The sequence below is a fragment of the Sceloporus occidentalis genome, unplaced genomic scaffold (assembly GCF_023333645.1).
Source record: "Sceloporus occidentalis isolate IW3139 unplaced genomic scaffold, rSceOcc1.0.p SCAF_2, whole genome shotgun sequence".
Lineage (NCBI taxonomy): Eukaryota > Metazoa > Chordata > Lepidosauria > Squamata > Phrynosomatidae > Sceloporus > Sceloporus occidentalis.
Genome location: NW_028316982.1, coordinates 18,945,701 through 19,208,030, shown reverse-complemented (window position 1 = coordinate 19,208,030; position 262,330 = coordinate 18,945,701). Strand labels below are relative to the sequence as shown.

At 40.5% G+C, this 262,330-nt stretch overlaps 2 protein-coding genes and 1 pseudogene across 4 annotated transcripts; 2 read left to right on the top strand and 1 right to left on the bottom strand.

Moving 5' to 3' along the window:
• Nucleotides 1-38,617: 38,617 nt before the first annotated feature.
• PLD1 (phospholipase D1) lies at nucleotides 38,618-185,794 on the bottom strand. Of its 3 annotated transcripts, XM_089508838.1 has the most exons (26): nucleotides 185,598-185,794; nucleotides 137,094-137,276; nucleotides 126,228-126,355; nucleotides 124,411-124,556; nucleotides 122,889-122,997; nucleotides 116,815-116,880; nucleotides 109,583-109,641; nucleotides 106,401-106,493; nucleotides 99,877-100,029; nucleotides 96,737-96,886; nucleotides 95,736-95,819; nucleotides 93,642-93,723; nucleotides 89,816-89,926; nucleotides 87,719-87,925; nucleotides 86,395-86,608; nucleotides 84,218-84,346; nucleotides 83,777-83,895; nucleotides 82,334-82,447; nucleotides 75,916-76,026; nucleotides 74,129-74,217; nucleotides 63,083-63,196; nucleotides 57,014-57,063; nucleotides 55,855-55,989; nucleotides 44,245-44,398; nucleotides 41,219-41,333; nucleotides 38,618-40,759 (listed from the first exon to the last, which is right to left on the bottom strand). In XM_089508838.1, the coding sequence occupies exons 2-26, from the start codon at nucleotides 137,248-137,250 to the stop codon at nucleotides 40,535-40,537; spliced, it is 3,114 nt and encodes a 1,037-aa protein (XP_089364964.1). In that variant the 5' UTR covers nucleotides 137,251-137,276; nucleotides 185,598-185,794; the 3' UTR covers nucleotides 38,618-40,534. The 3 variants fall into 3 exon arrangements, with proteins under 3 accessions (XP_089364964.1, XP_089364965.1, XP_089364966.1); XM_089508839.1 differs by lacking the exon at nucleotides 106,401-106,493; XM_089508840.1 differs by lacking the exons at nucleotides 38,618-40,759; nucleotides 41,219-41,333; nucleotides 44,245-44,398 and adding an exon at nucleotides 54,714-55,075.
• On the top strand, nucleotides 109,164-109,332 carry LOC149318009 (U2 spliceosomal RNA; annotated as a pseudogene).
• A 47,708-nt stretch (nucleotides 185,795-233,502) lies between the features above and the next one.
• On the top strand, nucleotides 233,503-252,764 carry TMEM212 (transmembrane protein 212). Its single transcript, XM_089507702.1, has 3 exons — nucleotides 233,503-233,673; nucleotides 247,042-247,101; nucleotides 252,396-252,764. Exons 1-3 carry the CDS (start codon nucleotides 233,503-233,505, stop codon nucleotides 252,762-252,764), a joined length of 600 nt encoding a protein of 199 aa, XP_089363828.1.
• The last annotated feature ends 9,566 nt before the right edge of the window (nucleotides 252,765-262,330 follow it).

The window sequence follows — 262,330 nt, the reverse complement described above, 5'->3', positions numbered from 1 at the left end:
GAGAGCTCTTTTGACATTGATTGAAAAGCATTTCAAGGAAGTGGAAACAGAGCAGCAGTCGAGCTGAAATGATGGGTTGCAAGAAGCTACATGGTAGTCATTGAAACATGAGCTGCCATTTCTCTTGAAGAAAGGTCATACAAGACTTTGCCTAACATTTCTGCTATCATGGCCATTTAAAGTGCATTTGTTTTCTGGCTTCTTCATGCCAGAAAACATGGTTGTTGTTAATAACAGAACCTGCCCAGTACAATGCTCCATTGCTGAGTTTTGATTCATTGAAAGATTATAGGATATAGATTTCTTAACACTTTCCAGACAGTATTCTGTTAGTACTGTTAGCTGTTGTGTGCTGGTTCATGTTGTGCTTTGTGTTGTCGATGTGGGCACTTAGGTAGTGATAAGACAGATGGGAGGAAAATATGTTCTGTATACTACTATATACTAACATATAGATGATATGGGGATTTTTTTCATCACATTAACAAACTTAATTATTTTGGTCACATTTGTGAAATAGGGAAGTAAGGTTACTTTTAAAACTGTAACAAGCTAATAACTAATAATTAAAACCATAATAAACTATTTATAAAAACAACTTTTCAAACTCTGGAAAGCAGATATTTGAGACTTTGGGGGACCAGAAAATTATCTTAGAGTGCCTGTAACATAGCTTCCCCTCAGAAACTAATCAAATCTGAATGCACATGCATGCAACAGCAGAGGAATTGACAACTTGAATTGCTCAAAATCCATTTGATTCAGTGTCACTTCCCAACACCAGCCAAGTAGAAAGATCCAGCTCCCAAAATTCATTGAGCCAGTTTGGGCAGTAACCGATGGGTTCAGGAACCCATTGGGACTTTGGAAGTTTTAGTCCAAAAAAAATAAGCTTTCTAAGTCCTAACTAGAGGCACTGAAAGTCTGCAAGCAAGGTATGATGGTATCCTGGCAGACTTTCTCTGGAAGAAGACATTCTGTTTACTGTTCATAGCAAATTGTCATTACAGACCTATCTTCTAATAGCATTAGATCCTTAGAGTTGTTTTTCTTGTTGCTATTGTTGTGTGCCTTTAAGTCATTTTATGGTGACCCTGAGGTGAACCTATCATGGGGATTTTGGACAAGATTTTTTGGGGGGAGCGGGTTGCCATTACCTTTCTTTGAGATTCAGAGAGTCTAACATGTTCGATGTCACCCAATGGGCAGTCAGACACTGGCCTCCTGAAGTCCTAGTCCAGCTGTCAAACCACTACACCATGCTGGATCTCTATTTTTGTGATGTGTGTGTGTGTAGCCTATGTGTATGGCTTTGGGACAGGCCCTTTGTCCTCCATCTAAAACAGTGACCCCCAATTTTTTTCAGGCTATTTCCCCCTTTCCTCTTGGGTGACAATCCTAGTGCACCCCAAGTGTATTTCTTGATATTAGGTCTGTTCTGCAAAATTCAAAACAATCTATCTCAGTTGCTGCTCCTTTTATATCCAATCACTTTGGGAACAACAACCAAGCAGCTGGTTGAGCAGCAACTGAGAAGCTTTTCACTTGCGCCAGCCTTGTGGCAAAGGCCAATGTAGGCAAGAGGCTTCTCAGTTGCTACTTGACAGGTTGCTCTGTGCACCCGGTCACCCTGGGAGCAGTTGGCTGAGCAGTAATCAAGAAGCCTTTCACCCGTGCTGGCCTTGTGGCAAAGGCCAGTGCAGACAAGAAGTCATCAGCTCAGTTGATGCTCTCAAGGTGACTGGGTGCAAAGGGAGAAGCCTCTCCCTGGCAGTGAAGGACTCTCAATCCTTCTCTGCCAGGGCAGACAGGGGCGCAGCAGGTATGAGTGTAGGGGCTTTACAGAGGCCACATACTCTGGACTGGAGACAGGCAAAGACAGGGAAAAAGAGAGATTTTAACTACTGGAGCCACTCCAATTGGAGCCACTCCAAGGCACAGGACTCTTTCCAAGAATCAATCCCGATACTCTTCCCCCTCCTTCTCCATAGACATGTCTTTCCCACACAGCTTCTACTCCCGCTTCTTTCAGTCAGTCCAATGAAAGAAAGCAGTAACAGCAGCATATCTGTAACCTGCCAGCCAAGTCCAAGCAAAGTTCACAAAGCTTAAGTAGGTACCCACATGTGAAAGCTCCTTTTTGCTGCAACGTCTGTCCCATGACCATGTACTCTAGTTCCTTGCTAGAGTACAGTCTGCCCTAGAATGGTGTCCCAGTCAGTCAGTTTGTTCCAGAATTGTGCTGCTTCAGTCCACCAAATCAATGCCCTGCACCCAAGTCTTGCAAGAGTTTCCCAACCTCCGCTGCCACTACTAGCAAAAGATGCAGCTAAGGGAGTGAGCTCATGTCGACAGGTGAAGAGTGGGAGACACTAATAATAATAATAATAATAATAATAATAATAATAATAAGGTTTATTTATATACCGCCCTTCTAAAAACTTAATCAAGGCGGTTTACAACAGATTCACATAACAATAACATAACAATGCATATCTCAGTACAACAAATATCAATACAAATCTCAATACATCACAATAGCATATAGCAATACATTTCAATACAGTAAATATCAATACAAATCTCAGTACATGACAATAGTAATAACAATGCATATCTCAATACAGCCAGCAGCAAAACAGCACAATACAATAAAATACAATATCAAATTTACAACAAGCTAGCTGGGGCACAGCTCAGTGCCTGCCTCCCCCAGGACAAAATTGTGATGGTTTCAGTCCGAAGGCGGCCTCCCTGTGGCGATGCGCAGATGCGCAGGTGTCCTCTCCGCCCAGGGAGCCACCCGGCAGCGACAGCGACAGCAGCAGCAGCAACTCGCACAGTTCCTTGGAGGCCGGCACGGGGGTGGGATGGGGAAGGAAGCCAGGCAGGCCGGCTATATGCGCGCCGCTCCCACCGACACGCCCTCTCCCCCACCTTCCCCCAGGTGTTACTCATCCCTCCTCGGTCCTGGCTTGTTGCTGAGGTGTCAAGATGGTTTCAGTCCGAAGGCGGCCTCCTTGTGGCGGTGCGCAGATGCGCAGGTGTCCTCTCCGCCCAGGGAGCCGCCCGGCAGCGACAGCGACAGCAGCAGCAGCAACTCGCACAGTTCCTTGGAGGCAGGCACGGGGGTGGGAAATCACATGAAGTAATCAGTGAGCCTGCACAGTGGTTTTAAGGGACTCTGAAAAGATGTTTTGTGCAACCCTCATCCCTACCGTGGTCCTAAAGGCCATTGGTTCCCTTATTTCTTCTGCACCAGCACTTTGACTGAAAGGTGCTGCCCCCTTTTCCCTCACTGCCCATTTGGATCTTTTCACAGCCCCTCTGCCCCCCCCATGGAGATACCATCCACTTTGGGAAACATTGATCTAAAATCTAGTACGAGCAGCTATCAAGCCCTGAGGGGGCCTGCACCACTGACACTTGCTAATGGGAAGGGGAGTCCATTTGCTAATGGGGAGGGGAGAAATGAGAGACAACTCATATGATGGGGATGCAGCTGCTCTGGGTTCCCAAGGGAAAGAAAAGCAGGGTACACTCCATCAGTGCACATTCCCTCATTTCTTCCCTCTTCCAAGCTGCCCCCTTTTGGGGACTGATGATTGCTTGGGCAGGGGAAGGACATAGAACTATGTAGGTGGAGTGTTACCCTCCACCTGCTCAGTGTAGCATCTCAGTCTACAATGTGTTATTTGTGCTATCAGGAACAGTTTTGTGAGTGGAATATATTAATGACATAATTGACACTACATTTTGCACTAATCATTATACAGCTGTATAAACAAATGGGCATTGTGTGAATTGTGAGGCATTTTCTCTTTCAAGTGAGTGTTCCAGTCATTTGAGTGTTATGTTAGTGACTGAAGTTAGGGTTGCAATTAGGGTTGGGGTTAATATTTCCAATGAAAATATCAATACCTGTCCCAAATGGGCCCAGGCTGTTGACAATCAGAACACATCACTTCAGTTCTGCTGCATCAACATGCACTGAAAAGCTCAATTGATTTTCCTCTAATGACAGAAAACAATAGATTTGTTAGCACATATTTCAATATTTTTATTGCCTTGATCTGTGTGTTTTGTTTTGTTTTGTGGAGGGGGGGAGATGCCATTACTATTGTTGAAGGAGAGACAAAACATAACATACAAGACACATTGCAGTATAAGGGCCCCCTAATACAATGGGTCCATTCCTTATCCCGTTGGACTCAAAATCATTTATTGTGAATTACAGTTAATTCCTATGCATTCAGAAATCCCACTGAATTTAGTCTCCCTTATTCCACAGTAAATGTTTAAGACTGATATATAAAGTCTGTAGGGCTTTTTTTACACATTGATAGGGTGGGACTCACTATAAAGTCAACATGCATATAATTTCACTTTTATTCAGGAACATTTGTGTTGGGTCATATTTAGTCATATTTAGAGTAGTCTGCTTGGAACTAATGGGACTTAAGTTAACTATGGCTTCAGTCCCATTGATTTTAATGGCTTTACTTTGACTAAGCCATTAATGACTATGCCATATATGTACCAGATATACCAGGTCAGGCAGTTCCTCCATTTAGCTCATAATCATTGGCTATGATCTGCAGCAGCTGTTTAGGAGGGGTATTGCAAATTACCAACTATTTGCACATAAGCAGTTGAAAAGGTGCCATCATGGTGTAGAGGTCTGCATGGTGGATGAGAAATCTCAACTCAGCCATAGAAACCCATAGGATGATCTTGGGCAAATAACACTTTCTAATCTTTAGAGGAAGGCAATGACAAACCTCCTCTGAACATGTTGGCATTTGAATCTGACTTCAGTAACACTGACAGGATTACATCATCTATGACTCCTGAGGAGGTAGGCATTTCTAGCAGATACTGGAGAGTGTGGCATTTCAACAGGTGGCAGTAACTAAGGGTTAGCCCTTTCTCAAATCTACTGCCTGGGACATAATTGTCTAATTTTAGAGGTGTTCCTTCCTGCTCCACTGCTGCTCATGACAATTTGTCAGATCTTGAAAAAGTTACTTTTGCATGTGCCATATTGCCTGGAGGGTTTTAGAAACTTTAGGGAAAAATAGAATATCTCCACACACACCCCTCGGCATTGCTGCCCCAGTTCTGGACTCTTTATATCAAGAACAGGATGTATCTTCTCAATGGGATTTTATTTTATCGTATTTCTGTTAATCCAGCTTTTCAGAATAGTACAAACCCCTGAAAAGTGGAGGCACAGGAAGGACAGCAGTTCCAGCCCAGTCAAGAATGATTTAGATGATTCAGGCTTTTAGGCAAGGGATAAGCAGCTTATAATGCTGCTGGGCATAAGAGACTTTCATGCCAGCATGTTAGGTCTGCTGACTGAGGCTCTTTCCAGACAATTAAGAAAAAGAAAAGCACCTGATTTTCCCCTTTGCGCAGCACTCTCATCCCAATCCTGCATCAACAGCAGAATATACCATCCCTACTGAATGGAAGAAAGAATGAGCTGCAACCTCTCAGGAAGAGAGATTCTCACTTGCAGTGATGGATGGTGGCTTCCCATGTTTTTGTTGTTAACTGCCCTCAAATTGACTCCAACTCATGGTGATCCTGTGGATGAGACATCTCCAAGCCCCCCATCTTCCACTGCTCTGCTAAGGTCCTGCAGGCTCAGGCCCATGAACTCCCTAACTGAGTCCAGCTTGCAGTCTTCCTCTCTTTCTATTACCTTCTACCATTCCTAGCAATATTGCCTTTTCTATTGAGTCATGCCTTCTCATGGGATGAATCTGCCTAAATTCTTGATCTATTCAATTTCAGATTTTTAAAACAAAAACATTGGACAGAATTCTACATCAGTTACTTCATTAAATAGAAAAAAAGAGTGAAGGAGAGGGAAAGTGGAAAAACGAAATGTACTGTAGCAGCATCTTTAAGACTAACTAGTTTTTATTTTAGCATAGGTTTTCATGGATATAAACCCACTTCTTCAGATGCAGGACTGACTGATATTGAAGCCTCAGGTTTAAAAGCATTTTATACAGTTGTGAGAATGGGATAAAATATAATAGGATCCAGAAAGATGCAAGTCATGTCCCTACCCCTAAATTTTCAAAGGGCTAGGTGAGGTGATACGGGTTTTTCAGATCTTTACAGTAGTCAGTTCTTAGTTAAGTACAGTATACTTAATTAAATAACCCCTTCTCACAAAACCTTCTCCGCTAACTATGGAAACATCATTCACACATGCTCTGATCATTGCCAGAATGGATCTCCTTCTTCCTGTGCGGCTGATGCCCACTAAAGTAGGTTGGGAGGCAAGTTAATATTGTGGCAAAAATAACAACGAAAATAACAATTATGACTAAGTAGCAATTACAAATATGAAACAGTGACCTAGATTTATTCATCTGTTCATGGGTGATGCAGAATACCATTATTTTTTCATGGGAAACATTGCTAAAGAGGCTGCCTTATTCTAAAAATGGGGATTGTGTATTCATCATAGCTTTGGAAAGTTATGTTTTTGGTCTACATTTTCCAGAATTCCCCAGTCAGCATGGCCACTGGCCATAGTGGCTGGAAGATTCTAGACATTGTACTGTGATAAAGTTACTTTTGCAGTCATACCAAAAAATGCTTGTGATGTTCATACCAAAAACATCCAGCTTTTAATCCAGCTTTTCAGAATAGTACTTTGGCCATCCACCTGCCTGTCTTCTACAATTCAAAAAACAACATACATTTGCAAAACTAGTTTTACCAGAGACCCTGAAAGAAAGCTAAAGACACAGACATCATGCAAGACAATAGTGGTTTTATTACACTGCATCCAAGTTAGAGATGGTGCTGGCAAACTGAAATAGATACAACATTCTTTAATTGTAAGTGTATTAAAGAATTAGACAAGATGCTAAAGTGTAAAAATATACAACTGAACATTAAAGTTAGAACTGTCCAATCCATGTGCAGATGTGAGAGCTGGACAGTGAAGAAAGCTGACAGAAGGAAAATCAATTCATTTGAGATGAGGTGCTGGAGAAGAGTGCTGAGGATACAAGAATGGCCCAAAAGACAAACAAATGGCTCCCTGAACAGATCAAGCCTGAATTCTCCCTGGAAGGTAAAATGATGAAACTGAGGTTGTCATACTTTGGCCACATCATGAGAAGGCATGACTCACTAGAAAAGAGAATAATGCCAGGGAAAGTAGAAGGCAGCAGAAAGAGAGGAAGACTATAAGATGGATAATTTGGGAGGTCATGGATCTGAATTTACGAGGCCTGAGCAGACCAACGGAGGACAGGAGGTCTTGGAGATATCTCAACCAAAGGGAAAATAGTCCTGCAAAGTTATTTTTATTATGGTTTGCTATAACTCTCAAACAGGAGTACAGCCTTGAAAAAAGGCACTTCTTGGATTCATGTAACAACTAGTTAATCTATAGTTCAGTTCAGTTACAGCAGGGGTGCCCAACATGCAGCCCAGGGGCCGCATGTGGCCCACCAAAGCATTTCTGGAGGCCCGGGACAAAATAGGAGGAGGAGGAGGATGTTCCGGCTCCCAGAGTCTTCCCCAATCACATGGGGCTTTGGAGGATGGGAGCGATGGACTCTTCCCCCAGACTTTGCCTCTCCTTCCCAGGGGAGCTTTTGCTTGGGGCAGGCCTACAGCTCCTCTCACCCCATTGACCAGGCAGAAAGAAAGGAGGGAGGAAAGGAAGAAAGAAAGAAAGAATCAAGGAAGCGAAGAAGTGAAGAAGGAAAGAAAGAAGGCAGGGAAGGTAGGAGGAAGAAAAGAAAGAAAAAGAAAGAAAGAAAGAAAGAAAGAAAGAAAGGAAGTCAGGAGGAAGGGAGGAAAGAAAGAAAGAAAGAGAAGAAAAAGAAGGGAGGGAGGGAAGAAGGAAGTGGAAAGGAAAAAAGGAGGAAGGGAGGAAAGAAAGAAGCAAGAAAATAAAGAACGAAGGAAGGAAGGAAAGAAAGAAAGATGCAAGGAAGTAAGGAAATAAAGGAGGGAGGGATGCCCCTTAGTAGGGTGACCAGACTTTCCCTCCTTTTTCCAGACATGTCCCCCATCTAGGCCTTCCTGTCCAGGAGGAGGGATTCCACAATGTCCTCCATTTTGAGCATGGCTAAGAAGTATGGATTTACATTTACAGTGTCTCTGCGTTATATGTGTACGCGCTCAAGCCGCGGGGAGTGCACGGGGTGCAAGGGGCGGTGAATCCCATTCAGATGAATGGGAAATGTGCCTGTGGCGCCCCATGCACTCCTGCACCGCCACACGCACGAGCCCCATTCAAATGAATGGGGCTCCAGCATAGGTGGAATTCGCCTTCGCAGGGGGTCCAGAACTGATCCCCCACATAAGGCGAGTTTCCACTGTATATGCTTCCAGCTTTTATTTAGTCATGTTCTTCATGTTGCTTGAATGTCCAACATTTCACCATCCTAAATCTATTGGCCCAAACCACCTAGCTGACCTTAATTTCGGCCCCTATCTCCTTCCAAGTTGGACACCCCTGAGTTACAGTGTACAAATGCAACATGGGTCATTGTTTTTAAAAAGCTTTGAGAAATCTTTAATTAAAAAGACCTCAGAAATATTTAATCATTCTGGATCTCCTGGCTTAAATTCAACAGCCAGTCCCAAATTCATTGAGTCAGCTGGTAATTAATAAATTAACACTTGTGTAAATCCCATAAATTGAATGAGTCTTCTGTAGCTGGGATTAGTAATTGTATTTCCGTCACTGGTTCTAGATTCCTGTCTAGATCTCAGGAGATCTTTGTGTGACTGGTGATCCCATTGCAGGAAATAGTTCTGTGAGAATATTTTAAAACAAAGCTGATGTCATAATATTATCACCCTCAAGAAAGCAGCAGGAAGTGGGTTTATGTATTCAGTGATTCATTATTTGAGAGTGACTCCAGTCTTCTGGGAAGAACATTTAAAGACTATATTCAAGAATGTTACATGGTGCAATTCATCATAAATAATGAAACTTCCCTATACAAGGAAGTATAATGAAAAGTAGTATTACAACAGCTTGTTCTCACCTTATGCTCCTGAAAGAGATAATTGCCACTATCTTCAGAAATAATAATGGTTCCCCAGCAATATCTCCAGGTTATATTCAGATCTCTATTGCGCCTGTCTATTCTGATAAAATAAAATATTAAGCACTTTAATCCTAAAAGTGTGTGTGTGGCAGTAAATGGAGATTTTTTTCCCCCAGATAAGAATGTATTCTCAATATACTAATGTGCTTCCTTTTTATTTTGGGTAAGGCCCAAGTAATTAGAGAACAGGGATTAGGAGGAGAGGGAGGACAGAATGGGAAATATTAAGATCCCTTGGTGGCTAGGGGCTATACCTGTACTGGAGAAATAATACAGTTTGACAACTCTTTAAGTGCCATGGCTCAATGCAATGGAATTTTGAGATTTGTAGTTTGGTGGGGTACCAGAGCTCTCTGACTAGGGTTGCCATAACCCTCCTGCCGGCGGGACATTCCCGGTTTTTCACCACTAGGGGGCGTCCCTGCACGGTTTTCTCCTTGACTCCCGGCAATGTTGCCAATCTGGTGACTTTCACACCAAAATGGGTACTTTTCAGAGCCTTTGGTGTGATTTTGGTGCTTGGTTTTAATGGTAATTTTGAGAGTTGAAATAAGTTCCAATTATTTTTATTCAATTAGGGCTACGTTTTATTGCCATATTAACATTACAGGGACTTTTCAGGGATTTTGACTGAATATTTGGTGAGATACGGGGGGATTTGGTGAGTTTTGGCCAAACGTTTGGGGAATTATCTTCGAGGCTTGTTGGCAACAGGAGGTTGCCAGACTCAGGAAGAGGAGCTCCTCCTTTGTTTGGTCCCAGCAAGGCAGCAGAGGGGAAAGGGCCATTTCCTTTGGCACTGAGGCGAGGATGATGAGGAAGAGGAGAAGGTGCGTGGCCATTTTCAATATTTATTTTGCCCCTGTGTATTTTTTCTGACTTTGACTGCCAGGGCTCAATGCTCTGGAATTCTGGTGTCTGTGAGGCATTTTTTAGCCTTCTCTGTCGGAGAGCTCTGGTGCCACAGTAAACTACAATTCCCAGGATTCCACAGCACTGAGCCCTGGCAGTCAAAGCAGTGTGTTTTGTGAGTTAATGAATGAATCCAGTCCCTAGCCTTTCTATCTCTCTCACACACTGCAGGAATAATAACCCACTATGAGACTGCTTTAACTCAATGCTAGGGAATCCTGGGAATGCTAGTGTTTGGGAGACATTGAGACTTCTCTGTCAGAGATGGCTCTGAGGCCACAATAGACTACAATTCCCAGGATTCCCCAGCACTGAGCAGTCTCAAACTGGACCATTTCCTCAGTGTGGATGCACCTGGTGAGGCATTCTGGGCACTGCAGTTCAACTACGTTTGGAGGGTTATGTGACTCCCTGTCAGAGATAGCTCTGGGGCCACAGTGTACTACAATTCCCAGCATAACCCAGGACAGTTAAGTCACTCTCAAACTGGATTATTTCCTCAGTGTGGATGCAGCTTTGGTGAGGAACTCTGGGCATTTCAGTCCAGCTATGTTTTATTTCTGCAGTGTATTTTGGACCAGAGACAAGGTGACCAGACATCCTCCTCCTTTTCCAGGACATGTCCTCTTCTGTCAAATTTCAAAATGTCCTCCATTTTGATCATGCCTAAGAAACATGCATTTATATTAACATTTTAAAAAAATAACCAATTTTTTCGCGTGTCCTCCATTTATTAAAACTGTGTCCTACATTTGAAAATGTTGTCCTGCATTTGTCCTACATTTGTCCCGGTTTGGAGGTCCTGGCTTATGGCAACCCTGTCTCTGACAGAAAAGGCTAAATATCTCACAAAACTACAGATCCCAGAATTCCATAGCACTGAGCCATGGCAGTTAAAACAGTATCATACTGAATTATTTCTTCAGTGCAGAAGTCATCTAAGATCCTGTTCAACCACAGAGGAGCCTAGACTCCATTAGCATATGTATGCTGGAAGCCAGAAACCAATATCTCTTCCTTCTTCCCCACCTATGCAACAACAGACAGATAATATGGGGGAAAAACCCATGTCAATCAGTGGCCTGAAGGGGGATATGTTCCCTAGTACCATTACACTGCCAACAAATAAGGACCATTCTTCAGCTTCCAGACCAAATGAGCAGAGTGAAGATTGCCTAGACGGCTGGTGTGCACGATTTTTATTTGTAGGGCTATAAGGAGTGTTCAAACATGCTGTATCTCCCTGCCTCTATCATCTAGTGATGAACACTTCCATATCTCTTTAGGATTATGTTCTTTTTCTCTGCATGTTGTTACCCAAAGGGTAACAAAGGGGCTGGGGGTGGTCCCATCAGGTATATCAGTGTTACTTTAAATGTTGGGGAAATTAGCTTTGCAAGAGGCTGGGTAACCTTTAAGACTGTTGGCACATGTATATATCAGTAATAACTGAGGAGGACTCCAGGTTTGGGTGAATTAAAAAGGTCTTATTTAGGAAAAGTGCACAGTGCAGTCACACACACACAATAACAATTCAAACAGACGCAGTATTCAGAGGTAACCAAAAGGGAAATATGGAAACTGGATAGCAGAGTATGAGGGGTTTAAAGAGGGGTTTACTTGTCTGAAGAGTAGACCACGGAAAATGAGAGTGACTCAGACTGAGGTCTGAGGGTGACACAGTTCATAAATGGAATGCAGCCTGGGGCAATTGTATGTGTACTGTGTGCACAGAGGGACCAATATTTATAGCTGAAATCTAGCCTCAAGTAATGGGCTATTGTGTGAGATAACAAAGACCTGATGATCCCATCCTCTCCTTTTTTACACCATCTAGCTTGATGAAGAAAGAACTTGAAGACTTGCATACTTTAGCAAGATTTGGATTGGTTCGAATAGAATTAGACCAAATGCAGATTTCTTTCCCATTAATTTTCTTATTCATTTGCAGAGCTTGAACATAAGATGTTATAAGTAGCAATTCTACCTATAATACACCATTATAGTAATGGGGGAGTGTAAAAAAAGGGATAGTGTCCATTTTTTAATAGACTTTAATATCATCACTTGTTTAGTTGTTAATGTTTAGTCACTGTTGCAAAAATGTTGGCCTGAATCCTATTGTTCGTGCCATTGAGCCATTGAGTGAAATGGATTTATCATATGCTGACTCACCATTCAACAGTTGACTGACTCGGCCTATACTAGCTGGGACTAAGAAACAGGATTTCAGCTGTTGTTTTTAAAATAACCTTTTTGGTTGGGTTTTTTTTTTTTTTTTGGTCATTTTTCTATTTTTAAGGTTAAAAAGGGTAACAACGTATATTTCATGTGTTGTTGCCCGTATTGTGATATGGTAATATGGATGTGTTATTCATTTCTAAAGTAATGATGAATGTGTTAGCCATTTCCCCCAAACATTTCCAAGGTCTCTATTTATTACTTTCTGGGTAATGGTCTGAATGTGACACAGCTCATACACGAAACACAACCTGGGTGTGTGTACTTTGTGAGCAGAGGATAGATTTTTGGGACTGACATTTACACCTGAAATCTAGCCTCAAGCAGTAGGCTATCTTGCAGGGGAACAAAGACTTAAAGTTCTTTCCCAGGAATTGACAATAGGATTCTCTTTAAAAAATAAATGTTCAATTGTGATATGGGATTTGGGCTGTTTGATTACAAATTTTATTTAGCGTTAATCAGTAATAAATTTATCAAATTTATATTTGATAAAATAAAATAAAATGTGCATTCATTTTTGCCACTCTTTCTGGCAGCAGATAGAGGCGCGTTACAGACTGCTGAAAAGCGGCGGCCTGCACCACCCCTTTCCCCGCCGGATTGGGGTCTCTGTGGCCAGAGCGGCAGCCGCTGAGGCCCCGATCCGCCGCTTTCCAGGCCGCAGGGAAGCAGCAAAAGGCCCCTTCCCCAAGACCTGGAAAGGGGTGTACTTGGGGCTTCAAGCCCCAAGGACACCCTGCGGTGGTGGGGAGGAGGAGAAAGGGGCCACTTGGCCCCTTTCTCCCTTGTGTCGCTGGGCACAGCCATCTAAAGGCTGTGCTCAGCGATGCAAGACCAGGAAGGAGCTCCGTTTCGGAGCTCCTTCCTGCGTGGACGAAAGGGTGCATTAAGCGCCCTCGCGTGGCACGATGGCGTCATGTCCGTGCCGCCTCATTTGGAGGCAGCGCGTTCGTGATGCCATCATGGTGGCACCCATGTAGATGGGGTGCCGCCATCATGTACGTCCTCAGGACGTATTAGGCTTGGGGGCGTCAAGAAGTGACACCCCTTTTTAAACCTAGGACGTCCTGAGGACGTCCCTTATGGCCGTTTGTAACGCGCCATAATTTTGGTAACTGCCTCATGAGGCTGCCATTTTCTTTTCCCAGAATGCCAAGCAGCAGCCATTTTTGTGGCAGCCTTCTATAAACGAGCATCTGGGGCATTCTGGGACAAGAGAATGGCAACTACCTTGGCCGCAGGGTTCTGTTTTGTCCCCCATATTCTTTAACATCTACATGAAACTTCTGGGAAAGGTCATCCGGAGTTTTGGGGTGCGGTGTCATCAGTGTGCGGATGACACCCAACTCTATCTCTCTTTTCCACCTGACTCCAAGGAAGCTGTTTCTGTGCTGAACCAGGGTCTGCTATTAGTAATGGACAGGATGATGGCAAACAAATTGAAGCTTAATCCAGACAAGACAGAGGTGCTCCTGTTCAGTCGTAAGGCAGATCAGGGAATTGGGGCTCTGTCTCAGCTAGATGAGGCTACACTCCCCCTGAAATCTCAGGCTCCCAGCTTGGGTGTTCTCTTCGACTCCACTTTGAGCCTGGATGCCCAGGGTTTAGCAGTGGCCAGGAGTGCATTTGCACAATTAAAACTTGTGGACCAACTGTGCCCATTCCTTGAGATATCAGATCTGATGACAGTGACACATGTTTTGGTTACATCCCATTTGGACTACTGTAATGCCTTAGGAAACTGTTCAGAAATTTCAGCGGGTCCAAAATGCCGCAGCTAGAATGCTGGCCGGATTCAGTTACAGAGAACGTATAACTCCTGTATTGAAACAACTCACCGGCTACTGGCTCGTTTCTGAGCACAATTCAAAGTGTTGGTCATGACCTATAAAGCCCTACACAGCTCAGGTCAAGACTATTTGAGAGACTGTATCTCCCCATAGGAACCACCTAGAGCCCTAAGATCCTCAGGAGAAGGCTTTCTCTCGGTCCCACCACCATCCCAGGCTTGCCTGGTGAGGAGACGAGAGAGAGCCTTCTCAGTGGCTGCTCCCACCCTCTGGAACTCCCTTCTACAAGAGGCTAATAATAATAATAATAATAATAATAATAATAATTTGTTTTATTTATATACCGCTATTCCAAAGATCATAGCGGTGAACAGCAAGTAAGCTAATTAGCAAGTAAGCTAATTTGCCCCCAACAGTCTGGGTACTCATTTTAGCGACCTCGGAAGGATGCAAGCCTGAGTCCAGCTTGGGCCCTTTTGCTGGTCTTGAACTCGCAACCTTGTGGTTTTGAGTGAATGGCTGCAGTACAGGCATTTAACCACTGCACCACCAGGGAGGTTAGATTGTCAGATATTTACACAGAGGCTAGGCTGGCTCCCTCAATGCTGGCCTTTTGCTGGCAGACAAAGACATTTTTATTTAAACAGGCCTTTTAAAACCTTGCAGGTTTGGTTTTATTAGGGGATGAGGGGATTGGTTTTAGATTATTATTTTTACTTTGTAAGTTTTAAATTTTATATTAGTAATCTTTTATATTTTTTACAATTTTAATTGTACAATTTTAATTGTTGTTTTAATGTGTTTATATGTGTTGTTAGCCGCCTTGGGTCCCACTTTGAGAGAAAGGCGGGATAAAAATAAAATAAAATAATGAAAACCACCAGGATTCAGACACTGAAAGGATTGCCATTGCTTGCAGGAGTGATTATGTCTCCGACCTCTGAATGAAATGACAAATTGGGACAGGGTAAGAAAAAGTAATGTATCCATCCCCATTTGTTTAGCTTGGCTTTAGTTTGATAGTAAATCAAAAGTGAACTCAATAGGTCCTATTTAAGCCATTTTAAAAAAAATGCATTTCAAATTGTACAACTCTGTGGTTTCCAAAAAACCCTACTGTTCCATTTGCCTCAGAGGCTGAAAACTCTGATCTGGAGTGGTCCCTTTCTAAGGAAAATCGGGTGAAATGAAAGAATCAGGGAAAGCAGGTGAACTGTTGCTTAGCAACAATTCAATTCTCCCATAATTCCTAGGAGAAATGCTTTCCCAAGGCATTCTCTCTCTTTCTCTCTCTCTCTCTCTCTCTCTCACACACACACACACGAAAAATAGTGGTATTTTGTCCCTAATACAGTTGCCCCTCCTTATCCACAGATTCAAGCATCCACAGCTTGAAAGTATTTTTTTAAAAATTTAAATTCCAAAAAGCAAACCTTGATTTTACCATTCTGTATAAGGGACACCATTTTACTGTCCCTTTGTATTTAATGGGACTTGAACATCCATGGATTTTGGTACCCACAGTGGGGTCTTGGAACCAAACACAAGTGGGTACCAAGGGTTACTGGAAGATAGGAGTGGTGCCAGAGCCATTATGTCTATGGACTTTATCACACGGGGAAAATCACATTATCCTGTGAAAATTGCGCGATCACAATTAAGAAGTCACAATTAAAGAACCTATGGCCCGTTACAAACGGGCACTTTAGTACGCGCTCCGCGCGTGCTTGGGTTAAAAAGGGGCGTCCTTTCCAGATGCCCCCAACCCTAGGAAGCGTGGAGGGCGCACAAAATGGCGGCGGCCGTTCCACACGGCCGCCGCCATGAGGACATCACGACCGCGCCGCCTCTATATGGGGTGGCGCGGAAGTGACGTCCTCGCTCTGCACCAGGGCGCCTAGTGCGCCCTTAGCGCGGAGCAGGAAGGAGCTCCGTTTCGGAGCTCCTTCCTGGTTTGGTCCGTTGGGCGCAGCCTTCACACGGCTGCGCCCAGCAGACCAAAGGAGAAAGGGGCCAAGCGGGGTGTCCTTGGGGCTTGAAGCCCCAGGGACACCCCTTTTCAGGCTGTGGGGAAGCGGCGTTTTGCCGCTTCCCGCAGCCTGAAAAGCAGCGGATCGGGGCCTCAGCGGCTGCCGTTCTGTAACCCGCCATTATCCCAGAAATAGCTGTGAATGATTTATTGCTGTTTATTCCCTGGCTATTCCCAAGCTAATGACTCTTTAATCGCAATGCAATGAAAATCTTAATCGCGATTGCACGATTTCCACAGGATAATCACTGTTTAAACCCCCAATTCCCCCCCCCCCATTATTCCCATGTGATAAAGCCCATGGAATTCCCTCATCTCAAGCACCATATGATGCTATGTGTGCATATGGTAATTCTGTTGAACTACCATATTGAAGAGTAGGAATAGCGGAAGACTGTTAGTAAGGTTCATTTAAAGAGGACATGACCCTAAATCCTAAATCTGCAGGAACTGAGAAGGGCTGTTGAGGAAAGGGTGTCTCCAAGATGCTTCATTCATAGGGTTGCCATGGATCCAGGTTGACATGAAGGCAATTAATATTAATACAGGTTGAGTCTCCCATATCCAAAATACTTGGGACCAGAGGTGTTTTGGGTTTGGGATTTTTTAAGATTTTGGGATATTTGCATGTACATAATGACATATCTAGAGATAAATTCATTTATGTTTCATATACACCTCTTAAGCATAGACTGAAGGTACCTTTATACCCAATATTTTAAATAATTTGGTGCATGAAACAAAGTTTGTGTACACTGAACCATCAGAAAGCAAACTATTGCAGTCACCCATGTGGATGATTTTGGAGTATTTCAGATTCTGGCATTCTGTATGAGGGAGACTCGACCTGTAATAATAATTGAACTATGAATAGAAGTAGCAACAAAATGCTGCAGCTTGAAATGTTAGCATTTCAACCAACCAACAATGCCTTCTTTCAGGATACTACATATGACATTCCTTTTCCTGCTGTTTTTTCATTTTCCACATTCAGCCATCAGCTTTCTGTGGCTATTGAGCATGCTCAGTGCTTCTTGGGCTGTTTGGATGTGCCCTTTGGCTCTGTATGTTTTGTATCTCAGTAAACCTTGAGGACACTAAAACCCTGGCAATATCTCTCTGCTATGAGTGGATTGTTCTGTTTTAGGTTCATACCTGGACAATGAATTGTGTATTAATACATTGCAGTGCACTCTTCTTGTTCAGTGTCTCAATCAGTCAGACACATCCTCTTCCAGTTTATTCCACTGAATTTAACCCCCCCCCCCTCCGCTCTGGTATTCCATTGTGTTTTGTCCCAGCATTCATTTGATATTCCATAGCCACTGAACATGTTCCATCCTCATTGGGCTGTTTGAGGGGAGGATTAATTTCCCTAAAGATTTCATATCTCTGCAGGCCTCAGACTCTCTACATTTGGCTGCCTAGTGAGTAGCACCCAGAGAACTGAGCTTGCTATTTGTGTGTGTGTATGTGTATTACTATAGCTACTGCTTGTACTGTCATGCACTAGAAAATGGCCTGAAATTCTATTCATTAGTCAGAAATATGCGCCCTTTCACACTATGGAATTATAGCAGTCTGATTTCACATTTACTGGTCTGGCAACATCCTATGGAATCTTGAGCTTTCTAGTTTAGGGAGGCCTATTTAGAATCCTCAACCACAGAGGTGTAGTGCTTCACCAAACTACAAATTCTAGGATTACATAGAATCCAGCCAAAACAACTAACACAAAATCATGTGCTATATCTGTGTAGCATGGAAGGATCCTTGTGAAGAGTCACTGAAACCATTGTTAAATGGTGAGTCAACCCATTGGTAAATACCATTCATTCAATGGGTCCACTTTATGTGGAGTTAACAAAATGTTCAGACCATTATGTGTTTTTAAGAAGAAGCCTGAGAAAAATGAAATGACCACAAAGCAGAAGACGTAAGGTAAAAAGCTTTACAACAGTGTAGGACAGCAGAGCTAAATAACTTCTCTGATGTATCATTTCCATCATTTATATTTTGCCTTATTGGTAACAAACAATCTATTCCCTTGTTACTTTACAGGAAATCAATGTGGACCCCATGTAAATGTAATGCACAAGCTATATTTGTACATGGAGTTTTAAAATAAAGATGTTTTCATACAATGAAGGGGCATATCTTTGCAGTAACTTTATCATTTGTTTGTAACTGCCATCTAGAGGACAGTAAGAAGATCATGCCTGCGTTCTTAGTAATTTATAATCCATTTCCAGGTAATTGGAAATGTGATGTTCAAAACATTGATAGTACTGAGGAGGGGGAGCAGGAAGTGGCAGCAGTAGACAAAGATCTACAATTCTGCAACATGTGCATGCAAACTTAGAAAGAAGAATAAACTGCAATTCCCAGTGCAAAAGCTGATATGAGCTGCAATTATATATTGGCGGGATACAAACCGACGCTTTGCGGCGCTTCCCCGCCGCCGCCGTTTGCTCCGCGTGGGAGCTGCAGCAGCCAAACCGCGCGGCTCCCGCACGGAGCAAAAAAGAAGCTCCATTTCGGAGCTTCTTCTTGCGGCGCTCTGATGACGTCGCGAAGCGCCGCTGGCGCATTCGCGACGTCATAGGCGCCGTGACACGTCTGGATGCTATGCGTCCAGTACGTAAAGATGGCGGCGCCCATGTGGAAGGGGCGCCGCCATCTTGTACTGTACAAGCTGTGTATCAGAAGTGACATGGTTCCATATCAAACCCTCCCAGTGAACTGGGAAGATTCACATCACAGTAAGAGTGTCCTGATATGAATTGGGCTCTACCAAAGTACTTTGGCACTCTCTAGCCAGTGTCCTAATGTGCATGCCCCCTAGAGGCATTTGGGTGCAATTTTTAAAAAATATTTTTTGTACGGGGGTGGCACAGTCCTCTAAAGTCTCCTAGGGGGCTAACATGGCTCCCTCATCTTCCACATATCTTACTGAATATGGATATTGTGAAACTGATCAGTTCTATTTCTCACAAACGTAAGTCCAGTTATGTAGACTTGAGTCTACACTGAATTCCAGCCCCATTATGAATTATATATAGGGGAAACCTGTATAAAGGAGTCCTAGAATCCATTCTTGGCATTACCAGGTAAGAGGGTGTCATGTAACAATTGATTCAAAAGATCTTGTAGTTGCTGCCTGTCAATGGACAAATGCCAACTTGGATGGGAAGATCATGCTAGACCCATCCACACAATGTTAACTAGGAAGAAGTATAGTATAAAAGGCAGATATTGTAATAAACCAAATGAGATCACATATTTACAAGCAGACAGGGAAGACAGTATTATACAATGAATAGTATAGTAGGTGAAATGCTAAACAATAAATCCCTGCATAAGCACTCTGCACAACGGAAGTGCAACTGAAATATTTTAATTTTGGCCCCAAAATGTCTAATTCAGATGTGAGCAAAGTGAGGCCTAGGGGCCACATGTAGCCCTTTAGTCTCCACTCTGTGTCTCCCCACCAAGTCCCACAAAGCTTTAAAAACTCTGAGAGACAAGGGTTTAAATCACTGCTCAGCCATGGAAACTCGCTGGATGATCTTGGGCAAGTCACAAACTCTCAGACCCAAAAGAAAGCAAAGGCAATTTCCATGTTAACAAATCTTGCCTAGAAAACCCCATGATAGGATCTCCTTAGGATCGCCATTAAGTCAGAAATGACATGAAGAAACAAGCAGCAACAAGAAGAGGTGATGGTAGTAGGAAATTCATCAAGCGGTACTTCCATTTCATCTTTGTGCTTGAATGCAGGTTGAGGACAAGGAACATGACACAATATATCAAGAGTGGAAGACAAAGGAATACACAAAAGAATGATAGACAAAAGAAAAGGCATTGTGCTAAACAATCTTGGCAATGGAGGCAATACACGGATTACTGTGCATTACCTAAAAGCATTGTAAAATAGTATATTAACCACATTTGGACAAATATTGCAAAGACCATCTCAGTCTCTAATTGTTTCTGTGATATATCAAATGACATTTTCCAGCTAGAGAAGAAAGTAATTTCAGTGTGAATGGGAATGCTTACTTGACACAACTGTCGGATTGATATACTGAAAATAAATAAGTAATTTACAATGGAGAAAGAAATAGGAGACATTTAGAAGGGAGGAATGTGATTTAAAAGGTATAAGGAGAAGATCATGATATAAAAACAGGATAGCTGCATAGTTAGTTTTTCATAATTTTCAGTGGCCACAAACACATTCTCATCAAAATATACACATTATACTGAAGGTAAGTTGAGCTGGAAAAAAAGATTTTCAGGTAAACAGTCCTGAAAATCAATGGAAGACTATTTGTGCTGCAGGAACAGAAATATTTATAAGAACAGAAATAAGTGAGAAATTTTACAAACCACTGTCACAATCATAGTTGAATAATAATAATAATAATAATAATAATAATAATAATAATTTTTATTTTTACCCTGCCTTTCCATGGAGATGATCAAGGTGGCTTACAAAGGAATGAGGACTACCATTGCACAGCAGAATATATTGTACATTGAGACACATTGTGCATAAGGGCAATTGCAGAAAGGGCCATTCTGTTCAGAGCATAGCCAAGATGAAATTGTTTTTGTGAGTGTTCAGTGGGTTTGGCCTTCCTGTTAGGCAGTATCTCTTGTAGCAGATTTTCATATTATGGAATGATGGCAAATTCTTACTTATTTACTTTGTTGTTACTATATTTTTACTGCCAGGAGTGGGAGACATATCTGTTGGATTTTCTGCTTCTTGTGCCAAAACATGTCTGGTTTTGGATAGTAGGCATCTTGATTTAGGTGGATGGGTGCCTCTCTGCCTCAGGTCTCAGAAAGTGTTGGGTTGGCACTGCCATTCTGGTTTAAATCAGGCATGCTTAAGCTGACAAAAGGAGGTTTTATCTACTCACTTGACCACATAAGGTGCTTGCACAAACTTTTATTTACCCCTTTTCCTTCCCACAGGAAAGCCTCCCCTAGTAGCTAATCCTATTTTTAAGATTTTCTTATATACGCATCCGGATGAGAATTTCTTCTCCTAGTCTAGATATTTCCAGGCATGGAAGGCATTTGCTATCCACCTATCACCAAGCATTTCCTAAGGTTGATTAAATGCATAAAGATTCAACTGAAGCAAGATTTCCCAGCAGGGCCAGACAATAGGGAAAGGCCATTAGCTGTGCTGTTGAACAGCATGCTAACTACTCTTGCATTTCCTCTTGGGGCCAACTAATCTCTAGATAACAGAAATCTGGGGAAGCATGATAACAGTATCATTCTACATTTTGAATTCCCTTTTACTTCAAATGGTGTTTTTTCATTATTCAAACCTGTTCATGAAAAAATAAACTTCTCTCCACATCTATTCTAGCCACATCTATTCTAGCCATCATCCACTGAAGAATACTGCTTGATTGTATGTGTGACTTTGTGTAATTATCGACCTACCTATCAACTTATTATGTGTGTGTGTGTGTGTGTATAGTATACATAAGCATATATGTATACAAATACAGGCACAGATACACACATGGATATGTGATATCTCTCCCTCTCTTTATCTCTCTTTCCCCCTTTCCATTTCTTTCTTTTTATGGGATTAAAAAATCACAAACAAATCCCTTGAATTAATTTCCATTGCAGCAATGGCTTTAATGAGAACTCTTGACTGTAATCATTCTGAGCTAAATATTCCCTGTGATCAATCAAAATGGTAGAACCAATTTTCTTCCCGTCACTTTTGATTTTTCCAGTAAAAAATGAGTATTCTACTGCCTCTCCATTGGGATTTGTGCTCACAGAACCTGTCACTCGGCTGGCGCTGGTGCCTTTTGAGGGTTGGTACACAAATTGTGACAAGCTGACATACAAGCAGTGTGGAAATGAATACAGATTGATTGTATAGATGGGTGTTTGGGTGACTGAGTAAGACAGAGAGTTGTTTGGAGTTAGCTGACTAACAATGAGGTACCTGTGTGGAAACAAGGTCTAACAAAATCTTGAAGCAATGTAACCATTCCAAACAAATGATGAGGAAGACAGCCTATGGCCAGAATCCTATTGGGTAGTTCTGTAATGTACGTATCCAGCAGAAGGATACTGTTATGCTACTAATAGCAGAACTGACCAGATGACTGATGTGCAATGAGACTTATCACAATGGGACCAATGCACAATGGAATGTCCATCTTATCAATCACAATGTGCATTGCATCAGCCTAATGTGCATCAGGCACCAATGCTCATCAGGTACTCTTGCTGGTGTCCTTTTAATGCATCTCTGCAATTCAGTAAAGACATTTCTTAGCACCTCAGGTACTTTGATAGCTATATGTACATTTATGTAACATAGCAGGTCATATAGGATTCTAGCATATATCTATCCATCATGAACACCTGCAAAGGTAGGTGGGCAATAAGAAAAAATGATTGAAAGTTTCCTGGTTGAACACTCTTGACTTGACAGGAAATAACTTTTCTTCCTAGTGGTCACTGAAATATCAAAACAGAATTCCTGATACAATCTAAAGTAAAGGTGTGTGTATTATATTAAGGGCATTCTTACCAGTAAATATGGTAAGTAGGATGAGTTTTTCACAAAACATTGATGGGAGTTTGAGGACTCAGCACAGCTTTGCAAAGGCGATTACTTCCTACAAAATATGGTGAGATCTAAGACTCAGCCTCCTAGATCCTTTGTATGCATTGTTCAGTTAGCCTGAATCAAATAAACCAGGAAGAAAGTGGTTTGCTTAGACTATCTGTTTTTCTGGAAACAATATATACTTCCAATCAGTCATGCATCTAATCACTGTAAATGATTTTATCAGTACTGGGTGCTTGCTTGGAAATGGTAATGTCTGACTTTCAATTAATGACATATGCCCGTGTAACATATAGTTAAGGTGGCATATTTCCTTTTTTAAAAACATTGCAAAAGGAGGTATACAATATTTTATCTCACAACACCTCCAAACCTGAGTGTTGAATAATCAATGACAGAAAAAAACATGTACAGAAAAAAAAAAAAAAACGTAAAGACTCAGGAAAAAACAAAGAGACTTATCATGTCTCAGGAAACTACAATGAAGTGAATCTCTCAGAAGTCCCCTTTTCACCCCATTCGCACAAGTCTTTAAATATTGGTGAGGAGTATTCTACCCACAGCTCAGACTAACATTTTCCTTACGTTCCTCCTTCCCTAGTAGTTTCCAGTAGGAGGGCTGGGGGCAGCCAAACAAGGATTGGCTCCCCTTGACTATGGAGGTATCATGTGCAGAAATGGGGGTTTAAATCAGAAAAAAAACCCACAAAAGCAGGTTGATTTTCACACAGTGTCATTGTTAAAGTGGTATTAATCTGAACAGAAAGTAGACAAAAGATGCTACTTTTTACTTTTCAGAACTCCGTTCAAGTTAACACCGCTTTTTTTGGCAGGGAGAACTTTATGAAGTTTTCAAAGCACACGGAACATTGATTAAACCATTTGTTCTCCCTCGAAGTGCATGATTTAAACAAACACCTCCTTAGCTGGGGGGTGGGAGAGGACCTGTGGCTGTAGTTCCAATTCCCTAGTAAGTATTTGGTGTGGAGATTGCAAATGTATGCAGTCTAGCAGCTCTTAAGCACCTGGAGAGGAAGCAGCAAATTTAAGGTGGGGGCAGGGGATACACCTTTACTCCAGGTGCTCAATAGCAGCCAGAATACATAGAGATGTGTATCCACTCTCAATCAGTGGCTGGAGAGATGGATCTGTGCCCCCACGTCTTTTTGATGTTGTTCCACCGTAAGTAGCAAGAAAAGGGAGCAGCCTCTACCTTTCTGTCAAAACTGTGGAGAGTTATGTTGTGCTAGTGGGTTATAGATCTTAGCCTGGATGTTCTGCTACTGTTTGCCCCATAACCCACCCCTGCACTCTTGTACTCTCATTTCTAACTAAGCAGACAGTTTCTTTGGTTGTTAATCTAGCCCGAATTTAGACTGCATACCACGTCCAGAATATTATCACAAAGGAAACAGTCTTGAACTGTTTTTATTCATTAAAACTCTGTAAGCTGTTCCTCTAAAATTTTGGGCCCGAACAGACAGGCCAAAATAAAGCTGCTTCAGTTCACTTTGGAGGTATGTTGTTTAAATGATGCATGCATCCTTAGTGGTCAGAAGCCATGCCAAAGCCACGTTCCAATCCTAAGGACTGCAGCATAGCTTTGGTGCAGCTTCTGGCCTCTTAAGATGTGTGTGTCATTTAAACAGCATACCTCCAAAGTGACCCGAAGCAGCTTTATTTTGGTCCATCTGTTCGGGTCCTCTGTTTGTTTTTGGCCATTTTTCATAAAATTGCCTCATTCCCCCACACACTGAAAATAATAAAGAGAAGGGATGGAAATTCTTGATTTTCCCACTTAGCTATTTCCTTCTGTAGTGTTAAACATTTGTGAGTTTTTTCCTCACAAAGGAACTGCAACATTTTAAAACAGAGCATTTTCAACAGTGAAATACACTGCCTCAGAGAGTGGTGGAGTCTCCTCCTTTCGAGGTTTGTAAAGAGGCTGGATGACCATCTGTCAGGAGTGTTTTGATTGAGTATTCCTGCAGGTCAGGGAGTTGGACTGGATGGCCCTTGTTGTCTCTTCCATCTGTATGATCCTATGATTCTAAGAAGTTCACACAGTTTTAATCAGAATTGTTAAACTGTCAGAAGAATGACTGAACACTTGTAGGTCTGTCTCCATTCATGACTGTTTCATTTTGCACATCTTTCTGAGAAAGAGGGGCAAGACAGCACAGCAATTAATGGATTAATAAAAATATATTACAATACTAGAGTTTTGGGTCTGGTTTTATAGTCTTGCTTGATAGAAGGGCCAAGGTGTGCAACAAAAACCACCATCAATCCCCTTTCACCAGCAATCCCCTAAACAGTGGATTTTCTGGGCTCTGAGTCTGTGCTCCTTTTCTTTCTTGACTTGCCTGCCTACTCTGATTTCCCAGTTTCTTCCCATCCCTGCTAATTTGTTTCACCCCCACCACAGCTGCTCCTTTCCCGTTGCCCCTCTTCTACTGTCCTTTCTGGGCTGTTTGTATGTGTGCGCGTGTGTAACTTGCTCCCTGAACTCTCCAGGCTCTGAGTCTGTGTGGCCCTTCTTTCTTGACCTATCTGCTGGCTCTGATTCTCTGATTCCTTCTCATCTCTGCTAATTCATTTTATTCCTGCTAAGGCTACTGACAAATTAGTCTCTCTCAAATCAGAACACTCCCATTTCCAAAAAGTGCTGCATTTACCCCTCTGAAAATTGCAAACTGCACAAACTGTTGAAATTGTGTTTGCACAAAACTCCCTTGCACCCATTTGATAGAAACGCTGCAGGCTTGATTCTCTTAAATGGGACCCTTGAAAATTCCATCTGGTTCTACCAAGAAATACAAATGTTACTGGCAGTTCCCTGAAAAACCATCATCTAAAGGTCCATAACACAACTTTGCATCTCACCACACCTTTTTGTCTGCCATTTGGTATGTGGTGTATCAAGTGTACAGATTACATTCAATTCTGTTTATTAGAGTGGGTAACAATTTGTAGATTTCCAGTGATAATCAATGAGAGTCAGAAAAATTTAGCTTTCTGAATATGTTTTGTTAGCCATTGTGGAACCAGAGTGCTGAATTAGCTAGGCCTTTGGTCTAATCTAGCATGGCTCTTCTCATATTCTGTCAATTGTTAAGTACAGTACAATGCACCCTTGTTTTATGCGGGGGATCCATTCCAGACCCCTCCGCGTAAAACAAAAAGCGCGTATGCTCAAGCCCTATTACAAGTAATGGGGCTCGTGCTTGCAGCGGCACGTGGTGGTGGCAGTGCACACACGCCATGGGCGCGCACAGCAATGGAAGAAGCACACTATTTTCAGTGTATGCTGAAAGTGGTGTATAATGCGCCTGCGTATGACGCGAGAGCACTGCATTTGTTACTGTATCTCGTTTCATCTTTGCTTGTATATGGACGTTATATATGACAAAATGCATCATGTATCTAGGTTCTTTAAGACTGCAGTATACTGAACACAAGGAAGATGATGCCTAAAAAGGACTATGACAGTTGTGGCCTATAACAGTGACGTATTCCCAAGTGTGTTTTTAGTTTAAACCTCTTAACATCATAAAGAGATTGTGGCATGTTAAGAATAATACAGTACTAGAACAAGATGTGAGCCTGCTGATCATGTTGGTTTACAACCAAATCACCATGTGGTTAAAAAAAGGAAACAGCTGTTGAAACAATGTGGTATTGACTGGGCAAATGTTGACTTCTTTATGGCATCCAAATTGTCAGTATACTAGCAGGAGGCCTGCTTCCAGCTTGGTTTCTGTAATGGGCCCTGACTGGGACCTACTGTGCTCTCATTAGCCTAGTGGCCATAATAAAGTAAATCTGCATGAAGCAAGCCTACCGTTTTTTTGGAAGGCCAAAGTTACAGCAACCAAGGCATGTTGATCAACAAACTTGATCTTTTCTCTGATTTAATTCTCTTTCTCCTTCTCTTAATTTCAATTAGTAGGAATGGACAACCATAAGGTAAGGATGGAGTGGAAGAAATGGGTAATAAACCTTGTGATTTTGCAAAGCAACTTTCAAATTGTTACTATAGCTTTGGAGGGTAGTGATAAATTGTGCCTTTCTCAAATCTGCTTCCATTCTTTTATGAAAAATGGAGAGCACAGAATCAATTGCTGTCTCAGTTGAGCCCTCTCCTGGCATTTTTTTTCTCCATAAACTGAACTGCAATAATAATAAACTGTGTTGCCTTAACTCCCTCGAAGGCACTGGATACAATTCTTCAATGAGTTGTTTGCCCAGCCCTCTTCACATCCACTCTTCTAGGTGTGAATGGCTTTCAGGGTCTCTCTGCAATGGTGGAAATATAAAAACTGAAGGAAAATTTAATGAGGCGCAGAATTATTATTTGGCAGGCCACTCATCTCATTTTGTTACCCCCCATAGCTGCACCCCTGGCTACTCCATGTAGCATTAAAAAAATAAATAAATTATTTATTTTGTTTATATCCCACTTTTCCCTCTAACCAAGATCCAAGGCAGTTCACAGAAACTTTAAAGGAAGGGTACAGTTTTTAAAATCATTCATACAAAAATAAAACAACAACAACAACTATTAAATGATAGTTCATTTTAAAGAAAAAACACAAGGTTAAAACAATGTAATAGACAATTAAAATATAGTAAAAAAGATAAAAACAAAAAATTATCTCAACAAGAAAAAAAGTCACGGGGCATTTTGTAAAGATTAACAAGTTTTATTTGGTATAAATCTTTGCTGATAGCAGAAACTTGTTAATTTCTAAGATGCTACTGGGCTGTTTGCTTTTGTTGTGACAAATTAACATAGCTGTCACCCTGGATATTTAATATGGGCATTATAAACATTTGTGAATTAGATTTTGATACTTCAGAAAGGGACAGTAATCCCCAATATCCTATGCAAAAATATAGAAATATGTTGATCTTTCAGGTACTACTTGGTTGTTTTTGCTACAATAAACTATGAACATGACAGCTTCCTTGGAAATTATCTTTATTTGGATGTTCCACAAAGAAGTAATATGGTTCATATATTGATTGGATTTGAAGAATTCTGTTTATACTGCTACTGGGATAGTTCCTTTTCATGAAAAGAAATTGCCACCAGTCTGTTGCAACCCCATGCCTTTAGGTACAAATAACCAAAATAAGAGCATAACATAAATACTGCATTGCTGAATCAGACCCAAATCTATACAACACACATTTTAGTCTCCACTTTATCCCAGTGGTTGATACCCAGAAGTATCCTATACTCTCTAGAAGAGAAAGGTAAGACAATTGCCTTGCTTCCTGCTAGGGGTGATCTATGTCTTTTTAAGATGGTTGGGGAAACAGGAATTCTCACAATGACTTTTATCCCCTTGAGATTGAACTTCCTGGGCACCCTTCTCCCCAACATGACCATGTATTGTCCAGGGAGAACAGGGGTGGCTGAGAAGCAACTTGTTATGTCTCTGGGACCCCAAGGAGGTCCTCCAGGATGACATCACTATTGAGCATCTGGCTATAGGTACATAGCCAAATATTTCTTGGCTGCCCCCCAGTCTCCCATGGCAATGGCATGATAGTTTTGAGTGGGGCACAGGAAAATGGTAAATCCCATGTGAGGGAAGACAGAGTGGAATTCTGTCTGCATGGAACTTACACTCCAGGACACCATGCAGGCTCACAGGGAAGTGTTATATGTGTTTATAACACATCATTTTGTGACATTCTTCAAATATAGAAACAATTTCCCCCACTATCACTGAAGCAAGGCAAGAAATACCATTAAAAAATCATATTGCCACCAAATGAATTGGTGGCTATTGTCCTAATGATATTTGATATAGATTCTTGTTGGTGCACTCCTGTTACTGAATAATGAAAATTTTTGAGATTTGTTGTTTTGGAATAAAAAGCATATACACTTTGTGTTTCCCTTTTATGAAATTTCAGAGTTTTTCAGATTTTGGAATATTTGCATATACATAATGAGATACCTTGGAGATGACACCCAAGTCTAAACAGTAAATTCATTTATGTGTCATGTATACCTTATACACACAGCCTGAAAGTAATTTTATACACAGTATTTTCAATTATGTGTACAGTGAACCATCAGAAAGCAACGGTATCACTATCTCCGTCACCTATGTGGGCCAATTTGGATTTTGGCATATTTTGGATTTTGGATTTCCAGATAAGGGAAATTCAATCTGTATATGATGTTTATCACACTATACTCTTAAAGTGCTACTATTCCACTTTGACTCCTCTAGCTGCCTCCTGTTGCATTCTGGGATTTGAAGTTTTAAGGAGGGGTATTTAGAATTCTCAGGCAGAGAACTTCTCCGCCTGAGAATTCTAAATACCCCTCCTTAAAACTGCAAATCCCAGAATGCAACAGGAGGCAGCTAGAGGAGTCAAAGTGGAATAGTAGCACTTTAAGAGTATAGTGTGATAAACATCTATGAGTTTTATAGTAGTAGTAGCAGCAGCAGCAGCAGCAAGCTGTTTCTGAGATAAAAAAAAAAAAAGTTGTCAGTTACCGGCCTACACTGAGAAAGTTGAGAAGTAGCCAAGGGGCTAGAACAGTAAGAGCTTTGCTGTGTTTCCCTCTTGCTCTGCTGAGATTGTTACTGTGACACAGTAGAGTACTATTGGCTCATATTCTGCTGGTAGAATTTGTCTAGGCAACTTATTGACTACTGTGTGAACCAAATTTTAGCCCAGATGGGCCTTTGATCTGATAGTAGAGCTTTTACTGGTTTTATTAGCTTGCTGATGCAAAATTATGGTCTTCAGTGCAGTCCAGCAATGGCAATTCAAACAGAGGGGCAGGCTTCTCTTGGTATATCTTCTTGCCAATCAAGAGCCTGCTCATGAAGAATGGATGTGGATAGACTTGCAGAGGCCACACTGCAGGATGTATATGGCATCATGTATCCAACCTCCATCTTGAAATTTTGGAGTTGCACAGACCAGTCTTTTGGCAATCATCTTGTGTTGCACAGCAAAAAAAAAAAAAAAAAAAAAAAAAAAAAAAAAAAAAAAAAAGTATGTGGCTACTTTTGGACACAATAATTCAAAAGTTGCTTTGCCTTCCATAGATTTTGCATATATATAAAAATTACTCAGGGCAAGATATGCTAGGATGAGTTGTCTGAACTGTTTGGTGCTTCAACAGTCTAGATAAAATTACTCCTACATACACTCTAACTATCCTGATTTGACAGGGAAAGTCCTTATCAATCCTGTTTTGTTCCAGCTGCTTTCAAAATATCAATTTCTTTCTCTTTCTCCCACCTTCCCTCTTTGTCCTGCCTTATGTCAATGAGTACAAATTGAATTTAAATGAAAGAGTAGCTGGCACTCAACACAGCAGGCAAAAGGAGGCAGAATCATGACCCCCTCTGCAGTCTCAAACAAAAACAAACTGCTGGAGCATCTCCTTGTTTGTTTGCTCTTTCTCATGAAAAATTCTTGCCGTCTTGACCACAATTGGATGTTGTTTGGCCACATGTGTCATGGTATTCATCTGTAAAATGTTGCAGGGTATGTTGTTTCTCCTCGGGGGGAATTTGGAGAGCCAACCCGCTACCAGCCCTCCCTCCCAACTTGTTTTGTTTAATAGCTAAAATTGCCCCTCACACCCCTTGGGGACATGGGTCAAGTTTGCCACATTTCTGGACTCCACCTGGTTTGTTTTAGTCAGCAGAAGTCTTTTTTTAAAAAACAAGTAGCCATTTGCCTGGGGGGGGGGGAATGGTATGAGGGGTGACAAAATCATGGCTAAGTTGCTTCATTGTTATTTAGAGAAAAAAACTGGGGATGCTGGTGCCTCTAAAAATGGACCCAGGAAACTATATCCCGTTGACTGCACTTTCCTCAACCAATTTTACATGCTTCCAATACCCAGTAGCACTATCTACTATCAATATCTCTCTCTCAGGTATGGCTTTATATAACGATGCAACTCATCCTAGGGCTGTGCATAATCCCTTTCCTCTCCTAACAGCCACCCTCTTCTTTTGGCAAAATTGCAGCAGTATTACTTGTTGGCATTATCTCTTCATACCAAATCCAGCCTCTGCAGGCACTCAAATTACTGCTAAACCCACACTGAAATAAAATGATCTTAGCTCTGCTTATAGTAAGTAAGAAAGATGCACATCATGCTTGATCCTCCATGAAAGAAGATTAGGGGTTTGAGCTTTCTAGGACTTTCATAATAAAGATCCATAACACAAACGTTTCTCACACGTTACCTTTTAGTTACATTTTTCAGTGGATGAACATGTTTAAGTATTCCCATTTACAGAGGCAGGAAAATCATGACAAAAGCAACCATTAGCGAGACTGGATATATAAAACAAAAACAAATGGCATATCCTTCACAGAAGGCATATTCACAGTGTTCATGTAGTTTCACATATATATAAAATTGTTCCAATCTCTCTGAAGAAATAAAAAATACTGGGTTATCTGGCCACCTAGTTAATCCAGAGAGCACTTCATTTATGTGAAAAAGAACTTTGCCAGCCAATTACAAAGCTAACTTTGTTTTTCTTCCATTATCTCTATGTCAAGAATGGAGACAAATAAATTATACCTATTCTCAGTGTCTACATCTATTTCAGGAAAAAAAGCAATGCTGAGAAAACAAAGGAGCTTCTGACAACTGCAAGAAAACAAAAAGAACACTTCTTTCCTCCTTAAAAGGTCAGAAGGAAAGTGCCTCTGAATTCCATTAGTTTCTGGCTTTCATTCTGATTCTGTGCTGGCTGCAGGATTATTTCAATCAATACTGCCTTTTGTCCTTCAACCTCATGGATTCCTGATTCAGCGGGCTTCAGAGTGTTATCAATTACAGCAGCAACAGGCGATCAAGTTTTCATGAAGGTCCCTCGAAGTTATGACTTTAGTAGAAATGCAGTAAGGTGTCTTTCTGGCTGTGTAAGCACAGTCCCTTATCTATCAATAAAACTGGCTGTACTCTGCTTTTATTTCTACATATGGATCCCCCAATGGAATAAACAATCAGCATTAAAACAAGAATATAATAACAATGACATTGATGCACAACAATAAATATTCAAGCAAAAAGTGGAAAGGGAGCAAACCCCTTGTTTCTCATGCTAACACCACACTGACAACACCAAGAGAGTGGAGGTCCAATGACCGTCCAAGGAGAAAGAAACACAGCAGGTGTGCCATAACTCAAAAGGGTCCAATTTGGTGCTTTCCATGGGAGTGGTATTCAGAGACATAAGCCGTATTAGTCTGGAATATCACTATGTAAAGAGATCTTGTGGCATCTTCAAGACTAACTGAATAAAAGATGTTGCAGTATAAGCTTTTGTAGACCTGGTCTATTCCTCAGATGCATGGACTCCATGCATCTCAGGAAGTAGACCAAGTCTATGAAAGTTTATGGTATAACATCTTTCGCTAAGCTAGTCCTCAAAGGTGTTACAAGATCCCTTTGCATATTGAGAAGGCCCTGCCATGTGTACCAAAGACCTACATTTGAAAGGATCATGAGAAATGATGATTTTAGAGCCTTTGTTTTTTTGGAAACAGGTATGAGCAGGTAGGATCATATGAGAGGAGATGATTGTTCAGATATATTGGCCCCAGCTGTTTATTTGACGTGTTTAAGATAATAATAATCAGAATAAACATGCTTATACAGCAGTGTACAACAAAACTGAGATGGTCAAATCCATATACTCACACTGGCCAACTTGTTACACAGAGTTTAAGATTACCATGTTCCCACCAAGGTCTGTTTTTACTAACATAACGAATGCTGGGCATAATCTATTTTACCTTTGCCTTTTTGGTTTACATTGCAGATTTAACAATTTGTGTTATATTAGTGTAGCATTGCCAGGTTTTCAAAATAGCAATAAGGGACAATTGAAATTAATGACACGCAGAGTTAACAATCAGGAAGTAGATATCAACAATTTTGTGTTTTCCCTAAATACCAAAGGAAAGTATTGAATTCAGTTGACTTAGCCATGTGTTTCTATATAAAATTAACATATTGTATGCAAACACACATTTCTGTTTTTCTGAAAAGCCCACACCCCGAAATACAGCATTTTTGGTATTTGTTCAGTCTAAAAGGAAAAACTTCCTAACCCTCAAATAAGGGACATCCAGTAAAGAAGTAAAGAAAAGGTTTCCTATTGAACCTTTTAAAAAAAAGAAAAGGCACAAAACAACAGTTTTTGCATCAGATATATTTTTAGCCTGACAAGGACATCATCACATGCCATTCAGCTCATCCTGTCCATGAGATTCAGAGGTGGGCAGAGCAAAATTTGAGATCCGTTGGTATATGTCCAAGTGATTTGAAGTAGATTGGAAAATGTACGGTCCAATTTCTTTAAACTCTGAAGTCTCTTTTTTAAAGAAGTAGATCATTCAAGTCTAAAGCAGGGGTAGGCAACCTGCGGCCCGCGGGCCGGATGCGGCCCGGCAAGGCCTTGGGACCGGCCCCAGCCCAGTCCTGCCGCCGATTGCCGCCGGGGCCTTTGGGGGGCAATTATCTATAGAAGCCTCAGAAACATGCATTTATATTAACATTTTTTTTAAATCAGCAAATTTTTTTCGCATGTCCTCCATTTTTTTAAAAAAAGCGTCTTCCATTTGAAAATTTTGTCCTACATTTGTCCTGGTTTATTTATATATTTAATTTTTTTAAAAATTATTTAATTATTTATTTTTTGGCTTCGGCCCCCCCAGTTGTCTGAGGGACAGCAACCCGGCCCCCGGCTCAAAAAGATTGCCTATCCCTGGTCTAAAGTCTGCCTATCCCTGGTGTAAATCATATAGTATGAACATGTGGGTATTATGCTACCTTGTTCTATTGGTTTATCTAGTTTGCTGTCACCATGATAATAGCTCTACCTTTTTACTTGGAGATGCCAAGGACTGAACCTAAGGCTTACAGATGGCATGCATTTTACAACTATGCTATGTCCCTCCCCAAAGTACATGGCACATATATGCTGATTCTTCAGCAGCTGGCAAAATAATGGGGCAAATTTAGATCCATATCTTCCATTTTCAGATTTTTGTTTCTGGACTTTCTGAAGGAGTAAGGCAACTGACATACAGATTCAAGGTCCAATCCATATTGGCTAATCAAGGCCAATCAAGGTACTGATTCCTCAAGAGATCAGATATATCACAGGGTCAATGAAAAAGTATGATTGATATCCAGTTCATTTGCTCCTTCCTATTTCTGTCTTACTCTCTGTATGTATAAAAAGGGTAAGAAAACCAAACTGAAAAGATCCAGAGTCCAAAAGCACCATGAATTGGCTTAAAACGTTTCAGCCTAATTTTACATAGTGCACCTCTATGCAAGAAGTGGCAGGTTTTTCAAGAAAATAAATGCAAATAATTTTGAACAAAGTATAAATCTCAGCAATCTTTGTAGTAAGGAACCACTGCGCACACACAGAAACACATACAGAACACATTTGGAAACATTCACTTCATGCCATCCTGATAACATAGCTAGAGAAATAAATGTTACGTAGAGTAAGTTTGCCATACAGACTTATGCAGCTGTAAACAAGGCACTAGGCCTCTTGCCTAGTTTGTCATTTAATCAGGATATGCACATTCCTTCTGGGACAACAGTTTGCAGTTCCTAATAAGTAATCCGAAGCATAAACCAGACTCACTGTTGATCTATCAATGTTGATCGCTCCAGATGTCAAGTTCTCTGTAACAGATGGTTATATGACAACAGTACATCCCTTATTTCCTCTCTGCAAAACTACACTATCCCGTTTCTAAATGCATATGGTGAATCTATATATCTTCAGATTGGTTACTTGTGATTCTGAAGTCCTGCAAGACCCAAAGCAAACTTCAGCACTATAGAAGCTGTAAGCATTTGCACAAAAATAAATCAGAACTTTGAATGATAACCATATTCTGGGCAAATATCAAGTCCTAAGTATGATATAATAGGCTTTTACAAAACATAGCTTTCAGTGTCTTGGGAGTGGAGCACGGATGGAAGGGGGCTGCCTCTCGCCTGTAGCGCAGCTCACGTTTGCGGGGAACCCGGCGCTAAAGCATAGCTTTCAGTGTCTTGGTGTGATTTTGCATATATTCTATTCAACCTGGAAAGCAAGTAGCCTTGTGGTGTGGGGGAAGCAGGCAGGAATGCAAGCTGAGGCTGAAATCCTTCCCTGCATTAGTAGAGTGCAAGATTCCCATATTTACATGAAGGTCTCTGACAGTGGCAGCTGCTAGTCAGTTATCAGATAAACTGGCCTCCTCCATCCCTTTGGACACCAGCCCAGATGATGCAGGACCTGATACCCGAGTCTGGCAAAAACTAACTGGATAATGTCCAGCCCATTGAGCACTAAACCCAGGGTATACCCCTCTTATAACTGAATAAAATAAACCTTGCTTGCTCTGGGTCTTCCCAAAAGATCTGAAGTCCTCTTTTCTGATGGCTATTTGCTACACATCCTGCTCTCCTGCCCAGTGCTGTTGTGGTGCCAGGTGTTGTTCACAGTGCGGTCAGAACAAGGTGCTCAGCCATTTGACAATATTAGGCACCCAGAGCAAGCTATATGTGATAGTGGTGAACAGGATGGGCAACACAGTGGGACATTTGTGTGAACAGGCTCCTGGTGTTTGAATGGTAACGAGGGGAGGTTGGGGCAGCTCTAGGGCAGGATACTCTGGGATACTCCCAGAGTATCCTGGGCTGGGCAGACACCACCATAGAGTATCAGCCTCACATAAAACAATGCATGATGAACTGTATGCTAAGGTGATCGTTCTTAATCTTTATATCACAAAAGTAGTCCTCTACGTCAACCAGATTTGCCAAAAATGGGATTGTCTTCAGTGTTCATGTCAAATACAACAGAAAAAAATTAAAAACCATCACATCCCGAGAAGCACAGAGCGGCAAAAGCAATGTGTGCTAAATTACAGACAGATCTTGCCCTCAAAGGCAGCTGTACATGAATTACTGAAAAATCAAAATACGGCATCAAATCACTAAGAGGAATGCATATGATTTCTGATGATGTCTCTAATTAGCAGGATGAAAAACCAGTCTCTGTAGTCACTTGCAGCACATTTGGGCACTTGGTCTGCCCTTGAGGAATGTCAGTGTTTCTTATTTGTCAGTTTAAGTGAGGTATTGTTGTATGCCTAATTAAACAGCTTATGATACAGGCAACATAGGTGCTTAAGCTGAAGATGGAAATGGTAGTTATGTTTTATGCCTGAGTCTATAAAAAAAATTGTAATCTTTTAAAGCTAACGCTAAGCTCTGTAAAAGCTCATATTTTTCCTCTAGTGGAATGGCTGCAACTTTTGCATTAGTATCCAGTGGCTGCTCATAAGAAAACAATATTGGTAATGAAATAACAATGTCACCATCTACGGTAGATGCCTATTTAGGGGGAAATCAGAATTTGATATGCCTGGAATTTATTTAAAAAATTGCTCAGATAGCAGAACTTTTTCATGGGCACCAAACATGGGCTCTTTGAGATCTACTTTGGTTCTTGAGATGTCTCTGCATCCCACCATGGCTGGCTGCATCATAGACTGCCATAGCATAAGATAGGCAGATATATATTTGTAGCATTAATACAAAAGGCTTCAGTGCTGCTAAAACTGGACTGTGGGTATTTTCAGATGTTGCAAATATTTTGGGAGATTGTTGGAATTGTATCTGTTGATGTAATTCTCAAGTTTGTTTTTTTTTTAAAATCCAAATGACATTTTGCTGTGATCCTGGCACTAGCTGCAACATTTTATTCTCACCCTCAGGCGGGTTTCTTTAAATTCTGATCTATCTGAACAAAAAGTGTCCCCTTCTCTTTTCTCTCCTTTTAATCTCTCTCTCCCCCCCCCCCCCAAATTATAGTACTACAGTGCATCAATGAAGTGACACTTTTGCCCTGTAGACACTTTAACACTAAGAAGCAGAAGAGACAATTCAGGGTGAAAAAAATTGCTCTCCAAACCATATAATCATCTCAGTGAACTATGCTTTGGGAGGGGGCGGGAACAAACCTTTGGAGGTACCCCAAGTGAAGATCCAAGATATTACTTCCAAACTTCCAAGAAGAGAATGGAGGACAAAGCAGAGTCATCAACAACCAGCAAACCCCAAGGAGCTGTATTCCAAACTATATTCACACTTCTTTAGATCAGTCTGGAAAATTCATTAAGAAGAACTATGGTTAAAAAATGGGAATACACAAGGGACTGAGGACTTTAAAGCTTGTTGCCTTAAAGTCAGTTTTTAAAGGCATTATCCAAAATTCCATATCTTTTCACCAGAAAAGGTCCAATGCATTAGATAGCACCTTTAAAGTTTGGAATAAAACACAGAATAGATTCACCACTCCATATTGAAATGGGAATTACTAGCTGCCACTGGCTATTTAAGCATATGTGTATCTGGCTTAATCAGGGTACATACCCATATGAACCTCCTATTATGGTGCCAGAATGGTTTTACAAACACTTATTTTTCCAGGGTGGGAGCATGGGAGGAGAAATGGTACTTTTCTATGGGGCTGCTAGACACTTCCAATTTTAATGCCCATTAAAAACTCAGGTTTGGGACATACGAGTAGTCCTCTGCAGAAAAAGAGTATTGACTCTGGAAATCACTGTGTTGTGAGGCTACCATTGGGGATCGGAGGAGTCCCTGCTTAGCAAGAAAGTGAAAGAACTCTGAAGAAAATGGAGAAAAACTATAGCTTGTTAAAATCATATTTGGATATCACTGGATATTAACCACATAATCATGAAGAGATCCAAGACTGCTTGCTGACACATTTGTTAATTCATAGTGGTGCTCTCAGAACTTGATTTCAATATAGTTACAGTTTTAATGCAAAACTAGTATGCGAGATGGGGGGGGGGGAACAGATGGAATAAGACAGTACTTTGTTGGGACTGTTGATGTAATTAAAACAATCTAACTAAATTAAATTAATGTTTTGCATTAATTTCCTGTGTGTTCACAGTTCACATCACTGCATAGGTCTATTCCCAAGGCATACTGACCGAGAGTAGTGTCCCTACATTATGCAGCAGCAAACCAAGGTCTGTTACTAACTATATGCCAGTAGGTAGTGACAGCCAATCTTAGATCTCCATTACATGCTCCTTTGTGACATTTGCAAACCTTTATTCTCCACGTTAACATATGGGTCATAGTTTCAAATCTTCCCTGGCAAAATTTAACAGGTGAAGCGTTCTGACATAGCTGAGGTTTAAACAAAGAAAATCAATATTTAGAGGAGAGACCCAAACATAAAGCGTCCTTTCACAAGAGCACAATTATAGCATTTTCATTCCACTTTTACTGACCTGACTTTATTCTATGGAATCCTGGGGTTTGTAGTTAGTAAGGCACTATAGCTCTCTGGTGAAGAATTCTAAGTACACCTCTCTAAACTTCAAATCCCAGGATTCCATGAGATGGAACCATAGTATAGCAGTTAAAGTTGTGCCCTCCACAACTGCCATCTGCCGGCCTGAGAGGGAGTTGGCCAGGCAAGTCCAGCTCCATCAGGACTAAGCCTGAAGGAAGGAGACTCCGCCCTCCACAACTGCCATCTGCCGGCCTGAGAGGGAGTTCACCAGGCAAGTCCAGTTCCATCAGGACTAGCCTGGAAGAAGGAAGAGCCCTCCCTCCAATCCATCTGCCTTGGTCCAGGCCTTAGAGGGAGAGAAGAACCACTGGACCTCATCCCCTTTCCCTCCATCATTCCCTTCTCCTTTTGTTTCGTGTCTTTTAGATTGTAAGCCTGAGGGCAGGGAACTGTCTGATCAAAAATAATATTGTAAGCCGCCCTGAGAGCCATTAGGGCTGAAGGGCGGGATATAAATACCTAAATAAATAAAAATAAAAAAGTGGAATCATAGTGCTTTAATTTTGTAATGTGAAACTCAAAATTCACTTGAAACTCACTATCATGAGAAACGCCTTTTATATGGACCAGAAATGAACCACGCACTCCTTTCTGAGCCATGCCCTCCTGCCAGTGAACCAGGCGGCCCCTAACTACCCTTTCTGTTATATACCAGAACAAGGAGTAAACTGTTTGGGCTTCTGGGAAAGGGAAACAGCCCTATCACTTGGAATAAGATACCCATTCTAACTTTGCCTTAAGCAGTAATTTGCAAATTGGCATTCCCATTGAATTGGGAAATGAAAATTGGCATATTTTCCAGTGGATTAGAAAAAGGAAGCTGTCTGACATGAGGGCAGACTATATGTTCACTTAGCCCATTATTGCCTTCTCTTATTGGCAATGGCTCTCTAAGGCACAGTGCCCTCCAGAAGTGCTAGATTAGGATTGCCATCATCCCCATTGTGGCTTTTCAAGGGTCTTAGACAGAGCTCTTGCCATACTTTGTGTTAACCAAATTAATATCTAATTCTTTTAAAATGAAGACATTTAGACATAAACCTAGAATCTTTTGCATTCAGACTGCTGAACTGTGGCCCTTCCCGTTTAATTCTATTTTAACACATTGCTCATGCTGTATGGTATACTTGTTCGCTCAATAATAATTTACAGTTCATTGTCATTATGTGCCTTCAAATCAACTGTGTCTTACAGCAACATTGTCATACAGTTTTCTTGGCAAGAATAATTCAGAAAAGATTTGCCATTGCTTAGACTGAGAGAGTGTGACTTCCCCCAAGGGCATGCAGTTTGGTTTCAGTGGCTAACCTAGTCCAGCACTCAGACCACTATGATATGCTGACACAAACTATCTCAAAGCATTGTGTATTCTGTTTGATTGCAGACATTACAGACATGACAAAAGGAATTCTTTAGCCACATTTTGTGGTAAGCAGGAAAGAATTAATTGGTCCCTCTTGGGGAACTGTGCACTTTGGCAATCCAAATCCAAAAGATTTTTATGCAAGCCTGCGCACAAAGCAGGGGGAACTAGCTATCTCAGGAAGTTTCAGTACTCATTGTTGTAATGGAACACATAGAAGTTTAACAAGTATTTTTTGTTCTAAATACGGCTGTGCTAAAAAGCTTAGAAGCTTTGTGCAGTTTTACGATCTACTCAGTTAACAGTGATCACAGTTATGCCGAAAGTGGCATTATGCAGTGTTCTCAGCAGTTGTTACACAATTTACAGAATACTAAAAAAAGAAAGAAAAAAGAAAAAAGAAAAAAGGGAAGAGTTTAAAAAGAAACTTGATAAATAATGTAGGATTTAAGATTTAACCAACACAAATCACTTATCCACTACTGTGGAAGCATCATCACAATTACAGCACATGCATTTTCACAGCACATAGCTAAGTGTTCAGTGCATTGCTCTGAAATTAGACACATGGATGAATATTCACTGTTCCTGGTACAAGAGATAATTCCATAAGCAGTGGCTTTAGATTTCACTGTGGAAATGGATTCCAAGATCTGGTTGAACCAATGCATGGCATCAGCTGATGTTTTATCCCTGTTTTTATAACAAAAAGTTTTCAAATTTTGTTTGAAAGAACCAAACATGGAAAGGAAGCATGCAAGGAATACAGTGTCTTGCAATATCATGGGCTTTTGGCTTGCATCCCCTTCATTCTCAGGTTGCTTAAATATACCATTCTCATATCAGTAGGCAGAACTTGTCAGTTACCCATTGTTCTTCCCTGATGTATCTGAAATTCTTCCATCAAAGGCACTTCTGGGTCAGTGCAGACTTTTCTTCCAATGGCAAAAAGGTTCCAGGCAACCACAATCCATCTAGGAGATTTCCACAAAATCCTGTTGTTGTTTTAAAAAAATCCCACATAGGCCAAATCCTCTTAAGTCCAAGTCTCCATGGGTACCATGGATTCTTTTGTTCCCACAGAAGGAAGCAAATTCTCTTCATCTAGAAAACGGAATGGGAACTGGACTAGAAATCCTCGGATCTTCTTGAGCTCTTCTGCCGCTTTAGTAGGATTCTCACAAGCAAGTTTTGGTATGGTGATGAACTCTCGTAACTGGGCTAAGTTGGTTACCTGGTCACTGGGAAGGCATCGGAAAACCTAATTCAAGAGATGATGGGTGAGGTAAATCATTGGAAGAGCTTAACAACACTAAAACTTACCCAACTGTTTTAGTGGTCGTTACCTCTCTACATGCAAACCTAGTTCTGCAATGAGCACTAGGGATCTAGAGCAGTAAATTCTCTCCTCAGTCTGCAATTCCTAAGATTATTTTAGGGAAGCCATGCTAAAGTTCATACATGTATGTTAATTGACAATACGAATTACATCTTTTCATCTCTCAGTCTACTTTTGAGAAAAAAGCTGAAATAAATTGGTGAAAATTTTCAAGCAAAACTAGAAGATGACCAAACTCTAAAGTCTAAGAATGGTAGATATATGAAACAAACTTTTTTGAGTCCCTTGCAGTAAATCTCTCACCTACAAAACTTGGCCATCTGTACTTTCCTTTATATCTTTCAATAGCAAAGAGTAACATGTGGCAGTGAAGTATTTCACCTTATCAAAAATCGTGGCATTGCGTGCAGCTGTTGAAACCCATACTTCCTTGAAGAACTTGTCACTAACAGGATCTTGGATATCATTCAGGTCCACTGAATTGCCAAGGACAACTCTGAGAATGGGAGAAAACAAAAAGTGGAAACTGAACAGCACTGGATGCTTTACATGATTGTTATTGGAATCATAAATATGCAATAAGAGAAAAGGCGCTAGGAAACAAAGTTTGGAAGTTTCCTTAACAAAGACAACCAGAGTTTGAGGTTGATAATCAAGAGTTTGGTTGCTCTGTTCCAATCCCACATTTTAGTATATTCTAGGTGGATTGTCCAGGAGGTGTGGATTTTAGAATGGCAGATATGTGTCAGAGAAAGGCCTGGTTAATTTACTCTGTGGCAGCTACTCTGTCACTCATCTGGTCAGCTTGATAGCAGTTGCAATTCAAGAAGTCTTGCTAATTGTATTTCACACTCTGGCAGTAGCAGCATTCATTTCGGAGAGACTTTTCAAATAAAGAAGCCTTCAAATGAGAAGACAGTACATTACAGGGGTTTAAACAAAAAAACAAAAATGAGTGGGAAGGATAATGTGTACTTGTACTCAAAGTTAGTGTAAATTGGATGCAGGTTTTCAAGCTGGAAATGACAGAGGTTAAGTCATAAATTAAAATGATGGCACCACAGGAAGCTGCTTTCTGCCAGGAGTGTACCCATACTGCACAATTACAGTACATAGTTTAATATCATTTAAACTGCCACGGTTTTATCCCACAGAAGCCTTAAGTTTGTAATTTGTTTGTACTTTGAATTTTCTACTAGGAGACCTCTAGTCCACTCCCCTAAAATTGGAGCGCACTAGAACTCTCTAGCAGAGAATTTAAAGTACTAAATTACACTAAACTACAAATCCCAGAATTCCACAGCTTGGAGCCATTACATGCTTTGATACCTAAATGCTATAACTATGCAGTGTGGACAATGCCAGGTCAGCTATTCATCCATGAAGCCCATATTGTCTACTCTCACAAGCTGGAGTTTTAAGGTTAAGAGCAGTCTTTCCTATCACTTACTGTCTGGTCTAGTTAACAGGGGGTGTTTGTGACTGACCTGGGGCTTTCTGCATGTACAAAATATATTCTACCATAGGATAGTGGTGCATTCGCAATCAAATATATATCTACTGCAATCTTCCCAAATCTGGTGCTCGCCAGAAGTGTTGAACTATAAACTCCGCCTCTCCATTTTGGTGAGATAGGGATTCCCAGGGTATGACTTAATGAATGAGGCAGCCATCCTGAAGGTGTGTGTTGAGGAATATAGCCCTGTGGCATGCTTCCATGCAATGTCCAGAAGGTATTAAGGAGTTACCACTGTACCATCCTGAATACATCCTAAAATATCATCTGATTTCAGAAAGCCAAGCAGGTCAGGCCAAATTAGTACTTAGATGGAAGAAGGATCTCAAGATGGGGATAGGGAAGAATCCTGCTTGAAACTCTGATGGTAAGAATTGGCAATACTGGGCTTGATAGATCAATGGTCAGACTTTGGCATGAGTTAGTTTCTTATGTTCCTCTTTGCCTTTTCTTCTAGCCTGAAAATTCTAGAAGGCCACAACACAAGCAATGATTTCACTGAAATGTTACTGTCTGGTAAAAGAGTCAATGTAGATATGAGAACATCAACCTGTTTTTGGTCTAGTCTGTTGCATGTACATAAAGGCCAGGTACAGATTAGAAGAAAGGGGTGGCCAGAGTCTGCTCCTTTCTTCTCTGGATCATTGCCACGGCAACCGCACGGCAACGTGGCAACCACACGGCCGTGGCAACAATCCTCCCCAAAAAGGACCTGCAAAATGCAGCTCCTTCCTGTGATGTTGCCAAGGCACCATTAGCACCCTGAGGCATCGCGGTGACATCATGTGTGGGCCACCCTGTTTGGACGTGGTGCGCACATGGCATCATTGACATGTGCGCCATGTGGACAGTGCTGCATAAACATGGTGCTGCCGATATGTGGTAGGGTTCTGGAGTGCGTGAATGCTGCGCACTCCGGAACCCTAGAATTGACCCCAGGTTGCTGCAAACCGATGGTCTGTACTGGGCCACAGGTAAATGAAAGTTGCCAAACACCTGTATATTGCAGCAAAATAGACACTTGTTTTATTTTTCACACATTCCATGATTTTCCTTACACTTCTGCAGAATAAAAAAATATTAGAAGGCCAGAAATAGCTCTGCCAATTCCCAACAGAGAAACTCACATATACTGATAGTACACCATTGATAGTACACAGCCAATGTGGTAATACATAGTAACTATGGACAGAATCAGACTTGAACTGAAGAGATATGCTTCCAGCATTTTTGCTCCAGTATAATGCTTGCTGGATTACCTTGGGCAAATAACTGACATGCAATTTAACCTACCACACAGGATCCTCAAAAGGTAAAATGGGATAAACCCATATATGCAACCCTGTAATTCTTGGAATGAGCCGACATGGTGTAGTGTTTTGAATGTTGGACTAGGACTCTGGAGACCAGGGTTTGAACTATAATTCCCAGAATCCTCCAAGCAGTATGACCAAGGCAACTGTTCTGAGCTCCAGCCTTAGCTAGAGATCAACTGAACCTATAGCCTTCTTCATCCTAGGCATGCAATTGCCACTAATGCACCCCACTTGTTATCTGAAGCACATGCTTCACTCTTTCTAAGATTAGGTCTGGTCCTGCCCCCTAATCATCTAGGGCACATTCTGGGGCTGAATGTGGGTGGAAGGCTGCAAGAAGAGGAGCAATTTCTGCCTCCAGGCTCTTCTGGTTGAAAGCAGTTCCATCAGTGTAAAAAAAATATTTTGAGTACATTCATAATTGACAGAGTGACAACACAACCTCTAGGCTGTAATCCTATACTTGTTCTCCTAGTAGTAAACTCACACATGAATCTGCACTGCTGAACTCATACAATTGTTTATAAGGTACTTTCTCCATATTGTTTCAGCCCTACATTTGGCATCCATGGTACCTAAAACACTGAAGACGGAGAGACTGAGCAAATCTTCCAGCTTGGTAGTCCTCTCCATCCATGACAGAAGGAATGGTGTCTGTGTCCTGCACAATGATGGCCATTTCACTGTCTCGTTTCCCTAGCATGCTGCGGTCATTGATGTTAGCTGAGCCTGTTAGAGGCAGAGAAAGAAACACAGAAAACACTTGGTATGAATAAAGCAACTGCTTTGAAACACCTGGAAGGACCAGAGCAATTCATAATTCAGATTTCACTTCAGTGCATGCCAACACAGACTCTGATACATAATAAAGAGTGGGGCTGAATTGTAAGCAAAATATTTCAAATATTTCAAATTTGGTGATGCCAGTGAATTAATTTGCCACAGGGGAAAAGAGATCTATAGTCTGTATATGTCTAACTTCATTGATAGGATGTCTTGAGACTTTATTTATTTAGATATAGTGACTCAGATCCTAGATCAGGCAGGTAGAGCATTAACACTCCAATCACACACTTTGTGACTGCAACTGTCAAATCCTGAGGAGCTGCTACTGTGGCCATTCAGAGGAAGCAGAAAAGCATCAAGCAACAGAAACTGCCTTCCCTTCCAGCTGCAATTCTGCAGCTTCGCTCTGTCAAGAAAATTGCAGAAGGGAGAGGAAGCAGTCGCCTCTATTCATTCTCCTCCCCACTGCTATTTACATAGCTTCACAGCTGTCTAGGGATGGTATTTTGGATGAAGCACATAGGACTAGAGATTAGCTTCTTAAACCTCATTCAAAAGAAAGCAAAGGCACGTGTATATCACCAACAGGTTCTAGAAAAGGAAGAGAAGCATTTCTAAATGAAGGTTGTCGTGGAGATGTAACTGGAAGCTAGGTACAAGGACTGGGCAAAGAAATTAATTATCTTTACTAAGCATTCTTAAACTATGGAGGTGAAAATCAGCCTCACTTTTCTTGTGTTTCTCCCAGTACTGTCCTGCTTCCGCAGTCGCATTCCTATCCTGCTCTCATTTAAGATCAGATTGGAAGACATTGTTTATTCCTTCTTGCAAAGTAATTGGCATATTTTCTCTACTTTAAAAGAAGTCCATATTTTTGTTGAAATTTTGTTATACATTTTTTAAAATCGACTAAAGGGTGCTTCGGTGCATTTGCCAAATGTATGCTTTTTATGTGCTTGCATATCTAAAATACGCACAATTTATTTCTCCAAAGTGTACTTCATATCTTAGACAAGCACCCATTTCAGAGCCAGAGCCAGCTTTGTTCCACAATGAGTCTTGTAAGGTACAAAATGAGGCCTTTTGCTCAGAATTACAAGCCCAAATAGAAAACCCTTTCCCATCTGCATACTTCAGATGTACTTTACATAGTCTTTACACTTGAGGAAGAAATTGTTTGCTGAATAGAGTGGACTTAACTGTAGGTGTGTGTTTGTGTGTGTTGTTTTCAAAAATATTTTAGTGTGTGTGAATTTTGAATATATGAATTTATCCTACAACATCTGTACAAGTTTGGCTGTGCAAAACATTCCCTTCTGAGCCACCAACATGTGCATATAAAACTATGTGTTTCCCTTGAACAGAATCACTGTTAATTCCCAGTGACAGTATGCCCAACCTTTTTGTCTCTGAAATAACTGCTTGAATTTTTAGGAGGCTCATGGCAGACTTTCAATAGAATAAGTGGCACAACTAATACGGGAAATTAAGCAAGTAGTATATCTCCCTTAAGGCTCAAATCCTTTACTCAATTACCTAGAAGCAAGCCCCACTGAATACAAGGGGAATTAAATTTCAGTAGATAGCTACAGGATTGTGTTGTCAGTCTTCTAATGAACTCTGACAAAAAAAGGCAGATAGATCAATTTGTCAGGGTCAATGGGATTTGCTGTAACTCGTTTCTCTGATCAGCTCCCCATTTTTGGGCTATCTTAACGAAAGTCATGATTTCTTTCTTTTCTTTAAAGCAAACCTCATAACAGTACAGCAAAGAATGCATGTAAATCAAATCCATAATTTATTTAATTTCTCTAACCCTTATCCAGACAGATTTTAAAAAACAAACAAAACAACCTTCAAATTGCATGTCTTAATCTGGGATATTGTCTGAACGCAATGAGATTTCCAATGTATTCTAATGTGCCTCATTTTAACAGTAAGTAATAAAATGATTAAACATAAATTTTCAAATTTGCTTGGTCACCGGAGTGTTTTTTGGTAAACAATTAAGGGTATTCCATAATAACCAAATTAGCCCCCCCCCCCATCTTCACATTGGGTGGAATGTTTACTAGTTTACTGGTTTACTAGTCCTCATGCTTGTAAAGATACACAAATGTACAGGGACAGTCTATGAAATGATTCCATATCACAAAAGAGGAGCAAATAGCTAGTTATTGAACTTAACATTGTTACTGCTAAGAGCTGAGCTTTTCTCTGTGAGATGCCTAAATAACTTGATTGGCTTTGGACATGCTGCATCTTAACTTGGTGTGGCAGGTTCAACACAAACTACTGGATTCAAATTAAAAGAAAAGCGATTAGGAGGAACTGTTTGAATGCAAGAACTGTTCAATGGTAGAATAGACTGATTCAGAGGGTGGTGGACTCTCTTTTGGATGTCTTTAAACAGAAGCTGAATCACCATCTTTCTGGAATATTCCTGTATGAGAGAAGGCTGAACTAGATACTCCCGGGCCACTTCCAGCTCTAAGATTCTATGGATCTGTCTTGGTTAGTAAAATGCCTTGCACTGCTACATCTTCTGACGCACCCCTAGCCTCCAGTCATGTTCTCCTATCCACACTGCTACAAACACCATCTGTCATCCAACAAACATAAAATGGAATAAGCTGTATACCACAGGCAACAATGCCTCTATCATATTATTTTCAGGTAATGTACAAACCAAGGCTGGAGAGTCTTTGATTCTCTAGATATTTTGGAGTTTACTTCTCAGAAGCTCTAGCCCACATGGCATATAGTAAGGGATTCTGGAGGCTGTGCTCCAAAACATCTGGATGGTCAAAGGCTCTCCACCCTGATATAAACTATCCACTGGGTCACATTATTTCCCCTGCTTTACTATTTTGCCTTTGCTAGCATGCATCCTGCGTCACCTCTGTCAGTTTGTGTAATTTTAAAGTCAATCGATATAAATGCCTTGTGAACATCACCCACCTTTTCTCATTAATGAAACACCTGAGGCTGGTAAAAGCTGACACTCCTTATGTCAAATACATGTTCTAATATAAATAATTAAAGTCATATAAGAACAGCCAATAACAAAGCAGAAAGAACTGTGTGTTTGTGAGTGTAGGCTTCATAAACTCCAGCATTTCAGAGAAGGTTAAACCACTCTCAACCCAAATTTTTTAAAAACTGTTCAGAGGGCAACGTTTCCAAATGTTCCTAGCTGTTTCTGCAGAGCTATGCAGCAGTGTTGGAATATTATAATAACAAAAAAACTGCCAAACAGAGTAATTCTTCACACGACAGAACAGATGGAAATGTTGTGGAAGCTGTGAATGTTGCTGTTGTTTCTGAGGCAAAGCAACCACTGTATGAGCAACAAGAGGTAGCTCAGGACTGTAAGGATCAATCTAACCCCAAGGAAAATGAGGGAGTGTGCATCACCTGTTAAGTGCATAGATAAATTGCAAAGACTAGAAAAATTAGTGTTCTGGACTACAATTCAAAGAAGCCCATAGTCAGAATGGCCAGTATGCTACCTGGCAATTTTGAGAACTGTAGTCCAAAAAGTAACTGTTTCAAGCACTGAATGTACAGGTGCTACCCAATAGGTGCTTATGACGTTAATAACAAAAAATCATGTAAGTATCTGTCATATCAGTTCTGGTCATCTTTCTGTTTTTGTCATCTGCAACTCAAAGGAGAACCATCAATGAACTTGTTCTATTATACATTAAATGCCCAGATGGCATTCTCTCTCTTGGGGCTCTTTCTCTCCCCCAGAAGTTGGTAGCAGTTTATCTCAGGCTACAAAGCAGGAGGTAGGAAGGGCAGAACCTTTCCATCATCACTGCATGAAAGATCTGTTTCACATAGCCTGACTACCTGGGACTCTAGTTCCCAGTCTCTCTGTCTCTTCCTTCCACCACACCTTCCCCATTAAAGGAGCAAGATGCTCCAGCAGACATTAAGACAAAGTAGACAAGTACAGCCTCTGGGTCACACATAATGCCCCCCAAGTCTTTTTTGTGCCTCCTGGAATTTCTTCCATTAAAAACTCAACACTGCAGTTTGCCACCCAAATCTGGTAGCCAAGTGCTTAAATGCACTACAGTCAATGGAGAAAGCGGACTATCGTAAACATCAAATTAAAATCCATTTATAAGAACATTTAAGATATACTTTGATATATGTACAATTTTACTAATAATCAACCAAATGTGAGTTGGGGGGCATTTCATATGTTAAAAAGAAATGTGGGTGAAATTTATTTGTTAAAAATTAAAGAAGTATTTACAGTTTTAGTCAATTTCCCCCCTATTTTATAGGTGTGTGTGTGTGTGTGTGTGTGTGTATTTAAAATTAAAAGCTATGTCCTAGTCCTGCCCCCTAAGTCATCCCTTAGGCTTTTTGGCTTTCAGCCCCACAAGCAGGTGCTCAGTCTGAAAAGTGGTTCTTGGGCCTATAAAGAAACTACCATTAATTCTGGTGCTCTGAACCAGAAGCATGCCTACAACTGTCCCAATTTAGCAGGGGCCACCCATGTTAAATCTTCTGCCATTCCAGTTTTTCAGCCACTTTAAAAATGTCCCAGTTTCTTTCTCCTCCTCCCACTTTCCCCCTTCATCTTTGGCTTACTAGATATTACACTGGAGCAACAGGTTCTGGACATTTAACAAATGAAAGTAATTTTTAAAAAGCAACCATGGGAAGCTAAAGGAGGCTAATGTGCTTCTCAACACCGCCCCCCCCCCCAAGTGTGTGAAAAGCAGCTTTGAATTAAAAAGAAAAGAATGGAGGGGGGAGGAATGGAGAGGGTTTGGTAAAGAAAAATTAACACTTTTCCCCTCTGTCCAGTCCAGTCAATAAACTCCATAGATTACTGACACAGCTTTTCATTAAAGTCGTAGGAAAATCACCTGCACAAAATATAATTTGGTTCTGATCCAGCCATGGCTACTTGGAATTTGAATGGCTACTACTTTCCCATTAGATGTTGTTCATAATAGGGACATACTATATTGCTTGAACAAGACGTTACTGTGACTGAGGAAGGAAATGTATATAAAAAACTTCCCTTTGCTTGCTGGGACAAAACAAATAAACATAGGAAGGAACTAAATATTTCCTTTTAATTTTACTCCAAAATCTGCCATTGAGGAAATCCTCTTTAGAACCAAATTATATATTAGAGTTACTGCACAGTGTGCATCTATGTCTTTGGTGTGCAAGTGCAAATTAATTATTAAAGGTACAGAGAGCAGTTCTGAAGAGAGGGAAGAAAACATGCTTAGAGAAGCAGCCTTTCCTTCCTTGAATGACTGAGCAAGTTTGTTTTTTAGTGCCCCAAAGGGTATGGCGCAAACCAATGGATTCACATTATAGCAAAGGAGATTCCAGTAAGGAAGAGCTTGCTGACATTAAGAGGACTTTGATGTTAGAACAGATAATCTTGAAAAGCAGTAGACTCTCCTTGTCTGGAAGTTTGAATAGGCAACTGTCGAAAGATGTTTTAACAGTGGCTTCCTAAACAGGATGTTGGACTAGAAGTTGGGTTGGGAAGTTGGGTCTCTTCCAACTCTGTGATTACAATTTCACTTTATCATGACTGCATCCTATGCAGTCATGAGGCTTATAACCTGGTGAAGTACATACTAGAACTCTCTCACTGAGAATTCTAAATACCCCTCCCTATAAAAAGCTCTATTGGAATTAATAGTACCTATTACTCAGGTGGTTGTGGGGGAAGATACACTATGATCTCCACTTGAACCTACCTCCACTTAATTCAAGGAGTAACTACATGTTTAACAGTAAGTATAACACAACTTAAGTCCATGCATACATGTCATGTAGGAAATACCTAAATATCCTATGGGCCATCCTAACACATTCTGCTTCTTTCTCCTGAAATAGGACATGGATCTTATCTTGCTTACATTACCTCCAGCAAGGTTAAGAAAACTCATATAATTTAGTGACAGATGACTGGAGACTGCACAAAATCAGAACAGTGTCATTCCCAGCTTCCAGACTAGACTGCTTGCTACACTGTTTGATATTTGTTGATCTTAATTATTGCCGTCTTTTCTACTGAAATTGCCCACAGTAGGATGTAACAACACAAAGCATTAATAAAACAATAAAACAACACATCAAGGCTGTCATCTTTTCTTAATAGGAGAGAGAGATTGAGAGGGAAACAAGAAGATGAGTGTCGTATTTTTGATATATTATTTGCCCCTCCACCAAAAGCTGATGAAGTACATATGTTGGCACAAAGCATCCAGATTTCACAGCATGTTCCATTCTTGGAGGAGCAGATGACAAATTGCCCAAGCTGTAGGACAAATTCCAACTTTTATATGAGCCAGATGGGTCTGTTTCTTTGCAGAAGATCTTCATAGCAAGCCACAAAGCAGAAATGCCTTTTAACAACCCATTTCTGTTCCTTGCACCATTAAATTTAGTTGAGTAAAATAATTAATACAGCCAGCATGTTGCAGCGGTTTGACTCTTGCACTATGGCTATGGAGACCAGAGTTTGAATCCCTGCTCAGCTATGGAAACCCACTGGGTGATGCTAGGCAAGTCACATTCTCTCAGCATCAGAGGAAGGCAAAAGCAAACCCCTTCTGAACAAATCCTGCCAAGAAATTCCCGTGATAGGAGGTTTCTTGGCCTTAGCACACCATAAGTTAGAAATGACTTGAAGACACATGACAACAATAATCAAGTCTTGGACTTAGAGTGGCCATAAGTTGGAAATGATCTGAAGGCAAATAATAGCAAGAAAAATGAAACCAAGATGGTCTCACTTACCTTAATGGGTCCCTCAATGCCTGTGCTTTCATCAGCTGCCACCAGGCAGGAAAGGAACAGGCAATACAGGACACTTTGAAAATCAGCAGAGGCAGTCTCGCTTATCTATTTCTTCAGAGATTTCCCACTTGCCAGCTTGTTCTCACATAGATAGAAAGTCTTATGTAAACTTCCTTGAGTCATGAATGTAGAGACATAGCAGTGTCAGTTAGCAATATCAGTATGCGAAGGGATCTTATAGCATGAAAGACGTTGTAGCACAAGCTTTCATAGACTTGGTTTGCTTCCTCAGATGTACTTCTGTTCACTCCATGCATCTGAGGAAGTAGAATAAGTCAACTCAAGTCTAATAGATTATATGAAAGTTTATGCTACAATGTTCTTCACTCAGTCCATCTCAAAAGCGCTACAAAATTGAGTCATATTAGTTGATTGAGTCATGTTAGTTAATTCTATTGGAGTATAGCATGAATGCTTGTGCCTACAGAGTTAGGAGTAAGGGCGTGCATTCCTCATAGCTGCACTGATTATATCTGTGGTCATTTGTTTAGGATGACTGTGAAGAGGTCATTTCCTATCTCCTCCCACTCTACTAAAGATTAAGAGTTTTACAACTCTTTGTTCTAAGCTCTCTTCTCTTTCCACCATCATCCAAGATGGATGCATTACCTGCATGCATGAGGGTCAGCTCTAGGGATCCTTGTATTAAGTATAGTTTTAACCTTACCTATCTATCCTGTTTATCAGCAGCTCAGATATCTACAGTTGGGGCATGCACTACTGCTGCTTCACTTAATATATAAATATCAAATTTAATCCACTACCAATTTTTTTAATATATAATATCCAAGATATCCTTTGACATTTGTTACTTCTAGTATAAGAATATAGAAGAGAAGAGAGATTAATAACGAGAATAAGGAAAAATAATGAAATAGTTTCTAATCACGAGGATATTATAGAACATTTTAGAAATTTGTATAAATTATATACAAAGAAACAAGAGCATGGATTCAGATTAAAAGACTTTTTGAAAGAAGGGGAACTCTTTAAAATTAACGAGATACAAAGGGCAAGTTTAGACACAGAAATTACACAAGAAGAAGTATACAAAGTGATAGAAAAGAATAAAAATGGCAAATCACCAGGCCCAGATGGCTTTCCAATAGAATTTTACAGTTTTAAAAGAAGAACTAAAAGAACTTTTATGGCTAGTTATGAATAATATTTTAAATGGGAAGTTACCAGAGACATGGAAGGAATCTGAAATAATATCATTACCAAAAGAGGATAAAGATACATTAGAGGCATCAAATTATAGACTGATTTCACTACTCAATTTGGATTATAAAATATTTGCAACGATTATAGCTCAGAGACTTAAAAACTGTTTGGAAGGTATGACAGATGTAGACCAATGTGGATTTCTCCCAAAAAGATACATGAAAGATAACATGAGATGTATATTAAATATTTTGGAATATTATGAAAGACATAACGATAAAACATTAGGTTTGATATTTGTGGACATGGAAAAAGCTTTTGATTCGGTCAAATGGATAGCCCTGATGGAAATTATAGAAAACATTAATACTGGACCAAAATATAGAAATTGGATATCACAAATTTATACAAATCAAAAAGTGAGAATTAATATTAATGGAGATTTATCAAAACCAATTGTTATTGAAAAGGGCATGAGAGAGGGTTGCCCCCTGTCCCCGTTGCTGTTTTTATTAATGATGGAAATTTTGTTAAATAGAATAAAAAATAATGAAATAATACAAGGAGTGAAAATAAAACAATTTGAATATAAAATTTGTGCATTTGTGGATGATGTGGTGATAAATCTGGAAGACCCACAAAATAATATATTAACATTAATGGATATAATTGACGAATTTGGAGAATACACAGGATGTAAAATTAACAGAGATAAATGAGCAATATTAACAAAGAATATGAAAAAGGAAGAGGAGATATGGCTACAAGAAAAAACAGGAATTAAAAAATATATAAAAAAATAAAGTATTTGGGAATATGGATATCAAAAAACCTCAATTAATTATTTGAAAACCATTACACAAAGTTGTGGGGTGAAGTTAAAAAAGATTTAATGAATTGGAAAAAAATTCAATTATCCTTTTTAGGTAGGATTGCGGCAATAAAAATGTCAATACTCCTGAAAATTATTTTTTTTATTTCAAATGACCCCTATTATAAATCCAAACAAACCATTCAAAATCTGGGAAAGAGATATATCATATTTCATATGGCAAAACAAAAGGCCAAGAATTAGACTAAAATTACTTCAAGATGCCAGAGAGAGAGGTGGCTTGGCTCTTCCAAATTTGCAGCTATATGCAGAGGCATGTAGTCTTATGTGGATAAAAGATTGGATGAAATTAGAAGGTTATTAGAATTGGAAGGAGAATGACTAAGTTTTGGTTTTCATGCATATTTAGTATACGATAAGGAAAAAGCTAATCAAATAATTAATAATCACTGTGTGAGAAGAAATTTATTGAAAGTCTGGAACAAATATAAAAGGAATATTATTCATAAACTTCCCATGTGGTTATCGCCCCACAAAGCAATATATAGGAAAGAAATGATTAGGCGAGAAAAATGGTTCAAATATAATGAATTGACCAAGAAAAATGTGGGTAAAATAAAAATAAAAACACAAGAAGAATTGGAACAAATAGGATTTGATATGGGGTGTTTCGCCTATAGATGGATTTATGAGAGAATGATGAAGGATCTAAAAGAATATGGAGATGAGGAAGATAAGACAGAATTGGAAATATTATTAATTAATGATCAAGAAAAGCTGATTGGGAAACTCTATAAGAAATTATTGGAACTGGAGATGGAAGATGAAATTATTAAAGATATTATGGTTAAATGGGCTAGATATCTCAGTCATAATATACAGTTATAGATCAATGGGAACATATTTGGACAAAAGGACTGAAATATACCGCTTCACAAAATATAAAAGAAAATTGGTTTAAAATGTTCTGTCGCTGGTATCTAACTCCAGAGAGGCTAGCGACAATTTACAAAAATAAAAATAATAAGTGTTGGAAATGTGGGGAGACAACAGGAACATTAATACACTGTTGGTGGAATTGCAAAAAAGTAAAAAGTTTTTGGAAACAAATCAGAGAAGTAATTTGTGAAATATTGCATATCAAATTAGAACTAAAACCAGAAAGCTTCCTATTGGGAATATTTGATAGTGAGATTGAAATAAAATATGGAAAACAATTGTTCTATATGACAGCAATAGCAAGAATATTATTAGCACAAAAATGGAAGACAAAAGAGTTCCCAAAGAAAGAGGAGTGGGTATCAAAACTAATGGAGATAATAGAAATAGATACATTGACTCAAATATTAAGGGATAAATCTATGGGGAATCTCTCAGGAAAAATTGAAGAGGAATGGTGTTTAATAATAATAATAATAGGATTTATTTATATGCCGCCCAATCACTGGGAATCCAGGTGGCTTATAACAGAGGGGATAATAGACGGTTCCCTGCCCTCAGGCTTACAATCTAAAAAGACACGACACAAAAGGAGAAGGGAATGGTGAGGGGGGGAGGGGATCAGGTCCAGCATTCTTCTCTTCCTCTGAGGCCTGGACCAAGGCAGATGGGCTGGAGGGAGGGCTCTTTTTCTTAATCGAGGCCGGGCCCGATGGCGTTGGGCCTACCCTTTCACTCCCTCCCAGGCCAGAAGATGACAGTTGGAAGGAGGGAGGGGAGGGCTCTTCCTCTTCAGGCCCGATGGCGTTGGGCCTGTCCTTTCGCTCCCTCTAGGGCCAGAAGATGACAGTTGGAAGGAGGGAGGGGAGGGCTTAGTGTTTGAATATATGAGGAAGCAATGGGGGAAATTATTTTTATAGGATAATGGTGTCTGAAATAGATAATTTGATAGACAGAACTGATTTGTAGTTAATATAATTATATGCTGAATAAGCGTAGCATTCGTAATGGAAAAAAGATGTAGGTACAGTAAAAACTGAATAGAAGAATAATGGTAATAATATTGGTAAAATAATAGAATAGGTGAGATTAATAGGATATGTATAAGAGATGTATAAGAGATACATAAAATAATAGATTAAGCAAAGAGGATGGAAGTCACAGGGTTAAATGTAAATAGGGGTGTAATTTATATGTTGTTATTGTGGGTATGTTGATTTATTGTCTTTGGTACGTTTTGTGTATGTATGGGTGATGGTGGTGGATGGGATATATGTGTATACAATTTAATTAAAATTATATTAAAAAGAGAATATAGAAGGAGTTCATTCACACTTCTAATGTAAGAATGTTCAGACAGATCATGTTCTAGGGCTGAACCTTCACAAATCCGTTGGTGAATTGTGACTTGGTTATTTAACAATTATAGAATCATAGAGTTATAAGGGACCACAAGACCTATCTAACCCAACCTCTTGCCATATAGGAACACACGACTCCTGAGATATGACCAACCAACCTCTGTGCAAAGATCTCCAGAGAAGGAGAATCTCCCATCCTCTGAGACAGTCCACTGTTCTCTCTCTTACCGAACAACCTTCGTACTTACCAATTATGACTGTGTTGTCATCAACAATCATCAGTTTGCTGTGAACATAGATCAACTCTGTGACAAGCTTCCCTTCTAGCTCAGCGTGGTTTCGAAGTCCACAGAAGGAAATGTAGTTAATCCATTGGTCTCCCACTGAAGAACATCATGCGATGGGTAAATGAGAGGGGAAAGAATGTTTTTGGAATTAATAAGAAGCTGATCAGGAAAATAATTTACTAGAGGGTAGATTTCAGTGAAACATCTTGCTGGTTCAACAAGGAACCCAATTACTTAGCAGTTGATGAGGTCTTTGTCTTGGAACTGGGCAGTTTCTTCTCTATCCTTTAATAATTTTTTATCTTTATGCTAGACTTGGACTGGACAGACCTTTGAGTAGAAGACATTTTTAAATACAGGACTGCCCTCTGACAGGTCTTCTCATTGAACACATTTTAAAACAGAGGACTGCCCTCAGGAAAGCAGGACATAATGGCTGAGATCCCACATCAGGGGTATATTGCATAAATATCTACATGTGGCTCAATCTTTGATTACACTATGTAATTCTGGTATTGAATGGTAATGTTGTACAATGGAATGCACAACAGAAGACACATGGACAATAACATTCACAACTGAAGGAATGCTGTTGGAAATTTCAGCAGGCCAGAGAAATGTGTATTGGTCAAGAATGGACATCTGCATGTGCAGTGACACTGCATGTGGACCTCCATTTCCATAACCATCAACACTGCACATCATACAAAGATGTCCAAGTGTTCCATAGGGAAACTTACTCATGCTTATGACAGCAATGGGATTCTGGCCATGGGCACCCTATTTACAACCCAGATTTCTCCCCATTCTTAATACTAACTCACATTAACTAGACTAGAGTAGGGGAAGCAAGAAGAATAATTCACTTTCAGCTTCATCCAAAGGGATGCTGAGAACAGCCGCTATATTGTTTTTGTCTGACACCCAGATGTTGTTTTACTAGTTTGTTTTCTTTACTCTGAAGATCTTCTTGACATAATTGAGGCCTCCTGTGCTCCTAGTTATACAGTCATGCAATTATGCACTGGCTAACGTGTGCTTTATAGCATATCAATCAAGGTTTAGTATCCTCAAAGCCCAACAGTACAAAGCACACAGCGAGGTGAGGCAAAGCACTTACTTTCTGCTTTCAGCTGTCCCAGAATCGAATTATCTCCTCTGCACATAGTCCTGGAAGAATTAAGGCCATGATTAAAGTCAGAAAACAACAGCAATTGAATGAGTTTACAAGGATGGAGCTAATTAAAATTGCCAGATACGTTCATCTGTAAAATAAAGAGGAGGGAGAAACAAGGGAAGGTAACAGATTCAGAAGCAACAGCAACATTGAGAGAAGGAGAAAAATGCCCAATGATCTTGATTTTGGACGCAAAACAGTGAAACCATACCTACAGTGGAAGTCTGCTTTTGTTCTGAACAGGCAGGCACAAGCAACTGGAAGCCCAAAGTGTGCATGTAGCCCTTGGCCTAATTTTAAAAACTCTTTGCAAAGTGATTAGTTAAAGTCTCTGCAAGAATGATCTGTTCTTTCTCTAGCAGCCCACTAAATGGGAAGGAAGAAGAAAAGAGAAAAAATGTGGCAGAGGGGGAAGGAAGAAGGAGTGAGAGTGTAAAAGGACATAGTTGGCATAGGATGGCATATATCGCATTGGAAGATGAGCAAGTAAATGCACCTCTGGTGTTGTCGGTGATGTAACTGACCCCTGTAATTGGCCCTGTAATTTTGCTCCCAGAGCAGACATGGAGACAGAATTGGCATCTGGGTTTGTGGAAGAGTCTTGTCCCTGTATTACCATCTATATTCATCCTTTAATAAGTGAACAGTTGTTTAAGATTTGGAAGTTATTTGTAGGCCAATAAAGGTCTGCCTCCCATAGTTTATGAGAGGGCTGTTTTACTCTCCAGCTCATTGATGATGCATCTAAGTGGTCTCAGCAGAGAGAAGAAGTAGCAGAAAAAATAATGTTTATGGGGTGGGGGAGTGGACTTGAAGCTGTATGGGGAAGGCATATCTCTGGGGAAGGAGTATCCAGAGTTGATTCCTTGAAAGAGTCCTTTGCCTTTCTCACTTCTCTTGGAATGGATCCTTCCTCACTGGGAGAAAAGTGGGAAGCTGACTGCATCCCTCTCTGCTCCAGCAAAGAAGGACTGAGAGTCCCATTTCACCAGGGAGAAGCTGTTGCCTTTGCACTTGGTCACTTGGAAGCAGCATCTCAGCATCTGGCCAAGCAGTGGCTGAGAAACTTCTTGCCCATGTCAGCCTTGTGGCAAAGGCTGGAAGAGGCAAAAGGCTTTTTGGTCACTGACTGCTGCTCGGTTCCCAAGGGTACAAAATGAGCAGCAACTGATTTTGATTTGATTTTGCAGCAGAACAATTGACCTAACACCAAGTAATAGGTGTTGGGAGAGTGCCTAAGAAAAGAGGAAGACCACTTTATGGATGGATAATGCAATCAATGAAATCAGATCTTAAAATGATTGTTAAATTTAGAGTGCTCTTCTTCAAGGGATCTTCATAAATCAAAGCAGACTTGGTGGCAATTAACAACAACAAATGTGAGGACCCAATCTGGCTCCCTTAAGATCACACTTTTCAACTAGATGTAAATCTAGAAACGAGACAGCCCATGTGGGAAGACTGAGGATGGGCTCTCCTATTGCCTTTCATCCCACTTCTTTAGGTGATTTTACCTTAAATGCAGCCCATCAGATGAACATAGCCTTCAGCACTGTTGTTGAGTCCCCCTAATATTACCCGAACCTCTATTATTAACTCTTCTCTCTCTTTTTTGTTACAAAAATGGGCCTCATACCCTTAGAGGACACAGAGACAATTTGGCCATGTCTATGAATCCATTGATGTTGTATAATTTGATTTATGAATAAATTGTTTATGAATTAATTTATCCTTGAATTGATTGATTCAATATCTCTGATGTATATATACATGAGTATAAACAGTTTGCTGTGGCATTACCCTTGCTATGGGCCTGTTATCATTTCAAATAATTGTTTTTGAAGCTTGACCTTATTGTTATTAATTACATTGTCCTTTCTATGTAGCTTTTGATGATTTTTAAGTATGTTGAATTGACAATTTTGATGTATATATACAATTGTAGAAACAGTTTGTGTTATATACAGGATCCCCCATACTATGCCTGGATGCATATATGTTATAGTTCATTATGGTAGTTTATTTCTGATTGGTAAATTCAGAGTATGAACAGAATTCAGTGTATGAACAGAACTGGGCTGTAAAGTATAGGAAGACACCGTTGGCCAAATTGGTTTTTTTTAAGGTTTAACAACGGATCCAGAGCACCTCTCCTTGCTTCCACAGATTGCAACTACAGCTGTTCAAAACCTGGCAATTGCCCATCCCATCTTAAAACAAATAGGTGTCTAGATTAGCTTCTTATTGAGGTTGCTTGCAAATGTGCATCTGTTTATTAATGCTGAAACCAACCAAGAGTCCACTTCTGCAATGTATCTGTCTCTGAGTCAAAGTGGGCTTGGGGTGGAACTAGGTAGGAGGATGGTCAAGGAAGTGCCAAAAGTCTACAATCCTGCCTCGAGCATCCCTTACTACTCCCTATAACACACACTTATTGAAGTATGTGGTGCATTATCAGTTGGGGAAATACACAATGTTATGATATTTGTGTATAAGGAGAAGATTCTCACCTCTCACTGTGCAATCTGGGCATTTCAGGACAGATTAAAGGAAGCACTTTTTCATATATCTGTCTAATCAAGTATTGTGAACTCTGACTGGTAGTGTATCTCAGCTCTCCTGGAGATGCCAGTACAGAGCCAGAGTGCACAAATGTTATTATTCTGGACTACAAGTCCCAGAATACCCCTGCCAGCATTCCTCCTTTTTCTTCTTCTTTATTTTGTGTTCTAGTCCAGAGAAGTAGCTTTTGCAAGCTCTGGCCCTAACATAAGTTTGAAGAATGGAACAGAGAAAGATCTCCCCTCACCAGTCTTCTCATTAAAAAAACATAGATTCTTACTACTCTCTTCACACAGCCAAACATGGTTTGTTAACCCAAAATTATGCCTCATGCCCAGGATGCAAGAGGACCCAGGTTCATATCTTAGAGAACCTCTGCCTGCAGGAAAAGGTTGGCTGTCTTTCAGAAGGGATTGTTGCTCTATAGTAGAGCCATGAATCTTCAGGCAGAAGGTCCCCAGCTGACAACCTTGGCTCTCCATTTCAAAGACCCTGGTGTTGGGAAAAGTTATCCTCTGTGAAATCCTAGGGATCCACTGGTGGTCAGAGTAGACAATGTTGATTCTGTGTTGACTGCTACCATCCATGTCAATGGGATGGCAAATCCACTTCAAGTTTTAGTCTAAAGGAACTATCAAAGATAGTTGAAATACTGTTCCTAAAATCCAGTTTAAGCACCTTGGATCACTCCTTGAAAGTACAAACTTATCATCCTACTCATCAAAGCCACCAGCTTTACTTGGCTGGGCTAAATAAGACAAATGGATTGTATAAGTCTCAGCTCATTCTGTTTCTAAACTACTGTGTTTGTTTGCAACCCTAAGCAATGTGAGTCATGCAAGAAAATTTCCAGACATCAAATGGCTCACTGAGGGGATTCACATTGTTTGGGTTGCTCTTGAAGAGACCCTAAAGAATTAATCATACCTATGACTCACTGTTATGACACATTTGCATGTTGCAAGCATTGCTCACAGGACTCACCCCACATCTGCCAAACCTTGGTATGCGAATCAGGCAACAGAAAGCAGCTGTTTAGGGAATCAGTATTCATTAACGTGCTTTTAATTTATTATCTACATGCCTTTTATTAAGATACCTAAATATTCTAAAGACATCAGACTCCATCTGATTTTGCAATCTAAACAGGCTCAACTCTTGTCAGTACTTGGATGGGAGACTACCAATGAATACCAGGTACTGTAGGCTGTAAAGTAAAGAAGGAACTGGCAAAACCACCTCTGTGTATTTCTTGCCTAAGAAAACCCTATGAAATTCATGGGGCCACCATAATTCGATAGGCAATTTAAAGGCACATACATGCACACACATGCCTTTTATTTCTTCTTTCTTTTCTGTGTGTGTGTGTGTGTGTTAGGGGCAGGAAATCTGGTATCTATAAATGAAAGTGTGACATTCAAGAGAAAATTGGAAAATGAGAGAAAAAAGCTTAATTAAAAAGTTAATGAGGAAATGTTTCCCTTGAGATTTTCTTGGAACGGCACAACACAAAAATCTGTACTCCCTCTGCTGGCTATTTGACAGAAATATGCATTGAGGTTATTGTTCTCTAGTGAACTCTGCCTATGATGATTTTATTTAGCTTAACCGGTTTAATATGTAGTTTTAATCTTACACTGTTTAATCTTGTTTTAAGGGGGGCATTATGTATATATGGATGTATTTTAACCTGTTGTAAGCTGCGTTGATTGCCTGGCAAAAAGCGGGATAGAAATAAAAATTTTATTATTATTTATTATTTATTATTCTCAAGGTGTGAAAGAAGAATGCTAGCACCAGATTGGGAGAAAGAAGTCTTGGGGTATTGGGCCAGGACAGAATGTATTGAAGGCTCTTCAAATGTTTTAGTAACTTATAAAATGTAATCAGACAAAAAACATCAATAAAACACACAGCTATTTTTGTAAAAGCTTGTTACAGTCCACAATCCTTGCCCTTCTAGCTGTGTCATTTTCATTAGTAACACATTAGATCACATAACAGCAACAGTCATTTAAAGTTAAAAGCCAGGATTCAAAGAACTGTATGGCATATCTCTTTGTGTCCTAAAGGGAGGGAACCATATTGCTTATAAAAGTTATTTTTGAACCACAACTCCCAGAGTTCCCTGGACAACATGATTCTTAGTTAAGTTGGTCAGAGGATTCCAAGGTTTGTCATGCAAAAAGAAGAAGAAAAGCATTTTTCAAAGTTCTGCATAGGGTTTGTTTCTGAAAAAGTTCTGTTGTTTCCAGTTAAACATTCACACTAGGCATGCACAAACCATTGGATGTGTGTCTGAATAAGGGCCTACATTAGTAGAAATATAAATCTTTGCTTATTTCATTCTCACATGCAAGAGCAAAGAATTTCAAAAACTTTCTTCTTGCTGGGTGAGATTACAAGAGGTATTGTGCTTTTAATTTTGACCATGAAAGCGTTTGTGCAAAATACACAGTTTTCTGTGCAAAGTTCTCTGCACAAACTTTTTTGGCACATTTTTATTTTTGCAAAAAGTGCCAAAATGTGAAAAAAACTTATGCCAGTTGACTTTTTTTTTTTTTTTTGGACAAGGTGTCTGATGTGTAAAATCACCTTCTCTCATTGAGGACAAGAAAATGTTCAAGTCTTCTTTGCATTCCTAGTATTAGTGCCTGGCATCCCAAGGCTAGATGGAGACTCAGTGGGTCCTACAACTGATGCGTTTATTGGGATTTTTTTTTTACAAATTCCCACACACAGGCATGCACACACAGACATACATGCGCATGAACAGTACTATCCCCATGTGATTTCCATCTTCATTTGTTGAAAATACTGTCTCAAGCTACTGCCACACTGTAGAATTAATGAAGTGTGACACTCAGTTAATTGTCATGGCACCACCCTATGGAATCCTGGGATTTGCTGTTTGTTGTGGCACCAGAGCTCTCTGAAAGAGAAAGCTAAATATTTTACAGAATTACACATCCCAGTATTCCATAGTATTAAGCCATGGCAGTTAAAGCGGTGTCACACTGCATTAATTATGTGGTGTAGATGCAGCCTCAGAAGTTGAGTGCCCTTCATGGCTGTGTGCTGGAAAAAACCGATGTGTTTTCAGCTTAGTGTACCCTACATAATTCAGTTTCTGGTGTACTGGGGAGGGGAGTCATAACTAGCACATAGAGCTGCTGGTGCGCATGATAGCAAGTCTTCAGCTCCCCGCTCCATGAAACCTGTACAAAGGAATTCCCCCAGACAGCACTTTGACAAGGGTCCCTTCAGTTATGGTGGTGACCCTTTTGATTCAGAGGCAGAGTTTCAATCAGAGATTCCTTTTGCTTGTGAAATTTCACAGAACACTTGAACAGATGTCAGTTGTGTGCTGCCCAGAACCCTTACCACAGTGTACCATGTCCATAGCACATGTGGCTGGAAATAAATGCTAGTGTAGAGTATCCAAGATACCTGTAGTTAAAGTGCATGATTGCTTGCAGTGCATTTCCTCCTCCTGTTGAAATATCACCTTCAAATCCTGGCAGCAGAGGGATCACTACGTAGACCCGATAACGTTTATTTTCCCTAATAGAAAAGTACAGAATAAGTGAGCCAACCTTTACAAAATTATTTTCTGAGAAAGAAAGACAGAAAGAAAAGAAAATCAATTCAGAAAATAATAGAGCTCAGTTTATAATTTCAAAGTTTCCTAAACTCTGCCTGCCTTTTATCTCTCTCTCTCTCTCTCTTACACACACACACACACACACACACACACACACACACACAAATTGTGCTCATAATTGTTTGCCAAATCTGGTAGGTATATGTATGTGCAGTTTTTTTCAGTGATCCCTGTCTAGTTTTCCGTAACTTAGCACTACCCAGATGTGTTTTACTACAATGTTCATCCAGTATCAACAGGATATTTTCATTCAAGGGCCCTTTCACACAATACAGTTATCTACAAGACAGACACATCAGGAATATCATTAAAACAAACAAGCTCCAGTTATTTACCGCTTCATACCACCTAAGCAGTGTCTAAGCAGTTTACAACTGTAAGCTAATTTGCCCCCAACAAACTGGGTACTCATTTTAGTGACCTCAGAAGGATGCAAGTTTGAGTCAAGCTTCAGACCTTTTGCTGGTCTTGAACTCGCAACCCTACTACTGCATTTAACAACTGCGCCACCACGGCTCTATACTATCAACCAGGGCACCATGGGTTGCTGTCATACCATACAGTTATAGCGCTATGATTCCACTTTAACTGCCATGGCAACATCATGTGGAATTTTGGGGTCTGTGGTTTGTTGGGGCATTAGAGCTCACTGGCTATATAAATTCCAAGTACTCCTCTGTAAACTGCAAATTCAGGATTCCATAGGATGGCACTATGACAACTAAAGTAAAATCAGAGTGCTATATCTGTGGAGTGCCAAAGGGTTCTTGCTCTCTATGGATTGTTCCCAAACTCAGGAAAAGCAAGAATAGAATACAGAATGAATGATCACTCAAGAATGAATGATCATTCATGAAAAGACCAGCACAGAATTCATATAAGAGACTTTGTTCAGTTTCAGCTGGCAAATAAAAAGGCATTGCAAACATTATTTTCCCTTTTAATACATTTTTTTTTTTATTCTGGTCAACAGATGATGATCATGCAGGGCAACCAAATTCTGTAGTTTCATCTTCAGAGATGTCTTTCAGTTCCTCTAATTAAACAAACAATCAAACTTTTGCCAGATAATTATATCTTACCTATTTAAAATTCATATAGAGACTGGCTTTCCAGATATTCATAATATAATTTAGGGCTGTTACAAAAAACAATTCTTCTTTTATTGCAAGCCAAAGAAGTAGAAATAACCACTAGATGGCGGGCACCCTATATCTGGGATAAAATTACTGAAAAAGCAGACAACTACTGATTCTACCCCAAGCAAAAAAACAACAACATTTTTTAGCAATTGTTTCTTTAAATAACAAATGGCTAGGTTCAAAATAATAGTGCCATCTTATACCACAAAGCTACTACTGAAATAATTACAGATTAAATAATTCCAGATTACCCCTGATCTGCATTATGATTAGATGTCACAAGGTGATAGGGAAGATAACTTACACAGGTAGTGGACAGAACGCAATGAAGAGAATGCTGTTTTAGCTGCTTACTTATATTAATGGTGCCTGCTAGTTGTGCCATTAGACAAAAACATTGAACTGTATGGAAAAAGGCTTTTCAGGCATCCAAAGTTACATTTAATATTGTGCCTTGTAAACTGTAGTTCTCAAAAAACTTACAATGCAATATTCACAAAGGCTGGGAATGGCTTCATTCTGTTCTCACTTACTTGGGAATAGGCCCCAATGAACTCATTTCTGAGTAAACACATAGGACTCAATCATATAGGTCAGAGGATCACAATCTGTGACCCTGGGCTTGCATGTGTTCCTCAGTCCAGTTTTATGAGGTGGTTGGGCTAAACTCACAAGAATCTGGCAAGCTAGCAATTCAGACTTCTGATATGGGTGACTTATACCACCAAACCACTGAGTGGAGAGGCACAGGGAGGAAGGGAAGAGAAAGGGTGGAAAAAAGAGAGAGCATACTCACATTACACAATTATACCAGGTTGACTACCATTTTAACTATCATGGCTTGAACATTCCTGCGACTTGTTTTTTGGTGAGGTACTTACAATCTCTGCTATATGTACTTGCCCAAACTACAGCACTAGAATTCTCAAGCAGAGAATTCTGAGTAGCTCATCAAATGGCAGAATGCAGAATTCTGCAGCATGGCACCATTAAAAGACTTGTCAAAACTGCTGCAACTCCATGACTCTATGACTCTGAGAGATAATACTTTCAGAGTCAGAAAAAAGCAGGATGGCAGAGAGAGGGAGAATGTGGGTGGGAGAAAGAGAGAAATGGCAGAGGGAGAGGAGGGAGGGAGGGAGAGAGAAGGGGGGACAGATAAAGAAGGCAGAGAAGAGACTGGCAGAAAGAAAGAGGAAGGACGGGGTAGTCTTGTCTACTGTTGGCTTTGGATCCATACATTTCTTTCTCTCTGGCAAATACATCCTGAGATATTGCCACTGATGGAAAAGAGAGAGGGGGGGAGGGAGGGAGGGAGGGAGGGAAAGAAAAAACAAAGGGGAATGGGGGGTCTTTACTAATCTTTGAGATTAGTAGAGAGAAGCAGATTTATTCAATGGACCATTTTCTAAAACTAAATTAAGTCATGATGTCTCAATTCTCTAAAAGTACGTCATTTTTTCTATGTGTTGCAGTAGAAATGAACTTCCACTAACTGTAATCAAACATACACACCTGCTTTAGTTTTAATTAAAGGTGTCATCTGTACAAAGCAAGGTGGATAGTGCAGAAATGAGAAATAATAATTACAGATACTTGCCAAAATAATTATAAAAGGGTAATTTATGAGCAGTCTATTTTCATTCAAAACAGCCAAGCTTACTTATAAACTCTCTCTCTCACACACACATATCCATGTAAAAGAAAGATGTGAGCTAATTAATTATATATGCCATGTACTGCTTGAAAAACAAAGATAAGACTATGACTGGATGGAACACTCATGTCCTTCCATTAAGGTTTAGCTATTGATGCAAGAGTGAATTCTTCCACATGAGGCCTAGATCATTAAAAGAATCTGTGCATTATTTGATAGATTTGACAGTAATTATGATTTCATAGCAATATGACTGACTAACTGTGATTCAACTTGATCTGTTTTTTAAAGCAGCACTACATAAAATGGATTAAACTATTGGAAAACATCCACTGAAAACAGGTACAGATTATAGATTAGAAAGCACACTTATGTTGAAAGCACATCAATCTACCAAGTACTGTATCTAACACAACCCCCAGAATCTGAATCTTTCAGTGTTCAGGAGAGGAGGCTCGGGATATTTCTTCAGGGAAAGACAAGCAATATCTTGTTCGCAGCGGCTCCATCCTGCATTATCTGAAAGCAGGTCAAAACTCCACTGTCTGGTAAAGCTAGATTATTATTTTTTTGCCATCTGCCCACTAGGCATGTGCACCATTGCACAAACACACCACCAATGAACTCCAATTACTTCTCTCTTCCCACTCAGATGCCATTCCATTAGACCAGGGGTGCCCAACTTAAAAGGAGGTAGGGGCCGAAATTAAGGTCTGCTAGGTTGTTTGGGCCGCCAATAGGTTTAGGACAGGGAAATCTAGGACATTTAGGTGACATGTAGGACATTCAAGAAAAATGGAGGACATGACCAAATAAACGCTGGAAGCATATAAATGTAAATCCATACTTCTTAACCATGCTCAAAATGAAGGACATTTTGGAATCCCTCCTCCTGGACAGGAAGGCTGAGATGGAAGACATGTCCAGGAAAAGGAGGGAAAGTCTGGTCATCCCTTCCCTCCTTCCTTTCTTTCCCTGTTTCCTCCCTCCCTCCCTCCCTCCCTCCCTCCCTCCCTTCTTTATTTTTTTGCTTCTTTCTTTCCTCCCTACCTCCTTTCCCTCGCTCCCTCCTTTATTTCCTTGCTTCTCTTTCCTCCCTTCCTCCTTTCCCTCCCTCCCTCCCTCCTTTCTTTCTTTTCCTCCTCTTACCTTCGCCTCTTCTTTCTTTCCTTCTTCACTACCTTGATTCTTTCTTTCCTCCCTTCCTCCTTTCTTCCTTTCCCTGTTTCCTCCCTCCCTCTCTGCTTTCTTTCTTTTTTCTTTCTTTTCCTCCTCTTACCCTCCCCCCTTCTTTCTTTCCTTCTTCACTACCTTGATTCTTTCTTTCCTCCCTTCCTCCTTTCTTCCTTTCCCTGTTTCCTCCCTCCCTCTCTGCTTTCTTTCTTTTTTCTTTCTTTTCCTCCTCTTACCCTCCCCCCTTCTTTCTTTCCTTCTTCACTTCCTTGATTCTTTCTTTCTTTCCTCCCTCCCTCCCTTCCTTCCTTCTAGAGGAGGAGGAGAAGGAGGAGGGGGGTGGGAAAAGAGATAAGGACGCCTGTGCACCACATTGTCCTCCTCCTCCTCCTCTGTCAAGTCATTCGCCTTTGAGCAGCCTGGGGTTTTTGCCAGGTGGCAGCCTTGCTGACTCGGCAGAAGAGGAGGAGGACAACTCGCTGGGCAGGGGTCCTTGTCTCTTTCCCCCATTGCTGGGCAGGCAGCCCTGGGAGGAGGAAGGAGGGGCAGATCATGGGAGTAAGAGACAAGACAACCTGCCCACCGCATTGTCCTCTTCTGCCAAGCCATTCATCTTTGAGCAGCAAGGCTGCCTGCCCAGTAAAAAAACCCAGGCCACTCGAATGACACGGCAGAGGACAACCCGGTGGGTGGGCTGCCTTGTCTCTTTCCCCCCTCCTCCTCCTCTGTCGAGTCGCTCACCTTTGAGCAGCCTGGGGGCTTTGCCAGGCGGGCAGCCTTGCAAGGACAAGGATCCCGAATCCCAGGCTGCTCGCCAAAAGCGTGGTGGCCTCCTCCTCCTCCTTCTCCACTCCCATCCACACCCCAGTGAAGACCCTGGGCTCCTTATCTTAATGAGCCAAACCACTGCCCTCTCTCGCTCTTTGGCTTTCTCATTCCCTGCTGTCTCTCTGCCCTCCTGGCTCTACTCTGCTGCTTGCCCTGCAAAAAGCTCCTCCCTCAGGGCCTCACTCCCTCTGGGGTGAGAGGAGCTGTAAGCCTGCCCCCAGCAAAAGCTCTCCTGGGAAGTCTGGGGGAAGAGCCCATTGCTCCCATCCTCCAAAGCCCTGTGCGATCAGGGAGGACTCTGGGAGCTGGGACATCCTCCTCCTCCTGATTATTTGGCCCCTGGCCTCCAGAAATCCTTTGGTGGGCTGCATGCGGCTGCCAGGCCGCAAGTTGTGCATCCCTGCATTAGACACTCACCCATATGGTCAGCCACACAGTTGAATGTGTGATGCACTGCCTGTACAGTGCATTAGTGCATTGAGGTGTCAGTGTGCCCGGTGGCAAAGCACAATCGTGGAAGCTCCCCATACATGCCCTTTTCCACCCCACTTCATCCCATGCCCCCTTGTTGGACTATCTGGTTTGTGTATATTGTAATTACATCCATTGCATTATTGGTGATCATGTTGGCTTTGCCACAGTCCCACACTAGCACCAGGCTGTTTATATGCTGGTGCAAAGATGAGCATTTACTGCCTTGATTAGGAGTATCCCAGCTTCTTTTTGCTCCAGTTTTTAGCCTCTTAATGCAGCTTTGTTTCGCTTCCCAACCGTTGTAGCCTCATGAGTTGTCTAAACCTTGTGCCTTCAAAACAGCTGGAAGCTACTTTATTTTGCCTGTGTGCTTCATCTCAGAGTTACTCACAATATAGGTCTTGCCATACTACACTATAGATCTTGCTAGTCTCCATAAGGTTTCAGATGATTTTATCTCTCAAAGAGACAACATCCTCCCTCATCCTCTCATAGCTATCCTAGTAGGAGAGAACTAGAGCTTCAGGCAACAGTGTTGACTTGGAAACCTCCAAAAGAGATGGATAGAATATTTGCAAGTATTTATTTCCAGGTCAAAAAAACAGGTTTCACTGTGCCAAAGTATTGCAGAAACTTGCCCCATTTTTGTGCAACTTCCTCTTTTTTTTTTTTTTTGCAGAGGAAAAGGGTTTCCTACCTCGAAAACTGTTCTTTGTGCAGGAAAAAAAAGAGGGGGGGGGGGAGTTTGCACAAAACACTCAGATGATTTTCACTTCTCAACTGTCTGGGACCTTTGAATATTGGGAGAATATTGTGGAGGAATAATTGTTTTCTCCTGCAGTGGGGAGAATCTGTCCTTATATGTCTTTGCATGAGAAGACAAAAAAATGATTTATATCCCCATTCTTCAAGGTTGTGTTTTCATCTGTCCTCTGCATAGGAAGGCTACTGCCTTCATTTCACCTACTGTGATTTGACTGAATTGGAATTTGACCTGCCTTTGCCTAATTCTAGCCAATGGGTTTTTCTGCAAGGCCCAAGAACTTAGATAATAACTCTTTCCTTCTGTGCATGAGTCATAAGGAAGCCTCTCATATACTGGTAAATCTTACACTGACTGTCTGCACCTGCTGTGATTCTGATAAGCATCAGCTCTCCCTTTCCCTCTCCAGGCAAGCTTTTCTGTATAAAAATAAATACCTCCACATTATGCTTTCTGTACAAAAAAGAGACTTCCACATTACATGCAAAGATACGTTTGATGTCACCTTTAGTTTGGCCCACAGAGGGACCTCATGAGAATCACATTTTTCACAGTGCTGAGAATATGCAGGGATATATTAAGCATCCTTCCCCCTCCATCATGATGTTGAGTATTTTTGTCTATTTACAAGAAAATCAAGTTGTGAAAAATAAATAAAATGTCAAAGCCTGTTGTGTTCTGCTACTGAATTCAGGCCTGGGGCTTCAACCTGGTTGTGGAGTCCAGGTTATGCAAAGTAGGACTGGAGCCAGAAATGAGGCTGCATGTCTCATTATCAGCAGCAAAGCTGTAGGAAAGAGCTCTGGAGGCTGTGAACTGACTATTTTGCTTTGACAGCAAAGTAATCTGTTGACTCCGCCACCACCTGAATCACAATTATACTAAGGGAAGTACATAACTCTGTAGCATATAAAGAGAAAACTGAGGGAGCGAGTAGAAAAGCTATGTTCGGCACCATGGAAACCTCAGGCTTGCAATTAGAACTATGGAAATGTGTGTGCATTTGCATAATTTCTTCTGCTAACAAGAGCTCCATTTCCCCCCTAAAAAAGTGGAGAATGCCTTTCAGCCACCCGTGAGAATTACAGGAATTACAGAAGCACAAGCGAAGGAACAGCAGATGTGCAAAGATATTGAATGTACAATTCTTGAACAGTCACAGCACTGTAGAACCTGGTTCTGCCCCTGTCTCCTGAACATTGCTTTCTAGTTCAAACAACATGCCACATGGTGGGAGATTTAGGACTGGATTAGCAGCTTCAGTGGGACAGGGGGCAGGAAAATAGCACAGGGGACATCCACTCACCTCATACTACAATTAAACATGGCACTCCCTGTGGTTACATTAAGAAAACAAAGTTAGGACATCCAATAATTGTAGATACAGTTTGCGCCTCTTTTCCACAACTACGAAACACAAAGGTGGATACTTAATACTCTTTTGTCTTTGGCCAACTTCTCTATTTCTATAACATCAATGTTTTAAAGGAAGCTTGTGCTTCTACCTAGCACACTAATATTAGTCCTTTCTACTGCTCAAACAAATTGTTGTTTTAAATAATTAATAATTATATCTTGAATACAATACCTAATTTCAATAACAGCAATTGTCAAATATAGAATTACTGTGTGTGTGTGTGTGTGTGTACTGTGTGTGTGTGGATGTAGCCTTGGTACTACATCCAGTACCTTGGTACTTGAACATCGCAACTGATTATTAGTTACTGTCTGACACTTATGGAACAGCTATTACCTCCTTGTCACTTACTCTACAGGACATCCTGTAAGGTTTAGGCATCCCATGAGAAAGGGTGGCAATGGCATACTACCCTTCAAGGCTAGTGTTAGCTATAGAAAATCTATATCCCTGAGCTGAGTGAGTGAGGGAACTGGGAGCCTAAATGATTGGGTTGGACAGAACCTCTGAGTTTCCCCCTTTCACTCACAGGAGCTTTTGCATAGGTTTCTGTGGGATTTTACATGCTGAATGGACTTAGTTGGATTGGCGTACTGTACACCTTGACTGGGTCTGTGATCAGGCAGACCCAGCTCCACCAGGGATAGCCTGAAGGAAGAGGCTCCTCCCTTCTTAACTGTCATCTTCTGGCCTGAGAGGGAGTGATCAAGCAGACCCAGCTCCACCAAGGATAGCCTGAAGAAAGAGGCTCCTCCCTCTTAACTGTCATCTTCCGGCCTCCTATTCCCCTCCAGCTATGCTGTGATTGTGTGGGGGAGAGGCTAGCGTACCCTAATGAAGTTGTGAGCTATGCTGGCGGTGGTATAATAGCCACTGACAGGGCCTCCCATGCCAGACAGGTCACAACCAAAGGGTCTGACCAAGAGCACCAAAGGGCAGGATGGGCTCTCTAGCCTTATGGCAACCATCCTAGGAGAAGGAAAACTCTAATCCCAAACCCTGGCAGATGGTGCTCGTCTAACCCTGTAAGGTCAACCATCTAAGAGAAGGAAACTCTAATCAAACCTACGACCCGAGGACCTCACTGCCACCGTCCATGCCTGTCAACCTCTGGTTTAAAGGGTGAGGCCAGTTCTGTGCACGCTGCGCTTCACCAGAAAATCCATTGCACAGGCTCGAAGGATACATCCAACGTCATCAGCGCGCTTGTAGAAAGCACGGATGAGTCCTTTCTGAAACTTTGTTCGCGAAGTAAAGCCAAGAAGAAGAAGACACCTTGACTTCAGCTGGAGCCCTGGTGGTGCAGTGGTTAAATGCCTGTACTGCAGCCACTCACTCAGAAACCATGAGTTCAATACCAGCCAGGGACTCAAGCTCAGCTCAGGCTTGCATCCTTCTGAGGCTGCTAAAATGAATACCCAGCTTGTTGGGGGCAGTTAGCTTCCACATTGTAAACCACTTAGGGAGTGCTTAAGTGCACCAATAAGAGGTATAGAAATGCACTTGCTATTGCTACCACTTGCTATTGCTATTGGTACCATCTCCTTCAGGCAGTACACTACCTTGCTTGAATATCTGGTAATTGGCTGAATGTATAAGAGGAAGGCCATGGCAAAGCTCCTCTGAACAAATCTAGCCAAGAAAACCCTGTGACAGGTTTGTCTTATGATTGTCATAAGTCAGAAATGACTTGAAGGTAATAATAACAAAAGTAAGGCAATTCTGCAATGCGCTCTACATGGGGCAACCCTCGTATCATACCCGGAAGCTACAGTTGGTACAGAATATGGCAGCCAGGCTGGTCACTGGCACTTCCAGGACCAGCCATATTACACCTGTGCTCAAAGATCTGCACTGGCTGCCTATTCGCTTCCGGGCACAGTACAAGGTGTTGGTGATTACCTATAAAGCCCTACATGGCTTGGGCCCAGGATACCTGAAGGACCGCCTCTCCCCATACATTCCGCCCCGCACCCTCAGAACTACTGGGCAGCAACTACTTAGGGTTCCTGGGGCTAAACTCTCCTCCACAACGAGGAGGACGTATTCCATCGTTGCCCCAACCTTTTGGAACACGCTGCCCACAGAGCTCCGCTCGGCCACCTCCCTGGCTCAGTTTAGAAGGGACTTAAAAACCCTTCTATTTCGAACTGCATTCCCCGAGTGAAGTCCTAAATGGCCTCCCTCTCTATGTTGACGGCAAGATGGATGGCTGATCGGGGGGTTTTGAAGTTGTTTTTAATTTGTATAATGTGTGTATTGTTTTATTATGTTGTTCACCGCCCTGATCAATGGAAGGGCGGTATATAAATAAAAGTTTTATTATTATTTATTAATTCTGTCCCTATTTAATTAGAGTAATCTGAAATGACTGGTTCTTACTTCTGAGAAGACATAAGGTCACACTGCTAGAATACATTTACACTGTTCTGTTCTTCTACCCATATCATATTCTAAATGGCTTCACAGTGTAAGAAATACAAAACAGAAAATAGATCAAAAAGTAAAACTACACCCTATGACTATTGCCATAAATAAGTGTGTGAAGCAGCAATCTAAAATATGCTGCAAAAACACCAGCAGAAGTAAAATTATGTGCAAAAGATGGGGACAGAGCCAAGCTGGTTAGAGGCTGAAAAGGTCTTTTATGAGCAACTCCTTAAAATCAATACTCCTTCAGCAGTTATGTGACCACCTAGAAAATCAACAGTCATATATTTACTGACTACTACTACAGATGAATGCAGCCACCTGTTAATGGTTGCGGTACTTTAACTACAAACCTACCTTTTGGAAACAACCATAAATATCCCCAACCATTTTTCAGAGAAAACAGTGGCCTGGTGATCTACCAATTCACATTAGAATTCCTGACTTAAAATCCAGCAACTTTTCATCTAAAAATCACCAACATTCCTTTCTCTCTTCACACACACACACACACACACACACACACACTTAAATTGTTAAGAGAATAATGCAAAACAGAAATGCAAAAATTCAAAGATGTTCTCAGTCATTCTGAAGCAGGAAATAAATGAACAACAGCTATTCACTGGACAATGGTTATTTCCACGTTTAAAGGCCCTTGAGATGAATATGTGTCTCCAGGCACAAACATACACAGAGACAAAAAAAAAAAGTATAATCTCCTTAGTGAGATCACTGTGTGAATGAGGAAAAGACAACCATGACAGGTAATTATTGATGACAAACCCACCCAATCTGCAAGATTAATCCAGCCTTCTGAATTGTTTTCATTTTATCCCCCTCCCCTGAAACTGCTGAAAACGTCTGGGCTACAATATTCTGACTAGCCGTAATTAGAAATAATATTTTTCTATTAAATCCTCTGATTATATTTTTGAGCAAAATTACCTGTGGGCTTTGAGGATTCGTTGTGCAATGGCATCACCAATCCGGTTAGATACGACTTTGTCATCAGCACAGCTGATAAAAAACTGGTTCTACAGTGTGGGTAAAAGCAAGAGAAATTATCTGAAAATATTCAATTTTAGTAAAATTGATAGTTACTAAAGGTTATCTGAGATAATGACATCTGCCAAGGCAGCAGATTACCAATTGGGAATTTTGAGGTTCTTTTGAATCTCATCTCACTAACAGTGATGGAACAAATATTCAATAATATTTGAAAATGCTAAAAACATCAATTAATGACATACCCACCCAATCTGCCAGATTAATCCAGCCTTCTAGGATTGTTTCCAACAAAACATTGTTTCCAACATTAAAGTTTATGCAAAAGGTTGTGTATGCTTGTCAGTATTTTTCTGGGAGGAGGGGTCCATAGCTATTAATAGACACTATAAAGGGATTATGACAACCCCCAAAAGTCAAGAATTGGTGTAAGCTCTCAGTGGAACTTAGCATGAATCTGAGTTCAGAATTGATACTTTTTAAAAAAAGCAAAATACTACAGATCCTAGAATCCCATAGTTACTATGAGCAGTGGCCATATTAACCGCAGAATTCTGGAAGCAGTCCTTCTACCACCAAGAGCTAATTTTCCATAATGAATACCAAAATCCTCAGCAACACACAAAATCAGAAGCACTGTGTAAATAAAAAAAATCATCAGCAGACAATTCAGTGTGGAATGGGTTTCTCAGAGGAAGGGAGCTTGATAAATAATGTGCTGATGTATAGGAATAAACTATACACAAGTCCCACTGATACCCACTGGTATCTAAATACTTAACTGTACATAGAGAGATCTTGTAGCACTTTTGAGACTAATTGAAAGAAATTGGCAGCATGAGGTTTTGTAGACTTCAGTCTACTTCCTCAGATTTTGGTGGAGTGGAAGCCAGGTACAGACATATATATGCCATTGGTATGTGAGGATTTCAATACAAATTACAAATCCTTTGTGTGTGGAAATGAAGTTGCAGGTCCAATTTTAATGATGGTTGTTAATGCAGGAAGACATAGGGAACTGGTAACGTTTACCAGCATAGGTACTATTGAGGGCACTACACAAGGACATATCCAGTATCTCCTTGCACAATAATTTTGGCCCTTGTGCAATGGAAGCTGGAATGTTCAGAGGCACAGCTTTAACCACTCACAGCCACTGATTGGTTGTGGGGCTCTTCTCAGGTGCATCCACATGCCACCATACAGTCAGAGAAGACGCAATCTTCACCCTTGTCCAAACTACTACTTCTTTCCCTTTTGTGCAAGAACAGCCACACAGTGCCTAGGTGCAGTTGAACTGCTATTCAGTGGTTGGAGTTGGGGGGAAGTAGGCTGTAGCTGGGAGGAAAAAGGAGAAATCTTTGCATCTTCATCCACCAGTGTAACTGCCTGGAAGTGCTTTACACTTTGTCGGTGGTGCAACAGGTTCTTGGTCCTGGTCTATTGTTACTTTCTCCAGCCTGATCACATATTCAACCACTTTTTGTTGCTACTGTGTGCCTTCAAGTCATTTCCAATTTATGGCAACCCTAAGGCAAACCTATTATGGCAAGATTTGTTCAGAGGAGGTTTGCCATTGCCATTCTCTGAGACTGAGAGTGTGTGACTTGCCCAAGGTCACCCAGTGAGTTTCATAGCTGAGTTGGGAGGTGATCCCTGGTCTCCAGAGTCGCAGTCCAACACTCAAATCATTACACCACACTGGCTCTCATTTGACCACTACGTACCTCTATATATATGTAGTGTGTGCTGTTCTCTATTACACTGACGTAAGCAGCATGGATGGATTCCTCATGATACTTGATCCCAGCAGACCAATCAGCAGCAGAACGCAGCACCTAAAAAGGAAAGTATTCACTTTTTAAAAAACTTCTTAAACATTTATGTATAAGATGAGTTTTAATCTTGCTGCAGTTGTTGGGTCCTGTTGCACTAAATGAAATTGTTGTGGTTGTTGTTAACTGCCCTGGAGTAAACCTTGACTCATGGTGACCCTGTGGATGAGACATCTCCAAGACCTCCTGTCCTCAACGGCTCTGTTCAGGTGCTGCAGGCCCAGGTCTATGGCCTCTCTAATTGATTCCAACCATCTGGCATGTGATCCTCCTCTCTTTTTACTGACCTCTACCATTCCTAGTATTATTGTCTTTTCTGATTCATGCCTTCTCCCCAAATAAAATGTTCTGCTAACTCAGCTCTAAATTCTAAGGAAAATATCTGCACTAGATTCTTTTTTAAAAAAAACTGTCATTACTATGGCTAGCACTACTACATTTAAATACTGAAAAGAATTTCCTAATTGATTCAGTCCCATGACAACTACTTATATTTCCATCATGCAAATAGAAAATGTAAAGTGACAGAGTAGGAAACTGCCATATAGTGAATCAAAACACTATTATGTCCAGTTCATACTTTCTCCTTCAGGAGTGAAGAATACACAGGCCTCCAGATGTTGCTGGACAGGAACTCCTATAAAAATTCACCATGGGCTGGGGCTGATGGAAGCTGCAGTACAGTGTTTGGAGGGCTACTCATTCCCCACCTCTGGTTTATGCTGCCTAGTTGAGGTTTTCCTGGAATTCAGCCAAGCTTCATTCACAGCCTCATAAGAAGATACTGGGGATTTTGCATGCAATGCACTCAGCAATGTCCCTTTCCCAAAAATTTTATAATATAATGAACCTGCAGAACACCTCCAGTATACTAGCAGTATGATCTTTCCTCAGGCTTTTTTTGCGGGAAATGCCAGTCAGATCTGGGCTTGTCATTGCTGCTAGGATAATAAGCAATTCGTTGTTTTTGTTTTTGTGTGCCTTAAAGTTGTTTCCAACTTATGGTGACCCTTATTATGGAATTGTCTTGGAATGATTGAAGATTTTCATACCTGGCTCCATCACTGCTAAAACGTCCTCCAAACGTCCGTAAAAAGTGGGGGAAGCGCCTGTGTCTGAATGCCAGGTATGCTTCCTGAATTGTCATGGAAACATCGCTCCCTGTAGCATTCCTGAATTGTTGCAAGGGGAGTGGATTTCAAATGAACGTAAACTTTGCATTCATAGGAAATCCTCTCCCAGGAACGTTTCAGGGATGCAAAAGAGGGAGCCACATTTCTATGATGATTTAGGAAGCGTGCCTGGCTTTCAGACACAGGTGCCTCCCCCACCCTTTAGAGACGTTTGGAGGATGTTTTAGCAGCGACAGAGCCAGGTATGAACATCATCATTGGCTCAGAGGATTTGTCATTGTGTTCTTTTGAGGAAGCGAGTGCATAACTTGCCCAAGGTCACCCAATGGATTTCCATGGCTGAGCATGGAATCAAACCTGGATCTCCTAGAGTTTTTAGTTCAGAACTCAAACCACTTTACTATACTTGCTCTTTTAAGTACAATGGGCCCTTCCCTTATGCGGGGGATCCATTCCCTCTGTGCAAGGGAAAAACATATATGCTTGAGCTCCATTAACGTGTGCCATTGTTTTTTCCTGTGGCACAGCTTCAGCATAAGTTGAAAGCCATGTATAGTGTGCCCACGTATGGCGCAGGTGCACTGTAATACATTTTTTTAATAAAAGAACTGCCCATCCCACAGTCTCAGTGATCACCCTGCATGTGCTCTTTGCTCCTTAAGAATACAAACAATTGAATCTCCACTCCTCCAAAGTCTTCAGAATCATAGAATCATAGAGTTGGAAGAGACCACAAAGGCCATCCAGTCCAACCCCCTGCCATGCAGGAACTCTCAATCAAAGCATACCCAACAGATTATTATTAACCTTTATTTATAAAGCGCTGTAAATTTACACAGCGCTGTACATACAATCTTTTTAATTGGACGGTTCCCTGCCCTCAGGCTTACAATCTAAAAAGGCACGACACAAAAGGAGAAGGGAGTGGTGGAGGGGAAGGGGCCTTTCTAGTAGGATAATACATATAAAATACATAGCAATACAGGAAATGATTCAATAAAACAGACAACAAAGAAACATCAAATAGCCATCCAGCCCCTGTTTAAAGACTTCCAAGGAGGAGGAATGACTGGGGAAAAGAGAATGAGAGAAAGCCTCCCTAAAAATGTACTTTCTGTCACAGTGGTAACACATTCAGGATGTGGGTGTTATTAGGACAAGCTCCATGGCTGAATACAGAAATTTGAATTGGCTTCCTGGATCAAGCTCAGTAATTTAGCCACAGAGAAATGTCTGTAATCTGGTGCCAAGAAATCACTATACTATCTGGGGATGATCAGAGTTGCAGTCCAGCTCCTGTTACTCAACTAAAGAAGGTGGAACACATTTGGAGGCACCAGGTTAAGCAAGGTTGTGCAAGAGCATTATCCCATCTCTTAACATGCAGTTGGATGTACTGGTATAGAATTAGATGTTCCAGTAGCTACATGCTATTGTGATCCCACTTTAAGTTGTCTTGAATTTTAACAGAAGAGAATAATAAATAAAATGAAAACTGAAAAAGTAACTTGTGGGGTATCACCAGAGACAAGCACAGTTTGGTTGGGAACCTTTGACCAGCATAAACTTAGATCTTTAAACAAGCCTTGTTACCCAAATATAGATGAGTGTCATGCAAAAGGCTGGTACTCCACCATGCCATTGTTAAATGGTCAGGTAAAAATATAATATGAACTATTTGAGGCTGCAATGTGTTTGTCTTTGGGTTTAATACAGAAACTACTTGAACTTCTTTCAACATGTTCCTTCTCAGGTAGCAGTAGCCTGACCCATCAACAACCTCAATATATCAAAAGAAAAAAGCTCTGTAATTCTAGTGAAGATTCTATCAATTGTTTTCATTTTATATGTGATGGATGATAAACATCATTCAGTTTGAGGTGAAGTTTCTCTACTCAGAAATAAATTTTGTCAAGCTGGGAAACTCATCTGATGAAAACACCGGCTGTCAGTTCATAAAGCTTGGGGATGATGGATCATTTTCAATCTCACAGCTTCACAGTAAGATGCAGTCTTACTAAGGACTAAGCCTGAAGGAAGGAGACTCTGACCTCCATAACTGCCATCTGCCGGCCTGAGGGGGAGTTCACCAGGCAGGTCCAGCTCCATCAGGGCTAGCCTGGAAGAAGGAAGAGCCCTCCCTCCAATCCATCTGCCTTGGTCCAGGCCTTAGAGGGAGAGAAGAACCACTGGACCTCATCCCCTTTCCCTCCATCATTCCCTTCTCCTTTTGTTTTGTGTCTTTTAGATTGTAAGCCTGAGGGCAGGGAACTGTCTGATCAAAAATAATATTGTAAGCCGCCCTGAGAGCCATTAGGGCTGAAGGGCGGGATATAAATACCTAAATAAATAAATGCAGTCAATCTACTCATACAGTCTCCTACTTGAAACTTCTTTTCAGCCTTTCCACTGAGCAGTTGCTACACACAGACATGGTATGCTGCCTCAAAATTATTTCCCACAGTGGAGTCCTCCAAACCATGAGACAAAAGACAGAGTAGGCTCAGTGAGACAAGGGTACTCTCTAAATGTGACTTGAGTATTGCATTGTCAACTGAAACTAAAACTTTAAAACAGTCAGCTGATTTCACAAACCAATAGAGGTCCTATAAAACCTTGCCTTTAAATCAGTAACTCTGTTGAGGTAACTCAGCAGCAAAACATATTTTCTCCTTCTATATTTGACAGTGGTAGAGCCCTGATTCAACTATGGGAGGAGCAGCAGAAAAATCAAGAATGGATTTCCTGCCCCATGGTGGTGAACTCACTGACCGCCCATGCAGTTAAAAGAATGAAAACACTGCTCACTGTTAGAAGACAAGATTGTCAGTCACACTCTTTTTCACATCCTTACTCTAATATCCTAGAACCAATTGAAAAATTATATTCCTGCTTGGCTCACTTATTTAAAATTATTAATGATCTGAAAGTTTACAGTCCTGCCAACGGCCTCTTTAATACAACACTTGTTCTATCATTCACATATATATCTGAATGCTACTCACTACTTGTTTCTGTGTTCAAAAAGCTACTTTGATTGAATGGATTTGGTAAAAGAAGCCCAGTGTACTAGATACAGTTTGGAAATGCTGCCATTTGGCAACTCTCAGCTAGCTGCAGTGCCCAGACCAATTTAGAGATGGAACAAATGCAATTTGCAGGGAATAATTTTCTAAACAAATCGAGCCCACAAAATGTTTTAGGAGCAATCTGTGGTCTCCTCACATGCCTTTGGCTATTTGCACTCTTCAACCTATTTAATGGTGAATTGATTTTTGCCATGGGAGTAAGTCAAGAGTTTTCTGCAGATTTTTGTTTCTACATGCATAAATGGAGTTCAGTGCCACTCTAGCCTATCACTCTAATTGGTTTGTACATCAAATGTATGGGTATGCATACTCCAGACTAGTTGAGTATAACACCTTTTGCCATGATGCCAGTTTTTCATTATGTTATGGGCTTTCAAAACTGACTTATGGCAACCCTATTATAGGGTTTTTTCAACAAGATTTATTCAGAGGAGATGTGTCATTGCTTTCCTCTAAGGCTAAAAGAATGTGACTGTCCCAAAGTCGCTCAGTGGGTTTCTATCATTGAGCAGAGATTTGAACCTCGGTCTCCCAATCCTAGTCGTAACACTCAGACCATTACACCATAATGTCAGATTCATAGAATTTTAGAGTTTGGAGTGACCACAAAGGTCATCTGCTCTAATCCTCAGTCATGCAGGAATATACAGATAAAGCACTCCTGAAAGATGCCCATGCAACCTCTGTTTAAAGACCTACAATGATGGAGAGTCTACCACCCTCTGAGGTAATCTATTCCACTGTCAAATATCTCTTACAGTAAAAAAAAAAACCTAATGTTAAGATGGAATCTCTTTTAGTGTTGTTTGAACACAGTGATACATATTCTAATCTTTGGAGCAGCAGAAAGCAAGCTGGTTCCACCTTCTACAATGGGATCCCTTCAGATATTTAAAGATGGCTAACCTAGTTGGGGACTAAAGTCTAATGAAGTTACCCCAACCAGTTGCATCTGATTAATGGCACTTTGTAGTTTAACTCTTGCTTGGACAGGGGATATGACTGTGGTTTTGAACTAATATGTCTTGAATGTGGTGCTGTATTACACAATATGATAAGAGTTGTTTGCGAGGTGATGGCAGCCTACTCATTGTTGTGTGTTTACTTGATCATGCAGTCCTATCCTTACTTTTTATCCTTACTTTTTATAAACTATCATTTGTTTACATTCTCCAATCTGCCTGTATATGAACCTATGGTATAAAACTAAGTTATGTTTTAAATTGGAATTTTGTAATTGTGCTGGCCAAATAGCTGTAATAAAGTTGTTGTTGTTGTTGTTGTTGTTGTTGTTGTTGTTATAGATGGCTGCACCTCTCAGTCTTCAGTTCTCCAAGATAAACATATCCAGCTCCCTAAGTCGTTTCTCACAAGGCTTGGCTTCCAGACCCTTGATTGTCTTATTCGCCCTTCTCTAGACACAGTCCAGCCTTCATGAAATTACCCAGGACCAACTGATCTTGGCACAAGGAGATCACAGTGAGTCGGGAGAAGGGAAAACTTTCTGAACTTGATTCTACCTTGGATTAAACATTTTGTGTCTAGGCCTCTGGCTCTAGAAGATAATTTATGTAAAAGATGCTGCAGTCAAGTCCTGGTAGAGTTGTGGGTAATCACAAAGTTTGGAAATGATCCAGGAACTCCAGCAGTGCCTATCTCAAATATTCAGAATCAATCACAAAGCCTACAAATAATGGCTACAAAACATAATGATTACCAATACATACTGACAGCAGTATTTTCAAACATTCTCTAATGATGAATAATTAATCGGGATCTGAAACACATTTATTGGGAAACCAACTCCACGAAACTCATAGGGATTGCTTCTGAGTAAATGTGTTACTCTTTTTAAAATAGAGTTTGATGTTCTATTGCTTTTCAATCAAAAATTTCCACAGCCACAGTGTCCCATAATATGTCAAGGATTTAGTGCTATCTATTAAAAGAAAGTGACATTTGATCTAGTAGTTTATGACAGATTCAATTTAAGGGATGTTTTACGAGGCTTCTCATGAGAGAAGTCTAAAATCTAACCTCACAGCAATGGGGCAATAATAAATTTTATGTGTCAAACACCAATCTTACCTGCACATTGGCACATATAGCCTCAGGGACTTGGTACTTCAGTTCATCAGCTGTTCGTTGAGATTTTGGCAACAGGAAAGGATAGGACAGAGATCTATATTTGGGTTTCATGATCTTGGTGATAAAACAAAAAACAGCAACAATGAAATGGATAAAAATATATTCTCAGACTAGAGTATATTCAATTTTAATATCATCCTGAGGCTGAAATTGCAGACATATTTTCCTGGACAGAAGTGGGACTTAATTATGAATAAGCATGGATTAAGATTGCACTGCATATTTCTGAATTGCATTTTGGGGTGTTTCTCACCTATTGCAGAGAATGATATTATTCCCACATTTAGAATTGTGACTAACTTCTCAGTGTTAATGTTGCTTGATTCAGCTGGAACTGCTGAAATAAAAGTTCTGTTTGCAAGTTATAGTTAGAAATGTTTTGAGCTGAAGTGATTTTCCTGCTAATGCAACTTGAAACACAAACACTACTTCACAGAATGTTTCTCAATGAAATGTAAAAGAAATGTTGGGCTTTAGCACCATGAAAACCTCAGATCTGAATATTTATAAACATTGAATTCAAGATTAAATGGTATGAATTTGAACTTGGTGATTTGTTTTCAGTTGTCATTTTTTAAAAATGCTCCAACTTTCTTCTCCTTTAGAAAGGATATGTCTACTTCAAGTCATATATCTTTGTCTTTTCCCCTTTTTGTTCTTTCTTTCTGCCATTTTACTACTTTGTCTTATTCTAACAGTCTGGAAAGTGTTCTTCCCATTTTCAAACAAACCTTCTGACCATTCTTCCTCCTGCCTATTTTCAATATGATGTGTATGCCTAAAAGTTTGCAGAATACTTCACCAAGAAAGGGGCATTTCTGCAACCTATATGAATAATGTTCAGTTGGCTCTCTGTATCTGCAGATATTTTCCAACTATCCACAGCTTAAAAATATTTAAAAATACATAAATTCCAAAAAAGCCAACTTTGATTTTGCCATTTTATATAGGTGACAACGTTTATTACACCACGGTATAAAATGGGACTTGAGCATTCATGGACTTTAGTATCCACAGAAGGTTCTGGACCTCCGAGGGCCCACGGTATATCGAACAAAAGTGTAGTGAAATGTTTATTCTGAAGAAAACCTCCTATAAGGTGAGGCAAATCAGAATACCAAATGCCAGATTTTCAGGCTTCACCAGTTTCACCCAAAATTGCCCCATAGTTTCTAGACACAGCGACTAGAAACTTGCTTTTTAAAAACAAAGAAAGAAAGAAAGAAAGAAAGAAAGAAAGAAGAAAGCTGAGGTACTAAGATGAAGGGCAGTCTTATTCTGTACTTGTGACATCTTGGGACAGTTCTGCACAGGCAGCAGAATAATGGGGCAGGTGGATTGCATAAATGTAACTCTCTGTGCACCAAAACCCCCTACACTTACCTTTGTGAAATTCCAACGCTGAATGAAGTGGCGAGCCACATCCCGTGCAGCTTTACCATGCACCACAGAGGCAATGTCATGCCATGGCATCCTTGGCATAGTGTAGCGATCAATGAAATCTATGTAGGTACAAAAGGAAAGATGCATCATTTTCCGAAAGTAGTATCAGCTGCTACTTTCCATGGGCAGATGCTTTCTATCGTCATCTGGTTGGTTAGTGTGGGAAGGAAATGCTGGACTGGATAGTTCTCCATTTGTGTTTCAAACTCATTTCCTCACACTGTGATGTTCCATAGAAACATTCTTTTCAATAATTACTTATAAAAAATTGTTCTCAATTCTTTTAAAATTGTTTTTTTTAATATATGTGATATAAGGAGTTCCCCTGACCACAGACAAAAAAGAATGTAGGCTGTCATAATCAGGAGAAAGAATACATACCAGCAAAGGGTTTATCAAGCTGAACCCAGTCTTTGAAGACAAAGTTGCAATAATCTTTTCCATGCCAAAATCGGGTTTCACCAAGAAGCTCTCCAACACCTGTCTTCAAGCTGCGGATCGAACCTTTATCTGTCCCAAATAGTCCAACACATACAGATTTTAAGAACTTCTTATTAATGGGTTCTTTCAACATAGTATAAATAATATTAGCACTGAGCAAGAAACATTTTAGTATGGTGACGTAAACTACTTCCTGGATCCAATCATACTGCAGTCATATACTTACTTCTTTCCTTCGATTATCTTTACATTTTGTGCCAAGGCTCAGTGGCAGAGCCCCTCCTTTGCATGTAGAAGTTCCCCAATGCAATCCCTGGCACCTTCAGGCAGGATGGGGAAAAGCACTGAAACCCCCCCCCCCAACATTGAAAGTATAAACTGAGATGGACACCATTGTTGAATCCAGAGTTCAATGCCACCCCTAGAGATACAACCTTTGATGAAAGTGGAAGTGATCGGATGTCCAATTCTGTTTTTAAAAGCTTTTTTAAAATTAAAAGAAGCTGCATGAGATGGCACAATTCTTGGAGGCATGTGGAAGCAAGACTATTTTTTTTATCTTTTGGCGGGCAGGTGGGCTGGCTCAAAAAGTGGATGGAATTTGCATGTGGCATACGTATTTCCCACCTCAGTACAGATAACACTAAGCTAGATGGGCCAACAGTCTGACTCACCATCTCCAGGAGACAGGGTTTGAATCCCTACCAGCCATGGAAACCCACGGGTGACTTTGGCAAGACACACTCTTTTAGCCTCAGAGAGAGGCAATGGCAAAACAGATCTGAACAAATCCTGGTAAGAAAATCCCCTTGATAGGGTTGCCATATTTACCATTATGGGGTTGCTGCTGCTCATAATTAGCAAAGGCACAAAGAAGCACGCAAATCATTTCTATGACTGAGTCACTCTGGCTGCATCCGCACTACAGAAATAATCCAGGTTAACACAATTTTAACTGCCATGGATCAGTGCTATGGAATTCTGGGAATTGTAGTTTTGTGAGACATTTAATCTTCCCTGTTAGAGAGCTCTAGTGCCTGACCAAACTACAACCCCCAGAATTTCATAGCACTGAGCTATGGTAGGTAAAGTGGTGTCAACTTGGATTATTTCTGCAGTGCAGACACAGCGTCTATTTACATTAAACGATGGTGTTACTGAATCACTTCGCAGGACTGCTGTAACAATTATTGTATAATATATGTAATGTGCTTATTGTGTAATAATATAAAATGTAATGTATATAAATATTGTGATTTCTTTTTACTATGTCTGCTTTATGTTTTGAATCTTAAGGTACTCATTTTATCTGCATGCATGTTATCTCTCTGACTTGTCTCTGTCTGTCTGTTTGTCTATCTGTCTAAGGTACTTCTGTGAAACATCAAAACTCTATTTCTCTGTAGTATTACATGTGTTAACATTTTATGCAGACTGCCTTGGGAGGCATTTAGTTCTGAATGGTGGTGCAGAAATATTGACAACTATTTTGATATGGATATATACTGACATATGTACTGATATACTGATATTGATCATATTGCTAAGTAATTTTTTTCAAAACAGTTTTAATTAAATTTACTACACACATTGTATATAAAACATACCAAAAACTAACATAATTTATTCCACATATTATTCAACCTATGATATATCCTTTCCCCATCAGCATCATCTCTTCATACCACACACCATTCAACCATTAACTTCCTCTTAGCAACACTTAATTGTTATAATTATATGCATCATATGTCTTATCTTCCAATTAATTGTTAATTCTAACATCAAATTTATGAAGCTGTTCTTATCACTGTAAGCTTCATTATCTCTCTTAGATTATCAGCTTCAATCCAAAAAACAACTATCACAAAGTCACCCCATGTATTACTTATATATGTTGTTACTATATTTTAGTCTCATAATACTGATAAGTAATTCTTGGGGCATCTTCTCCCCATCACATCTCACAGATTACAAAGAAAATAAATGCAGCAACTCTTCCTTCTGAACTGTTCAGGCAGTGCTTCTGTCAGGATCTGCATCATGCCCACCACTTCTTGTCTTATCCCATATAACAGCTGCAGTTCTCACCAATACGGCAGCAATAACTCACTCACTCGACTCGCTGTCTACGCTGCTCACGCTATCTGCATGATGCAGGCCATGACGGTGGAGCTGCTTGTAGATGCTGAACCTGGCAAATTTCCTAGTTCTCCCTATTCCTTTCATTTTTGAAGGATCCGGTGGGTCGTCGTAATTTCCATATGACAGTTTCACTGCAGGCTCTACTGGAGGTCCAGCAGTTGATGGGTCAGTTGTTTCTGCTAAAGACTGAGGACAGAAAAGGGACAGGTAAGGGCCAATCTGACTAGAAAGAAAGAAAGAAAGAAAGAAAGAAAGAAAGAAAGAAAATAATGTAGGATAAGAGAATCATTGAGTTGGAAGGGACTGCAAGGGTGATCTAATCCAGGAAGGGGCAACTGTGGCAGCCTAGGTTTCTGCATTAGACCCGAGCAGGCCTTGGAAGGGTGCACCCTCCACTGCATGTACTTTCACTCTCTCTCTCTCTCTCTCTCTCACACACACACACACACACACAGACAAAACCAAACCCTTTTTGCCCTAAGATGCCCCCAAACACTGCATCTTGGGACCTCTTTTAAAAACAAAAGGCGAATGGAATTAACTTTCTATTCATTTCTTGTTTCAAAGCCCTCTGCCCCAAAATTTGTTGGAAATGCCCCCCACAGTCAAAAGAGCCCTGCATAAGAGCATGCATATACAGTGGATCCTTGTTATCTGCTGGGGTTCGGTTTTAAGATCCCCCGTGGATAACAGCATCCTTGGATGCTCAAGTCCCATTATATAAAATGGCATAGCAAAATGATGTCTCTTATATAAAATGGAAAATCCAGGTTTGCTATTTGGAACGGATACTTTTTTGGAATATTTTCAAGCCATGGATGCTTGAATCTGTGGATAAGGAGGGCCGTGTGTGTGTGTGTGTGTGTGTACATATATATAAAATGTACATTATAATGTTGCAATTTTCTTTACTTTTTGCCCCCCCCCCCCCAAAAACACAAAAATTAATGAAAATGTCCTCTACACCCCTTGAGGACAGTTTGGGGCATGTTGGACCAAAGAATAATTGACCCTTTCCATCCAACTGCCACTGTCCTGGCCTCCGAGGGAAAGAAGAATGGTCAGGATCAGACTTAATCCTCTTTCCCTGTGCCATTCCCTTTTCCTTGTGTGTCATATCTTATTTACATTGTAAGCCTGAAGGCAGGGAACTGTCAAATTAACAATTTGTAAGTACTCTGAGAGCCTTTGTGGCTGACAAGTGGGGTATAAATACTGTAAATAAATAAATAAATAATCTCAGATATTTCACATATTTATGCATTGCATGTCCAATATTACAGAAATCATATTTACAGAGAGATTTGTTGAAGACTCTGACTTGGTGTTTGTCATCCGTTTTGCACTGCCAACATCAGTCAGTCGATGTTCGTTGTCATCCCATCTGCCATAAGCCAAGTCAATGCCTCCAACGAAAGCGATGGACTGGTCAATGATCACCAGTTTCTCATGGTGAGCCCACAAATACACAGTAGATGACACATGATCTGGGTGCCTCATTACCTTCATAAGGGGAAAATGAGGTGCATTATCAGTAAAGGGTATTTTCTAGGTGAAAGGCAGCATACAAATGAAATGAAATGAATTAATTAAAACAGTCAGGGAGGATAGGGTTTTCTATAGAGTTACAAATCTATGTTTATTTTAATTCTAAAATTTTTCTCTCCTCTAGGAGAAATTAAGAGAAGTTTTGCACATTTTTATTTATTTCATTTATATATACCATGGAAGACCCAAGGTGAGAGCCAGTGTGGTGTAGTGATTTGACTATGACTGGAGGCCAGAGTTCAAATCCCCTGTCTGACCATAGAAACCCACTGGGTGACCTTAGAGGGAGGCAAAAGCTAACCTCTTCTGAATAATAATTGGAAAGAAACCTTTGTGATTAGTTGCCATAAGTTGCAAGCAATTTGGAGACACACAGCACCAACAACACCCAAAGCATTATAAGACTCATCATCATCATCATCATCATCATCATCATCCAGCAATAACAATAGTAATAATGTATTGAATTATTATTTCAATTTCACAATCTCTGCAGTCTCATTGGCTGAAGTTTTAGAAAACCAATTATCTGAATTTAATCAAAGAATCGAAGAATCAGCGAGGTATTGTCAGATAATGTAGCATGTTCCCAGTAGTGTCACTTTTTGTAACTGTGCTAATGTGATCTTATCTATGGCATATTTTTCCCCAGTGCTTTTTAAAAACACATTGTATGAAGATTTTTTTCACGAACAACAATATGTGTAATTATCAACCTATTATAAAGCACTGAGGGGCTGAATCATATGTTCAGCTGAGAGCTGGATTTGGGCACATAATGAGAGCTATAAAATAGTATGGAGAAAATGTAATTTGAAGCAGAGGAGTAGTGGTCTGGTGCTTAATCCTCCTACTGCCTGTGACTTCACTGCAGTAATTTTTCCTCACAATGTAGAAAGAGCATGCGCATAACATGGCAGCTAGAGGGAGAAATAGTTGTCAGCAAGAGTGGCAAGCCTGTTTAAGATTAACCATCCATTCTCACTTCAAATTGCATCATCTGATCAGTACATGACAGCTGTTCCATGGAGGCCCCAGTTCCACGAATTTAGGTCTCAACCAAATATGTAGTTCTGGTCCAAAATTTCCCAAAATCATGATATGGAAAATCTGGACATGGCAAAATTGTTCAGCATCAGAATTTCCATGCAAAATTTAACCATGGTCAGCCATGTAGGAATTATATAGCACAAAACCCATTATTTTCTGTGCAAGAACTTTTTTTTTATTCTGAAAAAACGATTCTCTGTACAGAATGTTTGGTCCCTGAGCAGAAATGTTTGGGCTTTATTGGTACAAAACAACAACAACAACAAACAGGTTTGCTCTACAGAAAATCCCATGTTTGCACAAAAAATGAGGGTTTTCTGTTTGTTTGCATAGAATTAAATCTCAACCTATAAATACTCTATGGAGTTTACTCAATATTAATCTCAACTTGTAAATACTCTATGGAGTTTATCACATGAAGGTGATTGGGAATTTATCCTATGAATATCCTGGAAAAATAGCGTAATCTTTTAACATGTTAACTTTTTAATATGTTTTTAGCTTTTTAAAAAATATTTATACTATTTTAAATTTGTTGGACTGCTCTGTAGAAGAAGGGTAAGATATAAATATTTCAAGAACAACAAGAATAATAATGAATTGGGTGCATTGGATGCTTTACATTAAATTAATTCAAAGGAAGGAAAGAAGGTAGCCAAATTATGAATATCACATTTACAGGAGTTAAGTTTACCCTGCATACGATAGATTTATCATGTATGCTTTTATACTTGTACTTATGCCTTACCATAAAAAGAAATAAACAAGCATGTATGTTAAAATGGTTATAAATACCTTGATGTTGGGATGTAACCGCATTAGGGTACGCTTGGTGTACTCGCTGTTGATGCCAAGAGCAAGCTCCACCTCTTTGTAGATCATGACAAAGATTTTCACTCCTTGTTGCTGTCAAGAAACAAAGCATGATTCAGATCATGTATATATTACTACTCGGGCAAAGCAAGAATGTTACTTAATTTACTTTCAGAATGCAATTGAGTTGTTTGAAGAGCAATATTGCTGCATTTTTACTAAAAGGAAAACGGGGGAAAAAATCCAAAGCCTGTTGCCTGTGGACATTGAACAATATAACTCTTGTCCTTATTTGGCTGCTTCTAGTCATTGGCTAGGCCAGCATGGTCTAGTGGTTTGGCTGTTGGACTAGGATCCTGGGTTTGAATCCTTATTAGGCCATGGAAACCCACTAGTGATCTTGGCATGTCACACCCTCTCAGCTTCAGGGGAAGCCAGTAGCAAATCTTGCCAAGAAAACACTGATAGGTTTACCTTAGGGTTGCCATAAACTGGAAATAACTTGAAGGCACCCAACAAGAAGTCACTGGCTATGCATGACACTTCCTGAGGCAACTCTGCCTGTATGCTTAGATAAACAGAGGAAGCCTACTTCACTTTACCATCTTCTGAAGCAAAGGAAATTATTCCTAGTTGTGCCTATTTCATAGTGGCACTTTGCAGTAGAATGCCTTCCATGGGGATGTTCTTTCAACCTCTAATGCTCTTCTTCTAAAAGCAAATATAAAAAATTCCTCTACAGGAAAGCCTTTGAAGGATGTTAGCTATTTCTACTGCACTGTTGTCTAAGTATTTCTACCTATATGTTGCTTTTGGATTTGCCTTTCCATTTGTTGTTGTTGTTGTTGTTGTTGTTGTGTGCCTTCAAGTCGCTTTTGATTTATGGAGACACTAAAGCAAACCTATTACAGGGCCTTCTAGGTCTGAGAGTGTTTGATTTGCCCAAGGTCACCCAGTAGGTTTCCATGGCCGATTGGGGAGTTGAACCCCATTCCCCAGAGTTGTAGTCCAATGCGCAAACCATATCATGCTGGCTCTCTGCCTTTCCATACTACTAGCTTATAAGCAGGATGAACCATAGAAACATATTGCTGGGCCCGATGGGACATTGTGTTCAACCCCTTGCTCAAAGCAGGATCTCCAACTAAAGCTTGCCCAACAGGTGGTTGTCCAGAATGTTTCTGAAGACTTCCATATGGAATTACACTTATATCTTATCAGTGGATTTCCCAAAGGCATATGGTTAGCCTGTGTCAGAACAGACTGTTGAGTTAGATAAGCCTTTGGTCCAACCCAGGATGACCTCTGAACGTATGATACGTTTATATGTGCTCGAAGCTTAGAGACTGCTGGATTTTCCATTCAGGCCTAAAGCACAGGACAACACTGAAAGAAAGAGCCAACTTTGCTCACCTTTTTGACCCATAAGAACTTGGGTAGGCAATTAAACTGCATTGGCAAAAATCTTTTAGACTGATGATGATTGAAGTATCCCATTAAAATTAGCTTTCACCAAAAACTCAATAACAGGTCCAGCCAACATAACAATAACATATGAACACAGCCAAATGATACTCCCTTGTAATTCGATCTCTATCTTCTTGAAGTAGATCGATGCCTACCATTAGCAATGCAATGAGAATCCATTTGGAATGTAGACATATATAATAAATCATCCCATGAGGGGATGGTATCTTTCTGAAAGATCCATTTCCACTACCCTTTCAATTGTTATTTGCATCATTTACAGCAGAGAAAAGTCTGTGGTCTAGAATACAGCTGCCATTAGACAGGAATACAGGAAAAGGGGTTAGTCAATCCCCTCCATTCTGTTATGAAAAGGATCTAGCCTTTTTGAGTGGTTAAGTTGATTACTTGAAAAGTTGCATGGTCTGGATCATTGATGGGTAATTTGCAGCCAAGGAGAGGCTTCATAGGCATGATTCTCCTGTTTTCTGACATTTGTTATTCCTTCTCCTTTCTCCAAAGGGGAGAGGCAAGAAAAATTAGTACAGAGCAAGAAGCAGTAAAAGCTGGGGCGGTGGGCTCACTCAAAGTAGGGCAAAGTGATTTCAAACAGGGTCAGCCTAATTGGCTGGGAGATGTTGCATCTTGAAGCATCCACACTTTAAGTACTCTTGTTGTTGTGTGCCTTCAAATAATTTCTGATTTATGGTGACCCTAAGGCAAACCTATCATGGGAATTTTTTTTTTGCAAGTTTGTTCAGAGGGGGTTTGCCACTGCCACCCCTTGAGGATGAGAGAGTGTGACTTGCCCTGTTCATATGGCTGAGCCAGGGTTTAAACTCTGGTCTCCAGAGTAATAATCTAATGCTCAAACCACTGCACCACACTGGCTCACACCCATAGCTATTTATATCACAGCATGAGCGAGAGTAATGTTGCCTGCACTGTGTCTTCTAATACAGTATTTGCACCCCCCCTCAAGAAAAACAAAAACCCTATAAAACACAGGGGAGTTGCACCTCCAAAAATCTCAGGGAGGACTGTTTTCCTTCTAAAACAGGGCATGCCTGTCAATTTTGGAGCATGCGCACACACACACACACACATGCGCGCACACATGCACACAAGCACATAAAAAAGCAACAGAAGTGCCCTTCTGGGTACTTCTGGGTTTGTGTGAAGACGATTGTGCAGCTGCTGTAAGTCCAGGGGTGATGAGAAATGCCTCCTGGACCCTCCAAATATGCCAACCTCTGCTCTACAGAAAATGTTATTCAACATAAGCTCTGGGGACTCAGGCTATCATTCTAGTTAAGAACAAAACTAAATACTAGTTTGGTGCAGAGGAGACAGTATGATGTTTTAGTTGAAAGTACCAGTCCAAGACTTGGGAGATATAAGGTGCATCTACACTGTAAAAATAATGCTGTTTGACACCACTTTAACTTCCATAGTTCCATCCTACTGAATTGTGGAATTTGTAGTTTTGTAATGCACCATCATTCTTTGGCAGATAAGGTTAAAGACCTTGTAAAAATACAGATCCCAGGATTCCATAGGGTGGAACTACAGCATTTAAAGTGGTGTCAAACTGCATTATTTCTACAGTGTAGATGCATCTATAGTGTAGTGCATACCTGGGCAACTATACTGGAACCAAGGAGCAATTTTTGCTCCCAAGGCTCCACAATGGACTGCATCAACATATGACATCTGCAGACTTTTCACACTACACAGTTATAATGCCATGATTCCACTGTAATTGCCAGGGCTACCAAAAAATAAAGTTATTTCTTCTGAGATCCAAGATGCCTCCATCTTTTGTGATGTCACAGCCTCCTTTGTCAAGCCCAAAACATTTAATCTCTCACGAAAAACCTCTCTGCTTTTGCATTAGGTAGATTTTAGGTGTTGTTTGGCAAAACATGCCAAATACAGTTCCATTTTTTTTAAAAAAAAATGTTTTACATTTGTTGGCGGTAGAAACCCCAAACAGTAAAGTTCTAGTCCATTGGCACTCTTTTTAGGATTCTCTGTAATGGCTAAAATGTAATATCTTCATATATACCATGTTTTGGGTGGTTCTGAAGTGAAAAATTCCCCTTATTTTGAAAAAAAAAAGATGCTAGAGTCCTGGGGTGTTGTTGCATCTTGGAGGCTTTGAGGGTTGTAAAAATGAGCATGCAACCTGTAGTCCTCATATACCCCAAGTCTGATGTGTTGGCTGGGATCCAGGAACCCTATCCTAGCTAGCAGTTCACCAGGTGATCATGTTGGTGAACCACACACACTGCAATCCTACAGGGACAACCCTAATGCATGGATAGCAGGGCACACTTACAGCTTTTCTTCTCAAAATGCAGTCTAATCTCCAACGATTTCCTTCCACCACCGGACGCTTCATGAATATTTCTGGGCTCAGCCTGATTAAAGACAACAACAACAAACAAGAAAACATAAGAATCTTTACTTAATAGAAGTAGAATCACGGTCTAACTCAGTATAAGGCAGCTTCATAACAAGGTGAAAGCAGCTCCCTTTACAACCCTGGTCTGTGGGGCAGCAAGAATAAAAATAATAATAAAACTTTTATTTTTATCCCGCTTTTCTGTGACGAGACAATCAAAGCGGCTCTCAACACATTAAAATATCCACATACAACAGTATTTCCCAAGTCCCCCTTTTAAAACAGGATTAAACATGATACAATTAAAATTGGGAGATTAAAATATCTATTAATAACACAATAAAAATATATAACAAGGACAGAGCGGTGGGCTAATACATGATGTGAGGAGTGATCATCCTGTGGGCGGATACATTTATTCAGGAAAGGCCTGCCGGAAGAGATCCGTCTTGACAGCTTTTTTGAAGCTAAGCTGGCAATTTGATGGATCTCGTCCGGCAGGCCGTTCCATAGTCTGGGAGCAATTGCAGAGAAGGCCCTCTGGGAGGTAGCAGTTAGTCTGGTTTTTAAATGCTGCAATAGATTCCTCCCAGATAACCTGAGTGTGCGGGGTGGATTATATGGGAGTAGGCGATCCCTCAAATAGGTCGGAGCATATGCTCTGCAGGGAAGGTGTCCCAGGATGAGCAGTGTATATATTTATGTGTGTGCATGTGTGTGTGTGTAAGAGAGATCTCCTTGTAATTTTTTTTTTCTGAATGTACTTTCTATACAATATTCCTAACATAGTAGCCAAATTCTGTGACCAAATCAAACATCTATTGTATGTCCAGCGAGCACATGGAACAATTTGTCACTCAGGAGCAGAGAATGAGACAAGCTGCATATGTGGAAATCCCTCTCTTCCCATAACTTGCAACTTTCAAACAAAGCAGGAAGTTGGTCCCAGCCTAACTCTATGGGTGAAGAGAACGAGCATGCAGTTTTAAGAGGTAGTTGTCCTTTAAGAGGTAGTTGCCTTTTTCTGTCTATGTTCTTTTCATCCTTTTTGCACCTGAACTGAGTCCAGTTTTTAAATGTTATGACCATCTGAAGCAATGTTTACATTATAAAGGAAAAGTGAGATATGGGGAGGTGAGAAGCCTATAAACCACATGTTCCATTCCCAACTCTCTGTCAGCTATAACCAAATTGTGATTCACTGGTCATTCCCTGGATGGAAGCCTACTGGAAACAGCTGCTAAAGTGACTGGTATAAAAGGCATAGGGGTACATAAGAAGTTGTGTTATGCAGAGTCAAACTGTTGGTCCATAAAATCAAGTGTCATCAGCTCTGACCTGGAGTGACTTTCCAGGGTTTCAATCAGTATTCTTTCTTACCTTCAACTGATCTCCTGTCAAAGTACGAACCACTTCTACTTAGCTTCCAAAATGCAATGAGATGAGACACCCTCAAGATGCTATGGTAGCTCCCTCTGTCTCCTCTCTAATAATTATCAGAGGTTAAAAAAGTTACTTTTTTGTGAACCGGAACTCCTAAATTCACCCAACATGCCAGTGTTGATGGGGTGATCAACGGAGATGTAGTAACAAAAGTAACTTTTCCAAGTTCTGGATTAATTTGAGCATGATTTTTTAGAAGTGTTTCAATTCCTTTCATTCAGGTCAGAAAAGCAAGTAAGATAACATTTTCATGGGAAGGAGAAACCAAAGGTGAAAGCTAAGGATTGGTTTTAAAGAAACTTCTGCCTTTTGTCTGTGCGTTTGTTTTTTTTAAATTGTTAGTTCTGCTTTGTCTCCCCAGCCAAGTGACCTGAAAAGGCCTTTTCAGCAACTCCCCTCCCTGAAAAAAACCCACAACAACAAACGTTCTCTCTATGATGTCGTTATTTCTCTTGCCAAACCATCTGGTCCCGCTGTTAAGTTTCCACACTGAAAAGGGCCCAGAACAGTGCAGCCTTGTCATAAATGTTCTCTGTGGTATCTGAGAAAGGAGGAGGAATATAATCATGCAAATTAAATACAAACCACCAATCTGTGATGAAAATCTCTTCTTTGGCAGCTTCCATGGCATTTGCAACATCTTCAAAGTATCCTTTTGCATTCACATACCTAGGAGCAATGGCAGTATTTCAATTCAGTGTCACTCAACTTATTAATTAGTTTATTTAGGCCCATAGTTTTAATCTTTTAACACTATAGGAGCTAAAAATTGAAAGCAGGATTGGGTAATATAATCTTATGGACTGTGCAATGCTTCTGTTGAATATATTCAAAGATACAGCCCCCTTAGTCTGTTTTAGCATAAGAAGACACAAAATGTAATCTAATGAAGGAGACTGTGTCCACAAAAGCTGATGTTAAATTTTTCACGGCCCCAGTTAATCTGAAATCCCTTGCATAAAATAGTAACTTTCTGCAATTGAATACACAACCCAATTAACAACTTTGTGTGCACAATGGCACCATATCCACAACTTTTCCAAAGTTTTAAAAAGATGGCTGGTTCTGCAACCCACTTCTCTATGTCTTCAATCTTGAATATTCTGCATCAGAATAAATGTTCAATTGCTTTTATTGGAAAACTTAAAAGTGCTTAAGACATCAACAGGATTCCAACCAGGGTTTGGGTTCCTCAGATATGAGTCAATATGAAAAAGTATAAACACATATGAAGACCTGTGCTGTATCAGATGCAGGGTTTATCAAACCCAGCATTCTCTTCTCACAATGGCCAACTATGGCTGTGGAAGTGAACCAGAAGGGCATAATGCAACAACATTCTCCTTCTCATATTCTTCAGCTGATATACTTATGGATGCTATTCCTTGTACTTGAAGGAATTTATATCCATTATAACAGTGGTTACAGGATTATAGGCAAGCTTGGAGACTAAGATTGCCATCTCCTCTATTACAAATTTCCTGTGTCATTAACAGGTTCACAACAAGCAGAATTTCAACAGACTTTCTGTCACTGACTCTCTAGTTTGGGAAGAGATATCAGAGCAGTGTCCCATCCCATCTTACCATTTTGCTAAGGTGTTCTCCTGGACAGCTGCATAAGAACCAAATCGATGATGCTGGAGAAAGTTCTTGCCATTTTTCTGAATGAATGCTTCTATTCCTTGACCCCACCACAGTGCATGTCTATAGCTGTTACATTTCAAAATCAGGGACCTAGGAGAAGGAAAAAAAGATGCAGCACAATGAGAGGGGAAGGGAAAAGGAAACATCACAATCAAACCCACCATAATGTTGAATGGACAGAAGCCTTGGTTTTATTGTACTGGTTGTTAGAGTTTTGTTTCACTTGTTTCAGCACCTGAAATTATGGAGACTTGGTATGTGCAAACACTGACCTCAAACTACAAAATGTAGAGCTTGGAACCAGTGACTATTTCTGTGAAGTGTAGTTAAAAAAATCTTTCCAGTCTCTGACAGAAAGATGCAAGAAGACGGATAGATGAAAATAGCAAGGCTCTTTTTGACCTGTTTAAGAAGTACAGTTGGCCCTCTGTATCCATGGATTCTGCATCCACAGATACAATCATCCATGGCTTGAAAATATTTTTAAAAAACTAAAAAACAAACCTTTATTTTACTTTTTTATATAAGGAACACAGCTGTGTCTCTATATACTACACCACTTTATATAATGGGACTTGAGCATCTACAGATTTTGGTATTCACAGGGGGTCCTGGAAAGCCCATAAGATACCATGGGCCCATTGGATCTGCCCAGACTGGTGCCAGTGTTTTTTCTTGTTGCAAAACTACCCACAAGTTTCAGTATCATCCTGTGCGATGATAGGTGATGGCTTTTATGTCAGTAGGGTGATGCAACTGCTCCAGAGTATAGTCTAGACCTTAAAGAAACTAGCAAATATATTGCACACTCTCTCCCAAAATAGATTCAGCATGTTGGATAGCTCCATTAAAGGTCAGAATTTAATTTAATTTAATTTAAGCATCTATTCAGGTTTCGTTGGCCTCTTCTCTGTTCTCTTTCTGCCAGCAGGTAGAAAACGCCATTCTATTTAGATAGGCCTATGGTGGTCTTTCTAATGTAATGTAATGTACTTTATTTTTATCTTCTATACTGTGTTTCAAATGTATTCAAATGTATTTTAACCTTTGTTAAAATTAGTGGGTTTTAATAGATATTTCATTTCTTTTATTGTTAGGTTTTAACTGCACTTCATTTTAATCTATGTCATAGGCAACTTTGGGCCTCACACTGGGAGAGAGATGTGATATTAATGAACTGGGTGGGATATTAATTAATTAATTTATTAAAATTTCAACCCTCTTCCATTGAGAAAAAAAATCCTTTTCTACACTATAAGATCAGCAGAAGGGAGATTGAACTCTTATGCCATGCACATGAGAAAACTTTGGCCACTGAGCAGCATGCAGGATTTATAGTTTTTTGTGGGTTTTTCAGGCTATGTGGCCATGCTCTAGAAGAGTTTATTCCTGACGTTTCACGAGCATCTGTGGCTTTCCCTAAAGACACCAGCCACAGATGCTGGCAAAATGTCAGGAATAAACTTTTCTAGAACATGTCCACATAGCCTGAAAAACCCACAAAAAACTATGTATGTCAGCCATGAAACCCTTTGAGTTCACATGCAGGATTTATGATTGAGCGACCTGGACTGAATGGCCTCCTAGTTATACTTGCTGAGCGATCATCTCTGAAATTCAGTTCCCCATTCACATATCAAGGAATGTGACTCATCTCAATATTGTGGGCAAGAATGAGATCCAAAAATTCAAAGCACTTCCCAAATTCAAGGCTAAGAGATAACATTTTAGAACAGGGGTAGGCAACCTGCGGCCCGTGGGCCGGATGCGGCCCGGCAAGGCCTTGGGACCGGCCCCAGCCCGGTCCTGCCGCCGACTGCCGCCGGGGCCTTTGGGGGGCAATTGTCTATAGAAGCCTCAGAAACATGCATTTATATTAACATTTTTTAAAAAATCAGCAAATTTTTTCACGTGTCCTCCATTTTTTAAAAAAAAAGTGTCTTCCATTTGAAAATTTTGTCCTACATTTGTCCTGGTTTATTTATATATTTAATTTTTTAAAAATTATTTAATTATTTATTTTTTGGCTTCGGCCCCCCAGTTGTCTGAGGGACAGCAACCCGGCCCCCAGCTCAAAAAGATTGCCTACCCCTGTTTTAGAACAGCACTACTCAAAGTGATGCCAGTCCATGAGCTGTCAGCTGCTAGCCGGCAATGAGGTTCAAGGAAAGAAATAAATCATTATAGCCAATGGCACAAATACGGTACTGATCCTTGGCACATGTGCAGATTCCCACATCAAATAGCCTAACTGCTGTAGAGGATATTGTAAAACAAGGTCTGCAGAAATACATTTCCTTTTCTCTGAATATAGATCCTTATGCAGCCCAAAACAATACCACCTGTATACAAGAGGCTATCAGAACGCTTGCAGGCACCCAAAGCTCAAAAAAATAAATAAAAATAAAATAAAAAAAAATACAAAACTGTTTAGCAGAGGAAATGGAGAGGGGCAGAGCCCAAAGAAAATCAAGCACACTAAGTAGTCACAAAATACAGATTGGTTAAAAGAAACCCAAGAAAGAGGGGAGATGCAAGGAAGTCTTATTGAAGAGGGCCTGTCAGGCTGGTTGGCTGAAACACTGAAGACAAAGGGTCTACATTTTAGTGTTCTCATGCAAATCCCACTTGTTTCATGAATAGCCATCAAGTCTTTTAGTCATAAGTTCCTGGATGCAGAATTTGGTTACACTGCATCAGCCACTGGCTCACCTTGGGCAAGTTACCCTCTCTCAGCCTCACAGGAAGGCAAAGGCAAATCCCTTCTGAACAAATCTTGCCAAGAAAACTCATGATAGGTTTGTTTTAGGATTGCCTTAAGTCGGAAATGACTTGAAGGCATACAACACCAACATTACACTTGGAGGTTATTGAGGAGACCAAAGCTGAGGACAACGAACATGACAGCCATGCTGGCTGGGGGATTCTGGGCACTGTAGTCCAAAAAGTCATATTTGAAAGATTCCACATATGACATCCATACTCATAAGATCTAACTCCTACAAAACACTCTAAAATGTACAAATGTGAAATAAATAATGAGAAAGATTCTCATAAAGTGAGGTCTGTAAAAGTCTTACCTGGAGAGATTGTCTATTCGAAGCCCATATTTTGTTTCTGTCTCCTTCTTGCCAATCTTTATGCTGAATTCTTTATCTACCAGTAGGACAAATGAAATGGCTCCACTATCTGGCTTCACGTACAGTAGAAAAGAATCCTTTACTACTAGCCACCTGGGAAAGAGATTGAACAATTGCATATTGAGTACAGTATTATTATTATTATTATTATTATTATTATTAAGCTTTATTTTTATAGCGCTATAAATTTACACAGCGCTGTACATACAATCCTATTTACTTATTTATTTAGAATATTTTAGGATGGTCTTCCTGTTCAAGAGTTTTCAAGACAACATAATTTTTATTTTATTTTACATAAACTACACAGTGATAGGGGGCATCTTTTGTTACAATAATGTCTCTGATAAATCAAATATAATGTTTTATCTTTTTCTTTTAAAATGACCACATCGCAATGTTTGCTATAATTACAAATACAGACTTCTTCCATACTTATGTGTCTGAAATACTGTTCCAATGAACAATAAAAAAACGTATTCATTTTTTTTTTGCAACATCAACTTCTGGTGACATTCCACCTTGTCTATGAATTGCTTCCATTAACTTACCAATTTTAATTTAAACTATGTGAATAGTTTAATTATATTTTAATGTGCACTTTTTGTATGTTTTTAGCTGTATTGATCCCTTTAAAACTGTAAAGTCACCTTGAATCCCAGTTTTGAGAAACGCAAAATGTTAATAACAACAACAACGACAATGTTGGGCCCCAGGTTGAATGATGCTCCTGGTGTGATGAGCCCTCAGGATAACAAGTTGTACAAGTGCACCTTGTACAAACTCTGCCCTTTCAAGTGAGTCCTCTAACCTGGAACACTACAAGGGTTGCCAGATCAGGCTGTGATAGTAGCAGTATTCACTGTCTGGCTGGTTCATGAAACCTGGTTTCCAGCACTTTGTACCTCACTCAGCAACAGCCTATGGCCAACATTTAGTAAGGCCAATACACTCAAGTGGGTTTTCCTGATGTTTTATTTATAAACATGAACTTACTTAATTTCATTAAAGTTCAAGGAAAGCATACCAAGGCTTTGATTTTGACAATATTAAATTGCCAAGCAACAGGCTACGCAGCATTAAAAAAAAAAAACAGATTGCAAATCTGTGGTGTTTTTTTTTAAATTCAGTTTTTTGTAGACTTCCAAGCACTGTGGGAGGAAAAGGGAGAAGAATTCCTTTTCACTTTAAAGTTATTTATACCACCTGGGTATGTGGGTATGTACTGTACATTTGGCAAAATTCTGTTCTTGGAATGGATGCATTTCAGTGAGCAGGAATAGGTACCATTCTACTGCCATCACCAGCTGTTTATCTAGATCATACCTAAGTTATTCTCCAGATCATTTAATGAGGACTAGTAACATCTTAGACTGCCATATCAGATTTGCCATTGTCATCTTTGGTAATGTCTTAGATGTTACTAGGATGGCAATGGCAACACCGCCCCCCCCCCCCTTTGAAGAAACATGCCAAGAAAACCCTATGATAGGTTTGCCTTAGGGTCACCATAAGTAAAAACAAAAACAAAAAACTGGAGGCACACAACAACAACAACATGTTAGCATCCTTTAGCCACTGCCTTACAATTACAATACAGGTAATTTCTCCCTACCTGGAGATCTAGACCCCTACAAGTATGAATCCAGATTTAGGTGGCACCAGAGCCATTCTACATATTCTTTCCAACCAGGGGACAGGCAAAAGCAATTTGTATCAGTCCTCATGCCCAGTGCTCCAGAACGTGCAAAAATCCAGCTGAGGTCATCAGGGATACTATCTGTTCACGTCAAATCTACTCAGTGGAAACAATGAGCTTAGTGTAATGTGGACTTTCCAATGTGTCCAGGACAAGATCTCTGTATCATGTTTGCCTTGCAAACTGAATTGGGTTTTTGTAAAGTGCTTCAGGATAAGCCTAGTGTTTCCCGACAGGACACTCCTTCGCTCTCACTTGAAGGCCTATGGAGTGGCAATAGGTGCAGCAAAGAATTCGTTCTATGCTGCACGTATTGCGTCCGCAGAGTCGCGTCCAGCAGAGCTGTTCAGGGTTGTGAGGGAGCTAACTCAGCTCCCTCCCTCCCTGAGCCCTATTTTGGTACCATCTAAAGCCTGCTGTGACGATTTTAACAACTTCTTTGCGGATAAAATCTCTCAGATTAGGGCTGATCTTGACGCCAGTATTTATGCAGATCCTGTAAGAGAGGCGTCCGAAGCGTCCGTGGCCCCAGTTATACTGGATCACTTTGAGTTTGTTAGTACCGATGAAGTGGACAAGATCCTTCGAAGCGTTAGGAGGACGACGTGCTCTCTTGATCCCTGTCCCTCATGGTTGGCAGCTCAGGGGGGTGATGTGGTGTTGACTATGTTACACCGCATTGTTAATACATCTCTAAGAGAGGGTCAGTTTCCATCCAAATTGAAAGTAGCAGTGGTTAAACCCTTGCTTAAGAAACCCTCCTTAGAACCCCTGATTCACAACAACTATCGGCCCATTTCGCTGCTACCTTTCCTGGGGAAGGTAATCGAGAGAGCAGTCGCCTTCTAGCTTCAATCGATCATGGATGACACCGATTTTCTGGACCCATTTCAAACTGGCTTCCGGGCGGGCTATGGAGTTGAGACTGCCATGGTCGCCTTAGTTGATGATCTCCGTCTGAGCATGGACAGGGGAAGCGTGTCCCTGTTAGTGCTCTTGGACATCTCAGCGGCTTTCGATACCATCGACCATGGTATCCTTCTGGAACGCCTGGGGGAGTTGGGTATCGGGGGCACTGCTTTGCAGTGGTTCCGGTCCTACCTCTCGGGTAGATTCCAGATGGTGGAGCTGGGGGACTGTCGCTCCGATAAGAGGGCCCTTACATCCGGTGTCCCTCAAGGAGCGATTTTGTCCCCTATGCTTTTCAACATTTACATGAAACCGCTGGGAGAGATCATCCGGAGACACGGGGCGCGGTGTTATCAGTACGCTGATGACACCCAGATAGTTTTCTCTGTGTCTCCAACTGATGCAGTAACTAAGGATGGCATCTCTCCTCTAGATGCCTGCCTAGCGTCAGTAATGGGCTGGATGAGGGAGAACAGACTCAGTGTGAATCCAGGGAAAACGGAAGTACTGGTGATAGGTCCCTCGGTTCCGGGTGGTGAGATTTGTCAGCCTGTCCTGAATGGGGTCACGCTCCCCTTGAAGGACTCGGTGCGCAGCTTGGGAGTGCTCCTTGATTCGTCACTCCAGCTAACATCTCAGGTGGATGCGACGGTCAGGAGTGCTTGCTATCAGCTTCGGCTGATACGCCAGTTGCGCCCCTACCTGGACCGACGGGACCTTGAAACTGTTGTACATGCTTTGGTAACCTCTCGGTTGGATTTCTGCAATGCGCTCTACATGGGGCAACCCTTGTACCAAACCCAGAAGCTACAATTGGTGCAGAATATGGCAGCCAGATTGGTCGCTGGTAGTTCCAGGACAGACCACATAACCCCTGTTTTAAAAGATCTACACTGGCTGCCTGTTCGCTTCCGAGCTCAGTACAAGGTGTTGGTTTTGACCTATAAAGCCCTAAATGGCTTGGGCCCAGTGTACTTGGAGGACCGCCTCTCCCCATATAATCCGCCCCGGACACTCCGATCATCTGGGACAAACTTGTTAGAGGTCCCTAAATTTCATCTGGCAAGGACCTCACAGAGGGCTTTTACCGCTGTTGCCTCCTTATTGTGGAACAAGCTTCCCATAGAGCTCCGCTCCTCTGCATCATTGGTTTCTTTTAAGAAACAATTAAAAACATACTTATTTCAGCTGGCTTTTTCACTTTAGCTAGTAGTGTTCTTCTCTTTCTGCCCCTTTTTTTGTCTGTTCTTCTGTCACTAGAGTACTGTAAATAGTGCTGCTTATTTTCCCCCTGATGAATGTGATTTGTATAGATTCCTGTTGATATCCCCTTGTAATGCTGTTTTAAATTTTATACTTTGATGTTTTTAACTGTATTTTATTGTCCTTTAATTTTGTAAGCCGCCTTGATCGCACTTGTGGAAAGGCGGGGTAGAAATAAAAATTATTATTATTATTATTATTATTATTATGGGCAATACAGTGTGTGTTTACCAAGATGGCACATAAGGCTGTCTTGCATCTGGCTCTAGCACATAAAGAAAGGCATTTACATGTACAAAAGAGGAGGAGGAAGAGAGAGGACAGGAAAAAACATATTGCAGACAATCTTGCTGTTCAAAGGCGAAGAGGCTTAAACAGATACATCTGATATCATAAATCGTAAGCATGTCTTTTCAAAATTCTAGAAAGTGAATTAAATGGGATTTATGGCCTAGTATGGTAAGTTTGCTTAAGTGGAAACAGCAGCAGTTGATGTTGGGGTGGCTTCCATGTTGGGATGGTAATGAATCCATGTTTAATTTTTGTCTGGTTTTGTCAAAATTTTATTAGATCCTGTCATAAGGTTGTTGTTGTTGTTGTTTTATAGTGGTAATGCATACAGATTATAAAATATATAGATATGTTTGAAATAATGACACGTGGGGCTGACATATGATAGAAGCTTGGTAGTTCAGTTGATGGGAGTTGTAGTGTTTCTTCTGGAAGGAAATAATTCTTTGGTTGGAGAATGCACAGATGTCTGTGGGAGGAGCCTGTTATGAATCCAATCAAGGCCAGTCTTGGGAAACTTGAAAAGCCCAAAAGTGAAAGTATGTGAGAGGGGTGGGCAAATTAGAAGGGGCCAATATTATTTGCGCTAGTTTGATAGATATTATGATAGTATTATGAGCAAATCAAGGGAAAGTCCAAAACGGTACAGGCCAGGGCATTGCTTGTTCTGTGCTTGTGATTAAAAATATCTTAGTTTTGTCTGCAGAAGTCATACTGTTGGCTTTTTTGGGTTAGTGAAATATAGGCGGGTTACAGACCACCATTTAGGACGCACTCTGTGCATCCTAGGGTTAGGAAGGGGTGTCCTAGGGTTAGGAAGGGTTGCCCCTTACTAACCGGCCCCATTTCCAACACGCGCAGAGCGCGTCCTAAATGGCAGCGCCCATCCACATGGGCGCTGCCATTTTTATATCTTGGACGCACAGCATCCAGACGTGGCGCACCGGAAGTGACGCCGTGAGTGCGTGCTTCGCGCTTCACGGCGCCACTTCCGGGGGCCAAAAAGGAGCACCATTTCGGTGCTCCTTTTTCACTGCAGCCGGAAGCATCGCGGTCTGGCCGCTGGGGCTTCCCGCTGCAGCTAATGGCGGCGGTGGCAGACCGCCCGCTTTAGGGCGGTCTGTAACGCACCATAGTTTTGCTTTTATGATACAGAAGACTGATTTAGTAAACTCTTAGATGTGAGAGGTTCTGACAGGTTGGACAGAAAAACTATCAAGGGTGCTGATCCCTATCTTCTAAATAGGCTCGTCACTTTGGATAGTGGTATAAGGCTTGGACTAAAACTAACAATGGATTCACAGGTGCTGCCAACCACTTCTGGGCTACAAGAGTAAAAAGCAGGTGGCTGCAAAGGGGCAATGAATCGATTGTGCTGGAAGAAGGAGAAAATCAGTCATACCTCCAAATCAAATTGCAGCAAAAATTAATTTTTTTCACTATAACACAGAATTTAAAATTTCTTTTAAAATGTTTGAAAAAAGATTAAACAAAGTAAAAATAAAATTAAACAAATTAAAAATAAAAATTCCTTCAAAAGCAAACAAAAGATTTTGTATTGATTAATATAATGGATTAATAAACTAAGCATTGCAGCCTTAACACTGACTCCTTTGTAATGCTACAGTTGAATATAAGTATCAGGTTATTAATCCCTTTCTGCTATAAGACATTAGTCTTATTACTGAGCAGGTTTGGGGATCATGTGGCTCTCCAGGTATTGGCTTGCAGCTATCAGCATTATTGACCATTGGCTATGCTGCTCCTCGGAGCTGCAATCCAACGTAATCTGGAGAGTTGCAAAATTCACACCTTGGTTACACAATGTGACTACTCAGTAGTGGGATTAGTTTGCTTTATAATGTACTTCCTGTTCTTGAGCCACTGTCTGGATAAAAAGTAGCCCCAACAATACACACATTAGCTATTTAGAAAAATGGACAGGAGTCGAGCAGGACAGCATCAAAATCTGCAGGATCAAATGCAAACCAAACACTGTTGCCAGATGGAGGATTTATGGAACTAAATACAAATGGGAATTTGCATTCAATTTGCTATACATTCATTTGTCTCCAGACTCACATTCCTCTTTCAGTAATGATATAGGAGTTAATATTATAGCTTGCCTGAGCGAAGAGCTCCTGCTCAATACACACAGGGCAGCTGTTGCAGATCATGAATTATTTGTAGAACCTTCAGCCTAAAAAAAGCAACAGCAAGCTTTGCTGTCAATATGTTCAGTATAAACCTGTGAGAAGAATTCGGAATTAAAGACTGAAAAGGGGAATATCCACAAAGGTACCTTTTGGACCATCGGTAGCAGAGTCTTCCTTGCCCACAGCAATTCAAACCTGGTATTCTATGACCTCCAGACCTTTTCATGATCATACCCTCTCTGAAAATAAAGAGAGGAGAATGAAAACATTGCTTTAACAAGCTCTTGGAAAAACTTGGTAGGAAGCTGTCATAGAGATATGGGTGCTCAAGACCTGTTCATTACTGAAAGTTAAGGAGCCAAATTGCAAGAATTGACCTTAGTTCATCCCCATTTCACCTATACATCTCCAAAGGCAACAGAAATGCAACTCTTTAAATAGGTGGGGAGCATGCCACCCTCTGGATGTTTTTAGACTGTTGCTCCCAGCATTTCTCACCTTTGGTTCTGCCAGCTAGGGTTGCTGAGACTTCCAGTTGAACAACATCTGGAAGACTGCAACATGCCCACAGGTTGTCCAGCCAGGATTTATTTATTCAGGCAAATTTGCATAGGAACACTTTTAGCCTGAATATCACAGACAGCCTTGGAGAAAAACATCCTATGCAATTTCCCTTCAGTTTTTGCATTTCAAATGAAAAAACCAATATGGGAATGCATTGCAAAGCAGTAGATTGGCCAGAACTGATACATACCAAGAAGACTAAACAAATCAGCAAAAGAGAAGCCAGAAAACAACAACCTAAAGCACATTCAGCAGGCAGTAGGATTCCCTGAACCTAAGTCAAGCTTACTTTGGAGCAAATATGCTCAAGTCTGAGCTGAATGGAAGTAGGCCATCAGCTGCTGCCTGCTTAAGACATAGACATTCTGCAGGCTTGGCTGAGTCCCTCTCTTTCTTGAGCATCTAAAGTTCTTTCTAAAACTTGTGGGTGTTCTTTGATTTGATTGCATTGTTTTTCCTTTCCCCTATATGACTTCCTCAAAGAGTTGCTGACTTCCCAGCTATCTTCTGCTGCTGTGCCTAGAATAATGACAAGATCTGCAAGAATCAGCTGCTGCTGTTTTCACAGCATGGATATAAATGTTGTCATCTACTAACTGCTGTAAATCAAGGTGCTATTAAAGGCACACCAGCAGGGCCTAACTGAAGAAAGCTGGCAGCTCTACTTTCTGTTTCAGCAAGCAGATTTTGGTCTACGCAACAAAGCATGGCATTTTCTGTGTCCATCCCTGCCTGTTTCTCACCCTGCATACCTCTCTGTGTTTACTGGCTTTGATATTCTCACTATGGGCTTTCTGCTCCATACCTGCCTCATGAATCTCATGATCATCTTCTGGAACTGACCTCCATTCATTTCTCACCAAAGATTCCTCCATGCCCTTCAATTTGAAGCAGGGATGATCTTCCAGATGTTGTTGCACTGCAACTTTCATCTGGTATAGGCCCCATAGCTAATGTTAAGGATTGGTGGGAGTAGATCCTTGAAAAGTTAATTTTCTTTTTAAAATCATTTTTATTAATATTATTTGAACCCAAATAATATTTAAAAATTAAAATTATACAACATATACATTCTTTTTACAAACAGGGCTGCCATTAGAAATATAGCATATCTAACAGTGACACAACAAATACTTTCTCTCGATATAACAAATATAACATATAACAGATGTGACAGTCATTCATACACCATTCAATACTTCCTTATTTACAACGTTTAGGTATTGTATAGTATTGCCTTATTTTGAATATTATCTATTCCTATATTGAAAAATATAATGTTTTTCCTATATTTTTATGTACCTATTTTCACAATTAGTTATTTTTATACATATATCTATAAACATATATACACCTTATTTATTTATTCTACATTCAGTCCCATTTCAACTCTCTCTCTCCCCATTTCTGGAATAAGTAGTTTGATTAATTTTTCCCAATCTTCTATGTATTATTTTTTAATGTTCATTTTGTAAGTTTTTAGACTGTTTATCCATTTTATTACATCCAATAATTTCAGTAACCAGTCTTCTATTAATTATATTTTCTCTTGTTTCTGTTTTTGAGCACACACCATATGTGCAACAGACAACATGTAAAAAATAATTCTTCTGCTGCCACCACCGATTATTCATCAATTATATTTAAGCTATCTTTTAAAATAACATTTTATTTTATTTATGTATGATGTACTTGTGATCAAAATTTTCTTGCTTTTATACATGGCCACCACATATGATAAAGTGTTGCTTTTCCTTAGTACATTTCCAATACTTATCACATAGATCTTACATCACTTTTCCAGTATTAAATAACATATAAGATATACCTTGCAGTAGTTTTCTTTGAGATCCTCACATATATTTTAGTCTCTTTTTTTCATGTTAACTTCCATTGACTTAAATCAATTGGATAACTGAAATTTTTGGACCATTTTATGATGTTTTCTTTTATTATTTTCTGTTCCATTGCCATTTTTAGGAGACATATTATTTTAACAATATCACTTTTTTATTTGACGGTAATATTTGGAGTTTATTTTTTTCTAAGTCTTCTTGCTTATTGTCCATTATACATTTTTTCCTTCTTTTGTCTGTTTAAAAACCAGCTAAACTGAGTGCCTTCTTTTAGAGCAATTTAAAATTTATTCTAGTGTTTTTATTCTCACTGTATTGTTCTGGTAAATCACTAATTCTTTGTATGTAATCTAATTTTCGTTTAACCATGGATCACTTCTAAAAAGTGCTTCATGCAAGGAAGCCCACAAATCCACAAGGAATTTTTTTCTCTTGGATGAGAGGATTCAGTGATTTGAAATCCAAAAGGTAGCTTTTCTAAGATGGAAGTTACATTCTGAGAACATTTCGCAGGTCAACTGTTGCCCACCACTCATATGGAGTCCAATTTTGCTGTAAGAACATGGTTCCTCTTGCTGGGAGATGGAATAGGAGCTTGCTCCGTCCACTCCACGCATCGACCTGGTTTTGCAGTGTTGCCAGGAATGGTGCACAAATTAAAAAAAGAAAAGAAAAGAAAAGAAAAGAGAAAGAAAGAAAGAAAGAAAGAAAGAAAGAAAGAAAGAGGAACATGGTTCCTCTTGCTAGTGCAAAACAATAGAATTTAATCATGCTGAGGAAGAGCAGTATTTCCCCATGATTTGGAATACTGAAATGAAAGGTGATTTATAAATGTTAAAAAAAGAATTAGAGGCTCCAGGACTGAAACTTTCCTCCAAGAAATCTTGGTTACAAAAACATTAACTTACATGCCCTTTGGTCCTAGATCATGGATAAATGACAGCTGACTTACACCAATGAATTCCATCTGAAAAGTAGAAAAAAAGAAAAAGAAAGAAAGAAAGAAAGATCTTATATTACTTAAATGTAGGAATCCAACAAATGGTCCATGTTTAATTCACTAAATGACTTTTGCGGGCGCATACTATATCTATTCATGTAATCCATTTATAATCAATATATTAACAGGTGGATATTATATCTATATATCATCGTCATCAAGTTGATTTTGACTTATGGCAACACAATGAAGTTACCTTGTTATCAACAACAGCCCTGCAAAGATGTAGCAAACTTAGGGTAGTGCCTTTCTAGTATAAATTATCTTGATGCTTAACTGATGCTTTTAAAACTGCATTTAATCTAACTTTGGCTGTCTCTGCACTGCAGAAATAATTCATTTTGACACCGCTTTAACTGACATGGCTCAGTGCTATGGAATTCTGCAATTTGTAGTTTGTTGTGGTACCAGAGTAGTGTTAAACGGCTTTATTTCTGCAGCGTACATGTAGCCCTTGTTTAACTTATTTTAATTTTGTGTTAATATTATTCAGAAAGTAGGATATAAATACATTAAAAGAAATAACAGACATAAATTCAAGCTTGTGGTATTCCATGAAGGAAATCAACCTAACAGAACAGCTATCTTCCACATCCTCATTTGAAATTTTATAGTCTCTCAGCTGTCCTCAAAGAAGCTCAGTATCTCTCTCAGTTCTCTTAGTAACCTGGGTTAAGAATGGTATAGCTATGAAATAGTGGCATATGAAGTTTACAGTATCAATGTGCATTGTTGTGTCAAAGGGGAAGCATTGGCTGAAGCAAAGTGATCAGTGTGGAATGAAATGTGAACAGTCAAGTAACAGGTGTCTGCTGGAGATAAACCCAACAGATCTATTGTGTCTGCAGAATACAGAATTCAGATTCTTTTAAGGCAGAATTTAAGGAAGATTAGATATGAACCAGTATGGGCAACAAGCCTCATCTTGTGGCTGCTGTTCATTATATGATTCAGTGAGGTAGGAAATAAACAAGATAGCTAATACAACAATATACTACTTTTGGAACCCAAACAACAACAACAACCAGCACTCCACTTAGTTCTGGCTGTGCACCTAAACAGACTTTGATCTTTGTTTCAAAAACAAAGTTGCTATGGCAAACAGTAAATTGTTTTTTAAAGCAAAATAAACACACACAAACACACACATACATATTTTTGCTTTAAGTCTTAAAATGAAGCAATTAAAAACATACAAGTCATAACACTATTTAAAGGTTGACAGCAACAATTACTGTGCATCTGCAAAAGATAAGTTTACCAGAGTTGTCAACCATATAAAGCCCCTATATTATGGCATCTTTCATAAAAACCCATATGGAGCTGGAGGAATATATATATATATATATATATATATATATATATATATGTAAATATGTTGTTATTTGCCTTCAATAATAATAATAATATTTATTTGTATCCCACCTCTCCCTGTATTGGATTGAGGCAGGTAACAACAAACATAACAATAAAAATAGAACACAACAAGTTGTTTTTGGATTATGGCAACCCTATCATGGGGGTTTGATGGCAAGTTTCTGCAGAGGGGAGTTGCCTTTGCCATCCTCTGAGGATGAGAGAGTGTGACTTGTCCAGGGTCACCCAGTGGGTTTACATGGCCAAGCTGAGATTTGAACCCTGGCCTCCAGGGTCATAGTCCAGTGCTCAAACTAGTACACCACACTGCTTCTTACATGTAAATATATCATTTGCAAATGTAATACAGAACTACTGTGTTTGATAGACGGTATCATGGGTTTGACTGTCATGGTAAGTCAGTTTTGATGCTATGAAGAGTTTAGTCTCCTTAATGCATAACACACAAAAAGAGATAAGGTCTACAGGAGGATGCAAAGACTAGGCCTATGCCACTGTTCCTGCACCTACATTTTGCTTCCAAGATGAACATGTTGGTGTAGATATTTGAAGAGCGGTTGCAGATGACTTTGCCAATGAGTGTGGTGCCCACGTCTATGACTGCAGTATGATATCCTGGGAAGCAACAATAGTACATCCCTGTTTCTTGCATTCACACACTGACCCCAATTCATGTCCGTCATACTCTTTGTGTACAGTTTGTGAAAAAGCACAAAAGTACAAAAATGTTTTTGTCTTTTGAATTTTATAGGAAACATGTATATTCTTATACACCTTCTTTTACTCTTTTGATCTCTAGTCAAATTTCTAGCACTGAAAGCAGTACAGGAAGAAGGACCACAGCTTGATGGTAGAGCTTGTGCTTTGCATGCTGAAGGTCCCAGATTCAGTCTTTGGTTTGTTGCTGTTGTTGTGTGCCTTCAAGTAATTTCCAACTTATGACGACCCTAAGGCAAGCCTATCACAGGGTTTTCTTGGCAGATTTCTTCAGAGGGGGTTTGCCACTGTCGTCTTCTGAGGCTGAGAGTGTGTCAGTTGGCCAAGATCACCCAATAGATTTCCATGGCTGTGCTGAGATTCCAACCCTGATCTCCAGAGTCCTAGTTCAATGCTCAAACCACTACACTACACTATTAAAAGGATTAGGTGGGAGTAATAGTGTGTGTGTGTGGGGGGGGGGGGGCTGAGGCAAGTACCTGATGCAGTTCCTAATCCCAACTGTAATTTTATGTCTAAAACATAGGATTAAAGAGTGTCTGAAAACTTTCTGCCAGCCATCTTTAGCCACTGTCTAAACATTTTAATGTTGCTGGTTGACAATCAATGCAGATGTTTTGGGGGAAGGTGAAATATGAAATATGAAATATGGAATAATTACAACAAAATTGGGTACAGTAGCATCTCTAAATATAGGAGTGGAGATATAAGAGTCTGTAAAAAAATTCTTGTCAAGTTAATATGGTGTATAACTGTTAACCCAAAAAATTTATAGGCCTCTTACTTTTTTTCCTATTGTCTCTATTTTGTTTCTGGGTAAAATTAAACTAATGAAACAAAGGTGAAAAGAAACACCATGCGATATTAAGTTATAAAGATTTTACTTAATATAAGATAGAACCTAAAGATATAACTTAAGTTCAGCAATAGGAAGTATTGAATGTTTTTTTCTTCTATTATCTTTTTTTCCTTTCTTTTTTCCTCTTTTTCTTTTCTGAGTGAATTGTATGTCTTTGTGAAACCAATTCTTGTTTGTAGTTGTAGTTACATGTTATATGTTGTTATGGATGTGTGTGTGTGTGTTTTAATATGCAATAATAAAAATTATTTAAAAAAAAAGAAATATGGCTCACCTAATAAAAAATCCTCATAAAGAGCTTTTTAATAAAAGAAGAATGTGTGCTTCTAGGGAAGACAAGAAGATCTGGAAAAGAGGGGATGGCACATGCTTAAGCAGGAAGTGAGCGGGCATAAAATCTCACATAGCACCTAAAAACAGATGGAACTGTGTGCTGTTGGGATCTCCTCAATCTGACTTCCAGAATGTAAGTTAGGAAAAGATTATACAAATGGGAGAGATGCTGTCAAAAATACATACTCAAAAGGCCCATGTGCAAACGATAAAGAACAGATTTAAAATTATGTGCTGAATCAGCCTGGATCCCCAATACATGAAGGACTGTTTTGTCCTACATATGTGAAGATGTGGGAGAGGATCTTCTCATCTGTGTGCCTAAAAAAATTTATGCATATGCTTTTAAACTTTTAAAACATTTTAAATCTGTTTTAACTTGCTAATGTGCTTTTGGACTATGTAAATTATTTTATTGTTCTACAGTTGTTTTACCTGTAATTGGTTTATATTAATTTTACTTGTATGCCATCAGGAGATCTTGTGATATAGGATGAAATAAAAATATTTGAGAGTCAGTGTGGTGTAGTCATTTGAGTGTTGAACTATGACTCTGGAGACCATGGTTTGAAGGTTGGCCATGGAAATCCCCTGGATGAACTTGACCAAGTCACGCACTCTCAGCCTCAGAGTTGGCAATGGCAAATCCCCTCTGAAGAAACTTGCCAAGAAAACCCCATAAAAGGTTCACCTTAGGATCCCCATAAGCCAGAAATGACTTGAAGGCACACAACAACAACAAATAAATAGTTTAACAATGAATGTATGGTGTGCTTGCGTCATACGCAGGCGTGATATACGTGGATTTCAGCATATGCTGAAAACCGTGCTGGAAGAAGGTGCATGCCCATGGCTTCTAATAAGGCTCAAGCATACGGAGAATTTCCCTTACGTGGGGGGTCCAGAACGGATCCCGTGCATAAAGGAAGGGACCACCGTATAAATAGTCAATCAAATGGGAAAGCTTCTACTCCTAAGAGCTACCTGCAATAGGTGATGATTATATGATAACTGTGAAGCTAACTTAAACCTAACCAAGAAGTGAAGAATAAAAGGGAGTGTATGTCTACATTCTACAACCATCACCCATTTTGTAAGCAAGTACTGGCAGGGTCCCTAACCCTAGAATTGCCGCCCGGACACCATTTCCTGCCAGTATGTAGCAAGCCTAAGTTAAGTTTTAAGAGAGCAAAATGCCACAGTGTCTAAACTCTAAGGGCACTGCCAGATGGAGACAGGGATACATGTGTATATACCAATGCACTCAAAAGAAGTATTTTACACGTACCATTATGTACTTTAATCTTCTCGGATGACTCAACATCTATGGGTGCCAAGTTGGCATAGTATCACTTTCATGAACAGAAGGTAATTATATGATTACACATGCACACTAATCTAAGCCTACATGTACTGCTTTTTTCTTGAAACTTAATTCATATGCAAAATGCAAATAGATATGTATTAAACAACTGATTAATTTGTTGAAACTCATGCAGTTATATAGTTAAAATGATTTTTTGTAGTAGTAGTTATCTTTATTTACAAAGGAACAAGTTAAAATTATTAAGGTTAAAATGTTTAAAGATCTGGAAATCAGTCCCTCTGACAAATGGCTGCAGGTCATGGGTATGTTTGACCTGGAGAGAAGAAGATTGAGAGGTGATATGACACGCATCTTCAAATATCTGAAAGGCTATCATATGAAAGATAGAATAAATGTTTGTCCAGAAAACAGAACCAGAACCAACAAACTCAAATTACAAAAAAGGATTTTGGAATGGAAGAATAGGGATGCAGTCACTTCTTGAAAATAACACCAGTTCAACAGTGGAACAGACCAGGTCAGAAAGTGGTGGACTCAATGTCATTTTAAGTTTTGAAACCATAGAATCATAGAATCATAGAGTTGGAAGAGACCACAAGGGCCATCCAGTCCAACCCCCTGCCATGCAGGAAATCCAAATCAAAGCATCCCCAACAGATGGCCATCCAGCCTCCGTTTGAAGACCTCCAAGGAAGGAGACTCCACTACACTCTGAGGAAGTGTGTTCCACTGTCGAACAGCCCTTACTGTCAGGAAGTTCCTCCTAATGTTGAGGTGGAATCTCTTTTCCTGCAGCTTGCATCCATTGCTCCAGGTCCTAGTCTCTGGAGCAGCAGAAAACAAGCTGGGTCCCTCCTCAATATGACATCCCTTCAAATATTTAAACAGAGCTATCATATCACCCCTTAACCTTCTTATCTCCAGGCTAAACATCCCCAGCTCCCTAAGTCGTTCCTCGTAGGGCATGGTTTCCAGACCCTTCACCATTTTAGTCGCCCTCCTTTGGACACGCTCCAGTTTCTCAATGTCCTTTTTGAATTGTGGCGCCCAAAACTGGACACCATATTCCAGGTGGGGCCTGACCAGTGCAGAATATAGTGGCACTATTACTTCCCTTCATCGAGACACTATACTTCTATTGATGCAGCCTAAAATTGCATTGGCCTTGTTAGCTGCCGCATCGCACTGTTGACTCATGTTCAACTTGTGGTCTACTTGGACTCCTAGATCCCTTTCACATGTTGTCTCCTTAAGCCAGGTGTCCCCCATCCTATATCTGTGCATTTCATTTTTTCACCCTAAGTGCAGTACCTTACATTTCTCCCTGTTGAAGTTCATTTTGTTAGCTGTGGCCCAGCTTTCTAGTCTATTCAGGTCATTTTGAATTTTGATCCTGTCCTCTGGAGTATTAGCTATTCCTCCTAATTTGGTGTCATCTGCAAATTTGATAAGTATTCCCCCAATTTTTTCCTCCAAGTCATTGATAAAGATGTTGAACAGTACTGGGCCAAGGACAGACTCCTGTGGGACCCCACTGGTCACTTCTCTCCAGGATGAAAAGGTGCCATTGTTGAGCACCCTTTGGGTTCGTCCGGTCAACCAATTACAAATCCACGTAACAGTTGCCTTGTCTAGCCCACATTTTACAAGCTTGTTTGCAAGAATGTCATGGGGAACCCTGTCAAAGGCCTTACTGAAATCAAGATATACTATATCCACAGCATTCCCTTCATCTACCAAGCTAATAATTTTATCAAAGAAAGAGATCAAATTTGTCTGGCATGATTTGTTTCTCTGAAACCCATGTTGAATTTTTGTGATTATAGAATTGCTTTCTAAATGTTCACAGACTCTCTTTTTAATGATCTGCTCCAGAATCTTTCCTGGTATCGATGTCAGACTAACTGGCCGATAATTGTTTGGATCCTCTTTCTTCCCCTTTTTGAAGATGGGGACAAAGTTTGCCCTCCTCCAGTCTGCTGGGACTTCTCCTGTTCTCCAGGAGTTTTCAAAGATTATTGCCAATGGCTCCGATATTACATTTGCCAGTTCTTTTAATACCTTTGGATGTAGTTCATCTGGTCCTGGAGACTTAAATTCATTTAGATTAACAAGGAATTCCTGTGCTATCTCTTTACTTATTCTGAGCTGAAATTCCCCTATTCTGTCCTCTGCTCCTTTATCCTCAGATTGAGCACCCTTTGCCTTTTCTGAGAAGACTGAGGCAAAGAAAGTGTTGAGTAATTCTGCCTTTTCTCTGTCCTCTGTTAGCATTTTGCCATCTTCTCCACCCAGGTTGGATGGCCATCTGTCAGGCATTTAGCTTCTGATTTCCTTTTCCAGCAAGATGAGTTAGATGTCTTTGGAGTTCATTTTTAACACTACTATTTTATGGTTCTTTTGGAATACTTTAGAAGCAGGTAGCAGTCCAAGTAGTTCTGTAGTTGCTGTGACTTTGAAAGAACGTCAACCAACTCAGCAGACAAAAAATTAAAGAACATTTCTGAGGACATTGTTTTATACTTACTGTTCCATGGTAGTTCCTATACAGGGGCATTTTTAGGAGGTTTGTTAAGTATTCTTCTAGTTGTTTCTACGAAGAAAACACAGTAAGTTGAAAAAAGATGCAAAAATCTTACGTACATTACTTGTTTGGTACAGTATATTATTGTGTTAATCAGAATCAGAAGGAAAATAATTAACATTACAATCAATAATAATAATAATAACAATAACAATAAATAAGCCTGTGTTTCAAGACTGCGGAATTTATTTGAGCCCAAGAGCTGAATTATACTTCAAAAAAGTTCTTGGTGGTGTATTCCAATAGCAGGCAGAACCAAAAGCAAAAGGATGGGTCAAAAAATACTACCCTATTTTAGCTTCAAGTACTTACTGTTAGTTCATAAGCCTTATGATGGGTATTTCAACTTCCCAGAATGGCAAAAAACAAACAAACAAAAACCCACATAGAGATGATGGGAAATTATAATGCCATAAGGAAGGAGGCATATCCATCTGGGACACCCCAAAAGGACCAGATTTAGCGCCAAGGTCCCCACTGTGATCTACTTGAACTAGGAGTTTCAATGCAGCAGCTGTTTTTTACCACATTGAGAAGAAAGCAAGACTGGAAGAAGGAAATGAAGGAGAAAGATTATAATCAATGCTGAGCAAAGATGTACAGTACAGTTTATTCATGACAACCAAACACAGGTTATAGTCATCATTTATAAAAAATAATTAAAACCCTGTAAAACTTCCACAATCAGTTAACTCTATAACATATTAGGAGGAATAGCTAATACCCCAGAGGACAGGATCAAGATTCAAAATGACCTGAATAGACTAGAAAGCTGGGCCAAAGCTAACAAAATGAAATTCAACACAGAGAAATGTAAGGTATTGCACTTAGGGCGGAAAAATAAAATGCACAGATATAGGATGGGTGACACCTGGCTGAATGAAACTACGTGTGAAAGGGATCTAGGAGTCCAAGTAGACCACAAGTTGAACATGAGTGAACAGTGTGATGCGGCAGCTAAAAAGGCCAATGCTATTTTAGGCTGCATCAATAGAAGTATAGTGTCTAGATCAAGAGAAGTAATAGTGCCACTGTATTCTGCTCTGGTCAGGCCCCACCTAGAATATTGTGTCCAGTTCTGGGCACCACAATTCAGAAAGGACATTGAGAAACTGGAGCGTGTCCAAAGGAGGGCAACAAAAATGGTGAAGGGTCTGGAAACCATGCCCTATGAGGAACGACTTAGGGAGCTGGGGATGTTTAGCCTGGAGAAAAGAAGGTTAAGAGGTGATATGATAGCCCTGTTTAAATATTTGAAAGGATGTCATATTGAAGAGGGAGCAAGCTTGTTCTCTGCTGCTCCAGAGAACAGGACCTGGAACAATGGATGCAAGCTACAGGAAAAGAGATTCCACCTGAACATTAGGAGGAACTTCCTAACAGTAAGGGCTTTTCGACAGTGGAATGCACTCCCTCGGAGGGTGATAGAGTCTCCTTCCTTAGAGGTCTTTAAACAGAGGCTGGATGGCCATCTGTCAGGGATGCTTTGAATTGGATTTCCTGCATGGCAGGGGGTTGGACTAGATGGCCCTAGTGGTCTCTTCCAACTCTATGATTCTATGATTCTATGATTCTATGATTCTATATAGAGCAATATGTTTACACTAAAGTTCTAGAAATTACTGAAACATATCACAGTTTTCCAAAATCCATTCAAATTAGTATAATCTGTTTATTGCAGATTCCCATGCAGGCCTCTATCCTCAAAATCTAATCCAAGTTTAGCTGCTTTCACAGCAAATCTGGAAGTATTGAACATAACAGAATGTATTAGCTAACAAGTAAGTGATTTTCTCCAAGTCATTTTGGTTAGCTACAGGTTCTAAACTTCTCTTCAGAAACATATCTCTTGGGGTTTTGTATATCCTACAATGTAGCATGTAATGTATTGTGTCTTCAATATCCTCACGACAAATGCAGATACACTGCTCCCTTCAATGTAGTTGGTTTTCATTGTCTGGAATCGTAGGACTATAAAAGCCCTACAAAGAAGAGGTTGACTTATTTCTGATAAATATTTTTCCTCTCCGAAACATACTTTTAGCAAAGGGAAGCCAGAAGAGAACTTTGAAGCTCTAATGGCATTTATATCCCGCAGAGCATAATGCTCTTGCATCCTTTCTTTGATGAGTTTCCTACCATGCTGTATATCACCAGATTTTAGAGCTATAAGGTCCAGGCCAAATTTCTTCAAATTTGCCTCACATTCTAATAACCATGAATTTTTATAGCTAGAACCTATTTGTTCATCTACAGTGCAAATTATTAATTCATTGACCAAATATTTCAGTTTTACAAAATAAAGAAATGATGCATATAAGAGGAAATAAGATACAGGCATTAATCCAACTTCTGCTCGCATATAGCTGACTGTTACTCCTGATGGGGGGCCCAATATTGCTCTTAAAAATTTATTTTGTAAGACCTCTAATTTATTTGTCTTAATATTTCCCCATACCTCTGCTCCATATAGAATCTGTGGTATGACCTTTGCTGCAAAAACTCTTACAGTTGGCAAATTTTAAGATAGTTTGAATAGATCTTTGTGCCTTCAAATTTACAGCTGTCAGGTGGCTATTCCATGAGCCATTTTGGGAAAAGCAAACTCCTAAGTAATTAAATTGCTTGACTTGTTCCAGGTGAAACTCATTCAGTACCCATCTATGTTTGGGTGGATGTTTGCCAAAGACCATAGCCTTAGTTTTTGTATAGTTCACACAGTTGTTCTTTGTTACATACTTCCCCAAAAGCATTCAACAATCTTCTCATACCTATTAAACTTTGTGCCAAAAGGACCATATCATCCGTATATAGTATAATATTAATTTCCCAATTTCTCAAGGACACAGGGAAATTAGAGTTATTGGCCAGTTGAACAATTATATCATTTACATAGATATTAAACAAAAATGAGACAAGCAGACAGCCTTGTCTCACACCCTTGGAAATTTTAACCTCTTCTGATAAATGTCCCGTTTTACTTACTCTTACTTGGATACTAGTATATAACTGAGTATATAACACCGGTTTTAAAAAACCTCCATTGGCTGCCCATTCGCTTCCGGGCGCAATACAAGGTGCTGGTAATGACCTATAAAGTCCTAAATGGCTTGGGCCCAGGTTACCTGAAGGACCGCCTCTCCCCATACATTCCGCCTCGCACCCTCAGAACATCTGGGCAGCAACTCCTTAGGGTTCCCGGGGCGAGGTTATCCTCCACTTCTAGGAGGTCTTTCTCCATCGCCGCCCCGGCCCTTTGGAACACGCTGCCCATAGAGCTCCGCTCAGTCACCTCCCTGGCCCAATTCAAACGGGAGTTGAAGACCCACCTGTTTGGCATCGCATTCCCCGATTAGTCCTTATAGGCCCCCCCGCCATAAAAGGCCGCACAGGCAATGGGTTCCTAACCCGGGGGCATTTGTTGTTGTTTTTCTTTTTGTGCTGTTTTGTATTTTAACATTGTATATTGAAATTTTATGTCATTTTAATCTGTTGTGAACCGCCCTGATCTTTGGAAGGGCGGTATACAAATAAACCATTTATTATTATTATTATTATTATAAATTCTTAATTAAGACCAACAAGCGTCTATCCATTCCCAATCTCCACAATTTGTGCCACCTCTGCCTGTTTATTCTGTCAAAGGCTGAGGTTACTCCACCCATTGGGAAATTTCCCAACTGAGTTGATAAAAGTAAAAAGTAAAAAGCTTTGCTAATATGGGGGTCCATCAGTACAAATTATCCAAAAATATCTCTGGAGGAAGCATGTCCTCTCCAGGTGCCTTCCTTCTATGTAGACTTAGAATTAGTTGCTTCACCTCACTTGCTGTTACTACTGGTCATACCTCCGTTTCTTTAATATTAGGGAGTTGAAAGGATGGCAAAAGATTCTTGCTTAAATCAAAACCAAAATCAAAGTTAAAAACTTGATTGAAATAAATTTCCCATGATTTAATATCCCAAGGATCGAAGTGGAATTACATCAATAAAATAATCCAATCCAATCCAAAGATCTATAAAATACTAATACTGAATTACACATTCCTATTAGTTCCTTAAAATATCCAATCATTAAATATTTATACAATCATAATCAAGGTGGAGCCTTAAGCATAGTCTTATACTAAATCCGGTGGATAAGCCTGCCGAAAGAGATCTGTCTTAAGTGCCTTCTTAAAGGCATCTAAGGTGGTAATAAAACGGATCTCTTCTGGTAGACCATTCCACAATTTAGGGGCTGCGGCAGTAAATGCTCTATGGAAAGTTGTGGTTAATCAAGTGTTATGGTATTCCAAAAAATTCTTCTCGGATGTTCTAAGTTTATGGGGCAGATTATGTAGGGAGAGGAGTTGCCACAAGTAACTTGGGCCCGAGCCATGTAGGGCTTTAAAGGTAATAACCAACACCTTGTATTGCGCCTGGAAACTAATTGGGAGCCAGTGAAGAGATTTTAGCACTGGTGTTATGTATTCATAATTTAGGCATAATACAAAGAAACAGGTAAGGACAGAAGAAATTCAGACATGTGGAAGGACTAGTAACTTGATGCTTTTGTGGAAAAGTGAAAGGAAGAAAGTGCAGAGAATTTGGGAAATGGTGCTGTCTTGCAACTGTCTTACAGGGAATATCAACATAAAAATCTAATCCTGTAAATTGGCTAGCTAGGATGAGAGCTGCAAAATATGTCAAATGATATTCACAAGGCTATAGGTCAGGTAAATATATATGCTCATCTCTTCTCTGCTGGGTACAAGGGCCAAAGAGCTGTTACAAATAAGAAAGCAGTTTCGCAGGGACTCAGATAGCAATGCTTTGCAAGTGAATCATTTCGCACATTCAGGCTGAATCAGCATTGCAGAAATAATCCAGTTTGACACCACTTTAATGACCATGGCTTGATACTATGGAATTCTGGGGTTTGTAGTTTTGTGAGATATTTAGCTTTCTCTGTCAGAGAGCTCTGGTGCTACAACAAACTACAAATCCCAGGATTCCATAGGATGGAACCATGACAGTTAGAGTGGTGTCAAACTGGATCATTTCTGCAGTGAGGATGCAGTCTCAGTTATAAATTGTCAAGCACTGACTAATCAGTGGATGGCAGACTGATAGATACATATGTTTGAAAGAGGTCTGTGATTCTCAAAATAAAGGCAAAAATCTGCCCTATGGGCCAATGGGACATTTTCTCCAATGCAAATACTAGTTCCCCCCTCCATCCCCAAACACAAAAAACAGGCAGGCAGGCAGGCAGGCAGGCAGGCAGGCAGGCAAACAGGTGATGAACAATGGCTTTTATCACATATGGCTTTTAAACTACCATTAAAGTTGGAAAATAGCTCCTTCATATTGTTGCTTCTTTGCCTTGAAGGCATTGTTAAAGCACACCTTGTCACTGATGGTGAAACGTATCGACAAGCTTCCAAATGTGCTGCTGCACCATTAGTCTTCAGGTGTGACATGTTCCTCCCATGGCAGTGTCTCCTCCTCTCCCCCATCCTGCTCCTCATTACTATACCTGACCTGTCTGTTTTATTTTAAAAAACTTTTTAAAAATTGTATTAACATACCTCCAGCAACAACAACAGCAACTAAACCCATATTGTTTTTTTAAACAAACAAACAAAACACCAATCCTGAAAGGCATGCTTGATAGGGAAGTGGTGTTAGGGAGGAGTATGGAAGATAGCCCGAGGATCCAGTCACATTACTGAAGAGACATGTGATACAAAATGCTCCCAGGTGCGCTTCCTGAATTGCCATGGAAATGTGCCTCCCTCCTTTGCGTCCCTGAATCGTTTCTAGGGAGCAGAACAAAGTTTGCATTTATGGGAAATCTGTTCCCCTTGCGACAATTCAGGGATGCTAGAGGGAGCCACATTTCCATGGCAATTCAGGAAGCGTGCCTGGTTTTCAGACACAGGTGCATCCTCCACCTTTTGGGGGCGTTTGGAGGACATTTCAGCAGCAATGCAGCCAGGTATGAAAATCTTCAATAAGAAGAAGGATGCTCACTCTTCTGCTGGAGAGGTGTTCTTCTCTAACCATGTTCTCAGATGTGCGTGGTAAATTTGGCATTTGCCTTGCTTCTCCCCTTTTAACAGTCTGCCTTCGGACTGTGTGTCTGAAAAAGATAACAACCAGATTGTGAGCCAGGGTTTTCTCAAGCAGTGGAACATAGGTAAAGGAAGGCAGGGGCCTGTTCCAACACAAAATTTCTTATTGTTAGGAACTCTCCCATGAAGGCAGAATTCAAAAGTAGCCACTCATGCATATGTTAAGGTAAACTTTGCATACAACTTAAACTTTCTTTCTCCAACCCATCAGAAGCTCCCAGAATATAATTGCAATTCATTCTTATTATATGTTATCTTCACAACAATCTGGTAACTTCACTCTTAGCTGCAGTAGCCCTCTCATTGGTGGTTCCATTTAGAAGGGAAAAGTTACCCTCTTCAGGTTCAGCAGCCTGGATAGCCCCTTTAAAGTTTGGACTGGAACACAGAGTGGATTCAGCACTCCATTGCAATGGGGTTTCTCTCAGAATACTAATGATAATATTTCAGATCACAGTATTCCTGAGATTATACTGTGCATGATTCCCACTCCTTTGGCTCTTGCTATTTTGCTCCTTTTCTGAAGCAATTGCTTTTAGGCCTTGGAAGTAATGAATGCCCTTCAAGAACCACCAAGATAGGCCAGCACTTAGCACTCGTGTGACTAAGCAACCTTCATCATATTGATGTGGTTCTTTTAGTAAAAAGTTTCTTGACAGCTTATCAACCATCATACATTTTTAATTTCTAGTCTGCCTCCATATGTTTCCAAAGACCATTCAACCTGCCTCCATATGTTTGCAAATTCAATTCAATTGAGCCACTTATTGACCTTCTGAGATTTCAGCAAACATTCCCAGACACTTCTCAAACATTATGTTCTCAGCCTTAAAGGCTAAATATAAATTTGATTTTCAAAAATCTCAAACCAGTGCACTGAATAGTTAGAGTGTTGCAGCGATACAGGTTCAAAACCAAGTTCAGCTAAGAAGCTCACTGAATGACCTTGGACCAGTCACTATCTCTCAGCTCCACCTTCCTCACAGGATTGCTGTGACAATAAAAAAGGGGTGTTATATTAAAGAAAGAAGGAATATACTGATTCTCAGCTACATTTGGTACCAATCATGACATTCTGTGCCTCCGCACATCAACAATGTGGTAGTGTCTGAAATAATTTATGGACAGGAGTACCCCGAGAGCCAGAGTGGTGTGGTGGACTAGGACCCTGGGGGAGTAGTTTGAATCCCTGCTCATCTCTGTCTCAGTCTAACAGGAGGGCAGTAAAATTTCCTGCATAGCAGTGGGTTGGACTGGATTATTCTTTTATCCCCTTCCAACTCTCAGATTTTATGATTCTGTGATTGTCAGCACTGGGTCACCATAAGTGAAAGTCAAATTCCTGGCACACAACAACAACAATGAGCACACTCTCCAAACCATTTCATCCCTCTCATGTTTGGAAATCTTCATGCAGCTACCTTCTCGTAGGGATGGGAATCCGTATAAAAGCTTTGTATCTAAGCAGTTCCCGATGGAATTCTTGAAAGTGCTTGAATTTTCTTTTCACTTGCCATGTAAACTCGCCATGGTTCAATTCAATGGTGTAAACATGTAGACTCGGTACCTTTAAGAAGAAAACAAGACACCAAGTATTCAAAGGAGGTGTGGTCAAGGATATAGTTTTCAACAATATTCTTTCTTGGTTTAATGCAGTGCTTCTCAATTATTTTCTGTCATGCCCCCCCTAGAAAGAAGAAAACATTTCGCGCCTCCCGTGCAACTGTAAATAGTATCATTTGTCTATAAAATTGTTATAAGTACTCATTTGTCTATAAAATTGTTATAAGTACACCTCTGCATAACATACCTTTACGGAGCGTCGCACCCTCCTTTACGGAGCCTCGCGCCCCCCCTGGGGGGCCCACCCCACTATTTGAGAAGTACTGGTTTAATGGTTGTAACCACTGCATTCTGGAACAAATTAATTACTGTCTTTCCTGCATGGCAGTTAATTAATGAACCAAAATAAATAGTACAGCTGCCTAATATTTCAGCATGTTCAAGGAAAGCAGCAATTTAGCCTGAGTAAACTGAAGAAGAAACAAGCATATTTGGTGGGAAATAAACTAAATGGATTCTTTAAGTTAAGAGAAGCAAATAAAGAGAATCATAGTGGCATATTTTCTACTGGCGCAAAATTGCCTTGTTACCACCAACAAGAAATCCACTAAAATGAAAAATGGATGACACTTGCTTTCCTAAGAAATGGAAGTAAATGTAACCTTGAGCATTTGGGAGGAACTGCAACTTTAGGCTGGGGCATTTTGAAAACCAACTTGGCAGCGTAATGTCTACCTGAAAACTCTGAGAGCTTCCAGAAGTCAAAGAGAACTAGGCTCAAGGGATGATACAGTGGGCCCTTGTTATCTGGTGGGGTTTGGTTCCAGGACCCCCTGGATACTAAAATCCAGCAATGTTCAAGTTCCATCATTTCTTTAAACTATCCTGTTTCAGCAGCTATAGTGGAGGACAATGTCCCATCATCAGTGCCAGATTCAACTGTTAGAACACTCAGCATTGGTAGGCAGAATACAGTGGAGGCACCCATTTTGTTTTTCATTTCAGTCCATGTTTTGTTCATCACTTTTAGAAAGCTTTAACAAATGTATTTTTTCACTCAAGGAAGTTCACTAGGCAACATAGTGAGCTTTCCTGTTTTAAAGATTTCGGGGTTCATAAAGGAGATTCCAATGAATACTTAGCATGTTTGTTTACTGACTTTTAAGATGAAAAATAAATGGCCTCCTGTTGTATCAGCATAACAGCTTTCCTTATGAGTCAAGATAAAAGACTGTTAAATTGGAGCTTTTTATACTGTGGGATTAATAGAACCAAGTAAAACCCAAATCCTAGCAAAATAATGTGAATAAATCACGTAATATGATTTATTTAGAATTATCACTGCAGTGGCAAACAAAATGTGATGAGGTGTCACATAGAAGATGGAGCAAACTTGTTTTCTGATGCTGCAGAGATTAGAACATGAACCAGTAGATTGAAATTATAAGAAAAGAAATTCCACTAAAACATCAGGAAAAACTCCCTGATAGTAAGAGTTGCTTAATAGTGGAACAGATTGCCTTAGGAGGGTGGTGGATTTTCCTTCTTTGGAGGACTTTAAACAGAGATTGGATGGGCATCTTTCAGGTATGCATTAGTTGCATATTCCTATACTGCAGCGGGTTGAACTTAATGACCTTTGAGATCCCTTCCAACTCTGATTCTAAGATCTGACCTTTGTAGTTGAGGTAAAACGCTCCACTTCCAAAACCCGCACTCGAATTGGACATCCGGTTAGGTAGGTCTGTATATGAGCCTCTTTAAATCCTTTAGTGTTGTAAATGGCAGAGAATGGAATGCCCACTGCAAAGGATAAGAGAGCAATTATAATTTTAGTTCTTCACATCAAGTTTTCAGGTGCAGCCTGGAACACAACAGGCAGAAGGTTAATGTGAAAGCAGTTGAAATGAAATGTAACAACTTATGAATTTTCTCACTCAGGGCCTTCATATGTTTAGCAGCTCCCTTAAAATAAATGAAACCTCCCAGTTTTTAGTATGTGTGTGCATGTGCCTCCAGGTTGCCTGTCATATAACTTCTTTTTTTCGATGGGAACCAAAATGACATATTATTCTTTTTAAGAGACTAAAGTGATATTGGCATTCTGTATTAGAGTCACATATTCACAACCTAGAGTTACAGATCTGTAACTGCTCTGTATTCACTAACACTACGTGGTGACAATTATAGCACAATTACAAATTACCTCCCTGCAAAACTACTTTACCAGGTAGCAGCTTCAGTGAGAGATGGAAATCTGTTCAGCTGGTGATTTAGATACCAGAGGATGATGTTTCCACTCCAATCTTGCCAGCACCAAAGCTTTGAACATAAAAAGCACTCCATCACAATTTCTTGTCACAGCCTAGCTCACTTATGTGAAGGGACTAGAAATATCATCGTTCTGTCCCCCTACTACCAGCCAAATGGGCCATAATGGGCCAAAACTGATGGAACCAATAAAGCAGGCTGGGATCATGGCAACCGCACATGGCCAGCCACGATCTGAGCCACTGCTGTGGTTTTGAACCTTTTTGGCCCAGTTCTTTTCAAAAGACACAGCTTCGAAGCAGTTTCCCATTGCATTCGGGACATGCATCATCTAAACACTATGCCCTGAACACAGTGAGAAACTACATCATTTGGCTGGTCTATTTTGAGCCAATGTCTCAGTATACTGCTCCCTGGTAAAGTAGGTTGGGAGGGAAGTAGGTTGGGCGGGGAGGTTGCATCAGAGTACTTAGCTACACCTACATAATTAATTGGGAGATCTGGAATATGGTATAGTGTCAGTATAAATTGGCAGGGGAGAGCTGACCAAATTCAATATCCTCTCCTCACCAGTGTTCATAAAGAAAGGGTTTTATTCCTCCACCCTTTTCCCAACATGAAACTCCCCCATCCTTACACTGGATATGCCAGGAACACAATTTGGAACTGTAGGGATGCAAGACAGTTATTCGCTGACTGTAATTTGGCCCCTCTCCTGTTTAGCCTTCATGGAATTTAGTAATACAGTGGGTCCTCCATATTCTCTGGGATTAGGGATGCAGAACCTCCATGAAAGTGAAAAAAAAAATGCAAATAAAAACATTTTTTTTTTACCTGAGAGAACACTTCTCTAAGAATTTCTAGTTCTTCCAGCAGAGGTCTATGGCCAACATCTGTCAGAAACTGACCACAGAATTGCACTGGAGAATCTACCAATGCCTAGAGAAGTATTTTCTCAAGGAATCTCTATATCATCCAGTGTGACTCTGCGGTCATCTTCTGGCACAATTTCACTGGAAGACCTAGAAATTCGTAGAAAGAACGTATAAATCAAATCCGCAAATAATCAGATCCACATACATCATAGCCACAAATGTGGAGGGCTGACTGTATTTTGTTGAAGAATCCATACAGAAATAGATCTACGATGTGTATATTTTATGACACTGTCACCTGAAGAATTCTAAACATATCCCCCATGTTTCAGCCACCTTTCATGTACAGGTTGTTGTTTTACATGGAAATCAAAAACAAACAAACCCTGGCCATTGAAGTCATTCTTTAATTCACACATCAAACTAGAGCTTGGAAAAGTTTACTTTTATGAACTATGGTTCGTACATCCTCCAACCAACCTGGCCAGTAGTGAAAAAAGGCACCCCCCCCACCAACTCTGCATTTATCCTACCCAGAGCAAAGATTTAGGAGTAAGACTGAGCTGTGTGCATTAATGAAAACTTTGCTAAAGGAAGAAGATACACTCTGAAATATTTACTGCTGCACAGAGATAAATCTGATAAATCTGAAAATAAACTCTGTTTATCAGACAACTAGAACCTAAGCTCCTTGGTAACACAGTTTGCTTTATTTACTTTGTTATATTTGCTGAAATCCTCCCTTCTAAATGCTGGCAAATTGTATGAGAGATTCTTGGAAACCAGTGAAAATTAGGGACTAAAAAAAAGACAAAAACAAATGATATTTCATGCATGTTTATCTATTTTTTGTGGCATAAATTCGAAATGTTCTAAGCTGATGAAAACCAGTATAAAATAATGTATCTAGCAGTACAGAGGAGATAGCCAGCCAGACACAGGGATAAATTCTCATTCTATTTAAATGAGAGCTCAGATTAAAACAAACAAACAAAAAAGCTAGAGAATTTATTTTTTAGTGACAAGTACACTCCAGGGTTCTGCAAAATTTATACACAGCCAGTTTACACTGTGTATACTCAGCCAAGACTACGTATGTCTCCAAAATACTGTGCAACAACAGTGGCTGTCAAGACACTAAATAAAGGAGATAGGGAGCAGAGGGTAGTGAATACATTCCAGGTTGTGCCAAGATTTAAAAGAGCTATCCAATGTATTAAATCTTTTTAGGGTTATGATTCAGCACCACGGAGAGTGCAAGCCAGCACTGTGTAGTGGCTTTGAGCATTGTACTACAACTGGGTTCAAATCCCTGCTTGGTCATGGAGATTCACTGGGTAACCTTGGGCAAGTCACTTTCTCTCTCTCTACCTGAGAACAAATCTCGCCAAGAAAATCCTGTGATAGGGTAGCCATAAATCAGAAACGACTTGAAGGCACCCAAAAACAACAACCAGGGAGTGGTCCTTTAAATCCTGGATTAAAACCCAGGGTGCATTCAATCCCCAGCTGTCATAGGAGCACCACTAACAGGTAATGAGACAGAAAAGATTGCACTTCAGAAAAACACACCTTCAGGAATGAATGGCTGTTGACTGGTCACCTGATTCTGAATAAACACCATTCCATGCAGTGATGCTATTGGTAATTTTACCTTTAATTGTAATAAAGGGGCTGGGACTCTTTAGATGGTAATGTTCACTGTGTTACTTTACGTAGTTGTGATAACCAAAATCTTCGGAATTTAAATAAGCTACTATTTTGGACTTTTTGGATGTTTTGTGAAGATCCCAGAATGTCTAAGGAATTGTAGTCTAAAGTCTAACTATTTCAAGCTTTGCTCTTGCAGGGATCTCTTAGGTATCAAAGTTTATCATCCTGAGAATCTACACTTTCATCTCTTGCTCTTTTTAAAACTTAATACTAAGCCATTATAGTTGTTGTGTACGGTATACCCAGTACAGACCAAAGCCTGATAAAACCTGAGATGCAAGATGGAAAGATGCATAATATTTTTTAAAATATATCTGCATTCAAAAAAATTTGAAAAACAAAACCAAACATGTAGCATATGTAAGTTGCACAATACGTTTTTCTTAGAACACACAGACAAAAAAACCAGCCATTCATATTACACAACTTCTTTCCCAACTTGCACTCAACTATCAATCTTATCACATCCACACCCCAATACTGAAACATCCACACATCCACCCTACACCCGCACCTGTAGTGATCTTGATTGAACTTTAAACCGATAGGACAATAGAACCATAGAACAATATATCCATACAATTCTGACATTCCTCTAACACTCATTATTTCCTTGTCCGCAAGAAAGATGCATAATATTTTGAAGATTCATGTGACATGAATTTAACAGCTTTTTCTTTGTCTTCAGTAGTAAGAACCTGAAGAACAACCTGAATTGGCTTGATTCCAAGGTTTGCAAAGGGGGCAAATTTTGAAAAAGAAGACATTAAATTTTAAATAAAATTAGACTTTCGAATAATATATGGTTTAAGCTTTTTTTACTATTTTTCCAGTTCTTTTATTTATTATTGAAATAATACAAATACATATGTAATATTTAACATAAAATATCTCTTATTCCAAATGATCTTGCACCCTGATATTTATACAGAAAGCTTATTTTCCCATAGTTTTACAACCTCTTTCCATTTTGCTTTATATTGCTGAACTGTTCTATCATTTTTGGACATTGAGATCATGTCCAAGATTGCTAACTCATTCAATTTCAAAATCCATTCTTCTAAGGATGGGATAGAGTTGGCTTTCCAGTATTTGGCAAATAATATTCGAGCAGCAGTTATTGCATATAGTAAAACACTCAACTCATCTTGAACTAGATTGTCCCAAATCCCATTAGTAATATTTAACAAAAATAACTCAGGGGTAAATGGAATATTTTTCCCCATTGCATTTGTTATAGATCTGTGTATCATTATCCAAATTTTTTTAGCCGATTTGCACTGCTACCAAAGGTGATATAAGGTGCCTCCTTTTTGATTACATTTCCAACAGTAAGAAACGCCGTGTTTAGCCAATCTAGCAATCTTAATTGGGGTCAAGTACCACCTTAAAAATAACTTATAATAGTTTTCTCTTAATTTAACACATTTAGTAAAACGGAGGTTTCTTTTCCACACATTTTCCCAACTGTCCATAGGGATAACTCTGCCAATGTCTTGGGACCATCGTATCATGTTAGACTTAACAGTTTCTTCCATCATTTCCATATTCAACAGAAATTGATACAATTTTGTAATTAATTTTAGCCTTGAACCTCTAATAATTTTATCAAAGTCTGTCTCTTTACCCTCTATCCCATCTCCAGAGTGATCTCTTTTCCAATCATCTTGAATTTGCCAAGATTTAAACCAATTTAAATAAGGATCCATCTCCTTTAATTCCTCTTTAGTTTTTAGTTCTTCATTATCTCCCCTCCTTATTAGAATGTCATCATACCTCCACCATTTATAAGACCGGGACTTTTCTTTCTTATGAAAAGCCTCTTGCGAGGAAGTCCATCTTGATAAGTGTCTGTAAAGTAGTTTTTTTATATTTAGTCCAAATAGAGAACAATGCATTTCTCACAAAATGCTGTTTGAATACTTTAAGACTATGAACACGATTATAGCACAGATATGCGTGCCAGCCTAGCTCTAATCCGTAAGATTCTAAATACATCATTTTCTCATCAGATAATAGAATCCAGTCTCTGATCCAGGACATAGCACAAGCATTATGATAAATTTCAAAGTTCAGTAAACCTAATCCTCCCCTGTCTCTACTATCTTGCATAATCTTAAATTTTATTCTGGGTTTCTTATTATGCCACAAAAATTTTGATATATCTTGTTCCCATGATTTAAAGATACCCTTAGTTGTCACGATTGGTAAGGTCTGAAATAAAAACATCATTCTCGGAAGAACATTCATTTGAATAATAGCAATTTTCCCTAACAATGAGATATTTTGCGAATCCCACCTTTTTAAATCAACTTTAATTTTCTCCCACGTTGGTGTGTAATTGTTCTTAAAAAGGTCAGAATTATCCTTTGTCAAATTTACACCTAAATATTTAATTTTAGATATCAGGTGAAACTCCGTAATAGATTTCAGTTCTTCCTCTTCCTTTGCTGTAAGGTTTTTAACCAAAAGACCACTTTTTTTCTTATTAACTTTAAATCCTGCCAGAGTACCAAACTTTGTTAGGACTTCCTCAAGTTCTTTAATTGTTTACCTAGGATTCTCCAGTATAATAACAAGGTCATCTGCAAAAACTCGAATTTTAAAGGAAAATTTAGAAATGTTCAGACCTTGAATTTTATTATCATTTCTGATTTTGTCGTTTATTACTTCCATTACCATTAGGAAAAGTAGGGGTGACAGGGGACAACCCTGTCGCGTACCCTTCTCAATATTAATCGTATCTGTTTTCTCTCCATTTATATTAATCTTGGTATATTGTTTGTTATATATTTTCATTATCCAGTTCTTCATTCTACCTTTTATACCCCATTCATCCAATAGGATTTCTAAAAAGTTCCAATTAACATTGTCAAAAGCTTTCTCTATATCCACAAAAACCAACCCTATCTTCCTTTCCTTATAGATTTCACCAAGCTCAAGTAAGGCGGGATACATACCGCCATTTAGTACGTATAGGATACGTACTAGGGTTAGGAAGGGGCGGTGCTTCCGCACCCCCCTAACCCTAGTACGTATCCTATACGTACAAGATGGCGGTGCCCCTTCCACATGGGCGCCGCCATCTTTACGTATCGGACGCTGAGCGTCCGTATGTGTCACAGCCTTTATGAAGTAGCGAGTGCGCCCCTGGCGCCTCGCTACGTCACAAACGCGACTGAAAAAGAAGCTCCATTTTGGAGCTTCTTTTTCGGTCCGCGCGGGAGCCGTGCCGTCTGAAGGCTCCGGCTCCCCCATGGATCTACCGGCGGCGGCGGCAGACCGCCGCAAAGCGGCGGTTTGTACCCCGCCTAAGTTCAATACCGTTCTAATATTATCTTTAAGATGTCTCTGTGGAAGGAAGCCAGATTGGTCAGAATGAATATTAATAACTAATAATTTTTTCAGTCGTCCACTATAATGGATGCATATATTTTATAATCCAAGTTCAGTAAAGAAATTGGACGATAGTTCTCAATTAAATCAGGGTCTTTGTTCTCCTTTGGGATTAAAGTAGTTAACGAGTGGGACCATGATTCTGGGTAATTACCGAAGTCAATCTGTACTATAGTTTCCAACAGTGGAGGAATAAGCTCTTCTTTAAAAGTCTTATAAAATTTTGCTGTAAAGCCATCAGGCCCTGGAGCTTTATTGTCTTTTAGTCTTTTAATTGCAAAATCTAATTCCACTACAGAAATTGGCTCATTTAGAGCTTTAGATTGTTGATCTGTCATACTTATATTAATGACTTTCTTTATATATTCTCGAATATTTACTCTTTTTTCATCCGTGATCTCTTCCGCTTTGTATAAGTTCTTAAAGTAGTTAGTAACTATATCCTTTAACTTATCTTGTTGGGTGGTGGTATTAGTTACCTCTCTTAGTCTTAATATAGCTCTTTTTTCTTTTTTCTTTTTCAGCTTCCATGCAAGCCATTTCCCCACCTTATTAGCATTTTCAAATTCATTGAATTTGAAATATTTAATTTTGTCCTTCGTTTCCTGCATTATATTTTTGTTAATTTTGTTCTTAATTAACTGTAGATCCTGGAAAATAGCCTTATCTTTAGGATTTTTCTTGGCCTCTTGTTCTTTTTCTTTCAGCATTTTCAATAGTTCTTGCTCTTTTTTCTTAGTCTTTCTTTTCTTAATCATATGCTGTTGCATTAATATCCCCCTAAAAACCGCTTTACTTGCGTCCCAAATTACGTGCATCGGCATTCCCTCTTTAATATTTTCCTGAAAAAATAATTTTATTTGTTTCTTAACTTTGTTAATTACATCTTCATCCTCTAAAAGGTAATTATTCAATCTCCATATAAATTCTTTTGATCTTTGATGCAACATTAAAAGGACTGGACAGTGATCTGAAAGTGTCATTGGTAAAATTTCAACTCTATTGATATCCTTATACATAAGTTTTGATGATAGTATCGTATCTATCCTTGACCAGGATCTGTATCTATTTGAGAAGAAAGTAAAGTCTTTATCCTTAGGATGAAACCATCTCCATACATCCATTAAACTCAAATCCTCTACTAGGTCAAAAGCAGATATAGGAAGCTTACCTTGATTTTTTAAAAACTGGCTTGACTTATCATCTTTAGTATTCATAACCCCATTCCAGTCTCCAGTGATAATTATATCTTCATAACTTAACTCCTTAACTTTAGCATGCAAATACTTGAAGAAATTAGATTTATTTTGTTGTGGTGCATACAGGTTAATAATCAACAAAGCTTTATTTTGGATATTTATTTCAATAGCCAAATATTGGCCTTGATTATTTTTAAAGATTTCTTTAGCTCCCAGATTATTACTTACATAAATTGCAACCCCTCTTTTCTTTTCAGTTGGACTGGAAGCTGAAAATAAATTGCCTAATCTCTTATTTTTCAGCATTGTCAAATCTTTCATATGTATGTGCGTTTCTTGTAGGCAAATTATTGAAGCTTTCTGTTTGATTAAATAATGGAATATTTTCTCCCTTTTGCTTTTAGAGTTTAGTCCATTAACATTCCATGAAAATAATAGATACATCACCTCAGAACTGGGTTCTTTATTAGATAATCAAAAGTTAATTCTTTTTTTTTTCGTACTTTATTAAAATCTTTTTGTTTCCCCTTTTTCTTTTTTGTTGTTCCCTTGTGTTTCCTCTTTGAAGATTTCCCCCTAAGTGCTGTAGCTCCTTTAACTTGTTCTCCTGATGATTCTTGTTCAGAATCCTCATCGGAAACTTCCGATGAGTCATCATCTATTCTTTTTTCTCCTTCTATCTCCAGTTCCTGCCCCTCTTCTGACTCAGCTTGGTCTTGTCTATTTATGTGTTTCCTTTTATTTGTTAGGTTACTGAGATTTAGATTCTTTTCATGAAATTTATCATCTGCTCTTGTTCTCATCTTCGTCTTCCTCTCTGGACTTTGTTGTTTAAAAGGATCTGGCTTCTTGCTGTGATGTTCACCCTTATTATCTTTAATCTTTTCTAGGAATTCCTGCATCTTCTCTTGTGAATTAATTATGAATTTTTGTCCTTTTAGTGTAAAAATAAGGCCTTTGAGCTTATCCCATTTATATTTTATTTCTTCTTTTTTCAAGTACTGAACTAAAGGCTCATAAGCTTTCCTTTTTTGAAATATTGATGAGGGAATTTCTTTAAAGATCTTTATCTCTTGATTTTCAATAAATAATTTTTCCCTAAAGCTTAATTCGTAGATAAGATTCTTAGCTCTTTCTCTTACAAAAAAAACTACAATATCTCTAGGAAGTCTTCTGTTTGTTGCTATTTTAGAATTCACCCTGTACAGTTTATCAACCTCTGAATCTAATAATTCTTGGGACCAATCTATATACTGTGCTAGGGCTGGTATTATCCTCTCGCTCAAATCCTCACCATACCTTTCCTGAAGTCCTTTGAGTCTCAAAGCTTTCTCTTTTAATTTTGTTTCTATCAATAATTTTTCTCTACTTCCTTTCTATGTGAATTTTCTAAGAGAACTGTCCTATATTCTAAATCTTCAGTGTTTGCATGAACTTTAGATATCTTTTTTTTAGATCCTCTGTTTCTTTAGAGAATTTATGGACATTATTCTTTATTTCCTTTTTCAAATCTTGGATCTCATTCTGTAAATCTCGTTTTATTTCATCTCTTAGGTCTTTAAATTCAGTTCTTAATTCTGTTCATATCTCTTCTCTTATCTCCTCTCTTAATTTCCTCATTTCCTCTTTAACTATTTTGCCAAGCTCTGACATTTTAGTAATATTTATTGGGGGCAGGAAAGTTTCTTCTACTAAGTTATCTTCAGTAGATTCTCCTGCTGCCATTTCTCTCAAGTATAGCTTCAATAACCAATTATTGTTCTAATATAAATGTAGAAGGTAGGTGGAAAAAAAGAACCATATAAAGAATCCTAATCAAAAACAATACATCACCCAACTCGCAGTGGATGAAAGAGGAGTACCTCTCCTAACTTCCAATGAGCCAAAAGAGAGAAAAAATTTCAAATGAAGTCACATAAGATGAATACAATCAAAGTTCAAAGATAAATTCTTCTTGTGGAAATACTTATCTAGTAGTTATCTAATAAAAATAAAGTTGGTGGGTGTCACATCAGCCTTAAGGCACAAGTAGAGGGAAGGGAAGTCTTCATCACAGAACTTAACATCAAAATAAGCAAAACCAAAGTACCTTCTCCGACTCTCCTTAATAGGAAGAGATAGATATTATAGAAGCTACAAAATCTGTAGCTACAAGGATTCCCTCTACTGTCAAGGGGTCCAAGAGTCAAAACTCTCACCCCTTTTCCTGTTTCGCCATACACCGTATGCAGTGGGGTGGAGGTTGGGGCGGGCTAAAAAGCCTCCGCCGGCCTAGATGACTCCTCCTCGCATAGTAAAGGCAGCTTTGAAGGCTTCTGCTGCTTGTTCTCTTCCCAGGCACTGCTGCTGTAAGTAGAGGGTGGTGGTAAAGGCAGCTTTGAAGGCTTCTGCTGCTTGCTCCTCCTCTTCCCAGGCACTGCTGCTGTAAGTAGAGGGTGTTGGTAAAGGCAGCTTTTGAAGGCTTCTGCTGCTTGCTCCTCCTCTTCCCAGGCACTGCTGCTGTAAGTCTGGTTTAAGCTTTTAGCAGATAACAGAAGGAAGGAATATGAGCCAGCGAGGTGTAGTGGTTTGAGCATTGGATTATGACTCTGGAGATCAGGGTTGGATTCCCTGCCCGATCATGGAATCCTACTGGAAACATGGAAACCACACACTCTCAGCCCCAGAAAACTCAGTGATAGGGTTACTTTAGTGTTGCCATAAGTTGGAAATGACTTGAAGGCACACAACAACAACAACAACAACAACGAAGGAAGGAAGGAAGGAAGGAAGGAAGGAAGGAAGGAAGGAGTCAGTGACAGAGGATCAAACTGTACAGGTGGAAAAAATAGAGAAATAGTAAGCACGGCAGTATGAATGGACCAAAGCTACACATGGGGTTGAAATCCATCTTAGGGTCACTGGAAATTCTACTCACCCTATCACTTTGGCTTTTTAATATTCTCCCCAGCACTAACCATATGTTGAATTTCCTCTGTTTTAATAAGGATTCGTACCATGCTTTAAAAAACTCAATATACTAACATTCCAAATAATCTAAATTCTGTAGCAGAGCTCTTAATTGATATGCTTGAGACACCAACTCACCAGGTGCTTTTGGGTCAGGGACCACATCTGTGTCCACCTCCTCCCCTTCGAAGTGGAGCTCCCTCGTGTCGAGGCTTTCAATTATGTTACTCATGTCGTCTGCTATTTTCCTCAGTATTGAGGTGTTCACTTTCTTTTCATTGCTTAGAGACATCATAAACGTCCACACTCACAAACAGGGGGCTGTTTGAAAGAAAAAAAATATGATTGGGGCATAAATGTACTGTATCTCACTTATAGTTTGCTATAGAAACATGTTTATTTTATTTAATATTTTATTTAAAATATTGTAAACCAGTTTTTCAAGCAAAGCCTTTCCTAAGTGGTTCATAGAAGAAAAACTTTATACAATAACTTATAAAAAATACAGTTGACAGAAACAACATAAAAGGTTCAAAATAGCCATAATGGTTATGCCTTTGTTGACCTTATCCAGAATTTACCCACACCTCACACAACTGCAAAGACTAACCTTGTATTTTTCCATCAGCTGTTAAAATCCTCATCTTGCCATTTAGCATCACCACATGTTAGATTACGATTCCCATCACCACCACCCATTGATCATGCTATCTAGGATTGATGGAACTTGTAATACAAAATATCCAGAGGCTGCCAAGTTTGGAGAGGATGTCTGCTCCATAATGGATGCCAATCCTTCCTTCTTCCCCTTTAAATAGCAATACAATAAAGGGTAATAAAACTAAAGTTCCCTCTACAATAATGGTGCCTGTTGTAACTAATTAATTTTTAAAAAACAAATCATCTCTTCTTCCCATTATTGTTTTTCTTTTCTTGCTGACAAGCCCATTCATGCTCTCTAAAATTCAAAAGCCTTGTGTTTGTATAAATGTTTAATTAACAACAAAGTACTTTGTCATTTTGGGAAGGAGTATTTCTGCCTAATTGGGGATTGTTTCCCTTTAAAATATTTAGAAATGCCAGATTCTTTCTCCCACCAACATTTCTGAGTATTTTAAAGGGGTACACTCTGGGGGGAGGGGGGGGAAGGAGACACACAATGTACTCCTCAGTGCAGATGGAGTGGTTGTGTATTTTGTTTTTGGACAGAAAATGTAAAGCATGAGTAATACTCAGAATCTCAAGCTTTATGTCTTAGGAAGGACCTGGCTTCTCAAGGGTTCTCCTTTACATAGCCAAACACTGGCCATATTATACACATCACTTACTTAAATACAAATATATAACTAAGATCTAATCCACACTGTAGAAATAATTCAGTTTGACACCACTTCAATTGCCATGGCTTAGTGCTGGGATTTGTAGTTCATCACAGCACCAGAGGCTAATCATCTCACAAAACTACAAATCCCAGAATTCCATAGCATTGAGCCATGGCAGTTAAAGAAGTATCAATTGCATTATTTCTGCAGTGCTGGTAAGATCTAAGAAACGTTCCCTGGTGTGACAATGTGGTGTCACCAACACTGAGAAAACAATGCCTGGCAGTCCAGGTGTGGGATGATGATGTTTTCACCTCACTTCTATCAGCAAGCAAGGCGTAAACAAGGAATTGCAACATGGATACTGGTTCTGATTGGTGGTGGAAGAGGAGGGGAGACATCATCTTCTTGCAACCTGATCGCCAACCAGAACAGAACTCCTTCTCTCAGTGCAGCTGATGCTAAGATAGGTTTACTTTTTACAATTGCAGAAACAGTGCCATGGTTGTGATTATGTAGGGAGAGTGAGTACAGAGCAGTTATTGATCTATAACTCTAGGTTACAAATCTATAATTGCAATACATGATGTCAACCATTATATAGTTTTACAATTCTGGTGCATCTTCCATGAAATGTAGGAAAAGCCACATATTTCCCCTAGGATGTGATTCTTCCTTTGGAATAACGTTTGATTGTTACTTTTGAGTGCATCATTTCCTCCCAAACTAGCTTGGCTAGTGACTTGTTTCTCTCTGTTAGTTTGAGTTATCTGGGCGTTTTAAATTATACTCACACCTTGTCTTAACCACAGTTGATTTAGCAGAATTTACTTCGATCCCTTTTCTTCTCTACTCAAGATATGTCCAAATTTCTCCTGCCCAGGTTTGTACCCTATTCAACCCCACATGGGGTACACAGCTGTGAGGATATGTTTGACAATGAAATGGCAACAGCAGCCATCATATTTCTTATCACCTACAGCTCCATTAAGGTATATCAGGCAGCCTGAGCTATTTGAGTAGCAATACTTTTACAGGCATGCAGAGACATGGTATAATTACTATAAATGTGAATTCCAATATTTATGATGTTGTTACAACATCATAAATATTGAACAGGATGCAAGTCAATATTTTTAGGCCTAAATCGTATTGCCAGTTGCAACTAGAGCAAGGCCATTCCAATCAATAGTGACTTTGTGAGTCAATCTTTATGTCTGTTCCACTGATTCAGTGTGTTTACTCTATAGGAGCTGAGCAATTGGACTGAAGCTTAATTATTTTTACAATCCTCATAATGTGTACAGAGAACTGTGTTGTGAATACTTCACTCTCAACATGTAATATAAGAAACCATTTTACACTGATTCTTGTCTGCAAAGCTGAACATATGAAGGTCATTAATCTCAACCTATGTTTTTGGGCCAAAAGACCAGAAAGGAATGGGCCTTGTGTGTAAATACACAAGTGTGCAGTCAAGACACTGGTGCAACTGAGATTCCTGGAGATAGATAGATAGATAGATAGATAGATAGATAGATAGATAGATAGCTGGCCAGCCTCTGACTGTGTGTGTGTGTGTGTGTGTGTGTGTGTGTGTGTGTGTGTGTGTGTGTGTATATTACAGTCAGAGGCTGGCCAGCATCCAAGCTGATGAATTTTTGGAACTGTAGTCCAAAAATGCAACTGTCCCAGACTCTGAATGAAGGTCATGGTAAGATCCTTGTGCCGATATGGGAACTCTGAGAATGTGACACTAATCTGATACAACTCACTGATCTCTGATTTGCCTCCATCTATTTCACAATCAAAACAAAATTCTGAAGAAGCAGTCAGACTGAAGGACCCAGTTCAGATGGGAAAAGCAAAGAGGAAAGTGTCATCAGCATATTGGTGAGACCATAGTGACTCTTCGGCCACTTCTGTGTACATCATTATAATTGTGTGAGGAAGGGTAGGCCTCCTATTGGTTGCTCCATACTAGTTGAGATCTTGAATGGATTTAAAGGCAGATTAGATAAATTCACAGACATGCAAATTCTGGTTCTGACAAATATTGTCTCAGACAGGATATTCCGCTTAGCACGAACTTACATAACCACAACCATCCTCTCCCCACCCTTTTTCCCCCAACGAGGGGATAATAAGCAAAGCCGGCTAGAACATGACTAACCGAAGCAACCTATATTTTAATGTCAGGAGCAAACTGACAATCAACGGTTCATCAGTCTAACCTCTTCTCATAACTGTCTTTAAAAACCAGTTTTATTGTGCCAAGGAAACTAGCTCAAATGTTCCTTGAATAAGACTTAACAGCCAGCCCCATCAGTTTCTGTTTGCCTTAGGCTCCAAAGTATCTTGGGCAGGTCAAATCACATAGGTTGCTCCCCTAAAATCATTAGAGTGGTAACTGAGCGTGAAAGATAAATGCAATTATCCCTACCCATAGCACTGTTATGTGGAATATCACTACAAGGAAATACAGATCAAGCTTGCTTATATTTTATCATTTCTTTTATGCAAAGGTACTTCCTCAATTGGTGAAAGATTTCTGTTATATAACACTTGATATTTCTCACTTTCTTTTCAATTTAGCATGTGTGTATGTGTGTCTGGACACTGGCATGCAAATATGGGGTTGATTTGCAATAGTTTTTGCTGAGGCATATATATTTCAGGAAATCCTGATGGATGGGAAAACAAATTTAGTGTGGGGAATAACCACTCACTGTAAGGTCTAGTTTGACCCAAAGTACTAGGGGAAATAAGTTTCTTGAACTTCAGCTAAGAATATTCTAAACACATGGTGTGACTTTCTGTTAGTAAGTTACAGTATTCTACGTTTGCCTTACAAAATCACAGTTCACTTGTTTGGTCATTGTATAGTGATAATTCTTTTCTGATCACCAACAACTGAAAGCCCCCTGACCCACCTTGTAAGCAGCACAGTTCCCCTCCCAACCTGGCAATTTCTGTGTTGTTGGAGAGTGAACAGAGCAGTGGTAATACATCCAGCTATTTTCCTTTAGATGGACATGTTACAAAGGAGTGAAACAGACAGGCAGTAAAAAGCGGCTCGATCCTGCTTTTCCAAAAGCAGATCAAACCCGTTGCTTGCACAGCCCACTCCCAAGGCAGGCTGAATAAGCATGACCTGAGCACAATGAGCAGCATCAAGCCATACTGCTGGTTAATTTTTTTTGTTGAGTCTCCACCATACATGCACGCCATTGCACAAACACACCGCCTGAGACCAAATACCTCCCACATCCACTCAGATAATATCCTATTGCATGGCTGCCCCTTTGATTGGCCATACACACATGTGCAATCCTCTGCCGGTTCAAGGTATCAGTGCATCAGCGTGCAAGTGACAGATTGACAAAGCACAATCATGGAGGCCCCACATACATTCCCCCCTTTGGACTGTCTGGTTTGTGCACATTATAATTACATCCATTGCTGTTGTACTTTCATTTCTTTGCTTTGCTGCAGCCCCGCACTTGCGTTGTGGCGTTCATACGCAGATGTGAAGATGTGCATTTTCTGCCTTGAGTTGGCCTATACCAGCCTCTTTTTGCTCTGCTTTTTGCCCCAGAGTGTAGCTTTGGTCTGGTTTCCAGTGGCTTTTGGGGCATGCATAATCTAAATGTGCTGCCTTCTAGCACCTGGAAACCACTTTATTTTGTTCATCTGTTTCACTCATCTGTTTCACCCAAGGACAATATCTGCAGGAGCTTTCTGAGGATTCTTGGAGGTCCCTGTCAGTGTGTGTTCATGGAAAATAGTTGGATACATTGCCAATGATCCTCTGGAAACTGCTATGTTGTGGGGGTAGAGGCTGTATGGTGTACAAAGTGTGTTGGGAGATATAACTAGGACATATCTATGTGGGACATGTACTTCTCTTGTCACAGTATCTCAGCCATGTCTGACCCTTTGGTACTCTTTACTCAATCAATGTAGAAGTGGTACAGGTTGAGTCTCCTTTATCCAAAATGCCAAAACCCAAAACCGTTTTTCATGGGTGGCTGAGACAGGACACCTTTGCTTTCTGATGGTTCAATGTACACAAACTTTATTTCATGCACAAAATTATTTAAATGATGTATAAAATTCCCGTTACGCTATGTGTATAAGATGGATATGAAACATAAATGAGTTTTGTGTTTAAACTTGGGCCCCATCTCCAAGGTATATTATTATGTACATATATGCAAATACATGCATTCCAAAATCCAAAAACATCAGAAATCTAAAACACTTCTCCTCTCAAGCATTTTGGACCAGGGAGTCTCCACTCAAATTCATTAAACATAATAGTATGTTACCCTACTTTTATTTGCTATCCAAAAGCCATTAGGAAGGCTGGGTTTGATATTTCCAGAGTTTAGAAAAGTTATTTTTTTAACTCTGATTTTCAAAATCCCTCAGCTGGCATGGCAAGTGGTGGAATTCTTGGAATTGCAATCCCCCAAAAGTAATTTTTCCAAACTCTGGAAATGGTACTACTGTACATTAAACTAAAATTTTCCACTACTGCTAGAAATTAGATGTAATTTAATTTTCAACTCATGTAACCCACTGCTTCTTAATACATAATGGACTTTCTAACTATCCTCTTAAGAATTTTGCTGATTCTGGTTTTGAAAGAATAGCTGTGAGGACTGTTGGTAAATTGCCCATACTAGTTGGTAGTAATTAGTGAGACCATTCTAAATGGGTTTGAAACTGAGCCCATTTAGCCATGGCTTTCACACTGAGTTAGCACCATGTGTAAATAATTAAAATAAATTAATATCCACAATTTCTACTGCAGATAAAAGGCTGTTATGTTGCTTGATGAGAAATAATGGCTATGCCTTCAATGGGAAAAGGACTGAGTTCATAAAATGAGGCTTTATGTTTTGTCTCAACGACACTGGAGTACATGCAATGGGGTGTCATACAGAGTTGGGCAAACTTTGTAATATCTGTCTTAGGTGGTGGTGGATGTTATTATTTTATTTACTAGAACCCTGAAATTATCAATCAGAGCCTCGTGCACCTAAAGCATTCTGAGTCCAGGAATTTGTTTTGAGTACAAATTAATTCAAGAGTGAGCATGGCATAGTGGTTTGAGTGTTAGACTACATGTTGGAGACTAGGGTTCAATTTCCACTTGGCCATGAAACATACTGGGTGACCTTGGACAAATCACACTCTCTCAGCCTCAGGAGAAAGCCATGGCCAATCTCCTCTGAACAAATCTTGCCAAGAAACCCCCATGATAGGTTCACCGAAGGATCACCACCAATCGGAATTTGCTTGAAGGCACACACACAAATGAATTCAAGGTCACCCCAAGCTTTCTTCCTTTCATTTATATAATTTAGGATTGAAAGAAGGGTGTCATCTTCTTGCTACTGTTATTATCCAATCTGATGTCAGAAATCTTTTGCTGCTTGCTCTACCAGTATCCAAATCTATTTTCTGCCCACATGAAATCAATGCATAATATAACTAGACTTGGAAAGGAAGATATGGATTCAAATTCCTGGTATTTTGCCATGAAGCTTAGTGAATGGCTCAGGGTAAATTTCAGGTTACAGTTCTAGGTACGGCATACATATGTGGGAGTAGATAATAATAATAATAATAAATTTTATTTATACCCCGCCCTTCCAAGGAATGATCAGGGCGGCTTACAGAATTATAAAAACATTACAATACAGATAAAATTCAATCAGCAATTAAAACCATTATTACAAAACAGGAACAGGAAAACGATAAGTAAAAAATACATCTAACAGGGGCAGTAGAAAAATGCAGAAACAATCATCAATCCAGGGTCAAGGAAACAGAAAGGGGCAAGAAAAACAAACAAACAATTTAAGGTGGGAAGGCCAGCCGGAATAGATATGTTTTCAGCTGTTTTTTAAAAACATCTAACGAGGCGGCGGAGCGAAGCTCTGCAGGGAGCTTATTCCAAAGTACCGGGGCAGCAGTGGTAAAAGCCCTCTGTGAGGTCCGAGTCAAATTAGACCTAGGGACCTCCAACAATTTGGTCCCAGATGTTCTGAGTGTGCGGGGTGGATTGTGTGGGGAGAGGCGGTCCTCCAAGTACCCTGGGCCCAAGCCATTTAGGGCTTTATAGGTCAAAACCAACACCTTGTATTGAGCCCGGAAGCGAATAGGCAGCCAGTGAAGATCTTTTAAAATAGGTGTTATATGGTCCGACCTGGAACTACCAGCGACCAATCTGGCTGCCATATTCTGCACTAATTGCAACTTCCGAGTTTGGTACAAGGGTTGCCCCATGTAGAGCGCATTGCAGAAATCCAATCGAGAGGTTACCAAAGCATGTACAACAGATTCTAGGTCCTTTCGGTCCAGGTAGGGACGCAGCTGGCGTATCAGCCGAAGCTGATAACAGGCACTCCTGACCGTCGCATCCACCTGAGAAGTCAGCTGGAGCGACGAATCAAGGAGTACTCCCAAGCTGCGCACCGAGTCCTTCAGGGGGAGCGTGACCCCATTCAGGGCCGGGTGACAAATCTCACCACCAGGAACCGGGGAGCCTATCACCAGTACTTCCGTTTTCCCTGGATTCACACTGAGTTTGTTCTCCCTCATCCAGCCCATTACTGACGCCAAGCAGGCATCTAGAGGAGAGATGCCAACCTTAGTTACTGCATCAGTCGGAGACATAGAGAAAATTATCTGGGTGTCATCAGCGTACTGATAACACCGCGCCCCATGTCTCCGGATGATCTCTCCCAGCGGCTTCATGTAAATGTTGAATAGCATAGGGGACAAAATCGCTCCCTGAGGGACACCAGATGTCAGGGCCCTCCTATCGGAGCGACAGTCCCCCAGCTCCACCATCTGGGATCTGCCCGAGAGGTAGGAACGGAACCACTGCAAAGCAGTGCCCCCAATTCCCAACTCCCTCAGGCGTCCCAGAAGGATACCATGGTCAATGGTATCGAAGGCCGCTGAGATGTCCAAAAGCACTAACAGGGACACGCTCCCCCTGTCCATGCCCAGACGGAGATCATCAACTAAGGCGACCATGGCAGTCTCAACTCCATAGCCCGCCCGGAAGCCAGTTTGAAATGGGTCCAGAAAATCGGTGTCGTCCAAGATCGACTGAAGCTGGAGGGCGACTGCTCTCTCGATCACCTTCCCTAAAAAAGGTAGCAGCGAGATTGGTCTATAATTATTATGAAGCAGGGGGTCTAAGGAGGGCTTCTTTAGCAGGGGTTTAACCACTGCTGATTTTAATTTAGATGGAAACTGGCCCTCACTTAGAGATGTATTAATTATGTGGTGCAACATTAGTCGCACCACATCTCCCCCCTGAGCTGCCAACCATGAGGGACAGGGATCAAGAGAGCAAGTCGTCCTCCTAACACTTCGGAGGATCTTGTCCACTTCATCCCATTAAACATAATGAGATGTACTTCTGATAGAATATGTATGACTGTGCTGTTGGTGTATACCATGAGGGCACAGTATCAGTTTTAACCATTAAGGCTCTGAATGGTATGGGTCCAGGTTATTTAAAGCTATTGTTTCCAGACTTTTTCCTGAAATCGCAGACTGTTGCTGCCCAGAGCTCACATTGCTGACCAGGGCTCTTGAAAGTTGAGGTCCACAATATCAGGTTGAAGATCACTGATTTAAAGGGCTTCCTGCATCCATATCAACCTGCCAGGGCATTAAGATCAATGTCAGAAGCCCTCCTGGAAGATAAGTTAGAAGGCTGAATGATAGGGGCAGGATCCTCTTTTTCAAATATGAATTTTAGATTAATTTTTAACAGCTCAATACACTTAGGCACATTTCAGGCATATATAATAAAAAGATAAGTCTTATCCAGATGCTAACAATTTTGTTACATATTAATCTGTCAGCCTTACTAATATTTATCCAAATAAGTCTTGACAGAAAGTTCTTTGCATCTGGGAAAGATGTGCCTCCAGCCTGTTTCTGTTTGTGTAAGTTATAAATTTGGGTCACATGTCATATAATGGATCCATGCTCAGCTGTCACTGCTGTGCCTCAATCTCCTTAGTTAACTTTTCAGCAAAGCTACTTCCTGCAATCTTTCTGATTGCTTCTCTGTAAAGACCTGCCAGAGCCTTCTTATAGTAATGGCCCCTACTTTATGGAACTCCTTTTCAAGAGATGTACATTTGCCAATTTCAGTTAGGGTGCATCCAGACTGATGACCAGAAAGTCCCCAATTTTGTTCTTGTTCTTTCTGGTATTACTTTGGATATCCATACACATTTTGTTTATCCCACAACACTTCCTGTCTGTTCCCAGTACAATTAGAGACTTTTCGTACCAGGTCCCCAGGTCAGATTATTTTAACCCAGTATCAAACAGAAAGAAAAGGAACAAAATCTGGGCTTTTAAAATCAGTCTGGATTTGTTGCTATAGTCCAAAAAGACTTTAAAAGTGGTTGTTTTGCAATGTTGATTTATTTGATGTGTTTCAGAAATATTATTGTTATTTTGTGCCTTCAAGTAATTTCTGATTTATGGCAACCCTAATGCAAACCTATCATGGATGCTTCTTAGCAAAAATTTGTGCAGAAAAGGTTTGCCCTTCCTATCCTTTGAGGCTGAGAGTGTGTGATTTACCCAAGGTCACCCAGGAGAATTCCATGGCTGAGTGGGGATTCAAACCCTGGTTAGAAACCTAGTCCAACACCCAAACCGCTACACCAGACTGGCTCTCAGCATATGAAATATGCTGTTCTCTAATTATTTTACTGCCCCATCAGGCTGAATTTTGAATTTTAATGTTTTATTAATATTTTAAATGAAACTGCACTTTATGGTTTATTAAGCAGACATGGTTCAGAAAGTTCAGCTTATACATATTTAATAAAGAATACAAATTTTAGAATAAAATGACAGAATTCCTCATAGGAATTGACTAAATATAAGTTTAAGGGCATTTCTTAATATAGTTTAGTATTATGAATTGGACAAATTTATATTCTAATTGGTTAAATAGACAAACTGCTGTCATTGATGGGTTTTGCTCCCCTAATGGATCAGAACAGATATCCTCATATTTTTAATCCATTAAGTTATTCTGTTGGGCACAACCTATTGTGAAGAAATGTGGGAAACACTCTTTCTGAAAAGTGGGCTGGGGAGATACTCTCTCTGTGTGCATGTATCATCTTGCACCTTTCTCCCAAGGTTGAGACACAACCTTGGTCTCCAGGAACCTGCTGGCTAGTCTACTGGAAACAGGTATTCACAGCAATGAGTTAATAACTCACTAATTCAAGCACAGCACATGTTCATCAGGCAAACTGATCTTGGCTGTGCCAGGCACAAGGTGGAACAATAGAAATATGAAGATGGTTCTTATTTCCCTTCCTACTGTGAACACATCCTTGAACTCATCTGAAGGTTATTTATTGAAGGATTACTCATATGTAGCGTTGTCAGGGAAGATTAACTCAAATTTATGATAAAGAAAAAAATTCTAGGATTGGTAAAGGTTTTATTAACCTTGCCCATGCCACCTATGTTGACAAGGAGTGGTCCTGCATGTGGAATGATTGTATTCAATGATAAAGTGCCCAAATAGATTCCAGATCTATACAACATTCTTTGAAAAAAAGAAACAGGGACATTGAAGTGGAAATTCCAAGTGAGAGCTGTAACAATATATTGCAGCATGGAGTGCTCTGTTCCAGGTTTCAGCCAGTCAGTCTTTTTAGAATAGTCCATTCCATTCAGACATCCATGGTTGTCCATTGCATTAAATGTTCATCAGACATTCTTAGCTGTCCCTGGGGTTTGGGGGCCACTCAACTTCCTCCCATCTTGGCATCACCCCAAAATTGTGGTACCACTAACAGAGATATTTGACACACACAACTTTATGACATTTGAATGGATCCTGTGATGTTCCTTCAGGATTGTTTGCTGCTACACAGACTGCCCAGCAAAATAAGGCACACCAGCACTTGTCTTGTATTTATTTATGTTGTCAGTCTGGCCTTGATATGAGCCACCTAAAGCATTTCCAGGGGTTCCATTTTCTACAGGGAATCCCAAATCTCATACCTGAGAGTGGGCATCAACTGGCTCCCACCAGACTGACCCTCAAGCATTTAGTATGTATGCGGCCATTGAGCCTTACATCCCAAATGGTAGGCATCCATGTGTTGGAATGGTGGCTGGCATGGCACCACCCACCCTCCACTCTGCATGGCTCATGCATGGCAGCAAAGTAGTTTTTATCTCATAATGGCCAGCCTGGCTTCAGGAGATCTGCATAGGTCTCTGGGGTTCCTGCAAGATCTGCAATCTCATGAAAGAAACAGCTCTCCCTCTCATGAAAGTTTCATGTTGCTTTCCAGAAAACTTGGTCACCCTAGCTACCTGGAGTGGCAGCTCAAGACCAAATAGACCATTCATTTGAGAAAACAACATAGAGGAGCCATAAAAACAACTAGCAGAAAAGGAATAAAACAGAAACAATAATTAGAAAAATAAGGCAAATCAGAGAAGAATGAGAAATGGCAAGAAAAGGCATCAAGATTTTAAGGGGAAGTCTTTGTGCCAATTTGGATTTTAAATAGTCTGTGACCTTGATAAAAAGTGTGCACTATTTGTTATATTTATCCCTACACCTGGTACATATTTATGTCCCCAAATAAACATGTTTTGGGCACCAATGAACCCTGAGGGAAAGCATAAATTATCGGAGAAATTATTATAGTTGCCTATCCATTTGCAAAACCACAACTTTCAGAAATTTAATTGCCTCTTCAATTGACTGAAAAAACAAATGAGAGCTCCCCTGCCACCAGCCCAAAAAAGTGACTCACAACACTGAAGAAAATATAATTAAAGTGGAACACACATTCAAATATTAAAACACAATCACATTGAAAACATAATTTAAAAGAATTAAAAGACAAGTTAAAACATATTGAGGGGGAAATGAAGCATTTATACAGTAAAAAGGACCTTTGTTATCAACTGTTCAGTTGCCAAAAGATGCAAAAAATGGCTACAGAAAGGGAATTTTAAAGGGATGAGGGTGAATGCCACAATCCATTTCAGTCAAATGGCAGATGTTTGGGGAACAGTGGTGTTGGCTCCCCTTAGGGTGTCACCTGGTGCAATCTTCATCCCCGCACTGGTGATGCTGTTGGTTAATATGGTTTTCCTTGACCCATGGTATCAGACTTCTGGTATCAAGCTAGTAGATGAACATCTGAATGATCCCATCCCTCTATATTCCATCTTAGTCTGCTTGCAAACAGTGAGAAGACATTAACAAGGTGGGGCATGAACATAGAGGGTAGAGAGTTCATAAATTTGACCCAAAATTTGTGAATCCAGTGGTAGCATCACTCCAAATTTTTACAGACTAGCATGTGACATGTGGGTAGGACTCCCCATTAGATCATGGGGTTAACTCAACATGGCTCTCTTTGACATCTTTCTGTCTCTGTTTGTCAGCAGTGATTTAGTAATACAATTTGAGATACCTTCTATGTACCACTAGCATATCTTGTTCAAACACATCGGCTTTAGTAATAAAATTAGCTTCCTCTCTGCACTGTTTGCATGCCTCATGAATGGAGTTAATTAACTATTACATCTGCTTGCTTTCCACCCACTTTTGAAAGAAAAGTAGAGGCTATCTCAGATACGTCTGGCCTGAGCAAGATAAGAGAACATCACTTCTATTTTGCTCTGTCACAATAAGCTGAATACCAGCATGGGACACTTTCAGTTTAAACACTGGCTGACAACAACTCCCAAACAAACAACGACAGCAACAAGAAATACAGTTGCAAAAAAATCAGCTTTGTTGGGACATTTGTTGTCTTTATCTTTGATTTTTAAAATGTTTTCATAATCAAAGTTATTTTGTTTATCTGTATGGCTTCTGCCTCCAAACATACACTTTCTTGCAGTGTACAATGTTCCATCTTGATGCATGAGAGTTAAGGCAATCCTACAGACTTTTAAGTTTACCTACCACACACATTCACTCACCTTTCATTTCTCTCATCCTATGTCTCAGACTAGCTCATGAACCTGATGAAAGCTTTGAATCTTCTCCCTAGATGTACTTAATATACTTAAATACAATTTTCAAAGCAGCAAGACGGAAACTGAAGTGGGGAAAATGGTACCTGATTCACGGATCCCTTGAAACCCATTCATGAACTGCCTATGGGTCTATAGATAACAGATAAAGTACCCTGGGCTAGCTGGTGTGTAATAACCTAATATGTCTTTAGAGCTGTTTATGTTGTCAATACTAATGTTAAGTCTCAAGTCGACAAAAGCACGTGCTACCAGCTTCTTTCTTTCAGTTAGTCTAAAAACTGCTACAAGATCCCTTTGCATACAGTTACGTTATGTAAGTGATTTAAAATTCCTGGCTAAATATTTTGCAGTTATTTTGCAGTTATTCAGAATAAAACACAAAAATTTACAGCACTGTAAACTTTTCCCCATGCCACATCCATTACTTTTAACTAACTGGTCTACAGTCTTCCCTTCCTCCAGCCTCACTACAGTTCCCATGACTTCCTTTTGCAACCAGTGACCTTTTGGCAAGGTTTCTCTGTAAATGCCCTGACATTCCTACCCTTCAGCAATTGCTGTTATGGGGACAGCACCAGACACGACCTGGCAGGACATAATGCATTTGTTCTGCCTCAAAGAAACTTACAATTTTTCAGGACTTGAAAAAACTAGCACATTCTGTAATACACCTCTGTGCTCTTTTCTCCACCAACCCCCTAATTCAGTTAGCCTGATTCATATTGCAGTGGTAAATCTGTATGTCATGACTTTGTAAGGAGCAACAGGAAGTTTATGTGATTCAAATGTCTTTTCATAAATCAGTTACTTACAAGCAGAAAGCTAAGTTGTCAAGGAAGATTATTCTCATTCAGCCTCCTCAACCCCACCCCCCAAAGCCTTGGTATACATTTTCATACAATCCTACTTGCTAGCTCCATGACATCTCTCCTTTTCTTGCTTCTTTCTCCTTCTAATCTTGCAGCTGCTGCTCTTATTTCCACTGCTGAGGCTTGGTTTTCCTATAGTTATTCTACAGTTCACACAAAAGTCAAGTCTGAGATTTGTAAGTAATCCAAGAAGTTAAGACCGAATGCTAATGTTTGAATCCCTGCTCAACCACGGAAATCCACTGGGTGGCCTTAAGTAAGTCACACTCTCACAGGTTCAGAGTAAGGCAATGGCAAACCTCTTCTAAACACACACTGTGAAGAAAACCACATGATAGGATAAGTCAAAAATTACTTGAAGGTACATGACAACAATGAAAAGAAGGGACCTTTTCAGCCACCTCACCTGCCCTTCAGCAAACATTAATGGGATATCATCAAACTCCTGTTTCCAAGTGCACTCACTGATACCACAGCAGTTCAAAATTCTATGTATGAGTGTGAAAACTGGACAGTGAACAAAGGTGACAGGATGAAAGTAAATTGTAAATTTGTAAATTTTCTGGAAAACTTTATTTCACATTTAGAAGTCAGCTCTGGATCCTTGCTAGGTCCAAATTTATTATATTCTTTCTCTCTCTTTCTTATGCATCACAAGCAGGGGTAGGCAACCTGCGGCCCGTGGGCCGGATGCGGCCCGGCGAGGCCTTGGGACCGGCCCCAGCCCGGTCCTGCCGCCGATTGCCGCCGGGGCCTTTGGGGGGCAATTGTCTATAGAAGCCTCAGAAACATGCATTTATATTAACATTTTTTAAAAAATCAGCAAATTTTTTCGCATGTCCTCCATTTTTTTTAAAAAAGTGTCTTCCATTTGAAAATTTTGTCCTACATTTGTCCTGGTTTATTTATATATTTAATTTTAAAAAAATATTTAATTATTTGTTGAGAAGCAGTGCTTCTCAATTATTTTCTGTCATGCCCCCCCTAGGAAGAAGAAAACATTTCGTGCCCCCCGCGCAACTGTAAATAGTATTTGCCGAGGTCAAACGAGTCCCCCTTTACGGAGCCTCGCGCCCCCCTGGGCCCCACTATTTGAGAAGTACTGGCTTAAAGGAAGACACGTCCAGGCATGATTCCTCCCCAGAGTCACCAATAGGCTGTTGCACCACAAGAGGAATCTCACCAGCACTAGGACCTGTCTGAGCCTCCTCCTCTGGGGCTGGGAGATCACAGCCCTGGTATACGGAAGACCTCTGGGCAAGGAAGCGGGTCCTGCGACGGCTAGAGCACCGCTGGCGGAAACACCTTCGCTTAGCCGACAAGGCTCTCCTAGACCGCCTTTTGGAGGACTACGGAGAGGCGATACGAGCAGCTAAGAACTCGTTCTATGGTGCCCGTGTCACGTCCAGCAGAGTTGTTCAGGGTAGTCAGAGAGCTAACTCAGCTCCCTCCTGCCCTGAACCAGATCCTTGATTGCATGTTAACATTGCATGGTGTAGTAGTTTGAGTACTAGACTATGATTCTGGAGATCAGGGCTCAAATCCCTGCTTGACCATGGAAATCCACTGGGTGTCTTTGGGTAAGTCACACTCTCTCAGCCTCAGAGGATAGCAATGGCAAACCCCCTTTGAAGAAACTTGGGAAGAAAATCCCATGATAGGTTTACCTTAGAGTCGCCATAAGTAAGAAACAACTTGAAGGCACATAACAACAACAAATTTTAAGGGTCTGAGTTAACTAGAGAGGAGTGTGTGTGACAGTGTGTGTGATGTTTTCAATGTAACAAAGATTTAATCTTCTGTAAACAAATAATTGCTTTTCGTTTTATACATTTTTGGCCTCTGGAAACGCTAACTGAAAGCTTGGAGTCAGACAAGGTGTATGTGGTGGCAGCACTGAATAAAGCAGGATAGTGTCCATTGGAGATGGAAGTTGTATAAGCCCTCATAGGAACCTTGAAGGCATTAGACAGTCCCCACAGTTGGTGTCACACCAGGTGGACAGGAGGAAGTGCTTACATGGGTGACAGAGCTGAGGATTGGCAAAAGCCCTCAGACTTGGTGATTGCAGTGAGCACTGTGGAAGTCTCCACATCTGGTGAGCCTGGAAAACCCTATATGTGTAAGCCATGTGAATTACTGCTTTATCCAAAGGGTGGGGAAACCCTAAAAGAGGGGGTATTCTTGCAAACTGAGTACAGAAAGAGAAACTGATGGAGTGGAGAGAAGAGGAAATACAAGTTGCCAAACAGAAGGATAATTAATAATAATAATAATAATAATAATAATAATAATAATTTGTTTTATTTATATACCGCTATTCCAAAGATCATAGCGGTGAACAGCAAGTAAGCTAATTTGCCCCCAACAGTCTGGGTACTCATTTTAGCGACCTCGGAAGGATGCAAGCCTGAGTCGAGCTTGGGCCCTTTTGCTGGCCTTGAACTCGCAACCTTGTGGTTTTGAGTGAATGGCTGCAGTACAGGCATTTAACCACTGCGCCACCAGGATTAAGCCCTTTTCATTCTGAATAAGATAGCAGGAACTTCAACTATATATTTAAGAGGTGACAAAAAGGGCAAATCTTTATGGTGGAAATTCTGCTATGCATTTGCACCTATGTTGTATTTTTTACTGTAGGCTTTATGATTTGTCTCCAAGATTCTTTTCTGTACTATTGAGCAACACATACAGAACATTTCTGCAATCAGGCCTTGCATTGGCACTTCACTGGATAAGTGGAACTTTTGGGATATTGTTCAATTTAATATATTGTTGTATTGTTGTTTGGAGTATCTATTTATATCTATATACAGTTGTTGTGTGCCTTCAAGTAATTTCCAGCTTATGACGACCCTAAGGCAGACCTATCACAGGATTTTTTTGGCCAAAAAAAAATTATTTTTTTTTAGAGGGTATTTACTATTGCCTTATTCTGAGTCTGAGAGAGTGCAACTTGGCAAAGGTCACCCAGTGGCTGAGTAGAGATTTGAACCCTGGTCTCCCAGAGTCCTATTCCAACACTTAACAGCTACACAATGATGGCTTATCTATCTATCTATCTATCTATCTATCTATCTATCTGACTTAAATTATTATTATGTTTACAATATTTATTCATGAGTGGCCCCACAGAGCTCAGAAGTATGCATACATACATCTTATAATTCTGGGGACCTGAGGAGTAGAAAATGTAAGAAATGTTAATCTAAATAAATAAGTGATATCACTTTGTCTCCCAAGCAATCAGGTAAATGAAACTTTTTGTAGTTTGGAACAAAGATTGTTCTCTATTTCTTCTGGGATATTGCTGCACTACAAATAATTAACATATATTGTCAGCAAGCAGTAAAAACTGCTGTGGATTTGTGGGTTTATGTACTAGTGGGTTTATCAGCTCTTCAATCACTCTGCACTCCTCTGAACAATCACAACCAAATCTCTAGCAAAGACTATGGTCATCCCCCTGTCATAAAAAAATAAATAAATCACTTGCCCATTTCTAAACACTGAGCCTTTCTCTATGGGAAAGGATCAGAGCAGGCCAAATTTTCCTGATTAGTTCCAAGTCTGCTATCCATCCTCAGCAAAGATGTTAAAAAGTGAAGGCCTGGGTTTTTGCTTCCAAATTCATAGATTAACTACAAACACACACTTTTTGTGTTTGGACACTTATTCAGCCTCAAGGGAAAAATGGAAATGTAGCCTAGGAAACACAGGGCAAAATGGTAACATAATGAATTAATTTCCTCATCATTATTATTGTTGTTGTTGCTCTGAGCCTTCAAGTTGTTTCCAACATATGGCAACCCTAAGACAAACCTATCAAGGGGTTTTCTTGGCAAAATTGGTTCAGGTGGGGTTTGCCTTTGCTTTCCTCTGTGGCTGAGAGAATGTGACTTGCCCAAGGTGGGCAAGTGGGCTTCCATGACCAAGCAGGGATTCAAACCCTGGTCTCCCTAGTCATATTCCAATGCTCAAACCACATGCTGGCTCTTGTCCGATCATCAATCTCCCGCTAACAGATTTTATTTCCATGTCACTTCCACTCAGATCTAATAATTATACCATACAAGGACAAAAAAAGTGTAACAGTGACTTTCCATAAGGTCTGAAGTAGGAAACCATGGTTTGTTATCAAGAACAATCACAATCCAGAATCAGATCCCATACTGTTGCTAACCACGCTGGAATCAGTTTTGATTAAAAATAATAATAATAATCATAGAATCATAGAGTTGGAAGAGACCACAAGACCCATCCAGTCCAACCCGCTGCCATGCAAGAACTCGCAATCATAGCAACCCCGATATATGGCTGTCCAGCTTCTATTTTAAAACCTCCAAAGAAGAAGACCCCACCACACTCTGAGGGAGTGTGTTCCATTATCGAACAGCTCTCACTGTCAGGAAGTTCCTCATAATGTTTAGGTGGAATCTCTTTTCCTTGCATCCATTATTCCAGGTCTTGTTCTCTGAAAACAAACTTGCTCCATCCTCAACATGACATCCCTTCAAATATTTAAGTACCAGGGTTCTTCTTCAAAATGGGTGTGCAAACCATGACTTCCACTACTTATGAAAAAGCATGACTTGATTAACCAATGTGAAACTTTATTAATAGGATTTTTCCCACTCTAAATATATGTCCTCATAATAAAGTCTCACTGAATTTTATGAGGCTAACTTCCTGACAAGTGTGCTTAAGACTGCAGCTTAAAAAACAGTATGGAATATATTTATTCTGAGGTTAATCTGATCATTTCAGTGAGGGTTTGTAACAGTGATTAAATGCACATAGGATTGCAGTTTAACTTCTATTGATTTAAATGAAAGTGGATCACACCCTGAAAATTGTACAAGATAACATATTTCTGGTTACAATTTAACAGACATTAGGAACAGATAAGCCTGCAGTCTCTCTGTAGTGAAGATGAGAGCAGTAAATAGGATATAGGAAGAGCAAATAGGCTATACACATTTGTTTTGCTCATTGGTTTAATGAAAAAGTCCCAAGCAGTAATGTTTAATTCGGTATCACTTGCAATAATGAGTTTTCCTTGGCTATCACAACTATTGGACTCTTTTTAAAAGAACCTTTTAAAAATCCATTGCATGTTTCTAATTATCTTAATGCATACAAAAAGCAGAATGCTGGCCCTGCCTGAAGTTTTTGTATGTCAGACAGAATGCTATTCTGGGCTTTTTAACACGCGGGGTAGGCAGATAAAATAACCACCTACCAAATCAGATTTCTGCATTATATTTCAAGTACTCCAAGATGAATGACAGCACTGGAATTCTAACTGGCACTCTACTCCAATTGCATTAGCTCGGCTGAGGCAGAGCCAACTTATGTCAGATGTACACTGCTTTGCATAATAAGAACCCAACAAGGTCAGGGAGTCAAAATTTGGTTTTAGTAAACCTCTTCAAGTTAAAGAGGAAACAAGATTGTTTGAACCCACAAAGATGAAAGAAAAATACAAGCGATTCGCCATGGTCCAGAGTCTCCTGTTAACATGGAGTTCAATGGGGTGCATCTACACTATAGAAATAATGCAGTTTGACACCACTTTAAGTGCTGTAGCTACATCCTATGGAATTCTTGGATTTGTAGTTTTACAAGGTCTTTAGCCTTCTCTGCCAAAGAGTGCTGGTGCCTTCCAAAACTACAAGTCCCAATATTTTGCAGGATGAAACTACTGCATTTAAATTGGTGTCAAACTGCATTATTTCTACAGCATAAATGCATCCTGAGTTGTTCGTGGCTGAGGAAGTTCCTTTAGTGCAGGGGATCTTTCTGTAGCTACCAATGCTTATATGTAAGGTAGAAAGATTTTTTTAAAAGTCACAAATTTTCTCATCAGTCAAGCCCACTGCTCAAAAAATGGTCATCTGCTCCACAATTTGTCACCCTTTAATGACAACAACAGCAAAAGCAAAATGATTTCCCCCCCTGTACAAACCCTGTATTTTGTGCAAAAAAGTAGTTGGCAAAAAGATATGTATTTTGCACATAAAAGCCTTGTGCAATTTTGACATCCACCCCAAAGGCCTGAAATGCAAAAAATTGATCAAAAATAATCTTATAATCTCTCCAATAAGGAAGACGTTTGGAATTCTTCTCTTCTCACATGCAAGAATGAAAAAAGCAAAGATGTACACTCTTAGTGTGAGTATACTAACATACTTTATCTATGTGATCAAATTTCCCCCCAAAAGGAGCAAAATTTTGAACTATTTAAAATTATACATATCAGCCCACTTCCTTAATGGTGCATAATGGATGTCTTCCATGTACGCTACTTTAAACAACTTATCCTGTTTTTGCAATGCATATGAAATGAGGAATTATGCAAAGTACGGAAACCTGACACTCTGAATCCTGTGATTTCAGCTGGTATGACTCATATTCTTTCAAAAATAACCTTTAGAACTACCAAGTCTAGAAACTGTCTCCTCTTTTAAAGTGAAATCTGAAATTCTCAGGGTGCTCCAGTTCAATGCCCTGCAGAATATATGTATCTGTTCACTTTCACTAATAACATGCCAGGCTTCTGTGCAAGGATGCCTGGCATGCTTTGTGTCCGTTTTCACAAGGTCTGAGAAAAAGCAAGGCAGAGGACTCGAGGGCAAGAAACAGTTACAACCCAGTTTGGTTTTAGATATGCTCTAAGGGCCTGAAAGCAGAGGTCTTTCCATTCAGTAAAATAAGATGATGTAAGACAACCAGCGTGGTGTAGTGGTTTGAATGCTGGACTACAGCTTTGATTCCACCACTTGGCCATGAAATCCACTAGGTGACCTTGTGGTAGGCTCACACTCTCAGCCCCAGAAAACCCAACCCTAAGGTCGCCGTAAGTCAGAAATGACTTGAAGGCATGCAACAATAACAACAAAAGGAAACGAGCTATTTTGCTTCCTTTCCCATGTATGAACCCACTGTGGGAACAGTCTGTGCATGTTGTTCCAACTTTTTGTAAGGAAAAGCAGAATATAAAGCAAATAAATAGAGCAAATAAATACATGATACTATTATGTAATAGAGTATGCATGTAAAACGTGTCTCTTATGTAACACAGTGTGCTGATTCTCAGGGAAATTCCCAGGTTTTGTTAGACCTGAATGCACTTGACACCTGTCTTGAATTCTATGAGCTTTTGCTGGCAGGTCTACAAATTGGCAAAAACACACCAGCCTAGGGTTACTGGATCAGGACTATTCCAAGTCCTGCAATTCCAAGTGCAAAATGTGAAACCTGAGGTCAGCCTCTCGTCATATCAAAGGGGCAGGCCCCGGTGATATTACAATAGTGATATGACAAGGAACAGCCTATGGTTATGTTCTTAAGCAAGATACCATAAATATCAATCACATCTGCATAGAGAATGCCATTCAAATTAAAAAAAAAACCAAGTATAACAAATAAGATCCATTGTGGGTTAGTGGCCTGAGTGTTGGGCTAAGATCTTACTCCAGGAGACCAAGGTTCAAACCTCCTCTCAAACATGGAAATCCATTGGATAGCCAAGTAAAATTCTCAGCTTCAGAATAATAATAATAATAAGCCATTCTTCCAAAAGCTTCTCATTAATAATTCTGTCAGTAGGAAAAAAGTAGTCACCTAGGCATTTCTGAATGTATTAAAATGAATTAATTTTAGCAAATCAACCTAGAGGTTCACTTTCCAAAAACATTTTTTGGTCAAAATGTCTGTCTTTATAAAAAAAAAATGTCTGCTGAAAATTAAAGTAAATTTCAGGACACAAATTTCTAAATATCAGACTGCACCAAGTCTGAAAATGAAAATGAAACATTACCATTTCAAATATGCATCAGTACTATTTGTCCCAATGTGGGCGACTGTGAAAAAAATGAACTCCCCCATGTATGACAAGAGATGAGAAGAAAGTTATTTCTTGAACATCTCAGCAGACAAACAGAAAAGAACATTTGAAATATATAAATAGCATATGCATTTGAAAAATGTATATCCTGCTAATTAGTATAAATATAGGCCCACTTGGTAGCAAATAAATAAATAAATAAATGATAAAAGAAAGAACAAAGTCTGCTAAAACAACCAATATTACAACCATAGATCTGCATATTTACTGCAGTATGACTTGTAGCTGCTGAGGTGGTGGCAGTGGTTATGAAACTGTTAATCCCCTGCACCACACTACTCTGATCAAATCTGGAGCATATCACAACAATGTGCTGGAGTTTTATTTATTGTTGCTTCTGTTGTTTGACAGCTTATGTTTTCAACCGGTTTTAATTTTATGATGGGTTCATTGCTTTTTAAATTTTGTATGCTGTAAACTAATATTCCCTGTTAAATGAATATGAGAAAGCCAGATGGAAGACAAATTTGGGGCAATGTGGTATCCATTTATTCAGTGTGTAAATGCAAATACAAAAAATAATAGGACTACCAGGTCAAGTTACTCATCTCTGACTAAATATCTTTTGGGACAGATTTATCTGTAATGAGAATGAGATACAGAGAAAAAAGGAGAGAGAAAAAATAGAGAAAAGGATTGGTAAACTATAATGAACTGTACACTGGATAGAAAGAAGGATCAAGGCAATATTTGTGTTGTTTTGTTGTGTTCTTGTTGCCTGGTTTGTTTTTGTAATGTAGTTTATTGTTATCTTTTGTTTGTTGGATTAGCATGAAGTGGAATAAAAATAATTGAGAAAAAGTCAGTATGCTGAGGGTGTTTAACTGTTGTCATTGAGTCACATTGAGTATGATGATGATGATGATAGATTTGTGGAGTGCACTTCATTACTTGAAAACTGACTTCTATGCCAGAGGCACTTCATGGGTGGAGTGTTACAATCTGTAACACCTTTGCCCAGGTGATGTAGGATGCCAGCCTTAACCTTTACCAACCAGTGCCAACAGCCAGAAATAAAAATTGTTCACAGGGCAGTGCTAAGATATTTTGCTGACTGAGGTTGAGCACCAACCTATGTCCCATCGCAGCCCCAGTAAGGTCAAAGTGCATAGTCTCCTAGGCCATTCAAGCTATATTGGCATCTAAGTACCTCTCAGCCTTCATGGAGATGAAGGCTGCATCCATACTACAGAAATAATCCAGTTTGACAATGCTTTAACTGCACTGGCTCAATGCTATGAAATTATGGGAATTGTAGGTGATGGTCTCTAGATTGATGCTGATCCCAAAGCATTGGCTGGCAGTCCCTGGTAAGTTTCCAAGGACCAACAGACAGTTTCCGACAAAAACAATTATAGACAATTGGCACCAATATGATACTACACACAGGCACATTGAAAAAATAAAAATAAATGCCAATCCCTCACTTCAGATAGCCCAAAAAAGCACTGGTCTAAAGGACTCCCTTCAACAGCCCTGCTCCTCCTCTCCAGCTTTTGTGTCTCAGACAGCAGGAAAAAAGTAGGCTTACAGGCTGCAGTTTGTTTAAAAAAACAGCCCTCCAAATAATGGTAACCCCACTAATTGTCTCAGTAGCTTTGAAGCCAGCATCAAATATATTTCAATATTTGCTAAGCGCTGGTTGTTCTGGAGAGTGTGTGTGTGTGTGTGTGTGTGTGTTACATGGCATCTTTTTTTAAAGGGGCCTTTTCAATTAATGACAAATACAAAATTCAATCTCACAGGTGAATAATTGGGGACGGGAGGCTACAAAGGCATCAACTGGAAGTACATACTTATGTCTTGATACCACTGGACTCTAAAATGGTATAGGCTTCCTAACACTCCAGTTGTCATCCTGTGTAATGAATTGTCCATAAACTCAAAATGAGAACCAGAGTGGTGCAGTGGTTTGAGCATTGGACAATGACTCTGGAGGTCAGGATTTGAATACTGGCTCAGCCATGTATACCCACTGCATGACTTTGTCCAAGTCAAACTCTCCCAGCCTCAGAGGCAGGCAATTGTAAAACCCCTTTGAAGAAAATTGCCAGGAAAACCCCATGATACGTAGGTGTGCCTTAAGTAAAAAATGACTTAGAAGCACACAAAAACAACAACAAAAGCTCAATGTTGCCTTCACCCATGACACAATCCCTCAGATCAGTTAATTTTCCTGCCAAAACTATTCTGTTTACAACCTCATTGCTTCTCCTTTGGGTTCTCATCATCTTATAGATGGACTCTTGGTGTAATCCAGCAAGGGTACTTTTGTCTTCTTGTATTTCATTTATTAATTTTATATCCTGCCTTTTTTCCAATATGGGACATGTTCCTTATACTCCTCACACTCTGTTTCACCTCCCCAATTCTACTATCACTATTTCTTTTCCCTCATTTCCTATTCCTGTGGCTTTTGCAATGGAGAACATAGGAAGAATCCCACTGGATTAAACCACAGGTTCACCTGATCCATCATCCTGTTTCCCACAGTGGCCATACTGATCCCTATGGACAGTACACAAACACAATTGGAAGCTGGTTGCCCTACTCAATTATTGAAACCCCACCATGACTCCAATATTGTTGGCCTAGCCCAGTCAAATCTATCATCCCTGACACAGACCTGTGGTATAGTGTTCTCCCATTCCTATCCAAGCTCATGACAATATTCTTTTGTCTATCTGCTTTAATAATTACTGACCTTTTTATCTGATAAGATTCTGGATATTCTCAGTCTGCAGCTGGTGAACTTCTATGTCTGGCATTTTTTGGATTTCAGACTACCTGTCTGGATGTGTTAGACAAATTCGTATACAGGTGCAAATACAAATGCAGTCTGTTGATCAGCCATGCCCATCAGTCAGGGGGGCAGCTCCATTCAAGGGATCCCATGACAGAAGTGGAACAGTTGCAGACATTTTTGTGTTTCACATTGTAATGCATCCTGGGAATCAAAGCATGGTTTGAATTCTCATTAGCAACATGCCCAAAGTATCACATAACATTGTGTAAAAGGAATAGCCTCCACTTATAGCCAAATAACTAGACAAGCATATCATTTTTCCCCTTTAGTAACATGTTGCTGATGGATACTACATAAATCATTAGAACTTATCTGACATATCCAGGGTGCTGCATGATTCTAGGGAATTACATCTGCCTTGTTAGGACATGCAAAATGCCTCAATCAATGGTTTCACCTTAGAAGTAAGCTCAGAACTATGTTTTATGCAAAAGGCATGGCAGAATTTAGCAATAATTAGCTTAACATTAATTTGTTGCTCTAATTTGTTTTGTTTTTTAATTCAACAATTGAAATGTGTTAATTGTTAAATGCTGGCAGTGTTGTTGTTTTTAAACTAATGGTTACTTTTTCGTATTGCTTTGATTTGTTAATGGTCATTTTAAAAAATCTAAATGTTCAAATTGTATTTTAATTTATCTTAATGAATTGCTTAATAATGCATTGATACAAACACTAAATCACTACAAATTCTGATTCAGACATACCTAGTTAAAACACAAGAGAGAGCCTTCTTGCTAGTTACTCCCAAACTAGATCAGGAAGACTAGATGGGCTTCTTCCTTTTGTACCACAATTGGCACATAAAGACCTTTTCATTTCAAAAGACTTGCAAACTGCTTGTTTTACAAGGTCCTTATTAATGTACTGCATTAGTATTCATTGACGGATGTATTTTAATGGATTTTGATTCTACAGATGATTTAATTACAATTGAGAAATAGCTATTTGAATCATTTTATCTGTATGAGATTTTCTTTTGTTGTACCTCTTTGTATTTTGTAAGTCACTAGGAGACACAACTTTGGAGAAAAGGCAGGGTGTAAAGCATTGACAATTGCATGGGTCTTAGGAACCAATTTTTCCCCTGTACCCAGCCAAAACCCCACAGCAAGCTCAAATACCTCTGCTATCAGATGCCATCTCTCTCAAAATAATAATTGGAAGTGTCATCACATCATGGGGTGGTGGATTTGTGCTTTTTAACACATTTGGGGAGCTTTCTACCAAAAATCATTCAAAAATTGTGCAATTTTAAAACAAAGTTCATGGGCTTTGGGGGTCTAGTGGAGGGAACATTCTGAGGCTGCAAAAGTGAGGTCCAAGGACCATACAAATGCCAGGGGCTACATTTACTCACCCCTGATATAAATACATATGGTACAATACAATACATAGTTACTTCTATAAACAGTCATCTCATGAAGAGGTGCTGGTGGAAGATGGAAACTAAGTGCTTTAGTTGTGTATTCCTGTATGGCAGGGGATTGGTTTAGATGGTGCTTGTGGTCCCCTCCAGTTCTAAGATTCTAAGCTCTCATCTTGTTCCTGCAAGAACTAGCCGAATCTCAAGATGGGCTCAGTAAACTCATGGGAAAATTTGCTTATCACCAGTATCGTCACACATCGTTTTTGCTCTCAAATAATATGGAAAACAGCATGCAGGAGTAACCCGCCTAGTGTTATCTCCAATCATAGTGGAGATTCCTTTCCCCTCAGCCCCATATCCTAGAGAAGGTGTGGTTTGGATAAGAGAGAAGATTAGAAAAGGAATGATCCAGGAGCCTCTAAGGGCTAGATATGACCATTTTGTGGCACAGTTTACCCTCCAGGGGCTCAAGATTCCCCACACCCTTATAAATTATATAACATCAACATGCTCTGAGTTTCTTTGCTCCAGCAAATGGCAGTCAATGAAGAATGTAGAGAAATTGAAAATGTTTTTGGCATTACTTCACATATTTTATGTGAAGTTATCTGAAGAGATGTCACCAAATGGACTACCTTTCTGTAACTCTCCCTAGAAGCCAAGATGACTAAACTGAGACTGTCGTACTTTAGACATATCATGAGAAGATATGACTCACTAGAAAAGACAATACAGTAATATACTTGGTAAGGTAGAACGTTGTAGGAAAAGAGGAAGATCGCATTACAGATGGATAGACTCAATCAAGAAGCCACTGCCCTGAGTCTGCAAGACCTGAGCAGGGCTGTTGATGACAGGGTGACTTGGGGGTTGTTCTCACTTAAGATTTGAAACGATTTAAAATACAACGTTTTTAATAAAATCGATTCAAAATAACACTGTTCTTATCCCGCTATCCGAATCGCTTTGTTCATCGTTCCCATCTGGTTATTTAAATCGAAGTTTTTACCTGCAAGCGTTCCTACTTGGCATGAAATCGGTGTTTAAATAAAGCGATTCTTCTCCTCCATACCTTATTTGGAGCTGTCAATCAATAGTACGTCAGAATGAAGTAACGTTAATCCGGAATATTTGGAAGCGATTTATCTTTTGGCATCGTTTCCATTTCATTGACTGTTTGTGAATTTAGCGAATTTAGGAAAGCGAATTTAGGAAACCCAAGCTCTTTCCAGACGAACTATGGGATAGGTTTTGCATGACAGCATCCCCTCTTCATGTCTCCCAAGACAGCCAGGGAGAATCCCTTCAGAGAGCACAGAGATCAATGGGGGAGGCTTCTGGCAAAGCGAATTAAGGAAACCCAAGCTCTTTCCAGAGGAACTATGGGATAGGTTTTCCATGACAGCATCCCCTCTTCATGTCTCCCAAGACAGCCAGGGAGAATCCCTTCAGAGAGCACAGAGATCAATGGGGGAGGCTTCTGGCAAAGCGAATTTAGGAAACCCAAGCTCTTTCCAGAGGAACTATGGGATAGGTTTTCCATGACAGCATCCCCTCTTCATGTCTCCCAAGACAGCCAGGGAGAATCCCTTCAGAGAGCCCAGAGATCAATGAAGGAGGCTGCTGGAAAAGCAGGGAGGGAGCACTCTTCCCAAAGATTCTCTTTCCAGGGTTGGAGGAGAAGGCAGATTCCGTTTGAGAAAGGGAGGGAGAAAGGCTCTATTTCCCCCCCCCCCCCATTGATCAGAGCCCTTCCTTGCCTGGGCGAGATCAGATGCCTCCTCGCGAGGAGCCTTCCCTTCCCTGTCTGGGCGAGATCAGAGCCCAAGCGGGCAGGGAATGCCTCTTCGAGAGGAGCCTTCCCTTCCTGCCTCTCCTCCGTTAGAAATGGGCTCTCCCCACACAGAGGGGAGGTTGCAATCCACCGGCAGATGCAGGCGCTTGAGCAGCCGGGACTTCAGGCGCTTAAAGCGCTGAAGAGATTAAGCGCCTGTAAACCATTAAAATAAAAAATAAAAATAATCCTTATCTCTTATTGAAAGACCACAGCGGACAAAGGGGTGAGGGAAGCAAAAATGGCGACAGCCATGACGGATGGGGACAGAAAGGGCAACTCCCCCAAGGCCAGCCCCATCGCACTCGGCTCCTCCCATCCATCTAACCCGATTCAAAGGCTGTCGTTCCTATTTAAATACTCCGGTTCCTAACTCGAATCAATGGAAAAACGTAGGTCGGACCCTAGTGTTTTTTTAACACGCGTTAAATGAGGAAAACTCGATTTAAATTTTTATCCCGCTCTACGATTCGATTTGTAGTGGGGACGATTGCGGGTTGCTCTAGAACCATTCTAGGTTTAAATCGGATCCTAATAGGAACGCCACTCCTTGGATTTGATTCAGAACGCGGGGTTTCACCTAGTGGGAACAACCCCTTGGTGGTCTCTCATTCATCGGGTGGCCATGAGTCAAAATCAACTTGACAGCAGTTAACAACAACAACAAAAATCAGAGGAGACAGGAGGAAAAGAATCTAGGATACTATTTTCAGCAATAACTGAGGGTCTCCTTAATAGTTTGAACTCAGTGCATAGCAGATTGTGGCCTGAACATTTTAATATCACGGGAATTAAATGTTGCAATAATTCGGTTCAAAGGCATAGTCATGTTAGTATGGATCAGTTTTCAAAGGAATCTTGTAGCACCTTTAAGACTGAGAGAAAGAGACTGGTAGCACTAAAGTCTACTTCTTCAGATGCATGGAGGGGTAATTCAACACAACCATGGCTTATTGGAATAAATTAAAATAAGAGGAATCCTTGCTTGTTCTTTCAGGCCCCATCTTGTTCTTTCATCTTCCTTTTGCTCACATCCTGTGAGCAAAATAAATAATAAACTATGATTTATTTAATCATAGTTTCCAGAAGCTTATTCCTGACTACAAAACAATTAGAAATCAGTTCCATGACACTTAAAAAATAGTGTGTGTGTGTGTGTGTGTGTGTGCATGCGCGTAAGCAAGCTAAAGTGCAATAAAACATGATTTTATTCAGGAATCGTAATATATACAGCATGATACATTTTCAAGAATAAATCAGTTGTGTATATTTTTCTCTTTATAAATTACTGTATAAAATTTGTTCTTTGAGTATTTTCCTTCTCTTGTACAATATTCCCATTGTACATGCTAGCTTTTGCCCATTGTTGTTGTTCTGCATCAGAGTTAGTGAGTTATTGAAGTTTTGCAAAATACAATTCTGAAATATACAGAGTATAATGACCTTGGAAACCAGTTTAGAGAATCAGCATTTACAATATTTCTCAGCTATTAAAAATGATGTATGTTGTATATATTTCAGGGAATCATTTATTGTTGTATTGTCATTTTGTGTCATAATTTTTATCACACTTGTTGGAAATGTAACACAGTTTCCATATATATCAACAAAAAGAATTTGGTTCCTTTTCAATACCCAAAGTTTTACTTGCATTGATTATAATTTATGGCATTTAAAACTGTAGTAAAGATTTCCTGTCTCCACCTTTAACTCTGACAGCTTCCTAACAAATGCCACTTTGTTGGCTGTGATACTGAGCAACAATCAATCTCTCTTGGGCTCAACCATTGCTTTTTATTTCCCTGTACTTAGTGGGATAACCTGACATCAGTGGGTGTTGCCATGGAAATTATTAGCCTAACAAATGCTAACTTACATAATTCCAAAAACATTCAATAACATTTGCCTAAAGCCATCTAAAGGGCTAGTGAGGCCAAAGTGATGAATGCAAAAGAGGGTACACAGAAAACTGGAGAAAGAAAAACTGGAATTCTTATTTGTACCTTAAGTTCCCCTACAGAAGCTATTGGAGACTTTTGTCTGATGGAGAACACCTGCATTCAGTACAAGGTTGCAGAAGCGTGTAGCACCACTGCACATATGTTTGCTACACACTGATATGCATTGATGCATATTGTGCACTGTGCAAGCATGTGTATGCCATTTAGTTGAGCATTTGGAGTCATGCTTCAGTTCCACAATATTGCCATTCTATACGAGATTAATGCATATCTCTGCATGTGGAAATTTATGATCTTGGCCACAGAGTCAAAACAGAAAGATCTCACATTGGCTCTTGAGAATACAGTGGCACTGATAGCTTGAAAACAACTTTTACCAGCTTCATCTGGTTTGTCAACTACAGTCATTTCCAGGTACGGATAAACTCTTGCTATAATGGCTCACATGCTAGTGACATTCAATGAACATTATATGGGAGGCTGATCTTGGAAATGATTCACAAGCTCTGATTACAATCTCTTTCATTCTACACAGCCATAGCACTGATACCATTTTAACTGACATGGTTCCATCCTACAGAATCTAGAGATTTGTGAATCTCAAATGAGGCATTTCAAATTCTTTGACAAAGCTCTCTAGTACCTGATCAATGACAAATATCAGGATTCTGCAGGATGCAGCTGAGCCATGGCATTTAAAGTTGTATCAAAGCACTATTATTGTGCTGCATAAAAGGAGCGAAGTGCAGCTGTTAGAATCCAGAATGGCTTACTTAGCTGCAGCTTCCAGACAGTCCATCAGTCCTGAAGGAGAACTTTCTGCTGAGGCCAATTCAGGCTAGTTCAACTGCAGTGGAATACAGTCGGCCCTCCACATTTGTGGCTTTTACTTTTGCAGATCTGATTATTTGAGGATTTGATTAATATGTTTTATTAATATGTTCTCTCTAGGAAGTTGTACCAGAACACCTAGAGATTACTAGTGAAAACTTCTCTAGACATTTGTTGGTCCTCCAACATGATTCTACAATACAGTCGTATTAGAGGACTCTGGGATTCATAAACAGGTGTTCTCTCATGTAAAAAAAATAATGCTTTTTTTTATTTGCAATGTTTCCACTTTCACAGGGGTCCTGTGCCCCTAACCCAGTGGATGTGGATGGTCCACTTTATTTGGTTTAGTCCACTGGGAGGGAAATCTTTTGGTCATTGTAAAAAGAAAGAACTGCAAAGGACAAGTTATTTACTAGGGAGGACAAGTTATTTACTAGGAAGGAGGCATTTGGTACTATTAGGAACCCTGATTTTGGCAACATGATTTCAGTTGGGATTTTGTGATCAAGAGAGAATGGAAAGGTTAATTATTTGTAATGGAACTATGCATTTCCCCCCTCTCTTTTTATTTACTGTGAGTGTGCATTTCCCAGAAGGCCCACTGGTTTCCTTTATAGATTAATAGAGTATATCTTTTAAATGAAAAAGGATTTTGGAAGGTTGAAGGTACAGACACATTTTGCTGTCAGTAGTCTAAGCACAAAATTGATGGCATCAAGCATCAGTCAGAAAGAACACTGCAATAACAAAGTGACTCATTCAGCTCTGCAGGTGTAACCTTAGAATACTAAAGAAAGGTTAAAGTGTGGTATTTTCCTGGTAGGGTTTAATTAATATTTTATACATACAGGTTGAGTGTCCCTTTAACTGAAATGCCTGGGATCCGAAATGTTTGGGATTTCAGATTTTTTTCTTCTGGATTTATATATAATATCTTGGAGGTGGGACCCAAGTCTAGACATGAACTTCATTTCTGTTTCATACACACTTTATACAGATAACCTGAAGGTAATTTTATACATAATATTTAAAATAGTTTTGTGTATAAAACAAAATTTGTGTACACTAAACCATCAGAAAGCAAAGGCATCACTATTTCAGCAACTCATGTTGATGAGTTTGGATTTTGGAGTATTTTGGATTTTTGGCATTCTGTTTAAGGGAGACTCAACCTGTGAAACAAAACAAAAAATGTTAACTGGAAAAATGCCCACTAACTGGCATTTGTTTATTTCTGAATGTCCATCTGACTGTCCATTCTCATAAAATACACCAGAATTGCACAAATTTATAGATGCTGGGTTGTGAGAGCTTTTCTACAGGTAAGGTAAATGGAAGTTTTTGGCACAGTAGTTCCTGATGGTATTCCTGGGGAACCCCATCCAAAGTCCATATTGTAGTGAAAGTTTTATTAGGCCAACCAAAAGCACAAAAGACATCATACTAACATTTGAAGTATGATGTGACAATGTCTAAAAACAGCATACAGACAAGGAAAGTGATGGTGATCAGATTTATATAATTTACATTTTTGAGTATATGTAAACAAAGAAGTCAAACCACACACAAACACCCACAGTTATGGTAAATAAGGCAGTAAAAAGAAAGGCAATAAACATTTGCTTCTTGATTGGAAATGTGAACTGGTTTGTTGAAGTAATGTCAGGAAGAGCAGATAAGCTTTGCTGGAAAAGCAGGCAGGGATTTTGGGGTTGAAATTACTTTTGTGGGGCTATAACTTCCAGAAAATTCTGTTTTGGCAACCCTATGAATGAGAGACCTGCAATTCACCCTATTCATAACATCCCTGTTCAGGTCTTGCAGATTCAGGGCTGTGGCTTCCTTGACTGAGTCTATCCATCTGGAATGTGGTCTTCCTCTTTTCCTATTGCTTTCTATGTTACCAAGTATTTTCATCTTTTTTAGTGAGTCATGTCTTCTCATGAAATGTCCAACTTACAACAATCTCAGTATGGTGATCTTGGTTCGTAGGTAGGGTTGCCATCCCGGGGGACCTCAAAACTGGGAAAAAATGTAGGACAAAGCTTAAAATGTAGGACATTTTTTAAAAATTTCCTGGCCAGGAAATTAACCAAAAAAAAGGTCCTACATTTTTAAACCTTCTCCAAGGCCTCGCTGGGCCTGGGAGACAGCCTCTCCCAAGCCCCTCAAGGACTCTAGGGCCCCGCTGGGGCCTGGGAGACTCTGTAGGCAAGAGGTGCACCATGTTAAGAACTGCATTAAGCAAACTTAGGCTGCTGCATACTGCTTTCACTCTCATCACTCCATCCTATGGAATCCTGGGATTTGTAGTTTGTTGTGGTGCCAGGGCTGGGCTTTGAAATCTCAGACATAAGAGAGGCAAAAGGCTTGGGCTGCATCTACACTGGAGAAATCATCTGGTTTGAGACCACTTTAACTGCCTCAGCTGAATGCTATGGAATTCTGGGAATGGTGGTCTGTTCCAGCACCACAGCAGAATGGCAGTTAAACCCCTGGAAAGCTATCTGACCAAGGTGACCAATGCCCTCACCCCAAAATGTAGGGCACCCAAGCAAAAAAAATGTAGGACATGGCCAAAAATAAAAGCTAAAAACACCCATGTAATTATAAATCCATGCTTCTTAGCCATGATCCAAATGGAGAACATGTCCTGGAAAAGGAGGAGGATGCCTGGTCACCTTGTCTTTGGTCCAAAATACACTGCAGAAATAAAACAATGCTGGGCTGAAATGCCCAGAGTTCCTCACCAAAGCTGCATCCACACTGAGGAAATAATCCAGTTTGAGAGTGACTTAACTGTCCTGGGTTAGTGCTGGGGAATGCTGGGAATTGTAGTACACTGTGGCCCCAGAGCTATCTCTGACAGGGAGTCCCATAACTCTCCAAACATAGTTGAACTGCAGTGCCCAGAATTCCTCCCCAGGTGCATCCACACTGAGGAAATGGTCCAGTTTGAGACTGCTCAGTGCTGGGGAATCCTGGGAATTGTAGTCTATTGTGGCACCAGAGCTCTCTGACAGAGAAGGCCAAATGCCTCAGACACCAGAATTCCAGAGCATTGAGCTTTGGCAGTTAAAGGGGTCTCAAAGTGCAGTGGGGGGGGGGGGGGGCAGGGAGAGAAAAGCCTGGGAGTGTGACTGAGCTTGGCTGTGGGGCTGCTCTGAGAGGAGGAGGAGGAGGAGGCGGAGGGAGGGAGCCAAGGGAAGTGCCAGGACCATCCGGAGCAGCCTCCTCTCTTCCACCGCAGCCCACAGGCAACGCCTCCTCTGTGGATTATTCAGCCTCCTTTTGTCAGAAGAGCTCTGGTGCCACAAGAAACTACACTTCCCAGAATCCTATAGCACTGAGCCATGGATGTTTAAGGGGGGAGTCAAACTATTTCTGCAGCCTTTGCTACCCCAAAGCCCTTCCTATTTACAAGCAAGACAAAAGCTCTTCCTTTACCAAGCCATTGAAAACCAACCCAAGCGGAGGGCTGATTGCTTCTTTCCCATTGGTCAGCTTCGGGATAAATTTGCATATTACAATTAAAGGTGTTTAGGGCCTCAAAAACGATACTGTGATAAAGAATTACAAGAATACTGACGCGGTAGACATTTAAAAGATGAGGCAATTAAACTCCCAGACAACATGAACGATTTATGGCCTTTTTTTCTTTGCTCACTGTAACCTGGAAAGTAAGGCTTCCTGAGGGTATATATACCAAGTGGGCTCACTCAGTATATAATAGCTCTGAGTGGCAGATGTTTTAAAGAGCTGCTCTCTAGGCTACGCCAGTGCGCCAGGTGGGGAGAGTGGCGCACAGCCATGCGCGGAGGAGCGGACCCCGAACCGGGAACAAGGCGTGGGGGGCCCCCAAACCGGGCCGTGACCGTGAGGGGCCCCCCAAAAGCGTGATTGTCACGGGGGCCGCCGGGTTATGGCATCCCTATTCGTAGGAAGAGTTCAGATCTGATTTGCTCTAGGAGCCATTTATTTGTCTTTTTAGTAGTCCATAATATCAATAGAATTCTTCTCCAGCACACATTTCAAATGAGCTGACTTTCTTCCTATTAGCTTCCTTCACAAATAATGCCCTCTACAACAGTGCAATTCAAAGTGGTGATTCCTGAACTAGTGCTGGTCCCCCAGCCATTGGTTGGTGGTTGCTGGTAACTTTCCAGGAAAGAATCAACTGTTGCCATTGGGCACAGAAATGGTGCTGGTCCCTGTCACCTGGGGGAAAAACAATTGCAAGTCCCCCACATCAGATGCCCTGCGAAGTACTACTCTACAAGAAGTCTCAAGACTACAGGAAGCTGCCGTAGGCCAGGTGAGAGTCCATCTCTATTTGTTCCAGTATTGTTTACTGTAACTGAGAACAGATCTCCGGGGATTGCAACTCTGTGATAACCATTCCCAGTTTGTGTCCAACTAGGCTACATAACTGGGGCATGAGTATTACCCAAGGTTTTTCCCCCAAGAAGGCTCCTTCGCCACTTGCATGACCTATAAAGAATTTACTATAATTGCTGGAGATTTAATCTTGAGGATGGTCACTGCCCTAGCAACTAAGCCTTTGCTTATTTGCTGAGCTTTGCCCCAACAACAGAAGTGACAATCATAGAAGCAGGATTGAAAGAGACTACAATGGCCACCCAGTTCAACCCCGTGCCATGCAGGACTACACAATCAATGCACTCCTGACAGATGGCCATCCAGACTCTGTTTAAACATCTCCAAAGAAGGAGACTCTATCACTCTGTGTATAAGGAAGTTTTTGATGATCCTAATGGAGAAAGATTGTGATGGAAACATGCTATTCTACAACAATTAATCCCAGAGACAGGAAAAATATCTCCACAGTTAGCATATAATGCAGGGATAGGGGACATCTACTCCACAGGTTAAGAACATACTAGTAAGGGTTTCCTATTATGCAAAGTATGGAAAACTGTTGCATTTAACTCAGCGGTGTTATGCAGCCGGGGAAGTTGTTGCATAGAACTAAACTCTGCTGGGCAGCCCAGGGAGCTGTTCCACGGAATTGCACTGTGTTTTATCATTCAGGAACTGACCTTTGATTCATAATGTGGGAAATTGTTGCATGGAACTGGGCTGTGCCCTGCTCGAAAGCCATTATGGAAGATGCTCCCAGCTGAATAAACAAGCATAAAACTAAGAAGCACTTTGTGATGCAGTGAACCTTATTCCTGAGTACATACATATGGAACTCAGTTGTGTGTTGCCTGCTGAGTATAAAAATGTCTAAATTGGAAAGAATAAAAGACTTGAAAATGATTTGCAAATATGCGAGATTCTGAGAGCTGTTAACCTAAAAAGTAATATTTCCAAGCTCTTTTGCAAATTCTTTGCACAACAGCTAAAGCTCTCAACAAGACTCAAGAGTTACCTACTCAGGTTATCAGTGGCTCTCAAGCATACAGTACATTCTTCCCAACCTTACTATCCAGATCCCTTTGGCTAAAGACTAAACCTGGCATGCTCTCATACTAAGCCTTAAGAAAAGAAATACAGCACTGCTTGTTACTTGACTATTGATGGCATGTGGTCAAGTAAATATCAGGATGGAGAAGAGGCTTATCTTATCTGCCTGTAGTTTCTTTTGGAAGACAGGGGAATATGTCAGAGCACTCTTCACTGTTTAGACATGGGCTCCTCTCCAATAATCTGTTTCTGTTCCTTCTTATTATGGTATGTTAGCTTCACACCAGCTTATTCTAGGTTTCACTTCAAAACTCAGTGGGTCAACCTCTTTTGTTACCAGTTGAAGCTCCTGCTGCTGTTGTCTTTTACTTATCATGGTTATAGGGGCATCATTAGGAGGGTGTGGGGAGTGCAGACCACACCAGGCGTCACCATGGAGGGGTCTAATGGGGGGTTTGACACCATTTCTGCACAAACATCTGCCTTTTGGTAGAAATGGGCTCCCTTTAAAAGGCTGAAGACACGGCATACGCTCTTCTTTTAAGGAAATTTCTATGAGGGAAGGTCTTCCCAAACTGCATCATAGTAGGGGTGGGGAAAGAGAGGTGTATGAGCCACACGCAGCCTCCAAACTCAAATTTGCAGCCACTAAAGCCAACAATTTTCAAGCAAATGTCCCCATAAGAAAAAAAGCCACAAATTTTCAGGCAAACGTGGAACAACCATAAAACAAGTCCATGCAAAGGAAAAGCTGTGAGTTAGATGAAGAGGCTGGATCTTTACAATGCATGCAATGTAAACAACAGAACAGACATTCCTAGAAGTCACTAGATTCTCTGCAGTACTTCAAATAACTCAACAGAGGCCCAGACATTCTCTGCTGACATTCTTTGGTCATCTGATGTAGCAGGGAAGATCTACAGTTGTGTAAAGATGTCCATTCTTTGCATCCATTTATGCTTGGCTTGTACACTTGTAAATTACTCTAAAAGAAATCTTCAGCTCTCTCTTATGCTAAAAGAAGCCAAATCCAACTAGTACTTGCTGGATTGCTCCACAAGGAAAGAAGGAATGAGTAAAAAAAAATGGACTAGAACACTTGTCCACAAAGTGTTTGGAGATTTTGTGTTCTTACATGTACACCAAATATAAATACACTTGCATGCCCAGCAGTCCGAAGAACATCCCTTCCCCCTTCCGTCTGTTTAGACAGATGGTCTTTTGCGCTAAGAGTACCTATGAAATACAGGCAGAGTGGGTGAGTTGTCTGACAAATGAAGAGCAGTGCCTGATATCTGATTATATAATTTTTCACTTATGTTGTTTCATCTGCTTTAATTGAGGGAAAACACCCACAACATTCTGGGGTGAGTGAGAGAGCAAGCATGAGCTGGGGAAGCATCTAAACACTAAACAATTTGAACAATATACTTACATAATTTGAATTCTGTGAGTAGAATGTACTGGATGCCAGACCTCAGAAAAGTTACTTTTTGGACTACAGCTTCCAGAATCTCATGGCCAGCATGTTCATTGGGAGATTCTGGGAACTATAGTTCAAAAAGCAACATTTCCAAGTCACAAGGGAGACATTCTCTTTACAGAATCCCTTGGCTTTCACCACTAATGGGATCAGTGTCTTTGACTGTTATGAGGATTGTCACTGCCATCCTTGCCCATGCACAAGGAACTCTGGAACTGAAAGTATCTGAGATAACACACAGGAAAGCAGCATTTCCCTCAGGGTTTATCCACACCATAGAATTATAGCAGCTTCATAGCAGTGGAGCTATGGAACATGGGGAAAAGATGGGATGATGATGATGATGATGAAGGAAAGTGATTGGAGAGAAGCGGGATGCTCCTGTCACTACTGTACAATTGGAGGAAGATTATCACATTACATTCTGCGACATCGTGCTCATCCCATCCTTCTTCCGTCAATGAAATGGAATGGTCCCGTCACTTTTGTATTAACAGAAACTTCTATTAATACAAAAGTGACAGGAGTATTCCATTTCACTAACGGAAGAAGGAAGAGATGAGCATTGTAATAATCACCCTGCAATTGCACAATAATAACAGGACCATTCCACTTCTCTCCTGTCACTTTTCCGTCACTTTTGCCTGTGTGATAATCCCCAATGTTTATCAGGTTTTACTGATTGGAGATTTGGACCATCAGTGATTCGGAGTCTATGAAAGATCAGTGAGGTATTATTGGATAAGATGACTTAATAAGACTACCAAATAGAACCTATTCTGGACAAAACTAGGGCTTGGTAGCACACACCAACTGCACACTGCCGAGCCCTAGTATGTGTGTGGGCCACCATAATTGTGCAGCCCCACCCACATGTCACACACGTCAGTGATGTCGCAGCTGTGCTGCATCCAATGGCGTGGAGCAGCTGTGACATCACTGCGGCGTCCTACGGCGCTTTGGTGGCACACTTGCACCGCAAACTGGAGCTGTTTCCGTGCTCTCCTTTTTTGCTGCGCAGCGGTATCATGCCATTTTGTCACTGCAGTAACACTGCGCAGCAAAGAGAGGGGGCTCCAACCCACCCATTGCAGGCAGTTTGTACCGCACCTTAGTCTCAAAAGTGCTGCAAGATCCCTTTGCATGCTGATTTTCCAGACTAATACAGCTATGTCTTTGAATTCTATTTCAATAAGACAATTGCAAAAAGTGACACTAATTGGAACATGTCACATTAACAAATGATACCTAACTTATTCCTAGATTCTTGAATAGAATCCTAGTAACGTATGATCTAAAACAGATGCCAATACCCCCTAGACAATGAAACCAAGATGGTATTAATATTTAAATTTTTCTGCTAGAGATTTTTAGTCCCCTACTTTGAATTACAGCAGTTCTAGAAGAGAACAAGTTCCTTACAAAAATACCAATCCCATTATTGTGTAGGATTTGGTGGAGACTAGTCAATCAAAGTGCTATGGGACTGCAACAACTATATAGTGTGGATACAACCTTACTCACCTAATTTAACTGCACAAGTATAAACCTTGTTGTAGAGAGTGCCTGGATATTCAAATCACTAGTCACAGTTTGGTTTGCTCTGCTCTAACAGTAGTTTTAACTGGGCTTAGTAAATCTCATAATACAATAGTATACTGTTCCCATAAAATACCATCAAACATAATCTACAGTTTAGATCCAACTCCCCCCCCCCCCCCTTATAATACTGAGATTGCAGCCTAGCTCGCTGTATTTCCTTGAATATTCTTTTGTCACAATAGATTTCCTCCCAAAGCATTACCAGCTCTGCAGCTGATATATTACCCCCATTATGCTACAGAAAGAAGAGTTTCAGCCTGTTTAGCTTCTCACATCATAGTGCTGCAGTCATGAAAGAAGGTGCTGCAAGGGGGCAATGATGGACTCCCCTTCTTTGGAGCTATTTAAGCAAGGTTGGATGGCTGTCTTCAACAGTGCTTTGATTGCGTATTCTTGCATGGCAAGGTGTTTGACTGGATGGCCCTTCTGGTCCCTCCGAGCTCTATCATTTCATGATGCATTCTTTAGGCATAAGAGGACAAGGTATAAAAGCTGTGGCAAGTCCACCATTAAGGCCTACTCTGTTTTTAGCTTCTAGTCTAGACTGTTTTAGTAGGCATAAGAAAACCAAAATAACCTCTATTTCTTACAGTAATTTTAATCAATCAAATTCATATTTAAATAATTTAATCAAAATGTTTCATTCTAAGTATTTTTGGTAGCATCAGGTGGATTTCCAGTGAAGCAGCTTTCAGAAAGAAGGAATTTAACGTTCTTCCACTCAAATACTTTCCCTAGCCCCAGAACTATGCTGACAATGGGAGGAAAACAACAAAGAGGGGAGAATAATGGGAGAAAATCAGAAGGTGGGTGAAGATTTTAGTACATATTCATCCTAGCCATTGCTTTTCCACTAGAGCAATATGACTTCCTATGTTGACTTTTAAAACAGAAGCAATAGCCGGGCTGTGAAGGCACACAAGGGTGGTGTAATGGAATATGCAGAGCATGGAAAGTTATTTCTAAAAAGACATCATTCTTATTACTCCTTCCATGTATTTAAAAGTGAATTGTTACCATTATTCCTTACATTTTAAAAAGCAACTTTCACTTTGCTCTCACCCCAAAGAAGGACAGCAACCTGGGGAATATGACTGGGTGAAAAAAAAAGTATTTAATGCCTTTTGCCTAGTGCCAGCATCTCCATTGGAAATTCACTTCACTGTGTAACATGTTGCTTTTAGATTACATTTTAGTCCCTTAATAAAAAGCCATTTAAAACAACAAGAAAACAGAATACATTTGGAAGGGGAAATCCCCATAAAATTTTCCCCAAAGGTAGCAAGAAAAGTAATAAGTACATAAAGGTAATTATTAAATGTTATTTGCTACACACACATGAACACACGCACACACACAAATACATCTAAGGAAGTAGACTTACAGTAAGTCTACGAAAGCTCATGCTGCCAACTACTTTCTTTCAGTTAGTCTCTAAGGTACTACAAGATCTCTCTACAATGTAATGCTGTTTCTTTTCAAAGGACTCTTGTTGCCTCTGGATTACCCATAAAGTAACGCATTACAGATGATGCTATTATTTATTTATTTATTTATTTATTACTTATAATACATTCCTTCTAAACTCTCAGAATATATCACAGAGGTGGAATGCACTGGTTTTCAAAAACAACTTAAATCTAACTGTGGGACAATGTACTACTACACAATGACTACTGTAATTAATCAAAATAATCTGTTCAGACCAAATGGAAGAAGCTCAAAGTTCATCCTTCCCAGCAGTTTTGACTTAAATCATTAAAAAGATGATTCAGATATGAAAGTCACTTTTTGAGTTCTTCTTTGCAAACCAAGAGTCAGAATACCATTAGTGCTTTACACACGTAAAAGTTTCCCATTAAAAGTTGCTGGTAATTTTCGTCAGATGCAAGAATGGTCATACTGGGTTCAAAGATGTGCAAGTGGAGTTGTCCATGTGAATCCATTACTCCTCAGGTTCATGGATCCACTTCACACATTGTGTGCAGCTGCAAATGATGCATGTGACATATTGCACACGTTGAATATGTGCATTGTACATTGTGCAGGCAGAGCTGCATGTACATTTAGTTCCACACTTGGTTGTGCAATGTCGCAATTCACTAAGGAGGCAGTGTTGTCCAGCACATTATCTTAGTGAATATAACGTTTTGTTCTATTTCCTTAATATAGGGGCCTCAGCTAGTTTTCAAAATAGGAATTTAGGGGCAGTCAAAATTCATGACATGCAGGTCTGAAAATCAGAAAAAGTCTATTGAGTTTGTGATCTACTAAACACCAAATGAAACTACTGTTTTCAGTTAATTTAGCCATGTATTTCTCTGTAAATCTGACACCTTAATCACACTTATATCTGTATGATTCACACATTGTAGCCTTTATTAAGGGTCCATACTTCAAAAAATTTTGAAGGATTTTTTTTTTAAAATCTTGTTCACACTGTATAAAATATATATATAAGGGACAAATTTTCCACCCCTCCAATAAGGGATACTTGGCAGCCAAGATTTTGCTCTCAGACAAGGTATTTTTCACTCTGTACAGCAATAATTTTCAGAACGCTAAGCCCTAACGTACTTTCTAGCAACCCCGCCCTTAACTGCTCCCAAAAAATAACAAGAATGGCTTTACTGGGAGCATATCATGAGTTATTCTAAGTCTTTTGGGGGAAAGTTTGACAGTCTAGAATGGTAAAAGAACAGAAAGTAGGAAATGCCTCAGAAAGTAGGAAATACCACAGATGATATTAATAGCAAGAACAAAGCAGCCAGCCATAACTGTGTCTGCATTTCATGCTTGTTCTTTGACCAACCCAGAAAGTCTGAGTCCTTGGGATCAAACTCTTGAAGCAGCCAGAGCATTCTAGCAGGAGATTTCAATCATAACACTAAAGAAGGCAATATTAATGTATGTATGAAACACCCCCAGTATAGTTGGTGGTCATGGAAAGTACATGCAGCTACCAAATGGCAGCTTCACAAACATATATATACCATATATGTGGAGGGGGGTGAGTAAATTAATTTTTTTTAAGTGAAAGATAAACTAAGAGAGAAATGCAAAACTCTTGGGAATTAAAAATAACTTCAACAAAAATGAACAGAAGGACACATTTTAAGAAGAGTTAAGTTCAAATGTAAGCCCTGCTAACAGGACTGATGATAGAAAGCTTGGCTTAACTGCAGTTTCTTGTTTTGTTTATCCTCTTGTACAAAGGAGGAAGCAATTGGGTTGTATGCACTAGCATGCAGCTCATGTGGTGCAGATCATAATTTAATAAGCCAGGCTAAATGGGCTTGCTATGATGGAGAAGACTGACCACTGGCAAATCCAGGTGTACCTGGTCTGTAAATGTGAAATGGCCTTGAGTCAAGCCACAGACACTGCAATGAAAAGGGAGAAAAACAACATTAAGAATAACCTACCAGGTCTTTCAGTAACTTCTGTGTCCTAGGGGGAAATGCCTTCAGGACCTTATAGAACCTGAAGAAAATACATCCACTAAGGTTTCCTATAAAGCTGCTTTGCTGCAGCAATTTTTTCAAAGACAGTTTCTTGTATATCATTAATTGTACCTACTCTGGGGATTTATATGTTGAGGCTTGTTAACTTTATGTTAAGAGTGCTTGTCACGTTCTAAGTTGCCTGCGGTTCAAGGGAACTGAGCCAAAACAGATCAGCCTCATCCAAAGCCAGTTCAAAACATATATCCTAAGACCAAGGGCAAGAAAGACAAAGAGTATGCATCAGTGTTTTGTTTGTTTATTAAAAACCATAACATAAAAACTCATCTCCCATCACATTTACATATGCCAACAATGCATTCAAAAAATTAACCACAAGGGCGGGTTACAGACCGCCAAAAAATATGTATGGAATACGTATTAGGGTTAGGAAGGGGCTGTGCTTCCGCACCCCCCTAACCCTAGTATGTATTCCATACGTACAACATGGCGGCGCCCCTTCCACATGGGGGCCGCCATGTTTACATATTGGACGCATAGCGTCCAGACGTGTCGCGGCACCTATGACATCATGAATGCGCCAGTGGCGCCTCGCGACATCACAGAGGCGCCGCAAGAAGGAGCTCCATTTTGGAGCTCCTTTTTTGCTCCGCGCGGTCTATAACCCACCAAAATCTATAATTTATTGGACAACATTTTGCCATTCTTATGATCCTGCTTACTTCATATGAGTCATTAGAACTGCTTCACTAGATTTAAAATGTAATTTTATTGCAATTTTAATTTGTTTGCAAGCTACACTGGAAACTTCTTGATAAAAAAATTATAAATCTTGTACAGGTTGAGTATCCTTTATCCAGAATTCCAATTATCTGAATGCTCCAAAATCCAAATTTGACCACATGGCTGGTTGAGAGAATAACATTTCCATTTCTGATTATTGAGTGTACATAAACTTTGTTTCAGGTACAAAATTATTAGAAATATTGAATATAAAATCACCTTCAGGTTATGTTTATAAGGTATATATGAAATATAAATGAATTTCATTTTAGATTTGGGTCCTATCTCTAAGATATGTCATTAAATATATGCAAATATTCCAGAATCTGAAAAAAATCTAAAACACCTCTGGTTCCAAGTATTTTGGATTAAGGATATTCGATCTGTATTAATAAATGAATGAATTAATAAATAAATGCTTATATTTCCTAAGGAAAGAATTCAGTGTTCATATATTTATGCAGCACATATATGTCTTCTTCATGCTGTGGTTTACAAGAACAACCTAAGGTTGGTGTCAAATCCTATTGTTGACATATCTTCATGCTGTGGTTTACAAGAACAACCTAAGGTTGGTGTCAAATCCTATTGTTGACATATGCAGGCATTAGGCCTATGTCTTTTTATGGTTGCTGTGGAAGGAGGCATCCAATACCTTCGTCTCACAATGAACCTGCAAGTGTACAGCCTACTTTCCTACTGCCAGTAGGAAACCCACATAGGCCCTGTACAGACCGGCCTGAAAGGCCGGCATGAGGGGAGAGTCGGGGCGTAGCATCCTCACGATACATGCCTGACTCCACCCCCCAGGGCACCCTGATGCCACGCACCGCTCCACATGGCGTGTAGTGTCATGGCATGCCTCTGGCGCTGCGTCCATACAACACAGGACCAAAAGAGCGCCATGTAGTCACGCCATCGCTTTTTGCAGTTCCTTTTTGCACCCTCGAAAGACCAGATTGGGGCCGCAGTGTGAGGTTGCAGTGGCTCCAATCCAGCTAGGGAAGGGATGGTCTGTCAAGCCCCATAGTTATTTACTTACAGAGAAAGTGGCAGCAGCATCCTGGATCTCCCAGGGCCTTTTTCTTCATGGATCCAGGTCTATAAATATGGTCATCCACTGTGTGGCCATCCCTGTTTAGTGGTGTAGTGGTTTGAGGGTTGGACTATGACTCTGGAAATCAGGGTTCGATTCCCCATTTGGCCATGAAACCCACTGGTGACCTTGGGTAAGTCTCACTGTCTCAGCCTCAGGGGAAAGAAATAGCAAACTTCCTCTGAAGAAACTTGCTAAGAAAACCCCATGATAGGTTCGCCTTAGGGTCACCATATGTCAGAAACAACTTGAAGGGACACAAGAAAAACAAATTAGTGATTGATGCAGTCTAGAATTGCATTAGCTTTTTTGGCCGCCACATCAAGCTGAAGCAGAAAGATAGATTGAACATGTCAGGAGAGGAGGAGGGAGGGAGCCATGCCTGGTAAAGCTTTAGACCCAATCTAAGGCAACCCTAAGGGGATCTCCCTTGCAGTGACTGAGAGTATGTGACTTGCTCCAGGTCACCCAGTAGTTTCTATTGTCAAGTGGGGATTCGAACCCTGGTCTCCAGAGTCATAATTCAGTGCTCAAACCATGTTGCCCCTTTTCATCTACTACATATGTATGCGTAATTTCTAATAGCCAGGCGGGAGGAATTAAACGTTTTCCACTTCTCTTCAGGACCATAGTCCTCTTGATCTGTAGCTGCTTTTTAGAAAAACAGAATGACCTGATCTCTAGTCTCCATCATTTGCTTCAGCCTGGCTCTTGCCTAACTCCATTCATGCCATTATTCTAGTTGTACAACAACAACAACAACAACAACAGCAACAAGAAAAGTTTGCATTCACCCTTATAAGAACTGCATTTAAAAGATAGAGAATCCATGTTAGCCTATATATTGACTGGGGGTTATGGCTTAGTGGTAATGCACAGAACTGGTAACTTCCAGTTTGGAGCCAGTACAGATCCAGTTCAAGGATGTCAGTTAAAACAAGAGTGGGAAGGATGTATTGACCTCAATTTCCTTCAAGTCTTCTTGGCCTCCCTGGGCTGTTCTCTTATATCAAGAAAAATTCCAGGTTCATTTGGTCTATCAAGAAACAAGAGATAAAACTTAAGCTATTGTACTTTACCCCCTCCCCCAAAATTGCACTAACAGATCAGCATTGCCATGCAAGTAATTTAATAAATGTACTGTGCTGTTTTGTGTGGAACTTGAAGAGTGAAGGCTGAGAAAAAATGCTTCAGTTATTGTGTTTTCTGAGCAACATTAACATGCAACACTCTTCCTTTGGGTTGTTATCTAAGCTGGCTCCCAGCTGGGTCAATTAACTCTGGTCCACTCCCCACATGTTTGAGGCTCACTGGGTAGCATTTCTGAAAGGCTCCCACAACAATTATTTTTTTTAATCTAGTTTTCCCTTGATGAAGCTACGAATGAAATTTAACCCGTCCCACGTTTGCATTAAATCTGCTTGTTAGTAATTATTACATCTTTACTGACAGAGCTGCCTACCCACAGTCTCATGTAACATGGACAAATCTGTCAGAAGAAATCACTGGGAACACAGTATCTTGCTCAGAAGTTTGCTCTCCATATAGTTCTCAGACCTAATTCAGCATTATTTCTACACACACACAGTAGGTTTCCATAGTGCTGGTTATGGTCTATAAAGCCTTATATGGCTCAACCCAGGCTATTTGGCAGACTGTATTTCCCTGTATGAGCTTGCCCCGGACTCTGAGATCATCAGGGGAGACCCTTCTCTCTCACCATCACTTCAAACACGGGAGACACAAGACAAGGCCTTCTTGGTGGCTGCCCCTAGATTGTGGAACTCCCTTCCCAGGAATGGCCCCCTCGTTGTTGTCCTTCCACTGGCAGGGTAAGATGTTTTTATTCAAACATGCTTTTAAAAGAGAAAATCTTTAAAGAATAGGCTCGGGGTGTTGTACTTTTAATTGCACAGTAAGCACTTTAATATTTCTTAAACTATATTTTATTCTTTTAATGAGTGATGTGTTTTGATATTGTAATAGACTGATTTTGTTGTAATGTTCATTTTTGTATGTTTTCAATTGTACGTATTGTTCTTTTAAATTGTAAGATGCTTTGAGTCCCAATTTTTGGGGGAAAGCATACTGTAATATAAACAAGCAAATAACAATTCATAGGAAATGGTTCTGGATCATCTTCTCAAGAATTACACTAAAGCACCAGGGATGCTTACAAGCCAGGTACATGGACATGCTGATGTGTTTGAAAGAATTCTTAGCATATCCATGGTGAACTTGCATATAACTCTACAGTGACATATACCCACATGTCCAGCCATTTATTTCAGGAGTGGACAAAGTGCAACCCACTCAAGGTGCCTGTGTTAGGAGGCTCAAGATAACCCACTTTTTAAATATATGGCTATTGGGAGAGGGGCTGCACTGTTTTAACAAGTCCTGCTTTTGTTGTTGTTTTTAATGAGAACTGGACTTGCAGATATTTCTGGTTTTGCTTTGTTTTGTTTTGTTTTGTTTTGTTTTTTGCAGCCGATGTGGCCCCAGAAGGGCAGACAATTGCCTCCCTGATCAGATGCAGCTTGCACAGCCTAATTTACACATTCAGATCAGAAGCTCCTACAAGGAAAGCATTATTTAGTAGCTCCACATACACTGGCTCATTGGGGGGAAAAGCAACACAAAAACTTGGAAGTCTGATTAACACAGCTTGCTAACATCATAGACCTGACACATGTAGGTAACAGTTGTCAATCCCTGGTCATTGCTTACTATAGAGTTCCAAATGTATAGTGTATTCTGTAATTTTATTTGCATCCACATGTGGCCTTTCCCTCACCCAATCTGGTGTTTTGGGTGGGCTGCAGTTCCTCTTCCTTGCACCTAGTTTTAACCTCACAATGCACCCAGTGAAGAAGTCCAACCTGAGATCATGACAGGACAAACCATCAGTAAGTTTCAAGACTCAAAGGGGTTCAATTTCAGACATGCAATCCAACATTCTAGCTAATATAACCTACTATCACATATTAAAGGAAATCACCAGGATATCTCTCAGTAACCACCTTGGCCAATCATTGTTTATTCTTTTCCAGGTATTTGTGATCGCTTGGACCATGCAGTGGGTAACATTTTGCACCAGATTAGTAACTTGTTGATAAACCCAAGTGACTGCTAACAATGGCTATCAAACTGTACACTGTTGCTGGACATTATCCATTCTAGTATTATTACCTGTTTTACCTTCTGTTCACTTACAAAGATTTTTGTGGGACTCAGACACTTGTGAACTTTAAACCACCCAGATTAAACACGGTAAGAGCAATTCATCTTTACCTGACCCCTGTCTCTGAAAGATACACAGTAGTTGCTAATCTATATACTGGGTTGTATTTCCCAGTTTATATCAGCCATTATATAATCATCTTTTAAGAGCTAAACATTTGCAAAAAGACTAAGAGTTCTGTTTTATTCTTGTTTTTTAAACTACTGGGTGCTCGGCACCTATCAGTGAAACCAAATCAAAATGAAGTAGATAATCGTCAAAAGCATCGCTGCAAAGACAGTCAGAGACACATTGCAAAAAGTGAAAGAGATCTTTTAGCAGGAAACTTCAGACGCTAATGCCTGCGCAACCATATCACAATATCCTTTATTATTAAAAGGATTCCCTTTCTTTCCTTGAATACCTTAAGTACAAAGTCACTTCGATCTTTTAGTACACAGAAAACTGAAGTCTTTGCAGCTTTCTGCCATCGGCTGCATGTTAGTTTGGCAACAAGAAAGAACATGATGTTTCGCACTTACAAGTAAAAGTTTGAAGGTTACTAACCTTGTGCCCCCTGGAAGGAAGGTGCCCCATTGTCCTGTCATTTTGCTCCCTTTCCAACACTTAATTCTCCTTCTGTGTTAAGTTAAATGCCCATGCCAGTGCCCAGGGATACCCAAATCAGCACAGAGGGACACTTCATATGCCGGAAAAGCAGCAGTGTCTTGCTAAGTGCTTCAGCTCAAGTATCTCCGAGCTGATTCCAGAGTCTAAGGGAAAATCCAGCCCACAAGAGCGTTCAGCCTATAAAGTTGCAAATCAAGAGAAAACCACTCCCTCTGTGTCAAGGAGCATGTTAGAATGAAAGGGAAGAAGGAAAAGAGAGTGAGAAAGCCACAGACAAAATATGAGCTAATTCAGCTTCCCATGTTTTGATCCTCTGTAACCTCTCCAAAAGCCAAAAAAAGGGGAATGGCACAGACAAAGCCCCTGGTTATTCTCCTTGTAATTTCTAATTACCTTCTGCTGCCTTAGCAAGCACCAAAATAACAACCTAGCTGCAACCCATCATTGATATATGCTCCTCATATCTAGCAGTTATTGCTGTGTGCCTTCCAAGTCCTTTCCAACTTATGGCAACCCTAAGGCACGCCATCACAGGATTTTCTGGGGCTGAGAGTATGGCCTGATACACATAGGCCAAAATAAAGCTGCTTCGAGTCACTTTAGAGGTGTGCTGTTTAAATGATACATGCGTCGTAAGAGTCCAGAAACCACACGAAAGCCATGCTCCAGTCCTAAGGACTGGAGTATAGCTTTGGTGCAGGTTCCAGACACTTGGGACGCATGTATCATTTAAACAGCATACCTCTAAAGTGACTCGAAGCAACTTTATTTTGGTCTGTCTGTATAGGGCCAAAGTGACTTGATCAAGGTCACCCAGTGGGTTTGCATGGCCCAACAGGAATCCAATCTCCAGAGTCCAAGTCTTATGCTCAAACCACTACACCATGCTGACTCCACACCTAGCAGAGGTCATAATAATTCTGCTGTAAATAAAGACTTTTAAAATTATTTATTTACTTATTGCCATCTTTTACCCACAAATGAATCTCAAGGCAATTTTCAATTAAACAAAAAAGAGACAAGTAAAACATGAAGTATATAAAAATTAAAAACACTTCAGTAATAATAATTAAAAAGAGACCCAGCATGGTGAGTGTCTGACTAGCGCTCTGGAAACCAGGATTTGCATCCCCACTTGGCCATGGAAAGTCACTGGGTGACTCAGGGCAAGTCACATTCTCTTAGCTTCAGAGAGAGGTAATGGCAACCCACCTCCTGAACAAATCTTGCACTCTAAGTCAGAAATGAATTGAAGGCACACAGCAAACAAATAAAAAATACAGCTTCTGCCCAGATCAAAGTCCCTACCACAATGAAAAAGGCAGATTATTTAATGATGCACTTTATGTATATATATATATACACATATATCCAAAGCTATCAGAAAAATGCTAACTGAGGCCCACTTTTCAAATGAAGGATTCCAGTTTTTTTCTTTGCAGGGAACAACAGCTTTTTACTTCTCTTAGAAAAAAAGTGAGCAACTGTGGGAGGGGAAAATTTTCACCACTGTGCCTCCATGACAGCGTGACCAGAAATCACCTTCCCTTCCCTTCCCTTCCCATTTCATGAGTGGGGAGGGGGGGATGAAATGAAGTAATCCACATTTCTGGAGGGCTCCGGGAACAGTAATTTAAACATCTGGGGGAGTTTTTTATTGAAAGAAAGTTGGGGGGAAATTTTGAGAGGGTAACCATCTTTGGGGGAGCCAGCAGAAACAAAATGTACTTGAGGGCTGGACGGGGCTCATAGGCTTCACCTCTCCCACCCCTGCTTTACAGCAAGATAACCAGAACAAGGCTTCAAGGAAGCATCCAAATATAGGTGGAACTAAAGTTTCATATTTTGTGTGGGACAGGATGGTCTACAGGAAATCCAGAAATATCAGAACATGACTGGAATTCGGGTAGAGCTTTACATTTGTGAAACTGGCTAGCTGTGCAAGGGACTGGACTTTTTACCATCCTCTGAGATTTTCTTAGGCAAGCGCACCCCTGGTTTTTGCAACAGCCTAAGGCATTCCTGGAATGGTGCACCACGCTCCCCCCAGCAGCCTGGCCATCTCACTTACCTCTATAATCCTGTCAAGAGTGTTTACTGCTCAGCTAGGAGTGGAAAGAATATTTTTTTTTAAATATTCAAAATATTTTCAAAAATATGTGTTTCAAGTGCTAAGAACCCCTGCTGAGAAGAATGTTGGACTGATGAGAATTGTTATTGTTTGGGACTTATCCTACATAAAATTCACACACAGTTATTTTGCATAGAAAACAGCATGTCCTGTGCTATTTTCTGTGCAGATGATGCTGTAATTGGGCATATTCCATGTAAAAGTTGCACATAGTTGATTTTGCACAGAGAACAGCACTTTATGAAGAAATCTAATTTTCTGCACAGAAAATACTATTTCCAGCACAGAAAAGGTTTTGAATATTAGCAGGAAGAAAATTGCTAATATTACTGATTACTTCCTTCAAGAAAAAAATAATAATGATGAATTACATCCCTACCAGCTATGGACAGGATCTTAGTCTATGTCTCGGTTGACTTAGAAATGAAGAACATAATTCAGGAGTCACTGCAACTTATAAATGATAAAAAGGGATATAGGCTACAATCTTCAGAATATGTACACCAAATCCCACTATTATGCTCAATGTAGCTTACTCCAAAGTAAAAGTCAAAATAATTTCAAAGGGAATGTATATGTTCCATGATTAATCTCTTTTCTCTCCCTCCGTGGAATTTCCTCAGATGTGTATGCCTCAACAGTAAAAGTTGCAAATTAAGCCTGTGCATCTTCCAGTGACCAATCACAAAATGAAGCCTGCAAAACACGAGGGGTGTAGATGAGCAAAATTGTACTGTATAACAAAGAAACATGTTGCACCATTGGTATGCAGTGTACTTGCAGCCTTATTTGGAAGCAAGTTCCATTGAGATCTAGAGACCTTATAGAAATGCACATGTCATTCTCTCACACTCTTAAAAATAGTCAGTTACTTCCATGAGAGATACAAAGATGCTCAGGGTCTCAGAGTATCACCCTATAACTGCTCTTTTAGGATGCTTCAGCATATCATTCTCCTAAAAACTGGATTCAGGACAACTCGCAATGAGATAGTGACTACAAATAAAACATTATAATGTTAACTCACAGTTGAGCAAATTATAATAAAATACTATTGGCTTTAGAAAAGATTTTAAAAACATGTCTGTCTTAAGAACACATTATTGAACAGTACCCACTTGTTAAAAGGACCTTTTCAACAGCCACTGAGTTATCACAATCCCACCTGAATAAAAAGGCCTTTGCCTGCTGACAGAAGGTCCATAATAAAAAAAGTCATTTTCTAAGCTTTGTCTCAGATTGGATGTGGAGGTGTAGAGTTCAAATGCAAGTGGGAAAAGTGGAACAGCTGATAATAGTTGTGATTGTTACACTTACCAAATAAAAATCTTCTGGACCATTAAATTTTCTGATATGACAAGAGAAAAAGAGCTCTGGTTAGTTCCAGCAAAATGGGCAGAGGATTAGAAAGAGAAATCAAGACTGCCTTATTTCCTGCTGCAGAAGACAATTTAAAAGTGTAAGAATCTTCAAAAAAAATCTTCCAAAAAAGTGTAAGAATCTTTTCCTGCTTTTTTAATCTGGCCATCTCAACTGCATCTCCCCTCTTGCATTTTCTACTGTGTCTCTTGCATTTTCTACTGTGTATAAAATTATACACAGGGTGTATTATAATTATACACAAGTCTAGCCTGGTGTGCTGGTTTGCGCACTGGACTAACACACTGGGAGACCAGGATTTGAATCCCAGCTCAGCCAGGGTCACCGTAACTTGGAGGTGACTTGAAGGCACACAATAACAAATGTCAGTGTGTAGTGGTATGAGCTCTAGGAATTTGGGAGACCAAGGTTCACATAACAGCCACGGAAAACCACTGAGTGACTTTGGCATGTCACACCCTCTCAGCCTCAGAGGAGGGCAATAAACCCCCTCTGAAGAAACTTTCCAAGAAAGCCCTAAGCTAGGTTCGCTTTAGGGTTGCCAAAAGTCAGAAACAACTTGAAGACTCACAACAACAACATATAAAATTATATGTCATTAAACTAGGTTGCCTGGTAAAATACAGGACAGGGTTCCTGTAGCTTTAATAACTGAAGAAGAGGGAAATTCAGCAGGTGTTGCTTGTCATATAAGCATTAAGCAACACATTTCGAGCACTGCAGTTTAGCTAACTAAAATATTATGCATTCAAATGAGAGGTAGAAACATATATTTCCCTGAGCAAGGAACATTTTTAATAAGTGTCATACATGGAGATAATATTTACTTTAGCCAGACTTGCCTGGATAAAATTAATCAGATTCAAAGCAAACTGTCTCAAACATGTGGAAAATATCTGTCTGTTTATACCAGTTACAAGCCAAGCTGAAAAATTGCATAACTTTTGTAAGAAGAAATAGCACATGCTATGAAATAGTAAAAACCTCACACGTCCCATTAACATTATCCCACAAAATGCCCTTTTTATATATGTAGTTTTGTATTTGTTGCTATATTGAACAACAGTGGCTGTAATTCTTGACACACATACCTGGGAACTAATCCTACTGATCACACTGGGATTTACATCTCAGTAAACAGGCAAAGAATCAGAGAGCAAAAGTTACACTGTTAGACAAATAAATAATTTGGATTTTCTGGTAGATATGTTATCCTTCAGTACGTAAGAAACAAAGTACTTCCTCTCATTCTCTTTTCCCCAGATAACTGGATACAATCTAGAACATTCATGTGCTCTCCCTCATTCCCAGAATGTGCTGTTCCCAATATGGAAAAGATAACCACAGTAACAACAGGAGATCTTTACCCAGACAAACAAGTACGTTACTTACTATATATGTCCTTGACTGAACAAAATCTTTGGGAGCTGACGCATGATTAAACACACTATTATCCTCGCCAAATTTACAGTGCTCTGGCAGAGCCCTATTAAAGAGTACACACTGAAACTCCAATTACCAGTCTTTACCTATGCTGTCAATGGAAGGGGGAGATGGTGGCATGCAACCCTATTCTAACACATATACAATTTATTACATAGGAATTTCAACCCATGCAGCTATTAGAAACTATTAGAGACAACCAGCACCTTGTGGCTCACCGCTATTCCATGATAATAGAATTGTCCCACCACTCCATATCTCCCTCTGCCCATTATTATCATAATTGCTGTTCCATAGGCTGCTTTCTGAGTAACACATTTCTTTTTTCTGCACAGTTTATGAACATGGGCTCAGCACACACCTTCATGTTGTGGACCATGCTTAAAAATATTTAGAGTTGATGTTTGTTGAATACATGTTCATGTTCATCTATAGCAGTAAGATCTTCTGAACACTGAATCATGGTAATGGTGAAGACTTGTCCATCCACAGTTAGCATCTGAACCCAAGCAGGCACATGACTTAACTTGTTATGATCTTCCCCACTATAGTTAGATTTATTGTATCTCTGTTTCACCAGTAGGAACCATGTAAACCAAAACATGTTGTTTGACTTCACATCCCATCAGCCCTAGTCAGCATAGCTAACAGAGAGGCATAATGGGAGATACAGTCCAATAAGATCTGGAGCACTGTATGATTCCCATCCAGTTCTGTATAAATTGCAGTCTTTACTTTAAATGTTCATCTATCTTCTGCCCTTGTTTTGGATGGTATACCCCCCCCCCTTCCTTCTGTTTTTCTGAAGGTCCATTAAATGGCCACCCTGTTTGCTCCCAGGACTGTGCGGAGAGGAAACTGACTTAAAAGTGAAACTGCATCTGAAACCAGCTGATGTCTCAATTTTTTCTTCTTCTACAAAATCTCTGGATGCCACCTAGTGGCTGCATTCTTGCTCTTATTCCACAGCGACACACTGTAGCAATCGATATGGAAGTTTCCTTTTTCTGCTGAATTATGAAACTCATGAGGTAGCTGTGAAAAAAAACCTGCCAACACTCACATGGCTGTTATGAGCAAGTCTCAAGCGCAAAGGAAATGAATCTGCAGCCTTCCTGAGAAATAATGTGACATGCAATGGCCTCTTTATTAGCTGAGTAGATGTTTAATAGGTATCACATCTTATTAACAGAGAAAGCATATTGATGTATTGACTTAACAAAGGTGGAAACGGGGGTTTCAGAAATCACTGCCACAACAATTAACCATATAGAGGCAGTGTTCGCATCATGAATGCACAGCATAGTCTAAACAGTTTTTGAGCAATCATGTTTTATGCTATACAGATACTCCACACCCCCAAAATCAGGTTTATATTTAACAGAAAGATGCAACTAATCCTAGTCTGTCATATGAGTGCACCTATATTCAACTCTTTTCCAACTTTCACTCACACAAGCATCACCTTCATGTTGGCTAGGGATTTCAGCAACTGTATTGTTTTAAAAGTAGACTTTCCAAACCTTGTTGGACAAACTTTTTTTTTGGCCCAATAATGCTTTCTGTCATTAGCTCTCTGAGAGATAGGAACATGCTCCTGTTACCTGTTTGCTGATTCTTTTAATTCAGGAGTGACAAACCTGTGACTCTCAGATGTTGTCAAACTACAACTCCCATCATACCTCACTGCTGATGGGAATTGGAGACCAACAATGCCTAAAAGACATATCCAGGGGTAGCCATGTTGGCCATAGAGCAAAATACAGTATTATCCAAAAACTACAAAATAGTCATACCTTTATTGGATAATGTGCACTTTAGTTGGTCCAATAAAGGTATCACTGCCTTGTGGATTTTGAATGCCTAGAGTTTCCCACAGCTCTGTTTGAACTAGGCAGGCCAGGGATAGATGCTGGGGTGTTTTGCAGGCGTGGGTTGAATTTTACCAAATTGCCATGTGTGAAGTGAGAAGTTTGGCAATTCTGGTTAAATCCAACAATCACAAGCAAAGAGAGAGATTGTGTGTGTGCATTTGCCTTCAAGTCACCTGTCAACTTACAGCAACTCCATGCATTTCATAGGATTTGCTTAGGCAAAGAATAGTCAGAGATGGACAAGGCTTGTCTGGTAAGGCCTGAATTAGAGATAGAGTGAAAACCAATTAGGAAGAGCAGCTGGTAAGATCTAAATAGGGATTTGGGAGCTGGGAATGTGGGAAGAGTTCTGGGAATCAATGTTTGAATCAATGGTTATACAGTTGCAATTGTTTCTCCACATTTGCCACTTTGATTTTTGTAGATTTGATTATTTGCAGTTTTGATTAATATGTTCTCTCTAGAAATCTCTAGAGTTGTGCTGGAGAATCTAGACATTTCCAGAGAATCATAGAATCATACAGTTGGAAGAGACCACAAGGGCCATCCAGTCCAGCCCCCTGCCATGTAGGAAATCTCAATCAAAGCATCCCCGACAGCTGTCCATCAAGCCTCTGCTTAAAGACCTCCCAAGGAAGAAGACTCCACTACACTCTGAGGGAGTTAGTTCCACTGTCAAACAGTCCTTACTGTCAGGAAGTTCCTCCTAATGTTGAGGTAGAATCTCTTTTCCTGTAGCTTGCATTCATTGTTCTGGGTCCTGTTCTCTAGAGCAGGAGAAAACAAGCTTGCTCACTTCTCAATATGACATTCCTTCAAATATTTAAACAGGGCTATCATATCACCTCTTAACCTTCTTTTCTCCAGGCTAAACATCCCCAGCTCCCTAAGTCGTTCCTCACAGGACATGCTTTCCAGACCCTTCACCATTTTAGTCGCCCTCCTTTGGACACGCTCCAGTTTCTCAATGTCCTTTTTGAATTGTGGTACCCAGAACTGGACACAATATTCCAGGTGGGGCCTGACCAAAGCAGACTACAGTGGCATTATAACTTCCCTTGATCTAGACACTATACTTTTATTGATGCAGCCTAAAATTGCATTGGCCTTTTTAGCTGCTGCATCACAGTGTTGACTCATGTTCAACTTGTGGTTTACTTGGACTCCTAGATCCCTTTCACATGAAGTCTCGTTCAGCCAGGTGTCCCCCATCCTATATCTGTGCATTTCATCCCCCCCCCCCCCCCCAGCACAGTACCATACATTTCTCTGTGTCGAATTTCATTTTGTTAGCTTTGGCCCAGCTGTCTAGTCTATTGAGGTCATTTTGAATTTTGATCCTGTCCTCTGGGGTATTACTTCTCTAGCCATTTGTAGGTCTTCCAGCATGCTTTTTATGATCAACCTCTGGAAGAGTTGCACTGGAGGAACTGGATTCCTAGAGAAGTATTCTCTTAGGTAAAATGAATAGTGTTTTTTTATTTGCAGTTTTTTCACATTCACGGCGATCCATCACCTCTAACCCCAGTGAATGTGGAGGGACCACTATGTAATAAATCTCTGCTGGTTTTATTTTCTGCAGACTTGTCTGACTGTTTTCATTTATGAAGGAGAACTGTTTATGCTTTGCCATGTTGAATCCACTGATCAACACAGCCACTTGCCCAGAACAGCAGTCACCCTGAGGCCTGAGTACCAGATCCAAGGAGGAATCTTCAGGGTAAAAGAGCAAAGTGAGTAACAGGGTTGGAACTGAAAGACCAACCTGGATAAAAGATCTGTTGCAATGTGATCTCTCTCTTCATAAGCTCTTGTACTTAATTCTGCTGAACAGATACAATGTGGATCTTGGATCATGCTGCTGAAAGACAAATCAGACAGTTCCACCCATGTTGCCACACCACACACTCTTGTCACTCAGCGCAGGTGTGCTGCGGTAGGTGGAGCTGAACAATCATGAAATCAGTGAATGATAAATGAAAGAAGAGAGGTACACATATAACAGGAGTCAGATAATACAGCAAACAAGCTTTTATATGATAAGGGTCTGCATTAAGGTAAAGCGTGAGTGAGAACATGTGACAAGTTAGGCCTTTGGTCTGATCCATCTTGGTTCTTATTAAGTTGTAACATACAGTCTCTCTAGTACCTCACAGAAAATGAATCTTTTGCTAGTTGGTATTGATGGAGGTTGCAGTCCAATACATCTGGAAGTCACTAGGTTAACAAAGGTTGTCCTGTAGGAGCATATTTACTTCTCTCTCTCTTTTCTTTTCTGCCTCTTTGAAAAAAAAATGTGTGTAAACATTTTACTATCATTTGCCCAGAGATTGGGGAAGGTGGAAACATAAGTAAACAACGTAAGTAATACTTATGTGACTAAACCGCCAAGAGTAACTAATCATATGTTGTGGCATATTTACACCTACATCTTACTCCCATCTCTTACCTATCCCTTGTCCTGGGAGTGGCATGCTAAACATCAAATTGCTAACAAAGTACTTATTACTGAAAAAGAAGAAAATGGCAAGTGAAGCAGCTAAATAGAAGGTGTCTAGATTCAAGTGTCCATCTGAAGTATACAATTTTTCATTGTTTCATTTTGTACTAAAGAGCAAAACTTGTGGTGCATCTACACTGCAGAAATAATGCAGTTTAGCATCACTTTAAGTGCTGCAGCGCCATCCTATGGAATCATGGGATTTGTAGTTAGTTGTAGCTCCAGAGCTCTCTGACAGGGAAGGGTAAATCTCTCACAAAACTACCAATTCCAGAATTCCATACCATTAGACTATGGCAGTTAAAGTGGTGTCAAACTATATTTCTTCAATGTAGATGCACTCTTGGAGATGTTACTTAATTGTTCTACAACTCACAGAATCTCTCAGATAGCATGCAGTACACTTAACATACAGTAACTTTTTACAGTACAGTGGACCCTTGTTATACCCTGTGGTTTGGTTCCAAGATCCCCCGTGGATAACAAAATCCATGGATACTCAAGTCCCATTAAATATAATGACATAACAAAATGGTGTCCCTTATATAAAATGGAAAATCAAGGTTTGATATTTGAAATGTATACTTTTTTTGAACATTTTCAAACTGTGAATGCTTGAATCAGTGTATAAAAAATCCGTGGATAAGAAGGGCTGACTGTAAATACAGTGCAATAGCTTAACATCAATAACAATAATAAACTTGCCGGAAAATATGCAGCTACAAATCTCTGGTCGGTCATGAGTCTCACTGAGTGGGCTGGCTGGAACACCCAAAAACCATTTGTGAATATAAAATCATACACACAGTGGTCAAAAACATGACAGCAGTCCCCTGGCAGAATGTTTAATCAGCTATGGGTTTTTTGGTTAAGTGCCTAGGTTGTTTGTGGACATTCCTCCAGGATGGGGAGGACTCGAAGCTCCAACATTGCAGAAGGGTCTGCACACACTAAGAGCCTTCAACACAGGATGTGTTGAATCAGGGTACAGCTAATTTCATTTTCAACCAGTCCAGAGCAACTTCTTTTGCTCAGAAATACAATGCATGCCTGATGGACAATGAATGTCAAATTATTTTTCCATATACCTCCCAGTCTACAGCAATGTACAAATGGCCTTCCATATCCAGAGATTCAAACATCCACAGCTTGAAAATGTTTTTAAAATATACACATTCCCAAAAGCAAATGTTAATTTTGCCATTTCAATTAAGGGATATCATTTTATCCCCTGAATTTAAAGGGACTTAAGCATCCATGGATTTTGGCATCCGTTGTGGGTGCTGGAATCAAACCCTAGTGGATACCAACGACCCACTGTATTTAAGCCATTTAGGTGAGAGGTGAAATAGGGGTTGTTTTATCTGCATTACTCAAGAAATGCTTATTTTACAACAATAAAGTAAAATAAAATTGTTTTCACAGCATAGTTGTCTGAAATGCTGGTACAGTTGGCCCTCTGTATCCATGGATTCCTTAACCACAGATTCAAGCATTCCATGGCTTGAAAATATTTTTAAACATATAAATTCCAAAAAACAAACCCTGATTTTGCCATTTTACATAAGGGACACCATTTTATTATGCCATTTTATTAAATGGGACTTGAGCATGCACAGATTTTGGTAGCCACCAAGCAGGGGGAGGGGGGTTATGGAACCAAACTCCAGTGGATACCAAGGGCCCAGTGTATTTCAATACAGCAGAGTCAGACCTACCTCAGATGACAAACACTGGGCGGTGGCAGCTAAGTGTCAGAGGGGAGAGCTTTCTGGCACACAGCTTGCCTTGCCTCCCCCAAACTAGCTGGCTGCATCCAAATATAGAAGAGGAAGTTTTCCCATCACCAGTTAGTTTTTGTACATGGAATGCAGGGAGAAGGAAGCCATCCTCCTCTCCTCTCCAGCCAGCAAGAAGTCTTAGGGTGGTGCCAAAATTCAGGAACAGGACTGAAATATATGGTTGATCTGCAACCTCGAAGGAAGTCCATGACTGTCTTCTGAAGAACAGGGTAATTAATGTCAATGACACCTCCAGGGCTTCTTGATACTGTATGTTCCTCCTTACCAATGGCATTGTGGGACATCTACCAAGCAGTTTCTTTCTAACGGTTTACCCCAACATTTTCATGCATTGCAAAAGTCAGTGGTTTATCTCTTCTAAATGTCTGTAATGAGGAGCAGTGTTTAACCAGCTAGAGTACATACCGTTCAGTGTTGCAACCACTACAGAGGAACTATGAAGGAAGTTCTCAATTAACAATCAGAATTGTTTCATTGAACCACAGTGCCCTAGACTATGCACAAAATTTGCAGGTTCAGAATGATTGTATGAATGAAGTGACACAACTTTGTCAGATGTTCTGCTGAAAGGTGGCACTTCTGTGACTCTATATGGCCAATGTTCAGCCCAACTGCTTTTTAGGAAGGCTGCAGTACCCTAAAAGCACCAGATCTCATCTGATTTTGGAAGCTAAGCAGGGTCAGCCCTAGTTAGTACTTGGATGGGAGAGCACCAACAAATACCAGGTACTGTAGCCTATATTTCATAGAATCATACAGTTGGAAGAAACCACTAAGGCCATCCAATCCAACCTGCTGCCCTGCAGGAATATACAATCAAAGCACTCTTGACAGATGGTCATTTAGCCACTGCTTAAAAATCTCCAAAGGAGACTTCAGCACACTCTAAGGCAGTGTATTCCACTGTAGAACAGCTCTTACCATCAGGAAGTTCTTCCAAATGTTTAGGTGGAATCTCTTTTCCTGTAATTTGAATGCATTGCTCCGTATCCTAGTCTTTGGAGCAGCAGAAAACAAACTTGTTCCATCCTCAATATTTCATCCCTTCAAATAATTCAATATGGCTATCATGTTAACTCTTAATCTTTTCTTCCCGGTGCTACCCATCTCCCTAAGACATCCCTCATAGGTTTCCAGACCTTTCATCATTTTGGTCACCCTCCTCTGGACACATTCCAGCTTAACAATATCCCTCTTCAATTGTGATGTATTTCAGGTGAAGCCTGACCAAAGTAAAATAGTGTGGTACTATTACTTTCCTTGATCTAAATACTATACTCCTACTAATGCAGCCTAGAATCATATTGGTTTTTTTAAGCTGCTATATGACACTGTTGACTCATTTTTAGCTTGTGGTCTACTATGGGCTGAAACAAATGGCCGTAAAAGGGCAGCTCTATGCTGCCCCTTTGAGTGCCAGATCAGGGCCACAGCAATCACACGCCGTGGCCCTGATCCAGCATTTTTCTGGCCCAAAAAGAAGAGGAAAAAGGCACACTTCCCGCGACCGCCATGACTTTTTGGCATTTCTGCAGGGTGGCATGTGTAAACACCATGTCGCAAAAATGCCACAATGCCTCCCACTGTGTGGTCAATGGGGTAGTGTGACACCAGCTTGAGGGTGGCATCAGGGCATACGCCATGCATACATCATGCCACCCCAAAGCTGGTGTTTTTTGCCAATCTGTTTTGGCCCTAAGACTTTTAAATCCCCTTCACATGTATTGTTGTCAAGCCAGGTGTCACCCATTCTATTTCTGCTTAGTACTTGGATGGGAAACTGTCAAGGAATACCAGGTGATGCAGGGTATAGTTCAGAGGAAGAATCTGGCCAAACCACTTCTGAGAATGTCTTGCCTAAGAAAACCCTATGCAATTCATGGGGCCACCATAAGTCAACAGGTAACCTGAAGGAACATACACACTGTCAACCTTGTATACAACTGGAATCTCTACAGAAGTAGATGGGCATAAGATAAAGTCACACCCACTTTGGGCAAAAATTATGTCCATGCTTCTCATCAAATTTTGTCACTTTGTACAACACAGACCAAAAGGCAGAGGTACGTTTGGCCAGCAAATGCCATACTCCTCCTCACCGAGGAAATTCAGAAGATTTTTCAACTTGAGATTTGATGTTCAATAAAGTACCCATCTCTAGATCATACAGGAAACCAGCAGGAACAGGGACTATTCATAACTCTCTATTTCTCAAAATGGCAACTCGTTTTTCACCTGACAACTGTGGTGCTTTCTGCTATAGCAATAAAGGAATGGTAATGACCTAAATCAAATGACATCGCTCAAGTCTAATTTAGTCATAAGCATTTTGTTTCTAAAGGAAATAAAACTCCTTTAGCCCAGGTGTTTATCCAAGGGGCAGACTAAATAAGCATGGCACTATTTGCTTAAACATGGGAACACCTATTTACAATTGACTAATCCACCCAATGCCCTTTGATAGTGTAAAAGTGAAGGCAAAATGATACAAAGCATGCTGCTTTAGTTCTTGCCTCTAGTAAAAATTAGTATTGTAACAAGTTAACAATAACTAAGTTTAAAATACTGCATGAAGTGTATTAAGTAGAGCTGGGGGGGGAGGGAAGATGTCTGTTTTGATGCTTGTATTTGCATTTTTATTATTCTATATTTATATAATACCTATAAATTATTTTAAAGAATAAAACCTTTGAAGCCACAAAGCTTGTGTTGAGTAACTGTCTTAAACAAAGTGTAGGAAGAGATTACAAAACCTAGTTGGATTATCTGTTCTAGGTGTGTACAAATTTTGGACTGTACCTAAAGACTTCTGAGACAAAGAATCCAGGATATAGTTTTCAAAAATCCATGATCTTGCCATTATATATGACAACTCTAAGTAAAATATAAAGTCCACATAGCACTCACTAGTGGATAGTTTCATCTTTAGGGCCAAACTAGAAAATTACAGCTGCACTAGTTTTAAAACAACAATGGTTACCAGCAAAGAGAGAGTGGCAATGTTCTTTAAGGCAACACAGTGCGCAGCAATGGAGGAAACAATTTTCTCCATAGTTCCAATGAAAAGTCCCTTCACACATAATTAACAGGAATTTTTTAAAAAATCAAACTACTACAACTGAAGTGATGCAGTCAGTATCACATCTGATTTGGATCTGGGACAAACTACTTGTTACACTAACCGTGTGACATACAGCTACATCTTGGGATTTGGCTGAATTAATTGTAGGCACATAGGATGCTATTTGCACCTTGAATGTGGTGCATGGTAACCCTTCATCACATCTTGGAAAAGTAACCTTTTTGTACTGCAACTCCCAAACTCTCCCAACCAGCATATCTAGTGCTGTGCTTTTCACTGCAAGTCACAGTCCAACCTAATCCAATCCAAAATATTTATTGCTATTAATATAGTAATTAATTTTGTTTGCATAGGGCAAAGGGTATGACACAATAAAATGTCCCTTGGCATAAGCACGGATATAAAAAGTATCAAGAAAGTATAAACAATTTCAAAACCATTTAAAACCCTTCATGAAATTTTCTGGGTTGAGCCCTTTCAAGCAATTAAGTTTCCTTGTGATCTTGTGCCAGCTTATTCAAGGGTTTCATTGTAATTTTCTTTGTTACTAACATAAACAGTGCAGCATAAAATATATACTCTTTCTTATCAGATAATAGGCAGGCCACTATATTCTGATTTGACCAACCACTATGTTGTCTCACCAAATGTGACAACACAGTCTCTTCTAGGGCAAGCATACAAACATCTTCTACACAGCTGTAGCCCCAATCTGCCCATTATAGAGATAAGGAAAATATCTACCCTCCAAAGAAACAGTTGGCATTTGTTGAAATCTTATGTTGATGGAAACCTTCCGTCACCAAAATAATGATGATAATAATAATAATAATAATAATAATAAATATTTGTATCCCACCTCTCCCTGTATTGGATCGAGGTGGGTAACAACAAACAAAATAGATGAAGTTTACTATGGATGTTCAAGTGCCAAAGTGTTCAGATACAAATGTGATCCCCAGTTGTGTCTTTGAAATGTTTTGTAGTGTCAAGAGACAGTAACATTTTGTAAAGCACCTCCCTATTTTTCAGTAAAAATGATAGATATTGTCTACACCCATCTGAGTTAACCAATTGCTTGAAGTATATAGTATCTAAATGAGAAAATTGTGACATTAAAACTGAAGTGCCTCTCCTGAAGGCCTCCCTGGGGACTGAGGTCTGCTGGAAAAGCCTTCCTCTTTGAAAGATCTGAAGGCTATCATTCTATTAACAACTCACATGAGGAGGACAAAAAAAAAAAAAAATGACATCTGCTTTTTCTCCCCAACCTGTGGAATCTCCAGCCTCTGTAGAAGGAATTTCCATTTGCTCATTGTGGCACTCAGACATCCATACCCAATATATTTGTAGCCACTGTAACTACCAGAAATGGTGACTTTGAATTCCAAAACATAATTGCTTTATCATGATGGCATTTGCATATCACACTAAGCTATGGTCTGTTAGGCAAGGTTTGTTGTTTTAGCCCCAAATTGTTCCACAGATGAGCAAATAAATCACCATAGGTTTTCTCTATTTCTGTTGTATGTGTCTCTCACTCCTTTTGTCAGCTTAGGTTGGGTAGCTGGGCAAAAAGGCATGATTGCAGGTTTGCACAACAAGCCATATTTTAAACAAGCCACAAAAGGCCATGGTTTCTAAAAGTGGTTTGCAGCTAAATAACAAATCATCCGTTCATTTGCAGGGATGGATTCAGACCAACAAGCCAAAATTCAACAAACCACAATCTGGCTAGATGTTACGTAAGAACCTGGTCATTAGGCCATACCACTTTGGCCACTACACTCCATCATTAATGTTTACTTTGGTTAGCACCTTTTCCTAAAGTCTCAAGCTAAGAATTTTCTAATACCCATTACCTGAACCCATTTTAATGGGAAAATATAGATCCTGAACCTTGGGCCTTCTATATGCAAAACAAGGGTTCTATCACAGAGTTACACTCCTTGTACAAAAGACAGCGAAGCAGACCAGCTGTGAGTCAGGGGGGAAAACGGAGCAAAGGAACAAAAATTGGATGAGGTCTTAGGAGTTTAGTACAGTGGGCACTTTTTATCTGTGGGTTTGCCATCCATGGATTTGAGCTTCCATGGAGAGCGAACCCCTTGTTTTTAATGGAGGTGCATGCTCCCAGCCATGCCAGAGGCTGAGTGCATCTCATGCCACCATAGGAAACAATAGGACTTGCGGTCCCACATTTTTTGTTATTCATGGAGGGTTCCAGAACAGATCCTTGGTGGATACAAAGGAATAACTGTACTGTTTGCACAACATCACAATTTCTGCCTTCAAAGATAAATCAAGCACTTTGAAGTCCACTGAGCTATGTATGCAATCTCTCTTGCAGCACTGCAGGTGAAGCTAAAAGATGTACTGTATTCCATGATTCACATTGTTTCTGATGTTTTGGAATGGGCACTGATGCTGATTGCAGCCAAGAGAGTACTTCGCACTGACAAGATGCAATGAACAGCAAGCTTGGTGGAATCCTGAAGTTTGCAGACACAGAAAACCTTTAAGAAAAAAGGGACTACATGCTCAGTGGACGTAGAATGATGATAGAAAGCAAAATAGAAAGACTGATTCTGGAGACCAGAGTTTGATTTCCAGCTTGGCCATGAAAACCGGGCAAGTCACACTCTCTCAGCCTCAGGGTAAGGCAATGGCAAGTCTCCACTTGCCAAGAAAACCCCATGATAGGGTTGCCTTAGGGTCAGAAATGACCTGAAGGCACACAACAACTAACAACAATCTTGAAGGAAGGCATGGCCAACTACTAAGACAGCAAATAGGAGAACTCCAAACTGCAACATTCTGTTGCAACCTCAGTTTAATCTTTTCAAAGATACATCATCATTTTAGCAATGGGTTGTGTTCACAGCTTTCTGCTGTTTTATTTTCTCTTTTCTTTTTGGACGTGGCAAACTCTGGGTACAATCCACGTAAAATTAAATATTCAGGACTTTGCTTGTTTACTCACAAGAAGGTTATAATGACTGCAGCGGACAGCAACACTGCACACACTTCCATCAAGTAAAGCACAAGTGTTCAGAATAGGTAAAACATAGAGAGGCTAATCCTATCCCAGGGATTTTGATAATCTCCATCAGAAGTCAATAGTAATGAGAAGTCCTTATCTCTGCCTTCATTGTACTTCCTGCTTTACCAAAAAAAAAAAAAAAAAAAGTTTAAAGCAAGGCACTTAAAGCCAAACTCAATAGGAAGTGAATTTTGAGAATCTACAAGTTCTGTTACATGAATCTATTGGCTCGGGTCATAACATGGGGACAGGATTTCCAATACTGACTCCTTCTCAGTTACCAATGTCCTCATCGGCACAATAACCACATTCTTCTGATACTTACTATACACTTTTTAAGTGCACATTAACTGCTTCACCCAATGAAAGTTACATGCATTTTGGCAGTTATGAGCAATGCGGATAAAGACTGAGAAGGGACATAATAGAGAAGCCACAGCAGTGCGGCACATACTTTATACCATCATCCATGCCTCCAGCATGATGCTCTCCAGACATATGGTACTATAATGCCCAGCATCCCTAACCAGAATTCTGGGGATTCAGGGAGTTTGGGAAAGTAATGTCCAAAACTACACTGCAGAAATTTTCCAGTTTGAGACTGCTTTCACATCCCTGGCTCAATACTGGGGAATCCTGGGAACTGTAACTTTGTGAGACATTTCGACTTCTCTGTCAGAGAGCTCTGGTGCCACAATAAAGTACAGCTCCCAGGATTCCCTAGCACTGAGCTAGGGCACTTAAAGTGGCCTCAAACTGGATTAATTCTACAGTGTGTGTTGGACCTAAGTTTCCCAGACTTCTAGGTTATAAAGGGCCAGATGTGCAAACTTGCCAACTTGTGCTGGGGAAATGCGACACTTTGAAATAAAGCACCATTCCTATACTGTGATTTTTCTGAAATACAGAAGAATTCAGAAGGATAAGCTCTGAAAATAAAATAGACCCTTCCTTGATAATGAGGGACACTGAAAAGTCACTGTTCATATGAATTCAGATTCATAGGTTTTCATGTATCAACTGCAGACAGGAGTTTCTACCAAGATAAGAGATTGGGGTTGTTCTCACTTACGATTTACAATGATTTAAAATACACCGGTTGCAACGGGGTGGGCAGGGGAGGAATTCCTGAGTCACAGACAGTCTGTTGGCATACAAAATTGCAGGACATTTGCAATATTTCCTGCCTTTTTTAAAAAATAAAGAATCAGCTCTTTGAGAGGCAGACAATATACAGGAAGAAGAATTATTATTTTTAAAAACCATGGAAAGCATGACGTATAGACAAATCCAGTGTATCAAGTTCTACCCAGGAGTTGTTAGGGCTTCCTTTAAACTTTGCAAAAGCTACTTCTCAAACTAAAAAAAAAAATGTTTATCTGCCTACCAATTAACTCAAAAGACTAGAAATTATATAGTACTTTGCTTAAAAATACTTCAGGCTATAGTATATTAGTAGAAGAAGCATGGAAGAACAGTGTATAGTTAAAAAGAGAGAGTATGAAAAAGCAAAACATCCAAAAGACAGCAGATGAGGAAAAGGAATGATGTTTTGAATGTTTGGATGAAACTATTTAACATTTGATTGTTTTGTGGATTTAATGTCTGTCTAGGATTCTGAATGTGAGTAAGGCAATGCTAATGTAAATATTTTATAACTTTTATGTTTCCTCTATGTTGGTGTGTAATACTTCCAGTATACATGTGCATTTGGGTTTTAATTTGTTTTTATTAGTTTTTTGTAAGAGTGATTTTATTGATAATGTTTTTATAACTTTGAGATATTTTGGTCAAAGACCATAAATAAAATTACACTTACAAATATTTTGTATGGCATAAATGTTCATTATGATGTGAATGTATGTTGTATGATGTAAGATACCGTACTTAGGAAGAGAAAAATGAAGTGCATAGATATAGGATGGCAGACATCTGGCTTAAGGCGACAATGTGTGAAAGGGATCTAGGAGTCCTAGTAGACCACAAGTTGAACATTAGTCAACAGTGAGAAGCAGCAGCTAAAAAAGGGCAATGTAATCACATTGCCAATGTGCATCAATAGAAGTATAGTGCCTAGATCAAGAGAAGTAATAGTGCCACTCTATTCTATGTGAAGCTGAAGGCTTTCACAGCCGGCATCCATAGTTTTATGTGGGTTTTTTGGGCTATGGGGCCATATTCTAGAAAAATTTATTTCTGGCAGTTCACCAGCAGCTATGGTGGGCATCTTCAGAGGAATTAAGATGCCAGCCACAGCTGCTGGTGAAATGTCAGGAACAAACTCTTTGAAAACCCCACAAAAACCCCACTCCATTCTGCTTTGCCCAGGCCCCACCTGGAATACTGTGTCCAGTTCTGGGCATCACAGTTCAAAAAGGATGTTGAGAAGCTGGAGCATGTCCAGAGGAGGGCAACTAAAATGGCGAAAGGTCTGGAAACCATGCCTTACAAGCAGAGACTTGGTATATTTAGCCTGGAGAAGAGATGGTTAAGTGGTGCTATGATAGCCATGTTTAAATATTTGAATGAAAGTCATATTGAGGAGGAAGCAAACTTGTTTTCTGCTGCTCCACAGAATAGGACCCGAAACAATGGACACAAGCTACAGGAAAAGAGATTCCACCTCAACTTTAGGAAGAACTTCTTGACAGTAAGGGCTGTTCCACAGTGGAACACACTTCTTCCTCAGAGATTGTGGTGGAGTTTATCTCCTTGGAGGTCTTTAAACAGAGGCTGGATAGCCATCTGTTGGGGTGCTTTGAGTGAGAGTTCCTGCATGGCAGAATGGGGTTGGACTGGATGGCCCTCGTGGTCTCTTCCAACTCTATGATTCTATAATTCTAAGGAGTTTATCACACAAAAGAGATCAGGAGTTTATTCCATGAACATCCTGTAAAAATTGTGTAATTATGCAAAATCGCCCCAAACCAGCCATCCAAGGGGTCACAAAGGAGCATTGAGCCGCACCTTTTTACTTGTGGGATTTCAGCAACAATGCCTTTCCAGTGTCACTTTATTTCCACAATTGTGTGTGATAATCATGCTGTTACTCACTATTTTCACTTTATTGTGCATGATGCTTTAAATGCGCTTTAACCTCTCTTTAATGCTGACAGTAGCCCCAGTGTGATGAACCAGTATGAACCCATATATGGCTTTTCTTTTAAAATATGACTTTAGAACATTTCTAATATATTTTCTAATATTTTTAAAAATATATTTTTTTAAAATTTATTTAGAAAAGTTCCTATTTGGAGTGACCCATGAAGGATCCCCAAATCTGGTGGACACAGTCGCAGAATGACAGCCCAAAAAGGAACTTCAGGTGCCATCATCGCAATGGAGAGGAAAAGTAGGCAGTTGCTTGCCAAGGAGGGCATCTAGCAGCCAAGCAAAGAGGAAAAGCAACAGCAGGAGAGCAAAGGGGTTTGCCCAAAGAAGTTTCTGCTTTCTTTAAGTGTCCAAAAAGTTGGAAAATGAAGTATCCCAAAAGTAGGAGAACAAAGTGTTCAAAAAGATGGAAAATAAAGGGTCCAAAAAGTTGGAAAGTAAAGTGTCCAAAAAGTTGAAAAGTACAGAGTCCCTGGCTCAAGGCTATGGAATTCTGGGAGTTGGAGTTTGTTGTGGGGCCCACAACAAACTCCAACTCCCAGAATTCCATAGCCTTGAGCCAGAAAGAGTTAACGCTGTGCCAAACCGGTTTATCTCCCCACTGTGGCTGCAGCCTCAGAGCTGCACTACTTCTGTGGGACCCAGATCCTTCCTTGCTCTGGATTCACAAACTGTCATCGCAAGGAGCCAGGGCAATGAAAGCGGGATCAACCCGGATCCTGTCTGCAGTGCGGATGCCCCCCCCCCGTGCCCCAAAGGCCCATGCCAGGCGTCCCTCTCGGGATCCCAGGGCCCCCAGCCCTTCCCACGCGGGCCTTACCTGGATCCGGGGCAGCAGGGGACCCAGTGGAGACGCCGCTCTCTCCCGACTCGGGACTCGGGCTGCTGCTGCTGCTTCTGCCGCGGGAGGAGCCGGCCTTGGCCCAGGGCGGGCTCAGCCCTCGACACCCGGAGCCCAAGGAGGTGTCACGTCACGTGTGAACGCCCCGACACGGATCAGGACTCTGCGGAGACTCTTGGCAGGCAGAAAGTGTAGCAAAGGCCAAGGAAGACTCTGCTCTGCCTCCCTGCGTAGCCTTCCCCTCGCTTTTCTACCAAGATTGTGTGGTTGTGGTGGTTGTGGGTGTTAACTGCCCTGCAGGAATCCATAGAATCCTAGACTTGGCAAAGTCCCCCAAGGGCCATCCAGTCCAACCCCATTCTGCCATGCAGGAACTCTCAAAGCATCCCCGACAGATGGCCATCCAGCCTCTGTTTAAAGACCTCTGAGGAAGGAGACTCCACTACACTCCGAGGAAGGAGTGTGTTCCACTGTCAGACAGCCCTCACTGTCAGGAAGTTCCTCCTAATGTTGAGGTGGAATCTCTTTTCCTGGAGCTTGCATCCATTGTTCCGTGTTCTAGTCTCTGGAGCAGCAGAAAACAAGCTTGCTCTTCCTCAACATGACATCCCTTTAAATATTTAAACAGGGCTATCATATCACCTCTTAACCTTCTCTTCTCCAGGCTAAACATCCCCAGCTCCCTGAGTCACTCCTCATAGGACATGCTTTCCAGACCCTTCACCATTTTAGTCGCCCTCCTTTGGACACGCTCCAGTTTCTCAGCATCCTTTTTAAACTGTGGTGCTCAGAACTGGACACAATATTCCAGGTGGGGCCTGACCAGAGCAGAATAGAGTGGCACTATTTCGTCCATAGACACTATAGTCCAGGCTTGATCTGGTCAAGACCCATTTGTTTGTCTTTTTGACCATCCATGGTATGCACAGCACTCTTCAACAGTACTGTGTCTCAAATAAAAAGCATCTGAGGAAGTAGACTGAAGTCTACAAAAGCTCATGCTTCCTTTGAGTTAGTCTCAAAGCCACTACTAGATCTTTCTTCGTATCTCAAATGAGTTGACTTTCTTCCTATCCCCCTTTTTCACTGTCCAGCTCTCACATCCATAACCTGGTGATGGGAATACAGTGGCTTGAAGAGTTCTAATTTTAATGCTCAGTTGTATATCTTTACTCTTTAAGATCTTTTCTGGTTCTTTCATAGCTGCTCTTCCCATTTCCAGCCAGGCTGCCCATGAGCTTTTCTCCCTCCCAAGCAGTTCTAGAAGGGACAATAGCCCTTTGTCTATTTACTCTGGGTTACATGTGTTGTTGCCTTTAAGTCCAAACAGCACGTCGCCTTCTGGGAAGGAAGAGTAAACAGTACACAATACATAGTTATCTCTGGCTCTGGAGGAGATGGAGTCACAGCCACGAACTAAAAAGCAGCTGCCCTTTCTGGACGTGTTTAGCTGGAGCTGCTCTGCACTTGACTTGCTTAAGAAAAGCTCCCAGTCCTTCTAAAGAAAATACCTAGCTTTTCCTGAGCTTAGTTTGACTCCATCCTGGTGCTCTTTGCTTCTGATGCTCATAGTAAGTGCTCATATTCTCTCCCCCTCCAGCCAGATATGTAGTCTGACTGTTTGAGAGTGCATCTACAGTGTAGAAATAATGCAGTTTGGCACCACATTAAGTGCTGTAACCCCATCCTGTGGAATCCTGGGATATCATTACCCAAGGAAAGGTGGTGGACTGGGGGGGGGGGGTCCCCAACAAGTGCATCAGCTTCTTGTTAAGTGTTAAGGGAATTGGTGCTTGCAAAAGGCTGGGTAACTTTAAGACTGGTGTCACCTGTCTATATCAGTACCCACTGAGGAGGACTCCAAATTTTGGTGAATTGGGAGCCAGCATGGCAGAGTGGTTTGTATGCTGGGCTATGATTCTGGAGACCAGGGTTCAATTCCCAGCTCAGCCATGAAACCCACTGGGTAATTTTAAGCAAGTCACATGCTCTCAGCTTCAGGGGAAGGCAATGCAAAATGTCCTCTGAACAAATCTTCCTGAGAAAACCCCACAATAGGCTTGCTGCAGGGTCACCATAAGTTGGAAACAACTTGAAGGCACACAACAGTAACAACAACAAAGTTTAATTGTACAAGAGCACAATCAAACGCACAATAGTCATTCAAACAGACACAGCATTCAGAGCTAACTGAAATGTAAATGTGGAAATTGGATAGTGGAGTTTGAGGGGTGCAGAGGAGTGATAATTTCCATTTCTGAAGCGTAAATCATGGAAAGTGGGAATAGCTCAGACTGGGATCTGAGGGAGTCACAAATCACACATGGAGCACAGACTGGGAACTAAGTATGTGCATACTGTGTGGACAAACAGGCAGAGTTTGGGGACCAATATTTATATCTGAGATCCTAGCCTCAAGAGATGTGCTAACTTGCAAGGTAACAAAGACCCAATGTTCTTCCCAGGAGTCGACAATGGGATTCCAGACTGGCTGATAGTTCTAACTTTAGGATTTCAAAAGCAATGGTTGGATAAGGACAACCGCAGGATGGATGGACAGAGAGGTTGGCTGGTAGCATGGTAGAGGGTAGGCAGAAAGAGCTGGTATACTGCTGTGGTGCAATGAGACAGTCTTTGTGTCTATTGGTACAAGAAGAAATGCAAAAGGGCCTATGGTGAGAAAGTAGTCAGCATTCCCATTTAGCTTTGATTGTAGTATTACCTGGATTGTACACATGCCCTCGGGTCTTCACTCTGGAATCATCTAGAGACCTTCTGGAAAATAGAAAGCAGGTTCCAGTATGATTAATAAGAATGTCAGCCACCTAGTGACTGAAGATAGCACTGAAGGTAGGGACAAATTTATTTAATTCAAATCAGTTTTTAAAACAAAAATAAAATAAAATTTATTTTTTAAAAAATGTGGGGAGGCAAACTCCCCAGGTATCAGTGCCTTCACACAGCACCGGTACGTATTTATTCATCTATTATCCCATTGTACTCCTGAGATGGGCCTCAAGGTGGTTCATATCAAGTTAAGAATAAAGTACGCTAAAAATCTTATTGATGCAAAAGTTTATAAAACCTATACAGTTTCATTAAAAACATTAAATTGCAACAATTAAAAGCACATAATAAAAATATACTGCCGAACATACTAGCAAGAAACTGGCATCAAGGAGGAGTGGGGGGGGGGGGTGACCCGACTCCGCCTCTATGCTGGCATCATGCCGCAAGCCCGATGAGACATCAAGTGGTGTCATGTTGTTTCTTTGGAGCAGCATTTAGACACGCTGTGCTGAAGAAACACCAAAAAGCCACAGTAGCAAGGGCAGCTTTTTCCTGTTCTAAAAAGGAGTGGCATTTTGCTGCTTCTTTTTAGAGTGGCAAATTGCCAGATCAGGGCTGCAGTTTGTGGTTGCTACAGCCCCGATCTGGCACTGAAAGGGAAGGTGGAACGCCAGTCTATCGGGGCAGTCTGTTCAGCCCCGTAAACACTTGATATACCCCATTCAAAAGATCCTTGAGCCATAATAAATTAAATGCCAAAGTTCTGTCTAAGTGAAAAGTGGAAACATAGTGATCAGGGGACCAACCAAGCCACCCACAGGAAGGAATTCCTCAAATTGGAAGCAACCACTAAGAAGGCTCTTTTCCTTGTCCTTACCAAACAAAACTTGTCATGGCAGGGCAGGGAAAAAGCCTTCCTCCAAAGATCTTAGATGTTGAACAGACTCATGTGGTCTTTCAGTGGTCATTCATACATTTTTTTAAGCACAGCTATGTGAATAATCTTACACACACATTCCAGGTTTGTTGTTCCCACTATGGAACCTCATCTATGTTCAGTTGTTCACATGTGCCAGTTTTTTTCTTTATAAACCATGGTTCAGACACAAAGGATCTAGGGTGGTATGTATAATGTTTTGTAGGAAAGGAATACAATGTAATAATATAATTACAGAATAAGAAGCATTAAAATCTGTTTAACCATACAAAAAAATTAGCCACATTTTTGAAACTACGTATTTTTTAAAAAATCTCTGAACAAACAAGGAGTACTCTCTTATCCAAATTCCAAAAATGTAAATATTCCAAAATCCAAAATTGTCCACGTAGGTGACTTGCTTTTTGTTGGTTCAGTATACAAAACCTTTGCTTCAGGCACAAAATTATTTAAAATATGTCTAAAATTACCTTCAGGCTATGTGTAGAAGGTGTATACAAAACAGAAATTAATTTTATCTTTCGACTTGGCTCCCATCTCCATGATACCTGATTATGTATGTTCAAATATTCCAAAATCTAGGGGGGAAATCCAAAATCCAAGATACTTCTGGTCCATTCCCAAAATCAAAAGCACTTCTGATCCCAAGCATTTTGGACAAGGGAGACTCAGCTTGCATTTTTATTTGGCACCAAAAAGAAAGTCAGGCTGATGTTAGTCATAGTTCTATTAGGAAATAATTTCAAAATTAGGATGTCACCCCACAAAAGACTGTTTTTACAGATATCATTTCCATCAAACTCCTCTGTCCATTCTTTCTTTTAAGGGGTGGTGAACTGCATCTCCCAGAAGACTTGAGAAGTGGCAGTTGTTGCCTTTAAAAAAGACTGCAGGGTCCTTCTCCTATACATAACAAAGAAAAACAATTCCTTTATTTCCAAAACTAAAAGTGCACTTCTGTCCACATACATATTATCAGATGAAGCTGCTGTTGGCTGTCATGTTGGAGGAACAGTGCATTCAGTCTCGTTTCTCCCCCCCCCCCCCCCGAACTTTAAAGGTACTACTCAAGGTTCTGAACCTGTTTGGGCGATATAGGCTGCATGTGCACAGAAGAAATAATGCAGTTTGACACCACTTTAACTGTCGTGGCTCAGGACTATAGAATTTGGGGATTTTTAGTTTTGTGAGATATTTAGCCTTCTCTGTGAGAGAGCTCTGGTGCAACTACATGATGCCTGGGATTGCTCATAAAACCTCTAAAATGATCCTAAATCTCCAATGCACCTGCTGTGACCCTAAGGCAGAGCTACTCCCCACCTTGCATATTCTGCAATGTTTTGAATATCTTCTTCAGAAGATATTCTTCATTGGTCACAGTAGCTCATCTGCACTGCAGAAATACTCCAGTTTGACATCATTTAATTGCCTTGGCTCAATGCTATGGAATCCTGGCAATTGTAGTTTTGTGAGACATTTAGTCTTCTATGTCAGAGAGATGTGTACCACAACAATCTACAGTTCTCAGAATTCCATAGCATTTAGGCATGGTAGTCAAAGTGGTGTCAGACCGGATTTTTTCTGTTGTGCGGATGCAGCCTAAGAAGGGACGGAGTCACCAGTGACAGTTTTGACAGTAAACAGCCATGGCTGATATGTTGTCCATCTTCCTAATCAGAGTCTACAGAAAGAATTACGCAAGTGCTACAGGTGTGTCTGTCAGGATTACAAACTCTAGTCAGAGGGAGAGAAGTACTAGAGCGTGGGCCCAGGGAAAATGCCATCCTCAACACAAGCGACTTAACCGGTTTTGTGCAAAACCAAGCAAGAGCGTCACTGCCAGAAACAATTAGCAGGATGCATGCTAGACTTCTCCCTTGAGGCAGTTTTGACTATGCCTTCATAAGACACAGGGTAAGTCATGCATTTAAGGCAAGCCTGGTGTTTTCATTGGTTTCCTTCAGGCAGCTAGACCAATCATCCCCTGCCCCCCTCCCATTTTTTTAAAATCACATTATAGACATATAGGGAAACACCCTATGGAATGGTGAGATTTGTCGTTTAGAGAGGTTTACTTAAACTTCTCAGTGTGTCATGCCTCACAAAACTACAAATCCTAGGTTCTATAGCAGCCATGGCAATTAAATTTGAAATCATAATGCTACAGTCATAAAGTGAAATCATACTACTACAGACACCTACCTTTTAAACAAAGAAACCTTGAAATGTATATACCCAATTTAGGAAAGCCTGAAAATGGTAAAACAACAACAACAACCCCAAATCAGTAATATTCTGTGTACATGTGTGTACACACAACATGATTAATATCATACCAAATCTTAACATAATTGTCTTGAAATAACATAGAATTCTTATTGGACATATTTATTCCTAAATATTTCACCTCTTTTTCTATCATAAAATTGGATAGCTGAATTAATTTTAGTTCATCTTATTTCCTTATATTCTTTGTCAACATCTTTGTCTTTTGTTTATTAATTTTAAATCAAGCTACTTCTCCAGATTGTTCCATATACTTTAACAGCACCTCACTCAAATCCAAAGAGTCTTCTAACACAATCAAATTGTCTACAAATTCTGCCCTTAATTTAAAATGTTTTTTTCTTCAATTTCAGTACTTTAATTTTTTTCTTGTCTGATTACTCGCAATAATACTTCTAGAAGTAAAATACAAAGGTGAAAGCAGACATCCTCGTCATACATCTTTTTGTATCTTGTATGGGTTTGATGAGTTATCATTAACCATAATCCATGATGTCTGAGTCTTATAAATTGCTTTAATCCAAATTAATCCAAATTTAAAAATTATTTCCGAAAATTGCTCCATCTTCTCATGTACAACAAAGAGAAAATCCCACATTATCAACTGTCTTATCAGAATCTAAGAAAATTAATGTTCTTTGTTTCTCATTATGTTGTTCCATATGTTCCAATATATCTGATATTTGTCTTGCGTTATTTCATGACTTTCTTTTTGATAAAACAAAAATCGTGTATAAATTCTTGTAAGAATTTTTTAACTCGTTCTGCTAAAATTGAAGTAAATAGCTTATAAACATTATTCAGTAAGGAAATAGGCCTACAGTTGCTTGGTTTTGTCTCATCTTGGCCTTCTTTAGGTATTAATGTTATTGTTGCTGTTTCCCATCTTTAAGAAATTTTTCTTTTCCATAGAGCTGAACTAAAAGTCTGTTGAAGTGGCAAAAAGAACTGTATTTTGAAAGTCTTGTAATACATTACAGATAAACCATCTGGCCCTGGGGCTTTATCATTGTTTTGCACTTGTAATTGCACCTGAAATCTCTTCCAAAGAACAGCTGTTATTGCCACTGTATATAATCCTCTATCTTCCTCCAAAGTGCATTTTCTTTTTAAAAATAAACTATCATACTAGTTATGAAACATTTTAAACTATCATACTAGTTATGAAACATTTGTAATATATTCAAATTATTATTATTATTATTATTATTATTAACCTTTATTTATAAAGCGCTGTAAATTTACACAGCGCTGTACATACAACCTTTTAGTTAGACAGTTCCCTGCCTGCAGGCTTACAATCTAAAAAGACACGATACAAAAGGAGAAGGGAGAGGTGGTGGGGAAGGGAATCAGGTCCAGCAGTTCTTCTCTACCTCCGAGGCCTGGACCAAGGCAGATGGAATGGAGGAAGGGCTTGGGTTCTTAATGGATGGTCAAAAGGAGAAGGGAATGACAGTAGGGAAGGGGGAAAGTCCAGCTCATCTGCTCTCTTACATAGGCCTCTCTCCCCCTCAAGATGGTGGTCGGAAGGAGGGCTTTTCTTCTTACCAGGTGAGGCCTGTTGTTGCTGGCCTGCTTCCTCACCAACTTGAATCTTTGAAATCCTTTTTTTTCTCTCTTTCATTTCTTAATTTATATGCCTCTACTTTCTTGGTTTGCTAGCAAATTCAAATTTCTTCAACTTTATATATTTCATTCTTTTCTTTTCTTTTTTACTTTACCATCAATATTGAAACAGTGCAATTTTCCAAATGGCTGCAGCAACTTCTTCTTTTACTGGGAAGGGCATGATTCCACCCCCTTTTCCCCTCTATGAGAGCAAGAGTGCAGGGTCTTTCCTGCTCAGCTAAATGAGTGCAAAATACTTTAAAGATGAGATACATCATGTCTCTTTGCAGTAGGAGGAGTGGGATATCAGGGTTCCTTCAGATCAGCTGAAAATCCAGGAATGCAGAGGGCTAGCTGTGGCAATCTTGGTTGAGCCATGCCTATTGGCAGCTTCTATCACCCACCATGACCAGTAGGAGGAGGCTGGTTTAGAGGGTGCAGGACAGGCAATATGGCACACAGAGCTCTGTCCTCTAAGATAGGGAAATGTCTAGACGAGTGCAGAAGACTCAGAAGGAACAGCCTGAGGGCTGGAACTTCAAGCATTGCCCTATTGTGTCTAATGGTAGGTCTATACCTGATTATTATCACTAAAATCAACATTAAAACAGTAGTATTCTGTTGCCGCTAGTCTTCTCTCATCCTCAAGTAACAGATGAGGCACAGGTGAGAAGAAAATAAGGGCAGCTAATACATACAGCATGCAGAAACAGAATTTCTCTGTGGGTCTCATAAACACCAAAGTAGAGAGATGGACATCAGGGAAGGAAAATTTGTTGTTCTGTTTTCATTGTTGCACAATGGCTGTGGCTGAAAAACTAAAGCATGTCCAAGATATATTTTTAATGGACTACAAGAACAGATTTGAAAACTAATGGCTACAGGTGTTGCTTCTCTAACATGAAACCGTTCTCAGCTATAAGGCAATAAAGTGCCAGGAAACTCTCCAGATCTAGGCTGCACCATTTGCCACCCACTAACTCAAATGCCATCTGCTAATAGCATGGTGTAGTGGTTTGATGGACTATGACTCTGGAGACCAAGGTTTGATTCCCAGTTTGGCCATGAAACCTACTGGGTGACCTTGGGCAAGTTACATGCTCTCAGCCTCAGAGGAAGGCAATGGAAAAGCTCCTTGGAACAAATCTTGCCAAGTATACCCCATTATAGGTTCACCATAGGATCACCATAAGTCAGAAACAACTTGAAGGCATACTACAACAACAACAAACCACAAGTAGTTGTTTGTCAAAGGCTTGAAAATCACTCCTTTTCTTTCTTTATATATATGTGTGTGTGTGTGTGTATGTATATGTGTATATATATTCATAGTAATGAATACAGATATATCCATATATCATATATCATATATCATATATCAATTACATATATTTTCTTGAACATACAGTTGGCCCTCAGTTTTTGCAGGGGATCTGTTCCAGACCCCCTTCCCCAAAAAAAGGCTTGTGCATACTCAAGCCCCATAGGCTTGAAGGGGGCACCCCCCTGTGTGCATGGCCCAGGTGTGTGGGCCACTGAAAATAGCAGAGGTTGCCCCTCTGTGGATATTCAAGGGCACGGATCTCAGATCCGTGAGTTAGGAAGGGTGACTGTATACAACTCCTTGTTCCTCCTCCTATTATTTCATTTTTATTGGGTTTGGTCTTATATTTTGAGCTCATCTTCTCTCTTTTTCTTCTCTTTATTAACAATTATTATACATTACTCTATATCTCTATAACACCAAAATTCCCTTAAATATTATACAACTGTAATACTTTTCATAGTTTATAATTAGTAACTTCCACTTCCTTCACTTTTTATAGTTCATGCCACTATATTATTTGATATCAGTAATTCACTGTTCTCTATAATCTTTGTGTGTGTGTGTATGTGTACACATAAATATATATATGCTTTATTCCACCTTATATTCTATCTTGCTTGTAGTTATAATATTATTCTCATTGGGTTGCTTTAAGAAGTTTGTTGAGTTGGAATCCTTGGGCAAGTCACATGCTCTCAGCCTCAGGGGAAAGCAGGGGCAAATGTCCTCTGAAAAAATCTTGCCAAGAAAACCCCATGATAGATATTCCTTAGGGTCACCATAAGTCAGGAAAGACTTGAAGGAACACAACAACGACAAAGACCATCTATAGGATTCTCAGCCAAAGATCTCAATACCCTTCCCGAAACTGCAAATTCTGGGATTCCATAGGTTGCTGCCATGACAATTAAAGTGGAGTAATAGCACTATAATTTTGTAGTGTGAAAAGGTCAAGAGTCCTCAATGAGACTTCCCTTCCACAATCAAAGTGCTGCTACACAGAAAGCCCTGTCATGTGTCCCCAACTAACAATGCTCTGCATTCATTGCATATATGTCACTTTCTGATGGTTTTCGTAAGTGTCCTATTTTTGTAATCTATGTTTTGGTAGTTATCAAACATGAGAGACCTCAGCCCGTCATGCTAAGATGCTGATAGCGGGCTGTGGTTGGCTTGCTATTGTAGAGGATTAAACTAGTGAGGAAGCATCTGACTGACTTGTGTTTCTGAAAGATTTGTTCCCCAGACAATTCAGCTGACTCTTCACTCAGTAGTTAAGGGGGAAAACAGTTTATCGTGGGGCAAGTTGTTTTGTTGCTATAGAAGTTTATTTCCGTGGGGAAGGAAGCCAAAGGAGTTTGCAGCAACCTCAGTTTAGAAGCTGATAAGGACAGCCTAGCCATTAGACAAAGCAATGCCTCAGGCAGTAGACTGTAGGAACTGTAGTTTTAACTCTACATAGAGTGAATCTATATTATAAAGCTACAGCAATTTGGTGCCACTTTAAATGTCACTATTCATCTTATGGAATCCTAGAAATCATAGTTCTATTATCTTGAACTACCATGAACTACCACTCTCCTGAACTACCATGCTAATGATATCTCACAGAGAATTTTAATACATATTTTCCAACATTTCGCAGTTGAAACCCAGAACATGTAGGATCAAGCAACATCAGGATGTGGCCAACATGGCAAAAGTTATTAGTGGGGAAGATCACACAAGCTAGCAGAGAGTGCAGCAGTTTGCTTTTGCCTGAGCCTACTGGGCTCATCTCTTTCACTCTTTACTGAGTTAAAAGAGTGTAAACTGCTTTTGCACTTTGAACTCTGCAGCAACTGAAGTAAGCTGAGGATAAAAGAGGAAAGTAGAAGAAGAAGAATGAAACTGGAGCAGCTGAAAAAGTGGGATGGCAAAGAATTAGTTGGGAGTGTCCCTGTTAAATCAGGACAGTTGGAGGGTATGCTAATGAACTCACTATTACAAATAAAAAACTAATTATTTAACTTCACTAATGAACTCACTATTATCAATTCCATGATTCCACAGGATACAACTGAAAGTATCAACTGTGAGAATGGTGTTGCATAAATTCTCTTGTTAAGATACAAACAAAGCTTATTTTAGATGCTGCTCTCTATTCCTAGAGATTTTAAATCAGGAGTAAGCAGCTCTAGCCCTTCAGATGTCATTGTAATGCAACTCCATGCATGCCTAGCCAGCATGGCCAATGGGGAGGAATGCTGGGAGTTGCAATCCAGCAACATCTGAAAGCTGCACTTTATATACCCTGGCCAGTGAAAGAGGGGCACCATTTGCTTCTCACCGCAGGCAACATAACTTAGAGGACTTGGCAACATAATTTACAGGACTGGCCCTGAATATCTGAGTGGCAGATGTAAGTAACCCATGAGAGAGGTTGGAGCTGTCCAGATAGGCAGGGTCTCCTTTGCTTATGTGGGAAATCCACATCCTTCAACCACTGTGGCCGCTTCATAAAACAGAGGAGATTATCACATAGGGGATGGGATGTCCTTGTCCTGTCCCTATCCTGTCCTTGTCATGTGATCATGATAAGATTTTCAGACAATGTCACGTTTATCCTGTCATTCTCCCATCCCTGAAGTGACATGGCCCCATCACTGTGTATTAACAGAAACTCACATTAATACAATGATGGATGCCACTAACAGGAGAAGGATGGGACCCAATAAGGATGGGTTAAAGACAAGAGCGATCCCTCCTGTTCTGTGTGATCATCTCCAGAGTGACTTTGCATCCTGGTTTTTATAGTAAAAAGATCATCTGACCTGCAAGACTCAGAACTGTTAAGAAAATCTTCCCTATTCATAGTCTGTTGTGGTCAGGGCCTAAGTCATACTCCAAATGCAATCTGGAACTTTTTTCACCAGCTTGTATTGAGGAAATGCCAGTGATAGAGGAGAAGTGTTGATGATGCACACACAAAATGTGGGCACAGAAGTACAATTTCCAATGCACACATCTAAAAATGTGTTACTGAGATTTAAAAGATTCTGTTAAATATTTGGAATAATGCAAATAACTAATAACCAATACAGAATCAGAGTGGAGTAGAAACTAGAGATTTATTTTGGATATCAAGACAGAAAGTTCCCTGTCCCAGGTTCAGTGTCAGAAATGAAAAATTTCCCCCTCAGACCATCACAAATACATTTCCATCCTCCAGCCCCCCTTTCCAACCCCGATCGCTCCTCTTTGATCCAGGACTCTTTATGTTTCCCTTCTTCCCCTCCTGTGTTGTCAGTTCATCTCCCTTCAGGAAGAAGATCATCTCTGTTTCATAGCTCAGATCCATGGTAGGAAGGTTAGGGTCATAAAACTACAACACCTTCCCACTGCTGGTCATCTGCCCCTCCTGTTTGTTTCCCAGACTAGGATTTAATATAATTGATATCCCTTTCTCAATAGTCAATATACTATACAGCATTAAATTACCATATCACTATGCTCTCATATCTTCATCCCCTAATACATCAAATCATCATGCATATGGATTCTGACAGGTGATCCAATTTTTTCCCCTAAGGAGCCTATCACATTACATAATAAATCGTCTTACCCCAGCTATTTTGAATTCTGTTATAGAATGCATTTGGGTACTGTCACATACAAAATGCTGCCACTGCCGCTGCCTGTCTGCATCCAACCTGAAACCCGGCTAAAATCCGCACTCAGCTGGCTGATTTGCAAAGTCGGGAGCTTCCTGATTTTGCAAATTGGCCAACTGAATGTAGATTTTAGCTGGGTTTTAGGCAGGATGCAGCCGGGTGGCAGCATTAGCAGCATTTTGCATGTGGTAGTACCCGGCTGCATCCCATAATAGAATTCAAAGCAGCAGGGGTAAAACAATTTATTTTGTAATGTGATAAGCTCCAGAGTGGATTGCAGGGCTGCTATCTTGTCTTTTGTCTCAGACAGTAGAATCCCTTGATTAAGAAAATCACCAAAGTACAGACCTTACCAACTGAAGATGTTTGCAGTACTCCACAGGAGTATTTGGAATTTCTGTGTAGTTCATTAAACAAAGGGAAATTCAGACAGTTTGTCACACCCTGTTTACATTACTGTTTGTCATGTGAACTTTTAACCTCATCTGTTTTAACTTCTGTTACATCCAGACTCCCAAGACTGGGAAGAAGTAAAGATATAAATAAAAAAATAAATACGTAAGAAAAGGTATGTTGGGGTAAGATGTATTATGGAACCAACTTCATGCATGCTAATAGCCTATGAAAGAAGCACCTTGCTTACATTTCAATCTCTGTAGAAAATGAAAAACCAGCACCACTATTAGGGAGTGTGAAGTGCAGGCACTCACTACAACAGCTATGGCCCTAAAGAGAATCCAAAAATCATTTACTTTACATTTATCCTACCTTTTCCCCAAGAATGGGATGCAAGGTAGTTTACAGAATAAAAAGTTGTGCTGTTCTGCATCAACAAACAAATTCTAGCAGGTTTTTAACTCTCCACCAGAACCAGCAAAATACCTTGTTCACTTTCTGGCATGAAACACAGACTAATGGAACAGGGTTCATTCTGCCACAACTCTGGCTTTGGGTAATCTGAATTCAGTGGTAGATTTGGGAATAATAATAATAGTAATATCTATCTATCTATCTATCTATCTATCTATCTATCATCTATCTATCTATTTATTTATATCGCACTCTTCAGCCAAAATACTGCCATACCTCAGTTAACAAAGCCTCTGACAAAGAAATTTATTTTTACAAAGTCTTTTTTCATCTTACCAGACCCCTTCTTTTTTTCTTGTCATCTATCTAATTGAAAGGTTTTTTTTAGCAGTATTAGTTCTGGGAGGATAGTGAAACAGGCCAGACAAAACACAGTTTTCAGCAGCATGGCTGCAGTAAAAAAAATGTAATAATGGCCTGGTACATACCTCAGATTCTGTCCGGAGTGGCGGTGGCGTTTTTTTCCTCCACAGGGAAGCCACAGCCACCAAACCGGACGGCTTCCCTGCAGAGGAAAAAGAACCCGCAAAAAGTGGATTCTTTTAAAGCCGTGGGGTGGCGTAACAAGTGTGCCACTGGCGTACTGGTTATGTAAGCGCAGCGCAGTATAGAGGGCGCCACCATTGTTACGGTGCCACACTGTACTAGCGTTAGGGACTGTGCAGTTGCTGCGCAGTCCCTTAATGCTAGTAAGGCGCCAGCACGGAACTTTAGAGCCATGTGTACCGTGCCAAAGTTTGAACTGGGAATTGGATACTTTCTAGCCAACCTTACTGTAGCTGTATGTGGCTGCCTAGAACAGGCAAGGCAAATAGCAGCTGCCTTCAGAATCCCTTAATGAATATGCAGGAGCAGGAAAACGGAGAGAAAGGGGAAAGCGGAGGAGTCCATCTTACCAGCTATTCCCCAGAATCTTAAAAAACCATAGATCTGTAAATTTGTCCACAAAAATCAAAATAATAAGAAAAGAGGAGGCTCATGAAAGAATAAAAATTGCCTCTGGGTGCATTTTAAACAAAGCCTTGAAGTAGTCCCCATTAAGTCCAAAATGTTTCTGTTTACATATGCAAGGCTTACCTGACCTGGTTGTTTCACTTCATATGTGGATGTTGTTAGTTTTAGCTAAAAGGTTTTCTGAAGCATATTGAAATCCCCCCCCCTTTTTTTTTTTTTTTTTTTTTTTTGAGTGCAGGAACCTATCCCCATTCTTTCCATGTCATTTTTGCCTCTGGCACCAAATGTTCTCTTAAAGAAGTAATATTCTAGAACACATGTTCTTAATGAAGATTTGGTCTTCATCAGAGACTGAAGTATACCTGTAGTAAAAGAACAAAGTGTTAATTATTGAGGTGTGTATGTTTCCATGTGTGCATACAATACCATCAAAAGGATATTTGGAATTTTCTGAGGCACTAAGGTGCATTCGAAAGCCTTCGACTGCATAGATCCTGAAAGGCTTTGGAATGCCCTTAAAGACATGGGAGTGCCAACACATCGATAGTCCTAATGAGGAATCTGTACTCAAGACAAGAGGCTACTGTCTGAACAGAACACAGAGAAACAGAATGGTTCTCGAATGGCAAAGGGTTCAGACAAAGCTGCATCTTATCACCCTATCTGTTCAACTTGTATGCAGAACATATTATAAGAAAAGCAGGCTTGGACACAGAAGAAGGAAGAGTGAAAATAGGAGGAAGGAATATCAACAATCTAAGATATGCAGATGACACTATAGTACTAGCAGAAAACCTCCCAGACCTGGAACAACTACTAAGAAAGATCAAGGAAGAAAGTTCAAAGGCAGGCCGATTGCTGAACATAAAGAAAACAAAAACAATGACAACAGAGAATCTTGACAAATTCAGCCTAGACCAGGGGTAGGCAACCTTTTTGAGCTGGGGGCCGGGTTGCTGTCCCTCAGACAACTGGGGGGTTGAACTCAAAATGGCACCCAGAGAGGTGCGGAAGCTGCGGCAGAGGCAGGGTTGTCATAAGACAGGACGTCCAAACAGGGACAAATGTAGGACATTTTCAAATGTAGGATACCTTTTTTTTTACATGGAGGAACCCCCCTCGCTCCTTCCCGGCCTCTGTGAAGGCCGAGGCCCCCTCAGAGGCCGGGAAGGATCCCGCGGGGTCACCCGCGTGGGCGCCCTCCTCCTCCTTCCCGGCCTCTAAGGGGGCCGAGGCCTCCTCAGAGGCCGGGAAGGAGCAGGCGGGGTGCACGCGATCGCGGCAATTGCAAGCGGCCTCCTTTTCCTTCCCGGCCTCTAAGTGGGCCGAGGCCTCCTCCGAGGCCGGGAAGGAGCCCGCGAGGCATGCACGATCGCAGCGATCACGAGCGGCCTCCTTCTCCTTCCCGGCCTCTAAGGGGACTGAGGCCTCCTTAGAGGCCGGGAAGGAGTCCGCAGTGATCACGGGCAGTCTCCTCACTCCTTCCTGGCCTCTGTGGAGGCCGAGGCCTCCTCAGAGGCCGGGAAGGAGGGAGGAGGCCGCGGGGAGGCGGGGAGGGTGGCGTGGCCACGCGCAGGATGCACCGCCTCCACCTTGCCTCCTCCATCCCAGGCCTCACTGCCCTCCTCTTCCTCTGCGCGGCCATGCACGGTGGTGGAGGAGGAGGGCAGCAAGGCCCCGCAGGCTGCGGCCAACCCGGCTGCAACCGGAGTTGTCCTCGTTTTTGGCGGCACCCGGGATGGGAGGTGTCCGGTGCCGCCAAAACCGGGAAAATCCCGGTTGCAGCCGGGATATGCAGCCGGGGGTGGCAATCGGCGGCAGGACCAGGCTGGGGCCGGTCCCAAGGCCTTGCCGGGCCAGATCCGGACCGCGGGCTGTAGGTTGCCGACCCCTGGCCTAGACAATGAAGAAATAGAAGATTAAGAATGGTAAAAGTGGCTATGAAAGAACAAGAAAAGATTCTAGACTGCAAAGATATACAACTAAACACAAACGTGAGAATTGTATGAGCCACTGTATTCCCTATTACAGTACCATGTGTGGATGTGAGAGCTGGACAGTGAAGAAAGCAGATAGGAAGAACATCAAAGCATTTGAGATGTGGTGCTAGAGAAGAGTGCTGAGGATCCCATGGACAGCCAAAACGACAAAGGAATGGGTCCCGGAGCAGATCAAGCCAGAAACCTCCCTGGAAGCCAAGATGACAAAACTAAGGCTGTCATACTTCAGGCACATCATGACAAGGGAGAACTCACTGGAAAAAATAATAACGCTAGGAAAGGTGGAGGGAAGTAGAAAGAGAGGAAGGCCATGTGCCAGGTGGATGGACTATATTAAGGAGAACATGGGTATGAGTTTACAGGACCTAAGCAGAGCAGTGGAGGATAGGGAGTCTTGGAGATGTCTCATCCACAGCGTCGCCATGGGTCAAAAAGGGTGCATTAAACCTCTTTACATTGAAGAGGAGGGAAGATTGTTTGAACCCACAAAGATGAAAGATACATGCTGTTTACCAGATTCTGGAGTCCCCTGTTTGCATGGTTTTCAATGAATACACTGCAGAAATAATGCAGTTTATACTGCTTTAAATGTTGTAACTCCATCCTATGGAATCCTGGGATTTGCAGTTTTACCAGCTCTTTAGCCTTCTCTGCCAAAGAGTACTGGTACCTCAATACTACAAATCCCAGGATTCTGTGGGATGGAGCCATGGAAGTTAAAGTGGTGTCGAACAGCATTATTTCTACATTGCAGATGGACTGTAAGAAGTCTTGAGCCACTTCTGCTACAGACATTGTTTAAAAAATAACAACCTAACAGTACTATTATTGTGTTTTGAATATGAACAAAAATGACTCATCCTTTGTTGCACATGGTAAAAGTCACTTCCCTTTTTTGTTGCCATGGGGAGTTCAATGTCCTAGAAATGTATCCTTTCTCCCACTCAAATATGTGGGTGTCCAAAGCCCAGGAAAGGCAAGTCTTTAACAAGACATCATCTCCATGACCACTAAGACCCCTGTTAAGAAAAACAAAGAAACTCCTCTTATTACACTTGTAGAGCAACAAACCATCACAATAAAGATGTCACTTCCCCTTTTTGTGGGGGTGGGTGGGATGTTTGGTTTTTTTTAAAGTATTGAAGCAGTTGAACTCAATTACATTACTTAAATTGATTTGTCGGTTTTCTGGGTGCCCATTCATGGCAAGAGATACAAGCCAAGCATCACAGAACTGCGAAAATCATGGATCAGTTTAAAGTGTGTTAAAGAAGCCCATGTAGTGTAGTGGTTTGAACACTGAACAATGACTCTGGAGACCAGGGTTCGATTCCTGCTTGGCCATGAAACCCACTAGGTGACCTTGGGCAAGTCCCATGCTCTCAGCCTCAGGGGAAGGCAATGGCAAACCTCCTCTGAACAATTCTTGGCAAGAAAACCCCATGATAGGTTTGCCTTAGGGTCGCCATAAATTGGAAATAACTTGAAGGCGCACACACACACACACACACACACACACAAGCAGCAGCAAGATTGTTAGGATATTGATTATAAGGGAAGAATGAGGCAGGAGAACATTTATCTTAGATGAGTGGCTGTACAATGACACCTAGTGTTCTACATGAATATAGCAATTGTGGCAGAAACAACAACAAAATCAGTATAAAGGGATGTGTGCGCATCTTCAAGTTGCCTGTCCACTAATTCTGGCCAGACTTAGGATAAAACTACATGCCTGAAGCTTTTGTTTTCAGCCCTTAGTGTATGTTTCATTCCGGGAATTGATCTACACTAGGCAGGTTTAGCACTTTAGTACCACTTTAACTGTCATGGCTCAATCCTACAGAATTCTGGGATTTATAGTTTGTTGTGAGACTTCAAATTCCCAGCCAGAGAACTTAAGTTGAGGGTTATCATATTTTGAGAAGCACCTTGTAATTCAATGTGCACTCGCTCCGCTTTGCCCCAGTAGTGACCACAATTTCGTTCTTCACGTGTGATAATTCATCATGTGAATTGCCTTAATAATAGTAATAATACAGTCATCCCTCCATATTTCCAGCTTTGATATTTGCGGATCTGATTATTCACGGATTTGATTAATATGTTCTCTCTAGGACTGTCTAGGTCTTCCAGTGCAACTCTGTGGTCAACTTTAACTAAAAGTTGCACTGAAAGACTATTTGTAGCTACTCCAGTGCCATTCTATGATCAGTGTCTGTTGGACATTGACCACAGAGTTGCACTGGAGGACCTAGAGATTCCTAGAGAGGTGTCGTCTCAGGTAAAAACAGTGTTTTTGTTATTTGCGGTTTTTCCATATTCATGGTGGTCTTGTTCCCCTAACCCTAGCAATATGGAGGGACAACTGTAATAATAATAAAAATAAAATTTATTTGTATTTTCCTGCCTCTCCCAGGTGGATCGAGGCGAGATTACAACCTAACAGTAACAATAAAATACAAGAATAAAACATATAATTTCAAACATTAAAACAGTTAAAAACAATGCAGCCACTTTTATAAGATAAAATGCCTTGGATTCGAAGTGACTCTGCTTCACCCTCGCTATGGAAGTGCTTTGAATTGGGGCTCCTGCTTCACGTGCAATAAGGCTCTGTCTCTCTGAGCGCTCAGCTGGACCAGCTTCTGTCTTTTCTCGTAACAGAGCTCTTGGTGAAGCCAGCAATGGGGAGGTGGTTTCAGCAGACAGGAAGTAAAATAGCAGCAGTCACTTTAAAAATTTACCTGGACACAAAGTTTAGCTCTGAATAAGAGGACATGTGATGACCATAGCTCTCCAGCTGTCCAGAGTACCTCACCAAACTGCAAACCCCAAAATTCCACAGAATGGAGCCATGGCAGTTAAAGTGCTATGCTTATGCAGTGTGGTCGTTATCTTATGGTGGAGTCAAATCATTTTGCCATCTGTGACAAACAGAGTTCCTAGGTCAGGATATTTGAAAACCTGAGACTTGGGGATCAAAGCAAACAGGCCCTGGTGATGTTATTCTTATGCTGATGTCATTAAGCATGATGCATCAAGGATTAAACACAATTGCACACAATATGCCATTCTTACAAACAAATAAACAAAAACCCCTAACACACACACACACACACACACACGGTGGGCCCTGGTCTCCAGGTAGCCCAACACCCAAACCACTATACCACGAGTCTCTATTACTTTTAGGGAATATGCCCCCATTGAACCCACTTCTAAGTAAACCCAAATAGGGTTATACTACTAATGTGAGACCAAGCCAATTTAGTTTGGATACATAACTCAACCCCTGCAGATGCAAAATACTAGGCCAACTCTGCCCATTACAAATCAATTTCAACAAATGTGAACATTTACTCACAGTCATTACTCTCATGGGATACACAGGAAGGCTGTGGGCCCTTAGTATCCGCTGGGGTTTGGTTTCAGGACTCCCCATGGATACCAAAATCTGTGGATACTCAAATCCCATTAAATATAATGTCATAGTAAAATGGTATCCCTTATAAAAATGGCAAAATCAAGGTTTGCATTTTGGAATTTATATATTTTTTGAATCTTTTCAAGACATGGATGCTTAAATCCAAGGATAAAGAATGTGTGCATATGGAGGGCTGACTGTGTGTGTGTGTGTGTGTGTGTGCGCGCGCACGCACATTCTCCACACATTTTTCAGTGCAGCCCTCTTGCCCTGAGATTCCTCCTACTCTCCCTAGGAATGGAGGAAATGCTCATTCTCGGTTAGTACACTTAACCTACTTTGGTGAAAGGGCCTCAGATGTTGATTTTAGGGTGCAGGTAGAGTTATATAGAGAAATGTGCCCCTTGAGCAGGAAAATATAGCAAAGGAGGTAGAACTAACCAATCTGGGAGGCCAGGACCTAGTGACAAAAGACAACACCATTGATATCAAGTGAACTGCTGTGGAAAAATATCTTGTCTGAGATAACATTATTTCTGGTCTCTTTAAGTATTTAACTTCAGATGTCTGTAGAGACCCAGAAGAGGGCCTCAGACACTGCATGCAATGTTCAGAAAGCCTAATGGATGTGTAGACAGTCAATTTATTAAAAGTCATAACAAAATTAGATGTGTCAGGGCTACAGATGCTCAAGGGTTTAATTTGCTCCATGTTTTAACGGGAACTGAATTCATTTGTATTTCCCAAATCAATACGTGGATCAGAACATATCCATTCTATTTTGCAGTTCTCCAAACTTTGCAGCACAATTCTCAGCTACAAAAATGTACCCAAAATCTCCCTCTTAGATTAAAACAAGAGCTAGGAGAAGTTATGTTTTTGGACTACAACATCCAGAATAACCCAGCTAGCATCCTTTATGATACTTTGAACTAGAATTGAACTGGTCACCTTTCCAAAAGAGGATACCTTCACAAACATTACTATTCTCTTTAAATTGGACACATCACCATCCTACCAACTTAAGCAATTGCAGAAAATCACATTTCTAATATTTATCCAGACTGGGCTCTCAGTAGAAAGTTCCCTCTAGTGGCTCGTTGTGATAATGTTGGCATATTGTAATTTCCACAATCCAACATAACAGGGTTAGGCATTCAGTTTCCTCCAGATATTTTAAACTGCTGTTCCTGTCATCCCTGTCAATTGGCTACACTAGTTAGGGCTGCATCATAGTCCAAAACATCTGGCAGGCTCCATGTCACCAGAGCAAAGCAGCTTTGGGCATTAAAGCAATTGTGGTTCCCATGTGCTGATCCTGGGTCTGCTGACAAAACTACAGATTCCATAGTGCCAGTGGCATCACTAAGAGGGTGCAGGGGGCGCGGACTGCACTAGGAGACACCCCCTGCAGTAAGGGTGTGTGTGACACCACTACTTCTGAAACATTTGCCTTTGGCCAGAAATGGACTGTGGCATTCACCTGTGTCCCATTAAAAAGCTAAAAAGATGGTTGAGTGGGATGAGGCTTAGTGAGAGGAGAAAGGAGAGGCCCCAGTTTTTAAATTTTAAATTTTTAAATACTTTTTTAAAAAATTAAAAAATATATTTTTTTGCTTTAAAACATCACATTTTACCAAATGTTCACTTCAACCACATCAAACTATGTATATGTAAATGCATTTAGGCTGTGCATATGAATTTAAAGGTGTAATTTTAATTTTGCTAGTTATTTATGTTGCAACTATTACCATTAATTCAGTAATTTACAGGAATTATAATTGATGAGTAACATTCATACGAAAAAACATTCCTAAGGGTTCTGTGTGGCATGGTATGGGAAGAGGTCAAAGGTGGGGTGACACCATGAATTACCACAAAGCTAGTGACGCCACTGCATGGTGCCTGCCAGTTGCAGGACCAAATTGTTGCATCTTCCTTTCCCCTTATGAACAATGTCTGAAAAGGTCCCTGAAGCTTTAGCCCAGTTTCAATAATTATCTGAAGGATATCCCAGCAGTGTAAGCCATGAGATTCCCAGAGTACTATGCCATCCCAGACAGGAAGCTCCTCCTTGGAGGTCTTCAAACGGAGGCTGGATGGCCATCTGTCAGGGATGCTTTGATTTGGATTTCTTGCATGGCAGGGGGTTGGACTGGATGGCCCTTGCGGTCTCTTCCAACTCTATGATTCTATAACATCCAGAATCCCCCAGCTTTTGAAGATTCTGGGAGTTGTGGTTCAAATAGTCACTCTCATTTTAAAACCCCACAAACAGCAAGGTGCTGTCTCTTTATCAATAGATGTGCCAGGTTGCTTCAACCTCTGCAGATAAAATGTGCAGTAGAAGCCAAAGTGTGGTTCAGAGAGCAAAGCATGGACTATATCCTTCCCAGCTCCCTCTGTGGAGGTCTTCCTCTGTCAGGGCTTAGTCCTCTCTGTTTACGGAAACTTAGAAGGGAAATATCAAAGGTTAACCAGCCTAGTCACAAGGAAAGCATTAAAGTGGCGACTGAATCTGCACTGCCAAAGCAGAGATTAGAGCCCTGGAGTCCCATGATGCAAATGTACACATTGAATTAGTTGGAAAGTGCTAAGTCATATTAAGCTAATGGCTCTTCCATTTCCCCTTCACCCCTCCCGTAACCACCACAACAGTAGAGGCATGAAATTACATTTCCAGTCCGTACATGATCTTTCTGCATCTTTAAAGGGGTCATGCACTCTGAGCATCTGGCATGTCTCTTTGAGCATGTGTTGTCTTTTGCATCAGAACTGCTCTCTAATGGAGCCACCCAAAGTTATTGGTTTTGCATGGGGGGGGGGGGTCACATTTACTGACTTGCTAATTGAAGAGAGAGGAATTTATAATTAATTTTGATAGTAAGAGAGATTGCATATATGTGTGCATGTTGTAGATAATTGCAAGAGCCCACTAAATGCCATTTAATTAAGTCCAGGATGTTTGTATCATCACTTTCATTGAAACAGATGAAACAGTCCATGTTTTGATATCCTGTGGTGAGAAGAACCCACTAATAATGCAGCAGAAAAACAATGTAATATGCAGCACTTACACCATGATTTTAATGTTGCAGAAAACATCAAATGTAGATGTTAAAAGTTAAGATACCACAATTTGAGTCTGCCAGTAATTTCTTTTGTCTTTTCTTGCAGGCACACTTTGAATTCAGCTTGCAACAATTGAAATAAACAGAGGATGAAAGGGAAAAGTGGGAGGAAGAGAGAGAAACTGGGACATTTTAAAAGCAGCTGAAAAAGTGAGATGACAGAGAATTAATTGGCACTCTCCTTACTAAACTGAGAAATTTGGAAGGTATGTTATAGTCATTGCTAGTTAATGGGAATCTCTGTTTGTAAAAACAGCTTATATTAACTGCAGGAAAATCTATCTACCCCTTTTGTCCCCTCTTTTGGCAATGTGGAAACCACGCCTCTTCTGTTCTATGTTTTTTCTCGTCATCTTAGCTGGAATTTTATGACGACTGAAAGTGTAAAGCTTCCTTTGCCGAGCAAGACAGCTGAAAATAAACCTGAAATTCCAGCAAGCAAAATTTCTTCTGGGACTCCCTTGACCAAACCTTTGGATCCAATAAGGGCAGATGAGTGTGATTGCAAGCAGAGTCCATACTTTCGTTTTCTTTCTTTTCTGTTAGCATGATTGGATTACTTGGACACAAAGGATGTTAGGTTTTCATCTTGGGTCTGCTGAGCATAATTGGAAACAATGACTGTGACTCACTCAGCCAGAGAGTCAATAACACTGTGTACACCAGGAAGTGGTCACCCCTCATGGGAAAATGGGCAAAAGAGTTATTTAAACAATAAATCACTGGAGCTAAGGAAGATTCAGTCTAAAGTTCAGTGCTTTATGCTCATAACCTTAATTATTTGTAGCTACAGACTGACTACATGGTCAAAACATCCTGAGCTCTCTTCATATTTATATTGCATTTTCCCATTACATTTGGAATTTATTTTAATCCTGTACAAAACTGGAATTCAAACTGAGAATATTGAGAGCATTGTACTCCTACTACTGGACTGGTATCTGAGAACTTGTTTCACCCCCACCACCTCAATGATTTTGTGCAAATGAGGAAAACTTTCAACACAGTCCATTTGTCCCTCACCATGAGCTGCACATGGGGGAAGAGAAAGAAAGCTTGGGGAAGTCACTTTTTTCATCTGGGATTCTGTGGGTTATAGTTCAAAAAAGTAACTTCTTCGAGCTCCGATTCTTCCCTAGCAGCCTTCAGATGGGTATGTAAGGCACATTACAGACGCACCGAAAGGGCGTGCTAGGGTTAGGAAGGGGCATGTTAGGGTTGAGAAGGGGCATCACTTCCTGATGCCCCTCAACCCTAGTACGGACCGAGTCCGTACAAAATGGCGGCGCCTGTCCACACTGGGGCCGCCATTTTGACGTCGCGGATGCATAGCGTCCGGATGTCCCGCGACAGAAGTGATGCCGCGAGTGCCCGACTAGCGCCTCACGGCGCCACTTCTGGGGCCCAGAAAGAAGCGCCATTTCGGCACTTCTTTCTGGCTACGCCCGGGAACCACACGGTTTGGCCGCTGTGGTTCCCAGACGCAGCAACCAGCGGCGGCGGTGGCAGACCGCCCGTTTTGGGCAGTCTGTAAGTCGCCTAAGTTACATAAGATACAAAATTATGGAAGGAGCCTGTATCATCAATGTGATGATCTTGCATAATTATAAAGGTGCATCCACACTGCAGAATTATAGCAATTCAATTCCACTTTAATTGTTATTGACCTATCCTAGAGAGCCAGTGTGGTGTAGCGGTTTGAGCTGTGAACTAGGATACTGGGAGACCAGGCTTCAAGTCCCAGCTCAGTTATGTAAAAACCCAATGGGTAGCCTTGAGAAAGTAACACTCTCTCATCCTCAGAGGGAAGCAATGGCAAACCCCCGTTGAACAAATCTCGCTGAGAAAACTCCATGACAGGCAAATGCCTTATAGTTGCCATAAGTCAGAAACAACTTGAAGACACACAGCAACAACAACAAAGAACCATCCTTTGGAATCCTGGGATTTGTAGTCTGGTGATGGACTTAGTGCACTCCCTTGAGCTGTGGCATGAGAGCATTCTGGTAGTGAATTGTATCTCATAAAACTACAAATCCTAGGATTCCATAGATGGAACTAGGACTAAAGTGGTAAGAGACTGATGTAACTGTGTAGTGTGGATACCACCTAAATTTCATTAGGGGCTTTTCAATACTTCATAATTCTAGCACAATGAGACGACTTTAATTTTTAACTGTCAGGGCGCATCCTGTGGAATCTTGGGAATGGTAGTTTTGTGAGGCACCAGTTCTCTCTGGCTAAGAATTCAAAATACTTTGTCCTAAACTGTAATATATCCTAGGATTCCATGGAATGTTGCCATATCAGTTAAAGTGGAATCATAGTACTCTAGCTTTCTCCAGATTTGTGATGTGCTGGATGCTAGGACTCTATGTGAAAGCCATCACCCATTCAGCTGCCAGTGTGCCATGAGAAGTGGTAGTAGGCGGCTCTGTTGCATAGATAGTAGTCTCATTGTTTATTTAATCAAAATGATAGATTAACAGAATTAACATACAAGTAAAGTAAGCAACTGATTGTCAGGCTATTGCTTTTAAAATAATTATAACACAACATCTGACATAATAATTGTATATTATTTCACTCATAAATTCATGTTCGTGAGAATCTGTTGAGTTTTTCACCTCTCAGGGTCTCTCTCGCCTATCTCCTCAGTCCACACACATAGTGCCTCCTTTCACTTGAATTCACTTGGCCAGTCCCATGTTTATCCTCACTTTGTCCAGCCAATAAAATGCCTCCCTCATTGCCTTTGACTCACCCATATATCATATGAAGGACTGAGGACCACAGTGACGACAGGAGGTGACTTTTTCCCAAGCACACTCCAGTCTCTTGCTGCCCAAGCCAAGAGAGATGTAAACTCATCTGTGCATTTCTCCATATCTCCATATTCTGGTAGCCATATCAAGTCATTCATTCACACTAGCAAGATGTATGTTTATTGATAGTGAAATCGACCAACTAAGCAGTAAAATTCAACTTCTTAATATCCAAATGTGACATTACTTTTGTAGAGGGTGCAAACATTAATGCAACATTTCCTAGGGGTGTGGGGCACAGAAAAGGTTGGGAACCACTGGTTTATGGAAGGTAGAAATAGTCTGTGTTGGCGCACACATCTGTCCCCCAAGAGTGGAGAAAGTCAGAGAGCTGAGAAGAATCAGAAGGGGCAGGGATGAAATAGCCATGGGGCTTTCCAGAATTTGCAACTTGAGCCAACTACTTCACTTAGCCAAATGGTAGGCCTATGAAGACCAAAGGAAGCCACTGAATAGCTCTTAGAAGGGTGCGGAAGGGCCTGGGTTTTGATGGCAGCAACATGATCCTAGCTGAAGGCTAATGGAGAAAGACAGGGGTCCCAATGGGGATTCCCTCCCACAGGCACAGAACTTTTGTGCAAGTCTTGGTAATGAATTGTGGTTATTATCCTGTATACAGTACCAGGAAGCCTTGCTGATTCCTTTTCACTGCCTTGCATTCCAGTGGGAAATCTCTAAACTAAACCGAAGCATGTCTCATCTGAGTAGGCAAACAAGAAAAGCTTCATGACTACAGTCTCCAAGACACTTTGGCACGTAATGGTATGCATCAGCCCAAGCTCTTATTGCAAAACGTTAGTGCAACAAGTCGAGCACAAAGGGACATGAAGAAACTGAGAATGAATCTATTCCTAGTCACTGGGAGAATACTTATTTCCTTTGGGATTCTAAGCTTCATTTCTGGAATTATTGCCTTCTTCCCTGTTTTTTCCTATAAACCATGGTTTGTTGGATGGAGTGTACGCATTGCTTCTCCCATCTGGAATGGAGGTTTGGTAGGCAAAAAATAATATATGACCAGGAGAGGATGTTAAAGTGTCATTGCTTTATTTATTGGCCTAGTTGTTAGCAAGTTTTATGGAAGCTTTAACTTTTCAGAATGCTAAGAACTAGTGATGGAAAGACTTGAAGATAATTCTTTACATGCTGTTAAGTTTTAGTATGATGTTTCTATCTTGCCAGACTTTTCTATTATACTGAGCTGAAAGGAAACAGGCTGGAAAAAGAACTTCCTAAAGTCGGCCTAGGAATAATAAGGATATTGCATGTTTTTCTCTGATAGTGTAGCAGTCAAACTCGAAGTGTGAACCTGCTCATCATACAGTCTCATAGCCAAGGAGAACCCTAAAATGCAGGTGGCTTTATGCATCCATATCATTTTCTAGTTCTAACTAGTTTCAATCTCTTCCATGATTATGGGGCTGTACAGACAGCCTCTAAGAGGTGGTGGGACGCTGGGACATAGCAACCTTCCTAGCCAGATCGGGGCCACTGCAACTGCATGCTGCGGCCCCGATCTGGGTTTTCTGCAGCTCAAAAAGGAGCCACAAAAAGTGGGTTCTTTTTGGGACACGGAAAGGGTGCCATAGCCGCCAGTGCCACAGCTTTTTGGTGCTCCTTTTGGTGTGTGTTATCTGGATGCAACACCAAAGGAGTGTTGTGATGCCACCCACCATGCCGTCGAGCACACAGAATGATTCTGGTGTCAGGACAGTGTCGGAGCATGCGTCGTGCGGACACTACACCCCCACTCTGCCCCGAGGTCAGCATTTAGTGCCGGTCTGTTGAGGCCCTGAGTCTTTTATAAAATTTGTTGTTGTTGTTTGCCTTTGTTTCCAGTTTATGGCAAACCTAAGGGGTTTTCTTGGCAGGATTTGTTCAGAGGAGGTTTGGCATTGCATTCCCCCTGAGGCTGAGAGCATGTGACTTGCCCAAGGTCACACAGTGGGTTTCATGGCTGAAGTGGGAATTGAACCCTGGTCTCCAGAGTCATAGTCCAACACTCAAACTACTATACCATGCTGATAAAGGTTCTAGGTTTTAATTTTCTATTGTAGTCACCCCAAAATACTTTATGTTGCAAGCAGAACAGCTCACAGCCAGAGGGCATTGGAGATTCCCATGCTAGTGGAGTTCTGAATCCACTCTGGGCTTTAATCTTAATTGTCCAAGGTGCTGAAGCTATCGGGTGTGGAAGAATGGCTGGGGGCCATACAGGCATCACTAGGAATAACTGCTAACATCAATATATTGTTGCTGGAAAAATCTATCCCCCTGCCCCTGACAACTGTGAACCTTGTACCTAAAGTTGGAGACAACAGAAGATGATGATTGATGGTGATGATGATGATGATGATGATGTATAATTTCAATTCTACTAAAGGGTAATATAAAACATATTCAATCAGAGACAAAGACAATAAAACACCTCTCTCTCTCTCTCTCTCTCTCTCTCTCTCTCTTTCTCTCTTTGTGTATGTATGTATATGTGTGTATGTATATGTATATGTGTGTGTGTATAAAACCCCAGAATCCCACCAGTCACTACTTACTACAGCAACCTCAGGCACAATTCAGCAGCTTAATCCAGTGAACTAAAGAGGAAGGTCTTCAACCCCGTATGAAAACAGGTGAAATCCAAAAGAATACTGTTTTACACATGCAATGCCAGATCTTGAAAGGTTCACAGCCTTTCAAGAGCTGTGCGCATTGTTGGAACAGACCAGGGACGTAGCTAGGATGTTAGGAAGGGGGGGTCCAGACTAAGTGCCACCATTATAATGGGGCTTGGGTGCGGCAGCGCAGCAGCACACACCATTCATTTTTCTAGTGGGGGGGTCCGGACCCCAAGAACCCCCCCCCCCCTTGGCTACATCCCTGAACAGACAATAATCCTTTGTCTATAGATCTTAAGGGTGCATACCATGCTAGCTGATCAAGTTCTATGACTCTGGAGACCAGGGTCAATTCCCAACTCAGTCATGAAACCAACTGGATCATTCTGGGCAAGTCACATGCTCAGGGGAAGGCAATGGCTAACTTCCTTTGAACAAATCTTGCAAAGAAAACATCATGATAGGGGCCACCTTAGGATCACCATAAGTTGGAAATGACTTGAAGGCACACAACAACAGGGAATGATGGATGGATGGATGGACAGATGCAAGCTGTCCTTATTTAGCAGAGACTATCCAAATTAATCCTTTGTTCACCCAATTTTCAACTGATTTTAAAGTCTCCTCGTTTTTCTTTCCTCCTCCCACATTCACCTTTTGTTCTTAGCTTACTTCAGTTGCAACAAACTGGGTTCAAAATGCAGAAGTACTTAATTAAAAAAAATAAAATAAAGTGGTGGCACAATGGTTAAATGCCTGTACTCTAGCCACTCACTCAAAACCACAAGGTTGCGAGTTCAATACCAGCAAAAGGGCTGAAGCTCAACTCAGGCTTGCATCCTTCCGAGGTGGCTAATATGAGTACCCAGATTTTGGGGGGCAATTAGCTTACAGTTGTAAACTGCTTAGACACTGTTAGTTCAGTATAAATGAAGCTTAATTAATTCTCCAGGGAAGAGAGGATTGGGTAGAGGCTTGTCCCTATCAGTGTGTGTGTGTGCCTTCAAGTTGCCTGTCAACTTATGGAAACCCCATGAATTTCTTATGGTTTTCTTAGGCAAAGAATACTCAGAGGTGATTTTGACAGCTCCTTCCTCTCAGAAAAAGACAAATTGCTGCAGCCCCTCCTAGCTTGTCTGTTCTTCCTCATTAATAATATGACCACACTCTGATGTTGCTTGGCCACACATGAACCCAGTTTTCATCTGTGCAATGTTCAAGGATATGCTGGTGCTGCTTAGGATGCCAAATCACTGGCAAGGGAGAAATAAATATTAAGATGGGGAACCAATATAGGCAGTGTGCCAGTATATGGGAGACCCTGGTAGCTACCCAAGGAGGCCAAGTAGCTATGCCACCCCATCACATATTCATACTTCAACACAAAGACCTTCCTCCTCTGGGCTGCTTAAGGTTTTAATATTATTATTTATTTATTTTTGAAAGCCACATGGGAAAATACTGTACTATGTAATGCACAGTGTGAGTCTCTGGCAAATGGCTTGGGAAAAGAGAAGTTGGAAAAATTCTTTCATGTCCTAATAATGATGATGATGAGAATGAATATTAATCACCCTAATTCACACAGTTTGAAATTCTGCTTTTGCTACATCACTTCTGGAGACAAAATCCTGAAATAAATGGTTAATTGTTCCAACGGTTCAGCTCTCATTCCCTTGAAGTTATAATGTTCCAGAGGCTTCACTGCAGAACCCAACAGGAGCTTTAGCTTCTCAAATGTGCAAAGCAATATAGAGTTTGTGAAGTTAGTAATGTAATTTTTCTGCAAGCAGTGGTTGCAGATGAGCAAACTGTTTCCTTATTGGCCTGTGATTTTTCCAGATATTGCGGTAAGAGGAAGCACCATGAGGAATTCTCATGAGGCCATGACAGCTGAATCAGTGAAATATTGTTTATAAAAATGGTAGACATACAAGCAGCTGGAATGTTAGGGAAATACTTCTGTGGGAATGAATGCTATTGGCTGACAATGAAAGTATATATTTATAGCAACCCAACATTTTAGCTCATATATCACCTATGCTGCAGCTTGAATTGGCTACTGTATGTATATATGTACCTTCCAGTCGCCTGTCAACTTATGATGACCCCATGAATTTAATAGAGTTTTCTTGAGCAAGGAATACTCAGAGGTGGTTTTGCCAGTTCCTTCCTTTGAAATGTAGTCTACAGCACCTGGCATTCATTGGTGATCTCCATCCAAGTACTAACCAAAGCAGACCCTGTTTAGCTTCCAAGATCAGATGGGATCTGGTGCCTGTAAGGGTGTGTAGGCACTGCAGAACCCCAATACACTCTCAAAATGACAACAAAGGTTTAAGCCAGTGATGTCCAAACTCATGCCCTCCAGGTGTTTTGGACATAAGCTCCCAGAAGCCTCAGCCATCTTGGCTAATGGTCTGGGATTCTGAAGTCCTGGAGGGCCAGAGTTTGGATATCACTGGTTTAAGCTCTTCATGACATTCAGACTTTTTATGGGAGACTACATATTCTGCAGCAGCCTCCCAAATGCCAATGATATACAGTAATTTCCTGTAAGAGCAACTCTGTAGAACATGATGCGCAGTTGTAGTAGATCCAGGGGGCATTTTTCTGCCGATGGGACTCTTTCAGGATCACCTAGACTGCCAAAAATGTCGGGAAATACAAAAATCTTTATGTAGCCACATCTATTTTTTCCCCAAGGTTAAACAGTACAGGAGGCCTTCCAAAATATTTAAAGGATGCATTGCAGTTCCTAGACTGTTTTTAGTACAGAAAAAGGTCACTGTGAGGATTTGAGTCTGGAGTGACCAAGGGCCACAAAAGCAACTGGGGAAGAAGGTTGATTATAGCTCCAGGGCCCACTCCTGATATGAAGTTATTCCTCTAGAGCACCATAGCACCTCAGCACAAAACTTGTTGCTGTTGTTCTTGCTGTGTGCCTCCAAGTTATTTTTTTTTACTTATGGTGACCCTAACACAAAACTATCATATGTTTTTCCTGGCAAGTTTCTTCAGAGGGGGTTTGTCATTGCCATCCTCTGAGGCTGAGAGAATATGACTTGCCCAAGGTCACTCAATGGCTTTTATGCTGAAGCAGGGAGTTCAACCCTGAACTTCACAGTCTCAGTCCAACACTAAAACCACTATACCATGCTAACTCTCAACGTGCAAAACACTCTATATTATAGCATACCCTACATCTGTCCTGGTTTGACAGGCTCAATTTCTGTTGATACTCTGTTGTTCCATTTTTGCATCTGCTTTGAAAATGTCCTGCTTTCTTTCTTCTCTTCCCACTTCCTCCTTTTTTACCCAGCTGACTTCAGTTGGTGCAAATTGTCTTGAAGGTGCAAAAGCAGTTTTCACTCAGAGGCCATTCAGACTATCTTTTAGCCTGAATCCCCAACCGGATTAAAAGTTGGAAGTTCCCACTGGCACCGGTTTTTACATATCAGGATTGGGGTTTTGCACACTGGATCTGGGGCAAATCCCACTCAAAGTGGTTTTTCTGAAAGCAGTTTCCCCCCAGTTTCTTTTGAGAAAACCTGTTTCTTCCAGGGTGCCTGCAAATGTGAACTTGGTCATGATCAGGTCAAGTTCAGGGGGAGGGATAAAGGTCAGAGGGTGGCAGTGGGCAGAACATGCCACCCCTCTTGAACCGGTCGCTTTGCAAGCAGCATTTTTTTAAAAAAAATATTGTTTTGTGTGTGTGACAGAATGTGCAAATGCTTGTGCTACATATGGTTCCCTTTTAAATTTGGCAAATTGATACAATGTGTGAATGCTTTTGCTACATATGTGTATGTAAGGAGAGATGGCAATTGGAGGCAAAACAAAGAAAGAGGATATGATGGCATTCTGGGGTGGCAATCGGAGGCAAAGCAAAGAAAGAGGATACAGAGATGGCATGATGGGGTGGCAGTTGGAGGGAAAGCAAAGAAACAGGATGCAGAAATGGCTTTCTGGGGTGGCAATCGGAAGGAAAGCAAAGAAACAGTATGCAGAGAGAAGGGAATTTTAATGACCTGAAGGCGCACAACACATGCACATACATGGAGGTTTTTAAATTTGACCAGTTGACAGACTATGCGAATGCTACCGCCAGGTTTTTTTTAAAAAAGGAGAGGGGAAAGCACCCATTCTGTTTGCCAATGGTTGTAGGACACTGACAACAAAGGAGACTCCATTTTAAAGCGCTACTGCAAATGTGAACTTCAGAGGGGCAAATTGCATCGATCAAGGTAAAGGGTAGTGGGAATTTCTTTCTGGGGAGATTCGGTACCGGCTTACCAAATTCAACCCGATTCCACCCAGGGCATATTCCCCAGTGAGAATGGGGCCTCAGTTAACTCAGCAATGAGGAGAGAAAAGAAGGTATGCAATCTTGCCCTTCCCAGTAGATTCAGGCAAAAGCACACTGGTGCAGCCTCTCCTAGCTTGTGTTATTTTCCTTACTGATAATTTTTGGTATCTTGAGCACACACTGATGTTGCTTGGCCATGTATGTCCCAGTTATCATCTGTGAAATTTGAATGGTATGTTGTAGCTGTCCCACTGTCTTCCTAGGTGTGGCTGGCACATACAAGGGAGAGGGTCCAGATTTTGGAATGCCTTCTTTAGGGAGGCTCTCCTTCCATCAGCAGGTGAAAACCAACGTGTTCTAACAAGCTTTCAGGAATTGTTCAGATGCTTTTAAAAATAACTTTAAAATATTTTTACTGATTTTTGTAGTGTTTTAATCTGTTCCAGTTTTAATATTCTATAAACTTCCTCAAGTCTCAGTACTGGGTGGGAGGGAAGTAAGGTATACATTCATAGCATTCAGCTGTCTTGATTTGGCAGGGACAGTCCTGATTTATCCCTGTCATCACACTTTTCAGCTGTTTTTAAAATGTCCCAGTTTCCCTCTCCTTCCACTTTCATCCTTTGTCCTCAGCTTATTTCAGTTGCTGCAAACTGTGTTCAGGGTGCAGAAGTTGATTAAGTTCAGCAGTGTTGATTAACTCAGCAGTGGGGAGAAGAGAGGAATGTGTATAATCTTGAATGAATGGACTTCTTTTGTCATCAACTAGAATATGGTAGAATCTTGCCCATCCAGTAGGCTCAGGCAAAAGCCAACTGCTGTATCCTCTCCTAACTTGTATGTTCTTCCTCATTAGTAACTTTTGCCATTTTGGCTACACTCTTAATGTTTGACTGCACATGCCCAGGTCTTTATCTGTGAACTGTTGGAGGGCATTGAAAGCCTATATAAATTTGCATACACTAAACTATGTAACAGAGATGCTAAGAAACCCTATTAGTGAATTACAGAAATGCCTAGCAGGGTACCAGCAAGAGTGGACAATGCAGATTGGTGCCTGATGTGCATTGGGATGATCCGAAGTACATTGGTCCCAATGTGCATCACTCCTGTTGCACAATGGTCCCTTTACATGTTCTACTATGTAGTTACATAAAGCAGCCCTCTATGGATACAGATGTTGTGTATTTTCAAAATTCCAATCCCAGCACACATAATTTCCACTTATGAAGACCCGATTCTTATACAGGATTCTGGCCAACAACAACAATTCGTTCTTAATAGAGCTATAAAATTAGATCGTTCTTTAGTTGTAGCACACTCTAGACCTATAATTCCATGTTAGTGCTCAAAAGAATTAATACAGCTTGAAACCATTTTAACTGCCATGGCTCAATGCTGTGGAATTCTGGGATTTGTAGTTTTGTGAAATATTGTATCTTTGTATTATATCTTTGTTTTGCCTCTGCTCTATTATTGATGCTTTGATCTAATTTTATTGTTTGTATTTGTATGAACGTGTTTTACAATATATAAACTAATAAAATTTATTTTTAAAAAAAGAAAAAAATTGCATTAATTCTGCAGTATGGCAGTAACCTCAGTTAGAGACGCTTTGTTGGACAGAAAGGCTTCCCTTTCTGGAGGGAAAGAATAAAATGTGGGAGCAACCAAAACTGACAAATTTGTTCTTCCAAACTTTGGGCTTTGAGTCTAAGTATTCAAGCTTGTTAGTGCTGAATTAGGGTTGCCATCTCTTTCTTCTATGAGGCATCTTCGCTTTAATACCTCTTTAGAAGACAAGCACATAGTATTGGCTGCTCCATGCTGGGAATAGCTATAGTTATTGGATTTGGATAATGCAGATGGGGAGGAAATTCATTTCAGTTTATCTTTGCAAATTTGCAAATTTCTTCATATCGAGGATGAAGATTCTGACATTAAAAAACTGAATGTGGGAATGAGAAGAACTGGGATGTCTTCCCATTCTTAGGCAGCAGTGAAGGACAGGCAGGGATCCTTAGAAAGGAACAAGACATGATCTAGATGTATAGGGTAGAGGGAAGACAAAAATTAGAAAACTGGGATGGAGAGGTTAAAAACAAGGTATGTTTGTGCCTGTGATAAAGAATTAGCTTGATTAGTCTGAATATTATATGTTGTTTCGAACTATCCATCCAAAGCATTGGCTGCTGGGCTGTAGTTCATAATCTTTCAAAAGTGTGATTTGCAGAGATGAAAACAAAATGGCAGAATTGGGAGAAAAGAGCAAGAGTGACAATCAAACTTCTGCAAAATTGCAGTTTTGCAAAGTTTTGGGACAGAAACTAAGATTCCTTGCCAGATTCTTTAAAGCAAAGTGGAAAGTGATCATCTAATAGTTTAAACTATCTGGCTGGAGCTGGCCCAGGAGGGATGAAATAATCCCTCCCTGCTCTGTTTCTCTTTGTTCCCTCCACCACATGTGTAAATTGAGGGAGTCTTGGTTTGGAAAAGCAGACAGCAAACAGGGTTTGGCCCTCTTTGCATGCTACAATAGCTCATCACAATGTTCTTATTTTGTTGTATTATTTGTTCTGGCTAGAGACTCTCCCGGATCCTTTGCAAGTTTTTTTTCCTTGATAAATTTGCCAACAGCCACTCGTGACTCCAGATGTTTCTGCTTTTATTCATGGGAACTTTTTTATGGTAGGGTGGTGCCAAGATTATAATTTCAGGCTTAGTCTCCTAAGCAATCTGTTCAGAGTGCTATTTTGTTGTAGCTGTAAATGGCCATGAAAGTGAATATCTAAGTGTTAGAACAATGCAGGAGGGAACCCAGTCAAAAGCTATGCACTTATCAAAGCTCAAGAGTTTTGTCTGGCAAACAAATAACTTAAAACTGTAAGAAGTGAAAATTCCAGACTTTGGGGCTGTCTATGATGTTAGTATGGAATTCAATGTGTTCGGTCTGGTTTCAGGATTATCTCTAATTCCAAAGGCAAAAAGGCTGTAATCAACAAAGCACATACAGATTTTCTTCTGGAATTCCCTGGTGCACTCCATTATTCATTGTATGTTTGCAAAGCAATTCCTTGTGCCTCTTCCTTTCCTGAAACCTGCTTGCACCTCTGCGATTTCTTGCTCCATATATGATAGGCATCTTTGCTGCAGAATTCTGACCATGATTTTTCTTTCATGGGAAATTACTTCAATGGTTCTGTAATTACTGCAATCTTTTGTGCCTCACTTCTTGTGGATGGGAATTTATATATTACTTCCAATCTGTGGGGCACTGCTCTGTTTTCCATATTTGTTGGCAAATTTTAGTTAGAACCGAACTCGATTCTGTCGTTGTGGATTGTAGCAGTTCTATTGGTATGTCATCGGTTCCTGGTAATCCCCCCCCCCAATTGTTTTGAATGCAGCTCTCACTTCACTTTCCAAACTTTGGGGTTCATCTTCATAAGTTTCTTCTTCCCATGTATCATTAGACCTTTCACATTTTTTATTATTATTATTATTAACCTTTATTATTATTATTATTATTAACCTTTATTTATATAGCGCTGTAAATTTACACAGTGCTGTACATACAATCTTTTAGTTAGATGGTTCCCTGCTCTCAGGCTTACAATCTAAGAAGACACGACACAAAAGGAGAAGGGAGTGGTGGTGGGAAATGGGATCAGGTCCAGCAGTTCTTCTCCACCTCTGAGGCCTGGACCAAGGCAGATGGACTGGAGGAAGGGCTTGGCTTCTTAATGGATGCTTAAAAGGAGGCTTCCTGGGTCAGAGAGGGGCTCACCTCTGGGAATGCTTCTCTAAACAATATAGTCTTTAACCCAGTTTTGAAACTGGGTAGAGAAGTGATGAGGTGTGCATGTGGGGGAAGAAGGTTCCAGGAGTAAGGGGCAGCAAGCGAGAAGGGATGAATTCAGGAGGGGGCAGTGGTAGTCCTACACTGTAACAGGAGACCTTGACTACCAGAGCGGAGGGTGTGAGTAGGAATGTAAGGAGAAAGAAGGTCAGATAAGTAAGGAGGGGCCAATCCATGGAGGGCTTTGAAAGTCAATAACAAAAGCTTGTACCGAATGCGGAAGGGGAAGGGGAGCCAATGAAGGGAAGATAAAAGAGGAGAAACATTGTCAAAGCGGCGAGCGGATGTGACAATACGGGCAGCTGAATACTGGACAGAGATTAAAGGATGTAGATGTGAAAGAGGAAGCCCTGTCAGAGGAGGTTACAATAATCTAGTCACGAAACCACTAGGGCATGGACCAGAGTCTTGGCAGTAGGGGCTGAGAGGAATGGACGGATCTTGGCAATGTTGTGGAGAAAGAATCTACAGGCCTTGGCGGTGGCCTGGATCTGGGGAATAAATGACAGAGAAGAGTCAAAAATGAAGCCAAGACTGCGGGAAAGACAAGAAGCTCAGTCTTAGACATGTTGAGCTTCAAGCGCCGAAGCCGCATCCACTGAGAGATGGCAGTCAGACAAGAAGAAACTTGCTGTTCAAGCCCCGTCGAAAGGTCAGGGGTGGAGAGATACAGCTGAGTGTCGTCGGCGTACAGATGATAGGAGAAACCAAAAGAACTGATGAGTTTACCTAGGGACAGTGTGTATAGAGAGAACAGAAGGGGACCCAAGACAGAGCCCTGGGGAACTCCAACAGATAGGGGAACAGAGGACGAAGTCTGACCACCCGTGACCACTGCAAAAGATCTGTCTAACAAGTAAGATTTAAACCAGTCAAGAGTAGAGTCGGAGAACCCAAGGTCAGAAAGTAAATCAACCAGGAGACAGTGATCAACAGTATCAAAGGACAGACAAATCAAGAAGAATGAGAATAGAGTAGAGGCCGTTTGCCTTGGCCCGCAAGAGATCGTTTGAGATCTTGGTGAGGGCTGTCTCTGTAGAGTGCCGTGGGCGGAAGCCAGACTGGAAGGGGTCCAGGATGGAGTTGGCTTCAAGAAACTTAATACAGCGAGAATAAATGACCCGTTCTAGGACCTTAGAAAGAAAAGGAAGAAGAGAAATTGGACGATATCTAGACAAAGAAGAGGGGTCGAGAGAGGGTTTCTTCAGAATTGGGGAAACGAGAGCATGTTTGAAGTCAGAAGGGAAGGAACCCATAGAGAGAGAGAGATTAAAGATATAGAGGAACGAGGGCAGAAGAGAAGGGGCTATAGAGATTAGGAGACGGGAGGGAATAGGATCAAGAGAACAGGTAGTAGGTTTGGAAGAATTTAGCAGCTTAGAGAGTTCATCCAGAGAAACAGGGGGAAACCCGGAGAGTTTATTAGTAGAAGGTACCAGGAAGTTAGTGGTAGGGGGCAAGTCGGGAGGAACTATTTCAGATCAAATAGTATATTCTGTGTATTGTCCCAATCATCTTTTTCCCATCGTGGTCATGTATTATGTTCCTCTTCTGGTTGTAGAGCACCTCAACCTTTGGTTTAAATTTCTCTTTGACTTCTCAGATCTTGTGGAAGAGATCTCTTGTCCTTCCTTTTTTGTTGTCAGATTCTATTTCTCTGAATTGATTGTTGTAGTAAATCTCTTTATCCATGTACACTAATTATTGGACAGTAGCATTCATGGTTCTGAGCTTCTGTCTCCCTTTTCTTTTGCTTCTAGTGCCTAAGTGTCTCCCAATATGGTGAAAAAGCTAATTTGCACCCAGAATTACTTTATGGCAGTGCAGCACTTAAGACAAATAGAAATTAACTATTCAGTATTTCCCAGAAAGCAACTGGCAAAACCATCTCTGAGTATTCCTTGTCTAAGGCCCGGTACAGACAGGTCCTTTGCAGCGTGCCCATGACGTGCTAGGGTTGCTCGGAGGCAGGGCGTGCAGACACCCTGCAACCCTAGCACGTCATGGGTGCCCCGCAGATGCGCAGCACCATCCAGATCGTGCATGCAGCGATGACATGCCAGCAGCGCAGCGTCCAAATGGTGCTGCACCACTGGCATGTCATTGCGCCATAGCTGGCACTTTGGCATGGTGCAAGTGTGCCACAAAAAAGGAGCCGCTTCTGCACACTCCTTTATTACTGCACAACAGCAACGTAAAATTTGGGTACTACAGCTCTGCTGCAAAGCAAGGAGAGGTGCCTCCCCGGCACCTCTTTTTGGCACTCTGTACCGCACCTAAGAGACCCTGATTAAATTCATGGGGTCACCATAAGTTGATAGGTGAAGTGAAGGCGCACACACACACACATTTTTCTAAGCTCTAGTCATTACAGACCTCAGGTAACAACATTCTATGATTGTACTCTTTATTAACCAATCTCTCTGTCTTGCTGTCTGCTTGACCTATGTTGTGGAGTGAGCCATATACAGTCGGACCTCTGTATCTGTGGCGGATCCATTTCACCACCCCACCCTGCATGGATACCAAAATCCATGTATGCTCAACTCCCATTTTTCTTAGTGGCAGCACAGCACATGCAGCATCATTAAGAAAACAGGGGCTTGCTGTCAGTGGATGCTTATATCCATGGATGGCAAGTCCGCCAATTGAGCTCATGGAAGAGGATGAGATATGAATATGTCCAATAAGTGGAATATGTAACCCTTTACTATGTAACCCTATATTAGGAGCCAGCATTGTGTAGTGATTTGAGTGTTGGACTAGGACTTCAGGAGACCAGAGTTCAAATCCCCACTCAGCCATGAAACCCCATTGACAAGTCTGTTTAAATATTTGAAGGGATGTCATGTTGAGGAGGGAGCTAGCTTATTTTCTGCTGAGAAAATAGGACCCGGAACAATGGATGCAAGCTACAGGAAAAGAGGTTCCACTTCAACATTAGGAGGAACTTCCTGACAGTAGGCGCTGTTTGACAGTGGAGCACATTCCCTCAGAGAGTGGCGGAGTCTCCCTCCTTGGAGTCTTTAAAAAGAGGCTGGATGGCCATCTGTCGGGGATGCTTTGACTGAGAGTTCCTGCATGGCAGGGTGTTTGGACTGGATGGCCCTTGTAGTCTCTTCCAACTATGCTTCTATGAAGTCACATTCTTTCAGACTAAGAAGAAGGGAATGATACATCTTTTCTGGAGAAATCTGGCCAAGATAAGTTTGCCTTAGGGTTGTCATAAATCAGTGACTTGAAGGCACACAGCATGAACCATCAGCTTCACATGTATAAAATTAGAACCAATGTCTATATCTCATTATTTTAAAACTCACCAGGATTAGCTGACCTCAATATCAGATGAGTAAACTGTAGTAGATTTTTTTTTAAAATTTCTAGAATGCCAAATGTTTCACTAGATCCTTTATTTGCATTATACAGAGAGCTCTTCTGATGCTGGTGTATCTGTCTCCTTGCATTTTTTTTCTTTTTGAAAAAAACGTTGCTTGCAAAAAAACATCAGCAAGAACAAAGGACTATTTTAACACTGCACACTTTATGATGTGTAACCATATGCTTTCTCCTCTGTCTACAGGCTGTTATTGCAGGTGTACTTGTTGCTGTGGCTGAAAAACAGTGGACACAGAGATACCTGGTAAATTTAACTGGTTATTCTATATGGTGTCAGATTCTAAGCAGTAGGCAGGCAGAGTTATTCCAAGCATAGAGTCAAGAAGAAGAATAAGCATCCCTCCCCCGCCTTAAGCTGGGGATCAGATAAAGAATACAAGACTCATAGCAGGCACAGTTTAAAACATTCTACCAGATTTATGAGACCAAGCAGGATTCAGAGATATTTCCTGACTTGAAAGAAGGGAATGCTGTAAGAACCAATAAAAGCCATCAAACCAGTGGAATTTTAAAAAAGACATATTTCTGCTTCTTTGATACATGGAAAATGCATAAATAAGAATGCCATCCTCACCAAATGAGCCACATGGAAAATTTGCACATTTAGGTTTGGGTGCATCTGCCTCTCTGGAAAAACACAAGTGACTAAAACACCTGTAAGAACTTTGAATGCTTGAAAAAATATATATACTATTCTTTTTTCCCACAACATACCCCATCCCACGATTTATATTTTGTCTGTTGTTCTGTTCATGCAAAAGAGCAAACTCAGATTCAGATTTGAAACCCTCTTTTTCTAGTGTTTTTTGCAAAAATATTTGGGTGGAAGAACTGTGTCATGAGGTTTATTGCTTTTTAAAGCATTTTTATTAAAAGTTTTAAAATACATTTTTAAAAATTACAGAAATAAGAGTAAGGAATGAAAAAGAATAGAAAAATGATTTCTAATCTTCCTTTTGATGGTTATATACGGTATACATATAGTTATTCATTCCTCCCTCACTAACAAATTACAGTAAATTGTCTTCTTTCAATGACCTATTCTTTCTAATTATCAAAAACAGAGGTTACCAAATAATTTTTTTCACAAAATGTTTATAACCAGTTTCCAGTCTTTAAAACAGGTCACAAACGACCTTTTTCTAATCAATCCAGTTAGTACATTTCTGCTACATCTGTCAGTTTCAACAACCATTTCTTCATAGCAGGTAGTGTTGACTTCTTCAATCTTTGAACATACAGAAATCTTGTTGTTGCGGTCATATACTGAAATAATCTACCATGATAACTTTCCAACTGTTCATCTATCATACCCAACAGAAAAAGTTCCAGTTTTAATTGAATACCATGATCCCTTGGTATCTTCCAAGGTTTGGTTCCAGGACCCCCCATAAATACCATAACCTGTGGATGCTCAAGTCCCATTAAGTACAATGGAACAATAAAATGGCGTCCTTTACATAAAATGGCAAAATCAAGGTTTGCCTTTTGGAATTTATATATTTTTAAAATATTTTCAAGTCATGGATGACTGAATTCATGGATAAAAAATCTGTGGATACAGAGGGCCACTACATTAATCTTTAAACCCTTTTAATCTTTTCTTTCTTTTTTTGTTATGCTGCTGGGAGGTGGTTTTGCCTTGTGCAGAATCCTTGCTGTTTCGCCTCTTATCTCTTCTGCTTCCTCCTCTGAGAGATGTTGGAGGGCGGATTCAATCTAGGCAATGATGTCTTCAACTGGGATTCTGGTGGCAGTTCCTGCAAAGTTGCCTCCTTTGGCCAGGATGGATGTTTCCTCTTTCAACTGAAACCCTCACTGGACACTGAAGATGCCAGCCACAGCTGCTGGCGAAACATCAGGAATAAAATCTTCTAGAAGATGGTCACAAAATTCAAAAAACTCACAAAAAACTATGGATGCCGGCCATGTAAGCCTTCGACTTCACAGTCTTTTATTTCTCATCTTCACCCATTCTTTCATCCAAACAAAACAGCAAGCTCCAAAATACAAGCTGAGTTTTACAATCTGAGCAGTGAGCTTTACCCTACCATTGGAGATAAGATAGCATCCTTCACATTAGCTAAGAGCAGGAGGCTGGCCTAAGGCACACAAGGCCAGTTGTCTGAAACACACAGCTTAAAAGAAGGGGATAGCAACCCAAGCTCCCTGCATCTGCCATTTGTTGTAGTTATTTCATTCTGCCAATGACAGGGCTGGTCTGGCAAGTGTCTGAATAGTAACAGGAGCAAGAGAAATCTCCTTCTCTCACCATTAGGATAACAACAACAACAACAACAACAAATTTATATACCGCCTTTCCAAAAAGATCAAAGCAGTTTGCAAAATTACATAAAAATACATAATACATAAATGATTTACATAAGCATATAAATAAAATACCTAAATAGTACATAATGTATACAAACTAAAATTCCATTACTCATCCCTTAACTAAAATACAACCATCATTAAACATTAAGCAAAATTACACAAACAAAACAATATTAAATAAATTCAAATTGCAAACGTAACATAGTACCAAGATAAAAAAGAAAAGAAAAGAAATATGAATAATACAAAATACAGTGCAGCCTTGTGTCCAGCTTTGCAGAGGACAGCCTTCTCTCTGAAGGGTTTTCAGGGACCAGTACTCTACCTGAAGGGATCTTCAGTTTAAGAACTGCTTGGTCTAGGTTTAGTTTAAAGATGAGAGGGAAAAACAGCGATTTCTTCAGTTATCACCTTCTTCACTATTAATTTCTAAATCTGTAATATATTCATAGTTTAGAATATCCAAGCTTTATGCAAATCTGTATTCCTTTTTCTCCTCTTTTATCATCTTTCTCCCTTTCCTAATTTGATTAGTCACCTGGTAGCTTTCAGGGTGACACAGAATAATAATGCAGGCATATTATATCCCAGAATTTGCATAAATTAAAATAAATAAAAAACTAGCACAGTAAAATAACTAATTATAGGTGACAATAAAAAAAGCTAGCTTTCCTGATCCTTCAGCAGTACTGTAGCTTGGTCTCAGAGAGAGAAGGAAAGTGAAGTGTGGTAACAACAATTTGGAACTATTTAAGAAAAAGGGTTCTCTGAAGGTAGTTTGCCTAAGAATCCACAAAAGCTTCAGCAAAAGCTATAGAAACCAAGATCAGCATGTGGAAATGCCTCTCTTGTACAGACAGTGCTTTGTATCCATGGATGCACAAACTGAAAAAATATATTTTTTAAAAATCCCAAAAACCAGACCTTGATTTTGCCATTTTATATAGGGGATACCATTTTACTATGCCACTGCATTTAATGGGACTTGAGCATCCACAGATTTTGGTATCCATGGGGATTCTTGGAACCAAACCCCAGCGGATACCAAGGGCCCACTGTAGTCCAAAAAAGTAACCTTATTATGTATCCCATGAGAGTCAGAATCAGTTCATGAGTGTGAGTGAATGTTCACATTTGTGGAAATTGATTTGTAATGGGCATAGTATCCCTTGTATTTTGCATCTGCAGGGGTTGAGTTATGTGTCCAAACTAAATTGGCTTGGTATCACATTTGTGGTTCAACCCCATTTAGGTTTACTTAGAAGTGGGTAAAATGGGGGCATATTCCCTAAAAGTAATAGAACCATTGTGGTGTAATGGTTTGGGGGTTGGGCTATCTGGAGACTACGGTTCCATTTCCAACCTGGACATGAAACACATTGGGAGACCTTGGGCAAGTCACGGTGCTTTCTGTCTCAGGGGAAGGCAATGGCAAACCTCCTCTGAACAAATCTTGCAAAGAAAATTCCATGTTAGGTTTGTTTTAGGGTTGTCATAAGTCAAAAATTACTTGAATGCACACAACAGCAGTAGCAACAACAACAACAACAGCAACAAGGATGTTCCTGACATCCAGGTTTGGGTGGAAGGTGAGCAGATTCCAAAGACACTAAAGAAGAATAGCAGCTGTGCTTCCTCTTGAAAGGGGGGAACTGTGGATTATATTTCTACAGAAATATAAAACTGAACAATAGGTTTTCCCTATTAGGCAAGCATTGAAAACTAAGATGACTAGGCTGGGGAATGGAAAACAAAAAATTAAACCAATAAAAGCAAAACTGTCATTGTCATTGTTGGTCTTTGGATGTCTCAGGCCCTGTATAGACTGGCACTTTGGGCCAGCTTGGGGGCAGCGTTGGGGGTAGCATCTCCCTGACTCATGCCCTGGCTCTGCCCCCAGAGTGCCATGATGGCATGCACTGCTCCACACGGCGTGCGGTGTCACGGTGCTCCTCTGGAGCTGCATCCATATGACGCAGTGCCAAAGGAGTGCCATGTAGCCATGGCGCTGCAGCTATGGCGTCCTTTCTAGAGCACAAAAATGAGCCATTTTTTGCAGCTCCTTTTTACGTCCTGGAAAGGTCAGATCAGGGCCGCAGCGTGTGGTTGCCGTGGTCCTGATCCGGCTGAAGAAGGGGCGGCTGGAGGCCACCCCTTCAGAGCTGTTTGTACTCTTAGGATACTTTTAAATTTAGCATGCATAGAATACCAGAAAACCCACTGTTGCCTACAAACTATCATCACTCTTAAAGGCAGAATGACAGAAGTCCATTGTTTTAGCTGCATAGACGAGGGTTGGGTGAGAGCTTTTTAGTTCTATCCAGTTTTTTCTGCAAAATAAAGATTTCAGTTCCAGTCATTTTTTTAAAAAATGAACTAAGGTCTTACCATAATTTGCATTTTTTAAAATATACATTCTTGATGGGAAGAACATGAGTTTTCCCCCCCTTAATGAACTGGTGGAAAGTAGAAACTGACAAATTCTTCCATTCAGACTCTGAGTGCTTAATTCTTTGACGTCTTGGGACCTTATCGCACACACTTTTCCCCCTGATCTGGGCATGGGCAAGGGACGCATTTTATCGCATGACATACTATCCTGAAGGTGGCCCCATACCATTGCCCAGCGCTAAGTTGTACCCAATCAGGGCTCAGCCGCGTGATTAGTATGGCATGTGATAAAATGCATTTTCACTTGGCCACTCACATCCCCTGCCCATGTCTAGATCGGGGACAAAGCTGTGTGCAATAAGGTCCTTGGTTTCAATTCTTGTTAATACAATGTTTGTTGGTTTTGCTTTATGTGCCTTCAGGTTGACTCCTATTTATAGTGACCCTATCTGGTGTGTGTGTGGGGGGGGGGGTGTTTGTTTTTTGGCAAGACGTATTCGGGGGGGGGGGTTTACCTGGTCTTCCTCTGAGGCTGAGAGTGTGTGACTTGGCCTAGGTCACCCAGTAGGTTTCCATCGCTTAGTGGGACTTTGAATCCTGGACTCTCAAGACTCCTAATCCAGTACTCAAATCTCTAAAACTGCAAGAGAATTTCCTTTCAAGTGATTTATAAGAAATTTACCAAAAACTGCAAATTTCTTCATATTCACAATGGAAGAAGCTTAAGAACAATCTGACAGTGAAACTGGTGTGGCTTGCCCATAGTTTTTCATAAGTGCCAAATGTGATAATACATTTCTGTTTCAATTGCAGTGGGAAACCAGCTTTACCTTTTGCATCTTGAATATCATCACGTCTCCAATCCAAGGCGTTATTGCTGTTGCCTCTCTCCTCCTCGGCCCTTACTGCTACTACTCTTTTGCTGGGGTTTCAGGTACAAATTACCTGGGCTATGCAGTCCTTTTCCCTTTTCCTTATGGCAAGTTTGCTTCTGTGTGCAAGGACCCATTGCATTATGAATGGTACCATCTGGCACTGCAAATCCTAGACCTTTGCTCAAGCTTCACCATGCTCTGTGGCTCTGTGGCAACGGTGGTCAAACTCACAGCAAGATTGATCCAGTTCGGACACTTAAATGTGAGTATAAATCATTGTCAGGAAAGTACTAATTACAATGCATAATTATTAATCTGCACTTTTGCAGCAGAAGGGAAGCAGCTGTCAAGACTCTCTGGAAAGCAATAGGAGGTGAGGATGGCTGGAGAATTCTGACAATAACTTTCTACTTTGGAAGCAAGACAGCCAATACTGCTTTAAACAACCTGGCCCCAAATGCCATGCTCTATAAAAGCATTGTGAATAGATAATTGTGGTCAAGGATGTGGAGCTTATCTGTGCCATGACAACACAAGAGGCATTGGTTGCCACCCCACGCACAAAACCTCACTCTGGAGAAGAGACATTAAAATAACAATGGAAAAGACCTGGGATAGGAGAAGAAAATGGTGGCAGTGACAGGGAGGAAGTAGCAGAAGTACAGACAGATCTAAGAGGAGTGACAGCAGTGGTTGGACTGTGTCTGTCCTCTCACCTCAACACCTTGTACCATGACTTCCAAACAGGCCAGTCCTGCACAGATTCTGTGAGCTGATCACATTTTGTGATTGAGAAGTGGTAGAAAGCATCTAGATTTACTAGGACTACTATAAATACTAAGAGCTTGGAATCCTTGCAGTGTCAAAAACATTTGCGCATTTGTGCACAAGTGCAGATTGATCTCAGATTCTGCATGGGACAACAGTGCTTTGTGTGTGAAAACCATTTGCACAATTGTGAGTTAATAATAGGCACTGGCCATTTTAAACTTCCAATTTTTCCCTGTGTAATAAACTCCTATGTGGTTTACATGGCCTCCATTGTTAAAGGAACAGTGCAATAGGAACACCTTGCACATCTACAACAACAACAAGTGTTAAAAGAGTGCCACTGAAATTTACATATAAAGGCCAATATCCTGTGCACTTTTAATGTAATGTAAATATATGCTTGTATAGTTGTATTGGATCCCACAGTTAAGTATCCAGTTGTATAGTGGACACTTTGGTCTCACCATTTGAACAATGGCCAGGTAGTCCCCACTCACCCACAGGCAAAAGTGGGGGAGGGGGCTGTGTTGTGTGTGCTTGTAAAACAACACACTAGAGATTGCACTTGTACAACCTTTGAGAAATCATGAAGTTTATCGCATGGGGTTTAAAACGTTCCCCGATGCGTCCTAGTTTCAAAAGCGTTCCCAGAAATGGCGCCCTCTGGAACCAGATGGGAACGCGATGGGAACGCTCAGTGGCAGCGGCATTCCCTGTGCGGTAAAGTCGCATTCTGGGCCCCATCGGGTTCCCATCACGTTCCGCGCGCCCCCACACTCATGCTCGTTAGGATGCATCGGGGAACATTTTAACCCCCATGTGATAAACTTCCATCTTTGATTGCACAACTATTTTTATGCTAACATAGCTTTCCAGCAGGAACCCAGAAATTGATTTAATCTGTTTTACTGACAGGCAGAAGGAACTGTGCCATTATTAACAAATAATTTGCTAACATATACATGACCTTTATGCCTGGTTTTGTGCTGTTGAACTTTTCTTCATACCTGGTTTTGTGCTGTTCTACCAAATTAGAAGTACAAGAGCATGTGTAGAGAAGGAACACAAGAACAGACACTAACCAGGAGTGGATATTTGCATACCAGTTGACTGTTAGGCTATTACACACATGCTAATCCTGTTAGGTGAAGAGTAGGAATTATCCAGTATTTCAGATGCTGTTGAACTACAACTTGTGCTAGCTAAAGCTGCTGGGACATGCAGTTCATAAACATCTAGAAGACCAAAGGATTTGCATCCTGGTGCTAGGTATGGCCAGCTATTTGGGGTATTGTTATTTGTTGATAGACACAAGGGTTAATTGTGCATTACCAATAAAGAGAAAATGAAGCACCAAAAAAGAAGGTAATGAGGAGGAGCTAGGTGTGCATAGGCCTAGCATTTGCTAATATAGATGTGTAGAGGCAAACACAGAAATAATTATTAAAATGTAATTAGAAATGCAGAAATCTGACCATAGTGAGGAAGAATGTGATTGAGTTATGTGTGCATGTTTGTTTTCACACCACTCAATTAGCACTATGATAGTACTATGATTTCAATTTAACCTGCTCTGCCCTCATCCTGTGGAATTCTGAATTTGCAATTTGGTGAGGCACTAGAGGTCTTTGGCAGACAATTTTAAGTATCCCCCCTTTAAACTGCTTTAAACACACACACACACACACACACACACACACACAAAATATGGTCTCAGAATAAAACTAGCACTGGTACCAGTAAGGCTTAAAGAACAATGCTGCGGCAGAGGACAACTCAAGTAAGAAACACAGCAGACTGTGGGAGCACACAAAACACCTGGCATTCTTTCACAAGATACTATTATAGCACTATGATCCTCCTTTAACTGCTGTAACTGGATCCTATGGAATCCTGAGCTTTGTAGTTTGGTAAGGCACATTAAAAATTTTAAAGATTCTTTATACCTTGGCTCAGCCATTAATCAAAATGGAAACTGCAGTCAAGAAATCAGAAGAAGACTATGGCGGGTTATAGGCCACCCATTTGGGGCGGTCTGCACCCGCCCCTTTCCCCGGAGTATCGGGGCCTCAGCGGTCAGAACGGCAGCCGCTGAGGCCCCGATCCGCCGCTTTTCAGGCTGCGGGGAAGCAGCAAAACGCCGCTTCCCCCCAGCCTGAAAAGGGGTGTCCCCGCTTGGCCCCTTTCTCTTTTAGTCCGCTGGGCACAGCCGTCTGAAGGCTGCGCCCAGCGGACTAAACCAGGAAGGAGCTCCGAAACGGAGCTCCTTCCTGCTCTGTGTTCAGGGCACACTAAGTGCCCTGGCACGGAGCAAGGACGTCACGTCCGCGCCTCCCCGTCTAGAGGCGGCGCAGCCGTGACATCCTCACGGCGGCGGCCGTATGGAAGGGCCACCGCCGTTTAGTGCGTGACAAGCACGCACTAGGGTTAGGCCGGTGCGGAAGCACCGCCCTTTTGTGCTCGTCACGCACTAAAGTGCCGGTGTGTAACCGGCTTAAGACTGGGAAAGGGAATCATGAAGAAACTAGATAAGGTCCTGAAGTGTAATCATTCAGGCCATGATGTTTCCAATTTCTATATGAGGAGAATCCTGTGGATACCATGAACTGCTAAAAAGACAAATGAATGTCTTATAGAAAAACAAGCCTGAGCTCTCACTAAATGCATTAATGACTAAACTGAGTTTATATGCCTTTTGGACATATAATGAGATGAACTGACTAACGTCTGATAAAGTGGAAGACAATAAGGTAAGTGGAAGAACACATTAGAGGGAGATGGATTCAATCAAAGAAGTCACAGCCCTATGTTTGCAAGATCTGAGCAGGGCAGTTGATGTCCAAGGAACTTGGAGGTCTCCCTTTCATAGGGTCTTTGTAAGTCAAAATTGACTTCTTGGCAAATGCAAACAAAGTCACTAGAATGCTCTGGCTGAGAATTCTAAACAAAAACCAACCAACCAACAAACAAAACAACAACCCTCTCTAAACTGCAAATCTCTTAATTTCATAGAGTGGAAACATAATCATTAAATTGGACTCATAGTGCCAAAACTGTGTAGTGTGAAAGCATTAACTGCAAATAAGCAAACTCAAGGCCTCTGCTCCTCTTCTTTTGTTCTTTAACTTGAAACTGACCTGAACAAACCTTCAAACAGAGGATTGCCCTCTGCTACACAGGATCATGGCCAGCCTCTGATCATTAACTTTTCATACATTACATATTAGTGTAAGAGCCTTAGTGGTGCTATCATTTCCCAGCTGTTCCCTAATGTAACTAAACCTAGATCACATAGCTCCAGAGATGGCTGCTAGATCAATTACTGCAAGGAGTGATGAATCCACTCATGGTTTTAGGCTGCTCCTTCTGCAGCTGGATTGTATGAAGTTCTCCTAGTGCTCAAACTTTTCTGGGAGAGAGTCCAGTAGCTGGATGCATCCCATACAACCCCAAACAGTTGTAAAACCAAGAGTTGATTCATTGCTCCCATGATAACAGATCCACTGGCTGCCTTTGCATACCCTTTTCCTACATTTGTATCACCTATGTTTCTGAGAGGGCCATGAAGCTTCTCTTTTCTTTATATTATTGGACCACTGAAGGAGATGTACATGCTATAGGACATGCCCATTCTACCAGGGTAGGGAATATATGGCCCTTCAGATATTGTTGGACTGCAAATCCCATCAGATATAGAAAGCATATTGTGAAGAAGAATCAAGTCAAATCAACCAATCAGTCAATCAAGATGGGTCCTACATCAGCTTAGCTTCAGCAGTGCTGTTACACAAGTACTCCCATGCTACTCACTAATATTACTAAATTAGCCAGAAGAAAGACCAATCTTTGCATGGTTTCTGGATTTCAGGCATGCTGAATTTGTACAAGATACAGCTGACACTTAAGTATGTTTAGAAGAATTTTAAATGAGCCTGGGAACAAGTAGTAAAATGCTAAATCAGGCTTGGTTGCTACTTCCTAACAAGATAAGATTTCATTCATTTTATTTGTTATAAGATCCTTATTTTAAAATAAGAAAACAACACTGTTTACATTTTTCCAGGGTGTGGAGGAGGAAAATTCAGTGAGTTAAAGAGATGGGCTTTTACAGTGAGAATGAGAAATCTGCAGTCCACCAAACCAGACAGCTGTTTATATCTCCCAAGAGGCTTATTTACATTGTTTCTAAATTTTCTGTACTCCCTGCTCTCATTAAATGAGACCTCAATTGACCCTTCACTATTATCAGAGTCCTTGATATTTCTTTAGCTCCATTTTCCCTTGGTACTCCTTGGTCCAGCTGTGGGATTAATGGTCACTTTGATCTCTTCAACTGGTCCTTTAGCAAAAACGTTAGCGGTGGAGATGCTCTGTGGCTTCAAACTAAGTGGGGGGCTTAAGCATCTTGAAAAGCAGTAGATTCAGTACACTGCATGAAATAAGTTGGTACCACTCAGCTTATGACCAGGTACCTTCAGAACTCAAAACTTCAGGGTTGCCTAAGTGGTGAAACACAAGTCATGTTAAGGCCAACTAGCTATAATGGAGGCACACCTCCAATGCCAGTGGTATCTACAGATATAACATTTGTGGAAATTTGCAGCTATCGGGAGAAAAAAGACCACAGGAAAACTGAAATTTTGGAAATGGAAAATGAAAATTTGGTGGAATGTTGAAATGTATGGAATGCTTATTTTCATATCAAATCTAAACCAATACTGCTATAGCAACAAAACATGCTTCATTCATAGAATTATTGAATCATTGAATTGGAAGAGACCACTAAAGCCATCCAGTCCAATTCCCTGCCATACAGGAACACACAATCAAAGGACTTCTGACAGATGCCCATCCAGTAAAAACTTCCAAAGAGAGAGATTCCACTATACCCTGAGACAGCATATTCTACTGTTGAACACCTCTTATTATCAAGAAGTTCTCTAATAATAATAATAATAATAATAATAATAATAATAATAATAATAAAATTTATGTGTATCCCAGCCAATCAACGAGGAATCTGAGTGGCTAACAACAGTGGAAGTAAAATAAAAATACCAAAAAAAAAAAAAAAAAAAAAACCTAATCCCTTCCCAGCCCCCCAGCCATATAAAGCAGATAATAACAATAAGCAATATCAATACAGTGGAAATTAATAGGAAAACATAAGAACATTACAAGTCAAACAAGGTTCTTGGAAAATCTTTTCCCCAACTCCTCAGCACAGGTCCACATCAAAACAATATTAAGCAAATTAAATAGAAACATAACATAATACGCGATAGAACCCCCCCCCCCATTAAAATAGCAATTACAATATGTCAAAACCATAATCCATATAATATAAAAACCATTGAAAACTACAATTTATCACAATTAATAAAAACAATTATGACTGATCAAAGTTCAAAGGAGGCAAAAACAGTTCCCACAACTGCCTTCCAGGCCAACACCCCAGGAGCTTCCTCTCCTCCTCTTCTATGGAATGGGTGTTTAGGTGGAATCTCTTTTCCTATAGTTTGAATCCATTGCTCTGTTCCCTAGTCTCCCCTCATATATTTAAATATAGCTATCATGTCACCTCTTGACCTTCTTTTCCCCAGGCTAAATATACCCATTTTCCCAAGCCTCCCCTCATAGGGCATATTTTCTTTCACCATTTTGGAAGCCCTCCTCTGGACATGCTACACAGTATTCCAGGTGAGGTCTGACCAAAGCAGAATAAAGTGGCACTATTATTTCCCTCAATCTAGATGCTATACTCCTATTGATGAAGCCTAGGGGTTATTCAGATGGTGAAAATAATCCAGGATACTAAAATCCTAGGGAGAGAAAAATGCTTTCCCCCTGAGCGTTTCTATGTTTTCAGGCCTTCATAGCTCTAGTTGTACTGCATTTATATAAATCAGGAGGAAGACAAATGATAGAACAGTGGCTTCCTACCCCATTGAAACCACTTCCAGTAGCCATATTGCCCAATTATAAGCTTCACACCACTATGAAATCCTGGGGTTTGTAGTTTAGAAGAGTTGCTTAGAACTCTGTAGTACTGCATCAACTAGAACTCTCTAGAAAATGCTGACACCTCTCACAAAGTTACAAATTACAGGATTCTCTATGATGGAACTGTGGCAAAGTGATATGAAATGACTATAGTGGCATGGTGTGGATACACCCTTGGAGGGGGAAAAATGGGCATAGAATTTTGGGTTTGTTTTGCCTGGTGGTCAAATGAAAATGGTTGTAAATAGGTGTAAATATATAGTGAGTTTTGCTAAATTTATGCACTGGCTTTTAAAGGTTCAGTGTGCAATATAATGTACATCTTAGGCCCACTACTCATTTAGCCCCTGTTGTCAACAGTGAGTGGCATTGGCTCTCTTAGATTTCAGATGAGTCCTAGATAGATGGCTAGGATTGAACTTGAAGTCTATCATAGCCAAAGCCTACAATCTTCCACTGAACCACAGCCCTTTCAAAGCTTAGGCTGAATTTCAGTAACCACCCAATTTTTGTCATCAGTTAAGTTCAGGGTGTGTTGCTCAGTGTGTATACCTGGGCCAGGATTGGAACTCTTTTTGCGTCTTGAAGGGTTAAAGCAGAGTCTCTTCTTCACCGTGAAGCACAACAAATGCCTTTGAATTGAGTTAACTCACATCATTGCCTGACACCAAAATGCTTAGGGGCATAGGTTAACACAGGGCTCCTCAGAGCATGTTTCTAACCCTGTGCTGTCTCAGCTTGCAGGACAAAATCAACTCAGTAATGAAGGGTCTGCACTTCACTTGACCTCTGCTGAAGCCCTTGCTTGAGCTATCTAGAGTGATTTATTCAAGGAGTGGCATCTGGGAACATCTGCTCTGGCCTATTTTAGCTCAGTCTGTAAAACATATCTCTTCAATGCATGTTACAGTTCAGCAATGTGTTCGTAGTTTCATTGTGACCTTACAAAATAGGAGAAACACAAATACTGAATGTAGGTGAAGCCAACAGAGCATAGATATATGTTAGCCAGCAAGCTAACAAGTCAAACCATTTACATGAGGAGTGTTTGAAGGACTGACTATAGAATATACATTTACCTACAACTGAAGTGTATCTTTTTACTATATATTTAAACCTTGCCATGCCTCTTTCATGAGTCACAAAAACACAATATGCAGAGACCTACAATTAATTCCTAAGCAACAACTCTTTTATTCCTTCTCAGGCTGCTGCCACACTGCAAAATAAATGCAGTTTGACACTGTTTTCACTGTCATGGCTCCATCCCATGGAATCCTGGGATTTGTAGTTTGTTGTGACACCAGAGCTCTCTGAGAGAGAAGGCTAAATATCTTACAAAAGTACAAATCCCAGAATTCCATTACAAGAATAGGAAAAGCTGTGAGAGAAGCCTGGGTTGCATACAGACTGCATACTGCCCAGTGATAGGTGAATGTGATAAGATCTGCCTTAAGAAAAATACATGCCAGACCTATCCTGGCAGTAAAGCTAATGCTAAGCATGGGAAACTTCTTCCAGATGTTGTTGTATTTCATGTCTTATGATTCCTCACACTGGCTATAGTGGCTAAGAGTGAAGTAAGTTCTAGTCCAAAAACATCTAGAAGCCGTTTCCTATCCATGCCCACATGTTACATGGCATGTGACAAAACATGTCTTGTAATTATGTTCCTAAGTAAAAGATAGATTTATATGGGAGTTACTCTTCCATAGCTTATTCTGTCGTGTTCTTCCTACTAAACACATCCACTTCTCCGTTTTGGAATTTTTCAGTGAGAGGCAATGACATCAAATAACCCAGGTTAGCTAGCTGTGTGTATGTATGTTTGTGTGTGTATGTGTGTTTATGAGCATGTGTGCGCGCGCGCGCACACACACATCCTTTCAAGTTGCTTGTTGGTGTATGACAACCCTATGAGTTTCATGGGGTTTTCTTTGGCAAGGAATTCTCATAGGTGGCTTGCCATTGTCTTCTTCTCAAATACTAGGTGCTGTAGGATTCTACAGCACCTAGTATTCCCTGGCAGTCCCATATTCAACAACTAACCAGGGTTGCTTAGCTTCCAAGATTAGACAGGAGCAGGTGCCTTCAGATTAAGTACTGTATTTTCTGGCGTATAAGACTACTTTTTAACCCAGGAAAATCTTCTCAAAAGTTGGGGGTCGTCTTATACGCCGGGTGTCGTCTTATAGGGCAGGTGCTGAAACTTCTGAGCTGGCCTGGAGAATCTGTGGTTGCCGCATATGGTAGCGGGAGCTCAAAATGGCCGCAGCCGCATCCCCTCCTTATGTGGCAACCATATGAAAGCAGAAAGGGAGGCGCTGTACAAGTATGGTAGAATAAAATCTTGGAGACAGGGAGGGCTGGGCAGGCAGGGAGAGCTGACCAGTTCAAGCAGGCTTTGCATACAACAAGTTTTCCTGCTAAGTACCTGCATGTCATAAACATTTGAATTAAAATTACCATATTGAAATCAAATCTGATTTTTAAAAATTTTATTTGGTGTGCGTTGGAAGAGGGGGTAGTCTTATATGGCGAGTATATCCCAAACTCTTTATTTCAACTGGAAAAGTTGGGGGTCATCTTATATGCCCAGTCATCTTATATGCCGGAAAATACGGTAGGTTTTGCTAGGATGGTGTCTGTGCAAAACAAGTGTCTGCATCAATAGCCTTAACTGGAAGGTGGGCTGCTGGTGAAATAATGTATACAAACCTTGGGTACATATGAGTGTCTCAGATTTTAAAGATAAATGTGGAATCTTTAGAATGATAGATATTTTCAGTGTTACATTTTTTGCTGTATTTTTTTATAAATTATCAGAAGTAGCAGAAAGTAATGCCTATTACATAAATACCTCCTTCATATGGGTGTCCTTTTGTAGAGCTATTTGTCTTTATCTTTTGTCATAGACATTTCCCTCTCTATGTGCATAGGTTATTCATTTTTTCCTCACTTTTTCACAAAACAAGCTAATTAAAATGGCTAAGTTGCCAAAGCAACCTTCGTATGAGAAAAAGTGACAGTGTTTTAAAATACGAAACACAGAAACAAGATGTGTAGGGAGAGAGCCGATAAAGGTCTGCAAAATTATGG

What these genes read in the sequence shown, in the direction of transcription:
- PLD1 (XM_089508838.1), bottom strand. Translation starts at nt 137,250, where the DNA reads ATGATGTCTCTAAGCAATGAAAAGAAAGTGAACACCTCAATACTGAGG. An exon ending in ATTCCCATCCCTACGAGAAG is followed by an intron (nt 122,998 to 124,410) that starts GTAGCTGCATGA and finishes TATCTTTTTCAG; the next exon opens with ACACACAGTCCGAAGGCAGA. An exon ending in ATAGGAACTACCATGGAACA is followed by an intron (nt 109,642 to 116,814) that starts GTAAGTATAAAA and finishes TCTACTTTTCAG; the next exon opens with ATGGAATTCATTGGTGTAAG.
- TMEM212 (XM_089507702.1), top strand. Translation starts at nt 233,503, where the DNA reads ATGAAGAAACTGAGAATGAATCTATTCCTAGTCACTGGGAGAATACTT. An exon ending in CCATCTGGAATGGAGGTTTG is followed by an intron (nt 233,674 to 247,041) that starts GTAGGCAAAAAA and finishes CTCTGTCTACAG; the next exon opens with GCTGTTATTGCAGGTGTACT. An exon ending in AGTGGACACAGAGATACCTG is followed by an intron (nt 247,102 to 252,395) that starts GTAAATTTAACT and finishes TTTCAATTGCAG; the next exon opens with TGGGAAACCAGCTTTACCTT.